At 43.5% G+C, this 217,803-nt stretch overlaps 1 protein-coding gene and 2 pseudogenes across 2 annotated transcripts; 2 read left to right on the top strand and 1 right to left on the bottom strand.

The window, feature by feature from the left end:
• Positions 1–13,339: 13,339 nt before the first annotated feature.
• Positions 13,340–13,797, top strand: LOC140709035 (small ribosomal subunit protein eS17-like; annotated as a pseudogene).
• A 9,662-nt stretch (positions 13,798–23,459) lies between these two features.
• On the bottom strand, positions 23,460–26,322 carry LOC103222732 (mitochondrial nicotinamide adenine dinucleotide transporter SLC25A51-like; annotated as a pseudogene).
• Positions 26,323–44,372: 18,050 nt separating this feature from the next.
• Positions 44,373–210,578, top strand: LAMA1 (laminin subunit alpha 1). 2 transcript variants are annotated; one of them, XM_007974613.3, is made up of 63 exons: positions 44,373–44,563; positions 83,542–83,712; positions 83,912–84,024; positions 108,116–108,358; positions 109,825–110,004; positions 112,684–112,773; positions 114,228–114,345; positions 115,673–115,851; positions 116,831–116,936; positions 118,894–119,054; positions 120,173–120,313; positions 121,373–121,546; positions 123,011–123,112; positions 124,415–124,626; positions 126,024–126,135; positions 126,944–127,054; positions 129,067–129,194; positions 130,722–130,808; positions 131,823–132,034; positions 135,761–135,867; positions 136,460–136,640; positions 137,267–137,403; positions 139,053–139,289; positions 140,961–141,104; positions 141,620–141,799; positions 142,720–142,905; positions 143,787–143,914; positions 144,559–144,679; positions 145,859–145,996; positions 150,761–150,882; positions 153,091–153,177; positions 153,443–153,636; positions 154,977–155,119; positions 157,439–157,528; positions 159,130–159,241; positions 160,174–160,333; positions 166,934–167,144; positions 167,625–167,741; positions 167,868–168,031; positions 170,307–170,442; positions 170,951–171,044; positions 172,966–173,082; positions 174,815–174,997; positions 175,312–175,466; positions 177,094–177,237; positions 178,132–178,265; positions 179,980–180,130; positions 181,253–181,377; positions 187,010–187,160; positions 187,875–188,019; positions 188,501–188,642; positions 191,032–191,146; positions 191,332–191,505; positions 193,593–193,744; positions 194,426–194,611; positions 196,050–196,179; positions 197,366–197,478; positions 201,524–201,713; positions 203,177–203,335; positions 203,880–204,033; positions 205,129–205,262; positions 209,070–209,292; positions 210,227–210,578. In XM_007974613.3, exons 1-63 carry the CDS (start codon positions 44,491–44,493, stop codon positions 210,385–210,387), a joined length of 9,240 nt encoding a protein of 3,079 aa, XP_007972804.3. In that variant the 5' UTR covers positions 44,373–44,490; the 3' UTR covers positions 210,388–210,578. The 2 variants fall into 2 exon arrangements, with proteins under 2 accessions (XP_007972804.3, XP_007972805.3); XM_007974614.3 differs by lacking the exons at positions 44,373–44,563; positions 83,542–83,712; positions 83,912–84,024; positions 108,116–108,358 and having other exon boundaries at positions 109,839–110,004; positions 196,050–196,209.
• The last annotated feature ends 7,225 nt before the right edge of the window (positions 210,579–217,803 follow it).

Genomic DNA, 217,803 nt, shown 5'->3' with positions numbered 1-217,803 from the left:
CATTGCACTGCAACCTGGGTGACAGAGTGAGACTCTGTCTCAAAAAAGATACTTTAGCAAGATGCAATGAGAGTGCTCATATTGCATGTGGTTGAGATAAACAGGCTCCCCCACCACTCCCACCACACATATCCTCTTCTTAGCTAATAGGGCTTATAAAGACTCTCCCAGAGACTAATCACAGTATCAGGAAAGTCAGGCCCTCATAACCTACAATTCTACATCAGTCGCTGAGCACTTTTTTTTTTTTTTCTTTTTGAGGCAGAGTCTCCCTCTGTTGCCCAGGTTGGTGCTCAGTAGTGTGATCCTGGCTCACTGCAACCTCCACTTCCCAGGTTCAAGCAATCCTCCCACCTCAGCCTCCCAAGTAACTGGGGCCAGGTCTCACTATGTTGCTCAGGCTGGTTTCAAACTCCTGACCTCAAGCGATCCTCCTGCCTTGGCCTCCCAGAGTGCTGAGATTACAGGTGTGAGCCACTGCGCCTGGCTGTGAGCCGCAATTTTCGCAGAAAACCAACTAGGGCTCCAAAGGATCCAGCAATTTAAAACAGTGCAACATTCCAAAGTGCAAGGTGAAGTTGTCTTCTCCCCAGCACTTTCTGAACCAAGGAAATATTCAGCGATGCACGTTCCTGCCCCCAAAGGCATAGCGGCCTCTCCCCTTCCCACTGACAAGGGACATGTCTTCTTTTCTTCAGCAAAACTATAGGCTTGAAGGCCAGCCTGGCTGTTGTCTTGAGAGAAAAGTTTCCAGATTCCTCAGCCCTGTCTTAGCACAGCAACCAGCAAGGAAGGCTGTGCTGCTCAGAGCAAATCACTGGGCTCGGCGAGCCTCCAGGTAGGGTTGGGTGCCAGGGCTGGGCTGCGGGCAGCCTGGGTGACTCGGGCCACTTGGGCTCCTGTGCCCTGGTTTCTTCATCCATAGGGAGGAGAGGATATTAGAGAAAATATGTGTGAAGGCTAAATGGGTCAATATGAGCATCTTCCCCCCGGGCACCTGCGAAGCACTTCATAAACGTGAACCATCATGGCATGGGGCAGGCGGGGCTACTCTTTGCCATAGGGGAGAGAATGGGAGAGACGTCTCAAAAAAGGCAAACGGAAGTAGGACTCCTCACTCCTCTCTCAGGGACACTCTGAAAGCGAAGGGAGGAGCAATCGCTCTCCAGCCACCAGCATCCCTGTGCCCCGGGGAGCAGTTCCAGAAAGCACACACAGGAAAGCATTTACAGTGACACCAGAGTGGTGACTGTGGAGGCTGCTTCAGACAGGAACACAGGGCAGTTGTGCCCTCTGGAGGCCCTGGCGGGGAGTGCAGCATGGGCTGCCACAGCCTGGAGCTGCGCAGAGACCCCCACAAGCCTCCAGAGAAAGCGCCTAGGAGCCCAGCAGGCGAAGAGAGGCTCAGGCCTGTGGTGGCAGGGGTTTTGGGGGTGGGGGTGTCTCAGAAGAGGCAGGGACACCCCGAACCCCTAGCCCCAGCTCAGCAAGCCGAGCTGTGTGGGTTCTCAGATGGCCACGTAGCCTGCAGCCCCAACAACCGAGAGGCCACGCCAGGGACAGCACCTGGGGGGCAGCACCCTCCAAGGACCCCCTGAAGTAGGGATCCCCCATCCACACCTCAGAACTGCGTTCTTGAACCAAGTTAGCTCAACTTTGCTCTAGCCAAGTCCCCAAAATGCCCATAGACACCCCAATGCCACCAAATCTGAAAAAAGTTTTAGAAAGGGCAAGTTAGTGTAGAAAGATAGGATGCTCTGGACAAACTGCAGTTCAATTATCTTCATTTTGTCAACTTGATAAAAACAGATGACCCTGTGATGATATTACCGGGGTCCCTCCCAGGCCTTACAAGAGACTCAAGTGAGTGGGGAGCCTAAAGATTCTTTGGTCTCCCCTAAGTCCTTGTCTATTTGTAAGAGCTGAAATCTAAAAGGAAACTGGGGATATGAAGAATTTTCCTCCCAATTATATCTCTGCCCAATTCTGTTTGCTGAACCTAAGGTCTGGTCTCCATTTACAGGAAGGCTTACCCACTTGCTTTGAAAGATAAAGTAGATTGGGTAGTAAAGAGCTGCATATTAATGAATTAAAGCTTGCTTACAAAAACCTCGTCATCAAAAATGGGATTTCATGCAGGTTCATAAAATACAGTTTATCCTTAAATGTTCCCTTGGAAACGATTGTGCAGGATATGAACGTTCATCTCTGAGACCTTGGACTTTAAATTCTTAATCTAATTGTTGCCTATTTGCTTAGGCTTCCTGACCTTTCATTGCCGAGCAGTTTATTGTTACAAGCTTTCTGCTTTATAGGGTAGTTTTTAAATTTTTAACTACGCTGGGGCAACACATAGAGAATATCTCATAATGGCTGCAAGCACAATCTTTGGCAAAATAAAGCCACTGCAGGTTAATTAAGAAATTTAGAAGATTCTTTCACAGACAACTCTGTGCCCTGAGAGGAAAGGTTATAATTAAGACAGATTCAGTGTCATTAGGATCATTTAAAATGCCAACGCTTCAAAAACTGAAGACAATAAAGTCAGCGGGAGAACACATACTATGCGTTCAAAGGGTTTATTGGATGAACTGACCTTGCGAAGAAGAAGGAAAAAGGAACTTTTGTTCTTCCCACCACTGTCTTCACACCTGCACCCCCTGATCTCCATTCCTAAGGCAAGGAAGATGTACTTAAGCTTTCCCTGTGACTTTCAGGGATTAGAGCAATCTCCTTCTCAGATGTTAAAAAGTCCAGACCCTCTGACTCAAAATGCAAACGTCTCATTCGATGGAAAGCTTCCACGGCGCAGGCCTGAGCTGGGTTTGGCAGCTCTAAGTTCATTTCTGGCTTCTCCAGGGCAGGGTGAAGGGTGGGACAGACAGGGAAAAGGGGCTTCTTGTGTGAGGTTGTGGCCATCTGGTGCTGTGGCAGTGGCATCATGATGATGGTCTGGAGGGCTGCTCTTGTGGGTTCTTCAGGCACACACACAGCTGTGGACATTGGACGTGGCCCCTCCCTAGTGGGAGCAAAGCAGCCTCTGGCTGACTTGCTAGGGCTGGCCCTCAGGCCCTGCTTCCACGCCACAGAGTGCCTGTCTGTTGGGGTCCCCTCTCTGGAAAAAGATCTTCTTGGGCAGAGGCGTCTTTGAAGTCGGCTCCGCCTTGGCTCACAGTTTCCCCTCCCCTCCAGCGGTTCAGGTGCCACCCCCTGAAGCACCAACTCTCTGTTGCTGGGGACAGCGTCCGCCATCTCTTGCCTTCAGACTTTTCCAGGTGAGAACCAGGGGGTGGTCTCGGGGTGGGGGGGCACCCGACCCAAGGGCTCACCTGCAGCTCCCACAAGGCCTTTCCTCCTGCCCTGTTCTTCTGCCCCAGGGCCTGGGGACCTCCCCTCCTCAGCAAACATCCCAGCAGCAGAACACATCCTTGGGCAGTGGGAGCCGGGACTGCAGTCTATTCTCTTACACTGACCGCTGTTTTCAAAGAAATCACCTTTTCCTCCTACCAGTCTCATCTCTTGTTTGTTTATTTATTTATTTAGACAGAGTCTCGCTGTGTCACCCAGGCTGGAGTGCAGTGGTGCAATCTCAGCTCACTGCAACCTCTGCCTCCTGGGTTCAAGTGATTCTCCTGCCTCAGCCTCCGGAGTAGCTGGGATTATAGATGCGTGCCACCACACCCGGCTAATTTTTGTATTTTTAGTAAAGATGGGGTTTCACCATGTTGGTGAGGATGGTCTCAAACTCGTGACCTTGGGTGATCCACCTACCTCGCACTCCCAAGGTGCTAGGATTACAGGCGTGAACCACCGTGCCCAGCCCATTCTCATCTCTTTTAGATTAAAAGTAGATGAAAAGTGAGTGACATGCAGGGGCTGCAGAATCAGCTTTGGGCCTACCCTCAGCAAGTTCTACCCGGATGGCCTCACACCACTTTCTAGAACACAGAGGCCATGGTGACGTATGGTTCTCAGCTTCAGGGCCTCACTTGAAATTCTTAGATAACATGGAAAGCCCATAATGTATGAAATTATACTTTATTATGATCTGAGGGAAATTCTTCATAGTGCAAATTCACAGAATGCAAATTCTTTACATCCTGGTATCATTGACTGATACGGGAAGTCAAGGCTGGCTGGAGTGTGAATCACCATGGCCATGTACAGTGTTGGACATCCACTGTGCAAAGGCTTTTCATGAACATCTGATCCTCTATAGACATTCAGTTCACAATCTGGAGTCACAGACATTATCTTCCAGGTGAGGAAACAGACACAGGGACATCATGTGACTTGCCCAAGGTTAACCAGCTTCTAAGTGGTAGAGCTGAGGTCAGACCTCAGAGCTATTCTGTCTCACAGCTAGCTTTATCATACACCCTCTGGCTTGATAATTATTATGAAAATATCCCTTATGCTAGTGCTTGAGGCTGCCGTCACCTCTGTCTCCTGCTTCTTCCTCCAAAGCCCTGAGCAAATCAATCAACTCAGTAAATGTGTTCACAATGGCTTAGATTGCCCTGACGTTAAACATAGCTCCTAAACTTGGGGAGAGTATTCAAGGCCCTTAGGGCTTCATTGGGGAAGCAGCCTAATATCTGGGAGACAGTGAGAGAGCAGGGGAGGCTGTGGAACAGCAGGGACAAGTGTGCAGTGGAGGCCGTAAGTGGCAAGAGGGAAGTCACTGGAACTGAGGGTCGTGGTGGGTTGAGGAGGAGGAGGGCTTTGAGGTAATCATGGAAGCACAGACAGGAGTGCGTGGAGGAGCACAAGGAGGTGACTCACGGGCGGGGTCTCCCAGCTCAGGTGCAGGTGGCTAGCAGGGACATAAGCCGGGATTGAGGAGGGCTGTGGCTGGTTTTCCTGGAGCTTCCATAACAAAGCACCACCAGCTGGGTGCTTAAACAGCAGAAGCTGATTACCTCAGAGTCCGAGGCTAGAATTCCAAGGTCAAGGCGGCAGTAGGGCCATGCTCCTGCTGAAACCCACAGGGGCTTCTTCCTTGCTTCTCCCAGCTTCTGGTGTTGCCAGCAACCTTTGGCCTTCCTCGGTGTGCAGCTGCACCACTCCAGCCTCCGCCTGCATTGCCTTGTGGCCCTCCCGCCCCGCATGTCTGGGTCTTTTCTCGTCTCATAGGAGCCCAGTTGTTTGGGATTAGGGGCCTGCATACTTCAGTATGACCTCCCCTAACCTTAACTAATCACATCTGCAGCAGCCCTTTTTCCAACTAACATCGCATTCGAAGGTATGGAGGCTAGGACTTGATCTCTTTTTGAGGGGGACACACTCAACTCTTGACCTGGAAAAACTTTGCTGGCTCCTCATAGCTTAGAGTTCAAGTCTAAGGACGAAGGGGCACTCGGGGTCACTCCGTCTGTCCTCAACCCTCTCTCCCTTCTTCCCGTTGGTCAATCTCCTACTCACTTTGCATCAAGCTTCCTGGCCTCCCAGGCCAGGAGCACACTGTGGTCTTGGTGGGCGCTGCCTCCTGTCCCCACACTCCCCACTCCTTCTGATGAGGAGCTCTTCATAGATCATGCTCACTATCACCTCCTTCTCTGTGTCTTGCTTCAGCCTTCACCTGGAGGAACAAGGAATTCTCCCACAGCATCTTCCTTAGAGCCCTGTCACAGCATTTACTGTGTGATGCAGTTACCTGTTACCTAGCTGTGATCGCATTTTACCTCAGCCAATCACCCACTTTGGGCTTGGGACTCACTGAGTGATAGGCTTGTTAGGATTGGAGGCTATGTTCCCAACCAGCCCCCCAGAAGCACTGAACTCCTGATCTGGTTGAAGTAAAATGTTGCATTTGATGACTGGCCAAACAGTGTGATATCTGAAAGAAGATATCATCTTTCCACATGGTAGGGGGCGAGTGCTTCCAGAGTGCAGGCCAGGTGTCCGCAGGGGACGTCTGCCAGGCAGGGCACCTGGGAGGAGAAGTGATGGGGGTCACGGGTCTGGCTGTTTTGGGACAGCAGTAGGGTTGTGAGGAAGAGGGAAGCAGAAGGAAAAGAAGGAGGGGAAGGGAATTCTAGGCAGCTACTACTGAAAAGGAAGAGGAGCTCTTTTGCCCAAAACCTTAGAAGGACCCAAGGTGGGGCACAGGGTTTGGTGGGCAAGCAGGTTCTAAGTGTGCCGCATGGAATACAGAATAAGAAATTGATCTGGAGATAATGTTTCTTGGGGAGTGATAGATTATTACCAAAGACAGATGAAGTAGTAGAATCACTCTGGTTCCATGCAGGAAGCCATGCTTGGTTTCTCCTGCTGCACAGATCAGCAGTGCCATCTATTGGGGCTTGTAGTAAACTGTGTGGTCTGGAACGCAGGAAGACTGAATCCTCTTTCACGCCCAAACCCACAATTACTGCATTAGTATGTGTTCAGTATGACTTATTGCAGATTAGGATTAAACCGTAATGAGAAAGGACATTATATGCATGGCTAGAATGCTTTTTCACTGAAAACGGTTGGGAGGGGTGAAGGGAGACACTGTGTTCTTCAGCTCTGAACAACATTTGATCGTTCGGAAATAAGAGTGATGTGCCTCCCAGGCCTGAGGTCAGCACAGGCACCGCCCTGCCCTCGTGGGATGCGGTGTGGAAAGCGCAGAGCGGCTTGTGCACGCTCCCATGTTGTAGAGAATCTCTTCACACACGCATTCTGAGAGATGATAGGGAGAGACCTTTGAGTTTATGCAATTTCCCAGAACACTCAAAAGTCCATGTGTTTCTTTTTACTTTGAGTTAATGGTAAATGTTATCTCTGCCATCCCAGTGGCAGGCACATTTTTGTTCCTCCCACCTCTCCTTGACTGTAGGTGCTCCCCATGAGGGCGGTCCTCAGCCCTTGTCCCTCGAATCCCACGGCTTTACCTGCCATGGACCTGCTGATGATACATGCATCTGCATCTGCTCCCCCCACACCCCATCTCTCGGCTTATTTCCAAATCCACCTGCCTAAATGCCTATCAGTCATCTCCATCCAGATGACCTGCAGGCAGCTAAAACTCAACACATCCAAAGTCAGTTCAGTATCCCCCTTAAATCTGTCCTCTTACTTTCTTTACCTTGGCCGAAGGCATAACGCCCACCAGGTTCCCAAGCCGGAAATCCTGGAACCATTCATTCTTGACTCTTTTATCCCTTGAACCACAGCGGCTTCATCCATAAGGCACAGTGCTGGGACTATGCAGAGTACAATGGTTTACGCAGATAATTCAGAAATCAAGAGTCCTTCAAACAGAAATGATAAAATAAAAACTAACACTTACATAGAGTGGTTTATGCGGCAGGCACCGCCCTAATAGTGATTTAACTACCATTCAAATGTATTGGTTCGTTTATTCAATCAAATTCTCACTGCAACTCTGAGCTAAGTATGATTATTATTCGTGTTTTATAGATTAGGAAACTGAGGCGCAGACCTGTTAAGAAAATTGATTAAAAGTTCACTGGGGCCAGGCGCAGTGGCTCATGTCTGTAATCCTAGCACTTCAGAGGCCGAGGCAGGCGGATCACTTGAGGTCAGGAGTTCGAGACCAGCCTGTCCAGCATGGTGAAACCCTGTCTCTACTCAAAACTATAAAAAATTTAGCCAAGTGTGGTGGCACGCACCTGTAATCCCAGCTACTCCAGAGGCTGAGGCAGGAGAATCACCTGAACCCAGGAGGCAGAGGTGTCAGTAAGCCAAGACCGCACCACTACACTCCAGTCTGGGCAACAGAGCAAGACTCCATCTCAAAAACAAACAAAAAAAGTCCATTGGATGGTTGGGTAAAAATATATCATTGCTGCCTTTTAGGAGCTCATAACTGTAGAAGAGAATCAGACGGGCAGCAAACAGCCACCTGTGTGGAAGTGCTGTAATGGGGGCCTGTGGAAGGCTCCCCAAGGTCAGGGATATACTCACGTATGTCTGAGATGATAGGGACCTGCACTTTGTTGAGAAGGATGAACGTTAGTTTGAGTCTACCGTTTCTCAATCCCAGTGTGTGGGATTTAACTCAAGTCTATCACATTTCATTCAAGCCTCATTAGGGGTGTGTCATTCATGGCAGGCTTATTATGTTGTAGGAACAACCCCCAAATCCCAGGGACCTCATACACTAAGGTTTGTTTTCACTGACACCACACATCAGTGCAGGTCAGCTGGGGCAGAGCTCAGTGCCATCTCTCGGGATCCCGGGCTGATGGAGGCTCCGGCTGGACACAATCGCTGCAGCAGTGATAAGAGAGTGTGGCGACTCACATATGGCCTCTTAAAACTTCCATCCAGAACCAACACAAGTAACTCCTGCCAGGTTTTGTTGGCCAAGAGAGTCGCATGCCCACATGGGACATCAAAAGACATAAGGAATTATAACCCTACCAGGTCCCTGAAGAAGGCAAAGTAGAGTGTTTGTGGACTACCCGAATGGCTGCCATGGCGATGGGGAGTGGAAGTATATTCTCTGAACATGGGGCATTCGGGACTGGTGCCTGACTCAGGTGTGGAACCTCAGCAGCCTTGGCAGCAGGTGGGAGGAAGCTGTGCTGAGATGGGCCCACATTCCCATGGTGGCAGGACAGGGGGCAGAGATGCCAAGCATGGAGCTAAAAATAACTAGACTTGGCCGGGCACAGTGGCTCATGCCTGTAATCCCAGCACTTGGGAGGCAGGCAGATCACGAGGTTAGGAGATTGAGACCATCCTGGCTAACAAGGTGAAACCCCGTCTCTACTAAAACTACAAAAAAATTTAGCCAGGCATGGTGGCAGGCGCCTGTAGTCCCAACTACTCGGGAGGCTGAGGCAGGAGAATGGCATGAACCTGGGAGGCACAGTTTGCACTGAGCCGAGATCGCACCACTGCACTCTAGCCTGAGTGACAGAGAGAGACTCCTTCCCAAAAACAAAACAAAACAAAACAAAACACATAAGAATAAATAAATAAATAACTAGACTTTCATAGCTCTTACTATGTGCCTGTCATTGCCTTAAGTGCTTTACATATATCAACTCACTTGACTCTCAAGCCTAAGGCCCTAATAATTATTGAGCTACAGAAGAATCCCTCTCCAGAATAATTCCTCTTGGAGGGTTTCTAGTATCTAACTTGTCTCTTCTTTTCCCTCTAACATCTCACCAGTATGTTGTGCAACATCCTGAATCCAAAGCAAAGTTGAAAGACTGAGTAACCATATTCTTTTGTAACAGGGTGTATTAGTTTGGTGGAAACGGGAGGATATGACCCTTCCTCCAGTTTCCATTTGGAATGTGACTTCAAGAGAGTAAAGTTGGCCAGTATCCTGTCTCCAGGACAAACATTTGTACCCAGGGATTTGCACAGTGGCTAGAGAGACACCTAGCAAACAATTTGAGCTTATTAATCACTGGGGTTCACACATGAGTAAATTTGTTGAATGAATTTGTGTGGCCTTTGACAGAAGCCAGATTGTTGAAGGGACAGTGGAAGCCCTAGAGAGAATGTGTAGTCAGCAACTGAGCATGAGGGTGGAGCTAGAGAAGCCTGGTTCAGCGTTCTAGGTGCAGTGATACTCGAACTCAGCCACCCTGTTCATTTTCTGCTGCTGAAACAGAATATACGGGCTGGGTAATTTTATTTTTAAAAAGAGATCTGTTTGGCTCACAGAAGCTGGGATGTCCAAGACTAAGAGCTGCATCTGGCGAGGGCCTTCTTGCTGCATCATAAGATGGCAGAAGGGCATCATGTGGTGAGAGACCCTGGGAGAGAGGGAGAAAAAGTGGGCAGAACTCCCCAACTTATGAATCTCCCATTCCTGAGATAATGACATTAATTCCTTCATGAGAGCAGAGCCCTTATCACCTGATCATCTCTTTAAGGTCCCATTTCTTAATATTGTCACAATGGCAACTAAATTTCAACATGAGGCTGGGCGCGGTGGCTCACACCTGTAGTCCTAGCTTTTTGGGAGGCTGAGGCAGGTGGATCACGAGGTCAGGAGATCGAGACCATCCTGGTTAACATGGTAAAACCCTGTCTCTACTAAAAATACAAAAAGTTAGCCGGGTGTGGTGGCACGCACCTGTAGTCCCACCTACTCAGGAGGCTGAGGCAGGAGAATAGCTTGAACGCAGGAGGCGGAGGTTGCAGTGAGCCGAGATCACACCACTGCATTCCAGCCTGGGCAACAGAGCAAGACTCTGTCTAAAAAACAAAAAAAATTCAACATGAGTTCTGGAGGGGACATTCAAACCATAGCATGTGGAAATTGAAAATGCTGTAACTCTTTGTGGGGAAACAGTGAGAGCTTCAGAGCTCCAGCTGTGGGGCAGCATGTTCATGGAACTGCCATGGGTTGGCCTCTCAGAAACAATGAGAGGGTTCTATCATCATTACCATCGTGACTAATACCTATAGAGCTTTGCACAGTCCAAAATGCTTTACATATGCTCACCACCAAAACTGTAGTAAGTAGGTGCTATGGTTATATTTATCTTGTAGATGAAAACCCTAGGTGGGAGCAGTGGCTCACACCTGTAATCTCAACAATTTGGGAGGCTGAGGTGGGCAGATCACCTGAGGTCAGGAGTTCAAGACCAGCCTAACCAACATGGAGAAACCCCATCTCTACTGAAAATACAAAACTAGCCAGGCGTGGTGGCACATACCTGTAATCCCAGCTACTCGGGAGGCTGAGGCAGGAGAATCGCTTGAACCCAGGAGGCGAAGGTTGCAGTGAGCCAAGATTGCACCATTGCACTCCAGCCTGGGCAACAGGAGCAAAGCTCCATCGCAAACACAACAAAACAAAACAAAACAAGACAAAAAAACAAAAAAGAAAACCCTAAGACACAGGTCACACTGCTGATAAGTGGAAGAGTCAGATTTCAATCCATTCACTCTGGTTCTAGGCATTGGAAAGCTGTGAATATTAGAAAGAAAAATTGAATGGAACTAAATGCTAAAAAGGAACAGACCACTTTAGTGTGTGCTGAGAGTGTCCCTGTTTTCTTCACTAGGGGGTAGATGTCAAGTCTGGGCACAGGCTGAGGATTAGGACTGGCCTAGGCAGAGGAATTTGCTGAAGGAACAAAATAGAAGCAGAGTTTTCTATGGCCATATGAATGGGCTTAATGGGTTTAGACCTAGAGTGGAACCAAATGAATGGCAGGCTTTCCATTTCCTGAGTGCTAGACTAGAGGGTGAATCTACAGGATTAAGCTAGAAAGGAGTAGTAAAAATCTGTCACAATCTCACTTAGCTTGGGAGACAGATTCCACCTGGAGGAGGGGAATCCTGCAAAAAACATATAACAGACCTCTGTGGTCTTCCTCCCAAAAATCTGTAGCCACAGTCTAATCATGAGAAAAACACCAGAACAATTCCAGTAGATGGACATCCACAAAATACCTGACCAGGCTGGGCGTGGTGGCTCACGCCTGTAATCCTAGCACTTTGGGAGGCTGCGGCAGGCAGATCACAAGGTCAGGAGTTCAAGACCAGTCTGGCCAACATAGTGAAACCCTGTATCTACTAAAAATACACAAAATTTAACTGGGTGTGGTGGTGTGTGCCTGTAGTCCCAGCTACTCAGGAGGCTCACTGCACTCCTGGGCGAGACTCCGTCTCAAAAAAAAAAAAAAAACCTGACCAGTACTCCTCAGAACTGTGAAGGTCATTGAAAACAAGGAAAGTCTGAGAAACTGCCACAGCCAGTAGCAGCATAAAGAGATATGACAAGTAAATGCAATGTGGTATCCTGAATGGAAACATAAAAAGGATAGTAGGTAAAAACTCAAGAAATCAGAATAAATTACAGACTTTGTTAATGGTAATGGATCCACGTTGGTTCATTAATTGTAACAAATGTGACTTCCTAAAGTAATATGTTAATGAGAGTGGAAACAGAGTAAGGTGCGTATCGGAACTCTCTACTATCTTTTTAATTTTCTGTAAATCCAAAAATGTTAAAAATAAAGTTTTTATAAAATTTGTTGTTCAAAAGGAACAATAATAATGAGGTTTATGAGCTTTATAACTAATAAAAAGGGGAATATTTGGCTACAATGCCACAAAAAATAAGAAGGAATAAATGAGAATTTATTTGTTGTGAGATTCTCATATTGTTTGAGAAGTGGTAACATAAAAGAAAAGATAGTCACAGATCAATATTTCTCATGAATATACCAGGTGGTATGGTTAAATTGACCATTGAAAACCAATTGATATAATTCATGCCATTAACAAAATAAAGGGGAAAAACTTATATGAGAATCTGAATAGATGAGAAAAATGATGTAATAAAATTCAACACTTTTTAATGATAGAAATTCAAAACAAGCATAAAGGAACTTCTTAAATCAGATAAAATATATCTTCAAAATGCCTGGCTAATAATTGATTATTAAATTTTTAACAGTTCCCTTGATTTTTCAAAATAAGAAAAAAGTGTCACTTGTTAGAGTTTCTAGTCAACATTTTATTAATGGTCTTGGCTAATGTAATAAACCAAGAAAATTAAATTTTAAGAATAAAGACTGGAGAAGAAGTAAATCTATCTTTATCTGCAAGTGTTAAGACTTGTATACAAAGAAAATACTAGCAACAAATAATTGGAAAACAAGTTTAAAAGCAATGCCATTTATGCTAGTATCAAAAAGTTAAATAGATAGTAATAAATCAACAACAATGTTCTAGATCTTTACGCTAAAACTTTACACCGAAAACAAATGTTCCAAGAGAAATTTTAAAATACTTAAATAAATGGAGTGACATACCATATTTATGGATCAGAAAATTTAATACTGATAAGATGTCAGTTCTCCCAAGTTGATGTGTAGATTCAATGCAATCCAATCATAATCCCAAAAGGATTTTTGGAAGTTGGCAAGCTTTTCTAAAATGTGTATGGAAATGCCAAGGACCTAGAGTAACCAAGAAGAGAAAAACAAATTTAGGGGACATACACTACTAGACTTTAAGAATTACTATAATCTTAATTAATCAATGTGAGATATTGATGCAAAGAAGATGCAATTGACCCACAGGGAAGAAAACACTTTAGAAATATATCCGTACGCAATCACTTGATTTACAACAAAGGCAACACTGTAGTTCAGTGGGGGAAAGAGTCTTTTCTATAAATGTTGTAGCAATTGGATATCTCTAACATCTCTATCTGTATCTGCATTTGTGTCTACATCTATAATGAATCATGACCTCTTAAATCATTTACAAATATGCAATAGATCCTGGACCTAAATGTGAAAAGTGAAGTAGTAAAGCTTCTAGAATAGAACTGAAGAGCATGTTTAGGACCTTGAGGTAAGAAAATATTTTCTAGCTCTTTTACCAAGGACCTGCCAACATGGGTTGCGTTCGCACCAAAACTGTGAAGAAGATGGCCCGGGTCATCACAGAAAAGTACAACACGTGCCTGGGCAACGACTTCCACAAGAACTAGCGCGTGTGTGAAGGGGTCACCATTATCCCCAGCAAGTAGCTCTGCAACAAGATGGCAGGCTAAGTCACACACCTGAAGAAGTGGATTCCGAGGGGCCCAGTGAGAGGTATCTCCATCAAGCTGCAGGAGGAGGAGAGAGAAAGGAGAGACAATTATGTTCCCACGGTCTCAGCCCTGGATAGGAGATCATTGAAGTAGATCCTGACACTAAGGAAATGCTGAAGCTTTTGGACTTCGGCAGTCTATCCAAACTGCAGGTCACTCAGCCTACAGTTGGGATGAATTTCAAAATGCCTCGGGGAGTATTTGAATCTTTCTGCAATGTTGTAATATTTTCAATAAACCTGGGACAACAGCCTTAAAAAAAAGCAAAACATTTTCTGATATATGTCTATATACATTCTACATATAGAATATATATAATAAAGGCCAGGCGTAGTGGCTTATTCCTGTAATCCCAGTACTTTGGGAGGTTGAGACAGGTGGATTACCTGCGGTCAGGAGTTTGAGACCAGCCTGGCCAACATGGGGAAACTCTGTCTCTACTAAAAATACAAAAATTAGCCGGGCATGGTGGTGCATGCCTGTAATGCCAGCTACTCAGCTATATATATACACACACACACTCTCACACTCAAGCAGAGGATTTACACCCAGAAAAACAAAGGACTTTCATAAATCAATAAGTAAAAGACAAAAGAGGACATCCAAAAATCAATACATCCCTGAATAGGTGCATGTATTACTCATCAGGAAAATGAAACTAAAATCAAAATGTTTTACATACTCACAGGAAAGGCTAAAATTAAAATACCTAATAATACGAAATAGTGGTGAAGATATAGAGAAACTGGAACTCTCTCATGTGACTGGTCTCGTATAAATTGGAAAACTATTTGACAGTATCTCCCACAATTAAACACACACCTGCTTTATGACCCAGCAATTCCACTCCTAGGTATATAGCCGTGAAAAATAAGTGCCTATGTCCATAGAAACATATGTATAATAATATTCATAGTAACTCTATTCATAATAGCGGTAAACTAGAAATAACCCATATGTCCATCAGTAGGAGAATGAACAAATGAATTATGGATATTCATACAATAGAAAGCTACTCAGCAATAAAAAAGAATAAATTACTTTTATATTTAACATGAATCACAGACATTATGTTGAGTGAAAGAAACCAGAAGTAGCCAGGTGCGGTGATTCACAGGCCGAGGAGGGTGGATCACGAGGTCAGGAGTTTGAGACCAGCCTTACCAACATGGTGACACCCTGTCTCTACTAAAAATACAAAAATTTGCTGGGCATGGTGGCACATACCTGTAATCCCAGCTACTCAGGAGGCTGAGGCAGAAGAATCGCTTGAACCCGGGAGGCGGAGGTTGCAGTGAGCCGAGATCGCACCACTGCACTCCAGCCTGGGTGACAGAGAGACTTTGTCCCAAAAAGAAAAGAAAACAGAAGTAATATATGATTTTACTTATATGAATTCAAGAACAGGCAAAATTAATTCCTAGTAATGGATGTCAGAATAGTAGTCACATCTGTTGGGGAAGGTCTTGACTGGGAAAGTGTTGAGAACTTCTGGGGTATGGGAAATGTATATTTCGACTGGGTTATAGTTATACAGGTGTAAGTGTGTAAAAATGCAGAACTATGCACTTAAGATATAATCCTTTATTTGTTTTAATGTGTATAATTTATGTTTAAAAAAATAAGTGTGTGTATGCTTCACGAAGTTAGCAAGGTTATTCTCTCCTCACCCCTCAGTATCCCCAAAACCACACAGCCCAGAAGTTTACAGAGGGAAATTCCACCACTCTACAAAGAACAATATCTTTTTTTTTTTTTAAGACGAAGTCTCACTCTGTTGCCCAGGCTGGAGTGCAACGGCACGATCTCGGCTCACTACAACCTCTGCCTCCCAGATTCAAACGATTCTCCTGTGTCAGCCTCCCAAGTAGCTGGGATTACAAGTGTGAGCCACCACGCCCAGCTAATTTTTTGTATTTTGAGTAGAAACGGGGTTTCACCATGTTGGCCAGGCTAGTCTCGAACTCCCGACCTCAAGTGATCCACCCACCTCCACCTCCCAAAGTGCGTGAGCCACCACGCCAGGCCCAAAGAACAATCTCTGCTATGTTATTTAAACAATTTCAAGACTAGACAAGAACAGCTTCCAGATGTGTCATGATAGCCCAGTAAAACTAAAGGCCAATCTTACATATGAATATTAAGGCCAAAGGAGCTAAATAAAGAATAAAGAATTATAGTAAATAATTCAGAATGCCATGACCAAGTGGTGGTTATGCCAGAAATGCAAAAATATATATATATATATTAGAAAATACATTAGTATATTTCACCATAATAATAGATAAAATGAGAAAAAGCATATGCTATCTCTCTGGAGCAGCACGTCCAAGACGAAGATAAACGGAGCCACGTGGGTAATTTTAGATATTCTAGAGGCCGTATTTCAAATAAAGTAAAGAGACACAGACAAAACAAATTTTAATGATATTTTATTTAACCCAACATATCTAAAACGTACTGTCCCAGCTCACTACAATTTAGACATAAAATTTTCATTGGAAAAGCTCGATCTGCATTAAGATTTAATGAAGTTTATGATACAAAAAAGTAGATGTATATATCCAAGTTGCAAACGTACTTGAGTTTTTCAATAACTGAATTATGAGTCTTAAAATGTAGTTTAATTAAAATTAAATTAAAAATTCAGTTCCTCAGTCACACTAGCCAAATTGCAAGTGTTCGCAAGCCAGCCACAGGAGGTAATGGTTACCTTATTGAACAGCACACTTCTAGATGATGAAAAAGAATCTGAAAAAATCAGCATACATCCTTGAGTTTAAAATCTAGGTCCATCTCTCTGGGGTTTCAAGCAGTTCTTTTTAGAGGCAAGCAATGTTAACTGAGAGAAACCCCGAGGGAGACGTCACTTGTACACTCCTTTTTTCCTTTGGAGTTTGTATTAAGTTCATCATCTCACATGAAGACAAAATTAATCACTTAAAAATTTTTTTCGCTGGGCGCAGTGGCTCACGCCTGTAATCCCAGCACTTTGGGAGGCTAAGGTGGGCAGATGATGAGGTCAAGAGATTGAGACCATCCTGGCCAACATGGTGAAACCCTGTCTCTACTAAAAATACAAAAATTAGCTGGGTGTGGTGTCGGGTGCCTGTAGTCCCAGCTCCTCGGGAGGCTGAGGCAGGAGAATTGCTTGAACCTGGGAGGTGGAGGTTGCAGTGAGCCGAGATTTTGCCACTGCACTCCAGCCTGGTGACAGAGTGAGACTCCCTCTCAAAAAAAAAAAAAGTTCACAGAAAATTCTAACAAAACTTTTCATGAGTGTAAACATCTTGGTGAAGAATTTAGTGAATGCAAATGTCTATGAGGTTTTTTTTGCAGGGGTGATAAAAATGTTTTAACATTACTGTAGCAATGGTTGCATAATTAGTAAATTTACTATTAAAAGTCATTGAATTATACTCTTAAAAAATAAATGGATTTAATTGTATATAAATTATATCTCAATAAAGCTTTTAACGTAAGTTTACTTCATATATAGATTCATGTAGATATAGCTATAACACATAGCTAGAAACATAGAAACAAATACAGATACAGAGAGAAAGTAACACAGAGGTAATAACAAAAATAACTTCCTGATTATCTACTATATATTAGGTACTTAAGGATGTTATACTTAGTGATAACAACTTTTCCAGACAGGCATTAGGGATCCTGTTTTACAGATTTAAAAAAACTACAGCTCAGAGATGTTGAGTGGAACTGATAGTAAGGGGGAGGGTGGGGATCTGAGCTTGGGCCATCCAAGGCCTGTTCTGGGTCCACTTTATTGCCTCTATTATGAGAATATCCCCAAGTAATCCAGCCTGGGAAGCCAGAGTACCAGAGCTTCCTAGCATTCTATCCTGGGATGCAAGTCAAGGAACCATGGCTGATAACCTGAAAGGAGGAGAAAGAGGGGAGATTTAAACAGTAGTTCAAGCCTCGGTGTGAGTCAGTGGACAAACATCCCTTCTAGAAACAGTGTCAAGTTCTGAGGAATGCCTGCCTATCCACTCCGTGCACAGCCCGGGACTCCTGCTCCCTCTTGTGCCTCAGTCTCCCGATTTGGGTCTTCCTCTCACTCCTGTGCCACACCCAATATGTTCATTCCAACCCAGCCTTGCAACGAAACCCTCCGGCCACCACTGCTACCTAAAGTCATCCCAGAGTTTACAGTTCCGATAGAACTGCAGCAAGGTCAGGACATCGGGAACTACCAGAGCAAGTTCTCCAAAACTGTTCCCTTTCCAAGGGTTAAGGGTAATATGTACAGGTGATGATTGCTTTTTACAAAGTTCAAAAGAACCTGGAGGAGGCAGTGTGAAAGCAAGAGCTGGAGGTTTTTTGAGAAGATGGTAAAAGGAGTCAACGGCACCACAAAGCCCTGCTGGGGCCTCGGTCCCCACCAGCCCACGCCTCCAGAAATCAGAGCCACGCTAGGCCCCGGGCTGTAGTCTTGATAAAGTTAGACTTGTTATCTTGAAAGAGAAAGACTTTGGGTTAGTTTGCTTTGCTTTGCTTTGCTAAGGCTTTTATCAAAAGATAAGGCAAGCCAACTTGTGTGGAGGTTGTAGGGATCACCACTGCTAACACTGATAGGTTCAGGACAGGCGGACTGCTTCCCCTGGCCGCTTCCTTTAGCTAGAAATCAGGGAGCATGAAAATGAACAGATTTGAGGACATGTCCATTTCCTCTTCCTCCCTCTTCCTCCCTCTGCTCAGAAATGAGCAGGCTCTGCAATAACAGTCTCAGAAGATGGAAAAATTGTCCCAGGTGGGGCCCGGAACTGGCTCTGTGATGCAAACTAGGAATTGCGAGGTCTATTTCTTTGCCCCTTTGGAATACTTGGGAGGCCCCCGAAAGAGCACCACGTTAGTGCCCTCGAGCCACCTACCACCCTTCTGCCATTCGCTTTACCTTGTTCTGTTACCTGTCTTCATGATTTGCTCGCTTGCAAAGTATCTATTTAGTAGTCAGATGTGAGTTAATTTAATTAAATCCTAGGAAGTGATGGAGATGGAGTTCTTCAATGGCTTCTTTTCTGGCACAAAACTAAATGCCCCAAACACTCAGGGAAACACAGTAGTTAAAGTGGTGTCTCTCTTGCTTACAGTTTAGTCATTTCTTTTTTTTCCTTGCCTAACATTAAATAGTACTTTGATTAAAGGTCACCCTTACACCTTAATAAAGAAAACTGCTTACATGTCCCAAGTATGTTTATATTTCATTTCACGTCACCAAGTAATCAAGTCCTTTCTTCATGTGACGCCCCCTAACTTTCTAACTAAATGACTGATGTTTTATCCAAAACTTAGCCTTGGGAATGGGGAGAAGAAACAACGTGTTCATCAATGTGTTGGTTCTTTTTGCTTGACACGCCATCGCTAAAAAGTCACTGATACATAACTCAAACTTCCTACTAGTCTGTCCTGGAAACCATAAGGTCTACGCCCCAGTGGATAGCTCAATCTCACTCTTGTATTTAATGTTAAGGGGTGTCTTAATCTGTTTCTGTTTCTTGTAATAGAAAACCTGAAACTGGGTAATTTATAAAGAAGACGAATTCATGCCTTATAGTTATGGAGGCTGAGAAGTCCAAGGTCAAGGACATCTAGTGGAGACTGTCTGTGGAGTCCCAAGGTGGGGCAGGGCAATCACTGCTTAAAACCCCACCTCTCAACCAGGCGCGGTGGCTCACACCTGTAATCCCAGCACTTTGGGAGGCTGAGAGGGCAGATCACAAGGTCAGGAGATCGAGACCATCCTGGTCAACATGGTGAAACCCTGTCGCTACTAAAAATACAAAAATTAGCTGGATATGGTGGCACATGCCTGTAGTCTCAGCTACTCGGGAGACTGAGTCAGGAGAATCGCTTCAACCCAGGAGGCAGAGGTTGCAGTGAGCCAAGCTTACACCACTGCACTCCAGCCTGGTGACAGAACAAGACTCTGTCAAAAAACAAAACAAAACAAAACAAAACAAAAACCACCTCTCAATAATGGGAATTTGAGGGCCCGGGTGTGGTGGCTCATCCTGTAATCCCAACACTTTGGGAGGCTGAGGAGACTGGATCACCTGAGGTCAGGAGTTTGAGAGCAGCCTGGCCAACACAGTGAAACCCCATCTCTAATAAAAATACAAAAATTAGCTAGGCGTGGTGGTGGTGGGCACCTGTAATTCCAGCTACTTGGGAGGCTTAGGCAGAAGAATCGCGTGAACCCAGGAGGTGGAGGTTGCAGTGAACTGAGATTGCGCCATTACACTCCAGCCTGGGTGACAAGAGCGAAACTCCATCTCAATAATGATAACAATAATAATGGAACTTTGGGGATTAAATTTCAAAATGAGTTTTACGTGGGACAAATAATTGCACCACAGGTGGGAGAGAACAGCAAGCAACGGTTAAACATTTAAATTAAATCTTCAGGACTGCCTGTTCATCTGGTCATTCTCCACCTGCCCCCAGCTTCCTTCTCTGTCCTCCTCTGCCTGCTCCCTGCCCCAGGAGGATCCCCATGAATGCCTCACCCAGGCATGAGAATAAAAAATATTCTCATGAGCAGGGAAATTTGGTTTTCTTTGTTGTAACCCTTGCCTGTGGAATTTACCTGCAGGAGAACTCATCACAGCCAAAGGGCTCATATGGTGTTTTACAAAACAAAAGGGACCTGAATCCCAAATCTCCATCCTGGCAAGATGAAAGAACAGGCTAAAGCTTTGAAATGAAGGTTTCTTTTAACTGGAGTCAGATCTCAGACCTGGGCAGCTTCACTCTCCCTCTAAGTGGAAGCAGTCAGCGGAACATTGTTGTTTTCATATGGCCAGAGCAGGGGCCCAGGACTCGTGTTTCCTATTTCTCTTCCTGATACACATGACAAAGTGTTAATATTGCTTAGACAATAAACCCTTGCACATTAATAATTAATTAATATCCTCACAGAAAAGTAGCCATACAAGTTATTCAAAAAAGAAAACATACATATGGGCAATTACTTAATTAATTTATTATTATTTTATTTATTTCTTTATTTATTTTTGAGACGGAGTTTCGCCCCTGTTGCCCAGGCTGGAGTGCAGTGGCACGATCTTGGCTCACTGCAACCTCTGCCTCCCAGGTTCAAGTGATTCTCCTACCTCAGCCTCCTGAGTAGCTGGGATTACAGGCGTGCGCCACCACGTCTGGCTAATTTTTTGTATTTTTAGTAGAAACGGTGTTTCACCATGTTGGCCAGGCTGCCTTCGAACTCCTGACCTCAGGTGATCTGCCTGCCTCAGCCTCCCAAAGTGCTGGGACTACAGTCATGAGCCACCGTGCCTGGCCCAATTATTATTATTTTGAGAGGGAGTTTCATTCTTGCTGCCCAGGCTGGAGTGTAATGGCAAGATCTCGGCTGATTGCAACCTCTGCCTCCTGGGTTCAAGCCATTCTCCTGCCTCAGCCTCCCCAGTACCTGGGATTACAGTCATGTGCCACCCCGCCTATCTAATTTTTTGTATTTTTAGTAGAGAAGGGGTTTCACTATGTTGGCCAGGCTGATCTTGAACTCCTGACCTCAGGTGATCCACCCGCCTCAGCCTCCCAAGGTGCTGCAATTACAGGCGTGAGCCACCACGCCTGACTGAATTTATTACTTAACACCTCTTAGCATTATGCAATACAAAATGCAAATGTAATAACTATGTATACTTTTTATTATAATGTTAGCAAAGGCAACACTTTATTATAATGTCGACAATACGTCAATGTGGGTGAGAGTGGAGAGGAAGTAGCTATTCTCATACACTGGTAGTGCACATCCTTATTTTGGCTTGTCTCCACCTGCCTCCCAGGCCTTTGGGGGCTTGCAAAAGCTCCAGATACCACAAAAGTAGCTTTACTTCTTAGCACTGCAGCTCATCTTGGCTTCCCCTCTGAAGGCCAGCCTCTGGCATGTGGATCTAGCTTCCCTAGCAGTTGCCCTCTACCTGCAAGGAAAGGGAAGTTAGCCTCCCGAGTAACTGGAACTACAGGCGCTTGGCACTACACCCAGATAATTTTTTCTTTTCTTTTTGAGACGGAGTCTCGCTCTGTCGCCCAGGCTGGAGTGCAGTGGCATGATTCCTGCTCACTGCAAGCTCCGCCTCCCAGGTTCACGCCATTCTCCTGCCTCAGCCTCCCGAGTAGCTGGGACTACAGGTGCCTGCCACCACGCCCGGCTAGTTTTTTAATTTTTAGTAGTGACGGGGTTTCACCGTGTTGGTCAGGCTGGTCTCAAACTCCTGACCTCAGGTGATCCGCCCACCTCGGCCTCCCAAAGTGCTGGGATAACAGGCGTGAGCCACCATGCCTGGCCTTTTTTGTATTTTTAGTAGAGATGTGGTTTCACCTTGTTGGCCAGGCTGGTTTCAAACTTCTGACCTGAGGCGATCCACCCTTCTCTGCCTCATAAAGTGCTAGATTACAGGCCTGAGCCACCAGGCCAGTCCTTCCTCATTTAATTTAAATATGCACATTATTTAATAGACCGTGTCAGATAACACAGGAGGGGACATGTCAGGAGTCCGTTCATTTAAAATTAAAGTTACCTGCTGGGAGCAGGGACTCACGTCTGTCATCCCAGCACTTTGGAAGGCCAAGGCGGGTGGATCACTTGAGGTCAGGAGTTTGAGACCAGCCTGACCAACATGGTGAAATCCGTCTCTACTAAAAATACAAAAAACAATTAGCTGGTCATGGAGGCACACGCCTGTAATTCCCACTACTCAGGAGGCTGAGGCAGGAGAATAGATTGAACCCGGGGGGCGGAAGTTGCAGTGAGCCAAGATCATGCCACTGAACTCCAGCCTGGGCAACAGAGCAAGACTTTATCTCAAAAAATAAATAAATAAATAAAATTAAAGTTACCTAACATTTTGATGCATGCAGTCATTTATGAAAACTTAACTGTATTCATTCAGTTATTCATTAGCCACCTTCCTTATTTTTTTTTCTTTTATTAAATGTGTTCTGTCATTCCTTTAATGTGGTTATTAGTTTATAATATTGTTTTTTCTATTTCACAGTATAAGTGCTTCAAAGGCAGGGACCATGTAATACTTATCTCTGCATCTTCTATCATTCTTGGCTCAATGTCTCATTCACTAGGTTTTTGTTTTTGTTTTTGTTTTGAAACAGAGTCTCCCTCTGTCACCAGGCTGGAGTGCAATGGTGCAATCTCCGCTCACTGCAACCTCTGACTTCCTGGTTCAAGTGAGTCTCCTGCCTCAGCCTCTCTAGTAGCTGGCATTACAGGTACACGTCACCACGCCCAGCTAATTTTTTTATTTTTAGTAGAGATGGGGTTTCACCATGTTGGCCAGGATGGTCTCAATATCCTGGTCTCGTGATGTGCCCACCTTGGCCTCCCAGAGTGCTGGGATTACAGGCGTAAGCCACCGCGCCTGGGCTCACTAGGTTTTTATTAAATTCAACTTAAAAAATCAAATCGGACAGGTGCAGTGGCCTGTAATCCCAGCACTTTGGGAGGCCGAGGTGGGCGGATCACCTGAGGTCGAGAGTTTGAGACCAGCCTGACCAACATGGAGAAACCCCATCTCTACTAAAAATACAAAATTAGCCAGGCATGGTGGCGCATGCCTGTGATCCCAGCTACTAGGAAGGCTGAGGCAGGAGAATCGCTTGAACCTGGGAGGCAGAGGCTGCGGTGAGGCAGAGGTTGCGGTGAGCCGAGATTGTGCCACTGCACTCCAGCCTGGGTAACAAGAGTGAAACTCTGTCTCAAAAATAAAAAAGAAAATGAAAAGACAAGCACATACTAGCAGAAAATGGAAAAACATGCCTGATAAAGAATTTATACCCAGAATACATATAGAACTTCTATATTTAATTTTATATTTAATATTTTATTTAATATTAGGAACACAAACAACGGAATTAAAAAGAAAATAGGCAAAAGACTGGAACAGACACTTCACCAAAGATTATACAAATGTCAAATAAGCACAGGAAAAGATGGTCAATATCATATCATATCATATCATTTATCATTAGTAAACGCAAATTAAACTACAATGAGATAGTATTACTAGAATTGTTGCTATTAAAAAAAAAAAACTGATAGGCTGGGCACAGTGGCTCATGCCTGTAATCCCAGCACTTTGGGAGGCCGAGGTGGATGGATCATTTGAGGTCAGGAGTTGGAGAGCAACCTGACCAACATGGTAAAATGCAGTCTCTACTAAAAAATACAAAAAAAATTAACTGGGCGTGGTGGTGCATGCCTGTAGTCCCAGCTACTCGTGAGGCTGAGGCAGGAGAATCGTTTGAACCCCAGAGGCAGAGGTTGCCGTGAGCCAAGATAGAGCCACTGCACTCCAGCCTGGGTGACAGAGCAAGACTTGGTCTCAAAAAAAAAAACAAAAACAAAAACAAACAAACAAACAAAAACCTTGATAATACCAAATGTAAGTGAGGATGTGAAGCTACTAGAAATCTTGGAATTTTAGGCCGGGTGCGGTGGCTCACGCCTGTAATCCCAGCACTTTGGGAGGCCGAGGCGGGCGGATCACGAGGTCAGAAGATCGAGACCATCTTGGCTAACACGGTGAAACCCCGTCTCCACGAAAAATACAAAAAATTAGCCGGGTGTGGTGGCAGACGCCTGTAGTCCCAGCTACTCGGGAGGCTGAGGCAGGAGAATGGCATGAACCCAGGAGGCGGAGCTTGCAGTGAGCCGAGATCACGCCACTGCATTTCAGCCTGGGTGACAGAGGGAGACTCCATCTCAAAAAAATAATAATAATAAATAAATCTTGGAATTTTATATTGTTGATGGGAATATCACTTTGGAAAGTACTTTTGCAGCTTCTTAAAGAATTCATATATACTCACAATGCAATTCAGAAATCCAGCTCCACACAAACATTTGCACTTGATGTTCATAACAGGTTTATGCATAAGAGCCAAAAACTGTGGGTCATCTAAATCGGTAAATAAGTAGAGGTATACTTATACAATGGAAAGCTTCTCAGCTATCAAAAAGAATGGCCTACTGACTCTCAGAATGGATGAATCTCAATAGCATTATGTAAAGTGAATGAAAAGAAGATAAAGACAAAACACTGTATAATTCCATTTATTTGCTTATTCATTTTTTCTGCTTGAACCTTTTACTCTGTTTTGTTGATGCTTAAGGAAAACAGTCTTGCCTATAACTCACCGTGGCCTGGAGTCATGACATCAACTTATTGTGACCAATTACGAAAGAGGCCAAACCGCATTCTTCTTAGAAGGTCTATTCAGTTAATAAACGGCACTTAACTGATGGTTTTCTTCATATAACCTCTAACAAGAACTCCTAAGTTGCACTGATTATGCCCCAAGAGATGAAGGACCGATGGTAATTCAGATGAGCACCTCTAAAAAGATTTATCAGTTTTCTGTCCCATTCCGGACAGATGTTTTGGAAAACCTTGAGGAAAGACTGAAATTCCCCACCAGTCTGAGACTGTGTGCTAGTTTTTACAACATTAATTAGAAAAAACAAGAATCCCAACATGGCACCCAATAGACCTCCACAGAGAAAATCATTGACCAAATGAGCACTGGGAGTTGTTGCGGTAGGCAGATGCTCCTTAAAGGCATCTCCAGGCCAAAAGAAAAAAAAAAAAGAAAAAAGAAAAGACATTGCTGAGTCCATTCCGGAAAAGAATGGGCAGCAAGCCTCAACAACGCTCTCCAATTCCATGGAATTTCAGTGCCTTGAAAGCCTTATAAGTGCTGGTAAATGTGTCATGATGCCTGTGGCCTTGAAGCAATGTCTGAACTCCTTCCAGTGGAGTGAAAATTGCTTCTGTTTCCGTGCAAGTGCTGCTGCCACAACACGGGTTGCAAACTCTACAGCACTGACACATTTGTGGAGAAGGCAGGATAAATCCTCCTACAGATCAACATAAGTGCAAGTGTAATTATCTTTTACATCAATGAGGGAAGGATTCCAGGATACAAGTTTCGAAATCCATCCCTTCTCAACTGAAGTATTGCATCCCGGGTTTTGATGGCATACAGCTGTTGTTGAAAGAGGACCTTCTGAATGGGAAATGTGATTACTACGTGTTGAAGGCTGCACAGCAGCCACACAAGTCATGCTTCATTTCACCAACATTTATAATATGAGGTGATATATCTTGTTTTGAAGATGTTAGTATTGGTGGCCTCTTTTCATGAGCTTCTGAATCCATCATGTTGCTTAAGATCTTTCTGGGGCTGGGCACGGTGGCTCATGCCTGTAATCCCAGCACTTTGGGAGGCCGAGGTGGGTGGATTGCATGAGGTCAGGAGTTTGAGACCAGTCTGGCCAACATGGTGAAACCCTGTCTCTACTAAAAATACAACAAAATTAGCCAGGTGTGGTGGTGAGCACCTATAATCCTAGCTACTCGGGAGGCTGAGGCAGGGGAATTGCTTGAACCAGGGAGGTGGAGGTTGCAGTGAGCTGAGATAGCGCCACTGCACTCCAGCCTGGATAACAGAGTGAGACGCCGTCTCAGAAAAAAAAATTTTGTTTGGTGCAGTGGCTCACGCCTGTAATCCCAGCACTTTGGGAGGCTGAGGCAGGCGGATCAAGCTCAAGCAGCCAGGAGCTTGAGACCAGCCTGACCAACATGGAGAAACCCCGTCTCTACTAAAAATACAAAATTAGCCAGGCCTGGTGGCACATGCCTGTAATCCCAGCTACTCCGGAGGCTGAGGCAGGAGAATTGCTTGAACCTGGGAGGCGGAGGTTGCGGTGAGCTGAGATCGCGACACTGCACTCCAGCCTGGGCAAGAGCAAAACTCTGTTTCAAAAAAAAAAAAAAAAAAAACAAAAAAAACTTTCTTTTTCATGAAGGGCCTTTTTTTTTTTTTTTTTTTTAACCTGTAACACCATCTGAGCCTGGAGTTTTGCAGGATGATAGCTGTTTGATAATGTTCCCAGTTTCTTCCATTGTTATTGTTCTGTTAGGTTCTCTCTTCTGGAGTCAATTTTGATAACTGTATTTCCCATTGCCAAGGCATCCCGCAGGCCAGTGAGTGAGCCAGGGCCCATGCAGGCACCTATAATTCCATTTATATGAAAAATGTAAAAGGGCTAACCTGTAGTGACATAAAGCAAGACAGTGGTTTCCAGAAATAGGTGGCTGGGAACTGATTACAAAAGACAGTAGGCGACTTTTCAAGGGTGAGGAAAATGTTTTCTATCATGAATATGGGGGTGGCTGCAATTGTTTACATTTGTCAATCTTACCAAACTGCAAACTTAAAATTCCTGCATTTTCTTATCCATAAAATATACCTCAATAATGCTGATTAGAAAAGGGGCTTGTATCTGAGCCAATCACTGGCAAACAGAATAGAATTACCTTGACCAACTTCAGTTTATCAAGATTCACGCCCCCAGGGTGAAAAAGAGCTCCTCTTCCCTCAAAACAGCCTATCTTCAACCTGTAACTAGGGTTACAACCAGCATTGTCTTCTGCCCTGGGTCAGCTACATGCAGGCTTTGGAGAACACAAATACCCTTATTGAAATGATGGACTCTTCATCTCATAATTAAAATCCAATCTTTCATAGTACTAATTACCTATTGAATCAAAACTGTGCAGAATGTTAATGAAAAATAGCCAGTCAATTAGAAGTCACATATCAAACAAAACCTCCAGCTCAATGAGCAGGCAACCAAGGAAGAGTACATTAAGCTGCCCTGGAACAAGTTGTGACACTGTGACCAACACATGTGGTATGTGACCTTCTTTTAACTCTTCTTTTCCTTCGCTCCATATGGGTTATTTTATTTTCAATCCTTGGCTGCTTCGTTTGTCCTTCTGGCTCTGAAGGGAGGTCATTTTTGGCCTAAATCAGAGACAAAAGGCATATGCTGCTTAGCTCTTGAAATGTTTATTTTTCTCCACTACATACGTTTTGCTTCCTTGTCTAACATCTGTACTGAAATTTAAGAAGTCTGCCTTGCACTGATGGTTCTCATTACAATGGATCTAGGGTGGTCCCAGCTTCTCCCTCGCATTTTATGTGTGAGTTGCAGAGCTATGCATAACTTCTGCTCTGCTACTAGTGATGCATTATTGGTACTTATGGAATTCAGGCACAGATTAGCTAAGATCTGGTATCAGCTCACTTGAAACATCTGATATTGAAGAAAGTCAATCTAATAGAAAAATAATCGGTGCATTCTTTGAGATTCTTTAGGTCCTAGATACCTTAGGAATGTAGGTAATCAAAAAACAAACAAGCCTGGCCTCATTATCTCAGTCTCTTTTCTTCGTCAAAGCCCTCCCTGAGTTAATAAAGATGTAAAGCTGTGCCCTGGGCTCTAAAGAAGGTTAATATGAGAATCTGTTTGAATAGCACTGTGTCTTGGAAACCTGTAACTAAAAGTATTGTCCATTATGCTGATAATCCACAAATACATTCACTCCTGAAATTATTTATGCTTCAGTGTTTGTCTCTGCAGATAAATGTCCATGTTTTCTTTCATTAGAAAATGAAAACCTTGTAGCCCTTAGTTGTCAGGAAACACAAAAGCGACCTACTGCAGAATTATAATGATGAGTGTAGCATAGATACAACTGAAATATTTGCTTTTGTAAATGGTCTCCCTAAGAGCCCCCGGCAAAGGCTCAGCTCTAGAGACCTGGGCCCTCTAGATAACATGACTGTAGACTCACTTCTTTCTTAAGGCCCTTCTTGCTCCTAGTGAAGTTCTCATTCCACACCTGGAATTGGTAGTGCGTTGTCTCAGGACACACTTGGAGAATGTCTGGAGCAGAAGGAAAAGAACCTCCCCATCCTAGCATGGATTAGGGTTTCCTGAATTGGGGTCCTCAAGAGAACCCCAAGCTGCTCCAATAATAAGCTTCCCTGTTTGCCGCAAACTCCATCTGAACAGCTACCTGTGGAGAGCGGTCCTGACTTGTGCTTTGGATGCTGGCATGGCTTGATCTTGCCCGTCCCCGTCTCTCTTGCTCTCCATTTCTTCTTCTCATGCTCAGCTGGAATTCCTAGACCTGCGTTCCAGCTCTCATGTGTCTCCCGACAATGTCCTAGCATAGTCTACGAGAATTTCTCAGTGGTCCTCATTAGCACTATTTTCCTAGTATTTCTGGTTCTCCTCCACTTACAGACACATAATAGGACCCCACTATCATGGTTTCTTGAGGTTAGTTATGACCAGGTGACTTGCCATGGCCTATGGAATATAAACAGAAACTTTAAGAGCCAGTGTGGGACTTACTTCTTTGCTTGCCTTAGTTGGAAGCATATGTTGAAACGAAGCTTCCATCAGCTTGGATCCCTGAGTTACAACAGTGAACGGAGGCCACTGCTAACCCACAATAATCGAGAAAGAGATCTCTGTTGTTTTATGCTTCAGAGGTTTCGGACTACTTTGTTACTGCAGTGTAACCCAGCCTATCCCCATACTATGTCCTCTCCTGGGTTGGTCTTTAATTTTTCTGTTTTCCCAGGATTGTATAATATTTTCACATCCTGTATTTCATTGGATATTTCAGGACTAAGTTTAACTTCTTTTTTTTAATTTTACACTTTATTATCCATCATTATTCTTAGCGACATCAACATCCATGTTTATGACCTTTAGCATCTTAGAATCAGTTCCTGCCCACCTTACCTGTGGAACGTTTCTTCTTCGTATCAGCAAAATCAGTAAATCAAACCTTTCTTCCAAATTCCAAACTCCACACCCCTCTGCCTGGATTCATCTTGATTAAGCTACTTAAGGCATTGCGTGCCTGTTTCGCCATTGAAAAACGATGCTAATCAGCCCACCTTATCTCCTAGGGCTGCTGTGGGGATTCAGTCAGACAAAGCACAGAAGCCCTGGGCCCAGTCTCTGGCACATTACATGCGCTCGGGAGCTGCCTGCTCTGATCATTATTGTTATTATGATGTGTTGTCAGCAACCGCTCTCTACCACACTCTCCATTCTTGATATTTTGGATATTTTGTTCTAATTCTAATTTTGTTTTAAATTTCTAATTCTTGATCTATCAGCTTCCTTTGACGATGGAGGACTCCTGTGTTTTAGCTCCATGCATCCAGGCTGTGGCTTCCCCTAAATCACTCATCCCTTAACCTGGAGTTGACTGCAGACGCGTGAAGGAGCCCAGGAAGGCCAGCAGAAAAAGCATCCAACTGAGCCTGTCTAGCTGGCAAAACACAGAATCATCTTGAGGAAAATAAATGATTGTTGCTCTAAACCATTAAGTTTGGGGTTGATTTATGATACAGCAAAAATGAAAGTACACTTTTTAGCTCTGCAAACTCAAGCAGATTAGCCAGCCTCTGTGAATCTCTGTGGTTTTACCCAGAAAATGGGAATCATATTCATCTTGCATAAGCCGGGCGCAGTGGCTCACGCCTGTAATCCCAGCACTTTGGGAGGCTGAAGTGGATGGATCACCTGAGGTCAGGAGTTCGAGACCAGCCTGTCCAACATGACAAAACCCCATCTCTACTACAATTACAAAAAATTTAGCCGGGCATGGTGGCAGGAGCCTGTAATCCCAGCTACTTGGGAGGCTGAGGCAGGAGAATAGCTTGAACCGGAGAAGTAGAGGTTGCAGTGAGCTGAGACTGAGCCATTGTACTCCAGCCTAGGCAACAAGAGTGAAACTCTGCCTCAAAAAACCACAAAAATTTACCTTACATATGAGGATTAAGCAGCTGGCATAGTAATGGCTCAGCAAAGGGCATGTCACTTATCTTCTCTGTAACTTTCTGGTGTCCTCATCATGACCATTCTTTCCTCCTTTGTCCTTCCTCAAATGTCCCGACTCCAGCTCTCACCTTCAATAGGTCAATCCTGGATCCCCTTTTCCGGGAAGGCTCCCGCTGTTTTCTAGAAGCCCTCTTGTCTTATCTTGCTCTCACTTCAGTTCTCTGTGACCTTTCCCTGCACAGTCTCAACTTGGTGAGCTCCTGCACATCAGTGACTTTGAAGTCACACAGAGAAGACTCGATTCTCTGGCCTCAGCCACAATCTCCATCTGTCTTGAATTTCCAGCTGTTTTTCTAACACTGCCATTTGACTAACTGGTAACATCAAAATGACAACAATCAAACTGTGCTCATGATTTCCTCTCCCGTCGGTTCATCTTCCATCTAACCATTCTTTTTTTCATTCTCAGAAAGAAAATTTTAAGTCTACAATTTCCTCGATCATCTGCATCCAATTAGTCACTAAGTCATGTTTCTTTGTTTGAAATCTCAGCTGAGTCCCCTTTCTTCATTCTCACTGCACATTCCTCTTCTATGTCCCCCACCTCCACCCATATGGCCACTTCCGTTTCTTTTCATTCCGCTCTTTCCATTTACTGCTAGCAGGTAGATTTTCATTAAAAAAAAAAAAAGATTGCTGCCTTGTTCTTGTGCTTAAAAATTGATAATAAGCCAGGTATGGTGGCTCACACCTGTAATCCCAGCACTTTGGGGGGGCCGAGGCGGGTGGATCACTTGAGGTCAGAAGTTTGAGACCAGCCTGGCCAACATGGTGAAAACCCGTCTGTACTAAAAGTACAAAAATTAGCCAGGTGTGGTGGCACATGTCTGTAATCCCAGCTACCTGGGAGGCTGAGACAGAAGAATTGCTTGAACTCGGGAGGCAGAGCCAAGATCATGCCACTGCACTCCAGCCTGGGTGATAGAGTGAGACACCTTCTCAAAAAAAAAAAAAAAAAAAAAAAAGGAATTGATAATAATTTCTCATTGCCTGTAGGATTCAAACATATCTCCCACGTCTCACTAATTGCTCCATGCAAAGGGTCCTTTCTTAGTCCAATATCTCCATAGACAGATCCTGAAGCAAAGATGAACATGCTGATGGTTTATGCTTTGAGACATGCAAATTCATGGCAACAAAGAAGAAAGTGAAGAGCGAGATGGGGAGTAACCTAGAGTGATGTGTGACTGCCTGCTACTGCTTCACCGGGAAGAAACCCAGCACGGGCTTGGCAGCGTATCTGCACCCTGGACTCGTCCAGGTGGGCTGCTAGGAGAAACTGTGCCTGGCAGAGGTGCATAGTACAGAGAAACAGGAGGAGAGCCTGTCTAGCTCTCTCCCTCTTCTATTTTTCATTGGTCAGAATTCATCCCATGGGGAGTAAACTGACCCCCGCTTCTGGGTTTCATCATCTGTCCCACTCAATTGCTACTTAGGGTGCCACTTGTACACAGTGTGGCGTGGTGTTTCACCTAAGCCCAGAGGTGTAGGGAGGAGGAGAAACTCCAACAACAGCCAGGAAGAAGCCAGATAGGAGAGCCCAACGGCCCTCATACAGCCTGCCTATGGCTCTGCCCCATCCACACATTTCCAGTGTTGTCTCTACGCCCCTGCCAAAGTGATTCCCCACAACTTTTTCTGTTTTCTTGCCCCTTTCAAAACTAGACTTATCCTGCATTGACTGTTGGCATCTCACCCGCTTCGTGGAGCTCTTCCTGTCCACCTGTGGAAGGCAGGTGCCATCTTGCTTGTTGGCCGCAGCACCCTCCTCCTCTCAGCACTCCCTTCTCTGTCTGGGGGAGGATTCCCCACGGGCAAAACCTCTTTCTTACTCCCAGCTCATCCTGTGGAAGAGAAGGGAAGGTCAAGGCTTCCTCACTGCCCACCTGGGGCATACAATGTAAGCTCAGCCAATCAGTTACTCTCCAGGCTTTGAGCCTTGAGCTGGTGAAACAAAGATGCAGTGAACATTTGAAGGTCAGACAGCTCCGGGTACAGCAGTCTGCTTCAGCTCGACTGTTTTTGGTGGGTGACCTTGGCCGTGGATTCTGTTGCATAGCATCTGTGACTCTTGGTTCCTGTTTTCCAAGCCCTCCTCTACAAGTTCCCATGGATTCTATGATCCCCATTCTCCCTGCTGTGATATCCCTCTGATTAACTTGCCTTTGTTTAAGGTGGCCAGAGGCATCTTTTGTTGCTTGTGACTCAGAACGGTTTATATGTAGCAGCTTACATTACTTTCTGCCACCTTGGGACTTTTATACCATTTGGAGCTAGTTTATGAAACATGCTTAGCATAATGCCTGGAACATAGCAAACACACAACTGCAACCAAACTACATTTTTGTCAAAATCAACAAATATTTGTCAAGTTTCAGACACTGTGGGGGAGTGGGAAAAAAAAATAAACTGAGAAGGAGCCTGTGTTTCTTATTTAATAGGAAAAACATGTTTATAAAATCAACAGCAGTTGCGACCGAGATGGTATTACAGAGCGCATCGGGGCCACAAGGGAGCAAGTTGTTGGTGAGTTCTGGAACAATCATAGAAGGCTTCCTGAGGGAGGAGATTTTTTACTTGGGTGCTCAAGAAAGACCAGGAATTCAAAGGTGGGGAAAGGAAGGGCTGGGCATCATAGATAGGGGGAAACGCAGCTGAACTCTGAAAGGATGGGCTGCTAAGTGGGAGAGTGAACAGTTTAGGGTAGGCAGTGTGTTTGCCTTGGAATTCTAAAGGCCCCTTAATGACCGTGGGCAGCAGTTGAAATGAGATGGGTTGGCATGATTCTCTAGCCACCTTCAGTGGCCATGGTGCAGTCCATCTTCTCCCATATTCTGCTTAAATCTCCATCTCTCCCATGGTAAAGGTAGAGTTGGAGATTTAAGCAGCATAAGTGAGACAATGGGTGTAAAGTACGATTTGAAGATTCAGTACCTGGTAACAGTTGTTATTATCACTGTCATTACTACTACTACTTCTTTTTTTTTTTTTTTTTTTTTTTGGAGACAGAGTCTTGCTCTGTTGCTCAGGCTGGGATGCAGTGGAGCAATCTCAGCTCACTGCAAGCTCTGCCTCCCGGGTTCAAACAATTCTCAGGCCTCAGCCTCCCAGGTAGGTGGGACTAGAGGCGCCTACCACAATGAGTGGCTAATTTTTTGTATTTTAGTAGAGACAGGGTTTCACCATGTTGCCCAGGGTAGTCTCGGACTCCTGAGCTCAGGCAATCCGCCCATTAGACCTCCCAAAGAGCTAGGATTACAGGAGTGAGCCACTGCCCAGCCAGCGACTACTACGTCTAGCAAAAGATTCGGTTACTTAACATTTTACAGAGGAGGAAACTGAGGCTCAGAAAAGGTAACTGACCTGTTGAAGGGTCAAATCACTAACAATTTCTGGAGCTACAATTTTAATTTCAGTCTTCTGACCTTCATATATCCAATGTGTTGCTTCTCAAGATTGAGATCCTGTAAAATGCTTTTTGATTAAAAAAAAAATACTGTCTTTTCAGGCAACTGATTTTATTACTTAGTAACATCTTCTTCCTACAATTTGAATATTGTCCTTGCCACTAAGCCAATGCAAGGTTTACGAGTTATTTAACTCAAATTTCACTTCTTGATGACAGGTCTGGAGATGTGTCATAAAATGACACAAGTGGGGATCGTGAGGCAAACATGAAGAAAAGAAGCCCTTGGAGAACCTAAAGTGTAAAATATTGTAGAATATTTGCCTCCATCGGGAACAAATAGTAGAAGAAATTAGTAAAAAGCTGAAGGAAGGCTGGGCGCTTAGAATCATGCCTGTAATCCCAGCACTTTGGGAGGCCGAGCTGGGCAGATCACAAGGTCAGGAGTTCGAGACCAGCCTGGCCAACACGGTGAAACTCCATATCTACTAAATATACAAAAATTAGCTGGGTGTGGTGCATGTCTGTAGTCCTAACTACTTGGGAGAGTGAGGTGGGAGGATCACTTGAACTGGGAGTTGGAGGTTGCAGTGAGCCGAGATTGTGCCACCGCACTCCAGCCTGGGCAACAGAGCAAGACTCTGTCTCAAAAAAAAAAAAAAAAAAAAATTGCTGAAGGAAGCTCCAATAATAGTGAGTGGTGTAATACAAATGACACAATGACAAGTATCTTTATAAATATGTATTTCTCACTTTCTAGATAATTGGTGTCCAGCTATACATTTTTTATTTGCAGGGCTGGGCCCAGTGGCTTTGGGAGGCCGAGGCGGGTGGATCACGAGGTCAGGAGTTTGAGACCAGCCTGACCAACATAGTGAAACCCCATCTCTTAAAAAAAAAAAAAAATTAGCTGGAAACAGTTGTGCACGCCTATAGTCCCAGCTACTCAGGAGGCTGAGGCAGGAGAATCACTTGAACCCGGGAAGTGGAGGTTGCAGTGAACCGAGATCACGCCACTGCACTCCAGCCTGGGCGATGGAGTGAGACTCTATCTCAAAAATAAATAAATAAATAAATAAATAAATAAATAATTCATATTTGCTGCTACTGTTGCAAACTTTGCTTTCGAAGTCTGACTTTCCTGTTGAAAGGCTGCATTGTTAGAGATACCCAGCAGGCAGGGATGTCCTGCAGAGTCCTGGGGACAAATGCTATCTACATGTCCGTATGAACAGCTGTCTTCTAGACCCCTCCAATTTGGCTTCCTCTTCCTCTGTAAAAGAAAAACACACCCACCAAGTTCCCTGAGGACCAATTCCCTGCCAAAACCAATTTTTAAAAGTCTTTTTAGTTTTTGATATAGCTGGTTGCTATTTTCTTGTAGGCTCCATCCACTCCTGGGTTTTAGGGAGATGCCTTTTCTTAGCTCACATCTCCCCTCTGAGTCTCTAGTGCTTCTTGCTACATAAATAAGAGGACAGATAATAGTTCATCTCTTTGCAAATATCCAATTGCCTTTCGTAAGCATGTGTGGAAAAGCTCCATTAGAGCCCCACATTATCGTCTTATGGCAGCTGTACAACACCCTTCCTAACCCATGGCCATGAAGACGATATCATAGAATAAACTACTATCGAATGTTTACTTGACGCCAGGAACAATGCTAACAATTCTGTGTTCATTATGTCATTCAATTCTCATCTTTTGATATACATCTTATTTTTATCCCCATTTAATAGTAAAATGGGGATATTTTATAGTAAAATGAGTAAACTGAGGACAAGAAAGTGAAGTAATTTTCCACAAATCACCCAATCAAGTAAATGTGAAAGCTAGTATTTGGTCCCAGGTAGTTTGAGTCCTGAATTTTTTAACCACTGCTTTTTCTTGTGAAATATCTTTGTTAAATCCTATTTAAATGTATTTTTTTACATTATACTCTGGAAATGCAGCTATGTAAATGTAAAATACTACAAGCCCCTTAAGAAGAGATTAAATGTCAAAAGGCAGACGCTGCCTGCTGCTGTGGCACATACCTGTAGACTCAGCTACACCACAGGCTGAGGCAGGAGACTTCCTTGAGGCCAAGAGTTCTGGCCTGGAGTGTGCTATGTCAATCAGGTGTCCACACTAAGTTCCACTGCAGTAATGGTGATCTCCCAGGAATGGAGGACAACTAGTTTGCTTAAGGAGAGGTGAACTGGCCAAGTTAGGAAATGGAGAAGGCCAAAATTCCCGTGCTGATCAATAGTAGGACTGCACTGTGAATAGTCACTGCACTCCCTCTTGGGCAATGTAGCAAGGCCTCATATATATATGTGTGTGTGTGTGTGTGTATATATATATATACATATATATATATTTTTTCTTTTGAGACAGTCTCACTGTGTCCCCCAGGCTGGGGTGCAATAGTGCAATCTTGGCTCACTGCAACCTCTACCTCCTGGGTTCAAGCAATTCTCCTGCCGCAGCCTCCCGAGTAGCTGGGATTACAGGCACCCACCACCATGCCAGGCTAATTTTTGTATTTTTAGTAGAGATGGGGTTTTGTCATGTTGGCCAGGCTGGGCTCAAACTCCTGACCTCAGGTGACCCGCCCACCTCGGCTTCCCAAAGTGTTGGGATTATAGGCACGAGCCACCGTGTCTGGCCGCTCTCATCTCTTTAATAAAAGAAAAAAAGAATTTTAAGTAAAAAATAAGAAAGCAGATGTTATCTGACATTCTCTATGGTCCTTAATGGAAGGTAGATATATTAATATAAAAAAGTGCCCAATTTCAATGACAAAAACCCAACTCAAAATAGTTAAAGAGAGAGGAAAGTTTAGGGCATGTACATATAAGGAAGACTTGAGAAACAAAGATGGTGCTGAGGCTCAGATAACCTCTGCCTTAAATAAAGGTCTAAGATGGTGACTGTGATTTGTCAAGACAGAGGGTGATAGCCAGAGTGGGAGAAGTGTCCTAGGGATAAGGTCATGTTGTGTAAATTGGATATTCTTCTTCTTCTTCTTCTTTTTCGAGACGGAGTTTTGCTCTGTTGCCCAGGCTGGAGTGCAGTGGCATGATCTCTGCTCACTGTACCCTCCACCTCCCAGGTTCAAGCGATTCTCCTGCCTCAGCTTCCTGAGTAGCTGGGATTACACGCGCACACCACCACCCCAGCTAATTTTTGTATTTTTAGTAGAGATGGGGTTTTGCCATGTTAGCCAGGCTAGTCTTGAACTCCTGACCTCAGGTGATCCACCTGCCTCAGCCTCACAAAGTGTTGGGATTACAGGCGCCCGCCAGCACACCTGGCCTGGATATTCTCCTGCTAACCACAGAGCCACAGGAAGGTGATCTCAGAAAGTAAGTGGGAATGTAGTTACACCATCCCACAGATGTTCTGTACAACAGAGACGCTAGGAAATTTCTATTAAAAATGTTCTCTAAGAAATGTTGTCAAAGGTAAAGGCCTAAATCAAATGGCGATAACCATTTTCATTTAATAAGGCTGTTCCGGGCCAAACAAATCATGTGAGGCTTCTGATATTAACCATTTTACTCACATGGTTCTATACTCTCGCAAACAAGTAAAAGCAGTGGGATTTTGAAGAGTAAAAACTCCCCTGACATTGAAGCAGATATACAACAATATCTGAGGCAAAGAAAAGCCATGGGTACCCAGAAAAAGAACAATTTTGTGAGAAATATTAAAATGAGAACAGAATATCTAAATCAAAATTGTTTCAAAGTTAAGAAATACAGAATTAGTTAGAGGCATGCTACTCAGGCCTGGAACACACTCAGGATAAGATTCAGCTTTGAGGGAAGATTTGTTTTCTTTTCTTCTGAAATGGACTCTTGTGAAGTAGCTACTTCATTATTTTTCATACATTTCTAATTTTTATTTTAAAATACATAATCTGTTGACAAGCCATCACAATTTACTTTTATTAACTACACAAAGGAGGGCCTGGTTATTCAGGTTATAGGATATTTTAGGCTAAGGCTAGGTTGCCCTTTTAAAGGACTCTAAAATACAATGGCTTAAATCAAATACTATTTTATCTCTTTCAGCCATTATGCAGTCTAGGCAGCCAGATAACTTTTTTTCTTTTCTTTTCTTTTTTTTTTTTGAGACAAGAGTTTCACTCTTGTTGCCAAGGCTGGAGTGCAATGGCATGATCTTGGCTCATGGCAACCTCCACCTCTCAGGTTCAAGAGATTCCCCTGCCTCAGCCTCCCGAGTAGCTGGGATTACAGGCATGCACCAACACACCTGGCTAATTTTGTATTTTTAGTAAAGATGAGGTTTCTCTATGTTGGTCTGGCTGGTCTCAAACTCCTGACCTCAGGTGATCCACCCACCTCAGCCTTCCAAAGTGCTGGGATTACAGGTATGAGCCACCTTTTCATAAAGTTATTAACTTTTCTCTCATCTTGTTGCTTCACCATCCTCCAGGAGTGGTCTTTACTCGTGGGGTTGAAGGAGCATGGCAGGACAGCATCTGAGTTTCAGTTTAAGGTGAAAGGGGACACACCCAGTGTCTGGAGCAAGAAGGTCATGTTGAGTTGGCAGGGCCTCAAGTTTCACACCTCACCTCTGCTCACATCCTGTTGACCTGAACCTAGTGAGCCTGTGATAGACCCAATGTTTACGTTCCCCCCAAATTCATGTGTTGAAGCCCTTTTCCCCAGTGTGGCTGAATTTGGAAATGGGACCTCTGAGAAAGTAATTAAGGTTAAATGAGGTAGCAAAATGGGGCTCTGATCCAATAGGATTTGTGTTCTTGTAAGAAGAGAACTTATGAAAGCTTGTTCTTTGTCTCCACCACTTGAGGTCACAGTGAGAAGGTGGCTGCCTGCAAGCCAAGAAGAGAGCCCTCACCAGAAACTGAATGCTACCGGACCTTGAGCTGGGACTTCCAGCATCCAGAACTCTAAGAAAGTAAGTTTCTGTTGTTTAAGCCTCCCAGCCTGTGACATTTTGTTACAGTAACCTGGGCAGGCTAATACAGATTTAAACCTAGCTTTGAGGGAGGCTGGCAATGCAGTGCCCACCTGGGTGACCTACCCGGGTGACTAAGTGCTCAGAAGGATAGGAGCCTGCATTTTGGAAGGCAACTAGCAGTCTGTCACCAGGGCTATAAACAGAGTTCAGCCTATCACTTTATAGCCACTTTGTCCAAATTGTTCGCAGAGTTTATGGCACATCTTGCATGAAAACCAAAGCTTATAATATACCTCATGAATAGCAATTTTGTCTCTCTCCAGATGCCAGGTTCTCTACTGCTGTCCTCTGAGACCTCTATTCTTCCTTCTCTTTTTTCCAGTATTTCAAGTAATTTTTTCAAATTCTTCCTTCTTCTGCTCTTCATCATGGGCACAAATGGAATCTTCAGGCTCTACTTCAATCCTAATACAGATACTCACTTCCCCCCCAACTTCATCTCCACTTGCTTCCTGGGAGGTAGTCTTTGCCTAATGTATTAGTTCCCTACTGCTACTGTAACAAATTATCACACACTCCTTGACATAAAACAATACAAACTATCAGATAACCATTTGTATTGTTATCTTATAGTTCCAGAATTCCAAAGTCCAAAATGGGTTTCCCCTGGGCAAACTCAAGGTGTCCTTACAGCTGGCTCTTTCTGGAGGCTCTAGGGGAAGATCTGCGTCCTTGCTTTCCAAGGATCTAGAAGCTGCTCACATTCCAGGACTCATGATCCCCGCCCCCATCTTCAAAGCCAGCAATGGCTGCTTGAGTCCTTCTCACATTGAATCACTGAGTCTTCCTCTCCTACTCTCTCTTTCACTTATGAAGACTTCTATGATTACTTTGGTCTGCCTGGTGAATCCTAGATAATCTCCTCATCTTAAGACTCTTATTTAATCACATCTGCAAAGTGCCTTTTGTCATGTAATACAATATATTTCCAGGTTCCAGCCTAGGACATGGGCCAAGCACTTTTGAGGGACCATTTTTGCCGCCCACCTCCAATCTGCCTTCATTGACGGCTAGTCCTTCCAGCCCTCACCCCTGCCTAAAGCGAAGGGTCTCAACCACCTTATTTCCAGCCATGAGACCTTAAGGAGCTTCTCCTATGGTCAGCCCCTCTAACTTTGTCCTAGATCAGACTCTGACACCATAACCAATTCTAGTAACTGACCCCTTGCCTCTGTCCTTGTAACCAAGCCTCTAGCTTTACATCCAGGCCTACTGCCTGGATCCTGGTGTGATGCTCCTGTGGCCAAGTCTCTGCTTTGTATCTCAGTCCCTTTAGAACTAGGAGGCAGTCTTGCTTGTACTAACTCTCCAGAGAAACAGTCCTGTCCCGTATTCTGGGCACCGTGGCTGGATCCCTGTTATATGGGTGTCAGGATACGAGGGAAAACACTTACCAGGCCAGGCTTCTTCATACAGCCTGTGATCACACACTGAATGTGGCTCCCCCAGCCTGCTCAGCCACCAATGACCAGAACCTGGATTGTCTACATGCAGGAACAGGTCAGTCTAGCTGTGTTTCTGAAACTTTGCTTCACATTAGAATTATCTGGAGATCATTAGAAACATCTAGATGTCCAAGTTGTACCCCATACTAATTGAATCATAATCTCTGGGGGTGGAAACCAACATCAGTATTTTTTAAATTCCTACACTGATTTCAATTTGCAGACAAGACGGAGAACAAGCAAGCAAGCTACGTGCTGCTCAAGATGTGCTCTGCCTGTCCGCAGCATCAGTGTCATGGGGAGCTCAGGCCTCCAACCCAGAACTACTGAACTAGAATCTGGATTTCAACAGGATCACCCAAGGGATTTGAAAGCTCCAGTTTAGCTCATCTCAGCCTGTGTGAGCCCTGGTTTTGAAAATGGTCATAATTAAGGTTTTTTTTTTTTTTTTAATGTTAAAAAACATAATAGTATTAGTGAAATTACTGAAATAAGAATTCATATTCCAGCACTTTGGGAGGCTGAGGTGGGCAGATCTCTTGAGCTCAGGAGTTCAAGACCAGCTTGGGTAACATGGCAAAACCCATCTCTGCCCCTGCAAAAGAAAAGTAATCATAATAATAATACAAAGATTAGCCGAGTGTGGCAGCGTGAGTCACTGTGCTTTTAAAAAATACATAACTTTTTCTTTTTTTTTTGAGACGGAGTTCTGCTCTTGTTGCCCAAGCTGGAGTGCCATGGCATTTCGGCTCACTGCAGCCTCCACCTCCCGGATTCAAGCGATTCTCCTGCCTCAGCCTCCTGAGTAGCTGGGATTACAGGAATCTGCCACCATGCCTGGCTAAGTTTTGTATTTTTGGTAGAGATGGGGTTTCACCATGTTGACCAGGCTGGTCTCCAACTCCTAACCTCAGGTGATCTGCCTGCCTTGGCCTCCCAAAGTGCTGAGATTACAGGCGTGAGCCACCATGCCTGGCCACATGTGCTTATTTTATGTACATAATTGCAATCAGAATGTCTATGTTATTTGGAATTTTGCTTTTCTTAATGTGAGTTTTTTTTTAATTGCAAAAGTTTCATAATATAAAAGTAGTACATAATAACCTATCACATTGATTTATAAATTACTTAACCATTTAAACTATTGCTTGACATTTAGGCATTTTCAATTGTTCATTATTTATAGGTGACTTTGAAGCAAGCATCTTTTTGTGTACAGTTAAGTTGAATTTTTACTTTCTCACAAACATGAACATTCTTGTTATACTAATTTTCAACTTGAACAAGCCAGCCCTGCACTTTCATGGTGCTCTAGGTAATTTAGATATTTTCCAAGCATGCTAAAGATTGGAAAAATTTGTACTGCAGGGTTTTTAGAAGATGTGTAGAATTATGACATTTTGACTGCTACATTTTATCCAAGTTTGTTCTGAATTTTTTTTTTTTTTTTTTTTGAGACGGAGTCTCGCTCTGTCGCCCAGGCTGGAGTGCAGTGGCCGGATCTCAGCTCACTGCAAGCTCCGCCTCCCGGGTCCACACCATTCTCCTGCCTCAGCCTCCTGAGTAGCTGGGACTACAGGCGCCTGCCACCTCGCCCGGCTAGTTTTTTTTGTATTTTTTAGTAGAGTCGGGGTTTCACCGTGTTAGCCAGGATGGTCTCGATCTCCTGACCTCGTGATCCACCCGTCTCGGCCTCCCAAAGTGCTGGGATTACAGGCTTGAGCCACCGCGCCCGGCCTCTGAATACTTTTAGTTGAAATCTTTCTGCTTAATTTTGAGCAGTGATAAATAGTGTCATTTTGCAACTTTTGATGCTTACTATTCACTCCCCAGAGGTGCTGACAAACTTGCCTCCCTTGCAATTACACATGTGAGATCCCTGCTTGCAGTTCAAAGATAAGGTCCCATCAACCTCCTGCCTGAATATCTAGGAACCCAGGATACGGGGAGACCCAGAATATGGGACACCCCTTGTGATTCCTCCACTTTGCTTTTGATCAACATCCTCTGTGATTTCAGTGTGATATTGTAAAGGACTATGGACTAGAAACCAGACTTGGGGTCTAGCTCTAGACCAGACATTTGCTGACACTGAGAACTCACTTCCTTATCTCTTGGGAAGCATCTCATAGAGCTGTGAAGATCCCAAAAGATAATCTATATGGATGCTAGTGTCTTTAAGACACTCTAAAAGATACATATCTAGTGTATACATTTGTGTGCAGTTCTTTCAGCGCACAAATGCTTATAATTCTGCATTTTAATAGCTATGTGCCTAATACTATAATATTTGATCATTTATTAAGTATTTAATAATTACTTAGTAACATTTTCATAGTTAAGAACGTCTGCATTTTAAATTTAGTACTGTATGGAGTACTCACTGAACTATATTGCATCCTTTTAAAACGGCCTATCATTTTGTTCTGTACTTCCATGATTTTAAAAAATTAATTGATGGCTAAGTATTATAACTACGTTCTACTCACTAGATGTGTAAGGAAGTGTCCTCAGAAAAACAGGAATTGATAGAGTTGTCAAATCGATTCACACAAGTGAGAGGAAATTATCTTCCTATCAAGCAAAAAAAAAAAAAAAAAAAAAAAGACAAAATGAGGTAGTGGGATGATATCAGCATCCTCTGCGATTTCAGTGTGGTATTGTAAAGGACTACGGACTAGAAACCAGACCTGGGGTCTAACTCATCTCAGCCTGTGTGAGCCCTGGTTTTGAAAAGGGTCATAATTAAGCTTTTTTTAAGTGTTAAAAAACATAATAGTATTATGGGACATTGTCCCTATATATTTATATAAAATATATATATATATAGAGAGAGAGAGTATACGGGAGATTGTCCCTGTATATTTATATTGAGAAAATGTGAAATCTGCAAAGTATTATGAATACTTTTTTTTTTTTTTTTTTTTTTTTTTTTTTTTGAGACGGAGTCTCACTCTGTCTCCCAGGCTGAAGTGCAGCGGTGTGATCTCAGCTCACTGCAACCTGGCTCCAGGGTTCAAGCGATTCTCCTGCCTCAGCCTCTTGAGTAGCTGTGACTGCAGGCGCCCATCACCACGCCCGGCTAATTTTCGGATTTTTTTTAGTAGAAATGGGGTTTCACCATGTTGGCCAGGCTGGTTTTTTTTTTTTTTTTTTTTTTTTTTTGAGACGGAGTCTTGCTCTGTCGCCCAGGCTGGAGTGCAGTGGCCAGATCTCGGCTCACTGCAAGCTCCGCCTCTCGGGTTTACGCCATTCTCCTGCCTCAGCCTCCCGAGTAGCTGGGACTACAGGCACCCGCCACCTCGCCCGGCTAGTTTTTTGTAATATTTAGTAGAGACAGGGTTTCACCGTGTTAGTCAGGATGGTCTCGATCTCCTGACCTCGTGATCCACCCCTCTCCGCCTCCCAAAGTGCTGGGATTACAGGCTTGAGCCACCGCGCCCGGCCGGCCAGGCTGGTTTTGAACTCCGGACCTCAAGTGATCCATCCGCCTCGGCCTCCCAAAGTGCTGGAATTACACGCGTGAGCCACTGCGCCCAGCCAATACTTTTGATAGACAAAAAGAAAGAAAAGAAAAATCAGAGGAAATTACAAATTCTTTAACGGGGACCAGACATAGTTTAAAAATAATGATTATTATTATAATAACAAAGCAGTTGAAATCGCGTGTCAGGAGCGCTTCCTCTCTCCAGCGGTGAGGGTATCTAATCATAATAATTAAGTCCAAGGGACCTTGCTTTCTTTAGGCAAACAAAGTGGGGAACAAGTTGCAACTGATTTTCAGAACAAATCCTCAAGTCCTCTGCCCACGGCGGAGAGGGCGGCGGGTCGGCCGAGCCTGGGTGGCGTCCCGAGGGTTCGCCTCTCGCCCAGCTCCCGGCAGGGGCGCGTGGGTCCTGGCCCGGGGACTGCAGGGCCGCGGCGGGGCGGGCAGGGTCAGCAGGGCACATACTTTCTCGGAATCCACCCTCCCGGGCCCCCACGGCCCAGTTTCTCCTCCCCTCAGCCCACCTTCTCCGCCCACCTCCTACCCGGAGCCAGGGCGGCGGCCGCGGTCAGCCCTACCTCCCCAACGAGGGGTCCGCGTGCGCGGGATCCCGGCGGCCAAGCTGGGCGCCCCCGGAGGAGGGGTCTGGGCGGCTGGGCCACCCGGGCGGGGCGGGGCGGGGCGCAGCCGGGGGGTGTGTCCGAGGGCGGCTGGAGGGAGGGGCGGCCGGGACGCCAAGGGCTGCGAGGCCGCGGCGGCTCAGACTCGCGTCCCGCGGAGCGTTCCAGGCGGGCGCGCGGCTTTCTCCCCAGACCCACCGAGCGGCGAAGAGGCGAGATGCGCGGCGGCGGCGCGTGGGGCGTGCTCCTGGCCTCGCTGTTGTGGGTCGCCGCGCGGTGCCAGCAGAGAGGTGAGCCCGGCCCGGGTCCCTGGGTCCTCGGGTCCCCGTTCCCCGCAGGCGGGCGGGCGGGGGCGGCCGCGGACAAAGCCCGTCGCGTTGGGGCTGCTGGAGACCGGGCCCGCATCCTGGTGCACCTGGGACTGGGCGCCTCTGACACGTGCGTCTCCCGCGCCGGCCGGGGAGGGCGGGATGGGGACGCCGCTCCTGGAGGACGCTGCCCGCTCTTCGCAAGCTTAGGCTTTAACCTCCTTGGGCTTCGGGGGTCGTCCAGCCTCGCCTCTGGCTTTTGCGGAACTTAGTGACCCAGGAGCGCCATCTACGCGAGCAGTGCTGGGGGTGGCGGGAGCGGGCGCCTGGGGGTGCTTTCAGTGTCCCGGCTGCGCGGGCAGGGGTGGCGGGGCTGCTGGCCGGGAGCGGGGAATGAATGGGGAAAGAGCTGCTCCGAATCGCCCTCATTTTCCGGCTGCGCAAGCTGGGTCGCCGCGGTCGGGGAAGGGCGGATACCTCGGGGCCACTCGCTGCCGGGCGGGCTAGTGGGGAGAGACGCGGCGAGAAGCGCGCCCCTCGCCAGCGGCCCCGGGCAGGGGGACCCGCAGGCGGCGTTCAGAGCACTGATGCGCCTTCCCGACCCTCGCTCTTTGTGCAATCGTCGAAGTGGCCAAACCCGCTCATTCCCCGCGCAGGTTTGACCGTGGGCGCGCCAGGGCGAGGGACCGGCGGAGAAGGGAGCACCTTGCATGCGCGTTGCAAGGATTGAGAAGATAAACTCAAAAGCGAATTTTCAGTTTCTGTTTTTGCGGGCGGGAGGGAGAGAGAGAAAGAAAGGAGAGAATTCTTTTCCCTTTGGGGGGACAGACCCAATCCGCACGCCACCCCTAGAGCTGTCTTCGCAGCGTGGCTTCGTGTTGGCTAGACAGTCACAAATATTTGTTGAAAACATCTTAAAGTATGCAGCACATGACAATGGGCGTATTCCCACAAATACAAACTTCATTAAAAAAAAAAAAGTACAGGTCAAAAGTAGTGGGCGGAGTTCGCAGTGCCCTCGTGGGAAACGTGTGTTTGGGCATTGTGCTGAGTTTTGAGCTCTGCAGAAACGCGACCATCTCATTCATTCAAGCATTCATGATGGAAGCACTGGACCGGAGCTGGAAACGCAGCTTTGAATAGCTGCGAGTCTGCTGCGCGGAGCCGGGCTGGGAAGAGGGAATTTACATAGTTATCAGCCAGAAGAAAGGAGCCTTTGGGGAGGGAGAGGAGCCTTAGAGGACTTCGAGCGGACTCCTGTCTATCAGGCTGCTGAAAGTGAACAAGTCCCAGTTTCCCACAGGGTAGAGAAAGAGCAGCTTGCCTCAGCTTATTGTTCCCCGAAATTGAAAGTCTTAGGTTGAGGAGATGACCTGAAGGTTGTCCTGGCCCCTCGGGGCTCGGCACTTGGCCTGCCGGTTATGAGTGGTGTTTGGAGAAAGTGGGACCTCATGGGGCTTTCCTGCTTTGAGATGCTGCGGAAAACCTCCCAGGGCAGGAGCCCTTTAATGTTTCATATCGCATTCCCTGTTTGTGTTCTGAATCCCACCAACCCTCACCCTTCCTCACGAGCCTCCTTGAGCAGTTTTGATTTTTTTTTTTTTTTTTGAGATGGAGTCTCGCTGTCGCTAGGCTGCAGGCTGGAGTGCAGTGGCGCCATCTCCGCTCACTGCAACCTCCCCTTCCTGGGTTCAAGCGATTCTTTTGCCTCAGCCTCCCAAGTAGCTGGGACTACAGGCGTGTGCCACCACGCCCGGCTATTATTTATTTATTTATTTGTATTTTTAGTAGAGACAGAGTTTCACCATATTGGCCAGAGTGGTCTCGAACTCCTGACCTCATGATCCACCCGCCTCGGCCTCCCAAAGTGCTGGGATTACAGGAGTGAGCCACCACGCGCGGCCTGATTTTTTTTTTTTTTTTAAAGAAACGATTTTGTGCCCCGTGAATAGCATGAATGATTAGTAAAGTTGTGTGTTTTGGTGATAATACAATAATCCTGACCTGCAAATCACCTGCTAGTTAGCTGTCTGGTGTTTTTAAAATAACTTATTCTCTATTGACGTTCAGATTGTTAGACGTTCCCTATCATTTCTGCAGCCTCTCTGGGTTAGCTTACAACTTATAGTATATGACCTGATGGCTCACTTTCCTTTGAAATATAATCAGTTTCAAGTGAGCTCCTCCTAAGTATTGAATAGGAGGTATTGTGTTTGTAAAAATAGTGTGTTAAATTCATGGCTGGCAAATCACAGGAAATTATGGTAGCTTCATCACTTTTGTTGGAAACCATCCCCTCTTTTTTTCTGAATAAAATAGACAATTCTAAGTACAGGAAAAAATCTACGAGTAAAAGAAAATTCACTTCATTCTCATATATGACGTATTCAAATTTAGCAAGTATGTACTCCACTGTAAAGTATGCAAGCCTGAATGCATTTCAAAGGTGCATTTTTCTTTTCTGTTGCTGTATTCTCTAACTAAGGGCCCATGAAAAATATTGATTGTAGCAGTTGGAAACAAGGATATGTGTAAGAGAAGCATCACTGCCCACCTCCTACATAGCCTGGACTTTAGTCCATTCTTTTTTTCCCTCTTTTTTTCCAGACATTAAATATGAAGCCTACACCTGTAGTTAATCTAGTGTGATTGAGAATTCAAATGCAACAAGAATATTAGAATAAATACATATACTGATCTTTAGTGTCTTGTGCCACTGCTTTATAATTGCACTGCTTTATAAACTCATAAAATGTTTCTGGGACCATTTATTTCAGGGTAATGATCCTTGAAACACCCTACCGTTTTATACTAATTCATTCATGAAATCCTGTGGATATTCATTTTCATGTACAGTAAATTGTTATGGGGAAATAACACAAGCTCTATCTTTAAGCTTCAGGTGTTTAATTCTCTGGCTTTACTAGCTATGGCAAACTGGGGACATGACCTGTGCTTTAGTTTCACCATCTGTAAAATGGGAATAATAATAGTGCCTATCTGGAAGGGATATTAATGATTAAATGAAATAATGTGAGAAAAGTTCTTAGACCAGTACCTAGTACAGGGTTAACCCCCAACAAGCAAGTTTATCTATATTCATCACTATTACTATTTTATAAAGAACTATATATTTTTAAACTGTATTCTCCAAAATGCATAATTGTCTAGAAATTTGGAGTCTGGATTTGGAATCAAATAGTCTTGGGCTCAAATGCCAGACCTGTCACTGTGATTAGCTACGGCCATGGCTAAGTTTCTTAACTTCTCTGAATGTCAGCTTTCTATCTATAAAATGGATAGCATTGATATGATTAAATAATGTGTGAAACATATTGGCACGGTGTAGGGCGTGTCAGGTACTCAGTGTATGATGGTTATTACTGTTATGCCTATTGTACTTGCTCATCATCCTGGACATCCTGTCTCTTTCATTGCTGAAATCCGTTTGGTCATTAAGATTTGTTGGTTTTACCTCCTGAAAATCTGTGCAGTCTCTTTCCCCTCACTGCTGGCTAGGCTTAGGAATCGTTTGTTTTTCTCAGGTTGTTTGTTTTTCTCAGGAAATAGTGCGATGGTTCACCCAGCAGGCCAGCAGCCTCACCTGTTCTCCGTCCTCAGCAGTGCCATCACTGCGATGTTTCTAGAAACACCATCTCGACAACCGCTCCTACTCTTGTTTAAAATTCTTCCCATTTCTCACTGTTTCTTTATCAAATTACTTAATGTTCCCCAGTGTGACTTACTTTCCTTCCTTTGTGTTTAAGCAAATGGTCTTCTTCCAAGGTGTGCCCTTTTCACTCCACATCCCTCTCCTGGGCCCACCCTCTGGGTTTAGATTATATGCCCCAAACCCCTCACTTTATAAGATGCACAGAATGGCAGCGTCCTTGTGGGTAAAGCAAGGAGGCTGGGACCCCAGCTGGCCTGCTGTCTCAGAGCTGAGAGGCGTTATCTGCGACACGCCTGTACCTATTTGTAGCTAACCAGTGTTTCCTGGGACATGAGCTATTAAGTGCTGGACACGTCTTTCATTTGGGTTCTAAAGAACCCTGGAAAATCTTCCCAGCTCTCTGTCTGCTGAAGTATTTGTTAGACCACCTTCCCTGCACTCCCAGGGCTTTCCCTGCTCAATCCTATTGTCTTGCCTGTCAGGGGGCCAATAATTGGCTTGCTTACCTGTCTCACCTTCTCTCTCAGGCTTCTCAAGGGCAGGGACTGCTTTATTCATATCTGCCAGTTCATTGCTTTACAGTGTTTCTAGCAGTTGGTAGCCACTTCTTGTTGCTGAGCTGAGTTGAAATGAACATCTTTATTTAGGAATCAAGTAACTTTAAAAATATTTTGAATAGCTGGGCACGGTGGCTCACGCCTGTAATCCCAGCACTTTGGGAAGCTGTGGCAGGTGGGTCACCTGAGGTCAAGAGTTCAAGACCAGACTGACCACCATGGAGAAACCCCATCTTTACCAAAAATACAAAATTAGCCGGGCATGGTGGTGGGTGCCTGTAATCCCAGCTACTCGGGAGGCTGAGGCAGGAGAATCGCTTGAACCCTGGAGGCGGAGGTTGCGGTGAGCTGAGATTACGCCATTGCACTCCAGCCTGGGCAACAAGAGCGAAGCTCTGTCTCAAAAAAAATATATATATAGATATATATATACACACATACACACACACACACACATATATATGTATACGCACACATATGCACATATATGTGTATATATATTTATTTTGAATAGATAGTCCGTATTTATGGTACAGAATGCAAAAGGTACTATAGATAGAAAAAAAGTGAAGACTTGGCTTTTTTACTGTCTTTTGAGGTAACCACTGGCTTTAGTTTTTTGGGTAAGGTTCTAAAGATGTTTCTTCAGGTAACTTTTAAAAGCAAGCTACATCATAAAACCCACTTCTTCTCTAATAGTGTAAGAGGGGCACCAGTGATTTTCTGGGGAAACATGGATGCATGGAACAGTGTCCCTCTGTCCACTGCCTTCCCCTCATACTAACTTCTTTACTAGACCTTGTGCAGGATAGTAACACATCACTTAGTCAATGTATATACTTGCCACCTTTTCACCTTGCAACTTGTCCTTCCAAGTAGAGCTTTGACAGAAAGGTATTGTTAAAGCAGTGTTTCCTAGATCTTTTGGGGTTTAAAAACTTGATTGATTTCCTGGCATTGTACTACTTCTAAAAGTATTGTTTACTGTAGTATTAGTAAGCTATTTTTAAGCCATAGAGAATTTTTTAAAATATATTTTAGAACTTTATGATTTATGATATAGAGAAGTTGAGTTTGAGAACAATTCCATTACACGTTAAGGGTACGTTAATGTATTGACCGATAGGTATGACTTATTACTGGAACACTATGGCAGGTACAGAAAATCTTTATTTAAAAAAATTTCTAATGAGTAACTTGTCTGTACCTTGAATATAAAAATTAATTGATAGCAACTGGACAGCACTCTGGAACTTAGACCTTAGCTGAAGTTTTTCGTTACATTCCTCAGGAATGTTTGGATGAACCACATAAACTGTCGTCTCCTAAGAATGATGTATGTAGTTATTTACAAGTTTGCAAATAATTCTTTTACTTGTTTTATTTCTAAAATATCAATATGCATCCATGGACAATAGAATAAACCAAGGCATTGCAAAATTAATGAGGAGAAAAAACCCTTCATAGAAGTAATTTAGTTAAGGTCATGAACTTTGGTTCTGTTGGAACATGTCTGTCTGGGAGCTATTTCAGCATAAAACACCACACGATAGCAGGGTTCATTGTATTTTCACCCCCCTTTATACTGGGGGTGACAGTGCTCAGAGGAACCATTTGATAAAAAATAGCACAGAGTCTTCCCACTTGTGTCTTTGTTTTCTAAGCCTGGCTCAGGAGAGCTTTCTTTGAGTTAACTTGTTCCTCATCTTGCTTGGGGGCAAGAGGCAGACAATGGGGGGCAGTGAGATTCCAGATCAGCTTGGGTGGATAACATTCTTGCCTAGGTAAGCTTTTATCTCGAAGTGTTCATTCAGAAATGGTGATGGAGAAATACCACTGCGAAATCACCAGTGTGATTTCAGTGTGTGTGCACATTTTTTTAAAATCAACCATTTGAAGTTTGAATCTCTTCATTCCAGAAGTTATCTTTGAAGTCTGATCTGCTGGCCCAGCAGGCCAGCAGGCAGTGTGACTGACATTCTTGTGCCAGAGAACCTCCTGTATTGCTGGTGGGAATGTCAGATTTAGATCAATGAGTATTTATGGAAAGTGCCATCTTTTCTCATCCCCAAAAGTATTTCCTGCATCTTGTTCCATTGCTCCATAGTTTCCTGCCGGAACCTCAGGAAGTTCTCTATGACAATAGCAGCGTTAAAGAAGATGCTTAAATTTAGCAGATGATTTTTAGTTAAAAGAGAACGATTAGAAGTTGGGGCGGGGGGAGGGAAAAAAAATCCTCACACCACAGTGTTGATTATGATACACCATGCTTTTTTCTTTGTTTTTCCTTTGGCTCAGAGTCTCACTCTGTTGCCCAGGCTGGAGTACAGTGGCTCAATCTCTGCTCACTGTGACCTCTGCCTCCCAGTTCAAGCAATTCTCCTGCCTCAGCCATATTGGTCAGGATGGTCTAGGTCTCCTGACCTCGTGATCCACCCACCTTGGCCTCCCAAAGTGCTGGGATTACAGGCGTGAGCCACTGTGCCCGGCCAGCCGGCTGCTTTTTATCGGGTCTCTGATGCTAGCCTGTGTCCTTTCGTTTAATCTAGGCCCACACTGCAGTTACAGTAACCCCGCCAAAATACCGCCTTCATAATGTGCTCCCTCAGCTTCTGCCCACCTGCTGTGGCCCTCTGTGATCCCTCCAAGTTCGGTCACAGCTACCCTGCCCTTCTCCACACCTTTCTGTAGCTGAACTATTAGCTTCCATTGCAGGGGTCTCCTTCCTGTCTAACCTCACGTGGCATGTTGACTTGCAGCTGTGTGATTTGGTTACGTGACTCTCTCACCCGAAATGTACTCCCATTTCCCACTGAAAACCTCCCCTGACAACTCATGCACAGGCTGCAACATACCAACCCCAGGACAACCTTGATGTGATGGCCTGTTTCAACTGTCTCACTTCTGAATATGTATTGTATTTTGTGATAAATTGGGGTTCCCACCCAGCCAGAGTTGCCATCCGCTCCTCCTTTGAATGGCTGCTCCAGAATGCCATAAGCCAGTGTCAAAAAGAAGGGACATATCTGTTTCGAAGATCAAAACCTTAGCTCCCAGCAATTCTTTGACTACACAGACAACTCCAGGGGGCGTTCTAGTGTTAAAACCTGGGTCATTAGTAGCGGGAGGATAGTAACACTGAGAAGCTCCCCACAGGTAGTCAAGTTGCCTGAGCAACCATAAAGCCATTCCTCGGACTCTGGATAACAAACCCAGCCCTGGCCCCTCGCTGGGTATGAGGTCCTTCAGCCTCTTAGACTTTGTGTCATCCAATCACATGGATTGCAGTTCATTTGATCTGGGTAGGAACCAAAATCTGTGCTTCAGAAAACCTTTTCCCATTTTGTATCCAGAGGCACAAGGACCTTTTCAGTTGGTCTTCAAGCAGACCCTTTGGATTTCTGGTTTAAATGGTTGTTTGCAGAGCTCTTCCTGCCACTGCTTGCTTTCCGTCCTTGCTGCTATGTCCTGTGGTGGGCTGGTACTCTTTCCCCGCCCCTCAAAATTCACAGTTTCTCTTCAGCCCTTTTATCTGAATCTCCAACTCTGCCATTTTTACCTTTACTTTAGTACAAAGTGAGTTTTTTCGACTGTTTGCAGCTTTACTCCTGGCTTCATGGGCATACTTTTGTTCATTCTAGAAGTTTGGAATGGGGAGAATTGGAGATAATGCATCCACATATGAATGCTTTTGGACGCTCCCAGTGTTTTTCTTTAAAAGGGAGTTAGCTTTTTTTCTTTTTTTTCTTTTTTGAGACAGAGTCTCGCTATGTCAACCAGGCTGGAGTGCAGTGGCACAATCTCGGCTCACTGCAACCTCTGCCTCGCAGGTTCAAGCGATTCTCTTGCCTCAGCCTCCTGAGTAGCTGAGAGTGGCCTGTCACCACACCCAGCTAATTTTTATATTTTTAGTAGAGACAGAGTTTCACTGTGTTGGCCAGGCTGGTCTTGAACTCCTGACCTCAAGTGATCTGCCAGCCTCAGTCTCCCAAAGTGCTGGGATTACAGGTATGAGCCACCATGCCTGGCTGGGAGTTAGCATTTTATTTTTTATATGTATTTATTATTATTATTTTTGAGACGGAGTCTCGCTCTGTTGCCCAGGCTGGAGTGCAGTGGCGCGATCTCGGCTCACTGCAAGCTCCGCCTCCCAAGTTTATGCCATTCTCCTGCCTCAACTTCCTAAGTAGCTGGGACTACAGGCGCCCACCACCACGCCCAGCTAATTTTTTGTGTTTTTTAGTAGGGAACAGTGTTTCACCGTGGTCTTGATCTCCTGACCTCGTGATCCGCCTGCCTCGGCCTCCCAAAGTTTTGGGATTACAGGCGTGAGCCACTGCGCCCGGCCTTTATATGTATTTTTTTGAGATGGAGTCTTGCTCTGTTGCCTAGGCCAAAGTGGTGGAGTGCAGTGGCGCCATCTTGCCTCACTGAAACCTCTGCCTCCCAGGTTCAAGCGATTCTCCTGCCTCAGCCTCTTGAGTAACTGGGATTACAGGCACATGCCGCCACGCCTGGCTAATTTTTGTATTTTTAGTAGAGACAGGGTTTCACTATGTTGGTAAGGGTTGTCTCGAACTCCTGACCTCGTGATCCACCTGCCTCGGCCTCCCAAAGTGCTGGGATTACAGGCATGAGCGACGAGAGTTAGCATTTTAGAGTTAACACCTCATTGGAGAGGAGAATAGTATTTCCTTGTAGGAGTATTGTCATTTCTATCCAGTTTTTAAATTTTTTTTCATGCACTTGCTCATTCATTGATGCACTCATTCATCCATGCACTGAAGACACTTTGGGACCTCCACTCTTCCAGGCCCTGGGTCAAGGATGTTCAAAGTTAGTGTGTCTGGAGAGCCCTGTGCTTGGCTGCCTTCCTCACTGTGAATCCAGGGCACTTCTTGACTTTCTTGGTGTATTTGTTTTTGAAGTCCAAGGAACTGAAAAGTGCATATATCAAAAGAAGTTTTCTGGCCAGGCATGGTGGCTCACACCTGTAATCCCAGCACTTTGGGAGGCTGAGGCGGGCAGATCATGAGGTCAAGAGCTTGAGACCATCATGGCCAACATGGTGAAACCCCGTCTCTACTAAAAATACAAAAATTAGCTGGGAGTGGTGGTGCGCGCCTGTAATCCCAGCTACTTGGGAGGCTGAGGCAGGAGAATCACTTGAACCTGGGAGGTGGAGGTTGCAGTGAGCTGAGATTGCGCCATTGCACTCCAGCCTGGTGACAGAGCGAGGCTCTGTCTCAAACAAAAAATAAAAGAAGTGCTTCCCAGGTGATTCCACTGTGCAGCTAGGGTTGAGAACCACTCAGTTAACATCATAAACTTTGTAGGTGAATGCAGTTTACGCAGCAAAGCAAGGAGGCAGGATCTGCCACCACCCCTTGCTTCGTCTGTAGGGTGGAAGTTGGGGCATTGATCCCGTCCTGCCCACTGCGGCCCACAGGCTAGTGCTCTGTACGTAACAGATGTGGAATACTCGGGTCCCAACTGACTCTCCTCACTTCATGTCTATTTCCTGATATTCTCACAGCTCTGTGAAGTGGGGATAACGACACCCACACATCTCAGAGCTGTGAGCAATCTGTGCACTTAGAGATCATGTTGGATCAGTGACGTGGCTCAGGGAAAGCCGGTTTCTTCTGTGTCCCCATTGTCCTTTGTGTAGCGTTTTTCACTTGGAAAGTCTCCCCCGATGCATCATTGTTGCACTTGTGTTTAAAGGGGCTTCCCCACAGTTGAGTCTTGCTTTGCTGACATGGTCATTCACCAAGACTTTTCTTTCTTTGAAAAATACTCTTCATCATGTATGACATTTACAGTCCTCAAGTTTTGGGGATAAAGTCTCATGTTGCAGAATTGGGTGTTGATTGATCTGGTGTTGCACTGAATTGTTCATTCTTTAACGAATTCATTCAAAATTTAGTAAGTGTCTTCCATATTCAGACATTATTCTGTGCTGCGTCCCTTCTTTCTCAATGCCTTTACATGGACAGGTCACAGGAGCCTTTTCTCTGGGATTATCTGGGTCACCCCCTTCTCCCCTGATACAACCTGCTAATCTCGTCTTGCACCTTCTCATGTCTGGTGACTCCAGGGTCTGGCTGTCTTTATTCACCTACTGCTCCGGTCCTCTTCTGCTTATTTATTTATTTATTTATTTATTGAGATGAAGTCTCACTGTGTTGCCCAGGCTCGAGTGCAGAGGCGCTGTCTCAGCTCACCGCAACCTCTGCCTCCCGGGTTCAAGTGATTCTCCCACTTCAGCCTCCCAAGTAGCTGGATTACAAGCACCAGCCATCATGCCTGGCTAATTTTTATATTTTTGTAGAGATGGGGTTTCACCATGTTGGCCAGGCTGGTCTTGAGAACTCCTGACCTCAGGTGATCCACCTGCCTTGGCCTCCCAGAGTGCTGGGCTTACAGGTGTGAGCCAGTGTGCCTGGCCTGCTCTTATCTTTAACTGATAATTCATTATGCACTTGCTTTTCTGGCCTCCTTCAGAAGTTTTCCTCAATATTTGGCTTGTTATTTCTCTTCCACCCAACAAAACAAGAGCCATTTTCCTTTTCATATCCCTGTCACACACAGACACACATACACACACACACCCCTTACACATCTGCCTATATTGACTTACAGACGAGCTGCTTACCTGGCTTCCCTGCTACAGGCACTTGGAGAGGTATCACACTGACCCCAACCGAGCAGAGCCAGAACCTGGGCCTGGGCCTGTCTGCAGGGTGGAGCAGGTTCTTCTGGAACGGCCAGTCCAGCTGCAAGTGTGGGATGAAGTCTCATGTAGCATGTAATGTAACTGTTTTCCAGGAGCCCGGAAAGCTGTTGGCATTGGAAGTTCACCCTGAGTTAATGGATGGTGAGGTTGACCGTGTCATCCCATCCCTGTTGAATTGCTGCAGTGGCATCTCGTTCTCTATTGAGTGGGACTTCCAAGGCCCTGCTCAGACCTCTCCACAACCTTTTCTCCTACTGCTAACCACATCTTGACCATTCTGTGATAGCTGTAGTTCCATCACGTGATCTTTATTTCACCTGTGGCACTCTGACTTATTCCAGCCCACCCTGTCATCCTTCTTATTGTTTCCATAGTGATTTCTCTGTACATCTGACAAGTACATCATTTTGCACCTATCTGTTAACTTGCCTGTCTCTCCTTAAGGGCCGAGAGGTTTGCCTATATTTGCTGTGCCTAGCACAGTGCCTGACATACGGAGTAGATTCTGTAAATATTTGTTGAATGAACAAATCCCAATACAGACAAGCAATGGAAATCTATTAATAGTAGGTATTGGCTGGACGCGGTGGCTCATGTCTGTAAGCCCAGCACTTTGGTAGGCCGAGGTGGGTGGACCATGAGGTCAGGAATTCAAGACCAGCCTGGCCAACATGATGAAACCCTGTCTCTAATAAAAATACAAAAATTAGCCAGGCGTGGGGGAGGTCGCCTGTAATCCCAGCTACTCAGGAGGCTGAGGCAGAGAATTACTTGAATCCAGGAGACGGAGGTTGCAGTGAGCTGACATCGTGACACTGCACTCCAGCTTGGGCAACAGAGTGAGACTCTGTCTCAAAAAAAATAGTGGGTATTATTTGGAGATCAGACAGACGGGCAGAGGGGGTTAGAGAAGTCACTAGTGAGGAAGCACAGCGAGGATCTCCTGGGGAAGGCAGGGGCTGGCTCCAGAAGGCTAGGAGACCTCAGTGGGTCACCCAGGCAGGATTTTTTTTTTTAACGGAGTCTTACTCTGTCACCCAGGGTGAAGTGCAGTGGCACAATCTCGGCTCAATGTAACCTCCGCCTCCTGGGTTTAAGCGATTCTTCTGCCTCAGCCTCCCGAGTAGCTGGGACTACAGGCACCCACCACCATGCCTGGCTAATTTTTTTTTGTATTTTTAGTAGACATGGGGTTTCACCATGTTGGCCAGACTGGTCTCGAACTCCTGACCTCAGGTGATCCACCACCCATCTATCTTGGCCTCCCAAGGTGCTGGGATTACAGGCGTGAGCCACCACACCCGGCCTAAGGCAGGATTTAAAGACAGGGAACAAGGAAGAATCCAGGTAACTAGACTAAGAAAGAGAATGGAGGCCGGGCGCGGTGGCTCAAGCCTGTAATCCCAGCACTTTGGGAGGCCGAGACGGGCGGATCACGAGGTCAGGAGATCGAGACCATCCTGGCGAACACGGTGAAACCCCGTCTCTACTAAAAATACAAAAAACTAGCCGGGCGAGGTGGCGGGCGCCTGTAGTCCCAGCTACTCCGGAGGCTGAGGCAGGAGGATGGCGTAAACCCGGGACGCGGAGCTTGCAGTGAGCTGAGATCCGGCCACTGCACTCCAGCCTGGGCGACAGAGCCAGACTCCGTCTCAAAAAAAAAAAAAAAAAAAAAAAAAAGAGAGAATGGAACCAAGGCCTCCGCTCACTTTTTTTTTTTTTTTTTTTTTTGAGATGGAGTCTCGCTGTGTCCCCCAGGCTGGAGTGGAGTGATACGATCTCAGCTCACTGCAAGCTCCGCCTCCTGGGTTCACGCCATTCTCCTGCCTCAGCCTCCCTGGTAGCTGGGACTACAGACGTGCCTGCCACCTCGCCCGGCTAATGTTTTGTATTTTTAGTAGAGACAAGGTTTCACCATGTTAGCCAGGATGGTCTCGATCTCTTGACCTCGTGATCCGCCAGCCTCGGCCTCCCAAAGTGCTGGGATTATAGGCGTGAGCCACCATGCCCAGCCCCAGGGAGGATTTAAAGACAGGGAACAATGAAGAATCCAGGTAACCAGACTAAGAAAGAGAATGGATAGACCTTTTGGAACCAAGGCCTCCGCTCACATTACTTTTTATTTATTTTTTTTATTTTTGAGATGAATCTTGCTCTGTCGTCCAGGCTGGAGTGCAGTGGCGCGATCTCAGCTCACTGTAAGCTCTGCCTCCCGGGTTCACGCCATTCTCCTGCCTCAGCCTCCCGAGTAGCTGGGACTACAGGCGGGCACCACCACGCCACGCCCGGCTGATTTTTTGTATTTTTAGTTCACCGTGTTAGCCAGGATGGTCTCAATCTCCTGACCTCGTGATCCGCCCACCTGGGCCTCCCAAAGTTGCTGGGATTACAGGTGTGAGCCACCGTGCCCGGCAGGCCTCCACTCACATTCTAAACCAGAATACAAGGACAGGAACAAGCCAGCAGCAAAAACAAGAAATTCAGACACTCTCTGCACTCATGAGTGGAGTCCAAGTACGGATACAGAAAATCCGCAGAATCTAGTAACTAGGAGGACCCTGATGACTTGAAGACATTATTAATCTGGCATGTGCTCATCTACCCAGTCAATGCAAAGAAGAAATGGATTACGTTTTTTGTAATAGGATTATTTACTGATGATGAATATTCCATCCAACCTTAAAACTTACATTATACTCAACAAAAACTTATTTCTAGATTTAGAGCCATTGATCTCTAGGCATCTCAAGCCAGAAATTCATTAACACACATAGTCAACAAGTATTTGTTGAGTTTCTAGAAAGTGCCATCCATACAGGTGACTTGTACTCCAGACCCCAGTGCTAGGAGTCAAGCATGAGAAATGTCCAAGGATCCTACTAAGTGTGTTCCTCAGTACAGATTTGGGAGAGATTTCTGTTTCTGAAAGTCTCAGACACCTATGTCACTCCACTTATTGCTGTGGGATAGTATCATTGTCAACAGAAAGAGAATTGTAATTAAACACTACATTTCTACTGCATGAAGTCTCCTTTTAAAGAATATGACTTCAGAATACTCTAGTGTGACTGCAGACTTGTTGGCATTTGCTGAGTAGTGATATTTTTACATATAGCAGAGGTTTTTTTTTGTTTTGTTTTGTTTTTAAGGGAACTGTACCTGTATGGCTTTAAAGGGCTTTCTTTAAGTGAGAGAACAGCTGTTCTCCTCCAGGCGTTCTGGGCTAAGACTTCCTCCTCCCCTCAGGAACAGAACAAAGGCATACAGAATTTATGTCACAGATGGATTTTTGTTTGATAAAAATCACTTATTACTAAACAAAAGAATGACCCATTCTCTTTAGAAATATGAGCATAACATCTCCTGTGTCTTTGGTGGTTTCTAACTTTGTTGGTTTACTTTTAATTATTATAATTGACTGAATTTAAATGGGCCGTGTTTTATATGATCAAACTTTCCTTGAAAATGTGTATATAAGATGGTTTTCAGTAAAGGGAATAATTTCAAATTCAATATTAAAATAAATCCAAAATAATATTTGAAGGAATTGGCTAATAAAGAAAATAACACCTTGGTCACTGTTGTAGGGGCCAGATGTCGTGGTCACACCTATAGTCTCAGCACTTTGAGAGGCTGAGGCAGGAAGATCCCTTGAGCCCAGGAGTTCGAGACCAGCCTGGGCAACATAGGGAGACCTCTCTCTCTCCAAAAAAAATAGGAATTAGCCAGGTGTGGTGGCATGCGTCTGTAGCCCCAGCTACTTAGGATGCTGAAGCAGGAGGATCACTTGAGCCCAAGAGGTCGAGGCTGCAGTAAGCTTTGATTGTACCACTGTATTCTAGCCTAGGCCACAGGGTGAGACCCCATCTCTAAAGATAAAAATATAAATAAAATGTGTATCTACTTTTTGGTGGATAATGGAAGCCACTGAAGAAGATGGAGGTACGCGAGGATTGGTTAGTCCCTACAATCTGACCGCATAGACACTCACAAGAGAATAACTTGAATCCAACATGCACTTGTGCAGTACACATTTTGAACATACCTTTGCTAGGAAGCAGACTCATAACAAGTCCTAGGCCATATCCTCAAACTGATAGTCACAGCTTTCTGTCTTTTTGGGTATTCAGACTTCTCTCTTGGCGATTGGCGGCCTTCCTAATGCTGGATACAGGATATTTCAGGGATCAAGTGTCAGGTTCCATCACATTCCTTCAGGATGTGAGTTTCAGGCCACATAAATTTATACCATGTACTTACAAGAGTGAGGAGAATCTCTGTTTTGACAGTTTTATTGTAGTATAATTTATATACCCTAAACTTCTGCCAGTTGTAAGTGTACAGTTTAATGTTTTTTAGTAAATTTAGAGTGTTATACGATAGTCATCACAATCTGGTGTGAACCTTTCCAAGACTGCAGAAAGTGTCATCATTTTCATTTGTGCCTAGCCACTGCTCCCACCCTTACTCTGGCATCCAGCAATCATCTGCTTTCTGTACTTTGAGAAGTGCCTTTTCTGGAAATTTCATATACCTGGAGTCATACAAAATGGAGTCTTTTTTTTTTTTTTTTTTTTTTTTTTTTTTGAGATGAAGTCCAGTTCTGTCACACTCCAGCTCTGTTGCCCAGGCTGGAGTGCAGTGGTGTGATCTTGGCTCACTGCAACCTCCACCTCCCGGGTTCAAGTGATTCTCCTGCCTCAGCCTCCTGAGGAGCTGGGATTACAGGTGCCCGCCACCACTCCTGGCTAATTGTTGTATTTTTAGTAGAGGCAGGGTTTCACCATGTTGGACAGGGTAGCCTAGAACTCCTGGCCTCAAGTGATCTGTCTGTCTCAGCCTCCCCAGAGTGCTGGGATTACAGGTGTGAGCCACCTTACCCAACCAAAATGGAGTCTTTTGTGTGTACTTCTTTCACTTAGTATTTTCTGGGTTCATCTATGTTGTAGTGTATATCAATAATGTTCTACTTTATTGCTGAATGGTATTCCAGTGTGTAGATACACCACATTTTATTTATTCAGTCATCAGTTGATGGACATTTTGATTGTTTTCAGGTTTTTGGAGCTATCGAGAAGAATGCTGTAAACATTCACATACAATTCTTTGTTTAGATATAGGTTTCATTTCTCTTGAGTGAAATTCCTAGGATTAGAATATGGATCATGTGGTAAGTTTGTGTTTTTCAAAGTATCTGCACAGTTTTACAGCCCTACCAGCAGTGTCTGAGTGCTCCGGCTTCCCCACATTCTTACCAACACTATGCATTACCTTTCTGATGAGAGACGTACAATGGGTTCAGAGTGGTATCTTGTGGTATTATTTTATACTTCTCCAATGATTAATGACATTGAGCATCTTTTCAAATGCTTCTTAGCCATTCGTATATCTTTGGTGAAATGTCTATTCAAGTATTTTGACCAATTTTTAATCAAGTTATTTATTTTCTTAGTTAAGAGTTTTGCATATTTCCTGGATACAAAGCCTTTATCAGACACGTAATTTGAAAGTATTTTCTCCCAGTCTGTGCTTGTCTTTTTGTTTTCTTAATGGTATGTTTTGCAGTGCCGTAGGTTTTAAAAATTTTTAAATTTATTTTTATTTTTATTTTGATGAGCTCTATTTGATCAATTGTTTTCTTTTGTGGGTTATTCTTTTGGTGTCATCTTTGAGAATTTCTTTGCCTAATCCAAGATCACAGATTTTCTTCTGGAAAGTTTGTAATTTAGCTCTTAAATTTAGGTCTTATGATCCATTTGAGGTAGCTTTTGTGTATGGTAAGGAGTCAGGGTGTAAGTTCATTTTTTGCATATAGATATCCAGTGGTCCCAACAATGTTTGTTGAAAATACAAAATCGCCTTCGCACCTTTGCCAAAAATCAAATGACCATAAATGTAAGTATATATTTTTGGACTCTATTTTGCTCTATTGATCTATGTGTCTGTTTTTATGCTAATGTCACACTGTCTGTACTTCTTTGGCTTTATAGTAAATTTTGAAACAGTAGTGTAAGTCATTCAACTTTGTTAACTTTTTCTAAATTACTTTAACTGTTCTAGGTCATTTGTATTTCCAATTGTATCAGCTTGCCAATTTCTACAAAAAAGAAAGAAAGAAAGAAAAAAAGCCAGCTGAGATTTTGATAGCAATCAGATGGAATCTATAGATCAATTTCAGGAGAACTGCTGTCTAACAATATTGAGTCTTCCTGTCCATGAATAAGAAATATCTTCTCATTCATTTAAATCTTCTTTCATTTCTCCCCCAAAATTTTTAAAGGTTTTCAGTGTATAACATTTCTTTCATTGAATTTTTCTTGAATTTCTTAAATTTTCTTGAATTTCTTTCATTCATTTTTTGTTGTTGTTGTTGTTCAAGTATTTTGTTCCTTTTGAATAAAGAAGCCTGGTGTGGATGGAGAACTGATCCAGCCTTTCTGTGGCTCTCCAGTTTCCAAGATCTTGTTACTACAGTTTTGGTTGGCCCAGCTGTACAGTTGCATGCACCCTACTGGGACAAATCCTCAGGCTAGCCCGGCTGTGAGCTTTCCCCATTCATTTTCTACCAAGTTCACTACTTTTGCTGATAAGATCATTAGGCATGTCCTTCCGCTCTGCTCTGAGTCAAGCCAGCCTTCTCCATCAGTGGAGCTGCTGGCTTTAGCGGCTAGCCCTGCCTTAGGAAATGCCCCTGCCGACGGGTTCGGGTGAGAATGGAGCCGCCTCTGCTGGAAGGCCGCTCTCTTCCATGCATCTACCCAAAACTCTAGCAACTTTTCCTAAAGAAAAGCTTCTCCGTTTGTTGTTTGTCTTAAGGTGATTTTCAGAGTCCTGAAATGGTTGCTTTCGAAAACTTTGTTCACTTACTTAATTTTTTTGGGTGGGAGAGAATTTGTCAACTTCTTTATTATGCTATAGACAGAAGTTGCTCTAAATTTTATATATGTACATATGGAATGAGAGGGGGCTCGGGGCGGGGGGAAGAGAGAGAGAGAGAGAATCTTGCTTGGTCACCTAGGCTGGAGTGCAGTGGTGTGATCACGGCTCATTTTAGCCTTGACCTCGTGGGCTCAAGTGGTCTTCCCACTTCAGCTTCCTGGGTAGCTGGGACTACAGACATGCACTACCATGCCCAGCTAATTAAAAAAAATTGTTGCCCAGGCTGGTGTTGTACTCCTGGCTCAAGCAGTCTTCCTGCCCTGACCTCCCAAAATGCTGGGTATGGGTGTGAGCCACGATGCCCAGCTCTAAAATGTAGTTGATGTGGAGACCTTGACTGTCTTGAATTTCACCAGTGGAAATCTGTTTCTATTAGTCATCATGCCATTAACAATCCACTGATTTTACTAATCCATTGCTATATTCTCGCTGGTAATGAACAAAGTGCTGGTGTGATGGAGACAGACAGAGCAGGGTGCCCCTGGAATGTGGGCAGTGTTCCCGATTGGAGTACCACCAGCTAACTGCTCAGGAAGACACATCACCTGTTTTAATACTAGCTGCTTACCCTGTGTCTCTCACGCAAACATATACCATACCACAGTCTATACTGAAGTATTTTCTTTTTTTCTTTCTTTTTGGAGGCGGAGTCTTGTGCTGTTGCCCGGGCTAGAGTGCAATGGCACGATCTCAGCTCACTGCAACCTCCACCTCCCAGGTTCAAGCGATTCCCCTGCCTCAGCCTTCTGAGTAACTGGGATTACAGGCACCCACCATCACGCCTAGCTAATTTTTTGTATTTTTAGTAGAGATGGGGTTTCACTATGTTTGCCAGGCTGGTCTCCAATTCCTAACCTCATGATCTGCCCGCCTTGGCCTCCCAAAGTGCTGGGATATAGGCGTGAGGCACCGCGCCTAGTCTACTGAAGTATTTTCAAGCTATTTAACTGGATTTTCACCTTTAGTCAAACCTCAGTTAATAGCTCCAGTTTGAGTAATTGTCAGCACACTCAAAGGAGAATGCTGTGGGAATTGCAGTCCCCAAGAGGAAACAGATGCCAAATTCAAAGAAGGGCTCTTTGGGCTGCTTGGGCCCATAGCCCCAGGAGCTGAAAGGGAGCTGGCACTCTCCTGGAAACCAGTGAGGCCCTTAAACTTGCCAGCCTTCTTCAGCGCTGGAGCCTGGGGGCCGGAGACAGGCAGGGGAGGGCTCCCGGAGGAGAAGGGGTAGAAAGTGCAACCCAGAACTGAAAGGGAGAAAACTCACTGTTCTGTGTGTACATCATAGTGGGGTGTGTAGTGAGGATAGACCCTTTGAGTATTACCAGTTTGTTTTAAAAGAAAGTACATTAAACAAGACTCGCATAAATGTGATTTAAGAGAATGATCTATTAATGTGGTCCAGCCTGGGTTTTGATTCCTTCATTACCAAAGTTTGGACATAAAGTAAATTTTCCCTCACTGTATTATCATAATAAAAATATAGGGAAGAACTTAGGAAATCAAAGGAAACAAATTTTTAATTTTTTAATGAGAGCAGAGAGAGAGAGAGAGAGAGAGAGAGAGAGAAAGGTCCTGAGGCAACCAGGGAACAGCTTGTCAATTTCTACCAAAAAAAAAAAAAAAACACACACACAGCCAAGGGATATTGCTGGACTCGGATGGAATCTATAGATCAATTTGGGGAGAATTGCTCTCTCACCATGTTGAATCTTCCTATCTACAAATAAGAATTATCTTTTTATTCATTTAGAACTTAATTTCTCAAAAAAATGTTATAGGTTTTCAGTGTATTGGTCTTGAATTTATTTTGTTAAATTTTTTTCCCTAAATATTTTATTCTTTTTGAATAAAACTGAGAAATTTATGGTTCTGGGCACTGCCTGCGTGGATGGGGCCTGAACTGCACTGGTTTGACTTAATAGGTTTCCCGGGTTGTTACTGAGTTGAACTTGTTCATATGTTGTGTGCTTAATTTTGGAACCCTTGAAGTTTTTCCTCTTAACAGGAAGCCAAAAACCTTTGTTTTAACTGAAGTACCACATTGCCTTTAAAAATAGTTCCCAAAGGTCTCCAAGACTTGAATGAAGATTGAGGAATATGGAGTTCTGGTTAAACAGTGACAGAAAGCTGCTGGAAGGAGTGAGATCTTATGAAGCAGTCTGATGATCTTGTGCCAAGTTTGGCTGAGTTGGTTAAACTCAGGGTATTTGAGCTGGAAAAAAGGTCCAGGGAGATCGTCTAATATTATTATTATTATTATTATTAATTTTTTTTTGAGACAGAGTCTCGCTCTGATGCCCAGGCTGGAGTGCAGTGGCGCCATCTCAGCTCACTGCAAGTTCCGCCTCCCGGATTCACGCCATTCTCCTCCCTCAACCTCCCGAGTAGCTGGGACTACAGGCGCCCACCACCACGCCTGGCTAATTTTTTGTATTTTTAGTAGAGATGGGATTTCACCGTGTTAGCCAGGATGGTCTCGATCTCCTGACCTTGTAATCCGCCCGCCTCGGCCTCTCAGAGTGCTGGGATTACAGGCGTGAGCCACCACGCCCGGCCATTTGATGCTTTTTTAATATCATTGTCTAAGGCAGGGTTTAAAATATTGAACAAGGAAGTGTTGGGTCCACAGGATGGAAAACCCAGGCCTCTGGTCCTCAATTCAGTATACTTTATGTTGCTTGCCCCATTTTTAAAGGCCGCTTTTTGGGAAAATACACTCCTTCCCAGGCTTTCCCCGTGCATTTGCACCTGTGTGGTGAATGAGCATGTGCTGCCGCCACAGGAAGTCGGTTCACATGGAGACGTTTGGGATGACCAGCAGAAGAGACTGAGAAGCTGCGTGAGGGAGACTGCGAGTCTCTAGTATGATGTATGATGTATGTATGCAGCATGACATATGTAGTGTGGAGACCAAAAGAAACAGGGTTTAAGAAAGAGAGAAAGATCATTTTTGACAAAAGCTGCTGCAGGTTCAAGTGCACTGAAAGTAAACTGCTTGTTGGGTTTGCCAAGATGGAAGCTATGGAGACCTTGCAAAGGGCATTCTTTTTTTTTCCAAGACAGAGTCTTGCTCTGTTGCCAGGCTGGAGTGTAGTGGCCGGATCCTAGCTCACTGCAACCTCCACCTCCCAGGTTCAAGTGATTCTCCTGCCTCAGCCTCCCGAGTAGCTGGGACTACAGGCGCGTGCCACCTGAGCGCCCGGCTAATTTTTTGTATTTTTAGTAGAGATGGGGTTTCACCGTGTCAGCCAGGATGGTCTCGATCTCCTGACCTTGTGATCCACCTGCCTCAGTCTCCCAAATGCCTGGGATTACAGGCATGAGCCACCGTGCCCGGCCGGCATTCTTAGTGATGAAAAGGAACAGCTTCTCAGTCAGAGCTGAGTGAAGAGAGAATGTGAGGCAAAGAATTGGAGACAATGAAGATAATTATTGTTATATACAGCCTTAATCTAGTAATAGACTTTTGAAAAAAGAGAAAAACTACCAGGTTCAACATATATGTGTTTATAAAGAGGCGGCTTAATTTTGGGGGAAAATATAGTGCTAGAACTGAGAAAATATAGTTATCAATCCCGGTGAGAATGACACCGAGGTCATTTAACTCTGTGCACCTGCGATCAGAGTGTTTTATTGTTAAATATATTTGCCTACCGTTGGTGCATAAGGTAAAAGGTAACTCACATAATTTCTTTGTCTGTAAGATGACCCTCTAGATATGTACTGGAATAAAAGTAACTTTAATCCTGTGGATCCAGCCACCTTGGGGTCTTCGTGCTGGTGTTCTGTTAGAGGTGGTGACGCATTTGACATCTCAAGTGCCAAATGATTTGATCAAAGGTACTGGCCCCTGGACATTTTTAAGGACAGTTTCTTACCGCAGCTACCACTAGGTGCATGCAGGACCAGTCGTGTAAATTGAGGAGCCAGTGCAAAGTGAAAATGTGGGACTCTTTCTTTCAATTATTAAACATTTCAAGACAGTTTCAGCATAGCACTAAACCAAAAGTGATTGTGCAGGTCACATACTCATGAAATGGTCCTTACTTAGCACATGCTCTGGGATAGTGAAACAAGGATGCTAAAGTTTTAAAGCGTAAGCAAGTAAAATCTGTACAACCAAGTGCAGAAGTGGCAGAAGAAAGGGGAAGAAATAACTAAGACCTTCAGGGTTTTGCAGAAAAGTTCATGGCCTTCGGAAGTGTTTGGGCTGGTTAGAAAACTGGTGTTTTAAGTATTTCAATAAAGGATATAAATATTGCAAGTGTTATAAATGATATAAGCAAAATTTAATATAGCTGCATTTTAATCCAAAAGGGTTGTCATTATTCAACTTAAAGGCTGCACTTGCTTTTTTGTTTTGCACCTTTAACAATTTAGGAGAGAGGTACAGTGACTTCTCAGGACAATGGGAATGATATGAAATTTTAAATATATTGCATATTGTGGTGCTATTGTGTTTTGCATAAGGACAATAATAATTTTAATCAGGTAGAATATTTAAATTGTTGTCCTTGGAAATGAAAGAGAAAACTGCTTCATGATGAATGAATTAAAGTTCTTTTCTCTGCAACTAAACTTGTATACTAAATGAAAAAGCACAGTGTCATTGAATATAAGTATTTAAATGAACCATTGTGAGAGGAGAGAGGAGTAGGCAGATACTGATAACACACTGATTTTCTGCAGAAATATTTGTGCCTAACTTCTTTATACCATGTGTTTCTCTTATAATCAAAACTTCTGTCTTTTTCAAGGACACCTTGAGCGCATTGCTAGGGAAATGGAACTCTTAACAAAACCCTGCTAAATCCTTTTGCTTACCACCCCCTCTTGTTTTCTGATTAAACTTCTCTTCATCTTCCCACATAAGGGGGTGAAAAGAAATCAACTGTGTTAAATGCCAGCTCCCAGGAGTTTGGATTTGACTTTTCTCTCACTGTTTGTATGGGGTCTTTATTCCCTCCCTCCCTCCCTCTCTCCCTCCCTCCCTCTCTCCCTCCCTTCCTTCTCTCTCTCTCTTTCTCTCTGTCTCTCTCTGTGTTCTCTTTCTTTCAGTATCTCTCCCTGTCTTTCTTTCTCACCACCCACATATTTTCTTGTCCTGTGCTGGAAAGGGTTTTGGTGCTTGCCTGGTGGAATCTCTAGACTATCTTAAAGCTTTTCTTTTACTAACAGCCATTAATGATTAAATTGCTTTAGTCCAAAAACCAATAATTTGCTTTTGAAGGAGGGGGGCTATTCTCCCCTTAGTGTTTCTGCATCAAGCTGAAAGAGCTCCCTGCTTAGAGTAACTCAAGTCACCTTCCTTAAAAAAATACTCCCAGGTGTTAGAGATCTCTTTATTAGAGTCATAAAATAACCACTTGGTTATTTTAAATAGTTCTCTTTGGAAATGAGAGTCCCATTTTACATTAAGTAGGTAAGACTTTGATGTATTTCATGTATTTAAGCCTTAGCTTTGATTTTTTAGTATTTAAACTTACTGAGAAAACTGGTCATTGAGACGCAAAACGAGTTCATTTAGTAGTGGTTTAAAATAATTTTTAACTTAAATAACTGGAAACAGAATTTCTTTAAGCAGGGTACTCTTGTTATGGGAACATGTTTGGTGGCAGGTTTCCCAGCGGAGAGGATCCAGGAATAAGGAAGCACGTATTGTACGGTGTCATTGCCACTTGCTGGTGGCTCAGAAGCGGAGCTGAGGCCTCTTGGAACTATGTAGTATTGGGAATGCATGTTCATGTGTGATTAATTTTCAAACACACCTACTTTATGACACATAGCTATATTTGTATTGTTTTCTGGGGAAATAAAAGGTTTGAGTGAAGGTGAATTTTGCCACAGCTTGTAAACAGCCTCCTGAACCTGTTGGGGATGCATTGCTCCAAATCATTTCAGTTTAATCCTTTAATCCTCCCCCCATCTCCACCCCTCACCTCTTTCCTATGTGTTCATAGCCCTCGGCATTCACAGAGAACATGTCCCTGAAAACATGCTGGAGTGTCAAATGCAAGGAATCAGATAATAATTATGTTTGAAGAGGATGATTTTATTCCCCAGGAGAAATAAAACCTCGCTCAGGCAACAGGGGGTGCATTGAGGACCGGGGCTGGAGGCAGCTGCTGCCAGGCCCACCCCAGGTCACTGGGCCTTCGCCTGAGCTCTTGGCCTGGCTTGAGCCCATCCCACTCACCTTCACAATCCATGTGGGCAAAAAGCCATGGGCTTCCTGGCTGCCTTATTCCAGGGATGCATGGGATCCTGGAAGAGGAGGTAGGGCAAGGAAACTAGCAGAGTCATCTCACCAAGTGGAATTCTTCCTCTGCCCTTAACTCCTTGCACCTTCCCTACCAGGGTTTTTTTTTTTCCCCAGGCTGGAGTGCAGTGGCGCCATCTCGGCTCACTGCAATGTCCGCCTCCCAGGTTCAAGTGATTCTCCTGCCTCAACCTCCCGAGTAGCTGGGACTACAGGCGCTGTACCACGCCCGGCGAATTTTTTGTATTTTTAGTAGAGATGAGGTTCACTGTCATCTCCTGATGGTGGTCTCGAACTCCTGACCTCCAGTGATTTGCCTGCCTTGGCCTCCCAAAGTACTGAGATTACAGGCGTGAGCCACCACCCTGGCCCCTACCAGGGTTCTTTACCTTTATGGTCCCAATTAATCCCTTTGGCAAAGCTTGTGGACCTATTCTTAGCATAGTTTTTGTTGCTGTTTTTCTTTTAGACACAAAGTCTCACTCTGTCTCCCAGGCTGGAATGCAGTGGTGAGATCATATTTGCAGCCTCGAGCTCCTAGGCTCAAGCGATCCTCTTGCCTCAGCCTCCCCAGAAGCTGGGATTACAGACGTGAGCCTCCATGTCCAGCTTCTCGACTTATTTTTAAATGCATAAAGAATATATTAGACAGCAGGCACTGTGACTCACGCCTGTAATCTCAGCAGTTTTGGAGGCTGAGACGGAAGGATTGTTTGGGGCCAAGAGTCCGACCAGCCTGGGCAACAATGAGAGACTCTGTCTCTACCAGAAAAATAAATAAATAAAATAAAATTAACCAGGCATGGTGGCATGCACCCTAGCCCCAGGTACTCGGGAGGGTGAGGTGGGAGGATCGCTTGAGCATGGGAGTTCGAGGTAGCAGTGAGCTGTCATTGCACCACTGCACTCCAGCCTGAGCAACACAGTAAAGACCAATCTCCAAAAAATAAATAGTAATAATAATAATTTTTTTAAACAAAAAAAGAAAGCCAAGTACGTTAAAATTCAGTGTTACCCATGCATGGCTAGCTCCTTCTTATTTTTTACATAACCCGTTCAATGTCACCTCCTGAGATGCCTTCCCTTGTCAGCTTACATGACAATTAAAGGAGAGATTGTGATTTACAAATATGCAGTTAACTTACAGGGGCACAAGTACTCAGTGTTGCAAAGCCAACAGCAGCAAGAGCAATAAGATAAAATGAGAAAAAGGCAGGGAGGAAGGAGGAGAGGAAGGGAGGAAGGGAAGGGGGAACGGGGGAATCGTGCAGTAGGGCTATGCCTTGACGAGCCCCTGAGCTGAGCTGAGGCCAGCCTTTCCTTTAGGCCTCTCACCGTACATACTTCTCTGGGCTAAGAGTGTTTCTTCTATTTTGAGGTACGTGCTTTTCATACCCAGTGGCCCCTAAAGGCTAACCCACTTCTCTTCATAAACTTAAGAGAAACAGAGATTCAAATATATGAGCTATAATCATGAAAGTCTAATTATTTTGAGGGAGTGTAGTGATACCCACTGATAATATGAAAATAATAAGAGCAGTTATTTGTTGAGATCTTAATACATTATATGAAACCCTTTACCTACATGATCTTGTTGATTGCTCACAAAAACGCCTGGGTGCCGTGCTTCTCATCGTTCAGACAGAGAGAGTGGGAGGTAAAGCCCTTGGCCAAGGCCACACTGATGGCAGCCGGTAGACCTGGAACGTACACTGGGTGCTGCCTGACGTGAAGCCTGTGTTCTTCCTCCTTACCAATGCCATCTTTCCTAGACACTAGCGATTTCAGAGTTTGGATTCCAACAGAGTTGATATAAAATACATGATTAGAATCAACATTTCCATTTGAAACTGGACACACAGGTTAGACCCTCAATATGCCATATTTAAATAGAGCTTAGTGTCTTGAAATAATTCCACATGATGTAGGTTTACCCACATCCTGGAGAATGGGCCAGGGGAAGGAAGAGCTGTGCCATGGGCATCGGCTGGAAGCAAAGCCATCCTCCAGGATCCTCTGGCTTCCTGAGCCAAGATGGCGTGCAGCATCATCTGTTTCTCTTCCAACTCATCTTATGGTGGGAGTTGTGCAGGAGCGACTTTCCTGCTGGTGCTCCACCCATCATTCATCCATTCCTCTCCTGGAAAGTAGTGATGAAATCTGGTTCTTAAGAACTGGAAGGTTAACCTATGAAGGGATAGATTTAAAGACCTGATGAACTTTAATTTTACCTGCAATACCTCAGCCAGGACTTGTTACTGCTGCCAAAACTTCCAGTCATTGTGACACTTTTGTCATCTTTCTAAAGTCATTATAGGACATTTTGTAGACCTTTCTTTTTTAGATGAAAGGCTCAACTTCAATCCAAAGCACAGAGAAGCAAATAATAATATTTTTTTCTCTCTATTTCTATTTGGTTCTTTTGTCCAAGAAGATCAAAGAATTACCAAATTATTTCTCTTCACCCTTGTACACACTGAATGGAGAAAAGTTTTTCTCTCCTCATTTTTCAAATAGTGAGAGGGATCATGGTGGGCCAATTTAGCTGGTAGTTTATTAAGGTAAAATAGTTTATTTTACCTTAATAGGTAGTTTATTAAGAATCACAGCATCTCAGGAAAAAAGTACTCATAGAAATATTCATTTAATAGCTAAGGAAATCGAGGCTGAGAATTTGACTTGCCCAAAGACACAGAGTCAGCAGCAGGCTGAGTCTAGATTTTAGGCGCTGGGTCCGGTGCGCTTGTGTGGTCCATGAGGGAGAGGCAGAGGGATCTCCTTCCTTCACTCACTCATTCTTCCACTCAGGCATTATCGGCATTCACGCGAGCCAGATGCTGACCTGGGACCATTTTTGTTTTTATATTTTGGAAAAGGATAGTTGGGGAGAAGAATTGGGGAGAGACAGGCCAGTCAATTCATGATCTCTATATGAATGGTAAGCGCAGTGGGGCATGCTGAGTTGAGGTGGAACGAAAGACATTCACCTGGGTTTCAGGAAAGGTCTGGACTTGGCTGGAAGGATGAGTAGGGCATGAATGGATCTGTGAAAGGTACAAAGGGAGGGAAATCGAAATGAATCTAAAGAGCATGGAGAGGAGTCAATGAAAGATGTTATATCTGTCCCTGTCTGAATGCATACCCTTCAGTTTCTGCCTAGATGGTGCCTGACCATTTCTCTTGCTCTAGAATGTCTCCTCAAATCTGTTTTCAAATATTGCTGCAGTATTAATATTACACTTATCCACATCAGTGAGTAGAAGCTTCTCTTTTCTTCTTGGTTGTGAGAACACTGGAGTGAGGAAAAGCTCAGTCATTCATCATAGTGCCCTGGGAGGTGCCTGGCACAATTCTCACCTGCTTTTTCTGATGCATATATGTAAATCATAGATATGTTACTGAATAGGAATCCAGCCACCCTCCTAAAATTCATGTCATTAGAATACCTTAATCTTATTAACCTGGAATACTATGTTATTAGAATACCTTGGTATTATTATCCTGGAATATTATTAAATAGTTCCAGGATTTTTCACTGAATCATGCTATTTGTAGTTGTTAGAGGTGCTGTTTTTATTGCTGAGTCAGATGACTACCAGGTTTCAAAGAAAGTGCTGATTAACAGGGTAACTTCTTTCTAATACCAGACTTCTCTGATCAAATGATAGATGTTCACTTGGGCGAATGGGTAAAATTAAGAGTAAAATAAATGGAAAACAAAATGAGTTTGAATGTTTTTTAAAAATCACAAATTTCTCAATTTAGATTGAGAAGTTTAGAAACTTAAATTCCTCCTTTTCCAAATTTCTCCATAGATAAGTAGCTTTGTTTTTCAAAATAAAAACTCCCAACACCAGAAACCACCCTGATTATTCAACCATATAAAATATTCATATTCTCTTGTTTCATTCTGAAAAAAATGATCTGGAAATATTGCCCCAGATCCTGTAGCTAAGAATTGCAAATCATTTTCTTTTCAGAACATCATGTTGATTTTGAGTATGGATCAAGCAAATGCAACATTTTCTGAAACTCAAAAACTCTTTTGTTTTTCCAAAATGGAAAAAAAAAACCTCACACTTGTCTTACACACAAATAAATTAAGACTTTGAATGCTTGGCTTCTGAATCATTTGAAAAATATTGGCGAAGAAGTTGTTGTAATGAACCTCAGGCCTAGCCAACATTTTAGATGCTTTAGTTTTAAGACAGGGAAGATATATTCTGCTGGGAAGAAACCCAAAAACCTCAAAAAATGAATTATTAAACTATCTGGAAGTGTCTCAGGTGTGGTAATTATGGTAGTAGCATTGTGGTCTGTCACCTTGGTTGCAATTTTTCACCTAATGTTTATAAGGGAATCTTCCAGTAGGTTAACACGGTCCTGAAATGCACTTCAAAAGGCCAAGTATACAGGAAAGTTTTAAAAACAATAACTACTAGTGAATGAGAAGGAATTTATTTCATGCTCGATGGAGTTGGGCTTTATAAATTTTTTAGCTGCTGGTTAAATCCACAATAGAGGAATGCTTCCATTGTGTGTCCTGAGTGGAAGAAAAAAAGTAGAAATTAGTATCACAGTAACAGTAACTAAAGTGAGTAACATTTCTCAACAAAAAACATGCAGACTATTAAGTCCTTGATGAAGTACTGGGAAAACTGTATCACACTACATAGCTACAGTTCTCATTCTACTCTTGATTGTTACGTGTAAAACCAAACATACCTTCTTGGTACTGTCCTGATCCTAATGCTCCTTCTCACTCTCTGATTTCCTATCCCACCTCCTGCTCAATGCTCATGTGGTTCCCCTTTATTGAAATATTTCAGTAGTCTGCAATGAGTCAGCAACCTCAGGGACTTAAAAAAAAAAACTGTTGGGAAATAAATACAAGATGGCCAAATAGGAACAGCTCCAGGCTACAGCTCCCAGCGTGATGGACACAGAAGACAGGTGATTTCTGCATTTCCAACTGAGTACCAGGTTCATCTCACTGGGACGTGTCAGACAGTGGGTGCAGGACAGCGGGTGCAGCCCACTGAGTGAGAGCCGAAGCAGGGCGAGGCATCGCCTTACCTGGGAAGCGCAAAGAATAAGGGAATCCCCTTTCCTAGCCAAGGGCAACCTTGGCACACAGCACCTGGAAAATTGGGTCACTCCCGCCCTAATACTGCGCTTTTCCAAGGGTGTTAGCAAACAACACACCAGGAGATTATATCCCACGCCTGGCTTGGAGAGTCCCACGCCCACGAAACCTCCCTCATTGCTAGCACAGCAGTCTGAGATCTAACTGCAAGGCAGCAGCGAGGCTGGGAGAGGGGCGCCCGCCATTGCTGAGGCTTCAGTAGGTAAACAAAGGGGCCAGGAAGCTCGAACTGGGTGGAGCCCACTGCAGCTCAAGGAGGCCTGCCTGCCTCTGTAGACTCCACCTCTGGGGACAGGGCATAGCCAAACAAAAGGCAGCAGAAACCGCTGCAGATTTAAATGTCCCTGTCTCACAGCTTTGAAGAGAGTAGTAGTTCTCCCAGCATGAGATCTCAGTTTGAGATCTGAGAACGGACAGACTACCTGCTCAAGTGGGTCCCTGACCCCCAAGTAGCCTAACTGGGAGACACCGCCCAGTAGGGGCAGACTGACACCTCACACGGCCGGGTACCCCTCTGAGACAAAGCTTCTGGAGGAGCAATCAGGCAACAACATTTGCTGTTCAGCAATATTCACTCTTCTGCAGCCTCTGCTGCTGATACCCAGGCAAACAGGATCTGGAGTGGACCTCCAGCAAACTCCAACAGATCTGCATCTGAGGGTCCTGACTCTTAGAAGGAAAACTAACAAACAGAAAAGACATCCACACCAAAACCCCATCTGTACGTCACCATCATCAAAGACCAAAAGTAGATAAAACCACAAAGTATGGGGTAAAACAGAGCAGAAAACTGAAAATTCTAAAAATCAGAGCGCCTCTCCCCCTTCAAAGGAATACAGCTCCTCGCCAGCAACGGAACAAAGCTGGATGGAGAATGACTTTGATGAGTTGAGAGAAGAAGGCTTCAGACGATCAAACTTCTCCAAGCTAAAGGAAGAAGTTTGAACCCATCACAAAGAAGCTAAAAACTTTGAAAAAAGATTAGACGAATGGCTAACTAGAATAACCAATGTAGAGAAGTCCTTAAATGACCTGATAGAGCTGAAAACCATGGCACGAGAACTACGTGACAAATGCACAAGCTTCAATAACTGATTCGATCAACTGGAAGAAAGGATATCAGTGATTGAAGATCAAATGAATGAAATGAAGTGAGAAGAGAAGTTTAGAGAAAAAAGAGTAAAAATAAATTAACAAAGCCTCCAAGAAATATGGGACTATGTGAAAAGACCAAATCTACTGATTTGGTGTACCTGAAAGTGATGGGGAGAGTGGAACCAAGTTGGAAAAGACTCTGCAGCATATTATCCAGGAGAACCTCCCCAACCTAGCAAGGCAGGTCAACATTCAAATTCAGGAAATACAGAGAACACCAGAAAGACACTCCTCGAGAAGAGCAGCTCCAAGACACATAATTGTCAGATTCACCAAAGTTGAAATGAAGGAAAAAATGTTAAGGGCAGCCAGAGAGAAAGGTCGGGTTATCCACAGAGGGAAGCCCATCAGACTAACAGTGGATCTCTTGGCAGAAACTCTACAAGTCAGAAGAGAGTGGGGGCCAATATTCAACGTTCTTACAGAAAAGAATTTTCAACCCAGAATTTCATATCCAGTCAAACTAACTTTCATAAGTGAAGGAGAAACAAAATCCTTTACAGACAAGCACATGCTGAGAGATTTTGTCACCACCAGACCTGCCCTACAAGAGCTTCTGAAGGAAGCACTAAACATGGAAAGAAACAACCGGTACCAGCCACTGCAAAAACATGCCAAAATGTAAAAACCATTGATGCTAGGAGGAAACTGCATCAACTAATGAGCAAAATAACCAGCTAACATCATAATGACAGGATCAAATTCACACATAACAATATTAAGCTTAAATGTAAATGTGCTAAATACTCCAATTAAAAGACACAGACTGGCAAATTGGATAAAGAGTCAAGACCCATGAGGGTGCTGTATTCAGGAGACCCATCTCACATGCAGAAACACACATAGGCTCAAAATAAAGGGATGGAGGAAGATCTACCAAGTAAATGGAAAACAAAAAAAGGCAGGGGTTGTGATCCTAGTCTCTGATAAAACGACTTTAAACCATCAAAAATCAGAAGAGACAAAGAAGGCCATTACGTAATGGTAAAGGGATCAATTCAACAAGAAGAGCTAACTCTCCTAAATATATATGCACCCAATACAGGAGTACCCAGATTCATAAAGTAGGTCCTTAGAGACCTACAAAGTGACTTAGACTCCCATACAATAATAATGGAAGACTTTAACGCCCAACTGTCAACATTAGACAGATCAACGAGACAGAAAGTTAACAAGAATATCCAGGAATTGAACTCAGCTCTGCACCAAGTGGACCTAATAGACATCTACAGAACTCTCCACCCCAAATCAACAGAATATACATTCTTCTCAGCACCACATCACACTTATTCCAAAATTGACCACATAGTTGGAAGTGAAGCACTCCTCAGCAAATGTAAAAGCACAGAAATTATAACAAACTGTCTCTCAGACCACAGTGCAAACTAGAACTCAGGATTAAGAAACTCACTCAAAACCACTCAACTACATGGAAACTGAACAACCTGCTCCTGAATGACTATGGGGTAAATAACGAAATGAAGACAGAAATAAAGATGTTCTTTGAAACCAATGAGAACAAAGATACAACATAGCAGAATCTCTGGGACACACTTAAGGTAGTGTGTAGAGGGAAATTTATAGCACTAAATGCCCACAAGAGAAATCAGGAAAGATCTAAAATTGACACCCTAATGTCACAATTAAAAGAACTAGAGAAGCAAGAGCAAACACATTCAAAAGCTAGCAGAAGGCAAGAAATAACTAAGATCAGAGCAGAGCTGAAGGAGATAGAGAGACACAAAAATCCCTTCAAAAAATCAATGAATCCAGGAGCTGGTTTTTTGAAAAGATCAACAAAATTGATAGACCGCTAGCAAGACTAATAAAGAAGAAAAGAGAGAAGAATCAAATAGATGCAATAAAAAATGATAAAGCTGGTATCACCACCGACCCCACAGAAATACAAACTACCATCAGAGAATACTATAAACACCTCTATGCAAATAAACTAGAAAACCTAGAAGAAATGGATAAATTCCTGGACACATACACCCTCCCAAGACTAAACCAGGAAGAAGTTGAATCCCTGAATAGACCAATAATAGTCTCTGAAATTGAGGCAATAATTGGTAGCCTACCAACCAAAAAAAGTCCAGGACCAGACGGATTCACAGCCGAATTCTACCAGAGGTACAAGGAGGAGCTGGTACCATTCCTTCTGAAACTATTCCAATCAATAGAAAAAGAGGGAATCCTCCCTAAATCATTTTATGAGGCCAATATCATCCTGATACGAAAGCCTGGCAGAGACACAGCAAAAAAAGAGAATTTTAGACCAATATCACTGATGAACATCAATGCAAAAATCCTCAGTAAAATACTGGCAAGCCAAATCCAGCAGCACATCAAAAAGCTTAACCACTGTGATCAAGTGGGCTTCATCCCTGGGATGTAAGGCTGCTTCAACATATGCAAATCCATAAATGTAATCCAGCATATAAACAGAACCAAGGACAAAAACCACACGATTATCTCAATAGATGCAGAAAAAGCTTTTGACATAATTCAACAGCCCTTCATGCTAAAAACTCTCAATAAATTCGGTATTGATGGAACGTATCTCAAAATAATAAGAGCTCTTTATGACAAATCCACAGCCAGTATCATACTGAATGGGCAAAAACTGGAAGCATTCCCTTTGAAAACTGGCACAAGACAGGGATGCCCTCTCTCACCACTCCTATTCAACATAGTGTTGGAATAGAAGTTCTGGCCAGGGCAATCAGGCAGGAGAAAGAAATAAAGGGTATTCAATTAGGAAAAGAAGAAGTCAAATTGTCCCTGTTTGCAGATGACATGATTGTATATTTAGCAAACCCCATCGTCTCAGCCCAAAATCTCCTTAAGCTGATAAGCAACCTCAGTAAAGTCTCAGGATACAAAATCGATGTGCAAAAATCACAAGCATTCCTATACACTGGTAACAGACAAACAGAGAGCCAAATCATGAGTGAACTCCCATTCACAATTACTTCAAATAGAATAAAATATCTGGGAATCCAACTTACAAGGGATGTGAAGGACCACTTCAAGGAGAACTACAAACCACTGCTCAACAAAATAAACGAGTACACAAACAAATGAAAGAACATTCCATGCTCATGGATAGGAAGAATCAATATTGTGAAAATGGCCATACTGCCCACGGTAATTTATAGATTCAGTGCCATCCCCATCAAGCTACCAATGACTTTCGTCACAGAATTGGAAAAAACTACTTTAGAGTTCATATGGAACCAAAGAAGAACCCGTATTGCCAAGACAATCCTAAGCCAAAAGACCAAAGCTGGAGGCATCACGCTACCTGACTTCAAACTATACTACAAGTCTACAGTAACCAAAACAGCATGGTACTGGTACCAAAACAGAGACATAGACCGGTGGAACAGTACAGAGCCCTCAGAAATAATGCCACACATCTGATCTTTGAAAACCCTGAAAAAAAAAAAAAAAAAAAGAAATGGGGAAAGGATTCCCTATTTAATAAATGGTGCTGGGAAAACTGGCTAACCATATGTAGAAAGCTGAAACTGGATCCCTTCCTTACACTTTATACAAAAATTAATTCAAGATGGATTAGAGACTTAAATGTTAGACCTAAAACCATAAAAACCCTAGAAGAAAACCTAGGCAATACCATTCAGGACACAGGCATCAGCAAGGACTTCATGTGTAAAACACCAAAAGCCATGGCAACAAAAGCCAAAATTGACAAATGGGATCTAATTAAACTAAAGAGCTTCTGCACAGCGAAACAAACTACCATCAGAGTGAACAGGCAACCTACAGAATGGGAGAAAATTTTTGCTATCTACTAATATCCAGAACTCAAACAAATTTACAAGAAAAAAACAACCCCATCAAAAAGTGGGTGAAGGATATGAACAGACAATTCTCAAAAGAAGACGGCCAACAGACACATGAAAAAATGCTTATCATCACTAACCATCAGAGAAATGCAAATCCAAACCACAGTGAGATACCATCTCACACCAGTTAGAATGGCGATCATTAAAAAGTCAGGAAGCAACAGGTGCTGGAAAGGATGTGGAGAAATACGAATGCTTTTATGCTGTTGGTGGGACTGTAAACTAGTTTAACCATTGTGGAAGACAGTGTGGCGATTCCTCAAGGATCTACAACTAGAAATACCATTTGATCCAGCCATCCCATTACTGGGTATATACCCAAAGGACTATAAATCATGCTGCTATAAAGACACATGCACACATATGTTTATTGGGGCACTATTCACAATAGCAAAGACTTGGAACCAACCCAAATGTCCATCAATGACAGACTGGATTAAGAAAATGTGGCACATATACACCATGAAATACTACGCAGCCATAGAAAGGATGAGTTCATGTCCTTTGTAGGGACATGGATGCCATTGGAAACCATCATTCTCAGCAAACTATCGAAAGAGCAGAAAGCCAAACACCGCATGTTCTCAGTCATAGGTGGGAATTGAACAATGAGATCACTTGGACACAGGAAGGGGAACATCACACACTGGGGCCTATCATGGGATGGGGGGAGGGGGGAGGGATAGCATTAGGAGACATACCTCATGTAAATGACGAGTTAATGGGTGTAGCACACCAACATGGCACATGTATACATTTGTAACAAACCTGCACGTTGTGCACATGTACACTAGAACTTAAAGTATAATAATAATAAAAAAATTGTTTACCTGCCTGGGCAAAAAGAGTAAAGCCCCATCTCAAAAAAAAAAGATTATGTTTAAAATATGCTTGCTTTAGTACACATTTCTAACCACCCCCCCACCCCTGCTTCTTTTTTTTGAGACAGAGTCTCTCTGTGTTGCCCAGGCTGGAGTGCAGTGGCATGATTTTGGCTCACTGCAACCTCTGCTTCTTAAGTTTAAGTGATTCTCCTGCCTTAGCCTCCTGAGTAGTTGGTATTACAGGTGTGTGCCACCACGCCCCACTAATTTTTTTGTATTTTTAGTAGAGATGGAGTTTCACCATGGTGGCCAGGCTGGTCTCGAACTCCTGACCTCAAGTGATCCACCCCACCTCGGCCTTCCAAAGTGCTAGGATTACAGGCTTGAGTCATCACGCCTGGCCCCAACCTTCTTTCATCTTCTTTCATCTTTGAACAGATGTGGTTCTTTGCAACAAAAGGATAGTGATTACTCTATAACTATGAAAAGGGAGTAAATATAATATGCAAGACATCACTTTTAGTGAAGATTTTTTTCCAAATATTAGCTTATCTGAGGAGGAAGATTTAGTTTTAGTGAAAGACAACACAGATATTTTTATGAAATTAATTATTTGAAGGTTTTACTTGCATAGGCATGCTAATGAAGTATATTTCTTCTAAATATACTTTCAATAAAAAAAGCAATCTTTCTTTTTATTAAAAGTATATTTAGGGCCAGGTGCAGTGGCTCACCAGCACTTTGGGAGGCTGAGGCGGGTGGATCACTTGAGGTCAGGAGTTCGAGACCAGCCTGACCAACATGGTGAAACCCCGTCTCTACTAAAAATAGAAAAATTAGCCAGGCGCGGTGGTGCATGCATGTAATCCCAGCTACTCAGTAGGCTGAGGCAGGAGAATCGCTTGAACCTAGGAGGTGGAGGTTGAAGTGAGCCAAGATCGTGCCACTGCACTCCAGCCTGGGCAACAGAGTGAGACTCTGTCTCAAAAAAAAAAAAAAAAAAAAAAAAAAATTTATATATATATATATATGTGTATATATATATATATATATATAGAGAGAGAGAGAGAACAGCCAGATAAGAAACCTGTCCAGTGCAAAGAACTATCTGATGCTGATTATTATAACTGAGATATTATTCTCCAAAAACGGTTAAATTTATGTTCGTGAGGTTTGAGCTGCTTTTCCTCAGTGGCTCAGGGCAAAGACTCTGGCAGAGATAGTGTGTGGGGCCCCCATGACTCCCTGGCCCCCTCCCCCTCCTCAATAACAAGACCCTGCAGTTACTCAGATTGGGAGGTAGTGGGGAGTTCTTTTGATGTCCTGCACCTGGTGGGGGTGAATAAGGAGAAAGTGGCAACATTCATTAACTGGTGAAGTATTTGTTGTTAATCGAGAAATGCCTTGTGAAGTCAGTTCTTGTAACCTTGGTTTCTTTTTCTTGCTTGACTAGTCTGTGTGAAGGGAATGGATAAAGTTGATTGTACTGTAAATCTAAATGCATGTATGTAATACAGAACCAAAAAATGTCATTTTAGCTGTTTGGACAAAACGCCATAGTTTAAAAGCATATTTTATTTTAAATGATGAGCTCATAAGAGAAATTTGAATGAGAATACTAGAATGTTATGGTCATAAAGGATGGAGGAAATTATTATTTATCTTAGTACCAAATAGAATAAATGTCAGCCCCTGCTACAGGTAAGTACCACATACAAGAATGTATATGTTACTGTAGGAGCTCCATTATTACATAAAATATAACTGTCTAACTACTGCTTGATGAAAATAATAAATTGTGGAGCTGCATGATTAAACATAATATGTCATCTGGTTCCTCATAAAGCATTTTTTTCTTAGTTTATATTAAGAAAAGAAGTCCCTTGACAGGGATATGATAAAAATAAGCATCTTTAAGTTAAAAATGAAAATAAATATATTAAACATAGTATATGATGTAAGTCCATGTTATGTTTCAAAATTAAGAATAAGGCTTTAGAGTACAAATACTAAATAACCATTTTAACTTGAGAGGGTAAGGACTTATTGACAGAATGGGGTCCTTCTATTTGAGTAGAAATTACTAATAGGTAGTTCTGTTTTATGTAAAAAGTTTTTGAAAGACTACCTAATTTTTTTTTTAATAGATGCATGGTAAGTTTTTTAGTGTAGCAAGTGTTAGAAAAAGACCCATTTTTGTTTTATAATTTAAAATTTAAAATATTTATAATGGAAAAGATCATTGGCTGTATTAGGCAGTGCCTAAAAAATAATAATTGAAGCCATGAATTCCTTCTGTGTTACTAAAATTACACTGTGCTATTTTCAATTTCACTGAAAAATAAACATTTCAGTAATGGTATTTCTATATGGTTTTTACAAAGAAAAGATTTTATATTCTGTGATCTTTTAAGATCGAGTCGTGGTATGTTAGAGAAACGCCACTGAGCTGAGACCGTTGTAGTACGCTCTCAGCGCAGTGTCCATGCCTGGAGAATGTGTCTTCAATGTCGCGTACACACCATCGTTTCTGTATCTTCACAGAATCTTCACTGCTGCTATCCCCTTTTACCAAGATAAAGTTACATCTCCAAAGAACCGAATGGAGGGACTTTCCTCACAGTCACCCGGAAATTATTTCCTGAATAGTTTGGACCTGGTACTGATCTTGGCTGCTTAAAGATAAAATCAGCTGAGACAAAGAAACTGTACAAAGGCAAAGATCAATAATGACTGGAAAAGCATTTTGAAAACTGGATCTTTGGATTCTGAAATTTTATTCACCAAAGAAAACAGGAGTGAAGAAAGAGAAGAGAGAGAGACAAAAAAACAAAAACAAAAACAAATCCTAGATAATTATAGAAAAGACCTTGTAAATACTACCAGAGGCAACTGGACCAAAGTGAGGACAGAATAAATGCCCTTCCTTCCAGTGATAGGTGTTTGAATTGCATTGATAAATATATGCATTGGTCATTTGAAACTTCCCTTAAAGCCTGTTTCACAACATTTTATTGTAAACATTTTCAATCAGAAAAGTGGAAAGAATTGTACAGTGAACACCCATACTCTTGCCTTGATTTTTATTTATTTATTTTTTTTTGAGACTGAGTCTCGCTCTATTGCCCAGGCTGGAATGCAGTGGCACGATCTCCACAGCGGCTGAACTAATTTACACTCCCACCAACAGTATATAAGCATCCCTTTTGTCCACAGCTTCTCCGGTATCTGTTGTTTTTTGACTTTTTTAGTCATAGACATTCTGACTAGTGTGAGATGGCATATCATTGGAAGCCAGCTTACTTTGTGATGCATTTTGAAGTGAGTTGGAGACATAAGTATACTTTACTCCTAAACATTTCCCCGTGTACTTTGGTATTTGTTTATGATTCTTTTATTTTGTTTTTTTGAGGTAGAATGTGCACGTACTAAGATACACAGATCTCCCCAAATCTTAGGTGTACTCATTCTATGATTTTTCACAACTGCATCTGCCTGTGAAACCCAAAACTTTATCGAGATATGAACATATTACCCTAGAAAGTTCCTCTGTCCTTTCATAGTCAATCCTTACCCCTGCAATAATGTTTTGACTTTTCCCCATAGATGAACTTTGCTTCTCCTAGAATTTCATATGGCTGAAACCACGCTGGTATCCTGTGTTTGTGTAAGGATTCCTTCATTCAGCACATAGACTTTCAGTCTCCTTTTGATTCACCTACCAAGTGGGATGGGGTAAGCTCATTCTCTGGATTTCAAGTGCTCAGCTGCTTTGGTGAATTTTCACTTTCAGGCCTGTTTCCTGCCATTCTCAATCTTGCCAGCAACACTGACATCAGTACCAATGCCACCTGTGGCGAGAAGGGGCCCGAGATGTTCTGCAAACTTGTGGAGCATGTGCCGGGTCGGCCCGTCCGAAACCCACAGTGCCGGATCTGTGATGGCAACAGTGCGAACCCCAGAGGCAAGTGTCGCGCCTTCGTTTCTGAAGTTCCCGTGGGAATGTACACTTTGTGAGATGAGGACTGAGGCTTCTATTAGGAAGCCATAAACATTGTGTTCACCTTCACTGCTCTTTGTTTCCACTAGCATTACGGTTTAGAACTTAAGAAATGTAAAGCAAGAGCTGAGAGGAATTCATGTTTTTTGTTTTCTTTTAACAGAACGCCATCCGATATCACATGCCATAGATGGCACCAATAACTGGTGGCAAAGTCCCAGCATTCAGAATGGGAGAGAGTATCACTGGGTCACAATCACTCTGGACTTAAGACAGGTAGGTCAGGCCAGCACCATCGAAGAGTGTCTATGGGCTGCTCAGCTGTGGTCTTCCAGTGACTTTTGGGAAAGTCTGGCTTCTTTCTGAACACATTTACATTCTGGTCTATTTTCCACCAGGTGAAGGCAAGTGGTATACAGAAGGAGTCCCTGGTGCCATTTCTTGTCACTTTTATCATTCCCAGGTGTCTTTGGGGAGATGGGTGAAATTGCTTCCTTATGGTTGATGTGCTTTGAAGCTGTGTCAACAGGGCACACCCATCCATCCAGGATATGTCAGGCTGTTTGCTGGCTGCCGACAGATGCGTGGGGAGGGAGAGGGGGAAAACACACGTATTTCCTAACTTTTAGCTTATTGTCTTGCTAATGTCTTTGTGCAAGTTATTCTATGAGGATTATATAAGGCTAGAAGAAAACAAAACAAGACAGTGTTAAACCTCTTGACTGTGTCTCCCCTGCCAGATGCAGTCTGTCTGGGCCAGGTAAGCTGGAGTTGCCCAATACTAACTTAAGCAGCGCCTTCAGCATGAGTGGGGAAAGGGAAGGTATGATTGGCTCCAGCCACACTTGCATCCTCTTCCCTTGCTTGACGGCCACATGGGAGGATGCGAAGAAATATGAGATGAGCCCCAGTTGCCCTGATGTTCCTGGGAAAGGAAAGGAGAGGAGAGGAGAAGGGAGGGGAGGGGAGGGGAGGGGAGAAGAGAGATGGCAGGTGTTTTGGAGCTGTTAGCAGGTGTTTTGGAGCCGTTGTCCTGGTTCTGATTTGAGCTTTTCAGAAAAGCCATCGCATTAATTCTTATTTATTTCCATTCTCTTGTGTTAGAACTCATAAATTTCATGTCAAATATGAGATTGGTTAAGAGAGGCAAATAATTGTAATGTGCATTGTAGGATTTACATAGGAGTTATGGAGATTTAATGACAATCAGAATTCTTTGAATAAGTGATAGTTTTAAAATGTGCAGGATTTTTTTTTGAAACAAAGTCTCGCTCTGACACCCAGGCTGGAGTGCAGTGGCGTGATCTCGGCACACTGCAACTTCTGTCTCCTGGGTTCAAGCGATTCTCCTGCCTCAGCCTCCTGAGTAGCTGGGTTTACAGGCTCCTGTCGCCACGCCCAGTTAATTTTTTTGTATTTTCAGTAGACGGGGTTTCACCATGTTGGCCAGGATGGTCTCATCTCTGGACCTCGTGATCCGTCCGCCTCGGCCTCCCAAAGTGCTGGGATTACAGGTGTGAGCCACCATGCCTGGCCAAATGTGCAGGATTTTAACAAGACAAGGTGATACTTCATATATTGATGTACAAGGAACTTGTGTTCTGTAATAATTACGGCAAATAAGGTAGCAAGATGTGCAGAGCTCAGAAGACATTTTCCAAGTTCAGGTTCACAGTATTATGAAAGTAAAATAACACTTTTAATAGCTTTCAGGTGTAGGACATTAATTAATGTGACACTCCTTAATATTTTCAAATCCCCCTAAAGAAAAAAGAAAATAGCTTCTTTTTTCTTTTCTTTTTTTTTCTTTTTTTTTTTTTCTTTTTTTTGAGACGGAGTTTCGCTCTTGTTACCCAGGCTGGAGTGTAATGGCTCGATCTTGACTCACTGCAACCTCCACCTCCCGGGTTCAAGCGATTCTCCTGAGTAGCTGGGATTACAGGTATGTAGTCTTGAACTCCTGATCTCAGGTGATGCACCTGCCTCGGCTTCCCAAAGTGCTGGAGTTAGAGGCATGAGCACCACGCCCAGCCAAGAGCTTCTTTTTTACCTTGGCCTTCGTGTTTATCTCAGTCGTAAGAATGGTTCTCTGGAAGATTTTGGTTTTTCCCATCACCTTTCTAACGTATTTTCCTTTTTCTAAAGGAAAAAGTAAAACTGTGTTCATTATTAGGAATGTGGTATTACATGAGTTTGGCCAAATTAAGACCTGGACGTTTTACATATAGATTTCAAACCTCTGTAAGTCCATCCTTTGTCTTGAAATTTGTCATGCTTGACTTCATCCTGAAGGGATGGACTAAGTTAGTCTGAGGAATTCCAGAAGGCAGTCTCCATTTTAGATGTTTAAGGCATTTTTAAAAAATAAACATACACATGTAGTTATAGACTGCTTTAGGTAATTTTTAGTGTTTTAGGGTAGGCTTTTAAAATAAGATCACTTGAAATAAGTAGTATTCAGAAATTTCTTTACCATTTACACAGTATAGAAATTCTGCTTGTGCTTTGTTGTTGTTTTTTTTAAACAAAGCACATTATGCTTATATCTGATCAAGTCTTTCTCAGATTTTTTTATTTATTGAGCCTTTTTATTACAAATACTTTTGAATATGTAGAAAGCATATTACAGTGAATTCTGGAGAAATCATGGACTGCTGTCTAATACATTACAGACTAGGTGTTCTTGGTTCTCAGCTGAGAAACTACATCAGGGCACCAGCTTGGTCCTGAGACCTTCAGGATAGGGATGGAGGAAATACAGAAGCAATTCCATTTATGTATTAACTGTTGGGTTTTGGTGGCGTGATTTGGTGGAGATGCATGAAGTATGGTAGGGTGATATATACCAAGTGAAATGTGATAGCATGAAGGATGTAGAGTACCTAACAAACTCCTCACGTTTAATAAACCTGAGTGTTTTTCCCTCTGTCATATTTCTAATACACAAATTACTTTAGATTCCCAAAGATCTTCAGATGTCACCAAGGGAAATGTTAAACAAGGGCTTAATAGAATCTAATCACAGTTAGCTAACAGGATTAAGGAGTGCAGTTATGCAGATTTTGAGAAATTCATAAGTCAATAATTATTCTGTTTTTTCTGATTAGGAAATTAAGATGGAATCATCATAGAAAAATGGAAGATACAGATAAGTGTAAACGGGCAGAAACACATCATCTCTTCACCCTATAGCAATCGCTAATTGGTATCTTGGGATATTGACTGTGTCATTTGCCTACAATTCTATGCATTTAATAATGCTACGACAGTACTATCATGTATTACATACTTACTGCACCAGACATTGTGCTATGCACTTGATGAGGATTATGTCATTGAATTCTCATAATCGCCTATGAGTTGGCTCCTGTTATTATCCCCTTTAGACAGATGACAAAACTGAGACTTAGAGAGTTTAAAGAGGCTTGCTCAAGGGTGGGACTCACTGAAGCTTAAGAGCCTGGACTCTGCATCATTGCACCACTCTGACCGTCCAGCTGAGACAGATGATGTGATATATAAATTTGTGTTTGAATGTTTTATGTAATTTTATATCATGAGCATTTCCCAGTATAACTAAAACTCAAGATTAATAATTGTTAAAGCTGCATTAACAGTTTCTATATATATGGCTTATCCATCATTTGCCCAAGAATCCTCAGGCCTGACATTTTGGTGCTTTTTCTGTTATGGGTGATAATGAGCTATCAGTGAAAAAAAGTTCATTTCGTACATATACCCATGAAATAATAGAGTGAATATCAATCACTTTTGAGGTTTATATGACAAATTTATGGTTAATTTTGTTTTGAGCATCTTTTGAAAGAGGAATGTTATTAACAGCTACACATATAGGAACTTATAGATATGAATTATAGACTACTCAGCATTTTTTTCCTCATCCGTATTATTTCATCTGCTTTTCCCAACAGTTCTGGAATGCGAATGATCTCCTCTTTGCAGGTACAAAAAATCACAGCACAGAGCAAGCGGGTCACAGGCTTGCCCAGGGTCTATGGCTGCACGTGCTCAGGCTAGGCCTGGAAACCAGGACCTCTGGTTCCCTCTACACCATGCCACGCTGTCGCCTTGTCTTTGGTCTCCAATTATTGTTTTCCTTTGTTCTGTCTTTATGGGGAGACTGGCAAGAGCTCTTGCAATTCTCTCCTGATGTTGGGAGTGTTCAGATTCTATCCCCTTCCCTCTTCTGTTTGCCTGCTCAGTAGGGTCCTCTCCCCCATGAATCCAGTAGGGTATTGATACTTTCTTCATGCTTTTGCAGTGGCTGATAGAATTGGGTGCTACCTAACTTTTTTTTTTTTTTTTTTTTTTAAGAAGGAGGAGGAAAATAAATCAGTATCTTCTCTTTTCCTTAAAAAGCTTTTAAACCCAGAGAACATTTCACTGGGAGTGAGGGTCAGATGTGTGAGTAAAACTGTGTAATGGTCTTTTAGAAGATAAGATCTGTTTTGTAAAGAAGGAAAGTTCCCTATGGCATTGAAAATAAAGCTGCCTTTTGGAGCCGGGCTTTATTTTATGTGTAGGTTTAATTAGGAAGTAGCACTTTGTTGTGGGAACATAATCACAGAGGGGCCTTTGTTTTATGCAAACCTTTAGACAAGAGCTGCTTGTTTGCTGGGTTTTGTAAAACCTCATTAATTCAGATGTCACTTGTTTTTTTTCCCCCAAATTTCTGAAAAATTGACCAGTACTAGGTGAGGTTTATTATTATATCATTCAACTATAAAGTGTTTATTAAGCACATCGACAAGGTCAACAAGAAAATAGGCAAATTTCACATTCTTAAGATAAAATCTTTAAAGATTTTTATTGCAAGAATTGCATGTAACTTGGAGCGTCTCATTACAAGTGAATTTTGGCTGTTCCTGAAAAGAGGTTAGGCAGAAACCCTTCCTAGAAGCACTCAGATAGAAATTACTTTTACTGTATGCTTGTTTGTACTCTCATGATTCTATTCCAGTTTCTATTACTTCATACTGGCCTCCACCAATTTCAAATATCAAGGTTTCGTGATTTGCTTGGTAAAATAAATAGATTGGAAGAAATCTTAAGCTCGTCATTATGATTTGGAAGTAAGCCCACCCTGAATTCCTGCCCTTCAGACATTTTTATCTGTGTTGTCATGTTCTCTGTGAAGCTGCTAGCCTCAGAAATAGGTCTTTCTTTCGTTTTCACATTTTCATTACCTCATTTTATTTTCTCATGCGTAGCTTCTCTGCTGCTTATCTATTGTGGAAGAAATCACTGTGAAACTTTATGGCTTAAAGCAGCAACATTCATTTTATACCTTTCCTGATTTCAGTGGGGTCAGGATTTCGGAAAGGCCTGAGTGGATATGTCTAAGGCTGCAGACCATGGGGGCTAGAGTTGGAGCAGCTTAGGGAAGAGGGTCTCTGGGGCAGCTGGAGGAGGGGGTTTGGGGGACCTGGGGAAGAGGGTGCTGGAGCAGCTGGGAGAAGGTCCCTGGGGCAGCTAGAGGCTATGTTCATGAGGGTTCAGGGCTTCTCCGTGTGGTCTTTCCATGTGGGCGCCAGAGCTTCCTCACAGCATGGCGGCCTTAAGGCAGCTGGCTTATAGGGCAGCTTGGGGCAGGAGGCAGAAGTTGTGTCCCCTCTTAGACCTGGTCTCCCATCACACAGTGCCAGTTTCCCTGTGCTCTATGAGACACCCGGTCACTCAGGTTGGCAGAAATTCAAGTTGGGAAAGATAGGCCAGCCTCACCCGTCAACCAGAGGAGGAGTGAAGAATTTGAGGCCTGTTTTAAAACTACTACTACCTTAGCCTTCTGAAAGGGTCTTTCTCTGGAAGGCTTTAATCTTTGCAGCCTTGCATATCTTATCTTGTAGGGGCCGCACCCCTGCCTTTAGGTGAGGTGAAGAGCTTATAGGAACCGAACAGGAATGCAGATACTGTTCTTTTCGCAGTAAGTGAGCTGAATAAGTGAAAACAATTGAGGCCAGGCTTTAGGAACAAGATGGAGTTTTGTTTCTTGTTAAGATTTATATTTAAGCTTTCTCACTTATGTATTATTGGTGGGGGTTGCCAAATAGTCCAGGATAACCATTTTGCCATTTGGCAGAGCTCAGTTCTCTTTAGATTTTGAGCTGCCAAGGTTTGGCCGCACACTTTCAGTGTTTCTACCCAGCAGGACTTCTTGCATTGGGCCTGGGAGGATTCAGGGAAATCCTTGAAGACAGTTTTGCAGGATTGGATCACAATATGCTTTTCATATCCTCAACTGTTTTGGCATCAAAGTAAAGATTTTTGTATATTTATAGGAAAAGAGGGAAGTCCGTTCTGAAATTATTTCTTCCTGTTATATTGAAGCTGAAAAAAAGGGATAAGTTTTAATTTCTCAAGAAATTTTTCTTTGAAAAATATAGTGCAGTTTGGTGTCCATTCTAGCTTTTTCTTTTCTTTTTATGTATTGACTTAGCTTCTACTCAGATTGTAGCATTTCCATCTTTAAAAACAGAGCTGTAACAACATTTTTAAAACATGGCTTATAAAAACCTCAGCTAGATCTCAAAATATCTCTTGTGTTTTTAATGTCTTCAGTGGACCTTTTCTCTACACAGAACTTCCTTTATTTTGATGTACTGGTAACATATAATAGCAGAAACTTTTTAAACTGTAGAAAAATGTAAGAAAAAAATTATTTTAAAAAATCCCCTGTGATTCTTACAACCAGGGGTGACCTTTTGCTCCATTGCATCATATCTGAGAACACTGAATATATTTAAGAAACCACGGAATCTCTGCCTTGTGCATACTGGGATCTCAGGATTCGTCGATGAACAAGACAATGATCAGATCCACGTTAAGCCCTTAGCGCAGAGAAAGTGCACAACACATGGTCGGTTCCTTCACTACGTCGGTTATTAGCAGTGATGAGCAGGTCACTTTCATTGCGTGTTTAGGGCAGGCCCCAGGTCTCAAGGGCCTTCTGGTCTGGTGGGGAAAAATAGGCTTCTGCTGAGTGGTGTAGAACGTGCAGGGGATGGGGGTGCACAGAGAACACATAGGAAGGACCACTTAGCAGTTCAAAGAAACAATGCGAGCTGGGAGCGGTGGCTCACGCCTGTAATCCCAGCACTTTGGGAGGCTGAGGCAGGCAGATCACCTGAGGTCGGGAGTTCGAGACCAGTCTGACCAACATGGGGAAACCCTGTCTCTACTAAAAATACAAAATTAGCCAAGCATGGTGGCACATACCTGTAATCCCAGCTACTCAGGAGGCTGAGTCAGGAGATCAGTTGAACCTGGAGGGTGGAGGTTGTGGTGAGCCGAGATCACGCCATTGCACTCCAGCCTGGGCAACAAGAGCAAAACACTGTCTCAAAAAAAAAAAAAAAAAAAAAAAAAGACCAAAAAAAGAAACAATGCAAAAAGGACCCGCTGGAGGAAGGGAGGAGGGAATACAGAAGGAAGCAGCAGGAAAGAGTAGGGTGGGAAAGACCTGGAAATTAGAAAGCCTGGCATGTCTGTGGAGCTGACATAGTACATTCAGTCCTAGAATACACATTTCCTCTCGTGGTTTGTTTTTTTTTTTTCCTATTTATTGGGATATAATTGACATACAGTGAAATGCACAGATCTTGGGTGTATAGTTGGGTGAGTTTTGATAAATACAGACACTTGTATAAGCCACCCCCTTGTCAAGGTATAGAACGTTTCCATCACCCCAAAAGGTTCCCCTACCCGCTTCCCAGCCAATTCCCCACTTGCTCTCCTCCCTCCCAGCAGCCAGAGGAACCGCTGTCCTGAATTTTTTTTTTCACTTTGGAAGAGTTTTGCCTGTGAGATGACTTCTTATCAATGGAATCACAGTGTTTCCTTTTTTTGTGTCTGGCTTCTTTCTCTGAGCATGAGGTTTGTCAGATTCACATGCCGTTGCTTGTATGAGTGGCTTGTTCCATTCATTTCTGTGTAGTATTTCACTTTATGGATATACCAACATTTATTTATCCACTGTCTTGCTGGGTATTTCCAGTTTTTGTCTATTGTAAAAATGCTGCTGCAGACATTCTTATGAATCTTTCTGGATGTTTTCATTTCTCTAGGAGTGGAACTGGCCACAACATATATGTATATTTAACTTTATAAAACATTGACAAAGCACAGTCCAGAAAGTGCCTCTAGTCAGAAAGCAAAGCAATCCTGGGCTCTTCTCCCAGGAGTCACTTTCCCGTGCTGCCTGCTGTCCAATATTTGAAACCCATTCTTTATATCCTGTGTCCAGAGTTCTAGCTGTTTACTGTAGGAGAGCCAGGTGGTACCAGTTTCTTCTTCATAGAGACCAGTAAAATGCCTGTAATAATTTTTAGTGGCAGAATGATATTCTATCATTTGGCTACACAATAATTCGTTTAACTTGTTCCCATTGGGAGGCACTTAAGGTGTTTCCAATTTGGGGCTATTCTAAGTTATGCTGCAACAAACTTTTGAATATTTTATGGCTGTTATAGTAATTTATTTTTTAGTGTCGATTCCAAAAAATTAGATTATTTGGTTAAATGCTTAAATTTTTTAAAATGTGATCTTTATTGCCTTATTTTTTTCAAGAACATTGCTCAACTTCTCTGCTCAGTAACAGTGACAAAGTGTGTTTCACAATTCCTCAGCAATACGGATATCAGAATTTTATTTTCTTATTTTTTATTTTTATTTTTTTGTCCTGTGCCAATTGAATAGCAGAGAATTTATTTGTTTATAATGAGTTGTTACATTAGGTCACTGTACTGGACATATCTTTGGGAGCACTAAGCTAAAATAAGATGCTTAAACAATGTTTGGTTTATTATCTTCACATGTATAAATTTTATGATCATTGATCCATTGAGGCAGCCAAATTGCTATAACACGGTGGTGACATTTTTAGATATTGAATATCAATATCAGAGGCTGGACAGACTTTTCAAGTCGTATTCTAACCAAAGAGAAAAAACTGATTTGACTCTAAGTCTCATTATTTTGAGAAGTGCCAGTTGTCACAAGAATAACTATGGAACATGGGGAAATTGATTAAAAATCTGATACCTTACCTCTGTATTGTGCATTTTATAAAGTGCTTTCCTATTCATTATTTCATCTTATACGTACATGAAAAATCTGAAGAATGTGTCGATTTGTATCCACATCACTCACCAATATGCACTGGGATATAGAGAATACATCCTCTGGATTTGTCATGTTAAGCCTAAATCATGGAAAACATTCAATGTAGTTTTAAAATTCTCTGGACTATAGGAAATTAAAAATATACTACTCACCTATCACTACCTTTTTGCAGGGGAATATGGTGATTGTGGAATTCTAACTCTGAAAGTGCTGGTTTTGGTGAGATGACCAGGCTGCCAAAGTGCAATGAAGGTAGAGACTTCTTAGTGACTGGGACAGCTGCCTGTTGATGCCAGGGTACCTCCTCAGACCTGTGGTCTCTTTGAAATTTGTATGCAGACACTTAGAAAGCACTGACTCGCTCTGGCCTGTCCGTTTCGGAAATGAACCTGGGAAAATGGTGAGGTCATATTTAAACCTGCAAATAATTAGCTGGATGGCATAGCTGTACAAACTGAGGTAGCCTGGGAAATTTAGTAAAGCTTTAAAACTATTATACTTACTAGCTTCTGTTCAGCCAACTGGGCTGATTTTTGAGACAGAGTCTCACTTTGTCACCCAGGCTGGAGTGCAATGGTGTGATCTCGGCTCACCGCAACCACTGCCTCCTCAGTTCCAGTCATTCTTGTGCCTCAGCCTCCCGAGTAGCTGGGACTACAGGTGCATGCCACCACACCTGGCTAATTTTTGAATTCTGAGTAGAGATGAGGTTTTGCCATGCTGCCCAGGCTGGTCTCGAACTCCTGGCCTGAAGTGATTCACCGACCTTGGCCTCCCAAAGTGCTGAGATTACAGGTGTGAGCCACCGCACCTGACCCACATAAGCTTTCTTATCAGTTGAGAATTATTCGAACATGTGTAATTGTTTGTTTCTGTGTTTTAAAAAAATATATAGACTATTTTTTAGATAAGTTTTAGGTTTACAGAAAAATTGAAATGGGAAGTATAGAGAATTCCCCCACACCCCTCTGTACAGTCGTTTTTGGATCAAATTTTGGCTAGTCTTTTTTTTTTTTTTTTTTTTTTTTTTTTTTTTGAGACAATCTCGTTCTGTTACCCATGTTGGAGTGCAGTGGCACCATCTCAGCTCACTGCAACCTCCGCCTCCTGAGTTCAAGAGATTTTCCTGCCTCAGCCTCCTGAGTAGCTGGGACTACAGGCATGTGCCACCATACCTGGCTAATTTTTCTGTATTTTTAGTAGAGACGAGGTTTCACCCTGTTAGCCAGGATGGTCTTGATCTCCTGACCTTGTGATCCACCCGCCTTGGCCCTCCAAGGTGCTAGGATTACAGGCGTGAGCCACTGCGCCTGGCCTTGGCTATTCTTTATCACCCTTTTAAGAGCAAGTGACTGATCCAGTGTAGTTTCAACAGTTTCTAAGACCTTTTCCTCCATAGTATTTATAAGACTATCATGAGAGTTGTCAATATAATTTAAGAATTTTTACTTTACCTACTATTTAATGGTATGTAATCAGAAGATATTTATCTGTGTTCTTCATATGACAGAAGCACAAAAAAATGCCAGTTAAATAACCACTTAGGTAGGTCTCCATTGGGATAAACAATATTTAGGATCATTTATAACTTTATACCAGTCTTGTATCAGTCTTATAGACTGAGCCAGGCAAGAAATGGGGCTGCCTGAGGTCACTGTGCTGTTCAGGAAATGCCACCAAGGAGAAAGCATTGTGTAAACAGTGGGTCTTTCACTGTAAAGCCCTGAGTTTGGGGCTCTGATTTTGTATTTTGTGAAGTATCATCATGCCTTGCCAGAGCTCAGAAAGAATGTGACCGAAATCAGGTCATGAGAAAGATAAGATTTCAAACATCCCCTCGGAGCTGTTTGCTTGACCTCCGCTGACTTAATTGGTTTCTATGGAGTTGGCCCCTGCCTAGAAATACTACATTCCTACTCATTTGCAACTTAGACAGCTCAGTCTTTCACAAGGTTGAATCTTCATACCATTCACTTTTCATCTCTTTTTTTTGGAGGGGGTGGTGTTGTAAAATATGCATAACATAAAATTTACCATTGTAACCTTTTTTTTTTTTTTGGTATAAAAATGGCATATTCCAATCCTGCTGTCAGAGTAGGGAGGGAATGGGGGCTTGACACCTCATTTCTTGCCTTCAACACAAGGACAGGAGAGAGAAAAAAACACTAGACATCAGCAGGGAGAGCCAGATGGGACGGGGCACTCGAGGCTGCCGTGGGAGCCATTTTAACCATTTTTAAGTGTGCAGTTCGGTGACATTAAGTACATTGTGCAACCATCACCAGCATCCATCCTCAGAACCTTTTCATCTTCCCAAACGGAAACTCTTTACCCCTTAAACACCCTCCACGTTCCTCTCTTCCGCCAGCCCTGGGTAGCCTCCGTTCACCTTTTGTCTATGAATTTTATTACTGTGGGTAATCAAGCTTACATAAGTGGAATCGTACTCTATTTGTCCTTTTGTCTGGCTTATTTCACTTAGCATACATAATGTCCTCAAGGTTTATCTATGTTGTAGCATGTATTACAATGTCCTTTCTTTTTAAGATTGAATAATATTCCATTGTATGCATAGACCACACTTTGTTCAGCCATCCATCCATTGATGGATACTTGGGCTGTTTCCACCTTTTAGCTATTGTGAATAATGCTGCTGTGAACATTGGTGTGTATGTGTGTTTGAGTCCCTGCTTTCCACTCTTCTGGATGTATACCTGGAAGAGGAATTTCTGCATCATATTGTAATTCTATGTTTAATTTTTTGAGGAGCCACTGTACTGTTTTCCGTAGTACCCGCACCATTTTACATTCCCACTGCATGTTTTAAAAAATAAACAAAAGCCTTCCTATATATTATGTATCCTACATATTTGGATATTCTCTTTTAAAAATAAGCTTTAAATATGATGATTTGTCAGTTAGATACTCAATGAAGTTAGATGTGTCTAAAGAAAAAGGAGACTCTTCAAGTAGAATATAGACCAAAGATCCATATAAAAAGTGAAATTTTACACACACACACACAAAATAATACTTTCTCATCTCTCTGGTGCTGAAACTATCAACAATTCAGCTAGATTTAGTGCCCGAAGGAAAGAACACATAATTATTGTTTCTGGGTGTTGTAAATGTATAACGAATAGGTTAATGTTTAATGGAGTTCGTTAAGTACGGATTTGCACAGCTTTTCTGGGCAGTATCACCTGTTGGATTTTCGAGGCTTAATGATTAAGGGCCCCTTTTACTGTCATCGGGTGTGATACCCGTGTGTTTTCTCATAATAAGGCATGAGAAGAAGGGATGCAAGCTGGAAGCTCTTCACCATCGCTCCATCAACTGGGGCAAAACCAGGTCAATGTGAGGACTAGGAGAAGAGGTGAAAAGAAGTTGAGTTTTTAGCCAGAAATTCTCTGGGACTGAGGCAAGAGCGGGGAGGTGTGGGCTTTGGGGCCACGTGGGAGAGAACTCTGCACTCTTACTACAGTGGAGAGAGGGATCTGATCAGAGCTGGAACGCCCTGCTTGGCCTCTTTGTGTTTTCCTTCTCACTCATGTTTTGACCTTTTAGAAAACCCCGTAAGACCCATTCTTTTCTCTCTGCTCTGGTCTCTTGGTGTTTACAGTCAGCACCACCATCTCTCATGATTTCCAGGCACCAACATCCAATTCTGTGACCTTCAGCCCTGGTGACCCCGTAGCTCCTTGGTTTCAGGTCCTGGGATAGTCTAAGGGTTTTACCACGGTGCACAAAGATCTGCGTGCTGGCCCATGGCCCTGACCAGGCCCCCGCTGGCTCTCTCCTGCCGTCTCTGCACTCCTTCCTCTGTGCTCTGCCCTCAGGGTTCCACTCTGTCCTTCTTCACCTTCGCTCCAGTTACCTGGACATCTCCCATCTGGCTTCAGAGATACCTTCAGGGAAGCCTTCCCTGACTATCTGCCTTCTCCAGCCTTAATGGACCTTCCCCCAACACCCAGACACTCTTGTAGCCTCCACCCTTCTCCCTGGTGACTTGGTCAGCCTCTGGCTTTCCCACCATTGGGTCACATAGACCTTCCATCTGCTGCCATATTTGTGGCACCTGGCATAGTCCCTGTGACAAAGCAGATGCTCAGTTAATGATGACTGGATGAAGCTTCAGTGAAAAATTGTTAGTGGGCGTCCCTTGTCCCCAGTCTCCTGTGTCCCTGTGGAGTGTTCCTTTGCTCACCCCTCCCCCACCTGTCCTCAAGGGAGGAGCAGTCATTGTCCTCACTCGGGGACAGCTGACTCTCTCCCCCAGGGCATGTGTGCGCTCTTCTTTTCCTGTGCAGGCTGTTCTCCGATGCACAGGTTCTGGCCCACAGGACAGAGCTTCCAGGGTGGATCCACAAGCACCCGCTCAGGCTGTGACGCAGGAGGGAGTGTGTTGAGCAGGCCTCTGCTGCGCCCATCTACACCACATCCTCCAGTTTGCTTTTTCCTGGAATATTGCAAACTGCTTTTTCCAATCTTCATGACAGATTTGTGAGCCTACTTCCACAGCCAGAAGAGGAAGGAAGGGATGCCATTCATTGCCACCACCGTCCCAACATGAACAAGTGGGGAACTGCGTTTTGGAGAAAAGCCTAGTGTGATTTCAAAGGCGAAGATACTCCTAGGTGAAAACTCAATAGTTCCGGCCAAGGGAATGGTTAGGAGTTGGGGAATAGAAAAGGTGCTTTTTGGATTTCTCAGGTTCTGAGAATGGCCTATAACTGCATTTCACAAGTGGGTTTATATCATTCTAGGGGCACTTGGCTGTCACGTGGATCTTACAAGGTAGGGAAAATAAATGAAGATCCCCACAAAGAGCATTTGGTGACATGTCTGGCTGTGGTTTTGAGGTAGTTCCAGCTAATTTTCCACAAATTTAGTAAAATCGCCAAGAACACTTGTTCAGCTTGAGCAATAGGAACAATTATAGGGAGAAATACATCAGGACTAGGAATGGAAACCAACCTCTTACTTGTCTGTTCTGTTTCTTAGATAAAGCGGTTCAGCACCTTTTGCGGGGGATGAGGGACAGGGTCTTGCTCTGTCACCCAGGCTGGAGTGCAGCGGCACCATCACGGCTCACTGCAGCCTCGACTCCCCAGTCTCAAGTGATCCTCCCACTTCAGCCTCTCCATGACTAGGACTATAGGCGTGCGCCACCATGCCTGGATAATTTTTTTTTTTTTTTTTGTAGTTTTTGCAGAGACGAGGTTTTGCCGTGTTGCCCAGGCTGGTCTCAAATTCCTGGGCTCAAGCAGTCTGCCCACCTTGGCCTCCCAAAGTGCTGGGACTACAGGCGTGAGCCACCACCCCCAGCCTGCACGCTTTTTAAAACAACAATTCTATTAGTCACCCTCAAATGGAAATGGTGGCACCTGGACCGTGGGTCAGCTTGCGGGTGGGTTCCTTCTGAAATCGCTTTTCTAACTGATAGAAGACAAAACTGCTTCTGATGGGTGTTTGAAGTATTCCTTTCCTATCTCCAGATTACTATCATGGGTTACTATTTACGTTTTAAATGGCCTCGTATCTCTGTGCCCTCTATTTGTCAGCATTCGTCTTTCTTTCTTTGACTTTTCTTTAACGTCCACTTTAAGTATCTCAGCATAGTTCTGAAGGGAGCATTCCTAGATTGTCCTGTCCGAGACATGAATTTTAAGAATTTTAAAGAAAGAAATCTGCTTGATCTAAATTTATCATTATTGGCAGCCTGTCCCTCCTCCCCTAATCAAAACAAAAAGCCAAAAGAAAATGAGGAAAAAAGAGAAAAGTTACTGGACAAGGACATGTTTTGTTTTGTTTTAATTTTGGGACATGTTTATTTTGCACATCTAATGGCAGCACCAAATTTAAAGAGAAACAAATCACGTTTTATTCAAAAATGTTCTTCTCATTTATGTAGCTGGGTTTTTTTGGTCTGTTAATTGAGTATACTGCTCCTAAAATGGGGAGATAACAGTTAAAACTGCCAACTGAAACATAATATAAATGACATTTCAAGCAATTGCTCTGAGAACTATATTTAAAATGTGTATCCAGGCATCCTTCCTTCCCTCTCAGCTCCCTAGCATCTCTGTTTTTCCTAGTTTTTGTTTCCACTTCACGTGCTGAATCGATTGACTGAAGTGCTTTGGTGATTGACACACTATAAAACTGGAAGTGAGCCATGTCTGTGTTAGTAATTAGGCTCCTATTAAATAACTGCTTCTTTATTCATGAGTAGTAAGTATTAATTCAAATGGTCATTTTACATTTCATTCTCTAATAATTTCATGAGACATAAAGCTTAGCAGAAAATCGCCACTTTCACAGGGATAATTGAGCAATATTATTTATCAAACGCACTTAACTGTTAATCTAAATCTCTTTTGTCTGGGAAAAGTTCATTTCCTTCATGCAAGAGAGAAAACATGCCTTCATTCACTGTTCAGTTACCACCATGGAGGCAGGTAGGTTCTTCTATGGAGAATTTTCAGAGGGGAGTCGTGTCTGGTATTGAGCCCTGGAGATTCCCTGAGAGCCTGCGGAGAACAGCTGCACTTTCTGTGGAGAGGAGAGGCTTCCCTTCTCTCTGTATATGGGAAGTTGACCTCTGATGCTGGAAAATTCGGTTATCTGTATTTTTTAGACATCTGTGCCTGAGATGGACTTTATATATTTAAGTTAAGATTGAGGCCCACATGAACATTCCTGTCTGGATTCCTTTTTAGAAAGTGGCGTTTGATGTGTGCCTACTTTATTTATGTGACACTGTTTATGTGCATTCCAGTGATCATTAACAAAGGCTACTTGGTGGAAAATCGTGATGAAAGTGGATTTAAAAGTGGCTGTATCAGCTGCAGGTTTAGCAAGACTACATTGACTCTGAGTCTAGTGAGAACCCCTGCATCATCAGTTTGTGTTCAGCCAACCTTAAATCCAGAGAAAAGGCAGTTTAGTCAACCATGCAAAAAAAGGGCAAAAGAAATATTGTGGATTTTATTGGGGCAAGGGTTTAATATTCTATATACCGGCCAGGCACAGTGGCTCACGCCTGTAATCCTAGCACTTTAGGAGGCCGAGGCGGGTGGATCACCTGGGGTCAGGAGTTCAAGACCATCCTGGCCAACATGATGAAACCCCGCCTCTACTAAAACTACAAACATTAGCTGGGCATGGTGGTGTGCACCAGTAATCCCAGCTACTCAGGAGGCTGAGGCAGGAGAATCGCTTGAACCCAGGAGGCAGAGGTTGCAGTGAGCCAAGATTGCACCACTGCATTCCAGCCTGGGCGACAAGAGAGAAATTTCGTCTCAAAAAGAAAAAAAAAGTTCTACATACTAACAGAAAATCCTTCAGTTTTCCTACATTATGTGTAAGACCAATTTGTCAACACATGATTGGTGAATTGGGCCTGTATCAATCAGCTTGGACTGCTGTAACAAGTAGCACCGACTGGGCAGCTCAAGCAAGAGACACTGACGTCCTCACAGTTCTGGAGGCTGAAGTGTAAGGTAAAGGTGTCAGCAGAGTCGGTTTCTTCTGGCTCATTGTGGCTTCTCCTCCCTGAGCCCTCACAGGGTCTTCCCTCTGTACTGTCCATGTCCTAATCTGCTTTTCTTACGACACCAAAAATATTGAAATAGGGCCCACTGCAATGACCTCATTTAACTTAATCACCTCTTTAAAGACCCTGTCACCAGATACAGCCATGTTCTCAGCTACTGGAAGTTAGAACTTCAGTGTATGCATTTTGGGGGAAACAGTTCAGCCCAAAATGGGGCAAAATGAAGACAAATTGTATTTACAGTCTTCATAGCACCTCTTCCTCTTTATCAGACTCACCACTCTCAGGACCCCTAGTTTGTGTCCTGGTCTCCAGTTTGGGGACCTTGAGGGCTATTGAGAGATTGTGGGAACAATGGCCAACATCCTAAGGAAGGCTTTGATCAAGATAAAAGTTAACTAACTCCTCCCTTGAAAGTTCATCCTGAAGTTTTTCACTATGATTGTTTTTCCATTTGGTATCATTTTCTAACATACGACTAAGCTCTCAGAATAAAAGCTGGCAAAAGGTTAATAAAATACTGGCACATGGTGTTGAAATAATTATGGGCTGGGTGCGGTGGTTCACATCTGTAATCACGGCACTTTGGGAGGCCAAGGTGGGTGGATCACTTTAGCCCAAGAGTTCAAGACCAGCCTGGGCAACGTAGTGAGATCCCATGACTACGAAGAAAATTTTAAAAAATCAGCCAGGCATCATGTGGTTTGTCTGCGGTTCCAGTGATTCGGCAGACTGAGGTGGGAGAATCTCTTGAGCCCAGGAGGTCAAGGCTATAGTGAGCTGTGACCATGCTACTGCACTCCAGCCTGGGTGATAGAGTAAGATCTTATATCAAAAAAAAAAAAAAAAAAGAAACAGAGAGAGAGAGAGAGAAGGAAAGAGAGAAAGAGAAAGAGAAAGAGAAAGAGAAGGAAGGGAGGAAGGAAGGAAGGAAGGAAGGAAGGAAGGAAGGAAGGAAGGAAGGAAGGAAGGAAAAGGAAGGAAGGAAGGAAAGAAGGAAGGAAAGAAAGGAATGACAGTGGTGAAAGTAAAAGGGTGGAAAAACTGGATTAGGACTTACCAGTTGTCTCAGCCTGGGGTTTCTTTCCTTTTCTTTGCAATATCTAGAAGTAGCGTGGCATAGTGCTTAAGAGTACAAACTGCCTGGGTTCAAGCCCTGCTGTATACAGTTCAGCACCTGTAAGATACTGGGAAGATTACCTAACCTTTCTGTGCCCCAATTTCCTCATCTGTAATGGGGGGAAATGACAGTACTTACTTCGTAAGAAGAATGTAGTTGTAAGAATTCAAAGAGTTGTTGAGGCATGGTACCTCACGTCTTTAATCCCAGCACTTTGAGAGGCATGGATCATTTGAGGTCAGGAGTTTCAGACCAGCCTGGCCAACGTGGTAAAACCCCATCTCTACTAAAAATACAAAAATTAGCTGGACGTGGTGGCGTGCACCTGTAATCCCAGCTACTTCGGAGGCTGAGGCAGGAGAACCACTTGAACCCAGGAGTCGGAGGTTGCAGTGAGCCGAGATCATGCCGCTGTACTCCAGTCTGGGCGACAGGGTGAGACACTGTCTCAAAAAAAAAAAAAAAAATTCAAAGCTTTAATAGTTCTAATGAAGCACGCGGCGTTGGCACTGGCCACAGAAAGTGCTTCGTGGCATTAGAAGTAATTAATTTCTGTTTCTTGCACACTCTCCATCCTCTTCCCCGACTCAGCAGAGTATCTGGAAAAGCTGCCACTGTACTTAACACATGAACCTGGTCTCCAGGTGAATGTAGGAATCTTTTTGTTTGTTTGTTTCTTGGCATTACAAAAACGAAAGTTCAGTGACCCTATGTGTGTGTGAACATTTGGGGGCAGGCAGTACGCAGGGTGGCTGAAGGGCTCTGGAGTTGACACCACCTGGTTTCTTTGGGGACCTGCAACTTAGTAGTTTGTTCCTTAACCTCTCTTTTCTTCAGTTTCCAAGTGTGTAAAATGGGCACAAAAACAATAATGGGGTTGTTTGGGATTAAATGTGATGATACATGTGTAAAGCTCTTAACATGCACGTGGTAAACTTGTTAGTTCTTTCCATTTTCAAATGTGAAACTGGAAGACAGAAAGCAATTCTGTTTCAGATGTCTTTGTAAATGACCTTGCCTTCTCTCCCTCCCAAATGGGCTGCCTGATCATCCTGGCTCAGGTGGCGCCTCTGCTTTGTGAGGTCGAGTTTCACATGTGCAGCAGTAATGAATGATCACAACCCACATATTCATAGAGTTCAACTTTTATGATGCAAACATTTACAAAAAAATTGGACAGTGTTGAGTAGCTATGAGAATGTTCTCCCTTGTCCTCCTTGTCAAAGCCCCTGAACACATTATTTCACTTTTTTTTTTTTGAGACAGAGTCTTACTCTGTTGCCCAGGCTGGAGTGCAGTGGCGCAAGCTTCTACTCACTGCAAGCTTCCACTCACTGCAAGCTTCCACTCACTGCAAGCTTCCACTCAACTGCAAGTTCCACTCACTGCAAGCTCCGCCTCCCGGGTTCACGCCATTCTCCTGCCTCAGCCTCCCGAGTAGCTGGGAGTACTGGCACCTGCCACCACACCCAGCTAATTTTTTGTATTTTTAGTAGAGACGGGACTTCACCGTGTTAGCTAGGATGGTCTCGATCTCCTGACCTCATGATCCACCCGCCTCGGCCTCCCAAAGTGCTGGGATTACAGGTGCGAGCCACCGCACCCGGCCCTTATTTCACTTCTAATGTGCTTTAGAAACGGCAGTTGTCTTCGAAAGGAAAGCAGCACAAGCGCAGAGATAGCCAAAACATCCGACTCCCTGAAATCACCCGCACACTGAAGTCCACTGGAGAATGTTTCTGGCATGTGGAAAGAGTTACTATAATGAGATAGAATTATTAGTCCATATTGATTCTATGGAATTCCAGAATCAGGGAAAAGAAGAGCAAAGAAATAAAACCCAAGAAAACCCAGGCAATAAGACTCGGTAAATTAACAACTCCCTTCCCAAGACATACACATATAGGTGTATGTGTGTGTACGTGGGTAAATTTTTTTTTTTTTTGAGATGGAGTCTCACTTTGTCACCCAGGCTGGGAGTGCAGTGGTGCGATCTTGGCTCACTGCACCCTCTGCCTCCCAGGTTCAAGCAATTCTCTGGCCTTGGCCTCCCAAGTAGCGGGGATTACAGGCATGCATCACTACACCCAGCTAATATTTGTATTTTTTTAGTAGAGATGGGGTTTCACCATGTTGGCCAGGCTGGTCTTGAACTCCTGACCTCGATTGATCTGCCCACCTCAGCCTCCCAAAGTGCTGAGATTACAGACGTGAGCCACTGCACCTGGCCTAAATTTTTATATATACATATATATATTTACACACACACACACACAGCTGACCCTTGAATAACTTGAGGGTTGGGGGTGCCACCTCCCAATGCAGTCAAAAGATCCATGAATAACATTTGACTTCCCTAAAATACTTAACTACTAATAGCCTACTATTGACTTGAAGCCTTGCTGATAACATAAACAGTTCCACATATTTTATGTGTTGTATGTATTGTATTATGTATTATGTATATATTTGTGTATTGTATGTTTATGGCATATTCTTACAATAAAGTAAACTAGAGAAAAGAAGTTGTTATTAAAATTGTAAGAAAGAGACAAAATATTATATTTACTATTATTATTATTAAGTGGACATGGATCCATCAAGGTCCTCATCCCTGTCATCTTCACATTGAGTAGGATGAGGAGGAGGGGGAAGAGGGGTTGGTTTTGCTGTCTCAGGGGTGGCAGAAGCACACAAAAAAGTTCGTTTATAAGTGGACCTATGTAGTTTAAACCCGTGTTGTTCAAGGGTCAACTGTACACACGCATGTTTAGAGGTACATTTACACACATGTATTGCATATCTATTTTACAAATTAAAAGTGCTGGAGTTTGGTTTTTTAAAAAAATCACCTGTATCCATCTGGGTTAAAGGAAGTCTGGAGTCAGTAGTTCACATGGAGAAAGGCTTATTTTGGTTATTGTTGCTTGCTACCGCGACCTGAGTTAGTAATCTAAGTTTACTCTCAGAAAAGTGAGTGCTTGCTAAGGCTGAATAACTAAAACAGGGGTGTGATATTTTCACTACGTTCTTCACAATTCAGAAAACATTTAGAGTTCTCTATTCAATTCCTGGGAGCTGCATTGTAAAATAAGGTTATGTCCAGAGCCTTATGACAAGGCAAGGATGTCTTGTTAAATGATGAATGTTTTCAGGAAACCAGAATATTAAGGATAAAAATGAGAGATTTTGGAGGTGATATATGATAGCTATGTTCAGATACTTGAAGGACAGTTACATGAAAGTGGAATCCAAGATCTTTTCTGCAGCTCCAGCCTGTAGAATATTATGGGGGAGCTTGAATCAATGTAAAAAAAGATTCTCTGGCCAGGCACAGTGGCTCAAGGCTATAATCCTAGCACTTTGGGAGGTCGAGGTGGGCAGACCACTTGAGCCCAGGTGTTTGAGACCAGCCTGGGCAATGTAGCAAGACCCTGTCCCACAAAAAAATACAAAAATTAGCCAGGTGTGGTGGTGCATGCCACTCTGGAGGCTGAAGTGGGAGGATCACTTGAGCCCAGGAGGTTGGGACTGCAGTGAGCTGATATCGTGCCACTGCACTCCAGCAGCCTGGGCAGCAGAGTCAGACTTTGTCTCAAAAAAAAAAAAAAAAACAAGAAAAATCCTCTAATGAGGGAGTTGTCTTAAAACAAAAGGACTGTCTTAGGAGCTAATGAATTTCCTGCCACTGGAAGTACTTGGAAAAGGCCTGGGGTTTTTGGAGAGATAATTCCTTCTCAGTGCTAGATTTTAGGCTAGATGTCTACCAGGGTCCCTTCCAAATCCAGGATTTGTCTGCCTAGTCTCCTCCTGCTAATAGTCATCTACATTCATTTTTTTCCCCAGTTTGTTTCCTCATTACTCTGACTTTTAATTTTTTTCCATTAATAGACATTTTTGGAACAGTTTTACATTTATAGAAAAATGAGCAGAAAGTACAAAGTTGCATACTCCTCACTCTCTCCCTCCCCTCCAGTTTCTCCCACTATTACCATCTTTCATTCGAATGGTGCATTTGTTATCACTGATGAGACAATATTGATGCATTATTATTGTTGAGTGCGTAGTTTACATGAGGGTTCCCTCTTGGTGTTGTACGTTCTGTGTGTTTAGACAAATGTGTAATGACATGTTTCCACCATTAAAGTATCATACAGGGTGGTTTCACTGCCCTAAACATCTCCTGTGCTCCACCTATTCATCTCCTTCCCTCCCCCTGAGACGCAGGTAGCCACTGATCTTTTTGCTGTCTTCATCGTTTTGCGTTTGTCACAGTGTCATACAGTTGGAATCATACAGTATGGAGCCTTTTCAGATTGGCTTCTTTCACTTAGTAATATGCATTTATTTATTTATTTATTTATTTATTTATTATTTTTGAGATGGAATCTTGCTCTGTCACCCAGGCTGGAGTGCAGTGGCACGATCTCAGCTCACTGCAACCTCCGCCTCCTAGGTTCAAGCGATTCTCCTGCCTCAGCCTCCCGAGTAGCTGGACTGCAGGCATGCACCACCATGCCCAGATAATTTTTTTGTATTTTTAGTAGAGACGGGGTTTCACCGTGTTAGCCAGGATGGTCTCGATCTCCTGACCTCGTGATCCATCTGCCTAGGCCTCCCAAAGTGCTAGGATTACAGATTTGAGCCTCCACGCCCAGCCTATTTATTTTCTGAAACAGAGTTTCTCTCTTGTTGCTCAGGCTGGAGTGCAATGGTTCAATCTCAACCCACTGCAACCTGTGCTTCCCAGGTTCAAGTGGTTCTCCTGCCTCAGCCTCAAAAGTAGCTGGGATTACATGCATGCGCCTCCACAGCTGGCTAATTTTTTTGTATTTAGTAGAGATGTGGTTTCACTGTGTTGGTCAGGCTGGGACTCCTGACCTCAGCTGATCTGCCTGCCACGGCCTCCCCAAGTGCTGGGATTACAGGCGTGAGCCACAGCGCCTAGCCTTTTTTCTTTCTTTTTTTTTTTTTATGGCCTCTCCAAGTGCTGGGATTACAGGCGTGAGCCACGGCACCTAGCCTTTCTTTCTTTTTTTTTTTTGAGACAGAGTCTCACTCTGTAGCCCAAGCTGGGTGCAGTGGCGCAATCTCGGCTCCCCATAACCTCTGCCTCTGGGGTTCAAGTGATTCTCATGACTCAGCCTCCTGAGTAGCAGGGACTACAGGCACGTGCCACCACACCCACCTAATTTTTTTTGTATTTTAGTAGAGACGGGATTTTGCCTCGTTGCTCTGGGTGGTCTCAAATCCTGAGCTCAGGAGATCCACCAGCCTTGGCCTCCCAAAGTGCTGGGATTACAGGCATGAGCCACTGCACCCAGCCAGTAATGTGCATTCAAGGTTTCTTCATGTCTTTTTGTGGCTTGAGAATTCATTCTTTTTATCTTAATATTCCATGGTCTGGATGCACCATAGCTTGTGTTTCTATTTACCTGTTAGAGCACTTCTTGGTTGCTTCCAAGTTTTGGCAATGGTGGTGCAGGTTGTTGTGAGGACCTAAGTTTTCAGTTCGTTTTGGTAAATACCCAGGAGCATGACTGCTGAGTACGGTGAGCATTTTTACTACTGAGTATGGCGAGCATGTTTAGTTTTGTAAGAAACTACCAAACTATCTTCCAAAGAGGATGTGCCATTTTACATTCCCACCGGAAATGAATGAGAATTCCAGTTGCTCCACATCCTCCCCAGCGTTTGGTGTTGTCAGTGTTTTGGATTTTAGCCATTCTGGAGATGTGTAGTGGGCTGACTTTTTTCTCATATTTAGATGTGTTATCTCCAAATCACTGTAAAAATACTTTTAACACTACTGTTAATGTAACATAACACTAGTATCTTTCAGGATCCAAATAAAGACACTGGAAGCAAGAACAAGCTCTTGTGTTCATACGAATATTGTTAATAATAATAATACTACAAATTTATTTGTACTTTTTGAGTTTATTCTGAAAACAAATGCTACTAGGAGATTATTCACAAGACACATTTCTGATCAGCAGAAACCAGATAACTTTCTGGAGCAGTTATACTCCAGAGCTTCAATTTTAGCAACCAGTGTATACCAGTTCTCTCAAGAGGCACTTTTGCTTTTAAACAGCTGCTATTGATTCTATTTTGTAAAAAAATTATTGTATATATTTAAGGTATACAACTTGATTTGATATACATATACACTATGAAAGATTCATCCATCACAATCCAGATAACTAATATATTTATCACTTCACATAGTTACCCTTTTGTGTATATGATGAGCATACATAAGATCTACCCTTTTAATACATAAATTTCTAGGATACTGTCCAGTATTGTTATCATCCATTATATCTCCAGAACTTATTCATCTTGCATAACTGAAACTTTGTATGCATTGACCACCATCTCCCTATTCCCCTCTCCCCACAGCTCCTGGCAGCCACCACTCTACTGTCTGATTCTAAGTTCAACTATCTTAGACTCTACCTTTAAGTGAGATCATGCAGTAGCTCTCATTCTGTGCCTGGCTTATATCGATTCTGGACTGAGACTTTTCAGTGTCTTTGTTTCAGGTCTTTCAAGTTGCATATGTCATCATTAAAGCTGCCAATGCCCCTCGGCCCGGAAACTGGATTTTGGAGCGTTCTCTAGACGGCACCACGTTCAGCCCCTGGCAGTATTATGCAGTCAGCGACTCAGAGTGTTTGTCTCGTTACAATATAACTCCAAGACGAGGGCCACCCACCTACAGGGCTGATGATGAAGTGATCTGCACCTCCTATTATTCCAGATTGGTGCCACTTGAGCATGGAGAGGTGGGTATGGTGCCCGCTGCGGCAAGATCTGTTTCCTCATCAGAGTCTCCCTGTCTCAGATGTTAAGACAGCCATTGTCATGGCCAACATTAAAGACGCAAAATTGATCTCTGTCAATACAAAACTCTTTAACATAGCTATCTAGCTCTATTTAAAGGGGCCTTGAGTCAAGTCTGTTATGAGTAATTTCACAAACAATATAGTTGACCTTGTTGACTTCCTCTCTTCAAGGAGGCTCTCAGTCTTCACTCTGCTCTGATTTAATGACGCCCTTGGAGCCTCCTTCAGAGCATCTTCCCCACAGCACCCTGGCAAGAACGTTTGTTGAAATATTAGAGAGCTAAAATGTCCCCCAAAGTTGTAGTTCTCAGTTTTCTCAATGTTCTCCTCGGTAGGTGGTGAGCACTGGAGACTCTTGAAGTCTTGCAGCTTAGTCCCCAGCGTGTCCAGATTGTATACACTTCCTTAAAGTCAGGGTATAATGAGAAACAGCCCATTCTTTAGTAGCACCTGGCTCGAAGAGATCAAACTACAAAAACTCTCCAGTGCTCTTCACAGCGGGAACTCTGCAGTGAGCTGTGTGTTGTTTCAAGGGCAGAGATTAATTAAGGCAGCCTGTATCATTCAGGCTTTGTGGCACTTTTTCTTTGTTCTTCTCGAAGCCTATTCATAACATTTAAAATTTGCTTCAGAGAAGGTGTAGCCCCAGGACAGATGCTGAAATATTCTAACCACATGGAGAGAAACAGTCCTCTTAAAAGATTTGCAGCAATAATGCCATAATGTGATGAATGCCATAGTCTTTGTTCTTCACATTGTAGTCTGGTTCCACATCTGATCTTCGGCAAGTGAGGGTTTTCTTTTATATCAAATTTTAAAGTTTGAGACATAATTTACATTCAGGAAAGCATACAGATTTTAAGTATATAGTATATCTGAGACACTGAAATAGATAACTTCAATAAACTGAAGACACTGAGATCATGGTAATTCACAAGTAATTAGCAAATGTTAGACATACTTTTACAAGAAGCTAGTTGTTTTGTTTTGATTTTAGATAGTATCTCTTAAAGATTCTGTCCTGACATTAGACAATCAGGGCTATGTTTTTGCATGCTTAAAATTGACATTTGTGGCCAGGTGCAGTGTCTCACCCCTATAATCCCAGCATTTTGGGAGGCTGAGGCAGGCGGGTCACCTGAGGTCAGGAGCTCAAGACCAACCTGGTGAACATTGTGAAACACTGTCTCCACTAAAAATACAAAAATTAGCTGTACGTCATGGTGCACCCCTATAGTTCCAGCTACTCAGGAGGCTGAGGCAGGAGAATTGCTTGAACCTGGGAAGTGGAGGTTACAGTGAGCCAAGATCGTGCCACTGCACTCCAGCCTGGACCATACAGCGAGACTCCATATCAAAAAAAAAAAAAAATTGACATTCATCTATTTTGATGCCTTCATCTTCAGATTCATACATCACTCATCAATGGCAGACCAAGCGCTGACGATCTTTCACCCAAGTTGTTGGAATTCACTTCTGCACGATATATTCGCCTTCGCTTACAACGCATTAGAACTCTCAATGCAGATCTCATGACCCTTAGCCACCGGGAACCTAAAGACCTGGATCCTATTGTTACCAGACGTGTGAGTATGGGACGGCAGTCCTGCCACTATGAAAGATTAATTTTATTTAAGGGAACTATTATTTTTCTTCTTTCCTTTTTGGTTGTTCTTTCCCCCACGTGTTGGCCATTTTTCTTGCCAGTGGCTATATCCTTATTTCTTGTAAGATTGCTATGTTGTTACAGATGCTGCCTTTAGGTGATCGGCCAAAATCATATCCTCAGTTCCCGCACCCACCCTGTCCCCGTAGTGCCATAATGTGGTGAATGTCATGGTCTTTATTCATCACATTGTAGTCTGGTTCCACATCTGATCTTTGGCATCTGAGGATTTTCTTTCATAGCAATTTTTAAAGTTTGAGAAATAATTTACATTCAGGAAAGCATACAGATTTTAAGTATATAGTTAAGTGTATAAGACTGGTGTCACAAAAATCTTCAAATCCCTTCAATAACCCAGGAGTGGGATTACTAAGTTATAGGATAGGTGGATGTTTACCTTTTTAAGAAAATGCTAAACTTATATAAAAAGTATTTGTATCCAGCTGGGTGTTGTGGCTCACGTGTGTAATCCCAACACTTTGGGAGGCTGAAATGGGAGGGCACTGGAGCCTGGGAGTTTGGGACCAGCCTGGGCAATAGAGGGAGACCTCAACTCTATTTAAAAAATAAAAATAAAAGTAATTGTATCTGTTTTGTAGTCTGACCAGCAATGTATGAGAGTTCTGGCCGCACTACACACTCTTAGATATTTAGTGCTATCAGTCATTTTTATGCTGGCTGTTCCTCTGTGCATGTATTGGCATTTTGTGATGTTAATTTGTGTTTCTCTGATGACTGATGTTGACAATGTGCTTACTAGTATACAATCAGATTTTTTTGTCCATTTTTAAATTGGACAAAAAATAAACCTCCTTGTTACTGACTTATAATTTTATATATTTTGTGTATGAATCCTTCATCAGATTATATTGCAGACATATCTGTTCTACTTGGTGTTTGCTTATTCACTTTCCTGTGACTTTTGATGAGCAGAGGTTTTGTGATGAATCCCAATTTACCATTTTTTCTTTTATGATTAATGCTTTCTATGACCTCAAAAAATATTAGCTTATCCCAAATTTACCAAGATATCAAGGTACGCTTTCTTTTAGTAGCTTTATAGTTTTAGCTTTTACATCTATAATTCATTTCATATAAATTTTTGTATTTGATGTGAGGAAGGAGTCGGAGTTTTTTTGTTTTTTGTTTTTTTCCTATATGTATATGCAATTGTTCTAGCACCGTTTGTTGAGAATATTTTGCTTGTTTTGGGGTCCTTGTTGAAAACTATTGAACCTTATTATTGTGGGTTTATTTCTGGACTCTCTACTGTTCCATAGATCTATTGGTCTATTCTTGTGCCAATAACAAACTTTCTTGGTTACTGTAGCTTTATAGTAGGTCTTGAGAGGTCAGGTTTCTTGTATTTCCTTATAAATTTTAGAATCAGTTTGTCAATTTCCGTAAAATGAAGCCTGCTAAGATTTTCATTGGGATTCCACTGATTCTTTAGACCATTTTGGGAAGAATTTTAGAAGACATTTTAACAATGTTGAGTCATCCAATCTGTGGACCTGCTATAACTTTTCACTTATCTAAATCTTTAATTCCCCTTGGCAGAGTTTTATTATTTGAAAAGGTCTTGTTCAATAATGCTCAATAATGTTCAATAATGAAAAAAGAAGGCCGGGCGTGGTGGCTCATGCCTGTAATCCCAGCACTTTGGGAGGCTGAGGCGGGTGGATCACGAGGTCAGGAGATCAAGACTATCCTGGCTAACACGGTGAAACCCCGTCTCTACTAAAAATACAAAAATTAGCCGGGCGTGGTGGCACGTGCCTGTAATCCCAGCTACTCAGGAGGCTGAGGCAGGAGAATAGCTTGAACCCGGGAGGTGGAGGTTGCAGAGCCGAGATCACGCCATTGCACTCCAGTCTGGAAGATAGACCACTGAGATGCCTTCTCAAAAAAAAAAAAAAAAAAAGGCACACATAGTAAGACTAAACTGTTATTATTTGTAGATGACATGGTTATGTATGTAGAAAATCTACACAGTAACTCCCAGAAATAAAAAGTGAATTTAGCAATGTTGCAATATGCAAAATCAATAAACAAAAATGAATCACCTTTTTAGTCACTAGCAATGAATAATGGAAAATGAAATGTAAAAACAAGTCTATTAACACTCACATGTAAAAACATGGAGAAGTGGTGAGTGCATTTCTTCAGAGGAAAGCACTTTGTTCTGTTAATGTGATTGACATTTCTTGATTTTTGTGTGGTAGACTAACTTTGCATTCTAAGGTAACTCTTAGTTGTTCATGATCTTTTCTAGAGAGTGCTGTATTCAATTTACCAATTTTTTTAGGATTTTCAATAATGAGTTTTGAAAGAATACTGACTTGGTTTAAGATGTAGCCAAGTTGGGGAATTCTTTTAGACTTCTTTGGGTTCTGATGAACTAATTTGAGCCTAATTTATTTTAATTGAGCACAGGATTCTTTGTGCATGAAGTATAATTTTCAAATGTACATGTAATTATATTTTAGATTACCAATAAAAACTCTTAAACCACATGAGATATTTGTTGGTGTGCCAACATTTTCATTTCACTGAAATCTAGGTTTTAATTTTTGTTCATGACTTTCTTTTTCCTTAGTATTATTATTCAATAAAGGACATTTCTGTTGGAGGCATGTGTATCTGCTATGGTCATGCTAGTAGCTGTCCATGGGATGAAACTACAAAGGTGAGTTCTAGTATTTTACATTTTACTAAAACTTCAAAAAAGAAATTGTAGCTATAATATTTGCATTACTCTTTTTTATTCAAAACAAACATGAAAGGTATAAAATTATGCTGCAAAAAACAGATTTTCAGAGGTTTAACTAGTATCATTTTTAAACAATTTCATTTTGCTTTGGAGGATATGTTTCTAATTAAGTTCTTACAATGATTTTTTTATGTGATAAAATATCCCTAACATAAAATTAACCATTTGAAAGTGTACAATTCAGGGGCCTTATTAATTTTGAAGTCCTTCTGTCTATAAGAAAGTCAAACAAAAAACATGTGCAATTATAAATTATGTTTACATTTTTTTAAAGAAGGGTTTTCTCTTCCTATTTTCTCCCCTTCCATTTTGTTGGTACTAAATCAAGATTTAAAAGGGGCATGGTGGCTCACACCTGTAATGCCAGCACTTTGGGAGGCAGAGGCGGGTGGGATCACTTGAGGTTAGGAATTTGAGACCGGTCTGGCCAACATGGAAAAACCCCATCTTTACTGAAAATACAAAAATTAGTGGGTCATGGTGGTGTGCACCTATAGTCCCAGCTACTCAACAGGTTGAGGCAGGAGAATCGCTTGAACTCGGGAGGCGGAGGTTGCAGTGAGCTGAGATCATGCTGCTGCACTCCAGCCTGGGTGACAGAGCGAGACTCTGTCTCAATAAAAAAAATTAGAAAAAGATTTAAAAGTTTTCCTGTTTTAGCATTACATTAAATGAATGATATGACATCTTCTCCTTTTATTTTTTAAAAATGTTATTTATTTATTATTTATTTATTTATTTTGAGACAGAGTTTCGCTCTTGTTGTCCATGCTGGAGTGCAGTGGCACAGTCTTGGCTCACTTCAACCTCCACCTCCCAGGTTCAAGGGATTCTCTTGCCTTAGCCTCCTGAGTAGCTGGGATTACAGGCACGTGCCACCATCCCCAGCTAATTTTTTGTATTTTTTAATAGAGATGGGGTTTCACCATGTTGGCCAGGCTGGTCCTGACATCTTCCCTTTTAAAACACTTATGTGAAGTTCCTTCTTACTTTCTTCTAATCTTTGTAATTCTTTACCTTTTGAATAGGACTATTCTATTATCGATGCCGAAAAATATATAGATGAACACTAAGAAAATTATTAACAGGAGCTTCTAAACCCTTAATGTCCATGCATCTTTTTTAAAAAAGTTTTTATTAGCTAAGTCGTATTCTGGTTTTGCTTTCTTCCTCTTTACTTCTGTTTGTAACCAGGTTATTTGTATATATTGGCATCTAAAAATTAAATGCCAGCTTACTTTGATGATATTCATATATCGTCTGTTGTGAGGTCTTGCCACATATTTGACAGATAGGTTCTTTTTGTCATGAAATTAAGAAAAATAAGCAGATACATTTTCTGATCCAGTTTTGGCTTCCTTATTGTATAGAAACTGCAGTGTCAATGTGAGCATAATACTTGCGGGGAGAGCTGTAACAGGTGCTGTCCTGGGTACCATCAGCGGCCCTGGAGGCCTGGAACTGTGTCCTCTGGCAATACATGTGAAGGTCAGTATACTTAGAATCTGACGGTCAGTGCACTTTTCCTCTTACTACGTCTAAGTTTATGGTGTCTTAACAACTTTTATAGTTAAGAAGTAACTTGTTTTCTTAGAAATTTAAGTAGTTGCCAAAGCTGCAGAGTATCTTAAAATTTTTACTATTGTGGCCTAAATGTATTTTATGGGTTTGCTGTTTTATCTACAAGTCCCCCTTCCCATATAGTTTATTATTCTGTATTAATTTTATTTTAGTTTAGTTTTTTTTTTTTTTTTTTTTTTACCATGGGATCTGCCAGGTTGTATATTCCGTATTGATTTGGATTTAAGTTTTAAATAGGCAATATATTCACAAGAGTCCTACATCTAACAGTATGTAAAAGTATGTAGTAAAAAGCATGATTTCCACTTCATCTCCTTCCTTTGCACTTTTTATTATTTTCTAGTATGTCCTTCCTAAAATTGTTATGCTTATAAAGCATACGTTAACATATCCCTCTAGCCAATACAGTTCTTACGCAGAAGACAATGTACTCTGCGTGCCATTGTATACATTGCTTTTTTTGTTTGTTTGTTTTTTTGGAGACAGAGTCTTGCTTGCTGTGTCGCCCAGGCTGGAGTGTAGTGGCGCGATCTCAGCTCACTGCAACCTCCGCCTCCCGGGTTCATGCTTCATGCCATTCTCCCGCCTCAGCCTCCTGAGTAGCTGGGACTACAGGCACCTGCCACCACTGACTAAATTTTTGGATTTTTAGTAGAGATGGATTTCACTGTGTTAGCCAGGATGGTCTCCATCTCCTGACCTTGTGATCTGCCCACCTCGGCCTCCCACAGTGCTGGGATTACAGGCGTGAGCCACGGCGCACAGCCCACATCACTTTTTATATTCAACAATGTATCGTGAAATTCTTTCCATATTAGCAATTAGAAATGCTGTTTTTAAAAACAGTTGCACAGAATTTCGTTATACAAATGTAGTATAATTTATTAAACAACCACCTATCAGTGGTTATTTTGATGGTTGCTAATCTGTTGTCCACACAAACAATTATGCAGTGATTAACCCTGTATAGGTCCTTCTCAGGTGGGCAAATACTTCTGCAAAATGTAATCCCAGGAGATGGTTTCCTGGGTCAAATGGGTATGTGCATTTATTATTTTGATATTAATAGCTCTTCCCAATTGTCTTCCATAATATTGCCCATATCTTATTAACATGGCTTATTCTAGGATTTTAATTTAATCTAAAGTCATAGAACTTACTTAGGGAGGTTGAGAGTTTTCTTTGTATAAGACATGCTACATCAATGAACTGAGATGTTAAAATATTCTCCTAGCATGTAATTGTCACAATAAAGCCAAAGACTGTTACTATGATGAAAGTGTTGCACAGCAGAAGAAGAGTTTGAATACTGCTGGGCAGTTCAGAGGAGGAGGGGTTTGCACAAACTGCTTGCAGAACACCATGGGAATCAACTGTGAGACCTGTATGGATGGATATTATAGACCACACAAAGTAAGAGTATTTCTTTGCCATTGTCGATCGTCATCTTCCCCAGGTGGAAAAGAGACTTTGTCAAGTCTTAACCTCGTATTGGAGACTTTTGTAATATTTCATTTATATCCTTGTTACGCTAATAGTGTTTATATATATATATATTTCCTACTCTATCTGTCCTGCTTTTCTTGCTCAAAATAGGATGTCAGTCATTGTTATTTAACTTGAATTTAGGGGCCCATTAGCTATGTAATCCTGGGTCATAATACTAACTATAGATGTGAAAATTCAGCCGTAACTAAAGCAGCTGTCTCTTGCCTGTAGGAGGTGTTTAGCCAATCTTTTTTATTTTTATTTTTATTTTTTGAGACAGAGTCTCGCTCTGTCACTAGGCTGGAGTGCAGTGGCGCAATCTCGGCTCACTTTAACCTCGGCTTCCCGGGTTCAAGCAGTTCTCCTGCTTCAGCCTCCTGAGTAGCTGGGATTATCAGTGTGCGCCACCACACCCAGCTAATTTTTGTATTTTTAGTAGAGACAGGGTTTCACCATGTTGGCCAGGATGGTCTCAATCTCTTGACCTCGCAATCTGCCTGCCTCGGCCTCCCAAAGTGCTGGGATTACAGGCATGAGCCACCATGCCCAGCCGTGTTCAGCCAATCTTTAATTGACTCGATATGTAGTTCTTACATGGGTCCTTGTGGAGGTCTGGTTATAACGTGGCTCTGAGAGACAGCAGAGCGAGGCAGGCTGGATAGCAGGGATAATGGAAAAAGACGCCACTTTGCTAATGGTACCAACTACTGTCACCATCAAAAAGATGTTTGGGCTTCCTGGCTTGAGATCACCGTATCTTCCTGAAACCTAACTCCCACCCCCATGCACAAAATCATCGTAATAGTCTCACCTTGAGTAAAAGGTCAATAGCTTCTTATTGATACTATTGCCAACATTGCTGTTACTTCTAGTAAGAGAATCCAGGGCAACCTCTGCCTTTCAGGTGTCTCCTTATGCGGATGAGCCTTGCCACCCCTGTGACTGTGACCCTGTGGGGTCCCTCAGTTCTGTCTGTATTAAGGATGACCTTCATTCTGACTTACGCAATGGTAAGCACTTGATTCACTTTTGTGCTTGTACTTGATTTTGTGTGTGTATGGAAGATGTGCACATACTAGAACTATTACCATTATATAGCCAGTTGGTAACATGATTCTTTATTGATTCTTTTGTTCACCAAGTATGTATCAAGCACCTACTACGTCTCAGGCAGTTTTTGAGGACCTGGGAATATGTACTTAACAAGGTAGTCAAAGTCCTTGCTCTCAAAAACACTAAACAAACAAGTACATGGGTAATGTAATGCCAGGTCGAGAGGTAGTGTCATGGCCATAAAGCAAAATTAGGACTCATGAATGGAGGGAGATGGGGTAATGAGGTGACAATGTTGGGGTGATGAAATGACGTTTGAGCAGATAATTGAGCATTTGATGAAAGAAGAAATAAGGCTCATTTTAAAGCCATGTGTGTAACACAGTAAATAGCAATTGCTCTGCTTAGCTTTTAGGAGACATTCGGAAGGCTTTTGCATACCTCATCTCACAGAGCAAGCCAGTCCTCCCGTTAAGTTGGTAAATGCCAGAGTTCTTGCTTTCCATTTCAAAAACTGGCAAATTGACTTGCAAATACCAGGGTCTCCTGAATAGGTTGCATCTGTCTGTTCAGAGACTCCTGTGACCCCATCAAGTTCTCAGCCACTGGCAGTTAAAGTGGCTATTGACCAGCAGAGATGGATAGGCCCCCTAGCAGTGGGGAAGGTAAATTACCCAACTGAATTGATTCTGACCTGCAACTGGTGAGGGGATGATGATGATAATGAAGATGATGATGGTGATAGTGGTGGTGACATTTACCATCAATTGAGTTCATTTAAAAAATATATATCATTTAAACTTTTCAACCATAGCAGATAGAAATTACTTAACCCACTTTATAGGCAAAGAAACTGTAGCTCAGAGTAGTTAAGAAACGTGCCTGAGATCACACAGCCTGAAGGTTTCAGAGCTGACATTAAAAGCAAAGAGAGTGCTTGCTGCTCTCTGCCACTTGCATCTGTGCTTTTTATTTTTTACAAACAGTTGTATAATTTACAATGATATGGTTCTCCTATTTGAAGTCTACAATTCATTGTTTTGGTGTATTGGTGCAACCATCACCACAATCTAAGAGTCGAACATTTTCATCACCCCATAAAGAAGCCCCTTACAAACTAGCTGTTGCTTCCTACTTTCCTCCAGCCCCTCCTCCCAGCCCCTGGCAATCATTAATTAGCTTTTTCTTTGCAGATTTACCTATTCTGAACATTACAGAGAAATGGAACCATATATGTTGGGTTTTGGTGACTGGCTCCTTTCATTTAGTATAATGACCGTTTTTCAGGGTCATCCATGTTGTAGCATGTATCAGTATTTCATCCCTTTTTATTACCAAAGAATATTTCATAGTATGGACATACCACGTTTTATATATCCATTTATCAGTTGATGAACATTTGAATTGCTTCACTTTGGGGCTATTCTGAATAATGCTACTAGGGACACTCATGTACAAGCGTTTTGTGGATGTATGTTTTCATTTTATTGGGTGTTTACTTTGGAGTGCAATTGCTGGATCTTACGGTAACTCTGTGCTTAACATTTTGAAGAAGTGCCAAAGAGTTTTCCAAAGTCACTCTACCATTTGATATTCTCAGCTCCCTCCATGGGTTTCATCTCTGTTTTCTTTCTTTAAACAAGGAATTGGCAAACTATGGCCCGTGGGCCAAATCCAGCACACTGTCTGTCCTTTTGAATATAGTTTTATTGGAACAGAGATATAGCCATTTGCCTGTGTATTCTCTACGACTGTGTTCGAACGATAACGGCCGAGCTGAGCAGCTGCAGATGATTCTCTGGGGCCAAAAAGCCTAAAATAGACACCTCTGACCCTTTACAGAAAATGTTTGCCAACCCCTGCTTTAAACCTCTTTTCCTTCATGTTGGGTCATTGCCATTGTTGTCTTTCTAGGGAAGGGGCCGGGTCAGTGCCCATGTAAGGAAGGCTATGCAGGAGAAAAATGTGATCGCTGCCAACTTGGCTATAAGGATTACCCGGCCTGTGTCTCCTGTGGGTGCAACCCAGTGGGCAGTGCCAGTGACGAGCCCTGCACAGGGCCCTGTGTTTGTAAGGTAAGTGGGGAGGTCAGAGATACCCCTGAACTTCCTTTGAGCTTCTCTGGAAAAGGAATGTTTTCCATTGGCCCCAATGATCAGTTCTTGAGCAAAGTGGTAAGGTTGAAGCAGAACTCCCCTTGCTGCTTCTCTCCAGGCCACACCGAGTTGGCTGTATCATATATGTTTGGACTTACGTGGGCATCTGGCTAGCTTTTTTTGTACCTGTGGTAATGGTCATGTATTCCAGAGGCATTTCTGTGACTTCTTAGAGGACATCAAGCACTGCATACCTTTATATTCCCACCTCCCTCTGTGGGCTTCATCTCTGTTTTCTTTCTTTAAACCAGGACTTGGTAAACTATGGCTCGTGGGCCTAATCCGGCACACTGCCTGTTTTTGTGAATAAAGTTTTATTGGAACAGAGCTGTATCCATTTGCTTATGCATTTTTATGACTATGTTCAACCAATAAAGGCTGAGTTGAGTAGTTGGAAAAGAGATGCTCTTGGCCCCTACCTGAATTCTGTGATATTCTTTTCCAGCTTTGTATTTGGAGGAGAACCAGGTTAACATTACATTTCCGAGAACACCAGTTAAAGGCAGATATGCTATTTTGAGTTTCTCTTAAAAAGGAGTTGAATAGTCACAAGAAATGCATTAATGTGGTGCCAGTGAGGGGTTTTATTTGGCCTTATAATATTAATAACAATTTCTTCATAATTCATAGGATATTGCATTGTACCTATGTACTTATTCCCACCTGTGCAGTCGTAGGCACGTGTTATCTATGACTGGAAATAATCTTGAGCATTTATGAATAAGACAGAAGATTCTATAGCTGTCTTCAGATTTTGAGATGCTAGAAAGATCAGTAAAAAATGAAAGATTTAAAACAAAACAATTTAAATAGAATGACCAACTTCTAAGATCTCCAGCCTTGTTCTTGGCTACAAAATCAAATTATATATATTTCAAAATCTCTATTCTGGAAATATTGACTTTATGAGGCCTCACCTTTACTTTGGACGTTTATTTTCCTGTCTCTGTGGATCACCGAACACCTGTCTTGTGAATGTCATTTTATTCTCTCTGGACACATTGGTTTCAAAGCTAATCTTTTACCCTAACTTACAGGAAAATGTTGAGGGGAAAGCCTGCGATCGCTGCAAGCCAGGATTCTATAACCTGAAGGAGAAAAACCCCCAGGGCTGCTCCGAGTGCTTCTGCTTTGGCGTTTCCGATGTCTGCAGCAGCCTCTCTTGGCCTGTTGGTCAGGTGGGAGGCGCCATCTACGAGGCGGGATTTCATGAGCAGGTCGTATTGCACAAGTTGGCACGTGCTGTGTGAGGAGGAAATGAGGATGACTTCCCTTGTGACACCACTCTCATCACTTTGCAGTGACACTGACGTGGGTCATAGGCAGCCCTCTGCTCCTCAAGTTTCTTTATAGGTCATGTGCTTGCTCCCACACACATTTCTCTATAGAAAAAGCAGGATGATGTGGCACTAGAGAACATGTTATGTTTCAATTTCTTCTGTGGGGAGATGGATTGGGTGGGGAGGTCAGCACTCCCCCTGTCCGCCCCTGCTTCTCTCAGGCCTGGGAGCGCAGCCGGCCATGGGACCATGGGAATTTTCCAGCTCAAAGAGGCTAAGGAGTAGGAGGCCCTCCAGTGGCAAGGGTGGGAATAGCAGCACGTGGTGCAGGGTTTATGAGTGCAGGCCAAGTTGTTTCGGGAACCAGGAGTTCTAGGGTGATGGGTTCAACAGAGGTGTCCAGGGGTGGCTAGAAGAGGTGGAGATGGTGTGATGGCTGCAGGCAAGGGAGGAGCTGCTTGGTAGGGACTTACCCACCGGTGACTGCCGTGGCCACCACGCTGGGGGGAGTACCATCACCTCTATGTAGGTGACACACTGGGAGTATAAGATCTAGAGCTTATCTTTGTACATTTTTTAGCATTTGGGTGAAAAGTAGGGGGCAATGAAGAAGAGAGAGTCAGAGCTAGCAAGAGACATTTTGCTGAATGCATTTATGATGTTCTTTTGTTGTTTTAAATCTGAAGTCTATACCCATGGCCTTTGTGGTTTTACTCATTTATTTGCTTATACTGGATCTGGATTTGGGGTAGTGAGTCTTGTTCTCGGATCCTCCTGGTCCTTTACAAGTGGAAGAAGGGTCAAGGGTCGTGAGGTTCGGCCACGGGTTATATTAATACCATCCCTAGAGAAGCTTTCTGGCCCGTTCTCTTCATTGTGGACACATTACTGCTGCACGGGGTGAAGTCTAAGGTAAGTTCTATTTCATACTTCAAAATTTTTGAATTTGTTTTTAAGGTAAGCAATATGTCTGGGTGGCTGGTCACCGACTTGATCAGTCCCAGGAGGATTCCGTCTCAGCAAGATGCACTGGGCGGGCGCCACCAGGTCAGCATCAACAACACCGCGGTCATGCAGAGGCTGGCTCCCAAGTACTACTGGGCGGCCCCCGAGGCCTACCTTGGAAATAAGGTGCGTGTGTCCCTGCAGGCAGCGATGTCTCAGATGAAGATCTCAGGGAACACTGAGAAAGAACTTGCGCGGCCTGCATTTTAGGTAGTCTCATAGGGCACCTGAGTGTCAGACAGCATTTCACAGCCTGTACTTGCATCTGATGATACGAGGAAGGTTTTCTAGCCTTTTTAGACTTTATGTTGTATTATTCAAATAAGAACTTCTGCTCTTCTGGTCTGGTTCCTGAGCAGTGTGTTTGCTGAAGTTTCATCCCCTTCTCTGAGAGAAGCTTTCCGGGTCCCTGGATCGCTTGTTTATGAAGTGTTCATCACATTCCCGCTTTGTTTAGTTTGCCGTAGGCTCAGGTTAACGCCTCCATGGCTTTGTGGAGGGCCTGGCATACAAAAAACAACTCAGGGAAGGTTCCAGCAATGGGACTGCTGTGCTGCTCCCTCACTTTGAGTACCATGGCAGGCTGTGCTCATCTGAAGCTCACATTTAGGAACAGATGAAATACTTTCTGCTTTTGTTACATTTCAAGAAAATGCGAACTGGTGATTCTGCAATGTGGAGGTTGGTTTGTAGGCTTGAGCCTTCCTTGCAATGACGTGTTCCCATTCCCCCTCCCCCGTTATGCCACATCTGTCCAGATTCTGATTGAGATGAAAATTTATTCCCGAGACTCCGTCTCAATGGTTATAGCTCCCTGCTTACCTTCCCGGGGTTTTTTGTTTGTTTTAAAGTAATGGCATACGGGCATGCTAGTGTAGTATTGTCGGGTGGTATGCTTCTATTTAATTTGATGGTTATGTTTTCATTTTAAAGCTTGTTTTGTGTATTTTTAAGGAGTATTTATTTTTGAAAATTATTGGATTTTTTTCATCAAATTCTAATCCTAGAACATGTGCTTTATATGATTTTATCAACAGAGTTCACTTCTGCAAATTTATGGTGCAGAGTTGGGTTCTGAACAATATATTGCTGTCACATACCCATCAGAAAGAAAATCTTTATTTTGTATTGAATTGAAGGACATCTCTTCAGAAGAAACACCTTTAGTCCTTTCTCTAACTAGCAAATCAAACATGTCCTTTATTGTCCTATGAGGAGGATGCTGAAATGAAAATGTGGATATTGTAGACATGGGTCAAACTCCTCATCCCCTAAATTACTTAAGTGAATATCTATTGTGTGATTAACAAAAGTTTATAGTAATTTGCCTTGTGGTCTCTAACAAAGAGTACATTTTTTCTTCTGTGCTTTCAAACAATGTGCTGCATTTTGGTGATATTGATTAACCAAAGTGTTTCTAAATACACTTCCTTTTCACTGCCTTTAGTGTGAATTTCCTTGTCTGTCATGGTCAAGGGGATAGTTGTAGCCTAGTTGTTTGCAGATGGATCCCAGTGACCACTTCCTCTTACTTGATTGTTCCTGTGATTGTTTTTCCCTTTCGTGTTCATTCTCACTTAAACATTTCAGCTGACTGCATTTGCTGGATTCCTGAAATACACGGTGTCTTACGATATTCCAGTAGAGACGGTAGACAGTAACCTCATGTCGCACGCTGATGTCATCATTAAGGTGACTGGTTTTTTTTTGATTCTGCTATAGAGCTTAGGGCTTAGTGGGCTGATAGTTTATGACTGAAAGTGACTAGGTGAGGCCACCCCTGCAAGAAGCTGGTGGCCAGGTGGCCATTCAGCAGACCCTGGACTTGGGCGGGGACTGCTGAGACGGTGGGTGTGAGAATCTGTCTTTGAGCCCATTTCTGGAGTTGCCTCAGGACAGCACCTGCCGCTCTTCTCTTCATCCCCAGGGTGTACCCATCTTTTCACATTCAAAAATGAAGCAGGGCTTGGTGGCTTATGCTTGTAAGTGCTTTGGGAGGCTGAGACAGGAGGATTGTTTGAGGCCAGGAGTTTGAGACCAGTCTAGGTAACATAGTGAGACCCCATCTCTCAAAAAATGTTAGCCAGGTACCATGGCACGTGCCTGTAATCCCAGGTACTCGGGAGGCTGAGGCAGGAGGATGGCTTGAGCCCAGGAGTTCAAGGTTACAGTGAGCTGTGATTGCACCACTGAACTCCAACCTGGGTGACAGAGACAGAGCCTATTTCTAAAAAAAAAAAAAAAAAAAAAAAATTTAAGTCAAAAGGAAGGAGACAAAATTTTGCTCTGACCTTGAATCTTCTCTTTTAAGTCTCTTCTTCCCTGTGCCACTTTGCCTCTCAGACGAATGGATTAGGCAGTACTTGGCAGTCTGAGGACAGTAGACATGTTGCCATTCTTGCCCTCAGCCTCTGTCCCTATCCCCACCTCCTCGGTCTCCACAAAAAGATCCAGCGCAGGCAGGAGGGCTCCCCAAGTGGTCATGTCCCGGGGTCCAGGGCACGTTTGGGCAGAAACCGCTCCAGGTTCTTGTCTCTCATGTCCTTTCATCTGGAGCTATCTGCACCTCCATCTCCAGCCTGAACAATTGCAGACCATACACCGTAAATCACTTTGGTTAACAGCAATTTGATGAAAAGCTGGAGCTATGTTTACATACTTTTTCTACCTCTGTACTTTAGCTAAAGATTAGACGTGTCAGATGGGTTGCTTTGATAGAAGCTGTGGGCAACTGCATGACTTTCTTTCTTTTCCAAGATCCCAGCAAAGTACACGGCCTTTCACTTTATTACTGGAACCCCTCTAAAAAGAATACAATGAAACACCTTTTCTCTGATAATTCTGGGCCAAGAGCTACACACACCATTACATGTTTGCCACAAAAAGCTAGGCACGAATGAAAAACCACGTTGCTGAATACAAACTTTGATTTGATTTTTTATTTTATCATTAAATTCAATGACGAATGTATTTTCTCTTGTTTTTAAATGTTAGGGAAACAGACTCACTTTAAGCACACAGGCTGAGGGTCTGTCATTACAGCCTTATGAAGAGTACCTAAATGTGGTTAGACTTGTGCCCGAAAACTTCCGAGATTTTCACAGCAAAAGGCAGATCGATCGTGACCAGCTGATGACTGTCCTTGCCAATGTGACACATCTTTTGATCAGAGCCAACTACAATTCTGCAAAAATGGCTCTTTACAGGTATGTATTGGAAATGGAGGAAAAACTTACGGTGAAGGTACTCCAATTTTATCTTCATTTATTAATATATATTTAAAGTTCACCATATTTTACATTCATTATATTAAGCACACAGCTAAAGGAACTGGTTGGCTTAAAAACTACTAAGTTTACAAATGTAATTTTATTGAAAACGTAAGAACAGTTGTCCACATCAGGTGTATCCAGTAGAAGACAGACTTGACATTAGGATGAGAAACTTTCAAAGGGGATCTCTGGGAAACACACGATGAGTTAGCGATTGTCTGGACCATGTTGCACCTGGTTCTCACCAGCCTAATGTTAATCGTCTTAGCTTTTACTCAGTCCATTTAAGTGAATGTATCCATCATTGGTCATTTTATTACTTTGAGGAGGACAATTTCTGGCAATGTCGTGCCAAGCATCAAAGTTGTATGCAGCTAGGCTGGGCGTGGTGGCTCACGCCTATAATCCCAGCACTTTGGGAGGCCAAGGTAGGTGGATCGTATGAGGTCAGGAGTTTGAGACCAGCCTGGCCCAACGTGGTGAAACCCCATCTCTACTGAAAATACAAAAATTAGCCAGGCGTGGTGGTGCATGCCTGTAGTCCCAGCTACTCGGGAGGCTGAGGCATGAGAATCATCTGAACCCAGGAGGTGGAGGTTGCAGTGAGCTGAGGTCGTGCCACTGCACTCAAGCTGGGGCAGCACAGCGAGACTTTGTCTCAACAACAACAACAACAAAAATGTTGTATGCATCTAACACAAACATAGCATGACACATTTAAGGATAATCTTTCTATTTGTGATCATTGAATGGATTAATTTTTCTGAGGTGCTTCAACTCCAAATAGGCAACACCAGACATTTCCCACAGTGGTCTGTGGGCAACAGCACGACTTTGTACCAAACATTGAAGGCATTTCCAGGGAATAATGATGGCTCCCAGAGAATGTATTGTTGTGAAAGACCTTTAGTTATTTACAAAAATCATATCACTCTTTTACTGGATTTAAATGTTTTTTTTTTGAGATGGAATCTCCCTCTGTCACCCAGGCTGGAGTGCAGTGGCACTATCTCAGCTCACTGCAAGCCCTGCCTCTCAGGTTCAAGAGATTCTCCTGCCTCAGCCTCCCGAGTAGCTGGGACTACAGGCACCCACCACCATGCTGGCTGATTTTTTGTATTTTTAGTAGAGATGGGGTTTCACCATGTTAGCCAGGATGGTCTCGATCTCCTGACCTCGTGATCCACCTGCCTCGGCCTCCCAAAGTGCTGGGATTACAGGTGGGAGCCACTGCACCCGGCTAGATTTAAATCTTTTAGGAGCCCGTCTTCACTGAGATGTGAGGTGTATTTGCAAGCGTGTGAGTCACATAACAGTCTGTCTGTTTGTAGGTTGGAGTCCGTCTCTCTGGACGTAGCCAGCCCTAATGCCATCGACCTGGCGGTGGCCGCTGATGTGGAGCACTGTGAATGTCCGCAAGGCTACACAGGGACCTCCTGTGAGGTGAAGCTTCTCTCTTCCTGCCTTTTTCCTTTCGTTCCTTCCTAAGGGGAAAACAGTGCACTGAAGGGGATGTCATGGCACACATTTGAATTTTATCTTTAGCAACCCGATGTTTGGCTCAGTCTTTTTTGGGCAATAGAAATATTAGAAGTCACATTGTTTAAAATAATCAGATTCCTTCACCAGGAATGGGCTGAAGCACTGGACAATATTCTGATGTAGTGCTGCCCTCCTGCCTTAGTCAACAGGAAACTTGCAATACCCATGCCACTGACTGTTTCTAAGGAGGATGGAACTTGATCATATTTGAACATTTACAAATCACCAGCATGTGACCTGGGTGGCTTTATACAAGCCAGCCCTATTTTGAGAACTTTTATGGCCCCTGGGTATTTTACTTTGGTGGGCTCCACCTTACATGTGAAGTATATGAAAATGCACTTGCGATCCTCAATGAAAGTAATCTGTTGCTAAAACTATTTTGAAATTACTTGGACAAACGTATTGATATTAATACCATAACAAGAATGGGCCATGAGACTCGTTGCACAACCATTACGTTTTTGTGTGTATGTTTCTACCTTTAAAAAGAAATAAGGAACTGGATTATGGTGATGGTTGCACAGCTCAGTAAGTTTTTTACTAAAAGTCATTGAATTATACACTTGAAATGAGTGAATTGTGTCGCCTGTGAATGATACCTTAGGATGTTTGAGAAAAAAGAAAGACATTTCTGTACTCATGGGCAACTGAGCAGTTTCTTGTTTGTAACGTAGTGGAGGGAGGATGACTTTCCCTTCTCTTGCAGTCGTGCCTCTCTGGCTATTACCGCGTGGACGGAATACTCTTCGGAGGAATTTGTCAGCCCTGTGAGTGCCGCGGCCATGCAGCTGAGTGCGACGTTCACGGCATTTGCATTGTGAGTCTCTCACTGAAGCTCAGGTGCCCTCTCCGACTCACTTCAGAACCATTTGCTGTGTACAAGTGAATTTTTGTTTTTTGAGTGCTTCCTCCACGGAATAACCCTGGCCTCACAGACTCCAAAGAAAATTTACAGATTTAAGCTCATGTTATGAAATGTTTCTTCTTCTTCTTCTTTTTTTTTTTTTGAAAAAAGTTACTTTGGTAATAGTAGAAAAGGGATATACAATTTCATTACAGTTCTTTTTATTAGAATAATATAAAGTAGTTGTTTTTGTTTGCTGAGACTGTAAAGTAATAGAAAGGTAGAAAATGTTGTCTACTTACTAAATACAAAGGATAGGATCATTGAGATGACAGTGCTACTATTTATTTATTTATTTATTTGAGACAGGGTCTTACCTCATCACTCCAAGCTGGAGTGCTTCCTGCAGCCCTGGACCTTCTGGGCTCAAATGGTCCTCCCGCCTCAACCCTCCAAGCAGCTGAGACCACAGACAATGCTAGCATTTTTTTTTTTAAATCATGATATTACATAATATACCATAAGAAGAAGAACAAAGTATAATCACACCCACTTATATACCGTGCTTTATAGTTAGTTGGGATAAATTCATCAAACAGGTACTTCTTTCATGCAATGTGAGTTGAAACAGGGCTTAAGAAATAGGTCGTTAATCTTGAGAATGAACTTTGGGGCAGGCATGGGACAGGACTTGTTTTTTAACTTCAGTCAGGAATCTTCTAGGCCGTATGCCCTGAAGCCAGGCCACACTCTGCAGTCTCATGGGTTTGGTCCTCAGAGGTGGAGTGACTGCATACGCTAACCAGCTGTACCCTGGTCACCTGACAGGGAAAATGTTCATGCTTTTTCCAAAAGGGATTGACTAGTCACAGAGTTAGGGAAAATTAATTACCAGACCCAGGGAGAAAATCTCAGAAAGATGCCCAGGATGGCTTATTGGCTCTAGAATTAGAATTTAATTTTTCTTTATTCTGTAAGTAAAGTTTTCATTTTCTCCCATCTAGGATCAGATGTTGAATTTTATCATCGTGTCTTCTTAGGCTTTTAATAGGAAATGTTTCTACCGCCTTTCTTTGTATTTTATGCTATTGGCATTTTGAAGAATATAATCTTTTTTTTTTTTTTTTGAGATAGAGTCTCGCTCTGTTGCCCAGGCAGTGGCGCGATCTCGGCTCACCGCAAGCTCCTCCTCCCAGGTTCACGCCATTCTCCTGCCTCAGCCTCCTGAGTAGCTGGGACTACAGGCGCCCATTAATTTTTTGTATTTTTAGTAGAGATGGAGTTTCACCGTGTTAGCCAGGATGGTGTCGATCTCCTAACCTCGTGATCCACCCGGCTTGGCCTCCCAAAGTGCTGGGATTACAGGCATGAGCCACCACGCTCGGCCGATTATAATCATTTAAAAAAAAAAATAGAATGTCCTTGGTTCTGGGCCCTTCTTTTGTTTCTCATGGATTATTCAGGCCGGAATACTTTGTCAAGGATGAGTCTCTCAGAGCACTGCCAATGGGAGTCCCAGTGTCTCTCTGGCCCTCACTGGTGATGTTAATTCTGATTACACAGGCAAGGTGTCGGTCCATTTTTCCACTATATATGAACGATTCTTTCCTTTTGCAACTGAAAAACAGTTGGAGGAGGACGCTGTGAGACCATGTGCATATCCCACTCTTCTTCAGAATTCCCCTTAGAGGTAGGAGTCGGAAGGTTCTGGCCAAAGCAGCACTTGCTGTCATGTTTGCAAAAGCTTCTGCCCTTGTCCGTGCTCATCAGTCAGAGAGAAAGCTCTCAGGCTTCTCATTTATACAACCTACACTTGCTGATACTAATCTGAAAACAGGAGGCCTTCCTCATATAGCTCAGAGTTTTGTGACTGGTTTTAGCATTTTGTCTTTTTTTTTTTTCCACTTGGACTTCAAGTTGCTTATAAATAAATCTGAAAATCCTTTAAGACAACCTGAGCCGATTCTTCTGGTGCATGTTCCTAGGCATGTGTGCACAACACCACCGGCGACCACTGCGAGCGGTGCTTGCCCGGCTTCTACGGGGAGCCTTCCCGAGGGACTCCTGGGGACTGCCAGCCCTGCGCCTGCCCTCTCACCATAGCCTCCAACAAGTAAGCCTCGGACCTCATCCGCATTTCCTGCCGGCATGGCCAGCATTCCCACCCAGATGTGTACTAATGTCTTCAGAGCAAGCCTTTGTGTGTAATAAGTGTGTGAATTTTGCCAGTGACAATTAATTTGGATTAAAGACAGAGGGGTGGGTTATTTTCTTCTAAACCAAAGTTTGGCGTATTAAAGCAAGCAAGAAAAGGTGTGTGCCAGAAAGGACCTATGCACGCCGTTTTCCCTCTTGGTTCCTCTTGGTCATCAGTTGTTTCACAAGTATATATTGTCTACTCACCAGTGGGCTAGGAGGTAGAGGGATACAGAGAGGAATAAAACGTTTTCCCTCGACTTAGGGAGTTTTTGATCTAATGACCAAAATACGTATGTATGAGCCTAAACAAGAATAGTCTAAATCCATTCATTGATTCAACAGATGTTTATGGAGTGCCTACTGTGGCCTGGGTTTTACAGCAGGTGTTCTGAGTAGCAAACTGTTCTCACCTGGCCGTGGGCCCCAGGGGACGCAGTGTGGTCGTGAGTGTAGTGAGACCTGTCCACCAGATGGTGGGGTGGAGGGAGAGCAGTGTCCAGCCTACCTAGGTGGGTGCAGGAAGCTCTTAGACTTGCAGGAGAAGGAATTCCACAGGCAGCACAGACAGGCGTTCTAGGTGGATGGAGCTGGGCATGCCGTGGCAGGGCAGCAGGAACAGGCATCGCCCATTTGAGGAATTGCAGCAGGCCATGGAACAGAAGGCATGGAGGGAGGTGGAAGGAGATGTACCAGGCAAGGCCTTGTAGTCTCTCTGGGGCAAGTGCATCCCACAGGCCAGCAGCTTACAAGCCTCTGTCTCTCACTGGTTTAACCTTTAGAACTCTTCCTCCACCCACTCTCAAAGAATTCCCCCAGGGATTTTTTTTTGAAATTCCAGTATATAAAAAGGATGCAGTCAGGGTTACTCGCGATGAAATTGGAGGTGTTTACCGTCATCCACCCTGTGCAGGCTCCTCGAGGTTTAGGAATAGGGTTGGAAGGGGCATCAGTTAACAGGGGGTCCCTGGAGAGGTGCGAGAGACTCCTGACCACTTTGTGTTTGAGCGAGCTCACTTTTGCCCTGGTATGGGCAGGGCTCTGACGTGGGAAGTCAGTGCCAGGGAACCCGAGGTGGGGAACCCATCATCCTAGGAGCACCTGAGTAGGCCTCCTGGAGGAAGCGTCAGCGGAGTTGGGCACTGAGACTGAGCTGGGTTAACCCAGGCAGACAGCAGGAGGAGTTGGCGCACTGTGGGCTGAGAACAAGAGGAGTAGGGAGCAGGGAGTGAGGCGCGAGTGTCCGTGCCTGGATCATGGGACCAAGAGTCGATGAGGGGTTGAGGCTCACAGGGTGGGCTGGGTGACCAGAGGCCCCGGGTTCTGAGCTAAGGAGATCTCACTGACAGTCTGTAAGCACAGGAGTGGTAGAAATTAAGCATTTTACATATTTAGAAGTTCAGCTTCATCCACTGGAAAATTTTGTTCATTTCTGTTCTGACAGTTTCAGCCCCACCTGCCACCTCAGTGATGGGGATGAGGTGGTCTGCGACCAGTGTGCCCCGGGATACTCAGGAGCTTGGTGTGAGAGGTACTCTGCATCCACTGCTCTCAAAATGCTGTGTTCACGTTTTCAAAATTGAATATAAATTCTGTGTGTTTGTTTTTAAATGCATAGTTAAGTGTGGTTTTGGAGTTTTGATGCATAATTGTTATTTCATAGAATCACTGAGAAAAATCAATATTTCATGTTTTAAAATTAATGTTAAACCTTGCTGGGAATTTTTAAAGAACGGTACTCTTTTCCTGGCTAATGTGAGTTCTCATCAAGAACAATAGGCCGGGCGTGGTGGCCCACACATGTAATGCCAGCATTTTGGGAGGCCGAGGCAGGTGGATCACCTGAGGTTAGAAGTTCGAGACCAACCTGACCAACATGGTAAAACCCTGTCTCTACAAAAATACAAAAAAAAAAAAAAAGGCTGGGCATGATGGCGGGTGCCTGTAATCCTAGCTACTTTGGAGGCTGAGGCAGGAGAATCAGTTGAACCTGGGAGGTGGAGGTTGCAGTGAGTGGAGATTACGCCATTGCACTCCAGCCTGGGAGACAGAGTGAGACTCCGTCTCAAAACAACAACAACAACAACAACAACAACAAAAACAACAGGAAGCAGCAAGGAGTATCTGTGGTTCACACATTTGAATATTCCATTGCTCCCGGCTATTCTGGAGATGACAGGTGGTTTGGTTTAGTGGCTTCTGAAAGCCAGTGCTGTTTTACCCACGTGTGCGCCTCAGTGTCCAGCTCTGGCCAAGCCTGTAGGAGGCTGTGTGGCATCTGGAGTGGTCAGGGGTGGGTCAGAGTTGGCTCCGGACACGGTTGCACGTCCACTGGATTTATGCCTCGTTTTGGACGCTCTCCCGCTTCATCACGACAGGTGAAGGAGATCTGGGAATGCCCGAGTGTGGAGTCGTATCCCTTTCACAGTAAATCTCAGGGAACAGAGTCAGTCTGATTTATTGGCCATTCAGGGAGCCCCTGGATAGTGCAGTAAGGCCTTAAGTAATTGCATTTGTCTGATCCCACTTTCCATCTTTGATACAGATGTGCAGATGGTTACTATGGAAACCCAACAGTGCCTGGCGAATCTTGTGTTCCCTGTGACTGCAGCGGCAACGTGGACCCCTCGGAGGCTGGTCACTGTGACTCGGTCACCGGGGAGTGCCTGAAGTGCCTGGGGAACACAGACGGCGCCCACTGTGAAAGGTGTGCTGATGGCTTCTACGGGGACGCTGTGACAGCCAAGAACTGCCGCGGTGAGTGCGCGAACGTGAAGTCAAGTTGGCTGTTTATCGCCGTAGGAAGTCACTCTCTTGAGGGGTTACTTGCATTAATACTGGGTCTCCGATCAAACACAGACCCACAGCCCGGTTCTTCCCTGGCTACCCTATCTGAGCTTGGTTAGTCACAACCCACAGGGGCCAGTGGCCTGGAAAGATGCAGCCTGCACTCGAGCAGCCAGTGTGACCTGAGAGAGTTCTGGCTCTGCTTCCAGTGACTGAAATGAAAGTGGGGAAGCTGAGCATGTCACATTCATAAGGGAGATGCTTCGGGGGCTGCATGAGGCAGATGAGATTCCAAGATGAAGGGTGGGAAATGGTAAGACTGTAACCCCAGAAACTGCGTAAAGCACCGTGTGGTGCATCTTAGTCCTCTGTGCCGAAACTACCCGATCCCTGTGTTCCTCTGCTGAATTTGAGTCTTGAAATTACTGATCATGGAGAAAACTAGATTCTCCTATACAGCAGATGACCTGGCCGGAGGGATGATTCAGCCCTCAGATTTTGAAGGAGTGAAAGAACAAGACTGGCAATTACAAATTATTTTGAGTATTTCATATAAATGCCAAAGTCATACTATGGTATTACAATGTGGGGGCACAAGAGGGCGCCAGCTATACAGAAAACGTACTTTCCCAGCCACACATGGAGAGATTGGAAATGTTTTTAGCCCTGGGCCAATCAGGCTGGGCTCCAGCAGGTGGCCACCTTGACTGGCTATCATACTAGGATAATTATGATAACAGGATTTCTACAGTGCTTCACAGTTTACAGAATGTTTTTATCGTTTTCATGTCATTTCTTTTCATCATTACTGCAAGCCTTGGTGATTCGTTCCTCCATTCATTCATTGTTTATTAAGTGTCTGGTATTTCCCAGACACTATCCTAAGAACTGTGACAGGTAGTTGGGAAATTGTGGTTCAAATCTACTGGGAAGCTACACATGATGATGGTATGGGGGAAAAACATACCTGCGGATCCAGCTGTTGGAGTCTGACTAGTGTGACTTTGATTCCAGGACCAACTGTGTGACATTGGGCTAATTTATTAGCCTCTCTGAGCCACTATTTTGTTATTCATAAAATGGACATAATTATATGTGTATATTAAGACCTTTCTGAGAAGTCAGTGCGAAAACATTTACAGTTCTAGACATGAAATAAATGGTAGCTATTATAATTACTAGTAGTAAAGCAGTCATTTTTATTATATTTTCACACCACTGCTGTCCAATAGAAATATAATGAAAACCACACGTGTAATTTAAAATTTTTTAGTAGCCACATTTTTCAATAGTAAAAAGAAGTAGGTGAAATGTATTTTAATAATATATTTTACCTGAGCTGATATATTAAAAATTAGCATTTTGTCATGTGATCAGGTTTTAAAAATATTAAAGCAATGTTTACTTTCTTTTTTAGTACTGAGTCATCAAAATTGAGTGTATATTTTATAGCCCAGCTCAGTTTGCTAAATTTTCATCAGAAATACTTGATCTACATGCAGATTACAGAAAATTTACAGTTGAAAAGGTAGTTCAAACACATTTAAAATTTTTCCATCCTGTACCAAAAATTATTTTCTTTAATACTGGCATCCACGTTGACAAAACCACTTCAGTATTTAAATTTAAACTCAGAGATTTGGTTCTTCAGTTGCATCAGCCACATCTCCAGCGTTTGGTGGACATGTGTGGTTGGCGGCCACAGGACAGGACTGTGAAGGTGAAGGCGATGAATGACTGTCTGGGGGTGCCCTTGAAGGCACAGAGGATGGGCAGGCCCATCAGCCTAGGGTGGCCAGGGCTGCCTTCTGAAGGGAGTGCTGTTCATGTGAGACTTGAAGGATGGGAAGAAGAACCCCAAGAAGAGTGACCAGCGTGGGAAGACGGGCCCAGGCAAGCGGGCAGGCCCTGCCCGAGGTAGAGGCTGGAGAGAGAGTGACCAGAATGGAAAAGACAGAGACAGGGAGGGGAGGTCTCGGGCTGACAGGTGGGAAGCAGCTACGTCGGCGGGGTCTCGTGTGCAGTGTTGAGGTGCTGAGGTCATTTCATCCTCACTGTCCTGGGACTCACTGGGGTGTGACTGGAGCTGTGTGTTTGAATAGCGCCCTGCTGCCAGCATTGAGGAGGGACTGGCTGCCAGGGTGTTGGGTTAGGAGACCAGACCGGAAGTGAATCTTGCTGATGAGGGCTTCAGATAGGGCCTTTGCCATGGAGATAAAAGAGAAGACATAAAATAGGTGTTGGTGAGAGATTGGAAGGTGGAGGAAGGACGGTTAGAGCAGCTGGGGTTTGGGTCTGGGCCTGGGCTAGTGGGGCTGATGCTGTCCAGGCTCTCTGGTTCCTCAGCACTTCACAGCTTTTATTCCTCTCTCGCTTTCTCATCCCCTCCTTACATCCCCTGGTTTCGATGAGACAAAGTCCTGTGAACGGTTTCTGCGTATCTCACGAGCGATCCTTCCGTTTCTGTAACAGGCTTCCCTCTATGGACTTCCCATAGGGCCCCCCATCCTTAGATAATACTATAGTCTGTCAGGTTAAACCAGGTGAAAGTGCCGGTGTCGTATGTATGTGATTGACCTTTTCTAAAGCAAGTGCCTATAGTTCAACCTGGTATTTATCTGTTTACTCGCCCGTAACTCTGACTCACTTGAAGCTTGGTAGGAGGAGAAACGGATCATCAGGTTCACCTTCAGCGGCTGCAACCGTAGGTATAGACAGGCTGTCCAGGTAGAGTAGGCGCTGGGGGAGATGAGGATGGTGAGAAACCTCACAGAACTCTAATATTAAAGAAATCTTATATTAAATAAGTTAAATGAGTATAATTTTTACATTGTGAGCTACTCCTGAGAATTAAAATATATATAAAGTACCTGGCTATTCAGTAATTGGCCTAAAATAATACTCTTTTAAATTAGTACTATCTATAACATAAATACTATTTTAATTAAGAATTACTATAATAGGCCGGGCACAGTGGTTCACACCTGTAATCTCAGCACTTTGGGAGGCCGAAGCCAGTGGATCACCTGAGGTCAGGAGTTCGAGACCAGCCTGGCCAACACGGTGAAACCCTGTCTCTACTAAAAATACAAAAATTAGCTGGGTGTGGTGGTGAGTGCCTGTAATTCCAGCTACTCGGGAGGCTGAGGTGGGAGAATCACTTAAGCCTGGGAGGTGGAGGTGGCAGTGAGCCGAGATCGCACCACTGCACTCCAGCCTGGGCGACAGAGCGAGACTCAGTCTCAAAAAAATATATATATATATTTATATATGTGTGTGTGTGTGTGTGTATATATGTGTGTATATATATGTGTGTATATATAAAAAATGTGAACCTGATTGAAATCAGAGCAGATAGCTAAGTTGGTTTTGAAAATCTCCATTGCATGTTTTTCACGGGAATTTGTAGCTTATTTAAAAAAATGTCACGGAATTCATGAAATTAGTTAAGCAAATTTGTAATTATTGTTTTAATAACTTTAATATGTTTTTCCTGTGATGGATCCTTCCACTAACCCTGTTTTAGTTTACTCTTCAGAAGAATGCTAAACTTCTAAAGTTATTGCCAATAATATCATTTTTAGTTTTGTGATTTGAAACACTGAAAGTTTACATTTTTTTTTCCTTTGGGGATGAAGGATCTTATAACCATCCTCAGAAGTGAGGGTTAATATGTCTTTGTGTGCATGTGTTTAGCCTGCGGATGCCATGCGAAAGGCTCCCATTCTGCTGTGTGCCATCTTGAGACCGGGCTCTGCGACTGCAAACCACACGTGACTGGACAGCAGTGTGACCAGTGTTTGGTAAGATGCATGTGACTGACACCTTAGCCTTGGTACAGAGGCGATTGAATCCATGACTCAGAAGGAGCTAAGTCTCCAAGTGTAGTGGTCTGTTCTCACACTGCTATAGAGATACTACCCAGGACTGGGGAATTATCAACAAAGGAGGTTTAATTGACTCACAGTTTTGCATGGTTGGGGAGGCCTCAGGAAACTTATAATCATGGTGGAAGGGGAAGCAGGCACCTTCTTTACAAGGCAGCAGGAGAGAGTGTGAGCATGTGAAGGAGGAACTGTCAACACTTACAAAACCGTCAGATCTCATGAGCACTCACTATCATGAGAACAGCATGGGGAGCTGCCCCTATGATCAAATCACCGCTCTCCTTTGACACATGGGGATTACAATTCGATTTGAGATTTGGGTGGGGACCCAGAGTCAAACCACGTCACAAAGTGTGGCTGACAAGTGCCGTGCCTGTCTAGAGAGTGACGTTCACTATAAAGGGATGGGGATGGTAATACCCTGTGTGTGTTCTGGAACATACTAATATGAGGAGTCATTGATTAAAACGTATGTTGGTTTCCACGGTCTCCCCCTCTGGTGAAACAGCATGGCTATTATGGGCTAGACTCAGGCCATGGCTGCCGGCCCTGCAACTGCAGCGTGGCAGGCTCTGTGTCAGATGACTGCACAGATGAAGGCCAGTGTCACTGCGTCCCAGGTGTGGCAGGGAAAAGGTGTGACAGGTGTGCCCGTGGCTTCTACGCCTACCAGGATGGCAGCTGTACACGTAAGCCTTGATTTCCTTGTTTGAGACTTTATAATCATTCTTGGACCTTTCCTTCAGCCCTCCCTGTACTTCCAACTAATTTCAGTTAAGTGCATTTACTTTTTCTCTTCTTTCCCTGGAGGATTTCATACCTTTTTTCTGGTTTCTGATCCCTATCAGGGTACAATCCTAAGTTTTGGTCGTGGCTCTGCTGCCTACTAATTGTGGGAGCTTAGATTCGTTACTTAACTTCACCTGGCCTCAGTTTCCTCATCTGTAAAATGGGGATGCTGATGAGAGTCTGCTTTGAGAAGTTAGTGTAAGTGTTCTCTATAAAGTCTTCAGCGTGGCGTTGGGCCTGCAGTAAGCAAATATTGGCTCCCTCTGTGATCAGCTAGTGAGGGCCTCTTCACTCTTCTCTCTATTTCCCCTGTCCTGTCCCCATTTTCCCTCTTCCCCCAGCATCTCCTGAAATGGAGGGCTGGCCACCTCCATGAGGACATGGAACAGTCTTCAGAATTGTGAGGCATCTTTTAGGAGGGAGAAGAATGCCTTGGACTCTTTGTAAAAGGGAAGGAACAGCGTCAGCTCTTAGCCCTTTACTGACGTCACCCAGATCTGTAACACAGCCTTCATCTTTATTTCAGCCTGTGACTGCCCACACACTCGGAATACCTGCGACCCAGAAACTGGAGAGTGTGTCTGCCCGCCTCACACACAGGGTGTGAGGTGTGAAGAATGTGAGGATGGGCACTGGGGCTACGATGTGGAGGTGGGGTGCCAGGTGAGCGCTGTCATCCATGCTTTTGCGTAACTGAGAGTTGCTTTGCTGTAGCAAGTTGCAGACCTTTTCTTCTATATGTTTTCTGGACTTTAATCTGTTGAATAGCTTTGTGGGTTTAAAAAAAAAAAAACTCAATGTGGGCCAGGCACAGTGGCTCACACCTGTAATCACTGCACTTTGGGAGGCTGAGGCAAGAGGATCATTTGACGCCAGGAATTCACGACCAGCCTGGGCAACAAAGCAAAACCCTGTCTTTGCAAAAAATAGCAATTAAAAAGAAAAAAACATAGCCTGGTGTGGTGGCACATGCCTGTGGTCCCAGCTACTTGGGAGATTGAGGCAGGAGGATCATTTGAACGTAGGGATCCAAGGCTGTAGTGAGCTGTGATCGCACCACTGCACTTCAGCCTGAACGACAGAGAAAGACTCTATCTTAAAAATCAAAACCAAAAACAATACACCTCAGTGCAGATGAGAGGGGTCAAAGTGGAAGACACCACACCCTTAAGACACCTTATTCTAGGTTTTCTTCAAGAACCTAGTTGTTACAGTGATGGTTAGAAAATCCAAAAAATGCCCAGGCGCAGTGGCTCACGCCTGTATTCCCAGCACTTTGGGAGGCTGAGGTGGGCAGATCACAAGGTCAGGAGATCGAGACCATCCTGGCTAATGCGGTGAAACCCTGTCTCTACTAAAAATACAAAAAAAATTGGCCGGGCGTGGTGGCAGGTGCCTGTAGTCCCAGCTACTCGGGAGGCAGAGGCAGGAGAATGGTGTGAACCCGGGAGGCGGAGCTTGCAGTGAGCCACGGTCGGGCCACTGCACTCCAGCCTGGGCAACAGAGCGAGACTCTGTCTCAAAAAAAAAAAAAAAAAAAAAGAAAATCCAAAAAATATTTTAGCGTCCTTTAAATATATTGTGCAGTGTGTACTACCTTCCAAGATAAAGGAATAAATCGCTTTACTGGGGGTTTATGTCCAAACTCTGAGGCCTCCAGTTTTCTACATAGTCTTCTTCGGTTAAATTTGGGTTTGTGTTTTGCAAACAAGAGGAAATTACCTTTTTTTTTTTTTTTTTTTTTGAGACAGGATCTTGCTCTGTCACCCGGGCTGGAGTGCAGTGGCACCATCAAAGCTCACTGCATCCTTGACCTCTTGGGCTCAAGCAGTCCTCCCGCTTCAGCCCCCCAAGTGGCTGGGACTACAGGCATGTGCCATCATGCCCAGCTAATTTTTTGATTATTTGTAGAGATGGGGTCTCACTATGTTGCCTAGGCTGGTCTCAAACTCCTGGGCTCAAGTGATCTTCCCACCTCTGCATCCCAGAGTGCTGTAATTACAGGCATGAACCACTGTGCCTGGCCTGATTTCTGAAGCAATTTTGTGAGACTTGTTTTGACCTAGTAGATTTCATTTCACTTCACAATTTAGGCCCCATGCGCATGTGCCACTAAGATGCACAAACGTCCAGCAACAAAATGCCTGTCTCCTGTTGGCACATGGCAAAGTGAATCCATGGAGCAGTAGCAAGAGAGAGAGGGTTCATTTGTAGATCTTCCCCACGTGTAGTGTTTTCCTGTAATTCAAATATGTGCATACTTGGAAGCATCAAATCTGTCTTTTTATTGAGTTGGTTTTCCTGTCTCTTAGGCCTGCAACTGCAGTCTCGTGGGGTCGACTCATCATCAGTGTGACGTGGTCACCGGCCGTTGCCAGTGCAAGTGGAAATTTGGTGGCCGGGCCTGTGATCAGTGCTCCTTGGGTTACAGAGACTTTCCCGACTGTGTTCCCTGTGACTGTGACCTGAGGGGGACGTCGAGGGATGCCTGCAACCTGGAGCAGGGTCTCTGCGCCTGTGCAGAGGAAACCGGGGCCTGCCCTTGCAAGGTATTTACCATCCATCCTCCTCCTTCTTCCTCTCTCTGGCTCCTCATCGTGACTCTTGGGCTTTGACTACTTACCTCAGCAACCAGGTTTTAGATGCTTTTCCTAGTGACTTCACACTGCCTTCCGCATCTGAGTTCAAAGTCTCTTGTGCTCCTCTAGAGTGATGGATGAGTTTTGAAATTGAATTTTTACTGTTACAAGTGTCAGATGATGGAACCGATTTGAAAACTGCCCTGAGTTTTTGGTCTTTTTGGTCATATATCCCAGAGGCTGAGTGGCTGTGTGTTTTGAGTATGCAGGTGAAGTAGGTGTCTCAGGGCTTTGGGATTTGTGATGGGATCCCTGTGAGGTTATTGGGCTCCCGTAGGTGCTGGCCACAGTGAAGGAAATCAGGGTTTATTATTTTCCCAAGAGGTAAGATTTCAATGTCATTATAAGTTTTGTGTATTTCCATTAGTTTCCCAATGTGCTTTGCTATTAGGAGGTCAGAGCCACCTCCTCTGGTCCTTTTCCCATGGGTGGTGAGATGGGAGCCCTCTGGCTTGATGATGGTAATGGGCTGATGGGTGACTGGAGATAAGAAGGAAAACTCATGTAGATATCATGGGCAGGGAGTAATAGAAGCATCAGTCTCCCTGTTTTTGGCCTTATTTATTTATTTATGTATTTATTTAGAGACGGAATCTCGCTCTGTCACCCAGGCTGGGGGGCAGTGGCACAATCGCGGCTCACTGCAACCTCTGCCTCCTGAGTTCAAGCAATTCTCCTGCCTCAGCCTCCCAAGTATTTGGGACTACAGGTGCCCACCACCATGCCTGGCTAAATTTTTGTATTTTTAGTAGAGACAGGGTTTCACCATGTTGGCCAGGCTAGTCTCAAACTCCTGACCTCAGGTGATCTGCCCGCCTCAGCCTCCCAAAGTGCTGGGATTACAGGCGTGAGCCACCACACCTGGACTCTGCCACATCTCTTGATAACAGCTGTGATGACAGACGAGTAGAGCAGCAGGCCCTGTCTTAATAATCACCTGGGCCAGGCGCAGTGGCTGATGCCTGTAATCCCAACACTTTGGGAGGCCGAGGCGGGTGAATCACATGAGGTCAGGAGTTCGAGACCAGCCTAGCTAACGTGGCAAAGCCCCATCTCTACTAAAAATACAAAATTAGCTGGGCATGGTGGCGGGCACCTGTAGTCCCAGCTACTCGGGAGGCTGAGGCAGGAGAATCACTTGAACCCGGGAGGTGGAGGTTGCAATGAGCCGAGATTGCACCACTGCACTCCAGCCTGGGTGACAGAGCGAGACTCTGTCTTAGATAATAGTAATAATAATATTAATAATAATACATGGCCGGTGGCTCTCACACCCAGGGATCATCAGAATCACCTGGGGACTCGAGGCAGCTTCCAGAATTGCCATGGGATGTTCTCATCCGGGAATCTGTATTTTCCAAAAGCTTCCAAGATGATTCTGATAATCATCTGTGGTTGAGAATCACTGATTGGATCTTTGAGAAAACTGACATGCAGAGAGCTCAGGGCCCGGCTAAAGGAAACTGATGTTTGTGCATCTATAATTACTTTTAAAATTATGTTTGTGTTTTATTTTGTTTCTGTTCAGAAATCACATCTCGTTTTTAGGCAAAGGCGAGTCCTGTATTTGTTTCCCTTTAGGAGAATGTCTCCGGCCCTCAGTGCAACGAGTGTCGAGAGGGGAGCTTTGCTCTCCACGCAGACAACGCCCTGGGCTGCAGCCCCTGCTTCTGCTCCGGGCTGTCCCACCTCTGCTCGGAGCTGGAGGGCTATGTGAGGACCCCAGTAAGTCACACACAGCAAAGACGTTCTGCTTCTAACCCTACTCCCCTTGGGAGAAGGGTGGGGGTGGGAGACACAGCCAAGTGTTCACATTAAATTTTGCTTTTATGGCATCAGAAATTCTAGGAAGCTAATTTGGGTTAGAGCATGGATCAGAGCTCGGCTTCTGCTGGCCGTGGAAGTAAATGGAGCTTGAACTAAAGGCTGTCCATGTTGTTCCTTAGCTAATCTGTGAAAAGCTTTCACTGGAGAGAAGATAGAACTGCAAAATCTTAACCATCTTCTGCATATCATCGAACATTTCCCCAGTGCAGCAACAGGCTGGCCTTAAATGCAGTCGTTTAAAGGGCTTTCAGTTCATTTTCATCCAGATGTTTAGTTTAAAGGAAAAGTCTTTACTGTTTCTGTTTTAATAATGAAGCTGTTTCATCTGTGAAACAATGATGGAATCTAAAGGATGAAACTGGAGTGGAAAGTTCATATTTTGAAGTGCACTTTCCCTCCCTTTCGTGGTTTAGGTAACGCTGGGCTCCGATCAGCCTCTTCTGCGTGTGGTTTCTCAGAGTAACCTGAGGGGCACGACTGAGGGGGTTTACTACCAGGCCCCCGACTTCCTGCTGGATGCCGCCACCATCCGGCAGCACATTCATGCAGAGCCGTTTTACTGGCGGCTGCCGCGGCAGTTCCAGGGAGACCAGGTGAGGGGCACACCCAGCTGAGAGCCAGTCCCAGTCCACGCTTCCTGGGAGATATGGAAATCGTTTAAAATCACCATAGTCAGGGCCGGCCTGTCATTTAAAGAAGTGGTTATTAATTTCCTCTTTTAAGTGAGCTCAGAGACGTTTAATGCTTATAAAAATCTCGTCAAGTATATGGTTCCTGAAAATTTTTCATTAATTTTAAAAGTTTTTTAAGTTCACATTATATTAATTTGGTTCTTCCTAAAGCAGTCATTCAACAAACATATACAGTTATTTGCCACTTAACAATGGAGAGACATTCTAGGGGAATGTGTCATTAGGTGCGAATGTTAATATCATCGTGTCATGAGACCATGGTCGTATATGTGGTTTGTCATTGACTGAAATGTCATTACGTGGTGTGGGACTGGACTGTGTTTACTAATATGCCCGTGGTACAAACCTAGGTGCTATGGCCTGGGAGTCCCTTTTCAAGAAATTCTTACTCATGTGGGGCGGGGCGCGGAACTACTATAAAAGATCATGAAGGGCATCGCTTGGATTTTTGTTTATATAAACATTGGAGTCTGTGTATGAATTCACCCTGATCTTCACAATTTGCAAATATGTATCCAGTGCTCCTGGAGACAGAGACATTTTTCATTTAAAGGAGCTTGAAAATAATTTGCATCGTTACCACCTTGATTTGTTATTTTGGAGCTCACTTTTGTTTGTATTCTCAAAAGGAACTCTGTAACTTAGGTCAACTTAATAATCCATAATTAAATGGAATTAGAAGGAAACAAATTCCAGACAACATATTTCACGCGTGTATTTTGAAGATACAAGATTTCTCTCATATGGTGGTAGGCTTGCAATAAAATGTTTTCAAGCGAAAGATTTGTCAGAGAAGTAAACAGCACTGTGTTATTTGATAGCTCATGGCCTATGGTGGCAAACTGAAGTACAACGTGGCCTTCTATTCTTTGGACGGCGTCGGCACCTCCAATTTTGAGCCTCAAGTTCTCATCAAAGGTGGTCGGACCAGAAAGCAAGTCATTTACATGGATGCACCAGCGCCAGAGAATGGAGTGAGGCAGGAACAAGAAGTAGCAATGAGAGAGGTAAAAATGGGATCTTTTCATATAAGTTCCTTAAAGACATTGACTTTGCTATGGATGTAGTGAAAGATGAAAGCCATTAATAAGAGAATGAGCGGCCGGGTGCGGTGGCTCACACCTGTAATCCTACCACTTTGGGAGGCCGAGGTGGGTGGACCACCTGAGGTCGGGAGTTTGAGACCAGCCTGTCCAACCAACATGGTGAAACCCCGTCTCTACTAAAAATCCAAAAATTAGCCAGGCGTGGTGGCGCATGCCTGTAGGCCCAGCTCCTTGGGAGGCTGAAATGGGAGAATCGCTTGAACCCGGGAGGCAGAGGTTGCAGTGAGCCAAGATTGCGCCACTGTACTCCAGCTTGTACAACAGCGAAACTGTCTCAAAAAAAAGAAAAAAAAAGAGAGAGAGAGAGAGAGACTGAGCAAGAAGACCCTGGGATCAAATTTCCAGTGGGATTAGCAGGATTTCCAAAAATGGTTTGATTTTCAAATCCTCAAGAAATGTGTATTAGGCATATGTCAGTTTAGTGGGCCCTGCATCTTAAATTCTTTATCTTGGCGTACTATTTTCAACCTGCATGGAGATAGTGGTACAGGAGACTTTGGACTTGCTCAGATTTGGGAAGTATCTATTCTCCCAGCAGATGTTTACTGGATGTTCGCTGTGTGGCTGGCACTGCCTTAGGTAATGCGTATCTATTGATAAATGGGACTGACGCTGCACCTGCCTGTGGAGGTTTCAGGAGGTCTTTGTCAGTTACACTCAGTGACATGCACAGGACATGGCTCATTTCTGGAGAAATTTATAAAAGAATTTATTCTTTATAAGTTTTATGCCTGTCAGAATTTGGCCTCTGAGCTTAATTGAATGTGTTTCTCATTCTACAGAATTTTTGGAAATATTTTAACTCTGTTTCGGAAAAACCTGTCACGCGAGAGGATTTTATGTCTGTCCTTAGCAATATTGAGTACATCCTCATCAAGGCATCATATGGTCAAGGATTACAGCAGAGCAGGTACTTGGAGCTTCTAGAATTTTGACCGTTATTTTCATATTTGAAAGCAAACTGAAAGAATTGGACTCATTCCACTTCCATTACCTACTGTTTTTTTTAATACATGTAGTTCAGTTCCTTACCAAAACATTGTTAAATATTAATATCATTATGGAATGTGTGAGTTATAACTTAAAGTATCCACCTAGCATGCTAATGTTGATATAAAATATAAGGACATAATGGTGGAATCTTGGCTGAAGATAAAATGCAGGAAAAAAAAAAAAAGAAACAATTACTCTTTCTGCCTGTGAAAACTGAAATGCCCATGTCTTCGTAATGATGTATAAAGAATGCTGTCACCAACTCATCTAATACTTTAGCCCATAAAGAAAGCCATTAAGTCTTGGCCATATCAGCACTTCAAGAGGTCTTTTAGGTGTACTTCTGTCACATTATTTTTAAGTTCTTAAATGTCTAAAATGTGTCATGACAGTACTAATGTGCTTTAAGACATTTCACTTATAATCACAAGTGGGAACTACTCCAAACAGGGAAGGAAGCTCTGGTTTCATATATATGCAAATATTAGGTCATGTGCTATGTTTCTAGAAAGTTTTTCAAATGTTAGCATTTCCTCTCTTCTTAACATGATGACTGCACAGAATCTCAGACCTTTCAATGGAGGTTGGCAGAAAGGCTGAAAAGCTGCACCCAGAAGAAGAGGTTGCATCTCTTTTAGAGAACTGTGTCTGTCCTCCTGGCACTGTGGGATTCTCGTGTCAGGTAGGGAGACTCTAGTCAAAATCTATTTCCTTGTTATAGCAACTCCAAGAGACGAACAGAACTTATGTGTATATACTATCTCATTTTTTCTCTTTTTGAATTAAAAAGAAATTAATTTTGGTAAAATGTACGTAACAAAATCTGCCATCTTTGCCATTCTTTGGTGTACCATTTAGTCGTGTTAAGTACAGTTACGTCGTTGTACAACTGTCACTACTGTCATTCTCAGAACTTTTTATCATCCCAAATGCAAACTCTGCACTCATTGAACACTAGCTCCCCATTTCCTCTCTCTGCAGTCCCCCACAACCGCCACTCTTCTTTTGGTCTCTATGTATTTGACCACTGTAGGGCCCGCTTCTATAATATATGTAATACATGGCACCTGCCTGTAATCCCAGCTACTCAGGAGGGTGAGACAGGAGAATCACTTGAACCCGGGAGGCGGAGGCTGCAGTGAGCCGAGATCGAGCCATTGCACTCCAGCCTCAGTGACAGAGAGAGACTCCGTCTCGAAAATAAACAAACAAAATAAGTGGAGTAATACAGAATTTGTCTTTTTGTGAATGGCTTGTTTAGCATAATATCCTCAAGACTCATTCATGTTGTAGCATGTGTTAGAATTTCCCTCCTTTTTAAGGCTGAATAATATTCCATTGTATATACATGCCACATTTTGCTTATTCATTAATCTGTCAATGAATAAACTTGGGTGGCTTCCCAGTCTTGGCTATTGTGAATAATGCTGCTGTGAACATAGGGGTTCAACTATCTCTTTGAGATTCTGCTTTCGATTCTTTTGGATGTGTACCCAAAAGTCGACTTGCAGAATCCCATGGTACTTGAATTTTCCGTCTTTGGAGAGATGGAAATGGTATAGCTGCTGGTTTTTACCGTACGATTTTACATTCTCACCAGCAGTATACGGGGTTCCAGTTTCCCACCAACACTTGTTAGTTTCTGGTTTTTGTTTTTTTTTTTTGATAGTTGATACCCTGACAGGTGTGAGGTGGTATCACCTTGTGTTTTTTCATTTGCATTTCTCTGATGATAGAGATGTTGAACTTCTTTTCATATACCTGTTGGCCATTTGTATGTCTTCTTTGGAGAAATGTCTATTCAAGTCCCTCACTCACTATTTAATCAGACTTTCTTGTCCTCCCTTTTGCATCCCCTCAGGACTGTGCCCCTGGGTACCACAGAGGGAAGCTCCCAGCAGGGAGTGGCAGGGGACCGCGCCCTCTGGTTGCTCCTTGTGTGCCCTGCAGTTGCAACAACCATAGTGACACCTGTGACCCCGACACCGGGAAGTGTCTGGTATGCTGGTTTGTGGGGGTGCTTGCCTGAGTTTAGAAGTACAGTGGATGCTGAGTGTCAGATTTCTGGTCAAAGTCATAGCTGTGCCTTGGTTTAGTAAGAGGTTAGCTAAATGTAAAATATAAACGTATTTCTTTAAGGAAGGAATAGCTTAGTGGTTCTGACCTTATGAGTGGAAATTCTTTTATAAATTTTACTTTCTTGATGAATTTATCTGTGGGCATCAATTTGGGAATTACAGTCATGCACCAAATAATGACATTTCCATCAACAGTAGATCACATATAGGACAGTGGTCTGATAAGACTATAACACTGTATTTTTACTGTACCTTTTCTATGTTAGATATGGTTAGATGCACAAATATTTTCTGTTGTGTTGCAATTGCCTACCATATGGCCTAGGCGTGTAGTAGGCTGTGCCATCTAGCTTTGTGTAAGTGCACTCTATGATGTTCACACAATGACAGAATCAGCTAGGGATGCATTTCTCAGGAAGTATCCCCATCTTTAAGTGACGCATGACTGTAGTTGCATGCCTTGTTTTTAGTTGCAGTACTGGTTGCCGTAGTCAAAATAGATGAGAACTATATATGATGAAGTTTGGGGGCTCACGTGGGAATTTTAAAATAAATTAATGCCAGTGTCGAAAATGTATTTCTCTATGTAAAATATTGCCCTCTCCTTGCATTTTTTTAAAAATGCATATTCTCTAGGGGATGATAACAGCACATTATTCACATGTTAGTGTGTGTTTGCTTCTCAGCCACCTTCTCCTAGGCCAAGACTGGTCTCAGGGGCCGGGCATGGTGGCTCACGCCTGTAATCCCAGCACTTTGGAAGGCTGAGGCAGGCAGATCACGAGGTCAGGAGGTCGAGACCATGCTGGCTAACACGGTGAAATCCTGTCTCTACTAAAAATACAAAAAATTAGCCGGGCGTGGTGGCGGCGCCTGTAATCCCAGCTACTTGGGAGGCTGAGGCAGGAGAATGGCACGAACCCGGGAGGCGGAGCTTGCAGTGAGCTGAGATCGCGCCACTGCGCTCCAGCCTGGGCGACAGATTGAGACTCTGTCTCAAAACAGACAAACAAACAAACAAACAAAAAGATTGGTCTCGGGGCACATGGAGAACTCTGACCACTGTAAATGACTAAGTGACCCGGACAGAAGCCTCGCAGCCCTGACTGAGGACAAACTCCCGTGCCATGATTTAGCTTGAGCCAGTGAGGCAGATAACAAAATGATCTGATACTTGTTTCCTGCTCCTGAAGGCTCATGCTTTACAATCACTCAGGTGGAAACATTGATTACTGGTAGAAATTGTTCCCAGATTAACTTGCCTTGGGTAAAATAATGCATTGAAGGGAAATGTGCTGCCCACTGTGGCCCAATCACAAGGAAACACTGGAGCCAAAACAGAGGAGTTAGGACTGCGGACTCCCAATCTGCCTCCCACCACATTTTGATTCTGGTTTTCCCTCTTTTTACAGATCTGTATTCTGTGTTTGTCCGTAGGGACTTCTTCATTCATGGTCACCACTTATTGACAATTCCCGTCACTGAAACCCACTATAAACAAAAAATGATGTCTGGGCTTAGAGGATGGGATTTCAGGGTTGCAATGGTCCTTCTATTCTTGTCAGAGTCCCTTCAGATCTTTTTTTTTTTTTTTTTTTTTTTTGATATGGAGGCTTGATCTGTCACCCAGGCTGGAAAGCAATGGCGTAATCCGCTCACTGCAACATCTGCCTCCTGGCTTTAAGCGATTCTCCTGCCTCAGCCTCCTGAGTAGCTGGGATTACAGGCGCCTGCCACCGCGCCCAGCTAATTTTTGTATTTTTAGTAGAGACGGGGTTTCACCATGTTGGCCAGGCTGGTTTCGAAATCCTGACCTCAAATGATCCGCCTGCCTTGGCCTCCCAAAGTGCTGGGATTACAGGCATGAGCCACTATGCCCAGCTATCCCTTCAGATATGAAGTCTGAACTGTAACAGCCGTGCCAGGCAGTAATTTAGTGTACATTTTACACACCTGCAACAATGGGGAGCTTATGAAGTCTGAACTGTAACGGCCATGCCGGGCAGTAATTTAGTGTACATTTTACACACCTGCAACAATGGGGACCTCACTTCAGAACAGCTCAGCTCATCTTTGGGAGCTCTGATTCTTCCTGAAGCCAGTGCCCCTGGACCATGCATCTGTTGGTGCATCTGTTGGTGGTGGGATCTTAACAAATACCTTGTGAAACTACTTGATCAAATCCCTCTTTCCCGTGTCCAAAGGCCCTGAATCTTCAACCTTCCAAGTCACACACCCTCACATGGCTGGAGGCCGGGTGGAGTGGTCATGGGTCCATTCGCCAGTCTGGGGTGTGCGTGTCACTGTCTGTCTTTGGTATCCTGCCCTGAGCTTAATGCCTTTGCTCCCGGAGTCGGTGGGAGCATCTCTCCTTAACTCGTGCTGTGTCTCCACGGCACAGCCTGGACAGGGTAGTCATGTCCGCCCTGTCACTGCTGCCTCATAGCGTTGACTAGACACAAGACCCTTGCACACTTCTCACCAATATAGCGCCTCCGTCCCTTCTTCCTTGCTCTTTGAGCCCAGCACCTTCTCTTCCGTCCTCAGTGTTTCAGATCCTTTTGTGGTTTAGTGCAGTTCATTTCCCTTCAACATAATCTCCTAAGCACTCCCTCTGTATTTATTGTACAGGTAGATATGAAGATGGTTTTGGATCTGATTTTGTCATGAGTATATAGGATGTTCAGGTCACTGGGCGTTTGGTGTTACCATAAAAATGATTGATTGGGGCCGGGCGTGGTGGCTCACACCTATAATCCCAGCACTTTGGGAGGCTGAGGCAGGCGGATCACCTGAGGCCGGGAGTTTGAGACCAGCCTGACCAACATGGAGAAACCCCGTCTCTACTGAAAATACAAAATTAACCGGGCGTGGTGGCGCATGCCTCTAATCCCAGCTACTCGGGAGGCTGAGGCAAAAAAAATCGCTTGATCCCAGCTATTCGGGAGGCAGAGGTTATGGTGAGCTGATATCATACCGTTGCACTTCAGCCTGGGCAACAAGAGTGAAACTCTATCTCAAAAAAAAAAAAAAAAGTGATTGATTGGAAGTATGACTTGGAAGGGGCTGGGGAGACAGAGGACAAGGGCAGTAGCTTGGGAGCTTCTCTTCCTGGTTACCCACTCCCTACCACCACCTTCTGGGAAATACGACTGAACCTTTTTACATCAGTGAAAAATTGGCAGGCATTCTCTGTGCATTTCCCATAGCAATGAGTTCAGCCCACACTTTAGTTCTCATCAGGAGGTCCGTATTTCCTGGCCACTCTTGGGGCAGCTTGTCTTCGCTTCTCTAGGGAGCCCAGAGTCCATCGTGTGTCAGGGGGAGCTGGTGTTAGCCGTGGAAAACCTGAAAATCTTTAATTCTCTCTCATCGTCTAATATTTATTCCTTGTCAGGTTTAGGCCATGCCATGAACACATGTCTTTAACACATTTACTTTTCAAGAGAGAGATTACAAATTTTACTTCTAAAGAGAGATCAGTTTGAGAGGTCAGGTAGATCCCAGTAAAATTTGTCCTCATCAGGAAAAAAATAGGAATAGAACTTTAAAATGAAAAACACTAGAATTTTAAAAACATTTCAATGAACTTAAAATAGTCTTTTTTAACATGTAAAAATAAGTCTGTCTGTATCACCTCTCACTGCCAAAGAGAAAAGTGTAAGTCAGCCTGGGAGTTTGCTTAGGGGTTCCTCAGCGATCCTGGTTTTTCTACTCAGCTGCATCAGACACGGAATCCTGTGGCCAGGGACTGAGTAAATAGAGATGAATTGAGCAAATGCCAATTTCAAATTGGAATCAGATGGGAAGAACTGCTTGTTCTTTTAGCTTTAAAAATGTGTACCCTTTTTAATAGAAAGACCGTAGGTCCAAAGGATGATGTAAAGGTTAACTGGAAATGCCACATGGGGTGGCCCGTGCCTGTCGTCCCAGCTACTTAGGAAGCCGAGGCAGGAGGATCACCTGAGGCCAGGAGTTTGTGACCAGCCTGGGCAACATAGCAACCCCCTATCTGTACAAAAAGTTAAAAATTAAACAAACGTGGTGGCGTGTGCCTCTGGTCCCAGCTACTCGAGAGGCTGAGTCAGGAGGATCGCTTGAACTTGAGCCCTGGAGGTCAAAGCTGCAGTGAGCTATGATTGCACCACTGCACTCCAGCCTGGGTAACACAGGGAGACCTCATCTCAAAAAAAAAAAAAAAAAAATGAACAGAAAGTTAGTTGGTGATTGCAGTAATCTATCAGTGGTGCTCTAAAACCGTGAGTTTTCTTCCCTCATCGTCTATTTCCTAAATCGTCTATCCATTCTTCAGTTCCTTGCATGTGGTTGTTGAACCCTGACTATGTGCAAAACTGGTGCTTCAGATTGCTTTTTGGGCCACTAAATACTTTAAAACTGTGTTTTAAGGTTCTGCAAACTGCTTTTCGGGCTCCTATGTCTATTTTCCTTAAGAAGAATATGCTAGTAATTTCTTGGCTTTATTGGATGAACGCAGCCTTATGACGAATGAAAGCCCCAGAGCTGGAAATGTTTTCAGGATTTTTAAGAATATGGAGGAAAATGCTCCCCTTATGTTTTTAAAAGCTCACGGATATAAAACGTGGCAGTGCTTAGCTATTACCAGATAAGAATGATTTCTAACAATCTCCCATTTTTTCCCTCTTCCTTTAAATGTGGGCTCCCAGAACTGCGGCGATAACACAGCAGGTGACCATTGCGATGTGTGTGCATCTGGCTACTATGGGAAGGTGGCTGGCTCAGCAAGTGACTGTGCTCTGTGTGTCTGTCCTCACAGCCCCCCTGCCAGGTGAGCCCCCACAGGTGCAGCTGGCATGCTGGGCTGCCCAGGGCTGCTTCCAGTTCACCCTCAGTGGTCTGTGTTAATGAATATTCTCCTTTGGTTGCAAAAGGTTAATTTTAAGAAAAAGTGTTCATTCTCAAAAGCATTGGAAGAGAATCTTTTCAAAAGCAAAGCATCTGTGTTGGTACTGGATGTTTGGATGCAACCAATTAAAGGAAGGACTTTTAGGTTTTGTTTTTTAAGACTCATTTTAGCCCACAGCATATGTATCCAATCTGCATAGAGATGAATTGTTATTAATTTTATTGATAATGATACAAAAGAACCCAATTACCATTTAAGAGAATAGGATTAGAATTTATATAAGCTAGTGCCTAAGTGCTGAAATGCACATGGTGATAAAATTGGGACTAGTTTCTATCTTGTACTCATGATGTTTGTACAGAATTATCTGAATGCAAAAGGGAACCAGAAATTTTAAGTGAGAATTAGAATATCAAAGAGTCCTCTTTGGTTCAAATGAAAATTATAATTCGTCAATAATATTTTATTATCACTTAGAATATTTGGCAAGGTATTGAACATGTAAAGATCAAATGTTAACTTTTGGTATACTGCAGCAAAGTATTCCTTTTAATATTTGTCTGAATCTTCTGTTTTTTATTGCCTCCAAGTAAATGATGCCCGATGGTGAGTACCGAATGAGAGGCACTATGTACACTTCCCTGGCAAGCTATGAAGCATCCTAAAATGTGTTGTTACTAGTGCTTATTTTTTATATTAAATCTATATATGTGAATTTTGGCTTGTCAATTCCATTTCTGTAGTCTATGCTATAGAAATACTTTCATGTGTGTAAAGTTGGATGTGTTTTAGCATTGCTTGTACTCATGAGGAATAGGGGAAACAAATATCTACTTACGGGGAATTGATTATATACATTGTGTTGCATTCCTAGAGTGAAATATTTTACAAACATGGAGAAAAGAATAAGGTATATCTGTAGGCACAGAATTAGAGAAATGGCCAGTTGAAGTATGTAATTGAATACATAGTGTGATGCCATTTTGGAAAAAGTTCATATCCACATGTCTATTCATACCCATGTTATAGGTGGCTATATGTGCCCAGAGAAGTATTGGGAAGGACATTCTACCCTACTACTATGCACATTTCTGTACTGTTTGAATAGTTTACTTCTTAAAAAAAAAGTTATAAACGTCCCCAAAGTCCACATTAATAAATTAAAGTTATGCTATCAGGAAGAGATTGTGAGGATGTGAACATTCGTGTGTGCTCGGAATCTGAGATGCCCTAAAACACATGCTTTATTTTCTACGTATTTTGTTTCCACTGAAGTCTGTCCCTTTACTATTTTAAGGAGGAAAAAGAGTCAGAAGTGGTATGGGGCTGGTAACTGATGCTGGAAACTTCATCTTGCTAACCAGAAGGAACCAGGCTTGGCTCTAACCGGTGTTGTTTTTTATTGTCCCCAGTAGTTTGCATGCACCCAGTTCAGCCTCTAGATGGCGCATTGGTAATTTAAAACGTGAAGGCAGAGGGTAGAGGATGTTGAGAAAAAGGAGTAAAACAAAAGCAGAAATCCATGAATGAGGAGATCAAATCCCAGTCAATGATTACACCTTGAGAGGCTCTGTCATTTTGCTTCTGGTAGCCTACCACATAACTCGCTGCCTGCCTTTAGGTTCATCGATTCTCCAATTCCACTCTACTTCCTTGCCTTTGCTTCCCTGGCTTGGCTTCCTCACCTTACATTACAGTCAATAAAGTTCTTTTTGTCAGCGTGTGTTCAGCCATCTTCCCCATGTGGGTTTTCATGCTTGCTTATAGTTGTTTCAACTCTCTTACCACCTTATCATTTAGTAAGCAAAGACGCTTTTTCCTTGGGACACTCTCTTGTTGGGTGGCTAATTAGTGATAATCCCTAAGGTCAGTCTTCTTCCACTTAACATTCACACGATTACCCCTGGACAGGGTCTTATGAATGTCTTTTGGATACAAGATGTGCATGCACTTATTGATTACATTTATTTTCCTTCCTTTTGCCCAGTAGATTGTAAGCTCTAAAAAGCTATGTGTGATCACGTAACTTTGAGACCAGTATAGTGTATCCTAAGAGTAATGAATAAGTACTTTAAGGAAAGATGGAAATTTGTGTATCTGAAAATTCAAGAAGAAATTCTTTTCCTCCAGTTTTAGTCCCACTTGTGTCTTGGAAGGTGACCACGATTTCCGTTGTGACGCCTGTCTCCTGGGCTATGAAGGCCAACATTGTGAAAGGTACACGGGTGGATTGTCATGTGGAAATCCCTGGGTACTCTGTTTCTTTTATAAGGTGTTGGGCATATTTACTATAGTGATCTGGGAGCCATTATCAATTTGCATGTGCTTGATTGAAATAAGACCTCATTACTGTTCCAAAACAAGTTTTCCCAAGGTGAATGGATCTGTGCTTTGCATTTCATTTGGTGCAAATGATTACTGTCGTGAGTTAGAAGCTGGTATTGACCATCCTGTCTGTATGTATGTTCCTTCCTTTCTGTAGGTGCTCCTTGGGCTATTATGGGAACCCTCAAACACTAGGTGGCAGTTGCCAGAAGTGTGACTGCAACCCGCACGGCTCTGTCCATGGCGACTGTGACCGCATATCTGGGCAGTGCGTTTGCAGGCTGGGGGCCTCGGGGCTCCGGTGCGATGAGTGTGAACCGAGGCACATTCTGATGGAAACGGATTGTGTTTGTGAGTATTTCTCCTCTAAATGTGTAAAGATGATTTTTCCTCCCAAATGTGTTGGGAAAGAAGCGGTGGTGGCACACTAAAGTGTCCGCAGGATACAAACCTCCTGTTTTATTTTCATTTTGTTATTTTCTAAGCATAGATCACTGTTGTATCTGCTGAACTGAACCTTTCATCATGTGTTTTCCAGCTGCGGCAGGAGGTTCTAAGATACCAGTTTATTCCTCTGGCACTCAGAACAGCACAGTGATTTCAACTTTCTCGTTTAGTGGCATTAATATTTCCTTTAGTGGAGCCGGGAGTGATTCAGTGCGGGAGAGGAAACAGCTTTGTGGGGTTGTCATATGTGTTACCCCAATTTTATGAGAGCTTCCGCTCTTGGGTATCATGGATTTTTTTTTTTTTTTTTTTTTTTTAAATGTAGTCTCGCTGTGTCCCCCAGGTTGGAGTGCAGTAGCGCAATCTCGGCTCACTACAACCTCCGCCTCCTGGACTCAAGTGATTCCTCTGCCTCAGCCTCCCGAGTAGCTGGGATCACAGGTGTCCACCACCTTGCCTGGCTAATTTTTGTATTTTTAGTAGAGACAGGGTTTCACTACATTGGCCAGGCTGGTCTTGAACTCCTGACCTCAGGCAGTCTGCCCGCCTCAACCTCCCAAAGTGCTGGGATTACAGGTGTGAACCCCCACGCCCAGCCTATCATGGACTTTTGTAAACTTTTTTTCCAGTTCTGATTTATTTTACCAGCAAGTGCATGAGATAGTCATCTTGGGATGTCTTCTCAGGGGTTAATGGGGAAGATAAGGAGGCCTGTTAGGATCATGGCATTGGAGGTCTTTTTTGCTTTGACTTTTGTGTTGATTATAGGCATAAACACCCCCACTGTTCTGTCCAGTGTCCTTCACTTGTACTTGCGAAAGATGCATTTGCAAACTGTCTGGGGAGGTGACAAGCAGGCTGTGGAAGGGAATGCTGGGATTCAGTGCGGTGGGTCCTAGTTAAAGATGAACCAGGCAGCATCACCATGGGGGCAGAAGAACGAAATGTGTGCCAGAGCTGGGCGCCACTCTCGGCCTCAGCTGTTTCTTTCTGTGTGACCTCAGGGAAGTTACGTATCTGATCTGAGTCTTGGCATCATCATTGAATAGGGGCCTAGCACTTCCTGCCGTGCCACCCATGGCACAGTTGGAGTGAGAATGAGATCAGATATGGTGCACCGGGTCTTGGAGTGTACTCTGACCGCGTATGTCATTTTCACAAAACAGCTTGTGCAACCCCATGAAAAAATGGGCAGACCACACCGCGTTAACTTTAACTCTCCTTTTTAAAAATTTGTCTTGTAGCCTGTGATGATGAATGTGTCGGTGTGCTGCTGAATGGCTTGGATGAGATTGGTGATGCCATTCTTTCTCTGAACCTCACTGGCATTATCCCTGTCCCATATGCAATTTTGTCAAACTTGGAAAATACAACTAAATATCTCCAGGTAGGTACTGGAAATACGGAGATGAACAGACACTTGTATCATTGAGGGATATAGTCATTGGGAATGGTGGGAGTCATTGCATGTGTCCCCCCTGCAGTGTGAGAGCCCAACTTCCATCAGCCCCTGTGGGCAGGTTTCCAGTCTTTCCTTGACTGTGACCAGTGACAGGCACTTACTTACTTATCTCACATGCTAGCTTGTTTCACAATTGGCAGCTTTCATTGTTTGAGTGCTCCCTGGAGGACTCCTTATCAATGCTGTCCTCTGTGGCCCTCATTCTGCCTTTTGGGATAAGACCAAATCCACTTGCTCTTCTGTAAGACAACTTTGGGTGTTTAAAAACAGCTGCCCTATTAGAAAAGCAGAAAATAGACCAGGCACGGTGGCTCACACCTGTAATCCCAGCATCCCAGCACTTTGGGAGGCCAAAGCAGGCAGATCATGAGGTCAAGAGATCAAGACCATCCTGGCCAACATGGTGAAACCCCGTCTCTACTAAAAATACAAAAATTAGCTGGGCACAGTGGCGTGCGCCTGTAATCCCAGCTACTTGGGAGGCTGAGGCAGGAGAATTGCTTGAACCTGGGAGATGGAGGTTGCAATGAACCGAGATCGCACCACTGCACTCCAGCCTGGTGACAGAGCAAGGCTCTGTCTCAAAAAAAAAAAAAAAGAAAAGAAAAGAAAAGAGAAAGAAAAAGAAAAACAGAAAATAAATCTGAATAGTATCTTCTTTAAAGTTGGCTCATGCTGAAGATGAACCATTTTCTTTAAGTATATTGTTATCCACTTCACTAGAGTTGCAGGGCACAGAATCTCTCCTCCCTGGAAGACTGCATTAAATGTCTGGCAGTAAATCGTAGTTTTATGTTTTCATCAACAGGGCCTAGGTCGAAAAAGGATGAAGAGTTAAGAAATTAACTTAGTAGACCGTGTCCTACTATAGCACTTATTTATTTTTATTATTTTATTTATTTATTTTATTATTTTTTTGAGACAGGGTCTCCCTCAGTCACCCAGGTTGGCATGCGGTGGCGCAGTCATGGTCCACTGCAGCCTTAACCTCCATAGCTCAAGGGATCCTCCTGCCTTAGCCTCCCAGGTAGCTGAGACTACAGGCACACGCCACCATGCCCAGCTAGTTTTTTTATTTTTATTTTTAATAGAGATGAGCTCTCGCTATGTTGTCCAGGCTGGTCTTGAACTGCTAAGCTCAAGAGATCCTCCCACCTTGACCTCTCAAATTTCTGGGATTACAGGCATGAGTCACTGCCCCTGACCCACTTTTAATTGTAATTGGAAAACAATGTGATTCTTAAATTTTGCTTTATATATACGTTAGAATTTGACATAATCTATGCAGTGTGCCGGGTAGCAATAAAAGGGATGGCCATTCCTAAATGCCTTTTCTTAGATACGAGTTTTCCTCAAACTTAATACTTCCTTAGAGGGGTGTGTGTGTTTGTGTGTGTGTTTGTGTGTGTGTTGGGATGGAGCTGGTTCTTGGATCCATCTTGATTTGCAGTGGTCTTTTAGGGACCGCTAAGAGATGTTTTTATGTTATACTTTCCTCAAATGTCACAAAGTGTTTTTGAAAAATGAGAGCTTTTAAATCTATTTTAAAAAGAATATTTAAATGTTTTTTCCAATCACTACATATACAATCAGTATATTAATCTGCCAGTATGGGTCCCAGGGATATAACAATTTTATATATATCAAATAAGACAAATATTTGATTTAAATTTTAACTCATTTTGAATGATTTGCTCTAAATAAACCACTTGTCCGTTTTCTTTAAATAACTTTTTGTGTTTATGTAAAGTTTTCATTGAGTTTTAAGGTTTAAACAAAATCATACAAGAAATTAGAAGGATGTTGGCATAAATTAAGCACTTTATTTTTCTTTATTTTTAGTGTTTATAAATCTTTCTTTATTGAATTCTTTTGTAGTTTAGCCTAAAGGCTTTTTTTTCTTAGGTGTTGCAATTATAATTAAATTTGTGTGACTCTGCTATTGAGATAAAGCTATAATTTTATCTGAGAATTGCAGCAGTATCAGATTCTGCTTATCACACCAGATTTTAAATTTATACCTATATCAGAAATATAATGCAAAGGATGGCAGTATGGAATCTTGTCACTATAATCGAAACCTAAGTAAATGTGATCTATTTTCTTTTCTTTTTTTCAAATGACAGTTCCAAGGAAAGAAGAATTTCTTTCTGTGAACAAAAAGGAAATAACAAGTGCTTCTTAGTTAAGAATCAGAACATTTTACTGCGAAGCATTATAATTTATTTCCTCCATTCTTCCTAGGAATCTTTATTAAGAGAAAATATGCAAAAGGACGTGGGAAGAATTAAGCTTGAAGGTGTTGCAGAAGAAACGGACAACCTGCAAAAGAAGGTAAATTCTTTCCATAATGAACCAACTTTCCTCTCGGTCCCTCCCATCAGCCCTCCTGAACAATTGCCTTGGGGCTGTCTGCAAGGTTCTAATTACATCATGCCAGCCTCTTCCTCCGACGAGCTGTGCTCCAGTTACTTAATCATCAAATTGGTTTTGACCCTGCCAGTTTCTGTGGTTTAGTGGGAAAAGGCTCCCGACTTAATGTCTGTTGTCATCTCTGCTGAGGACAGAGTTGGGCAGTCTCTTGGCTCTGACTTACATTTTCTCCTCTGAAACAAAGGGTGGGGGCGGGGATGAAAAGATTGCCGAGGTTTCTTCCTTCTCCTAAATTCATTCAGTAACCAAGCACATGGTGAGCCCAAAAGCATGGACTGAACATCAGTAATGCTCTCTGAAACTTTCTGCGTGGAGCAGGGAGCGCACAGACCTCACGACGTGGTGTCTGTGCAACCTTCAGGCTTCAGGTTGAAGTGGTTCTGATTTTAGGGCCCTGAGTGGCAAGTGAGCTTGTTTTTATGTCATCAGGGAATTATTTATTCTGTTTAACCTGTGACAGGAATGGCATTTAGTGACCTAAAAAAGAATCTCGCCCTCTGCAGATGGTGAGGAAGGATTACTGTCAAATTTACTATTTTTTCATTTATGAATTTTTTGTGTGTGTGTGTGTGTGTGTACTGTGATGCTGTATCTATACATATGGATGTCTGTCTCCATCAACACATGCACACACAAACAAACATCACCCTGGAAAGTATAGTTTGGCTCCTGTTAATTTAGAATTAACGATGTTTTGGAAAAAGTTGAAGGGTTTAAGTTTGGGTTTAAGTACCTCATCAGGCAAACATTTGGTTGGAAATGATAAGCTGATTAAAATAAATTCTCTGTATCCAATAAAGAAGATTCTACTTGGTCTTGACTAGAAAACACTTTTAGACCCAGTCTGAGTTACTTTACATTCTTGGAAATTACAAACAACCTTTCCTTTTACAAATAGTAAAAATCCCAGTAAAGATAACAGCTGAGGACAGCTAAGTGGCAGCCTCTGGGCTGCTGACTTCCTGGCTCTCATCTTGTGTAGTTCTCGTAGCAGCCCCGGGAGGTAAGCATTACTGTTTCCCAAGTATTACAGACAATGCTTGGAGATGTCTGGGCCTATCCACAGCCTGGCAGAATCAGGTCTAAAATCAGCTTGCCTGACTCCGTGTTCTTAACTCCTAGAGACTAACATTTCATAGGCCATACAAATCAGTAAGGTTTGCTTTCTATATTCTGTATATTTGGGTTTTAAAGTGAATCGAGGGCCTTCACAGTATAGACACTAGGAGAATCTGTAGTTGAATACACAATTAGACTGCTTTTGAAAACATACCCATCTTTTCCTACACTGAGTGAGTTGTAGATTATTTCATTAACTACCGCGTCCATTTATAACCCCAAAATATGAACCTCAGCTTGCATAATAGTGCTCATCTTTACTCTCTATTCTGGCATATATGTTGTTGCTGATAAGCGACAACCACGGAATACTAAAGTTTGCATATTATTTAAAGTCAGACTCCTTAAAGTCAAACCAACCTGAGACTTTATTTTTCCACCAGCTCACTAGAATGGTAGCAAGTACCCAAAAGGTGAATAGGGCAACTGAGAGAATCTTCAAGGAGAGTCGAGACCTGGCCATAGCCATTGGGAGGTTGCGGATGAACATCACAGGTAGTGTGGCTGCGTCTAGTTTGAAGTGTCTGTCCTTATCTAGTAAGAAGTCACTGTCGCTTTTTTAAACATACGAATAGATGTGTATCTCTTGCATTGGGCTTTCTGGAACCAGAGGGACTGCAATAGTTTGGGGATCCTGAAATGTGTAAGCTTTAGTCTTTCACTGAGAGTTTTAGCTTTAAAAAATGCATATTTCTTTTTTAATTTTCTGCATTACACCTGAAACTTAGATCCTAATTCTCAAGCCGCGTTATGGTAAAGTTAGTATGGTAGCTCCCCATCCATTTGCCCAGAATAGGAGCTGATGGTATTTGGGACTTCAGTTTGGTACTGAAGTTTGGTACCAAGTATATCCATCATATTAGAATAATTTAATCATTTCTCAGTTGGGTGTGCTGTGGCTTTTAGCGTGCTATTTTCAGTTTTCCAGCTACCAGAAATATATGATCACTCTTCTTTTTGAATTATAGTGTAAGGGCTTAAAAAGTACAGAATCCAATGCAAATCAGACTTTATAGGGCAAAAGGTAAGGAAATTATTAGAACAAATTATGTGTAATTAAAAAAGTAGGATCAAGCATTGGTGGTTTATGTATGTAGTAAATATTTATTGAGAACATTTATTTTTCATGTGCAGATGTCTCTGCCAGGTACAAGGAAATGCTGAGGTTGACACCATGTCCCTGCCTTTAGGGAGTTTATTGGTGCATGGAAAGACTTTGAAATAGGCTAGTAATCCCAAGTTCATGGATGTTTAGTTAAGGGATGTACAGAGTACATTGGGGTACACCAGGTGGCCTGGCCTGGCTTGGAGGTCCAACTCAGCTTAGGTAAACTGAGCAGTCCTCAGCAGAGAAGTGTCTAAGTTTTTCACTTGCTACTAGCCACTTTTCAGAGGCTTATTAAATAATTGGTGAATTTTCTCCATAGAAATTATTGAAAAGACAACTTTAAATCAGACTTTGGATGAAGATTTCCTGCTACTCAATTCTACGCTTCAGAGCATGCAACAGAATGGGACATCTTTGCTGGAAATCATGCGGAGAAGAGACTTCACACAGTTGCACCACAATGCCACCCTTGAACTCAAGTAAGTTCCCAATTACCATTCACAGTGCAACCAAGTAGAGAGAGAAACTTGCATGCTATCTCCAAAGGAGAAGGAGGCACCCTGGAAGAAAAGTGCTCACTGGGAATGGAATATCCTAAGAGAGGAGAAAGGGCCCTGTGGTCAAGTAAAGGAAGAGGTGGTTACTGACCCCTCCAAATATAGAACGGTGTAATCTGTGCAACCAGTATAATCTATCTTTGTGCTATCATGCAGTGGCTTCTGTCCATTTCTATGATTCTGGGATGTTTCCACCTAGCACAAACAGCAGAGCCTCATGGTACTGTGGACCAAGGATAAGGCAGTAAACTCTCATAGAAAAAAAATCATTGGTGGCCACCAATACCATGAACTCTAAGACAGGTCAATGTTATGCCAGAATAATTGAACTCAGTTCTATACAAAAGTACAGTTACATTGAAACCCATGATGTGAAGTGACACAGAGATCACAGAGCATTCTTACATACAGTCACAAAGAGTTTGGACTTTCCTTTCCAGCTTTTATCTTAGCGTTTCCATACAGGTATTACTTGATATACTAGCACAGGCTGTGTCTCTGCCAGGTTGTAATGAATGTCTGAAGTGCTGTTATAAATAGTTACATGATACTTCATTAAAACTTTGTTCTTGAATTTCCTATCTACACTATAATCAGATGAAATGATATAGTCCTGTGAGATATTTAAACTTTAATATTTTGTTATTTTAAATTATGTAGTGATGGACTTCTTATGCAAATACTTTATATATTTTTCTATATTGAAATATCAAATATTTATTTATACTGTATATATCTCATCTTTTTCTGTATTTCAGATTCTTATCAGGGTAGATATTAAGAAGTAGAATTATTGGCTGGGCACGGTGGCTCACACCTGTAATCCCAGCACTTTGGGAGGCTGAGGTAGGTGGGTCATCTGAAGTCAGGAGTTCAAAACCAGCCTGGCCAACAAGGCCAACCCCGTCTCTACTAAAAATACAAAAATTAGCCTGGCATAGTGGTGGACACCTGTAATCCCAGCTACTCAGGAGGCTGAGGCAGGAGAATTGCTTGAACCTGGGAGGCAGAGGTTGCAGTGAGCTGAGATCGTGCCACTGCGCTCCAGCCTGGGCAACAGAGCAAGACTCCGTCTCAAAAAAAAAAAAAAAAAAAAAAAGAAGAAGTGGAATTATTTAGTCAAAGAATTTGCATTTTGAGGATTCCTAACATGCGCTTCCAAATAATTTTTTAAAATGTTTTTTAAAAACAATGTGCACTGCCACCAGCAACACACTAGAGGGTTGGGTATGTGGCCTTTTTCATCGTAGAACATAATTTTTGACGTCGTTGATTTGTTAGGTGAAAAACAAAAGGAGGTGCTTACAGTTGGATGGAGTTTGGAGAGAGGACTAGTAATCTAATTACTAGAATAATAGGGCCTGGAAAGGGCTCTGAGAGAACTAGGATCTAAAGGCCTTGGGGAGAAATGAGAGGAGGGTGTGGTGCCAGGAGATGGGCGTGAGCAGCTGTCTGTGGAGCCCCTCCTCTGTGCCAGGAGAGTGCCAGCTTCTCTTCTCACATTGTGCTCTGTGATCATCTCAGTCTTTCCAGGTAGGGGAGAATCCAGTTGAGGAAACTGAGGCCCAGAGAATATAAGTAACTTGCCCTATGTTAATTAAGCCTCTAGGACAATATGAAACCTGACCACAAACCTGAATCTGTTTGAGTCTAAACCCTATTATTTTCCCACCCAGAACAAAAGGAAGTACCATTTGAGACCCAATCCGTAAAAGATGGGCGGGTGGAATTTGGACAGTCAGAGACATCGAGGGCCTTTCAGGGGCAGGGAAACGAGATCTCAGTCTAGCATAGGTGGAGAGCCATTGAGCGAGGGAACACTGGAGCCAAAGAAGCTCAGCTGAAGTTTGCATCAAATTTGAGAGGCCATGGGCAGTGGTCACAGAAGCCAAGTTGAACGTTAGTCCTGCAGCCCTGACTGCACACTGAGGCTTCAGCTGTGCTCCTCTTGGGCATCTCCAACCAGGTCTTCCCAGGACCTGCCCACCTGGAGGTGATGCCCCTGGGTTGGACTCTGCTCCCTAACCTTCCTCAGCCCCCCACACATCTGAGTTGGTGGGGAGCATGTGAAGGATGGAGATTCCCAGGCCCACCCTGCAGATCCTAGAGAATCATTTTGTGGGGCTGTCCCTTCCCACCATTACCCATCTGAGATCAGTGCATTCATTCATTCATTCATTCATTCATTCAGCAAAGTGACCTGAACTCTGGTATTGTGCCAGGAGTTGGGGACATACAGGCGAACAATAGAGCCTTTTGCCCACTGGTAACTCCTGGTCCATTTGGGGAAAGTTTATTTTCTGAATATGCACTTTAAATACAATAAGAGAGTTTAAAATAGAGGTCAAATTTTCATCTATAGGATGATGTTAATATCTAAACCACAATCACTTGAAATGATATAGTCCTCAATGACTTGAACAAGATTAACCCCCAAAAACAAAACAAAACAAAACAAAAAAAACCCCAGCACTCTTCATTAGCTTCTTCTAGCAAAATTGACAGAGGAAACTGGTGTTTCTCAAGCTACATTCCTCTACAACACTAGTGTCCCATGAACTCCTAGGCAGATTCCTTGAACAAATATTAACCTTCCTAGGATCTGCAAGGCGGGCCTGGGACTCTCCATCTTTAACAAGCTCCCCAGCAACTCAGATGTGTGGGTGGCTGAGGAAGGTTAGGGAGCGGAGCCCAGCCCTAGGGTGCCGCCTCTAGGGTGGATGGTTCCGGGAAGACCTGGTTGAAGAGTCTGAAAGGAGAGGGAGAGGCAGGGCCAGCCCCCACCTCCACCTGTTCCCCTCAGTGCCTCCTGACCCTCCCCTACTGGCGACGGCCTCTACGACCGCTTTCTCTGTCACTGCCGTTATGATTTCACTTGGAATAAAGTTATTAATAAGATTGCTGATCTCTAATTTGTAAGTAAAAATATTACTACAGAGACCTTTTATTTTAAAAGTCAAGAGTTTAAAATGTATTCTCTGGCCTCCACTTTCCAATTTTCCATAGATAATCCCCATATATATGCCATTTCAAATTACATGGATGATTTTAGGAATTACCTGCTTTTTAATGATAATTCTTAGAAAATTGGTGGTTCATGCTGAAGCATGGCGATCACATAGATGAGAAGTTTAGCACACGGACTGGTTTTCATGGTGGATTGGGGGTCTCCAGGACTACCACCACATTCAGAGGTTCACCAGGACCCCCAGGATCCAGCATATAACTGTACTTACGGCTAAGATTTATTAAGGAGGTCCAGCCAGATGGGACAAAAGGACACAGCAGAGTCTGGAGGAATCCATGAAGTCCTCTCCCCGTATGGGATCCTGGAGAGCACTCCTCCCCCAGCAAGAAAAATGCAGCACCATGTGGTGATGCTTCTGCCCAGGGAAGCCTGTCAGAGATTCTGTATCCAGGGATTTGTTGGAGCTGTACTGGTAGGCACCCTCTGCCTAGCACATAGCAAAACTCGACTCCCAGGAGGAAAGCAGGTGTTCAGCATAAACCACGTTGCTTGCACAAACAGCCCAGGTAGTGAGCTACTCTTAGCAGTTAGGGATCTGTGGGAACACAGCCCACCTCACCAGCAGGCCTTTCAAAGGAGAGAGGGCTCCAGCCTGCCACGTTGACTCTTTGCTACACACTTTGGATTATTGTTTGTAGCTGTTTTTCAGATGATTTCCATGGTGGTATCTCAGACCTATTAAAATATATTTATTTATTTATTTATTTATTTTTATAGTCTCCCAGGCTGGGGTATAGTGGCACGATCTCAGCTCACTGCAACTTCCGCCTCCTGGGTTCAAGCGATTCTCCCTCCTTAGCCTCCTGAGTAGCTAAGATTACAGGCGCCCGCCATCATGCCCAGCTAATTTTTGTAATTTTGTATTTTTGTAGAGACAGGGTTTCACCATGTTGGCCAGGCTGGTCTTGGACTCCTGTCCTCGGGTGATCTGCCCGCCTCAGCCTCCCAAAGTGCTGGGATTACCGGCATGAGCCACTGCGACCGACCAAAGATACTTCATTAAAGAAGCACATTCCATGACATAGTGTCTACTAAGGAGAGACAATTTCTGTACTGCAGGTCTTCTCAAAGCTTTTAGTACACTCAAAGCTTTTAGTACGCCCATCAGCAGCCCCGTGGAGGATCCAGCTACGCTTCTTTCACCCTGGAATATTTGTTCAAGGAATCTGCCTGGCAGTTCTTGGAACACTGGTGTTGTAGAGGAACATAGTTTGGGAAACACCATTTTCCTCTGTTAATTTTGCTAGAAGAGGCTGGGCGCGGTGGCTCACGCCTGTAATCTCAGCACTTTGGGAGGCCGAGGCGGGCGGATCACAAGGTCAGGAGATCGAGACCACGGTGAAACTCCGTCTCTATTAAAAAATACAAAAAATTAGCCGGGCGCGGTAGCGGGCGCCTGTAGTCCCAGCTACTCAGGAGGCTGAGGCAGGAGAATGGCGTGAACCCGGGAGGCGAAGCTTGCAGTGAGCCGAGATCGAGCCACTGCACTCCAGCCTGGGCGACAGAGTGAGACTCCATCTCAAAAAACCAAACAAACAACAAAAAAAAAATTTTGCTAGAAGAAGCTAATGAAGTGCTTAGTGGGTTTTTTTGTTGTTGTTGCTTAATCTTGTTTAAGTTATTGAGGAGTATGTCATTCACGTGATTGTAGTTTAGATAGTGGAGTCACCTTATAGATGAAAATTTGTTTTCTATTTTGAACTTTATTTATTTAATTTTTTTAAGACAGGGTCTCACTCAGTCACCCAGGCTGGAGTGCAGTGGCACGATCTCAGCTCACTGCAACCTCCACTTCCCAGGCTGAAGCGATTTTCCTACCTCAGCCTCCTGAGTAGCTGGGACTACAGGCATGCATCACCACACCTGGCTAATTTATTTTAGATTTTCTTAGAGAGCTATCTTATTTAATAAAAGGAATAACAGATTCATGATCAGACATTAGAAATATATTGGGTTTATTCGTGTTTTCTTATGTATGTGTTTTAGTTCTTGTTGCCTGCTCATAATGCAAAGTCTTTATTATCATTAAAAATTAAGTATATCATTTAAAATTATAAGTCCTGATGTTATTCTAATAATGTCAGAGTTCAAATTTATATCCTTGACAAAAGTTTTTGATCGTGTCTTAACCCAGTAACCTGACACCTGTGAAAGCTGAGGGCGTTTTACAAGGCATTTTCCATAGAATTTTTCAAAGTTCTCCTGACAAATTGAAATGAAGAGTTCATAGGATATTCCCCACCACTGCAAGGATTTGTAGCATGAAATTTTATTATTCTATGCAGCTATAAATTCAAAATTGATTTAAATAAGCAATTTGATGGCATATTTATAAAGGCATAGGAAAAAAAATCGTTTGATATTCTAAAGCTTGCGTTTATCCGTGGTACAAATCATATCTTTTTGTCACTTTGAATTTGAAAGCTTTTATGAAATCTGCTTCTTCTTAACTAGCTGCAGAAAATCCTTTTACCATATATATAAATTGGTAAATTCACTGAATAGCCTTCTTTCAATTTCTTGCTGTATTATATATAATGAAAGATGGCAGTTCTCATCAACACAGAATGTTGTCCCAATTTCCTGAATCCAGATTCATGGAGATGATCTTTTTTAATTCCATTACTAAAATGTATTAGAAAGTTTAAGTGTTCAGATTCTCACAAAGCCCACTGGACCCCAGTTTACCAGGAAATTTGGGGAGGAGGGGTTTAATGACTTTCATCATTTATAAAATCATCAGAGCTGATAAAAGAAGTAAAGCTTTGGGCCGGGCACAGTGACTCACGCCTAGAATCCCAGCACTTCGGGAGGCCAAGGCGGGCGGATCACCTGAGGTCAGGAGTTTGAGACCAACCTGGCCAACATGGTGAAACCCAAACCCTGTGTCTACTAAACAATACAAAAATTAGCTGGGTGTGATGGCAGGCACCTTAATCCCAGCTACTTGGGAGGCAGAGGCAGGAGAATCGTTTAAGCCTGGGAGGCAGAGGTTGCAGTGAGTTGAGATCAAGCCATTGCACTGAAACCTAGGGGACAAGAGTGAGACTTCTCTCAAAAAAAAAAAAAGAAGTAAAGCTTTGAAAGCTTCAAGACTTGTGCCTGCTCATGGTCATCCTAACCAGCTTAACTTGAAATACACCTGAGATGAAAGGTCACTGTGCCTGTACATTTCAGGAAACTATATGGGAACATGGAAGGTCACTGTGCACTTGTATAAATACCGTTTACTTCCTGGCATGAATAAATGTATCTGTGAGTTGCACCACTTAAAAAAAAAAAAAAAAGACAATTTGTTAAGGATAAAATATAAACCTGCCATACCAGTAGCTATCTTAGAAAAATTGTTTCCATTCTTAAGAAGTTATGATGTATCACTTACAATTTCAAAAAGAGACTAGGCATAAATATGTAAAAATTTTTTCCACTATTATTTCAGAGATAGGAGTTTTGTTGTTCATTTACTTACTATGTGAACCATTCATATTTATCAGGGCTGCTGAAGATTTATTGTCACAAATTCAGGAAAATTACCAAAAGCCGCTGGAAGAATTGGAGGTATTGAAAGAAGCAACAAGCCACCTCCTTTCAAAGCACAACAGTGAACTACAGGCGGCTGAGGTGCTTGTGAGGGAAGCCGAGGCAAAGACCCAGGAAAGCAACCACCTGCTGTTCATGGTCAATGCTAACCTGAGAGAATTCAGTGTGAGTCTCACTCTCTCTCTCCTTCTCAATTATAACGGGTAACAAAATACTCCAACGTAAGCAATTAAAAGTGAGCCCTGGTCTGGCCAGGTGGCTCACGCCTGTAATCCCAGCACTTTGGGAGGCCGAGGTGAGCAGATCATGAGGTCAAGAGATGGAGACCATCCTGGCCAACATGGTGAAACCCCGTCTCTACTAAAAATACAAAAATTAGCTGGGCGTGGTTGCGCGCGCCTGTGGTCCCAGCTACTCGGGAGGCTGAGGCAGGAGAATCGCTTGAACTCGGGAGGTAGAGGTTGTAGTGAGCCGAGATTGCACCACCGCACTCCAGCCTGGCAACAGAATGAGCCTCCATCTGAAAAGATAAAATGAAATAAAAGTGAGTCCCGTGCACTAACTTCTGCACATAGCATTAGGCACCAAAGGTCAGAAGCAGAGTTGCTTTCATGAAACATCCTTAAAATGCCATTTCTGCTGCAGGATAAAAAGCTACATGTTCAAGAAGAACAAAATCTGACCTCAGAGCTCATCGCCCAAGGACGAGGACTGACAGATACTGCTGCTGCACAAACAGATGCTGTGCAAGATGCTCTAGAGGTGAGTTACCACTCAGCACGGCCACAGTACAGTTTTTAAAGAATCTTCACACATCTTGTCTATATGCACATGTATCTGTTATTAAATAGATGTGCATATATTTACAATATTAATTTCTCCATGTAGCACTTAGAGCATCACCAGGATATGCTACTTTTATGGTCTGCCAAAATCAGGCACCACGTAGATGACCTGGTCATGCACATGTCCCAAAGGAACGCGCTCGACCTGGTGTACAGCGCTGAGGACCATGCCGCTGAGTTCCAGAGACTGGCAGACGTTCTGGACAGGTAGGAACAAGCCTTTGTGGGAATTCAAGAATTTGCAATCTATTGATGAGAGAAAACAAAGATGGACGTTTTTTTCACGGTGATGGTTCACTCTTCCTTTGTGTAAGAATGAGCACTCCTGTTTTATTTACCTGGCAAGTTGGATTCCCTCGTGTCTGCTAACATAGTTTACCATTGGCCTACATATCTGATGGAAAAATGCAAATAATGGGATAAGACTTAAAACACATAGTATGCGGCCGGGCACGGTGGCTCATGCCTGTAATCCCAGCACTTTGGGAGGCCGAGGTGGGCAGATCATGAGGTCAGGAGATCGAGACCATCCTGGCTAACACAGTGAAACCTGTCTCTACTAAAAATACAAAAAATTAGCCGGGCATGGTGGCGGCGCCTGTAGTCCCAGTTACTCCGGAGGCTGAGGCAGGAGAATGGCGTGAACCCGGGAGGCGGAGCTTGCAGTGAGCCGAGATGGTGCCACTGCACTCCAGCCTGGGCGACAGAGCGAGACTCCATCTCAAAAAAAAAAAAAAAAATAGTATGCTACAGTTTCAAGCCATCAGGTCTTTATTAAGCACCTACTGAGTGCTCAGAGCTTTGTTACATTGCAGGTGGGACAGAATGAGGTTATTAATTTCTTTACAGATCAGGCCTTTTTGGAGTGTATTATTTGGGTGGAGGATGTGGCTGTCCACTCTCTCCTATAGAAGTGTTGAGAGTCTCTTTTCCAATCCCTGAGAGATACCACCTCCAATTGTTTTCTACTGCCTGAAAGTCTGCCATTGTAATACAATTACTTTAACTTATATTTTTTGGATATCTAAAAAATGTGTACTCAACTTGCTAAAAATGCCTTTAAATGAGAAGCACAATTTTAGCCAGCCGTTTCAAACTTGTCTGCACACTGGAATCTTCTGGGGAGCTTCTTAAGACACCAATGCCTTTGTTCCTTAGCTGCCTTCCCCACAAAGGTTGTGGCTTCATGGGACTGGGATGTAGCCTGGGTTTTGTGATTTTTTTTTTTAACCCTAAGGTGATTCTAATGTGCAGCAAATGTGGGACCTGAAGTTTTAGGTGTTACCAGTGATTTACACAATACTCTGAGTTAATTGGTGAATTTCTTTCTTTAAAATTTGCTGTGCATTATGGGTGACAAGGCTGACCACACTGGGAAGATGTATGTTCTTGTGTGTGCATGTTCTGTGGAAAGAGAAAGATGCGTATCTTCTTATTTGCAAAATGCTGACATAAAAGATTAGTTCACACAACAAAAGCAATTAAAAATGATATGATAGAATATTGCATAAATTATGTGCTAAATTGAGTACTGCTTCCTAATATGTCTTGGTGATCAGTAGTGGAAAATGGCATGAGATACTAGCTTCTCTCTTCTCATCAGTTTTCATCATTTCCCCCACAGAGAAAAACATGTTCCGACTCCATACCTAGCTAAAACAAAATCTTTATTACTTTGTATGACTAGTAGAAGCAATTTGTTGTGATAACACAAAGTTAAATTAGTATATTTTATTTATAAATCATAGAATTTTGCCAGTCCAATAGTAACAAGCAATAACTGCTAATATTGGTCTGGGAATTGCCCAACTCAATAACCTTGGAAAGAAAATGAAGTGAGTTACTCAGCAGGCAAAGATGTGCCCATTGCCAGAGTTTATTTTCACGATCGAGAACACTGGATGACCTTGTGCCATGACCGGTTACCAAGTTCCTAAGTGACCTGCCCACTTGTTAGAATGATGTTGAGCTGATTGAAATATTAGCTGATCTTCCTCCAGAATTTCTAGTGAATTTTGTAAAATTGTCATGCCATGTGAGGGATAAGATTCAGTGACCTCAGGTATGCTTAGGAACACTTCTTGGAGGTTAACAAGTGTGTTGCAGGGAGTGTATAACCAATGCAAACATGCAACGGCACCCTAGACGTGCACAGGGGGTTGGAACAGAGACTGAGGAATGCTGAGGGCAGCTTGTGGAAAGTGATGAATGGTTGTCTAAGGGAAACAGCAATAGTCTCTTCTTGGGTATTGATTAAATAGCAGTTCTGAGTGTTATTATGACAAAGTGGCTATGGCTTCTCAAAGATTGCTTTTGAAGTTACATGGGAACCCACAGGTTGTTATTTTTTATGGATGATACTCTTCTAAGGGGAAAGAAGATAGGAGGCTTTCAAGACTAGGAGGCATTTATGATTTTTGTGAGTGAATCAGCAAGTTTGATTTAGCTTATCATAACGTATCTAAATATGCTGCTTTGATAGTGGCCTTGAAAATGTCAGAAATGTGTCCCTGAATGCCACCAGCACAGCCTATGTCCGTTACAACATCCAGAACCTGATCGAAGAATCGGAGGAACTGGCCAAAGATGCTCACAGGACTGTGACTGAGATGAGCCTGGTAGGAAATGCCGTGGGCTTCTTTTTCTGGGCTCTGTGGGAGATTGTTCTGTACCCGGTTTGAACAGAGATTCAGTGGCCCCCAATTCTGCCTATTAACATTCTTTTCTGGTGGAATCTGTTTCTGGCTTCTGTCATCATATGATCTGTGCTTTAATTGTTTAAGATCATAAATACTTCTTTATACAGACTAGAAACCAGTGTAGAGATGAGAACAATCTCACATTTCCTTGAGCTAAAAATGATAATGCTACTTGATACCTACTGGAGACATTTTTCTTTAACCACGGTGAAAATCTCTATTGAATGGCTAGTTTCCTTCCTTATCTACTTAAAAATGTCTTTGTGTTCTCTTGCCTCAGCCATTTGAAATTGTCCCTACCTGGTACCTGGCTGACTTTCTTGCTGGGAATGTGGCTGGGGGCTACTCTGATGGAGTCACTTCCTCCATCCCCAGCAGGACTCCATCTGCCCTGCTCTCACCATGCTTAAGTGGTTCTGTTTTCCAGCTCTCAGAATCCCTTGTTTCTAATGGGAAAGTGGCCGTGCAGCGCAGCTCCAGATTTCTAAATGAAGGCGACAACCTCAGCAGGAAGCTTCCAGGTCAGCGTGTGGCTCGGACGGTGTAGACAGGCAGAGTGAGCGTGAGCATCTCGCTGAGCAACCTCTAAGAATGTTCTCTTTGCATGCAGCAACTTGAAACTTAGCATTTCTATGTCCTATTTATATTCTGATTTCCTATCATATAAACTTTCCTATCATATAAACTTTCCTATCGTATAAACTTCCTATCACATAAACTTCATATAATTTGGCATTTTTATTCTAGTGATATCTGTTCCTTTATTGTGCAGTCATCTCTATCTTTAACCTGTCCTTAATCCTCCACTCATCACCTTAGCTTGGAGCCTTCACTGTTCTTCCTAGTGTCTGTTGGGTTATCTTTGATTGTGTGCGCTCCTTTATTTTTCCTTGAGGAGATATATTATGCTTGATATTTGTTTTACCTTTCTCATGGGACTAATATCATGTTAGACTCATGGTAGGTTCTCGTTTAATATTTATTACATTAAATCATAATTGATTTAGCCATTTTTCAAAAAATATCTATGCAGTTAATTTGTCCTAAAGTTTCAAGAAAGAATGACTTGGCATATGTAAGAGCAATCCATCCAAAAAACATAAACCAAAATGGCATCAGGAATCTGTTATGTAAGAGAAACTATGTAGGCATACTTTTTTAATAACAAATAACATGCTTTCCATCTTAATATATTCTAATAGATCAAAAATACCAAGATTTCTGGAGAAGTAAATAGTGGGCCATACTCACAGCTCATTCCCTTTACAGGTGACTTACTTCCAAGTCTAACACTGGATCCTTCCACAACTGTCTGAACCAAAGGCTTGGATATGTGCATACATTTTTTTTCTCATTGAGTGACACAATTTAAAATTTATGTTGGCATCTCACATATCGAAAATGCATAATGTGTTGGTGGGCTGTAATTTCAGTCTGTACAACTAGAGGTACTTCATAGGTAGTGAAATTGGGAGCTTGCTGGCAATTAAAATTTCATGTTTTCACCATGTGCTCAAAATCAAAATGTGATTGTATACTATGAACAGAAATTTTAAAAGTGAAAGCTGCGATCAAACTTGAGAAGGAGGTTGAGTTGAGTTGCAGTTGGGTGGCCAGAAGGGAATAGAAGGGGATGGAGGATTGGCCAGAGATGCAGGTGGGAGACTATGAGGAAGACTCCCAGGTAGGAGCCCACCTTAGCGGTTTGACAACCCAGAGGAGAAAGGTGACCAAGATTCAGATGGGGATAGAAAGGTAGTGCATCTGATTAAGACTGAGTGACTTAAACACAGCTCTTGGTCCTTGAGCTCTAGTAAAATTGGACATGAAATTTAAGTGGAAATATTAGTGAGAAAGTCAACAAGCGAAGTAGAGAAAATGATCGAGCAAGCTAGAAACACATTCTTAATTTCTTTTTTTGTTTGTTTGTTTTTGTTTTTTTTTTTTTTTTGAGACGGAGGGAGTCTTGCTCTTTCTCCCAGGCTGGAGTGCAGTGGCGCGATCTCAGCTCACTGTAAGCTCCGCCTCCCGGGTACACGCCATTCTCCCACCTCAGCCTCTCAAGTAGCTGGGACTACAGGCGTCTGCCACCAGGCTAATTTTGTGTGTGTGTGTGTGTGTGTGTGTGTGTGTGTGTGTGTGTATTTTTAGTAGAGATAGGGTTTCACCGTGTTAGCCAGGCTGGTCTCAATCTCCTGACCTCGTGATCCACCCGCCTCAGCCTCCCAAAGTGCTGGGATTACAGGCGTGAGCCACTGCGTCCGGCCCACACTCTTAATTTCTATAATGAATGTTGCTCAGTCTTGCTGGAAAAACTGTCAATATTGGGAGTCTCTTTAGAAAGCTATGAATTCTGTAGATGGTCAAGAATGACAAAGCTGTTGCCTAGGCAACCTTTTAGTAGGCTAACCTGAAAGGAAACATTTTTCTCCCTTTAAATAGTTATTGCATTGGAACTGAGTGAACTGAGAAATAAGACAAACAGATTTCAAGAGAATGCTGATGAAATTACCAGGCAGACCGATGAATCAGTCTTGATACTCAGAGCAATTCCTGAAGGTAAGTGGAAAGGACGTTCTTCTTTAAATCACGTCTTCTCACTGTAAAAGCATCACTCAGGAGCGTAAGGAAGTGCTGCCTCAAGACTGGTCAAGGCGCTAGCTCAAAAATGAGACTAAGATTGACAAAATTTTTACTTGGAAAGGAATAAGACTTAGAAATGAAAATCATTGCTTTTTAAAATAACATCACAATACTTGCATCAAACTGCTAGAATTTATAATCTTAAAAACAGAGATTGCAGAGTACCATCTGAATTGCTTACTTTTGAAATGCTTGACACATTGCTTAGAGGAAGAAGGACCATTGAAAGAAGTCAGCAAGTAAAGAAGCTGGAATGTGCTTTACCTGCCTAAGGGGAAAATGCCAGATTCATTATCAGTGTGGTAAACTGAAGACTGCTTGCTTGGCCATCTTCCTTAGTGAGACAGTAAAACATAAGGCTCACTGATCACTTTAATACTGATGGTTTAGAAATGTAGTATTCTTGAAAATTTTAAATAGGATAATTTTTTTAAGTCTAATACAAATGAATTGCGCTGCACCTCAAACTTCTCTTTTGTTCTTTTGTTGTCTTTTACTTCTAAAGTTTCTATTGTTTTATAGACACCAGGTCTTGCTATGTTGCCCAGATTGGCCTTGAATTCTTGGCCTCAAGCGACCCTCTTGCCTTGGGCTCCCAAAATGCTGGATTACAAGCATGAGCCACTGTGCCTGTCCTCCTTTTTTGCTTAATAAGCATCTTTTGAAAAAGTCTTATAAAGTGCTCAAAGGAGCACTTTAAAAGTGCCTTAAAGCCCTTAAAAACAAGAAGCCCAAAGTCCTTCTGTCTGCAGGGCTTCTGTGTGTGAGCATGGAGTCACCTGGGGAAACTGGGCGTGCCACGTTGGGCTTACTTCTTACCTTGAAACAAGGAAGCATTTTCTGATCTGGAAGATCCATGGTATATTTTGACTAAATGCTTAATAACATTTTTATTTGAAAATAATTTTGAGCTTACAGAAAAGTTGCAAGGAAAGTAAAAAGGCCACCTGTATACCCCTTTTCCAGCTTTTTCTGCTGTAAATGTTTTGCCCCACTTGTGATTAAATGCTTCAAAAATGAATGATAGTGTCTTAAAAATCCTCACCCAGATTTTCTAGAATAACTGAATTCTAATTTACCTTGAGTGGCTGTTTAGGCTTTCTTCTGCTGTTACTTCTGGCAGTCAGTTGATGCTATGGGCAAATACCTCTTCCTGTAACTTAAGACATTCCCACCTCAGCTGCAGAACTAGGATCCAAATCCTTAGTATCCAGACATGAAAGGAGGTGGAGAACATGTTTCATGAAGGTGAGAAGGGGGTGATGGAAAAGGACCCAAATAAAGAAATGTAGCTTATTAAGATGTAAGACACAGATCACACGGCGATTGGTCATCACTTTTGTGATCTCATTGTATACTGAAATCATATTCCAGAGAAGTATTAACAAAAATTATTTCATTTGTCCCTAAAAGGGGATAGTAGAGCATAAGATACACAGTTTTAATATTGCCATTAAAAACAAGAAGCTCTTAGGTCATTGACCCCTGCCCGAAAGAAAAGAAAGCAAACAAGCCAGCCTCAGTTTGTGTTGAGCATCAGTAATATGACAATAATGTATTTCTGTGCAAAATTACATTTTTTGTAGTTTTATTCTTTTCTCTATGTGTAAGCACCAAAAGTGCATGCTTGTGTATACATTTATTTTAGATACAAGAGACAAAGGAGCCAAAACCAAAGAGCTGGCCACGTCTGCAAGCCAGAGCGCGGTGAGCACGCTGAGAGATGTGGCAGGGCTGAGCCAGGAGCTGCTGAGCACATCTGCCAGCCTGTCCAGGGTCAACACCACATTACAAGAGACTCACCAGCTTCTGCAGGACTCCACCATGGCCAGTATGTCAGCGCCCTTCCTTCCAGTCATGACTGTCTGTGTCATGCAGACAGGGAGCTAGCTAAGCACACGGTGGTGCGTTGTTCACAACATTCCTGAAAAGTAGCAGTATGCCAACGTCTGGATTAGCCTTTATAAAGAAAAGGGCCTTAGTCTATGCGTGCTACTGGTGCAGTTTTCATCTTAGTACCAAAATGTCATGGATTTGATTATTAGGGTGTTGTTTTACCCAGTGCATTGTTAATGGACAATTAATTATCTTGTTTTTCCCTCTCCCCAACTTTCTTGCCACCCCTTGCCTTCTTGTATTTGTTAGCTCTGTTGGCTGGAAGAAAAGTCAAAGACGTGGAAACTCAAGCCAACCTTTTGTTTGATCGGTTGAAACCTTTGAAGATGTTAGAAGAGAATCTGAGCAGAAACCTATCAGAAATTAAACTGCTCATCAGCCAGGCCCGGAAACAAGCAGCTTCTGTGAGTTTGGGGCCCCGTGGCTTTCATCACTGGGCTCTCAGTCGTGTGGAATCCCAGGGAATTCAGGCAGACGTGGCTGTCAGCCACACGTGGCTCTCAGTCACACTGCATCCCTTAGGCCTTCCAAAGACCCAGATCCCAATAATCCGGGCTTCCTCATAGCCCTGTCTTGGTATATTTAAAGCCAATAACTAGCTTCATTTTCTTTGAGTTCTGCTTTTATTCAACATGCTTCAAAATGTTGTTAGCAAAGAGATTTCCATGTCTTCATGGAGATTTATCATTATAGACTAAATTTAAAACTATTAGCCTGGATAGTGCAGAACATGTTGAATCTACATGTTAACATTACTCTAAGTTTATGGGTTGCATATGGTGTTATTTCTTCATTTTACCAACTTAGTTTTAATAATCCAAGTATTCTTTAAAGTGTTTGTGTAGTATGGGCCTCATCCTTGAGGTGTCTGAGAAAACAATTTGTATGCAACAAAGGCTGCACAAATCCAGGTCACTAAATGCCTGAGGCACTGGCCACCTAGAATAGTTCACAGGTGAGAAGATGTTTTACCTGTGGCACATGGCACTGGCTGTGCCCTAAGGGAAAAAGTTTCCTTTTGAGAGAATGTGCAATTGTCATGTGACTGGGGACTTCCAGAGGATGAATGCAGCCTCTGGGCTTGCATTTGTCCACCTCAGGCTTTCTAGGGAAGAGAAAGGAGCACACCTCTGTCTTTTCCTCTCGAGGGTCCTTGCTATTGGAAAAGGAATGTTGGTTTCCATGAGCTCTGGCTTGCATCTGTTTCAGTTACAGTTGCTAAATAAATATAGGCTGGGCATGGTAGCTCACATCCATAACTCCCACAATTTGGGAGGTTGAGGTGGGAGGATTGCTTGAGGCCAGGAGTTTGAGATGACCCTAGGAAACATAATGAGATCCTGTCTCTACTAAAAAAAAATCATAATAGCCGGGCTCGGTGGTGTGAACCTGTAGTCCCAGCTACTCAGGAGGCTGAGGCAGGAGGATTGCTCGAGTCTAGAAGTTCAAGGCTGCAGTGAGCTGTGATCACGCCATTGCACTTCAGCCTGGGCGACAGAGCAAGACCCTAAATAAATAAATAAATGTAAGCCCAAGGAATGCTTCTTGATGCTATGGTTAATACCAAACTTAGACTCTTTAAGACTAATGTAAGATACATATGCAAAGAATTACTAATCAAAGAAATATGTAGTAAGTACAATAATTGCTCTATAAATATCTGCTGAGTGAATAAATATATTACCTCTCCATTTATTCACTAGATGATTATCAAATATCCTCTTTGTGTCAGGCAGAAAGATTCCAGGGTGATAAAATCCTTGTCTTTAAGGAATTAAATCTTATATGAGCAAGACAGTTTCCTATATAAAATAACTTATTCAAAACTAACACTGATTTTCTCATATTTAAACACTTTACCAAATGAAATCATTTTTATTACCATCTGATATGTCACTTCATGAAACACGAACCATTGTGTATTATCAAGAGAGGAAACCTGCCTCAGTGAAAATTCATGACAGAATAGCGTTGTTGAGCTGCTGGTGTGCGTCGCCAAATGATGAGGACACTTTCATTTTCCTTCTACAGATTAAAGTCGCCGTGTCTGCAGACAGAGATTGCATCCGGGCCTACCAGCCTCAGATTTCCTCTACTAACTACAACACCTTAACACTAAATGTTAAGACACAGGAACCCGACAATCTTCTCTTCTACCTCGGTAGCAGCACCTCTGTAAGTGATGGACATTTGGAAAGCAGCACTGAATTTTTTGTGCACTTCTAGATTTTTCTGAATTTTCACTTATTTGGTGAAAAAAAAAAAAATGGGCCTTAGTGAAGTCTCTAAATCTCCCATAGGGACTAACCTTTGTTAAAATGGTAGCATTAGATTAAAAATGAGCAAACGACCAAATTGAAAGCCTGTGAGAAGGGAAGTGACATTTCTGAAGGACGCCATCTTAACTGCAGGCCCTGGGGATGGAACGTTTTTGTGATTCCCCCAGTGACCCCTGGAGTGACTATCAGAATTGTCAGGCTTCTGTCAGGTTTTTCTTGCCAAGAATTCCAGTGGTCCCCAGATGGCAAATGCCTGTGGAAGGTCTTTGATACATTGGCTGTGCCAGTGAGAACAGGTCAGAAGCCTTGGGTGTGTAGGGCAGAAAATGTTAACAAGCACATAGAGTGTCTGAAATGTCTTCAGGAGATAAGATGCAAAGCACATGCAAGCCTGTGACAGGGATGGGACCTCATGGCTCCTGTCTTACTGCATATTTCACATCCATTTCTTACCTCGGACACTGGGCAAACAAGCAAGCTCAGTGCCTTCCCTGGTGCTCCCGGTGGACTGCCTGTGACCTGCAGCGAATTTTCCTGGGGACTCTATGGGAAGTATTGAGGAGGACCATGCCAGGCACGCAGGGAGGCGCTAATGTCCCCGGGGCTGTGAGTCATGCCCCAGCTCCAGGGAGGGGACCATTTCAAACAATAGAAAATAGATTGGGGGTTTTGTTATTTATTTATTTATTTTTAAGAATAGAGAAAACACCGTAAGAATTGACTCTGTAAAGTGTGGTGGTGGTTGGCAAACAGTGTGTAAACTGATCCCCGTTCATGCCCCGCCCCCCAGTCTGATTTCCTTGCAGTGGAGATGCGGCGAGGGAAAGTAGCCTTCCTGTGGGACCTGGGCTCCGGCTCCACACGCTTGGAGTTTCCAGACTTTCCCATTGATGACAACAGATGGCACAGTATCCATGTGGCCAGGTAGTAGAGAATGTTCTCTCGAGCACCTCTCTTTTTTAAAGTGTGTCTCATAAGTAATTACACGCTTGTAACATCGTATAATAGGCTTTGAAACTTCTGGAAAGTCAGATTATAACCAAACAATACTTGGTTTAGGTTAGCTGTAGAAGTAAGCATTTGTGGCCGGTGGCTCACACCTGTAATCCCAGCACTTTGGAAGGCCGAGACGGGTGGGTCACCTGAGGTCAGGAGTTTGAGACCAGCCTGGCCAGCACGGTGAAACCCCATCTTTACTAAAAATACAAAAATTAGCTGGGCGTGGTGGTGGGTGCCTGTAATCCCAGCTACTCAAGAGGCTGAGGCAGGAGAATTGCTTGACCCCAGGAGGCAGAGGTTGCAGTGAGTGGAGGTCGCACCACTGCACTCCAGCCTGGGCGATAGAGCTAGACTCCGTCTCAAAAAACAAAGAAAAAGAAGAAATAAGCATTTGTTACAAATGACGGAGCTTCTTTTTTAAGGCTGAATAATAGTATTCCATTGTGTATATTTGTATAAAACCACATTATCCATTCGTGTATAAAACCACATTTTCTTTATCCATTGATGGTTAATCATTCCACATCATATCCAAAAATCATGACATCATTTTGCCCCTCAGAAGTATATACAACTATGATTTGACAATATATAATAAAAAGTAATTCAAAAAATTTTTTTAAATTAAGGTTTGGATTTTATTCTTACTGCAGGAGAAACAAACTTACCAAAACCAACAATCAGAAGAAGAAAAAACTGAAAAGCTTAGGTTACCTTTAGAATGTCTAAAATATCTAAAAGTTTAGGTTACCTTTAGAGACCAGGCACGGTGGCTCACTCCTGTAATCCCAGTGCTTCGGGAGGCCAAGGAGGGAGGATTGTTTGAGCAACAAGGAGTTTGAGGTTAGCCTGGACAACATAGTGAGACCCTGTCTCAAAAAAATTAAAAATGTATCCAGGCACAGTGGAGTGTGCCTGTAGTCCCAGCTACTCAGGAGGCTCAGGCAGGGAATTGCTGGAGCACAGGAGGTCGAGGCTGCAGTGAGCAATGATCACACCACTGCGTTCCAGTCTGAGTGACAGAGCAAGACCCTGCCTCTAAAAAAATTTAAAAATACAGAATGTTACTTTTAGAAAGTCTGCGTGTAAGGCAGCCAACCTGGTAAACTTCCTCAGGAGGGAGGTGTAAGTTATGGCATGGTGGACATTGCATGTGGCTGGCAGCACATTGCACGTAGACAAGGACCGAAAATAATGATGCAGGTGGGGGGGTGCATTTTCTTAAAATTCAGGCACAAAGCAGAATTCTTCCTTTTAAAATCCTTCTCCAGAGGTAATCACTTTTGAGCAGCTTTAAGTATATGTTTTCACTTTTCTATAATATTATGGTTTGTTGGGATTTTTTTTTTTTTATTTACAAAATGGGTTAGTATTTACGGAGTAGACATGTCTTCGGATACAGTTTAGCTCATGTCAAATGTTTTAAGCAGGGACGCAACGTGATGAAATTTCTGTTTCAGAAGAGCGACTCTTGAAGATTTGGGGCAGTAGGCAAGACTGGAAGCCAGGAGGCCAGCAGGGGGCGCTGTTGCAGGGCTCTTGGGGAGAAGCAGATGGTGGGTGTGAAGGAAACATGGGGATATATGTGCGCCAACTGGAAATTCTGAAAGTTCCTTTTGCAATTCTTTGTGACCCTTAGATTTGGAAACATTGGTTCACTGAGTGTAAAGGAAATGAGCTCAAATCAAAAGCCACCAGCAAAAACAAGTAAATCCCCTGGGACAGCTAATGTTCTGGATGTAAACAATTCAACACTCATGTTTGTTGGAGGTCTTGGAGGACAAATCAAGGTAACATGCTGAAAGTTCTTCTGAACAGGACTGATTGACTGATTTTACCTACGTATAAAAGTCATGGGCTGGGCGTGGTGGCTCACGCCTGTAATCCCAGCACTTTGGGAGGCTGACGCGGGCGGATCACCTGAGGTCCAGAGTTCAAGACCAGCCTGACCAACATGGAGAAACCCTGTCTCTACTAAAAATACAAAATTAGCCGGGCGTGGTGGTACATGCCTGTAATCCCAGCTACTCAGGAGGCTGAGGCAGGAGAATCACTTGAACCCTGGAAGGTAGAGAGGTTGCAGTGAGCTGAGATCGTGCCCTTGCACTCCAGCCTGGGCAACAGGAGTGAAACTCCGTCTCAAAAAAAAAAAAAAGGCATATGTTTAGATGGTTGAATATATGCTAGGCAGATGAAGATGTTTCTGCTTCTTTTGTTTTGCTGCCTGACAGTTCCTCTGCACAATTAGGCTGGTTTTGCACAGTAAAGGGTGATGCTTAATCAGTAGCATAAATGGAGAAAAAGCTAATGGCTCATCTTGCTGTTTGGGTTTCTTTCCCAGTGATGAATAGGAAATTCAATGCTCCATGTTAATTTCTGTAAGGTTTCTTTATCTCTAGTCTAGCTCTAGTTAGTGGTTGATTAATACTAATTAGTGTTGAGCAAAAAAGCCCCCCATATTTATTTTATTGTATCAGTTCTTCTCTCGCCAAATATAATTGCATTTTTTGGATCTGGGTCAATGCTCTGAAGTGGGAGTCCAGGTCTCAGGTCCAGCTGGACCCTCACTACCAATCACATTCTCTGGCTGGCTGTTTTCTCATCCGTGCAACACGGTTTTCTCCACCAACCCTAGTCACTGGGATGATCTTTAAGATCCTGCCCAGTTGTCACTCATTCAACCCTAGTCACTGAGATGATCTTTAAGATCCTGCCCAGTTGTCACTCATTCTAGGATTCCACTTCATAACTGGAAGGAAATCCAGTGATTACAAACTGGCCTTTTTTCTAATGTTGTTCTCTCAAAATTTGGATCTGTTAGATTGAAGCTCCCAGGGAGAAGTTTTGTGCACTTGGAGAATGTATTTTGCTTCGTCAGCTATATATTGGTTATGTTTGCTTGTTTGCATTAGAAATCTCCTGCTGTGAAGGTGACTCATTTTAAAGGCTGCTTGGGAGAGGCCTTCCTGAATGGAAAATCCATCGGCCTATGGAACTATATCGAAAGGGAAGGAAAGTGCCACGGGTGCTTCGGAAGGTAAGATGTCCTCATGGTTAGCACATAGTATGCCATTCTGTTAACATCTGAGAAGTGCTGAAATAATTTATTAATACATGTACATCAAGGGAGGACAGAATTTGTGATATCACTGGTAGGTGTTTAGCTGCCAATTACAAAACCATGCTTTTTTCCACACGTTTGTTGTCAAAAAAATCATCCTGTGACATTGGTATATAAAATCTACATTATATTATTATATTATATTGTCAAATGGTATAATGTAGATTAGTTACTGAGAGAAGCACGGGTATCATTTTTAATCCTTTAAAAAGAAGTGCTCTTTTTCCTATGTCTTGTATGCTTTGATCATGAATCATAAACCCTAAAAGTTTCAGACAATTTCTCGAACAACCTTCTGTCTCAGAGAGCCACAACCAAATCTTTAGAAATCACTGTACATTTTTATTTTGAAAATATCTCCGAGAATAAGAATTTTTTCATGTGTGGTCAATTTTTACAGATAAGTACTTCCCAATTCCGGACCAAGTTCTGTAATTCCAGAAATAAACTGCATTAGGAAATAGAGAAAAACGAGTATCTTTCTGCATATATTGATATAAAGGCATTCAAGGACTTAACCTTACCAAGGGCAACATCTTCACCCCCCACCCATTATTTTATAACAAAATAACTGCAACCCCTTAAGTATATAAAACCTGTTTTCCATCACTTTAGTAATTAAGACAATAAATTGCCTTTTTCCATTAGAGAAATGTAACATCTGATATAATTTCTCTTGTCTAATGGGCTGCTCTGTCCAGATGGATATCTGCAATTAACAGTGAGCAGTGGCAAGATCAGTTAAAGCAACTTACAGCACATTTAGAAACTCATGGGTGAATTTTTCATTTTGTCATTGTCAGGTCTATAGTTTAAGCCTTCTCTTTTTCCCTTTAAAAAGTTAGGACCAGGCAGGCATGGTGGCTCATGCCTGTAATCCCAGCACTTTAGGAGGCCGAGGCGGGCGGATCACCTGAGGTCAGGAGTTCGATATCAGCCTGTTCAATATGGTGAAACTCTGTCTCTACTAAAAATACAAAAATTAGCTGGGCATAGTGGCACATGCATGTAGTTCCAGCTACTTGGAAAGCTGAGGCAGGAGAATTGCTTGAACCCAGGAGGCAGAGGTTGCAGTGAGCCGAGATCGCGCCACTGCACTCCAGCATGGGTGACAGAGCAAGACTCCGTCTCAAAAAAAAAAAAGAAAAAAGAAAAAAGTTGGGACCAGAGACTTGGAGGCTTGGTGATTGTAGCCTTAGGATTGAAAAAGAATATAGGATTTGGAGTCTTGGGTTTCTCAGGCTTCTGGCCCAGGTCTCCCATCAAAATTTTTTTCCCTGACTTTGGATAATAAGTCTCTTCACCTCACTGAGGTTTGGTTTCTTTCTCCAGAAAAGAAAAATGATCATCGTACTTGTCTTACCCACCTCTATAAATCATAGGGATGAACACACAACATGATGTGTGTGAAAGTGCTTTATAAACTGGAAACACTTCACCAGTCTTCACCACTGCTCTCCTACAGTGATGTGGCTTTGCTTTATAGGTAAATGTCACAGGATTTTATTTTTTCTGACTATAAATGTGAAAAAGCATGGCTTTGTAATTGGCAACTATGATAAAAAATGCTGCTGCCTCATGAGGTAATGACATGCCCTGCTCTAGAACTTCAGTGGAATGAGCACCTGAATTCAGGCTCTCTGATCTGTCACTTTTTCCTTATCCTGTGTTTCCAGCAAGGAACTCTTCCAGCAATTAGTAATTCTAACATGAGAAACACCCCGGGCCCTAGACTCTGTCCACTTCACTGACCCCGGATCATTAACCTCACTGTTAGAAAGAGAAATGGTTAACAGAAATGAAACACTTCTAGTATGAAGAAGTCCCCCTACTTTACCTGTGACAGTATCCTCTGTTTTCATCAGTCATTTCCAGCGGTGTTTTGAAACCATTGACGGTCAAACTACAGCACCGAATGAATTGAATGATTTCCGGCTCTTCTTTTCTTGTTGGGTTGAGGAAGTCAGCTTTTTAGGTGGTCGCATGTTTTGTTCCCCTTGAAATACCTGGCCTGCCACCGGATTTCCACCCACCCTGGACCTTTGACTAGGTCAAAGATGCTGCCCTCCTGCCAACTTGAGACTGGTTGTTTGATGGAGGGCTGGCCAGCGAGCTGAGTAGTAGAACCACATTGACTCATCAGCTCAACCAAACTAGGGTCTGATTAAATATGTTTTTCTGGGGACTGAACAAATTCGCTGGCTATTCTTGTATTATATTGGCCAGCATTTCCAAAAATAGGTGTTTGTAAAGAATACTAGTTTGGTGTAGGGTATTAATAGGTATTGTGTACTGATCATAAATGTTTGGGAAACACTGAGTTAAAAAAATAAGCATGTTTCTTGGTTGCAAGGCTATCGGAGCCTTTAATTAGCATGAATATGCTAACATGTATGGTAACCTTGTCCTGGGGAGAGGCCAGAGTTGCAGCGTTTCCCAAACTCACTTGAGCTTGGACCCTTTTTGAAAAGGTACCTCTGGGTGAGGCTCACGCTTGTAATCCCAGCACTTTGGGAGGCCAAGGCAGGTGGATTGAAAAAGATTAGCCAGGCGTGGTGGCGTGCACCTGTAGTCCCCGCTACTCCGGAGGCTAAGGTGGGAGGAGCACTTGAGCCCCTGCACTTCTGCCTGGGTGACAGAGTGAGATCCTGTCTCAAAAAAAAAAGGGCATCTGGAGTTTCTTCTGCTTCATAAAACATATTTTGTGAAGTGCTGGTACAGGCACAGATTGGTGCTTTATGTCTGTTCGTAAATTGACTGAACTGTCTTCAGTTTAGGTAACATCCACCACTGCGCCCCTTCTCCTGTTAGACAAAAGCTTTAGTTCAAAGAGCTAATACCCTAATTCTAGTAACAATCCATTTTAGCAGACTTAGATTATCATTCCTTGTCCCTTTCGGTTTGTGTATAATTTGCCGTTATTAAATCACTAGTGTAGCCCATCGATGCCCTCTAAATGTTTAAAAAATGTTTGACCATTTACTCTTAAATGTGATTTATATTACCAAGTAAATGAATTGAAACCTTTTTATTCCTCTTTGAATATATTATTATACTTGTACATGGTGTCACTCTGTAATTATGAGCAATCTCTTCTGTTCTCAAAGGGCACTACAAAATTAACCACTGATTCTAACAGTCCTCATCAAAATCAATATGGAAAGGCCCTTTATGTAATTAACAGGCATAATCCTTGCGTTATTTACAAGTGGACATTGTGACTGAGTGCTGGCTACGTGGCTGGCCTTTGTCACGAGTCAGTTACCTGTGCTCCGGGCCCTCTGCTAAGTACCAGCTGTGTCCACATACATCACACGTTTGTGTCCTCAGACATCTCATGGCCTAGGGGAAAATGCCTGTATAGAAAGCAGAAGATGCATGGGCTGTGGCAAGGGGCCAGAGCTGGAGAAGCAGCGTCCCAAGCCCGAGCCAGGGTTCTCTCATGCCCTCGCGGGGTGGCAGCAGAGCACGCTAGTAGATCAGCTCAGGATTATCCAAACCTCACGAGGGAGCCCTCGGAGGATCGGGGAGGTCTGGTGATTCTTCCAGACTCACAGGGCTGAGCACTGGGGAGGGCAGACGCCCTCCTGATTACAGGCTCCCACTTGAACCTGCGGGTAATGGGGGCATTTCCAAGGCTGGAACAGAGCTGTCCACGAAGTGCTGTGATGAACCGAGCTTTCATTTGTCCTGGGCCCTGACCAAGGCAGGGACCCACTTGGGGAACAGGCACCTGGGCCGACTGTTGAGGCATGTGTGGGGAACAGTCGTGCAGGGGCTCTGGGAGAAGTTCAGGGAAGTGACTGACATGGGGACAAGCCTTCGGTCGTGTTCAGTCATCATTTCATTTGAGGCCCCCCCTCTTCGTGGCCACTTCACTCCAGCAGGCCCTGTTGAGGGAGAGAACCCAGGAGCAGAGCCCCCACCTTCTTGAGAGAGGAGGGCTCACAGGCTCTGGGGAAGGACAAAGCCCCCATGTTCGTGAGAGAGGAGGGCTCACGGGCTCTGGGGAGGGACAAAGCCCCCATGTTCTTCAGAGAGGAGGGCTCACGGGCTCTAGGGAGGGAAGGGCCATGCACTGAGGACCAAGACAGATTTCTGAAGTTTTGTTTGAAACTTGGCTTTGTGATTTCTTGGGGTGTGTCCTTGAACAAGGTACTTTACTCTTTGAGGCTCAGCTTTTCATAGGCGGAAAGGGGGACCAGCCCATCGAGGACCTCCAAACACTGCAGAATAATGAGAGAGCACATCTGCTGTGTGCCAGGCACTGTTCTAAGAACTGCCTGGGGCAGCCCTCCCAGAGAGGTTTTATGGTTATCCCTGTTTTATAGATGAAGGAAAGGGCACACAGAGAGGTTAGGTGAGTTTTCCAAGTTCACACAGCTAGTATGTTGGGGACCTGGGATTTGAACCCTGGTAGTCTAGCGCTAGAGTCTCTGTCCTCAGGCACATGAACTGTGGTTGGCCAAGAGGTAGAACAATGGAACATATGGCTAGGAAGCCAAAGGCTTAAGAATTAAAGAATTAAACCATAGTTGAAGAATTTATGCAGAGTGCATTTCTTTTAAGTTATAATTCCTCAAAGAGACCACATGATGGAAATTTTTGAAAAAGCAGGAGTGCAGGTAGTTATACATTTGAAACCTCAGGTTTCACAAAGCACTAGTTTTTGTTTTGTTTTGTGTTGTTTTATCATCCATGGAAATGATTTGACTTTACTGTTTGGTTAGACTGCCTTGCCTGGAAATGTGGCACTGAGTTTGATTGTTACACCTCTAACTTGGAAAAGTTCAAATTCTTACCCAAAAACCATCCTCATCCGAATTTCACTCTCAAGCCTTATGATATTCCAGGAAATTATTTTTGGAACATGATTCTGATCTGTTCCAGATGAATGGCTTTGTAATAGAATAGCGAGTCAAGTCAACCTTTTGCTGTCTTGGGGTAGAAGACCAGGAAACACACTCACCTGAAAATGCCCTGGGCCGTATTATATCCCTGTTGTAACCCATGTACTCATCTCTAAGTATGGGTCTTTAAGCTCATCCTGCAGATTTTTGAGGATGTCAGTGATTGTTTTTTGAAGTGATGCTTCTGTTATATGGGCACAAACTTGCTTTCCATCGTAACTCTAGTTTCCCTGAGGTATTAGTTAAAACCTCATTGGCAGAGTGAAAATGTCAATATAAAAATTATTCCGAAGACACCAGAGTTAAGAGAGGACAGTTACATTAAAGGAGATTAGAACAAACAAATCCAGTTGGTAAACTGAAATATTTATAGCAGTTATCCTCCTATAAAGAAATGTCTTTTACCACAATGAATACTGCCTACATTAACTTTATTTTCCTTATAAAGCAGTTAGGCATTTGTCTTGCATCTTCACATGGCAAAAGCATATTTTTAAATATTATCATCTACACTTGTTACGAAAGTATGGAACTAATAGCTCTACCGTGATCTTTGTGAAGGAGAACTCAGTAAGTGTGTTCTTGGTTCTTTCTGCCCTCCTGAGAATGGATTCTATTTCATCTCTTCTGCTTTGCAGCTCCCAGAATGAAGACCCTTCCTTCCATTTTGACGGGAGTGGGTACTCTGTCGTGGAGAAGTCACTTCCGGCTACCGTGACGCAGATAATCATGCTTTTTAATACCTTTTCACCGAATGGACTTCTTCTCTACCTGGGTTCATACGGCATAGTAAGAGTGTTTATGGGGCCCTAGGCCCTACTGTATATACACATTTAGATTGCTATGTGGTTGTTTATGTTTAATGAGGATTTACTAATTAAATATGTACATATGTATGCCATACAATTTTTATGTGCATATACTAGTATTAATGTATTTGTGTGCTAAACAATTTCCTCATTTAAAATTATTTATTATCATTGTAGAACCTTTAGAAAAATATAGAAGAACAGCGAGTAGAAATTGGCCTTCTAGTCTTTATAGATGTCAATTCAACATTTGTTATTAAATTTTGAGCTCAAATAATATGTCTCGTTCTGGGTTCGCTGTGACCACAGTGATGTTGTTTGAATTCCATCCATGGGAATTTCATGTTCGTGTTTGCATCTCATGTGCTGGTGATTTCTGTCTTTCAATCTTTTGGTTTTGTTTTTTAGAACTGGCCCCTTGTCAGTCTGAATGAAAAAGATACAAGGAGATTCCATTTCTCTTACTGAATTGTAGATTTTGGTAACAACGGATGGCGTTTCGTTTATCTTAGTGTAGTGTTCTAGAAAGCCTTCGTGGGCATTTTTGGTTTCATCGCCGATAGACCTCTGGCTGTGGGGCCAGATCCAGTTTTCTCAATTTGACTTTAGAAGGTTTTGGCCGTCCCTGACTGGAAGGGAAAGGGAAACTTGGGATAAAGCTATAATCTGGGGAACGGTGTTCTCTTCTTTACAGAGAGACTTTTTATCCATCGAGCTGTTCCATGGCAGAGTGAAGGTTACGACTGACCTGGGTTCAGGACCCCTTACCCTTTTGACAGACAGACGTTATAACAATGGAACCTGGTACAAAATTGCCTTCCAGCGAAACCGGAAGCAAGGTAGAGACAGATGGACTCACCAGATGTCGGCCACCCTCATAAGAATAGAAATCTTGTCAAAATCAGCAATCTCTATTCCACAGTAGTCTCCTGGGTATTGGATGATAGTCTACTTGAAAGCCAGTATTGTCTTTGGAATACTAAGCAACAGGATTCACATTTTGCTGAAGGAGTGTTATACTTGCATTTGCCTGTGATTTCCAAGTGTGTTATTTAACATTAAATGCTAAATTGGAATCAAGAATCAAATCCATTCTATTTTCTTCCACATACATACTGCTCTCATTTAGCAATGGGTATTGACTTTGATAGAGAGGATTTTCACTTGTCCTTCAATAACCAAGAACATTAGCTGATCAAATTCATAGAATCTAGAAGAATATGCCTTTGTAAATGAACTTTGTTGCCAGAAGTTTGCATTTTACCTTAACATGGAAAGGGATTTCCCTTTTCTTATCTCTTGTCTGTGCTCTCCTTTTAGGAGTCCTAGCAGTTAACGATGCCTATAACACCAGTAATAAAGAAACCAAGCAGGGCGAGACTCCGGGAGCATCTTCCGACCTTAACCGTCTAGACAAGGATCCAATTTATGTGGGTGGATTACCAAGGTCAAGAGTTGTAAGGTATGATATTAAACTGCAGAATTTTCGTGTCCCTGATTTCCAACCATATTAGCTTGCTAGGGCTGCGAATGGATTGTATCACAAACCAGGTGGCTTCAACAACAGACATTTATTATTTCCCAGTTCTAGAGACTGCAAGTCCAAAAGCAAGGTGTTGGCAGGCCTTGCTTCCTTTTGAGGGCCGCGAGAGGGAATCTGTCCCATGCTCCTAGCTTCTGGTCGCTTCACGGATTCCTTGGCCTGTGCCCTGTGTCCACATTCCCCCTTTTTATAAGGACAACAGTCACGTTGGATAAGGACTTCCCCTAATGACCTCATCCTAACTTGATTACCTCTGCAAAGACCCTTTTTCCAAATGAAGGTCACAATCACACATAGGGAGGATTAAGACTGCCATATCTTTTGGGAGGACACGGTTCAACCTGTAATCTGCTTTTATTTATTCAAAGTACTCTATGCTGTGTGATTTGAGAAGTAAAGCAGACCTTCTGCAGAAAGATTAGTGATTTTATATGTATTGCCTTTAGAACATCTGAATCCTGTTACCATGCAACATTTGGAGACCCCACTTGCTGTCATACTTGCTTTATGACTTTAATGATTTACAGAAACTGTGTGGCTGGTTCATTGTCCTCAGTTTTGTAATTTTGGTTTGTAATTAAACTCTAAGGTTCTTTCACACCATTAAAAAAAGACACTTATGAAAGTCCAATAGTTAAGGTAAGACGGCTTGCCGGGAGTGGGGTCATTAAATGTCCAAACTGGGCCATTCAGCGTAGTGGTCAGCAAATGTCCATTTGTAGCAGTGCTACAATGTCTTTAGGTCAGGTTCTTTTATAGAATCCTCTTACATGGCACAGAGCTGCAGCCATTCAGTTGCTATGATGAGCAGCCTTTCGTAGAGAGAGCCACTTCTCCACTGTGCCCCTTCTCTTTGCCAGGAATCTTGGAAAGTCCCAAAGAACACAGTTTGCAACCACAGCCACCTCCTGATCTTAGAATTGAATCCATTTAAACCTCAGTGGAGTTTGTCACTTGCTAAGTCTTACCTCCCTGCCAAGACAGAGCCAGGACTGGAAACTCTCCAGATCCCATCCCAGATTCATGCCCTGTCATGCTGGGACCAGGACTGGGGTGTTCCTGTAGCCTCAGCTATGTGGTAGTACATCTGGACTTTGCCCAGATGGCCCAGTGTAGACAATGCAGGAAAGGACAGAAGCCCATATCACGGATGTTCTCAGTAGAACGGACTTGGGTGTCATCAAAGCCAGCCTCCTCATTTACATGGAAAGAACTCGAGATCCAGAAAGGTTGAAATTTGTCCAAAATCATGTAGTTGCTTAGCGGTCCATAGCTCATTGTTCAACATGAGAAAAAAAAAATGAGGTGTGACTGTAACAGGAAAGCACGTTATTGCAAAGCTCTCCTGTGAAGAGCTGGTACAGAAGAGTGCAGCTGGGAAATGTTCGGTGGTCTCCATGATTTGGAAATGAGAGCTGGACTACATTATAGCCTGACCTTAGCCAGGAGTGTGGAGACTTCTGGTAAGAAAAACATGATATCGACTTGAACATTGAGAAATAGAGTTTCGGATAGTCCCAGACTTTACCACATGCAGTTACTTCCTTTAGGACAAAGTTCATGGATATGCAACGTAAACAACAGCCAATGACTTCCTTTTTTAGCAGTCAGATCCTGGGAAATGCATTACCTGCACTGGTCCCCACGGGAAGCAAGCATTCTGCTCTACATGGAGACTGGATTTGAATTGGTGTGCTACAAGGCACTGTGCACTGTCTTTCTTATAACTGGCCTGTGTTTTCTGTAGGTAGCCATCCAAGTAGCCAAACTCACTAAGTTTGATCCCTTTCTCTAGTCCTAAGGAGAGTAGGAGAGTACTTGTTTGACCTAAAGTTCTCACTATCAATATTGTTCTTAGAGGGAGGCCAAGAGATTTCTGCAGAGTAACACATGGAAACAGGTTTTCCAGAAGTATAGGGTTTTTTTTTTTTCCTTTTTCTTTTTTTGGGGGGCAGGATCTTGCTCTGTCACCCAGGCTGGAGTGCAGTGGAACAATCATGGCTCATTGCAGCGGAACAATCCTGGCTCATTGCAGCCTCAAACTCATCCTGCCTCCGTCTCTGGGACTACAAGTGCATGCTACCATGACTGGCTAATTTTTTATTTTTTGTAGAGACAGGGTCTCACTATGTTGCCCAGACTTGTCTCAAACTCATGGGCTCAGGTGATCCTCCCACCTCAGCCTCCCAAAGTGCTGGGATTACAGGCATGAGTCACTGTGCCTTGCCCAGTGGCTTTGTATTCCTTCGTTCAAAAATGGAATTTAAAAATCCAAATTTTGTGGTTGTTCTCATGCCCTTCCCTACAGGAGAGGTGTCACCACCAAAAGCTTTGTGGGCTGCATCAAGAACCTGGAAATATCCAGATCAACCTTTGACTTACTCAGAAATTCCTATGGAGTGAGAAAAGGCTGCTTACTGGAGGTAGGAAACATTGTTATTAATATTCACATGAGTTTCCTTAAGTGTTCATTGATTTATCAACATCCTAAGGCAACAAACCAGTGGGGATAGGAAAGAGATGATGGGGAGACCAGTAGTGTCCTCCCCACGGGAGGTTTGGCCACAGCTGGGAACTCACCGTGCTGTTTCATCTCCTCTATGACCAGCCCATCCGGAGTGTTAGCTTCTTAAAAGGCGGCTACATTGAATTGCCACCCAAGTCTTTGTCACCAGAATCGGAATGGCTGGTAACATTTGCCACCAAGAACAGCAGTGGCATCATCCTGGCTGCCCTCGGCGGGGATGCGAAGAAGCAGCGCGATCGTGAGGAGTCACACGTGGTGAGTAGGTGCTCCTGAGCCCCAGTCTCAGGAAACGACTTCGGGAAACAATGAATGGAAAATGACGGACTCATAAACATTTATTGTCGCTGTGTTCCTGGTTGTTTATGGATGTGCATTTTCAAAAAGTAAAAGTTATTATTGCTGAATGTCGTCCCCTTATGAATCAATGATTTCTTATATTGCATAATCCATCTTCCTTGTCTAGTGACTAAGGAAAAAGTTATTTGCTATCTACCTCTAATTTTTTAAAAACTCATTCAGAAAGCATATACTGAGTTTTCTTCCCCATATTGTGGTCATTTCTCTTCATTCCAAGGCTAAAACAGCAGTCCTTAAATCCTGTTGAGGTCTTCAGTCTACTGCTGGATGAAGCAAGATTTTCTTTATCTATTATAGGATTGAAAGGAGCAGCAAGAGAAATGTGGCCTGTAATAAGCACAGTAAACTAACATGGGACAGAAGAGCAATGACAACCATTTTCCTTATTTATATTCCATTTCAAGAGCATAGGTGATATTTCCCCCATCCTCTGCTCAAATTTGTGTCTATCACATGATTTGAAGAGACTTTACAGAATGTTAGCACACGGTCTTAATCAAGTTGAGTTCATGCAGGTAAAATCTGTAGAATGCCACCTTGTACTCCGCAAGGTACTTTACAGACATTGCTGTGTAATTATCACAACCTTGCTGCAAGGGGAATGCTGCTACATTTTGCTGAGGAAGAAATGTGTTCAGAGAGCCTGGTAAACCTGCTCGAGGTCACACCGCTGGTATGAGTCAGAGTCAGGACTGGAACACCAGTTTGCAGAACCCAAACATGTCATGACATACTAGGGGAAGGGCTAACAGTGACTAAGACTGGTTAATGAGCTCCATTGATCTCTCTCTTTTTTTTTTTAAATTGAGCTGAAATGTATATAACCTAAAATCAACCATTTCAAAGTGAACAATTCAGCAGCATTTAGTGCATGCACAATGTTACAAGGCCACCTTTTCTATCTGGTTGCAAACATTTTCATCACTCAAAATAAAAGCCTGTGCCATTAATTAGTCACTCCCCATTCTCCTCTCTCCCCACCCCTGGCAACCACCAATTTGCTTTCCGTCTCTATAGATGGATTTACCTATTCTAGATATTTCGTACAAATGGAATCATAGGATGTCTTGCATCTTTCACTTAGCATTTGTTTGAAGTTCATCCCCATTGCAGTATGGATCAGTGCTTCATTCTTTTTTACAGCTGAGTAACATTCCACTGTATGTACATACCACAGTTCGTTCATCAGTTACTTCATGGATAAACTTTGGGGCATTTCTGCCTTTTAGCTGTTATGAATAAATGCTGCTATGAACATAGGTGGATAAGTATTTGTTTGAGTCCTTGTCTTCAGTTCTTCTGTGTATGTATTTAGGAGTGGAATCACTGGTTATATGGTAATTCTATGTTTAACTTTTTGAGGAACTGCCAAACTTTTTCTCCATTAGTGTTAGTAAGGTTACTTTCAAATCAAAGTGTGCTTACTTAGTCAGCAAAAATGAATGATATTAGCCATTGCTAGCAAGAGTGTTGTGAGACGCTCACATTCCAATCCTTCTGGTATATAAACTACCTTTTTCCAATGTCTAAAAAAAATTTAAAACTTTAAATATTTTCACATCCTTCAAATGTTTAATTCTACTTTTCATAATGTTAGAAACATCATCACAGGCAACACAATTAAATATTCATATGTATGGTAATAAAAAGTTGGAAACTACTTTAAATTTCATGGATAAAAAGACAAATTACAATATACCTACTTGTTGGTATCTAATGTAGCAATAAACAATAAGTATGAGGCAATGCAGAAATGGAAATCTTTGACATCTTCAGTGATAATAGCATAATGCGGAACATAAATTATATGAACAGAGATTAGAAAGTAACATACAAAATTTAAAATTGTGACAGCTGATGAGATTCTTAAGGAATTGCTCTACTCACTTGATGTTAATCTCCTCACATTATCTTCATAAGACGAAAGTTTTCTAAATCACATAGTGATGTGTTTTGTCGGGAAATTCTCTATGCAACCTCCGCAGCCCTTCTTTTCCATCATGCTGATTGGAGGCAACATCGAGGTACATGTCAATCCTGGGGATGGCACAGGCCTGAGAAAAGCTCTCCTGCACGCTCCCACGGGTACATGCAGCGACGGACGAGCACATTCCATCTCCTTGGTCAGGAATCGGAGGTACTTGTACACGGCAAGGCAGTGTGTAATAAGGGTGTGGTGAGCTTAGAGGGAATGTGGAAAGAACCTTGCGGTGGTGCCCTGGGCAGCTAGATAACTGGGGTCATCGGCATCCAAATAATTCTAGAATCTTGCTAGGATTGTTTCCTGGGAACCAATTTCATCTGCTTTGTAGTAAGATACTTGTAGAATTTTTATAATTAAACAACTTTAACTCTGCCCTTTACTGGGGCCCAGCATAAATTATCTTTACACTGGATTGATTCTGTGGCAAATAGTACTACCCTATTAGTAAATAGTATTATATTAATAGTAAATAGCATTATATCAACATTCCTGTATATTCCCCTCCAAAACTGTAGACTGAATGCTTTAAAAGCATACTGGGCATCTTCATCATAGGTAAAAAGGTTTTTTTAAAAAAAAAAAAAAGAAAACCTCTCCAAAAAGCAATCTCATTCAATGGATATTTAATAACATTCCATTCGTTTCTGAAAAATGTTTAATTGTGAGTTTTAATTTTCAAGATTCACCTTTTTGGTCACAGACAGTATCTTGTTAAAATGCACCTTTAGGGAACGTTTATTTTCAGTGAGAATCTGTAGGAATTATGAACTAAAATGGAATTATTATTTCATTATGTTTAAAGCTTTTCATTTATTTTCTCTGTTGGACTTTTAGAATTATCACTGTCCAATTGGATGAGAACAATCCTGTGGAAATGAAGTTGGGCCCATTAGTAGAAAGCAGGACAATAAATATGTCCAATCTGTACATCGGGGGAATTCCAGAGGGAGAGGGGACATCGCTGCTCACAACGAGAAGATCGTTCCATGGCTGTATCAAAGACCTGATCTTTAATTTGGAGTAAGTGTACCTGCTGTCTGAATGTTCTTGCACTTTCTGATCTTTCATGGTGAGTGCTAACATTAATCTGAAATCTAATTTTACTGTTTGAGATTGAAAATTTTACAAGTTCCCGAATAATGAGTGAACCCCATTATTCTATCATGAAAGGCTCCCCAAATGGATTTTAGTGGATTAGAATGTTAGACAGATCTGGTCATCATACTTTAAAAACCATCGCTAAACATTAGCTCTCTGTGACTGTCCATAAAGAGCTGGGATTTAAATACATTTTTGACATGCATTTGAAGGAACATAGGGATTTTGTGATGTAAGTCTCTTGCTGTCTTGAGAGCATTGCTTTGAAGGAGCTGTTGACTACAGGGTTACTAGCAGCTTCAGGTTGTTAATGGCTTCTCCCAAGACAATCACTGTATAATTAAGAACTGGAAGCCTCCATTCCCTGTGCGGAGCTCATAATGAGGAAGAGAACTGACATGTGCCCATGAGCAGTTCATTCCTCCTTGCTCATCCTCTGCCTCTGGACAGGGTGCTGATGGGAGACAAGCTGTGCGCTGGGACCAGCATCTGCCCAGGAGAACCTGGAAGTGCCCTGGGCATCAGGAAATTGAAGCTCCCTCCTGGCTGGGTCACTGACTTGCCTAGTGACCTTGAACAAGGACTTGGATCTTTCATGGTCACAGTGTCTTCTTCTCTGTGAAATTACCTCTTAGGACTCCCTGAAATTTGCAAGAGTAAAACCTAGCGTTGGGTTTCAATACAATCATAATGTCAGAGCTCTGGTTTAGATTTTTGTACAGGTGTATGTTTATTCCCCTAGGTGTCTGTTCATTCATTCATTCATTCATTCATTCATTCATGAGGCATCTTCATGCTCCTGAAAGTCATGGGGTTGTGGACTCGGTAGAGCAGAAACGTTTCTGTGAAGTTCCCAGCTGTGCCTGGGAAAGCGCCAGGGGGACCTGTGTGGGCACAGGACACAGCACAGGAGCTGCAGAGTGGTGGTGCACGTGACAGGCGTGACCCACGACCTCCTGGCGAGGGGAAGCATGTAAACGAGAAGTCAGTGTTTCGTGGAGGTCACCGTGCAGCGCTTGGGAACTAGAGACAAAAACGTGTCCCTGCAGCAATCCAGTCAAGGCTGCAGGAGGAGGCGACAGCATCAAAGCCGACCTGGGGGGTGCTCAGGAATGGCCAGGGTCTAACATGGGGATATGCTAGGCTGGGTGCCATTGCAAGCAGAAGCATCAGACAAGAAATATCTAAGATAACATGTCTGGACTCCGAGTCACAGTGAAGGATTGGCACTTTGGTTACTCTTAGAGAAATATATACATGGTTTTTAATTGATTTTCATTGTACAGTTATCAGATAACTTGGGTTCGTGGACTGGTTTGTGATAGCCTAATTTTGAAAACACTCTCTTGTTTCTGCCTAGACTTTTGGATTTCAACAGTGCAGTTGGCCATGAGCAAGTCGACTTGGACACCTGCTGGCTGTCAGAAAGGCCTAAGCCGGCTCCCGATGCAGAGGACAGCGAGCTCTTGCCAGAGCCCCGGGCTTTTCCAGTAGGAGCGGCTTCCTTTACTATCAGTCAGGTCCAGTCAGCAAAGGAGGGCCCAGGACAGAGGGAGTTAAAATGGGGCCTTGCTGTAAAGGTGCTGCGAGAGCTGGAGCTGGAGCTGGAGCTGGAGCTGTGCTAAAAATCAGAGCGGGGACAGGGTGGGAAAGCGTGCCCCATGCAACTCAGATGACACGGCCCAATTCATAGATTGTTGGCCCCAACACCCCGGCCACACATCAGGCTGATGTAGAATATGCTTTTGGCAGAGCTTCTGTAAGGACTCATTATCAATTTACATTTAGCTGGGAAAGCATGAAAATAAGTACTTCATGTAAAGCCATCGTGCACATATTTGTTGCTTTAAAAAAAAAAAAAAAGATTCAATTCATTTAGGAAAAGCCAGTTCTGGCCAAATAGTTTGAATGGCAGCCATTGTTATTTTTCATTTTCTCCCCCTTCTGCTCGCTGTTGCCCTGGTGTAAAGTGTGCGTTCTAATAATTTAGAAGATGGCAGAAGCATTTGAGAACAGGACCTTCTGAGCAGGGCCAGGCTTTGAGTTCAGGGCAGTTTTCTTGGCAGCATCTGTCTAGACTGAGCCAGAAAACAGCAGCTGGGACCCCCGTGACTTGGGCAGTGTCAGGGCAGCCCGTGGATGGTTGCAGGGGGGTTCAGGGTCCCTTCCCACCTGGCTCCTCTTGTCTGCACCTTGCCCTGTCATTGTGGACCTAGGTTCACAGGTTCACACTCTGAGGCCCTGCAAAGCACGTCACCTGTGGGCACCTCCAGTTTTCCGGTGCTGGACCGCAGCTGATCTCGGTGGCTGCATCCTCAGGGCCATTCCCAGAGCCTCAGGTCATGGCAGGGGCCTAGGAAGACAGCAAGGCCTTTGCCCCTTAAGCCTGATAAAAATTTGTAGGAGAGACTTCAGTGTCCTTATGAACTTCAGTGTCCATATGAAGTTGAGTGGGATTAAGGTGAAAGACAGAAGCTCTAAGTGCCTTCTTCAGGGAGATGAAGGGCTGGCAAGTGCATCATTTAAACCGAAGATGGAGTGAGCACCAACAAGCATTGGTGGTTGCTGCTGTTCTGATGGGATTGCTTCGGAGATGGCTCTTCATGGCGGAACACGCGTGGGTCAGTGGGGTTTGGGCTGCGGTGGCGGCTGAGTGTTCCTGTGTGTCTCTTACAGGAACAGTGTGTGGTGGATGCAACTCTGGAGTACGTTCCCGGAGCCCACCAGTTTGGTCTCTCACAAAACAGCCATTTCCTGTTGCCTTTTAACCAGTCGGCTGTCAGAAAGAGGTAGGTATCTTTCTAACGTCCTTACGCGGCGTCTCATTGCTGGATGGACGGGGTGTTCTCCAGCCACAGAGTCTCTTCCAAAAGAAGCTGCTTCTATTTGATGATGAAGTGCTTGACTTGCAACCAAATGGCAAAGAGAAGGCAAAGAGATAGGAATTCGGCGTTGGTGCAAATCACAACGCTTTCATGGTGGTTCACTGGGGAGTCTGTGGTTTCTGCCTTTCCCCTTCTGGAGGGTGGCTGGTTTCCCCTCTCTGTGTGCACGTAAGTTAAGCGTGTGGGCATCTAAATCAAGTCTGGATGTATTACTGTTTGGACTTTCAACCCCATTCCACTTTACACATTCCCTAGTCTGATGTCTTTGTCTACCCAAACTCTTACACTGTGGTGGGCAAAGTCCCGGGTGCCACACCCACCCCTCTCTGCACCTTCTGGCCCTCATACCTGCCTGTGCCTGGGACCCTTCTGCAAGGGAAGAGCTCAAGGCCCGGAGCTTGGGGCTCCTGGACTCCACGTTGCTCCTCTCTCCTCCTGCGGTCCTCCAGCTTACCTGCCAGGCTTGCCTGCAGACTCTGCCATGCCCTGCCTGTTTTGTCGTCATTGGCTGTGAGTGCCACCCTGTCATACCCCTTAGACCTGGGCTCCTGTCTGTCTTCTGCAGCTCCTGCCATCACTCTCTGTGAATTCAGCTTCTGCCTAACACCTGACCTTTCCGTGCTCAAACTGTGATCTGTGGAAGGTCTTTCCCTGCTCCCTCCTCAGCCAGCCTCTCCCATCGCCATACCCTTGACTTCTTCACAGGTATCCATCCCTCTCACAGTCTCGACTTTAAAAGCCTCCTATTAGACAACCCCTTTCTTCTCGTCTGCACTCTGTGCCTCCCCACTCCTGCAGTTTGTCAGTTGCCTGGAGACCTCTAAGCCGCTAACCCTAATGCCCTCCCACCACCATCTCCCCTCTTCTCTAGCCCCACATCACAATTCATCCTCCAGGTAGGTTCCAGGCCGGTGTTACAGGTGTTCCTCTGCAAACTCCCTTACCCCTTTGTCTCTCCCACTCCTGCAAACCCAGGTAAAAGCCGACATTCCACCTTCTTTTTGCTGGAACCCACACTGGAGACCAGGCTGAGGAGATGGACGTTTCCTTCCCAGCTGGTTTGAGCTGCATATCATAGCCGTCAATCTCAGATGGAGCCTCCAGACAACACGGAGAACCAGTGCATTGCTCTAATATGCTTATGCTTTTTATTCTCCATGACGACTTGCTCATAGCTGCTCTCAGCTCAGAGCCCTGTGCACCACAGTCTTTCTTCACACCCCAGCTGATGACTTGCCTCATTGAGAAGAAAGAGATCCTTCATCTGTCCACCACCAAAAAGACCAGCCCCTGCTTTTATTCCTGACCCTCGATCTTTTCTTCTACTACCACAGATGAAGGGTCTTTATTCCTAGCAAAGCCCACCCAGCCAGCCCCAGCTTGTCCTCTGGATCCCACTCGCCCTCTCCTTCCTAGGACATGCACAGCAGCCACACCTCACTCCTCAGTGCACACTCCCATCAGCACAGAGATGGCGCCATCACCCCATCGTCAGCAGCGACAGCAAGAGCAGCAAACGCTAGTGCTGGAGGTTGACGCAGAGATTTTACACAGATGATCTAATTTACTCCTCATAATTCTCCTGTGAGGAAAGTGTTGTTATTATCTCCATTTTACGTATAAGGAGATTGAGGTATAGGGAGCCTGAGACATCTGCTCAAAGTCACACAGCTGGTAAATGGTAGAGCTGGGATTCAAACCCAGGCCTTGTGGCTTCAGAGTCTGTGCCTATACAGTAGTTTCCCCTTCTCCTTGGGGGATACGTTCCAGGACCCCCAGTGGTGGCCTGAAACCTCGGCTAGTACCTAAACGTCATGTACACTGTGTTTTCCTATGTATGCATATCTATGATAAAGTGGAATTATAAATTGGGCACAGGAAGAGATTAACAGTAACTAATAATAAAATAGAAGAATTATAACAGTATGCCAGCATCACTCCTCTTGTGCCTTGAGGACATTATTGAGTAAAATCAGGGTGACCTGAACACAAGCCCCGCTGTACTGCCACAGTCGGTCTGCGAACCTAGACAGCTATAAAGTGACCAACGGGCACATGGCTCATATGGTGTGGAACCGCTGGACACAGACGGGATTCACTTCCTGGGCAGGACCGAGTGGGATGGCGTGTGATCTCATCACGCTACTCAGAGTGATACCCCATTTAAAACTTACGCATTGTTTATTTCCAGAACTTCCCATTTAATATTTTCAGACCTCAGTTGACTGCAGGTAACTGAAACCTTAAAAAGTGAAACCTTGGAAGGCAAAATCGCGAATAAGAAGGGACTGCTGTAACCTCTGTGCTCCACTCCCTCTCTCACTTTGACTTCTAAAGCAGAACCCCCGGGAGACGCCAAGTCCCCCTCCACACACACATGCGCAGTACCTGACTCTGTTTCCCACAAGGCGCTCGAAAGAGCTGCCCTTTCCTCAGGGACTGTTTCCTCGTTTAACCATCCGGTCAGCCTCCCGCACACCCGCAGCTGCTCTTGAGAGAATTACTCGAGACCACCATGAGCTACATGGTGCGGGCCCCCTGCCCTGGGCTCTCAGCAGCCCGTGGACTTCCTTGGCTGTCACAGCCGCACACTCTCCTGGTTCCCTGCTCTCTCTCGGCCTTCCTTCCTCAGTCTCCCAGCTGAGAGGCTGAGCGTGCTGGTCCCTTCCACACGCTCTCCCAGGATGGCCTTCTGTGTTCCGATCACCTTAAAATGCCACCTAGATACGGCAGCACCTACCCGTGTAGCTCTGGCCTCCACTTAGAACTCAGGGTTTGTGGGCCCACTGGCCACTCGAGATCTCCGTGTGGACTCGGACAGGTTCCAGGGTCACTGGACATCTCTGTGTGGACTGGGACAGGTTCCAGGGTCACTGGACATCTCTGTGTGGACTGGGACAGGTTCCAGGGTCACTGGACATCTCTGTGTGAACTGGGACAGGTTCCTCAGCCACTCAGCATCTCTATTGGACTGGAACAGGCTCGTGGGCCTCATCACCCCGAATGGAATTCACAGGCTTCCTCAGTCCTGCTCTCCTGCTCTTTGCCGTTGCCGCGGGCACGATCACCATTCACCTGGTTGCCCAAGGCCCAAGCCTAGAGGCTATTTTTTATTTCACTTGTTCTCACTCTCCAAATCCAGTCCATTGGCACATCCTCTTGCTTCTTCCTCCAGAACGTTTCCTGAATCTGTTGAGTCCCCGCCGCCACCCTGGTCTGAGCCACCCACCGCTCCCTGTTGGCTGCCGTAACAGCTGCCTGATGGGGCCCGCTTCACCCCGACCCCTGACCCGTTCTAAAGGGATTCTCAGTCACTCCCCCTTTCAGAGCCCTCCTGTGACTTCCCACTGTGCTGAAAATCCAAACACTCTCAAAGCCCCTCCTCCCTATGATGGAGCCACATCCGCCCTCGTCCTGTCCCTGGGTGCTCCCATGGCACTGTGGTCCCTCTGACAGGGCCACCCCGGCGTAGCCTTCCTGCACACCTGCAGTGGCTCTGGTTCCCCCGCGGCCTCAGGTGGGCTTCCTGCTGCCCACTGTCATCAAGCCCCTCACTTTGCAGGGGCTTCCCCTTTCTGTCACCCAGAGCTCCAGAGCTCGGCTGAAATACCAGCTTTGCAGAGTTACCCGCGTTGACTACTTAAGGTAGCCACCGGTTGGCCTCTACAGGACCCGCTTTAACTCTCTGCTGTGTTTCTGTATTAGCTTCATGAGCAAAGGGATCTGATCTTCCTCTTTGTTCACGGCTTTATCCTTATCCTAAAACAGTCTGGCGGACAGAGGTAGGCAGTTAAATGAATGGATGTGTAAATGGATGAAGGAATGAATTCCCCTCTTAATTGAGATGTTCAGTGTAAACGCTGAAACAATTGTGGAGTCCTCTCTCTGAGGTTTTAAAAATGAAAAGTTAAAGTTTCCTTTCTCAACGCTGAGCGCTTGTTTTTTCCAGGCTCTCGGTTGAGCTAAGTATCCGCACGTTCGCCTCCAGCGGCCTGATTTACTACATGGCTCATCAGAACCAAGCAGACTACGCCGTGCTCCAGCTGCACGGGGGCCGCCTCCACTTCATGTTTGACCTTGGCAAAGGCAGAACAAAGGTCTCTCACCCTGCACTGCTCAGCGATGGCAAGTGGCACACGGTACGGTCTCAGGAAGCTTGTGCTGGCTGCTTCTGAGTTTTGTTCCATGTATCACTGGGGTTCACTCCATTTTTCAAAGGCACATTATCCCCGTTCATCTCTATCTTGCCGTGTGTGTCTGGTATCTCCCCCAGAGACTGCAAGTCTTGAAGGCAGGGATCTTTTCTGCTTCTGAAATACCCCCAGGGCCTTGCTTAGTACCTGACATGAAATAGACACTCAGCAAACATTGGCGGGATGAACAAAAGGTACTAGACATGTTCTCAACTTGGCAAGGAGTATGTAAAGCCTAGCCTCCCCTCATGGCATTTGCTTTCTGACAACCAGGACTCTGGAGCACTTTCTGGTGTGCAGCAGGGTCTACCTGTGCCTGTAATCGGCCAGCTGGGTGGTTCTTGTCCACTGCCCAGGAAAGCAAATGCACTAAGAATGGCAGGTTTTGCAGCAAAGAAAGAGTTTCATTATTGCAGATGCAACTTGCCAGGAGATAATTATCAAAGCTGCCTCCCCAAGAATTCAAAGACTAGGGTTAAACCTTGTGCAAACGAGGATAGTTTGGCAGCCGGGGAATATGGAATGGCAAATGCTGATTGATTGGATGGGGGAAGAAATCATAGGGGGTGGAAGTTGTCTTCTTGTGCTGAGTCAGTTTCTGGGTAGGGGTTACTGCTCTGGGTGGCGCCAGTTGGTTCATACTGAATGCAAAGTCTGAAAAATATCTCAAATGCCAGTCTTAGGTTTTACAATAGCAATGTTATCTGTGGGGCAATTGGGGAAGTTATAAAGTTTGTGACTATTGGCTATGTGATTCCTAAGTAATAAGTAGTTTAAAAAGGCAAATTATAAAACAATGACTGGTTAGGGTTTAACGATGCCTACATCTTAGCAGAAGAAACAATGGCTGGTTAGAGTTTATGCCTGTATCTTAGCAGAATTCAGATCTCTATCACAATTCCAACCTTGTGGCATTTCCTTAATTTTACAGAGGTGATTTTGGTCCCTGAGCAAGGAGGGAATCAGTTTTAGGGAGGGACCGTTACCATCTTTGTTTTAAACTATCCACTAAATTCCTCCCATTTCCGGAAGGCACTGTTATCATCTTTGTTTTAAACTGTCAGCTAAATTCCTCCCATAGCTAGGTTGAATTAGCAAAGACAGCTTATGAGGTCAGAAGCAAGATAGAGTCAGTTATGTCAGATTCCTTTTACTGTCATCATTTTTCTATGTCAGATTTCTTTCACTGTTAACAGTTTTTGCAAAGGCAGTTTCATACCTGCCTCCTTTCTTCTGCCAGGCTCAGCCGCTTTTCATCACCAACTGTCTAAAAATTTGAACCACCCTTTAGCATTGCATTCAGGTTGTTACAGCTCTCAGAAACAGATGTTGCATCTGTTAAAGTTGATACATCCGTTAAAGTTTTCTCAGGTTCCTTAAAAATTATGCATGTTTTCACTTCGCTGTAGGTCAAGACAGACTATGTTAAAAGAAAAGGATTCATAACGGTTGACAGCCAAGAGTCCCCCATGGTGACCGTAGTGGGAGACGGAACCACGCTGGATGTGGAGGGTTTGTTCTACCTAGGAGGCCTGCCCTCCCAGTACCGGGCCAGGAAAATTGGAAATGTAAGCAGCATTTTCTGTACTGACATTTTACCTTTGTTGTGGTTGTGCTTATTCTGTAGAAGAGCATAGCTCTCGGCATCTTTATGTATAAATTACCTTGTTTCAACCTGGGGCTTGTAAAGAAGTTGACTTTGCAGGCATGTCCACAGATCATGTGCCAGTGCCGCCCCTCAGAACCCGATCAGTCTTTCCAGCCTCTTAGTTAATGAACATCTCCCTTTCCGCAGCCACATGGCCACAGCACAATTCAGGGAAGCCCAGCAAACGCGTATTCGCACATTAGTAAACTCAGCATTTTTTGATTTCCACGATATTTCACTAAAATAATAGAAAACACTTCCACGGCATTATTAGCAACGATACTCAAATGGTAGCTCTAACTTAGACATTCATGTGAAGTATTGTGGCAATTAAAGTTTTTTTTAAAAAAGATAACATTTTAATGTATTTTATTGAGACCAATCTGATGAAGTGGAAGGAAAATGTGTCCAGGCCCTTCTCGTTAGAATCACCACCGTCTACTCTTGCATGTCATTTGCCTTAGATCACCCACAGCATCCCTGCCTGCATTGGGGATGTGACAGTTAACAGCAAACAGCTGGACAAGGACAGCCCGGTGTCCACCTTCACGGTGAACAGGTGCTACGCAGTGGCCCAGGAGGGAACGTTCTTTGATGGAAGTGGATACGCAGCTCTGGGTATGTGTTAGCAACACTCTCGAAAGCAGTCCCTGGCGGAGCCTGGACTCTAAAGCAATGTGGATCTGAGAGTATGAGACAGGACCCGCTGGACAAGGCTACAGGAAAACCACATTGAGTTCAGTATTCCAGTTGATTCCTAATTTCTTGGCGTAAAAAGCCTTCTCAGGTCTTGTGCTATCTGGATGGCCTGACAAAGTCTCCCGCCAGGGGCAGTGTGACTCCTGACAGAGGCCAGACACGGGGTGCTAGTTTCATCTATGCCTTCCCCAGGTTCTGTAATGCACACTCAGTGTCCAAGTTAAGAAAGGACTTTGAAGTAAAAATCAGCAGCATAAAATGTCTAGACCAGCTGGCGCCAGGGAGGCTGTGCAGAAGTTTGGGTGGGGGAGAGGGGGAAGCCAGCAGAACCTCTCTCGTTCACTCTGCGCTTCCTGTCTCCTGTTCCTGGGGCTCAGGCTCCAGCCCTGCTGGGCAGCCCCTCTGTAGCCTCAGTATGCCTCGCACCCCCCGGGTATGCTCTGGGCCTACCACCTTCTCCCCTTTTCCTTCAGCCCTGGTCATGGTAACAGCTGCCTGCTCTGGCCAATAGCCCCAGTGTGGCTGCTCAGCCTTTTTTATCACCTGAATTAAAAAATCATTCCATTCAGTCCCCACCTCTAACAAATTTAGTATGGACTCTGATACACTCAGTAAATGATGATTCCTCCAAGTACGCAGATACTAGGAAAATAAAGTGGACTATTCTTGGATGATGATAGAGGGATTCCAGGGATCAAATCCCAGCAGCCCACGGGAAAGACTGCTGCAGGGAGGACGTGTCCACAGGGTGAGGCAGGGCCACCTGCTTCTGCAGCCACAGATGAAGGAGACGCCTGGCTGTGCTCTGGCCTGGCTGGCTGCGCACATCTTCTTTAAAAGCTCCATGATGTGGAAGCTGAGACTCAGAGGGCAGGAGTGACCTGCTGGTGGGGATGGAGCTGGATCCAAAGGAAGAGCTAGAGCCAGGTCCCCCGACCCTTAGCCAGGAGCCCAAATGCTCAACCTGGGCCTGGCAGCGCTCACCCTGACTTGGGCCGTCCTTGTGTGTTACAGTCAAAGAGGGCTACAAAGTCCAGACAGATGTGAACATCACACTGGAGTTTCGAACCTCCTCGCAGAATGGCGTCCTCCTGGGGATCAGCACTGCCAAAGTGGATGCCATTGGACTAGAGCTTGTGGACGGCAAGGTGGGTGCTTCCTCTCCATGGGGTCTTCCTCCCCCCAGTGTCAGAGACAGAGCAATTGAGAAACAGCAGATTCAAATTCACAACTGTCTATTTTTATGGAGTCAAACAATGGTCCCATTACTATTTAAAAAACAGATATGGCTACAAAAAAAAACTTTTTTGTTTATTTTTTAAAAGCTTTTCAAAAATAACTTTTTATATGTTTGAAAGTAAGCTTTCAGCAAAATTACAACTATAATACAAAGAACTTTTTTTCCTGAACCATCTGAGAATAAGCTGCTGACCTGATGCCCTATCCCTTCTAATAATTTTTTTTAACTTCTTATTTGGAAATGATTACAGATTCATAGGAAGTTGCAATGAAATGTACAGGGAGGGCTCCATGCACCCTTTGCCCAGGCCCAGGTTTCCCAGTGGTAGCATTATGCATTTTTTTTGAGACGGAGTTTTGCTCTTGTCGCCCAGGCTAGAGTACAATGATGCAATCTCAGCTCACTGCAACCTCTGCCTTCCAGGTTCAAGTGTACAATGATGCAATCTCAGCTCACTGCAACCTCTGCCTTCCAGGTTCAAGTGATTCTCCTGCCTCAGCCTCCTGAGTAACTGGGATTACAGGCATGCACCACCATGCCAGGTTAATTTTTGTATTTTTTAGTAGAGACCAGGTTTCACCATGTTGGTCAGGCTGGTCTCGAACTCCTGACCTCGTGATCTGCCTGCCTCGCCTCCCGAAGTGCTGAGATTACAGACATTATGCATTTTTCTAGCACAATCAAGATACTTAATTGTATCAATACCAAAAGGCTCCCCCTTAATACCCCATCATGGCCATACCCAACTCCTGTAGCCCTAATCCTAGGCAACTGCTAATCTGTTTGCTGTCCCTCTAATTTCTGTTTCACCAGCGTTATATCAATGAAGTGACGCAGTAGGTATCCTTTTGAGATCAGCTTTTCACACTTAGCCTGACCTCAGGAGGTACATCTGGATGGTTGTGTATATCAGCAGTCCGTTCCCTTTTGTGGTGGAGTATTACTCCATGGGATAGGTGTACCATGCTCTAATTTTTTTTAATGTAAAACACGTCATTTTTTTCTGTGACTATCTGCTCTTGCTTTTCAGCTTCTCATGTCCCTCTCCTGCTGGCAACAAAATGAAGTCAACAATTTGCAGCACTCATCCTTTAGTCTCGTGCTTGGAAACCGCCTCCTTCGCAGTTTCTCCCAGTTCTCACTTTCCTTCGTCTCCCCTTTGGGGCTGTCTGGGCACAGGCAGGATGCAGGGCAGGGAGTCTCGATGACCCTTTTCCTTTCTGTGGGCGCTCTCGTGGACAGCAGCTGAGCCACAGCTCAGTCTCCTGGGCTTCAGGGCAGCCTCTTACAGTGAGTGGTCCTGAGTCTCAGCATTGCCCCTGCATGGGGGCTGCTCCTGGGGAGTTTGGCCAGTGTCCCTTTCAGCTCAGGCCTCTTATCCTGGTTGTCACGGGCAGTGCCACCTCTTCATCTTCCCCCTTCCCTGTGGGGTCATGTGCAAACTAGGGGATTTCTGTCAAGCCACACAGAGGCCGTGGGGAATCAGGGATGGTGTCTCTCTGGTCCTCTGTCTACGTTTTACCAGCATTTCTGCAGCACTGTGGTCAGTGCTTGTTGTTGTGGGAGTAAGAGGCCTGAATTTTCCAACACTAGTGCCTCTTGGAAGGCAAGGAACAAGTCTCCATGTTCTAGATTCCCTGGGACTCAGTGGTTGTTTCTAGTATTTCCCTACTTACTCCCTGCTGGGTTTTGACCCCCGCCATGGTATCCTAGAGTGGGGGTGGGGAGGATCTGAAAGGTCATGTCTGACCTTTTGCCCTTCACCTCTTTTCCAATTCATGTCAAAACAGAACTAACTTGATGTCATATTGCTGCCTCTCTACACTGACTTACAGCCAACTTTTTCCCTCATCTATACTTTAAAAACTTTTGTATCTATTTGCATGTTTTTATGTGATATCTAAAAAATGTTATCAGGGGCCAGGTACGGTGGCTTAGGCCTGTAATCCCAAAACTTTGGGAGGCTGAAGCAGGAGGACCGCTTGAGCCCAGGAGTTTGCGACTAGCCTGGGCAATGTAGCAAGACCCCCATCTCTATTTTTGAAAAATATTTTACTTAGATAAATAAAAAATTAAAAATGCAATCAGAAGTGCAATTGCTGCAAACAATATAATTTTCTGTTGTATTATACATTTTACCTCATTGGACTATTATTTATAGTTCTTTTTTAACATTTTTAGTTGTTGCCTAAGGGTTTATGACCTATATCTTTAATTGTCACAGTCCACTTTGAAATAATACTGAGCAGCTTCATATATAGCATAACAATCTTCAAAAAGTACATTTGAAATCTTCCCTCCTGTCTTAGTCTGCTTGGGGTACCAGAACAAATAACTACAGACTGTGTGGCTTAAACAATGAAAATTTATTTTCTTGCCATTCTAGAGACTAGAAGTCCAAGATCAATGTGTTGGTAAGGTTCTTTATTCGGAGGCCTCTCTCTTTGACTCACAGATGCCTCGTTCTCCCTGTGTTCTCACGTGGTCTTCCCTCTGTGCGTGTTTGTGTCCTACTCTCTTCTTGTAAAGACACAGTCAGATTGGATGAGGGCCACCCTGGTGACTCATCTTTACTTAGTTACCTCTAAAAGCTCCATCTTCAAATACAATCACATTCTGAGGGTCTAGGGGTTAGGACTTCAGCATATGAATTTTGGAGGGGGCGGTCTTCAGCCCATAACACCTCCTATCTTTTGCAAAGCTGAGCTCTCTTTACTCGCTGTGGGAGAGCATCTACAGTTCATCAGAAGAGAGTTAGTAAATATTTGCCCATAGGTGCTATCAATAGGTAAGACCGGTCCAGGTGCAGTGGCTCATGCCTGTAATCCTGGCACTTTGGGAGGTCGAGGCCGGCAGATCACCTGAGGTCAGGAATTTGAGACCAGCCTGGCCAACATGGTGAAACCTGTCTACTAAAAATACAAAAATTAGCAGGGCGTGGTGGCGGGCGCCTGTAATCCCAGCTATGCGGGAGGCTGAGGCAAAAGAATCACTTGAACCTGGGAGGTGGAGTTTGCAGTGAGTCAAGACCATGCCCACGGCACTCCAGCCTGGACAACAAGACTGAAACTCCATCTCAAAAAAAACAAAAAAAGTATGACCAGCACCTCCAATAAGGCTATTAACTCCTAAAATGTCCTACAAATGAGGCCCGCATTTAAGGATGCAATGTGCTCAGACTTGTGGTCATGAAGGTGGCCATTTGCCCTTTCTGGAATTTGGGGAATAGTATAACATCTGAAATTTTTTTTTTTTTTTTTTTGGAGACGGAGTTTCGCTCTTGTTGCCCAGGCTGGAGTGCAATGGCATGATATTGGCTCACTGCAACCTCCACCTACCAGGTTCAAGCAATTTTCCTGCCTCAGCCTCCCGAGTTGCTAGGATTACAGGCATGTGCCACCACACCTGGCTAATTTTTTTTGTATTTTTAGCAGAGACAGGGTTTCTCCATGTTGCTCACACTGGTCTTGAACTCCTGACCCCAGGTGATCCACCCGCCTTGGGCTCCTAAGATGCCGGGATTACAGGCGTGAGCCACCGTGCTCGGCCATCATCTGAATCCTTTAAAAGGCTCTTTTTCAAAATTATTTTCTGTTTCTTATGTTAGCTCTCCTTTTAAACATAATGCTGCAATTTTATCCACTCCAAGAGCTTATACAAATGGACTGTGTTCCTTAAATACACATAAACTCACCAAGATATTTGCTTTGTTTAGGTCTTGTTCCATGTCAACAATGGTGCTGGCAGGATAACAGCCACGTATGAGCCCAAAACCGCCACTGCGCTCTGTGATGGAAAATGGCACACGCTTCAAGCTAACAAAAGCAAACACCGTATCACTCTGATTGTCGATGGGAATGCAGTTGGCGCTGAAAGTCCACACACCCGGTCTACCTCGGTGGACACCAACAATCCCATTTATGTTGGTGGCTATCCTGGTATGTATGGGCACCTGCTCTTCCACTCAAAAGGGGCACTGTTCCTGGAGGAAGTCTTGGTTCAGGTGGATGTAGAATAGGGATTGAGAGAGGCACATGGTTTGGGTTGACAAATCTTTTACCATTTTAGAAAGGCCATTTCAAATACTTAAGAATTCTTGGAAAACTTAAAATAATCCACACACACAAGTTAATCATTGGGTAAGACTGTGAGAACATGATATAAAGGCAGCTGGATGACTTTACCAAAGTAAATTTCATGACTCTCAGACTTGGGAGTCATTTTAGGGCTAGGGAATCATTTTAGGAAACAAACTCGTGACTCATCTCTCTGGTCAATTTTGGATTAGAATTATGTATTTTAGATGTTCCAAGGAATCGTTGCAAATAATAAAATAAACACCTGTTGTATGACTTAAGTTATAACTATGCCTTAAAATTTTATATATTAAAAGTTTTTGGCCAGGTGTGGTGGCTCACGCCTATAATCCCGGCACTTTGGGAGGCCAAGGTGGGTGGATCACTTGAGGTTAGAAGTTTGAGACCAGCCTGGCCAACATGGTGAAACCCTGTCTCTACTAAAAATACAAAAATAAGCTGGATGTGGTGATGGGTACCTGTAATCCCAGCTACTCAGGAGGCTGAGACAGGAGAATCACTTGAACCCAGGAGTCAGAGGTTGCAGTGAGCCGAGATCGCACCACTGCACTCCAGCCTGGGTGACAGAGCGAGACTCCGTCTCAAAAAAAAATTTTTTTTCTCTGAATTCTGCTATTCACTGACACCACATATGTGGAAAATATTCTTCTAATTTTAATAGTGAAAATTTTTAAAAACAAAATAACCCACTTGAGATTATTTCTGTTCCTTTTGTGCTATGGATCGCATTTCAACAAAATTAAGCAAGATTTGTCTTCTCTTCTTTCCTGAACAGCTGGCGTGAAGCAAAAATGCCTGAGCAGCCAGACCTCGTTCCGCGGGTGTTTGAGGAAGCTGGCTCTGATTAAGAGGCCGCAGGTGCAATCCTTTGACTTCAGCAGAGCGTTTGAACGGCACGGAGTTTTCCTTCATTCCTGTCCTGGGACGGAGTCCTGAACTTCAAGCAGAATCCGCAGTTGGAGTAATTGCTAGTATTTTGAAAAGAAGTGTTTGTGTGAATTAAGAATCTCTTCAGTTCATATTTCATTTCCAACTCAGGTTAAGTGTTTCTGGGGAGAGATGCTGTGTTTATGTTACACTAAAACCACATGTGCAACAAATACCTCCATTAAATGGTCTAAAATGTACATTGAATTCCCTGGCTCTCTTTTTTAACATGTTTTTTAAAAAAATAAAATCTTTATACACATTGAATGTTCTGTTGATTACTTGATAGTATTTTATGTTTTTCATTTTGAGCTTTTAAAAAAGTCAATACAGATGATAACAGATTAGAGTATGAAGCCTTTTATTTCTTCAAGAAAACTCTAAGCTCCAGTTTCTACAACACACAAGCAATGTTCATTGATGAATTCCAAATGAGCACACCAGTTGTTGGCCACATAACCTTTTAAGGAGGCTCCAGCAAGTCACAGGGGCAAAGGGAGCAAAGGAAGGAGCTGGACCCTCCTTGGACGTGGCCTTGTGCTATCAGGACCTCGCCTAACAGCGCATTTTGCAGGACAGAAAAAAAGAAAAGATGGCATCATTTTAAGTTAGTACTTCCTTTATTGTCAATTTTATTTTCACCACTTGGAATGAAACAGTTTGCCTTAATCAGCTACTTTTCTGGGATAATGTGTGTAATTTGAAAAGAGGGAACATTTTAAAACCATGTAAGTGTATTACTTTAATGGACCAAGCAGCTGTAGACCCAGATTTCTGAAGTTGCGTTCAGTCCCCTCCACATTCATTTTAGTTCTGCTCTGTGGCTGCAGCTCAGGTCACAGTGGCCGCTATCCATATCGTTTAGAAAAATGATCCCATTTTCCAAATGCTCACTTGAGCAGTCTCCACCTGTCTTAGCCATGACCTGCTTTTCCAACATGGAGGAGGCCAGAGTTTGTGTCTCTGAGAGATTTTGATTGGATAAACAAGGAAGGCAGCTGTGCTCCTGGTCCCCGTCCCTGCTCTGTGCCTTCCCTATGTTTTTTGAACCCTTAGGGGGATTCACACCTCTTGATGGGTATATTTGAAATTTGTAATTCTTTCCCGTTTAAATACCTGCATGAAGATGTTCCTTGGAGAAAGGCAGCTGCCAGTTGTGGACGTGCTGATGGTTCTGTAGCACCAGCCATGGGAGGAAAGCAGACTTTTCAAAGGCAGCTCCTGGGCAGCTGGGCCCAGAAGGGGCACGTGCCCGTCTCAGCAGCAGTGCACGTGCACCAAGAACCTCTGCTGTGCCGTGGGTGGCCTTTGGTTTCATGTTTCTGTGGAAACCAGCTACAATGTGAGATGAAGGCTCAGACATTCTAGATCCTGGTCTACCATGCTGGGTGAGGAAGTGACCAAAACCAGGACATAGAACACAGACTGTGGAGCTGCCTTGAGCTATGCACCCCAGCCCTGCCTCCACCCCCGCTTTAACAGAGTTAAAACGGAGCATGGGCCTTTCATGAGTACAGCTGTTCACAAGGTCTCTCCGAAGGATTCCTCAGGAAAACCCACCAGCTCCCCATTGGCCTTTCACAAGCACCGAGTTGAGTGACCTGGGTGTAGATCTGTCCCCGTGACCCTGAGCCTGCACTCCCAGGTCAGACACCAACTGTGGTTCCCACTTTGGGTTCTCACACTGATTCCTTAACTCCTCTCGCTAAGTGTGGACTCAGGTTCTTAGAGATGGTTGCCAGATAAAACACAGAACCCAGGGAAATCTGAATGTCAGATAAACACCACAGACATGTTTTTAGTGTAAGCACATGCTAAATATTGCACAGCATCCTGTGTGTTTCATTTGCTAAATCTGGCAACCCTACTTTGGAGCCTCAAGGGCATAAAAAGATGATGACACCCTTTCCCTCACTGCCAAGTGATTCCAAATAAAAGCAAATCTATGTCTTAAAGCACGTGCAACAAACTCTATTGACAATCATATTTTTCTCATGACGCCTTTACTGAGAGAGCTGATTTCTTTCCAAAGTCTAATTTTGGTGCCAAAAGTCCTTGTTTAGTCTGTCAGTTAATGTAGTACTTTTTTTTATTGTGGCAAAATATAAAAAATATAAAATTTACCATTTCAAGCCATCTTTAAGTGTACCTTTCCATGAAATTCAATACATGTGTAATGGTGTACAACCATTACCGTTTATCTCCAGAATTCTTTTCATCTTGTAAACCTACAACCCTGTACCAGTTAAACAGTAAGCCCCCATTCCTTCTTTCCCTCAGCCCCTGGCAACCACCATTCTTATTTTCTGTCTCTACAAATTTGGCCACTCTGGGTACTTCATATAAGTGACTTTTACCATAATAGCTTCAAGGTTCATCTGTGTTTAGCATGTGTCAGAATTTCCTCCCCTTTAATTCTGAATAACATCCCATTGTATGTACAGACATGTTACTTGTCCATTCATCGCTTGATGGGCACTTGGGTTGCTGCCGTCTTTTGGCTATTGTAAATAGTGCCACGATGAACACGGATGCACAAGTATCTGTTCAGAGTCCCTGCTCTCAATTCTTTGGGGTATATACCCAGAAGTGGAATTGCTGGATCATATGGTAAATCTATTTGCAATTTTTTATTTTTATTTTATTTTTTAGACAGTCTCACTCTGTCACCCAGGCTGCAGTTCAGTGGTGCGATCTTGGCTTGTGGCAACCTCCGCCTCCTAGGCTCAAGCAATTCTCCTGCCTCAGCCTCCCGAGTAGCTGGGACTACAGGCAGGTGCCACCACGCCTGCCTAACTTTTGTATTTTTAGTAGAGACAGGTTTCACCATGTTGACCAAGATGGTCTCAAACACCTGACCTCAAATGATCCACAAGTGTTGGGATTACAGGCCTGAGCCACCGCGCCTGGCCCCTATTTGTAATTTTTTGAGAAAGAACTATACTGTTTTCCGTAGCATGCGGCACTGTTTCCAAGCCTCAGTTTCTTCCTCTGTAAAAGAGATTGTGATAACAACCTCAAAAAGGTATCACAATATTTAAAAAATAGTATTAAATTCTTTTTCAGAAATAAAGAGAGCACCTGGATAAGCCGGTAGCATTGGCCACAGAGAAATTGAATCCTCAGTCACACCTGCCTTCCAAAAAGGTCCAACAACCAGATAGATTTATAGGCAAGCATTGGCAAACATGAGAAAAAAGAAGAAAACTGACCAACTCATTTAACACTGGTGGAATAACTTCGTATGAAACAAGACAAGTATAAAACAATTATAGACCAACTTTACTTATGGACTTAGATGTAAATATCTTTTATAAAATACTAATAAACATTGCTGCACGATAGCCAATAAACAGCCAGGTAAAACATTAGAGATAGATGATAAAAGGACTCATTGCATATAAAATTCTTTTAAGCACCTTTAAGGAGAAATCATGTTTAAAAGGGAGATGAACAAAGGAGAATATTTTTATCTTTCCATTTGGGTCATGTAGAGCTGTAACCAAACCATAAGCTGGAAATATGGGGCCCGGATCAATGTACGGAAAAGCAATAATAATGAAAATAATTCTTTACGTTTCTGGAGTTTCAGGGGTATGGAAAGAGTTCTCAAATTTTCACAAGTGCTCTTACATAGACCATCTCATTTCGCCACGATGATCCGGTGGAGCCGGCAGAGCAAGTGTGGGTGTAGAGCACCAGCCCCCGTATCACGTGCTAAGGATCTGACCCTGAGCTGAACAGGCATTTGCCCATCCTCACGGCGCTTACTATGCAGGGAGCGGAGTAAGTGAGATATAGATGAAGTTTTAAAAACATATCAAAACTACATGTGGGGGACAAAACACAGCAGACATCCGGTACAGATGGCTGCAGGGGCAACAGCAGCCAGGAGCCAAAGAGGACCTCAGCCCGAGCTAGGGTGCCCGGCTGTGGAAGGGGTGGTTCTTGCAGTGGGCGGAGTAGACCTGCCGCTGAGGGGCGGGGTCGTGGAGCCGGGAGAGAGCACGGTGGGGCGGGGCCAGACTGGCGGTGGGCGTGACTGTTGGTGAGGTGAGCTGGGTCAGCCTGCGGTGGAGGGGCGGGGTCCCAGAGCCGTGGGGAGGGGCAGCCCGTGGCCTGGAGCAGTGGTTGGTGACCTTTGGAGTCGCGGTTGCGCCGTTGGGCGGTTGGGCGGTTGGATGGGGTGGCCTGGGACTTGGGGGTGGGGTCAGACATATAAAGGCTACGCCCAGCGCTTTCGGAAGCAGTTTAAGTCCAGCCCTAGGCTAAGGTGAGAGCGTCTGCTGGGACAGTGTGGCTGGACCCACGCGGCAGGTGCGAGGCAGGGTCACTGCCGATGGGAGAGAAGGTGTAGAGACCTCGGGCCTTGTGGGGTGTCACCTAGAGATGCCCCAGGAGGGCTGGGGAGCCGGGGTGTTTCCAGAGAAGCCAGTTGGCATCCTGGCCGCTCTCTCCGAGTGGAAGGTAGAGGGAAATAATTGTATTCATGCAGGGTCGACTGGGCGGAGGCCGTCAAGATTGGAAGGGGCTGTGCTGTCAATGAGCGAGCGCAGGTGGCCTGGTGAAAGAATTCCCAAGTTTAATGTGCAAGATTTCTCCCACCTTAATAGTGTTTAGAGAAGCTGGTTAAGTTCTGCAATCTTCAGGGCAACCCTTTACTAAAGGAAGACTGCTTAGAGCCACAAAAATATTTTTTAAGGCATCAGTACATCCGAGAAGTAAGTACAGTCTGAACATATACAAAACATTCTTTTCGTGAAGTCTTTTAGGGTAGTGGCCTAGCTTTCATGCCGGGCTTGATGTTAGTCTTATGTATTTCATCCTCATGTCAGCCCTTCAAACAAGCAGAAACTCCCACCAACTTCAGGTCTCCTGATGAGCTTTTCCAGGAATTAGTACACTGAGGTCACATTCACTTGTTGAATTGAGTGTCCATCTCTGCATGTGGATTTTGCTGACTTCATATAATTGTCCTTGGTAGAAGTCAGTGATAGCTTATTCAGAACTGGGGATGAGCTCAGCGTCGCTGACACAGGCTGAAAATAATTCCTATAGTTAAGAGAGCTGAGGAATTTCCCCAGTCCATGCTCAGAGAGTGAGTTTGCTGCATTGGTGGTTTTCTGAAAGCCTCTGCTCTTCTGGCATGTCTGTCCTCATAAGACAATATTCTGCCTGTGGTGCATGTACTTCTATGTGGGGTCCTTCGGTGAGAGAGGAATGACGTATGATGGAGGATTCTGAGAGCATCAGTTGGCTCCTGTTCACTGGTATGTCTGCCTCTGCTGATTGGTTTTTACCATTTTTATCTTGAGGAGGTGTTAATCACTGAAAGGAGGTAGAACGTTTTTCCCCACCAGAGGAGGCAGCGACCACGTCTCCTCTATGGAGGCATTCAAGAGCCGTCCAGCTGAAGCAGCATCATTGTCTGGGGTAAATACCTGGGGTTCACTGTCTTGCACCAGGAAGGTTAAAGACATGGACACATGTGAGTAGGTTAAGGAGCGGAAAGTTTAACAGGCGGAAGAAGCGGAGAGCAGCTTTCTCTCTCTTTCTAGAGAGAGGCATCCAAAAGGGAAAAAGCTGGCCTGAGGTGGACCACAGCAGACTTTATAGGCAGGCTTGAGGAGGTGGTGTCTGATTTACACAGGGCCCACAGATTGGTTTAATCAGGTGTGACATTTACATGGTACTCGGGGAAGGCTGGTCATCCCACCCTGATCTTATTATACAAATGGGCTTTCTACTTGGCCAGCGCCATCTTGTCTGCTCCTTACTGTACACGTGGGTGGCAAAGAGAGGAGATGATGGAGCCACCATTTTGAATGTGCCTATTCCCAGGTAACCTTTCTCTATTGGCACAACCCCCAGCATTGGCCTATGCAGGCTTCCAGCTTGTCTATGTCTGCAGCTTGATTTTACAGGTTGCTCTTTGCTAGAAAACAAAATGATTTGGGGGCTGCTTTTCATTAAAAGGAAAACCTTACCAAGTGCTTCCTTATTCTCACTATCTGCCTAAATAATTTCTTTTTAACTCCTCTGTCACAGCTTGGAAGGCACAATCCACACAGGTCTGCATGGTCCACCAGAGCTCCACACCCACGGGGCCAGCCAGGGCTCTCTTCTGAAGCAGGTGAGCACGGAGTCCCCTGTTTGTTTGCAAAGAAACAGACTGCAGACATCGCTGCATTCATGGTCCCGGCAATGTCATCCCAGATCTAGTGGAAGGCCAAGGTCTCTTTCTAGCAACTACATGAATAGAGATGGAGGAGAACACAAAACAGGAAGACAATGTTTCCTTTTTCTCTCATTTTGGGCCTCTTTTAGTTATGAATGCTGATCTTTGTCAGGGAATCATTTTTAAGAAACCTTTCCTTCGTGGGGGGGAAAGCTGTGCAGGTGGTTTAACCCAGCCTGATTTCTTTCCTTCGTGGGGAGGAAAGCTGTGCAGGTGGTTTAACCCAGCCTGATTTCTTTCCTCGTGTTGGGGGGGGAAAGCTGTGCAGGTGGTTTAACCCAGCCTGATTTCTTTCCTTCGTGGGGGGGAAAGCTGTGCAGGTGGTTTAACCCAGCCTGATTTCTTTCCTTGGTGGGGAGGAAAGCTGTGCAGGTGGTTTAACCCAGCCTGATTTCTTGAGCCGAGTTACTGGGTGAGTTTTCTACAGAGCCTGCACTGAATGCTGAGCCACCTGGGAAGGAGAAGATTGTGCTTTCGCTCTACTGATTGTAATGGGAACATTGTTTTCTGATAGTTGTAAGACATTTGCCAAGCAATACTACCTACCCAGTTAGGAGACTATCTGAAGAATCGCAGCAGTATTCAGAAGCTCCTCTCCAGTCTCCAAATGTAATGTAAACTTTTCTTTTCTTTCTTTTTTTACATACAGGGGCTCGCTCTGCTGCCGAGGCTGGATCACAGCTCACTGCAACCTTGAACTCTCCCTCAAGCAATCCTCCCCACACTGCCTTCCAAAGCACTAGCATTACAGGCCGAAGCCACCACTCCCATCCACTGAAGTGTAAACTGTCTCCTTCACCGTTTCCAGTAGCTGCAGAGCAGATCAGGTAAGGGTTCTTCCTGTGCATTGCTTCAAGTTTCATTCTCTCTTTAAATGATTTAAGGTTGGCTTTCATGGTTCCTTTTTAAAGAATGTTGAAGGTGTGTCTTCAGATCCATTCACTGTTTGTGGAACCCCAGGGAAGGCTGATGTAAAACACTCTTTTTTCTCCCAAATGTCTCAAAAAGTTGTATTTTCTGGGTCCAAGGCATCTGCAAGCCTCCTAAAGGCATTTCCACTGTCACTACCATCAGGTGTGAACTGTAATCTGGCACGCATAGTTCCAAGAACTGTCATAATAGACGCTGAAGAAACATTGTGAAGGTAACTTGCTCTTACCAACTGTGAAGTCGTTAGCTAGAGGAAT

The sequence above is a fragment of the Chlorocebus sabaeus genome, chromosome 18 (assembly GCF_047675955.1).
Source record: "Chlorocebus sabaeus isolate Y175 chromosome 18, mChlSab1.0.hap1, whole genome shotgun sequence".
Classification (NCBI taxonomy): domain Eukaryota; kingdom Metazoa; phylum Chordata; class Mammalia; order Primates; family Cercopithecidae; genus Chlorocebus; species Chlorocebus sabaeus.
Note: the sequence above shows the minus strand (reverse complement) of the source record. Positions and strands in the feature narration are given on the sequence as shown.

Bases quoted from the DNA above. Each gene is read 5' to 3' on its own strand.
- LAMA1 (XM_007974613.3), top strand. From the start codon at position 44,491: ATGCGCGGCGGCGGCGCGTGGGGCGTGCTCCTGGCCTCGCTGTTGTGG. The intron at 114,346-115,672 runs GTCAGTATACTT...ATATTCTCCTAG, and splicing joins CTCTGGCAATACATGTGAAG to CATGTAATTGTCACAATAAA. The intron at 191,506-193,592 runs GTGAGTAGGTGC...CAACCTCCGCAG, and splicing joins ATCGTGAGGAGTCACACGTG to CCCTTCTTTTCCATCATGCT.